Below are 281,455 nucleotides of genomic sequence, written 5' to 3'. Positions count from 1 at the left end.
TGTCTCATTTTCCTTACCTTTAACGTGGAGGTGATAGTATCTTCTTTTCTACCCACAGAATTCTTGTCAAAATGAAATAAGATAATAAGTGACCAAGTGCTTTTTTAAGTATGACAATTGATTCAACCGCATTACATGAAAAAGGCTTGAGAGTCTGGGTTTAAATTCCAATTCTATGATTTACCACCTGTATAATCTTGGACATGCTTCTTAACTTGTCAGTGCCTCAATTTCCTGATCTCTAAATATCTCTCTCAAAAAGTTGTTGTGGAGATTGAATAATGTACACAAAGCACCTAGCTTATAGATGGGGCTTGATAAGTTGTACTGTGTGATTATGATTCTTACCAAGCAAGAAGTACATGTTAAGTTCTTAGACTAGTACTTAACCTGGTATATGGTTAAATGCTGATTATTATTATTATTATCATTAATGTTTCTACCAGATTTGAAAAAACATTTAAAGGCAGAATTTCTCTTGCCTCTAGAGAGTGGCTGAATTGGATTTACTTTTCAGAAGTAAATCCAATCTATGCAAAGCAACCTGGGCTTTATTGGACCTAGATTCCTTCCCACCACCTCCGGAAATCATGTTTGACAGGAATTTTCATTTTATTCAAATAGGAACAATGAAGGGACTAAAACCACTAACAATATTTAATGCATAGGCAAAACCCAAACTGGGGATAGGCCTTAGACGTGATTTCTCAGCAATAACTTAGGAGCAACCACAGCCCCACAAGAATAATGTTCTGCCAGAAGCCTCAAAGCCAGGGTGGTGTCCTTCCACCAACTCACCACAAGAGATTGTACCAGAACAGTTGGGTAGGCGGAGCCCACATTTAAAAAATTACAGGACAAAGAAATGCAAGTCCAAAATACTCATAGGCAGAATATATAATAATCTCATAACATCCATAACTGCTAAGAGAGAACTAGCTATGCTAGGATGCTTTATCTAGTAAAAACTTATGGTAGGGTAACAAAATTGGTTAAGCTTGCTAGAAAGCTAATAAAACACCTAGATATTTATTTTTCTAGCCCAAGGGCCTAATGGTTACATCTAAATTTTTTTCCTGCTCATTACATCTTTTTGGAGGCAGTTCTATTTTTGTGTTTAATGAGTTTCTGAAAACTTATATGAAAAGTTTAATATATGAAAATCAAGCAACAGCCTTACATGTTATGTGAGGAATTTTATCCCCAAGAGCTAAAAAAATTATAAAGTCCCTAATATATGTTATAAATGTTTTAATCTTGGATTAAAAATAGAAACCTGAGTGTTATACAATATATATGTGATTATTAAAAACATTCAAGGGGCTGGTCTGGTGGTGTAGTGGTTAAGTTTGCATGCTTCGGCAGCCCGGGGTTCACAGGTTCAGATCCCAGGTGCAGACCTATGCACTGCTCATCAAGCCATGCTGTGGCTGGCATCCCACATATAAAGTAGAGGAAGATGGACACAGATATTAGCCCAGGGCCAATCTTCCTCAGCAAAAGGAGGAGGATTGGCAGCAGATGTTAGCTCAGGGCTAGTCTTCCTCACCAAAAAAAAAAAAAAGTTCAAAACACAAGTTAAACATTAACTATAGATAATAAAATTTCTTATCTAAAGTAATTTCTTACCTCAAATTCTACTCTTAGCCTATTTGAAATGACATTTTGTAAACATAAGATATTGATTTAGTTTCAGATGGTAATTTTTCACCAGCTTAGGCAGAGTATTTTGCAGAGGAATGAGCAGACTAATAAGTGGATTATGATGCTATCAGTGTTCTACCAAATTTTTATCTTGGATCAAGATAGTGGAATGATCATACAAGTCAATCTTGCTTCTTCCACCCTCCAAAACCCTTAATATAACATAAATGATAATAAAAAGAAATTAAGGATGGCATATTTAGCAAAAAAAATAAGAAAAAAATACAGGACAGCCAGTTAAATTTGGATTTCGAGATAAACAACGAATAATTTTTTAGTATAAGTATGTCCCAAATGCAATATTTTGGACTCTTTGTATTTTACATGGCAACTATTAAAGCATAAATTCATAACACTGTACCATCAGTGGATCATATTATGAAGAATTTTGGGATTATTTCAGATTGGGTTCGTCTTACAATTCCACTTCTAGATATTTAACCAATAGAAATGAAAAGATATGTCCACAAAAATACCTGCACAGGAATGTTCACAGCATCTTTATTTATAATAGTCAAAAATCTAGAAACAACCAAATGCTCATCAGCAGTATTATGGATAAACAATTTGCATTTCTAACAAGTTCCCAGGTGTTGCTGATGCTGCTGGTTCAGGCACTATACTTGGAGAACCATCGTTCTAGAGAAATCTATAAAAAATAGATTGGATCAGAAAGATAAAAGATTAAAAGAAACTCCCAGCTGAGAGTCAGGGTCACTATAAGTCAAGAGCAGTAGGGGGCCCTGAGATAATTAATTATCTGGATAATTTTAATTCATTACAAGATCATTAATTATCCGGATAATTAATTACACACCTTCATCCAAAGCGGCAAAGCCAGTCATATCCCTGACTCCCCCATCATCACCACCACTGAGTCGCCAGCAGTAGCAGCAGCCTTAGATCCTGAGCTCAAACTCCAAGAGAATATCCCTCCAAATAATGTGAACTTCCTACCTGGGGAGGGATAGTGATGTGTGTGGGTAGAGGGCTGAGAGAGATCAATCGAAACTTTCAGAATGGACTCAGAAAGAATAAAAAACCTAAGTCATCTTTGAATCTTAGGTGAAAAATTTGTTGAAGTCCTCCAGTGCCAAAGTAAAGCCCTCCTTGCCTGGCAATGAGGGGAAGAGATGGGGGTAGAGAGGGTAGGGGGTTTTCAGGCTGCTGGTCTGCCCCAGGCCCAAGTCCCTTAAGTAGAGTCTCTTGGTTAAGGCCCAACCCACTTATATGAAGATCACAGCCACTCTTTCTTTTAGGGGAGATGCCTATTGGGGGAAATGAGCCGAAGCAGCTGCAGAGGGAGCCCACACTCGGTACCTAAAATCATAAAAATATGACCAGACAACTAGAGATTACCAGGCGTCTGAAGACCACCAGACATCGAGACTAAGAAGGAGCAAGAAGAACACACTGACCAGAGGAAGCGGGAGTAACACAGGGAGCAGAGGAGAACTTGAGGGAAATACCAATTTGTGTAACGAGGTGATATTTGAAAAGCTATTACATGCATAAAACAAAAATCTGAACAATCATAGTCTAAGACTGCCAAAGAAATGTAATAGAAACTAAACATGGCTGAGGACTGCGTCTCCCTATTTCTCTCTTATTTTCTTTGCAAATAATAATGGCAAGATGTAATAAAATATGCACAAAAACTGCAAAATAGAAAAAGATGTGACCCTGCCAAAGCAGAGCTATGCATTGGCAGGTGGTGCAGCCATGGGATACCTCAAATTGATCATTAAACTGCAAGTGTAGGAAATTCCAGATTCGGTGTGGGAAAGGCATTTTAGGGGTGGCATGTGTAATGTGTGAAAATCGAGTTGTGTATAAGTTGAATACGTGAACACTAAGAACCATCTGTGTCCACATTCCACTTGGCTTTCCCCAGAGCTTAGTAATATAAATCTTTCAGCTTAAACTCGAGGTCACCATAACAATAACTCATATCTATAGATCACTTCACCACTTAATAGTTCACAAAACACTTTTACTAATTATTATATTTAATCCTTATCCTGGGAGGCAGCTAATATCCCTTTTCTACCCTTGAGGGAACAGAGGCAGCCAGCAGTTTGTATCCATAACCTTCCAGGAACTATAGAGACTGGTCAGAAAGGCAATTTGCAGATTGTTTTTCAAAAGATATTCTGCAGAAGGTTGACCCCACAGGACAGTGGTTCTCTAACTTTAGTATGAATCAGAATTGCCTGCATAACTTATTTAAAAAAACATATTGCTGCTGCTGCTTCCTCCTCCCCGACCCCCTACCCTTATTTCTGTTTCAGTAGGTCCGGGATGGAGCCTGAAAATTTGCATTTCTAAAAAATTCCTAAGTAATACTGCTGCTGCTGCTGGTGCAGGGTCCACGCTTTGAGAACCACTGCCATAAGATGTTCTCTGAAGAAAGATTTCCATGGTCAAATTGAGAGGAATTTACTATGTAATACAATACAAAATAGCTTCCACTCTGTAAGGGAAAAAGTAGGAAAAATGAGAATAGTTATACTAGAATAATAGAATTGTGAATAATTTTTACTTTAAAAATCTTTTCAATGCCATAGTGTTTTATCTTTTAGACCGAAATGGAGGGGGAGGATATAGTGTACTGAAAAATAACTAAAATAAAAGGTCATCTACAAAGCTTAATGAAAAATTCTTAATACTCTGGGAAAATGTTTATGATGTGCAATATGATCTTAACCATAGATCTTAAAATAAATCTCTTTTTCTATGTTCAAGAGAGAGGCTAGAAGGAACTGCCCCAGAATTTTTACAGTGGTTATCTTTGGATTTTAAGCTTATGTATAATTTTTAGTTTCTTCTTTGTACTTTCTACAGTATGTACATATTATTTACACAGTCAGGAAAATAAATCTGTAATTTTTTTAAAAGGTGCTTAGAGTCTGTAGGAATCTCAATTTAAAAAAAAAATTCCCATTTTTTTAAGACCACCTTTAAAATTCTACCTCTTTTATTTAAGCAGTCTCTCTGATAGAATTACACATTTCTTGCAACATAATTCATACAAAAGGCAATTTGGGGCTATTTACTAGTGCAACAAAAGGATTATACCATTAAATCAAGTAGGATCAAATTACCACATTTCATTGCATATAGGCTGTAATTAAGGCAAGTCTAAACCAGACTGATCTTTTCTGTTTTTTTTCCTTGCTTCCCATAATAAACTAATTTCATCTCCTTTCCTACTACTCTTATGTATTTTACCCAACTGTGTTGGAAAACTGCCCCACAGTTACAGGCCAACCTCTGATATTCATACCTAACAATGAATGTCTTGTTAATTTTAGAAAAAGAATGGTAAACCTGTGCATATTGTGATATGTTGACTGCGATAACTACATCATAGAAGAGTGGGCTCCCATGGTACAAGTTTATGCTGTAGAAGTTTTGGTGAGGGAAGATACTCCCCTTAGAGAGAGATTGAATCAATAGTTCAATCATTAGCTGAATTTTAAAAACATTTCCCAGAGAGATTATATATATATATATATATATATATATATATATATATATATATATATATTTTGGCAATAGGTAGCTTAAATCAGACTGGGGCTGTTTAAAATGACCTCAAATAGTTCTTATTTCCATAATATGCTCACGAAAATACCCATTCAAAAATTCAATTAATAATGCATATGTTGCACATCTGTTAAATGCCCAGTTCTGTGAGATCCACAAAAACTTTCCTGCCATAAAAGAGCTTTTCTCTAAATTGGTAGAGATAAAATTTACACCTTCTGAAACAGTAAGTCACAAACAAAGGACAGTTGAAATGAGTGACTCAGTGAACTTAGCCCATTAAACAGGGAAGGGAGCTCTATCCCCGTCATCGGCAGGCCTCTTTAAACACTACTGTAGCACATCAGTGATAGTTCAGGGTATTTTGTAGTATAGCAATTCCTAAAGGATTTTAAAATCTACTAAATTAAAGTGAATTTGTGCTCTGGGAAATCTCAGTAAGGAGGAATTTCTTTTTATCTTTATTTCTCCTACTACTTCCAGCCTTCAGAACATTTACTGTTCCACTAAAGCTACTGAGGGAAATAGACCAGGGGGAACATTTCCTCTTAGGGAAATATGGCAACTAGGATGCTCTGGGCTTCAAGTAAGAGAAGAGCCCACTCAAGCAGACATAAATGAAAAGGAAATCTCATATCTCACAGATAAGAAGCACAGAGTGAGGGTGGGTTTCAGGTGTATCAGGATTAGAGGCTCCCATCAAGGCACCAGGTGTCTTTATCTGCACCTGTCCATCTCCATTCTCAGGCTGGTAGCCAAATGGCTGCTGCTGTTCCAGGAGGAACTCCCAGACACAGACATAGTCCAGAGCAGGGATGGACAAACTATGACCCATAGGCCAAATCCAGACCACCACCTGCTTTTGTAAATAAAGCTTTACTGGGACACATGCATGTGAGTTCCTTTACATATTGTCTGTGGCTGCTTTCATCTTATAACAGAAGAATTGAGTAGTTGGAAATAGAATTTTAAAAGTTCTCACAAAGCCAGGGCAGACCAAGAGACTGCTCTACATTCACATTATCCGTTCCTAACTTTGGTGATCCATCCATTTATCCACCTACCCATTAATCCATACTTTCACAAACATTTATTAGATACTGTCTGTCTCTGCATGGGTACTTTAAGCTGAGACACACACACACACACACACACACACACACACACACAGAGCTATTTTAAGAGAGAGAGAGATCCCAGACACCTGCTTCCCAGAAACTTGTTTCTGAACTACTTGACTCTGAACAATTGTAAACCCTTGTTCCCTGTTGTTCCCAATCCTGTGGCTAATTATTCTCTGACATCTCCTCCTCCTCCTTCAGGCTTCCAGTGTCTTCTTCGTGAGGCTCCCTTCCACACTGAGTTTGATTCTTTACAAAGCTGAGACTGTGAGAGTCCAAGGCAGGGAGAAGAGAGGAAGGGAAAATAGAGTAGCATCTACTGAGGGTCTCTGTGAGCCATAAATTGTGTGAGGCACCCTACATTACTTCACCTCTGAAGTCAGCTGCAGGCAGGCACGAGGAGCCTTGGCAAGCAGCCGAAGAAGGGAATGCAGAAGGACACTTTCGTTCGTAGTTACTAGGGAGAGACTGTTTCTCCAATTTGTCTGACAGTTACCTGGGATCTTTTCATACTCAGGCTCCCGCTAAACTAGATATTCTTTCTAGTCCTTCCCTTTCCTAATCTTTCTGAGGCCTTGGAAACTTAAAATTAGTGTGAAACTAAAGATGATTCTGAAAAATTTTCCATTCTAGGTGACTTATTCTTAAAAGGAGCTTGTGCAAAATGTTAACACTACTGATCACAAAATGAATGATATCAATTTTCTGTGAAAAGAACCATCATTTATTGAGCACCTACTGTGTGATTTGTATATTAGTCTCATCTCATGTTCACAGTAAGCCTGTGATATAGCCCAAGTGGTCTAGTGGATAAGATTGGCACTCTCACCCATGGCCGGGGTTCATTTCCCAGGCAGGGCACCACACCACCTGTCTGTCGGTTGTCATACTGTGGTGGCTGTGTGTTGCTGTGATGCTGAAAGCTATGCCACCAGTATTTCAAACACCAGTAGGGTCACCCATGGTGGACAGGTTTCAGCAGAGCTTCCAGACTAAGATAGACTAGGAAGAAGGACCTGGCCACCCACTTCTAAAAAAATTTGTCATGAAAATCCTATGAATAGCAGCAGAGCATTGTCTGATATAGCACCAGGAGGTGAGACGATGGCACAAAAAAGACTGGGCAGGGTTCTACTCTGTGGTGCACAGGGTCCCTAGGAGCTGGAATCTAGTTGATGGCACTAACAACAAATATTGAAATTACTTAAGAATAGATTTGGCTGCAAAATGCAGAAAATCTAACCACAGTGGCTTAAAAAATTATGGGTTTAGTAGTCCAACAGGTAGTGTTGGCATTGATTCGGCTTCTCAGTGATGACATCAAGAAACTAGTCTCTTTTTCTGCATCACTATCCTTAGCAAGTTAACATGTAGTCTTATGCTTGTCATCTCATGATTGCAAGATGGCTGCATCAGTTCCAGATATCACATCCACATTCAAAGTAGAATTGAGAGAAAGTATAAGGTGAGCCACATTAGTCTCCATTTTATCAGGAAAGCAAAAACTTTCCCAGGAACCCTCTCATCAGACTTCTACTTAGGTATCATTGGCCAGAACTGGATCACATGGACACCTTCAGTTGAAAAGAAGGTGGAGAAAGTAGGGAATAGGATGTCAGGGTTGCCTTACAGTAGGGATGGGCAAGCAGCAACCAGGTCGAGACCACTGCCTGTTTTTGTAAATAAAGTTTCCTTGTAACATAGCGACATATTGTCTATGGCTGTTTTCATGCTACAATGGCAGAGTTGTGACAGAGACTCAATGGCCTGCAAAGGCTAAAATTTTACTGTCTGGCCCTACAGAGAAGTTTGCCAACTCCTGCCTTGGACCACTCATGAACCCACACTGAGGTTAGGCACTTTCCTCCCCCAAACATAGCTGGGAGAACGTCGATAGCAAAAAGAAGGGGACATTGGTCATTGGGTAGACCACTAACATTATCTGCCACACACAGCTACTGCTATCTGTTTTAGATGAGGAGACTGAGGCTCAGAAAGCTTAAGCAACCTGCCCAGGGACACAAGTTGAATGAGTGCAGTGCTAAGTTCAAAGTCAGAGCTCTCTGACTTCATGTCCTTTTGACCATGTCATATTTTCATGAAGGAGCTGTGAGATGCCCACCTGTTAGTCAGTTTATTCCTAAAATGAGTTATACAAAAGGGCAGAGAGCCAATGAATCTATCTTAATATGTTCACACGATAATTAAGCATTTACTTTTTTTTTAATTACTTATTTATTTATTCCCCCCCCCCCAAGCCCCAGTAGATAGTTGTATGTCATAGTTGCACATCCTTCTAGTTGCTGTATGTGGGACGCCACCTCAGCATGGCCGGAGAAGTGGTGCATCGATGCGCGCCCGCGATCCGAACCCAGGCCGCCAGCAGCAGAGTGCACGCCCTTAACCGCTAAGCCACGGGGCCGGCCCAGGATTTACTTTTAAATTGCATTTCAATACTCATTTCCCATCTTGTTCTCTTTCTACTACATATATATACAGGCTAGTAGACTCTTATCTACTTTAGGATAGCCTTTTTCCATCTTTTTCTCCCCAGCACTTCACATAGTGCCTAACACATAATAAGGACTCAATAAAAGTTTGTTGTACCCGCCACACACACACTCCACTATAGTCTCATATCAAGTAAATATATACCATTCATGTTTGCAAGTTTTACCTCGCCAGTGAGGCTGCGAATCACATCAGTGGATACCCACTCTTCACTCAACATATGCAGAATGACTGAATGACATCCCCATCCCCACCATTGGCCTCTTGGGACTGAAAATGATTGCAGTTGCAGTGTTTATGGGCAACATGAGTCCGCTTTGGCCTGGCTGGTTGGTGTCATCTGTGTGTGATGGCAGCAGCGTCTATATGAATCTCAGGCCTCAACCTTGGGCTGTCTCTGTCCCTTCATTTCCTTTGCAGCCTTGAAACAGCAGCACAAGGGGTAGGAGAGCCAAGAACAGCATACTCTGGGACAAAAGAAAAGGGCAAGGTTTTGAGACAAAGAAGACAGAGGCTTTTGCAAATCTATTTTTCTTCTTTTTCCTCTTACCTTTCTCCATAACTCAGCATAAGGGGAGCTAGAAGAAACCACTTCCTGTCTTCCTGTCTTCCAATCTAGATGTCTTAAGCTTCCCCAAATGCTTTGTACCTCTCTTGCTTGCAGGTCTCAGCCATTTCCTTAGCCTGGAAGATCCTTCTTCTCTCTCACCCCCATTCACCTTCATCAGGCTAACTCCTCTCCTAGGGTTTTACTTTAGAGTCAACATCCTCCAAAAAGCCTTCCTCTGTAGTTGAAGATACATACCCCTGATCTCACAGCCACAGCATCCTGTACATTGGGTCTAATTGTCTGTCTGGCTGTTTGTCTCTTGTGTGAGTCTATAAGCAAAACCTATGAGGAGTCACATCCAGCTTATCCTCCGTGCTCAATTAGTAACTGGCACATGAAAGAATGAAAACAGAAGAAAGAATTCCGAGGGCCCCTAACCCTTCCCACGGGTCAGGCTAGGGAATTCCTACTCACATTTGATCCCTCTTCCCTAGAGGTTTCTATTTGCTCCCCAGTCTTTGGAAACTGTTAACCAGAACGAGTGTCTTTGTTTGGCGATCTTATCTGCGTCCTTCACCACCGGGTGTCGTTTTCCTCTCTCTCTCCAGCCAGGCATTCCTCTGCTGCCAGAGCCGTCCACCTCTGCTCTTTAAGTGGTGGAGCCTGGCGTCCTGGACAAAGTGCAAAAGCTACAGTGTAATCTCGCTTTCTTTCAGGGCCACTGACCAGAGGAAACAAAAACCACGCTGACTGGGCCCTCCTGATGCAGGCCAGCCAGTGGCTCTGTAGTTTCCTCCTGTGTTTAAAATTCCTTATCTGGCATTGCTAGCAAATCAGCAGGCCCACAGGTCAATGGGGGCTTATCTCCAGAGCTGGCGCTTCAAAGAGATATATGCACACCACTCCCCTGGGTCAGATAGCTGTGCCAGGGAGAGATGGGAGTAGTTGGGATCAGTCAACTTCACACATATAACACAACCCATTAACTGTTTTTTAAAAGCAAAGTTTATTTTTCCCCACTATACAAGTAGTCAGTGCTCATTATAGAAATCTTGGCAAATAACAAAAAGTGGAAAGAAAAAAATTCCTTAACAAGTTAGTATATTTGATATGTTTCACTTTAGTCTTTTACTAGGTTATTTCTTTAATAGCTGTGATCATATACATTTTGTAATAAATATAAATTTGTATCTTGGCTTTTTTTTTTCATTTAAAAAATAACAGGAATTTCCTCAATTTTTTACATTATTGGGTAAATATTGTTTCAATAGCAGCATAATGTGTATATATTAAATAATTTATTTAACTATTTCCTCATTGTTAGGTATTTAAATAGTTTCCAATATTTTTCACCTGAATTGTTATGAATGTCATTGAACATAAAGCCTTTTCTAAATTTATACTTATTTCCTTAGGCTGGATTCCCAAGAGAGATCAAATGATACAAATATTTAAGGTTCTTTGTTTATATTGCGAGATGATTTGACAGATAGGCTTTACTAGTTTATGCTTCTACCAGCAATGTTTGAGAATGCCAGTTTATTACACTCTCGCCAAGACTAGTCTTCTTCAATATTGTGTATTTTTCTTATTTGATAGGAAAAAAAATCATCATAGATTTAACTTGCATTTCTTTCATTACTAATGAGGTTAAATATTTTTTCTCAAGTAAGTATGTCTTTTTTGGACATAATCTATTTCTGTCCTTTTTTCACCTCTCTATTTGGTCCTTTAATATTTTTCTTGTTAATTTTGATGTGAATTAATTCTTATCTCCCATATACACTGCAAATACTATTTCCCTGTTTGTTGCTTTCCATTTGATTTTGGTTTGTGTGGGGTAGAGAATAAAATTTTTTGTACGTCAATGTATTGCTTTTTAACGTTGTGTTATCTTTTGTTTCTTTTAAACTTAAATAGCCTCCCTCCTAGAGCTCTGATAACCATTCTTTTCTTTGTTTGCTTTGATTATGTTTGTTTGTTTGGCTTAGGAAGACAGTGATTAAGAACCCAAAGTCTAGAGTCAGACTGCCTGAATTCAAACACCAGCTCTACCACCCACCGGCTCTATAATGTGGGGCAAATTACTTAAACTCCCAGCACCTCAATTTTCTCATCTGCACCTCAATTTTCTCATCTGCAAAATGAGGACAGTAATGTACACACACCGTAAACAGTTGTTGTGACAATTAAATTAGTTAATATATGTAAAACACTTAGAACTGTTCATAGAAGCTTACAGTAAGTGCTATGTAAATGTGGGCTATTAATATTTAATGATTGTAGATTTATATTGTTTTAAAATCTGATAGAGCTAAGCTCTATTTTCCTGTTTTTAAAATTTGCTTATTTTTCAAAAATTTCTTGGACAGTCTCACCTACTTGTTTTTCAGGATGAAATTTCAGTCATGCTCCTAAAAACATTTCTGATAAGAATTTTATTGGCCTTGCCCCATCTACTTTTTTGTGGGTCTACAAGACTGTACAGCATGGTGAGAGGCAGTGGTATAGTGGTTAAGAGCAAGAAGTAAAGCATTAGATGCACCTGGGTTTGTGTGCGTCTCAGTTCTGCCACTTTCTAGCTGTCTGACCTTGGTCAAGTTACTTTCCTGAGATTTAGTTTCTTTATCTCTAAAATAAAGTAGGAGTGGTAATAATAGAATCTGCCATGATCCAAATATCCATCAACTGATATATGGATAAACAAAATATGATATATCCATACAATGGAACATTATTTGTTCATAAAGAGGAATCAAGTGTGATATATGCCACATCATGAACAAACCTTGAAAACATTATGCTAAGTGAAAGAAGCCAGTCCTCAAAAACCACATATTTTATGATTCTGTTTATATGAAATTAACAGAATAGGCAAATCTATAGAGACAGAAAGTAGATTCATGGTTGCTTAGAGCTTGAGAAGATGGGGAAACTGGAAGGTGATAACTAAAGGATACCAGGTTTCTAGTTAAGTCTCATATGGTTTGAACTGTTTGATAGTACCAAGATTGTGTGCCTGCATCCTTGTTGCAAAGGATACTGACTACTACATTGGAAAATTTACCATTTATTTTATTTATTTATTTTTTGTGAGGAAGATCAGCCCTGAGCTATCATCCGTGCTAATCCTCCTCTTTTTGCTGAGGAAGACCGGCACTGAGCTAACATCTATTGCCAATCCTCCTCCTTTTTTTTTTTTTCCCCAAAGCCCCAGTAGATAGTTGTATGTCATAGTTGCACATCCTTCTAGTTGCTGTATGTGGGACGCGGCCTCAGCATGGCTGGAGAAGCAATGTGTCGGTGCGCGCCCGGGATCCAAACCCGGGCGGCCAGTAGCGGAGCGCACACACTCAACCGCTAAGCCACAGGGCCGGCCCAAATTTACCATTTAAATATGGAAATTCCCCCTAACATAGAAAGGGTATTCAAAAGACAATGAGCAGTCGTGATTATAATCCTATACCTACTACAAAAACAGAGATAGACTCCCAGAAAACCCAAAATCTAAGAGATGGACAGAGGAAGAGGATCCAGAGAAGAATACAGAGAAGGAAGGGTGATATAGATGAACAGAAAAATAATGGAAGAAAATAGATTAAAGAATTTCAAGAAGGAGGGAGTAGTGATCAAGAGTGTTAGTATTATACAGAAGTCAAATCAAATAAAGGCTGAGAATTACCCGTTGGCTTTAGCAATTAGCAGGTCATTCATATCCTTAGTAAGAGAAGTTTAACTAGCATGATGAAGAGGAGCCCTAATTTCAGCGGACTGAAAAGGAAATGGAAGATGATGATATAAAGATGTATACTCTCTCAAGACTTGGGGATCTAGTCGCAACACTGGGTGTTGTAATAAATATCATATTTAATCCTTGTAAAGCCTTATGAGGTAGGGACTCCTATTACCCCTATATTACAGATGCAGACAGGCTTTGAGACCCAAGGTTATGTGAGGGGCAGATCTGGGTCTCACACTCAGACTTGTCTGACATCAGAGTCAGAAAGAACTCTTAGGCACCAGATCACGCTGCCAACATTTTATAGGGCAGTTGTTTTAAGGCAATCTCCATAATCACAGATTCTCAGAATAGGAAGAGATTTGGACTCTGTTCCACTTCAGTGTTTCTCTCTTAGATCCTTAAAGCCAGAATATGTCTCTACCCCATCCTCTTATCATACTATGTTTATTCCTCTGTTATATTTGTTTTTGAATCATTTCTCTCTTTCTGGTAATAGAACTCTGATTTTTATTTTTCTCTGAAGTATCACCCATTCTCTCAACCTCGGTCCATTTGCTTTGGAAAGTACTGACTCCATTCTTGTCTCCAGGGCTGGGTAAGTCACTCAGTATTGGCCAGTTAGAACATGGCATCCCTCTGGCCACTGTGCTATGTTTAGGAATTAGCTTGCAAACAAATTCAAGTCACTGAAAATTACATCCAAGACTTACATCATACTGTTGTGGAAGAGAAGTCCTATTTTCTGTTAGGCTTGAATCTTGGAGGATATAGACCTGGAGCTGTGGGAAGCCATCTTCCCTTCACATAGAATCTGAGAGTGAAACCTACACTTGGGAGAGCAGATCCAGAAACAGAAGTGGGGTCCCAGTGAGCCCTTTGATCAAGCCACATTTAAGGCCAGCACCTCTGTACTTTTGTTACATGAGCTAATAATTTTTGTTTGTTTAAGTCAGTTTAAATGGGATTTTCTCTCATTTGACACCAAGAAAGACCTAATGTATAGCTTATCACTGACTGCGTGGTATTTTCTCCCCTAGTAGAATGCTAGCCATAGAGTGCCCTAATCCTGCCATGTTTCTTTTTGTGCTCCACTCCCACCAATATCTAGGATGATGCGTTCTATGTAGCAAGTGCTCAGTAAATGCCTGATGGATTCAGTAGGATTGAATGTGGACTGATTCTGCAACATTCTCTAAAAGTTGCTTCAGAAAAGCTTCCTGTCTATAAGCTTGCTGTCACTTTTGTCTCTTAATCACAAAAATAATCTGCAGAACAAGTTCCAAATATTTGCTCTTTCTGTTTGTTTGAATCCACTTTAAACTGGAATTTAGTGTAAACTTAGACTTGGAATGTTCACTACATGCTCCAACAAAACAGCTTGAAAGATGCAGAGTGGCTTGTTCTATCAGTGGCTCAATAAACTAAAATGTTCGCTTTCTGTCATTGGTGAAAAACTGGTTTTTCTCTGGAGCTTGATTCCTTTCACACAAAGAGACTGACATCCTCCCAAATAAAAAAGGGGTAGAGAGTAAAGACATTTTTCTGTTATTACTGTTAAAACTTAGCAGCAATTCTGTACCAAAATGGCCATGAGCTGTTGCTGTTTTGTAGTTTAGGAACATTGCTCTTTTGGGCTCATTAAGCAAGAAAGATATAGACAGAAAGAAATACTTTCGGCACACATTGAGAAACACTGTTAAATGGTGTGTCATACCTATGGACAGCTGGAAAATCCTGATTTGCTTGTATGAATAACTCTTGAGATTGTTTTTTCCCATTGAAATAGGGAAGGGGACACTTCTACCCTATCTTTATGACAAAAAACACTGGAGAAAATATAGTGAGTTGATCATATTAATATTCTAATTCATCATAACTATAATTGTAGGTGGCCCTTACTGAGTACTTATTATTTGCCAGATACTGTTCCAAGCATTTTATACATATCAATAATACATGGCAACTATTATTAGCCCCGTTTTACAGATATGAAACTGAGGTCCAGCATGATTACTCAGCTTGCTCAAGGTCACACTTAACTTGCACAAGGTTGTAATGGGAGAGCTAGGAGTTATACCGGGTAGTCTTTCTCCAGAACTTCTGTTCTTAACTATCATGCTTTACTCCTCCTCAGAATATTTGCACAAAAAGGTTGATCATCTTGTGGGAATATGATAATGTGACATTTTGGGAAAGTTATCTTACAGCATTTACTAAAATTTAAATTACACATATCTTTGCTTAACAATCTAGGAACATATTCTAAAGAAGTAATAGACATATACGAAGGATTTTGTGGAAGATCAAGATTTGGCCATCCTGAAATATATCTCTTTACATTGATTGTTTTCTCTGAGGGACATTTGACCTCCCGCACTAACTGCCTAAAGAATTTGACATGGTGGCTCCTTCCTGGAACAGATCTTCTATCGTGATGGCTGTAATGATAATGTAATATAGATGTTACAATGGGAGGGGCACCAAGCCCCTTTTATCAAAAAACTCTATCTCTCCCTGACCACATTATCTATAGATGACCCTGAAAAGAATTGTCTTCTTGCCCTCTGAAGTCCCAGACCTATACCCACCCCCAACACCTTCCTCGCCTTTAGCTACAATACTTAAGCAAGCAGCTTAGACAGAGGGAGGAGTTGCTCATTTCTGAGTTTCTCCCATGTATACATGTTATTAAACTTGGTATTATTTTCTCCTGCTAAACTGTCTTGCTAATTATTTGGCCAGCCATAAGAACCTTAAGGGAAGAGGCAGAGGGGAATTCTCCCTCTTCCCCTACAATTTACATACAAGAATATTTATTGCAGCACTATTGGTAGGAACTGGAAAATCCTGAATGTTTATCAATAAATGAAGCTTTATTCATTGCAGCACAATCTCATTTGGCAGGTATATTTTGAATGAATTGGGTCTATATCTGTTGACCTAGAGGTACATTCATGGTGTATCATTAAATGAGAAAAGCAAATAGCAGAGGACTGTGTGTAGTGTGCTTCATTTTATAAAACAATGATCAAAGAATATATATATTTGTATGTGGTTTCATGAGAATTGAGTGGAATTAGGATACATCAGGCTGTTAGTATTTTGGGGGTGGGGGAAAAGTGGATACAAGGAAAGCTAAGAAAACAAAAACTAAAATAACGTGGAACAATAGGCATGGTATAATGTCAGATTAAAATGTTAAATGTAATAGTCCATAGTATTAAGGCAAATATGTAATAATTGAGTATGCATTTAGGAAAGAGCTGCACAGTAACAAGGACAAACGTTCATTCAAACATTAATTGGATTAAATAATAATTGGGTGAAAAAATTTTTTCTTGGATTTTGGTTGTTCTTTACTATAGATTTTTGTAATAAAGGACCATTAATGAGCAAGGAGGGAGGGATAAAAACCTTTTTAGGAGAGGAGCAAGTCTGGAACCCAGAGGTGAAATTAAGATGAAATTAAATAGAGTGGCCAATTTACTGCAATGTGAACATTGGCTCTGTGGGGTGTGGTGGAGGTAGCATTGCCAAGTGTCATGGGCTGGGAGCCCAAGAGGAAACAGTCAGGTCAGCACCAAGCCAATATGGGACCAGATGCTGCTGCCACCTCTACCCACATTTCTGATTTCTGCCTTATTTGGCCTCAAATAGCAGCTGCCTTGGACATACATATTCATCAAAGCACCCATTAGCAACTCTAAAGATTTGGAAACTACTTATCTCCGTTACAAAGGCGTCTGCCCTCCATCCATCCAATTGTTCACTCAGTTAGCATTTGTTGAGTGCCTACTGTGTGCCAGGCCACATGCCAGGAGCTCGTTCTGTGGTATGCTTGCTTCTACCACAGAAGATAAAACACACTCTCTCCTTCCTCCCCAAAACCTTATCTAAGCATAAACGTGCTCACTTACCCTGCTCACTAAGCAAAAGAGAAAAAAAAGAAAAGCTTTTACTTATATTATAGGGGCTGAGGTGGGCATTAGATTTTTCAGTGGGGTCCACATTTTACTAATAATGGCCCTGTTGAATACCTATGATGTACCATGGCACATGAGGTTCTCCATAATCTGACCCTGACCTGTTTCCTCTCCTACCACTTCCCACCCTCTTTCAAAACAACTATACCAATAAATTTCTGAGCATTCCCAGGACATAGCATGTTTTTGTAAGCCTCTTTCCCTTTGTAAATGCCAGTCACTTTGCCTCAAAAACCCCTACCCATCCTTTAAGAATCAACTCATATGTTACCTCTGTGAAGCCCTCAATCACTTTCTCAAAGGATTAATTCCTCCATTCTGGTTGTCAGTACCAGTTGTTGTTGGTACTTGAGGTCTACAGCAAGTTCAAGAAGTTGGAAACCTGTGAAAGTAACCAACCATGTGATACTGAAACCCTAAAGACAATGAATAACAGTTCAGAGCAGACATGAAAAATCACCCAGAGACAGGAAAATTCCCAAACCTATAGTTTGACTGTAACTTGATTGAAAGAAAAAATTACAAGTCTAAGAAAGATTGTGTAGTTGCAAAGCACAGAAAAAGAGTCTGAGAAGCAAATGTGAGCATTTTCCATCCCAGCATTGCCCCAGGGGGTGAAATTTCCTTGCTGGAGATAAAATTTGAATTATTTCCAGGCCTAATGACAAGGCTGTCCCTACTGTGGAGATAGATACAGGGGATTATCAATTTCCAATCCTATCAGCAAGACCATCCTTATTATGAGAAAGATATAACAGAATACTTTAGCCAGGCCCAAAAAGCAATGTTATGATTATAATTAGGCTTCCTATGTGGCTTGATAACAAGGAGCAAAAGCATCCTTCAATATAATGTTGATATTCCAATCTATTTCACATTGAAAATTGTCAAATAAGGATTCTGGTGTCTACTTTTAGTCTCTTGTGCATTTTATTTATCATGAGTCACTGGCAGGCCTCTCTGTCCCTGAGCCCTGAACCCAGCGAGTCTATGGACTGGCAAAGCAGAGGAAGAGATGTTGGAAGTTGGTGATCATCAAGACACAGGCCAGTAATTTCCAACTTTTATTCCACAACACACATGGTGAATGATATTCACATGAACAGTTCCCGTGGACAGTCCCAGGCTGATGTGAATTCTAGTGTGCTGGTTCTAACTTCATTTCTTTCTTTTCCACTTAAGAAAGCATGTCAGAATGCAGGTTAGTACAAGGTTGCCATAGAAATGACTTTGAATCTGCTTTAATGTTTTTTGTAGTAAATTACCCTTGTTTTTTTCCTAACAGCCCCACTCTGGTCTGTCTAGTTTTGAGGGTGAGGTCTGTAAAGGATTTTAGCAGGTGAGTGACATGATTGTATTTATATTTTGGAAATACAATATGGCAGCTAAAATTTAGAATGCTTCTGCAGTATTTGAGCAAGAGCTAATGATAGCCTTAACCAAGGTGATGGCAGTGAGGATGGAGAAGAAAGAATAGATTGGAGAGCTGTTTAGGAGTAAAATGAATAGAATGATTGGATATTAGGGTCGGGGGGGAGGGTGGATGAGAAAGAGGGAGAAGTTATAGATAATGTCAGCTCACTTGAATAACTGGGGAAATAGTAATATCACTAATGAAAAAGGACTACAGGATAAGGAGCTGATTTGGGGTGGGAGAGGACACATTTTACTTTATATACCCTACGTTTGAGGTTACCAAGGAAAATCCAGATGTCAAGTAAGGTGTCAAAAATACACATCTGGGATGGGGCCAGCCTAGTTGCATAGTGGTTAAATTTGCATGCTCTGCTTTGGTGGCCCAGGGTTTGTGGGTTCGTATCCCAGGCGTGGACCTACACATCACTCATCAAGCCATGCTGTAGCAACATCCCACATACAAAATAGAGGAAGATAGGCACAGATGTTAGCTCAGGGGCAATCTTCCTCACCACCCTCCCCCAAAATATACAGATCTAGGACCAGCCCCGTGGCCTAATAGTTAAGTTTGGCACACTCCACTTCAGTGTCCCAGGTTCAATTCCCGGTGCGGACCTACACCACTCGTCAACAGCCATGCTGTGGCAGCGACCCACATACAAAATAGAGGAAGATTGGCACAGATGTTAGCTCGTGGCAAATCTTTCTCAAGCAACAAGTGGAAAAATGGCAACAGATGTTAGCTCAGGGCAAATCTTTCTCACCAAAAAGAAATAATAATACATATCTGGAGATTAAGAGAGAAGTATAAGTATACATTTAAGGGTGTTTGGATTATAAATAATAATTGAAGTCAAGGAAATAGGGTGTAAGGAGAAAATGAAAAACAGGTGAAGGATTAAATCTGGGAACAGCATTATATAAGGGCTGACCAATGACGGAAGAAGCCAGCTAAGAAAGTTGAGAGGAGAGATGTTGAGATTCATCAAAAGAATCAGGAGAACGGATTGTCATGGAGACCAAGAGAGGAGAAGATTCCAAAAAGAAGAGACTGTTTGGTAACGTCAAATATCCTAGAAAATGCAAGAGAAACAATGAAAAGTATTCATTGGCCTTGGCAATAAGAAGGTCACTGAAGATCTTTAAAAGAACATCCAGAGTGTGTGTAGCGTGGGCACTGGATTGCAGTGGGTTCAAGTGTGAACATGAAGTAAAGAGTAAAAGGGAACAGAGAGGAGTTTGATGATGAAAGAAATAAAAATAGTGATAGCTATTTTTGATTTATTGAGTGCTTATTCTGTGTCAAAAACAGTGCCTGACATATAATTTCTAACTTAATCATATGAACTATGTACAATTATAATCCCCTTTTACACACCAGAAACACACTTTGGAAATTAAGGGAGTTGCTGAAGATCACTCAACCAATAGGTTGCAAAAACATGATTCAAACCTAGTACCGAGTGACCCAAAGCCCAAGATCTTGACCACCACACCGGGGCCAGAAGAGAAGGCAGGGCCAGAGAGTACTCTGTTTATCTGGTTATAATATTATAAATGGAATGCTTCTTCTGAAATGATAGATTTAATTTTTTAATAATGAAAATCACACACAAACAAAATCAGAAGAAACTAGTTTCCTTGAATTGTTACTCTGATCTCGTGTCTAGAATCAATTAATAATGAACTGGCTGGTCAGTCATAACATGTGCTAAGTATGCATTGTACAGGATGGTAAACTTGAAGTGGAATTAAGACCCCAGCCTCAACTTCCTGGACCCTCAAGGGAAAGTAGCAGATGAAATACAGAGGGAAGTAGAGTTCCAGATCGACCTCGATGTTTCTGACCTGTGCTAGAGGCAGCCCACAAAAGTGTTTTGGTTATAGTGTCCCTGAAGGAATTTGAGTGTATTCTGGAGTTGGTCTAGGAGTCTGTTTCACACTGGGACTCTGGGTTATCTCCACACTCAATCTGGAAAGATGTGAATTCTCAATTTTATTAAGAAAGTGGACTTCCTGAGATCCCTTGGTCTCGTGGATCACCTATCATGTGCCGGCTATGTGCCAGATACTCTGAGTGTACAAAGCAGTTGATGATGATGATAAAGGAGATAAAACCATTATGACCTCATTTACCACCCTGGACTCCAAATATATTCACATCTTTTTAATTTCTTCAGTTAGCTGCTCTACCCCATAAGCCTTCATTAGCAGAAAGTCCAGTATCTCTCTCCCCTGAATTATTCAACAATTCAAAACACTTCCTCAGTCTAAAGGGTTGTAACCCACTTCCAAAGGCCAGGTTGAGAGAAAAACCGGTGAGTTGATCAATCCAAAAGTTTCTTTGTTCTGTTTTTGCCCTACTGGGTCCCTGCTACTTCCTCACAGACTACTGGGCTTGTCTACTGCTGAGGTAATACTGTTGCTGTTCCAGAACCTGCCCTGGCTGCATGATTCATCAAAGTTTGCCTTCAAGGTTCAGCTCCTCAGCTCACTTATTACACACTCCGTGTGTTCTGTTGTTGTTTCCCAATGGCATCCTTACTCAGAAAGCTCTGCTGGACCCAGCCCTCCAAAGACAGCCCTTCTCTTATAGCAAGTGCCTCTCTGGGGCCCTTCATCTTCTTTCCTGCCAACAGATCTCAGTGAGCACCATCCCAATCCATTTGAGGTCCAATAACCTTAAAGCTCAAAGAGAAAGGGTCAGAGACATTTTCTTTTCCTCTTCCAAAGTCTGCCTCTTTGCACAGCTCCGGGGGTACCATCCATATTGTATTCAGAAGGAATGGTATTCCTCTGGATCTCATCTTCAAAGAGTATATACATCCATCACAGTAGATTACAATATGAATGGTGCCCCCTGGAGTTGTGCAACTCAGCACTAACTCCCCTACCTAACCACAACCCCAGCTTTCTATCCAAGGGAAATGAGAAAGAATAGACATTTTAAGAATAAGGCATCTTATTATTCCCTTCTTCCAAAACAGTATGTCTCGTGTAGGTGCATAATTAAGAAGGGTTACTCAAGTGACTCTTGCAAAACAAAAAAGATCTGCTTCAAGCTGATTCCCTGAAGCTTGTTTTTTTTTTTTTTTAATAAAATATATTTTCTGCTCCTCCAGGCACCCCATTAAAAATAATAATAATAGCTATTATTTATTCCACAGACATGGCACTAGTACTTTACATCATTATCTCATCTCTCTTGTAGGAGAATTCTGGGTCTAATAATGTAGCTAAAATGTACAGAAATTATAGTACAAGGTAAAATATGAAAAAAGTTACATGAGTGAGGTAAGTGCAAGGCACCAAGAAAGCTCAGAGGAGGGAGGGATTATTTCCAGTTGGAGAGGCTCATTCAATCAACATTCAGCACATAATTATTGTGTGCCTTTTACATCCTGGTCTCAAGAATCTCACAGACCATGGGGAAAAGGACAAGGAAACAGATCATCTTGACAGTGTGATGTCATCTGACGACTACAATGTGGCCATAAGGGCAGGGTCCTTGGAAGAGGAGGCATTGCCTCATGTGAGCTACAAGCATTGAAGGTTTGGGGGGCTTCTCAACAGACTATGGTGGGGCTCCCTGATATCCCAAGGTTGCACCTGGATCTCATTACACCAGCCCCATCCTCTAGAAGAGAGAGAGAAACAAAGGGTCGTTAACTTCCCCATTCAAGTCTCCTCCAAGCCCCTAATTTTGAAGCCTTTAATGGTAACCAGTACTTCCCCTCTGTGCAACTGGCTTTCCTCCCACTGAAGATTGCACTGCACTTTTCCCCAGTTAACTCCATTCAGTTTGTGACCTCCTCTCCAATTTACCAATTCTGATTCACATCCTCCATCTTTTCTCCCAACTGAGAAGAAACAGCTGACTTTTGGACTTCCAAACCTCCTGGAAAAAGGCCAAGCTTCCATAAACTCCAGAATATTATTATGTGAATTAAAATGTTCACATGGTATTAACCATGCAGTTACGCCAACGTTTATTTTGGAAAATATTACATTTGGAAAATGGGAAGCATTCCAGAGCATTCTCTTACCTTGAAATATCAGTAGACACAAGGGTATTTTGAGATCATTTCTTGCTCAAATGTTAGCAAACAATTTGTACAATTAGACACATAAAATTGCCTTAAATAACATTAGTTAAGGGCTCTGGGGCTTAAAAAATGCCTATAGAATATTTGTGGAGAAATTTGGGGCAAAAGGCTGCAATTCTAACTCACTGAAGCAAACTTTCAAAATGCCTTTGAGTTAAATCCCAGTTGGCTCTTATTGCACATTTCTCTTCCAATCACCGATGATTAGACCTTGCCCAGTTGCACTTTTTCCAAGATCTTACATGCTTCAAACTCCATCCCTCAGGCTAAAAGAGGCAAAGAGTCTAGAGCCCTAGAGAGAACCGTATCTAAACCTAAAGGCCCAGCTACTTAAGGGCCCAAGAGGCCCATACATTTTCCCCTTACTCTATTCTTCCTTCCATCTGTTTGTCCTCAGCTTGACTTTGCAATGCTAAAGCCACAAGAGAAGCATGTCAAGGGGTCAGCTGTCCCGGGGGAATCTTGTTGATGCCCCTCTTTCTTTACTGTGGCTCAATTCCCAGTGCCCATGATATGTTTGCAGTGACTATGATACAAGTGAGATTGGAGGTGCTTGAGAAAAAAGACCTGGAAGGATGGACAGGTTGCAGTCCTTCTTGTGTGTTCTTTCAGGCTTTGAAATTTGATAATGCCTGAAATTCAACATTGTCCATCATCCTATTTATGAAAAAGAAAACCAATACACGTGTGTGTGTGTGTGTGTGTGTGTAAGTGAATAAAGCCAAAGTAGAACACACACCAACAGACAACAATGGTTACCTCTGGGAAAGGAAGTGTAATTAGATGGGGGTAAAGGCAGACTATTGATTTATATATATCACTTTTTATACATTGACAATTTATTCACGTATTGTGTGAATAAACATAAAGAAAAATGATGAAAATAAAATAAATATATTTTTAAAGAGAACTAAATAGAATTCTATGTATATAGATAGCTATCCAAAAAATGTTAAGTTAAAATTAGCAAGTTTAAAGTGGTAAGCATTATAAGTTCAATTTTGGGGAAAAACGTAAATATATCCACACATGATTGATAGTATATGCATAGAAAAAATCATGAGGAAAATATGATAACTTATTGCTGTGGTTATTTCTGGGAGATGGAATTAAAGGGGATTCTAACTTTCTGCATTGGATAGTCTCTAGAATATTTAAATGTTTAATATTAGCATGTATTTATTTTTCTAACAGATAAATTGGCTGATGCAGTATTATGCTCTTGTTTACTTGATACTGCCCTCAAAAGACTTACTGGCTTGTGTTAATGGATCAACATGTTAACACCACATTGACTGATCTGAACAGCTAACTCACACCCCAACCCAAATGATAATATTCTTGGGAGGTTCTTGTGTTTAATAAAAGATCCCAGCTTTCACACCTGTGCCTACCATAAACAAGCAGTTTCTTCTGCTACAAATTCCCCCTTTCCTCTTCTTCTTTTGGTAAATTCCTATTCATCGTTTAAAACCCAGCTCCACTATTAGCTTTCCTCAACTCCCCAGATAGAATTAGTAATTTCCACTTGCTCCCGTAGCATTTACATATACGTCTATTTCCACAAGTTGCTCCATGTATTCTAGTTCCTTTTTCAACCTGTCTCTTCTTCTGAATTGTCAGGACTTAAGAGCATAGATAGTATCTTATTTTTCTATGTCTCTGTTTCAGGGCTTAATATAATGAACAGCACGTAGTAAGTGTCCAATAAAATGGTTTGTTTCCTCAGCCTTCCCGAGCGTAAGAGTTTTAAATCCAGTGGACCCCAAACAGGGCTATTATCAGAATCACCTGGGGGAACACTTAAACAACACAGGCACTTTGCCCTATTATAGATATTCTCAATTCAAATCTCCCAGATGATTCTTCCTCTTCCTCTTCCTCTGCCGCCTCTGCTTCTCTTTGTTTTCTGTCCTGAACAATTCAGTCCAAAGCCGTTAACTGGATCCGAACAAGATAGGCATCCACATAGTGGTGGCGAGATGGAGACCCAGCCTGGGGTGACAAAGCCTAAGCTGGATGACAAGGGTATCTGGATGGGAGGGTGATGCAGCATGGATGTCAGAACCTGAGCAGAGTAAGGATGGCATTCACACATGGGGTGATGCAGCGGTGGCCTGGGACAGAGTGTCAGAGCCTAACAGAGTCAGAGGTTGTCCCCGTGGGGGTGAGGTGTCCAAGCAAGATGAGGGGTGTCTCAGTGCAGCATCTTCCAGCTTAGATGGAGTGTTAGAGCCCTAGAGGGGTAAGGAGGGTATCTGCATCAGTGTTGGGGGACCAGGTGAGAAAAGATTAGTCAATAAGTAAATTTATTGATAGGCAGTCTCTTACTGTCAGAGAGTTACAAATATGGAACAGGAGAAAACTAGGATGAATCAAGGAGTTAGATTGGAACTGGAGGCTCTCATGGTTTTCAAAATAGAAATAGATACAGAAATAAACACACATGTAAATATGTGTGTGTTTTTATATACATTTATTCCTTAACCCTGTTCACTTTAAGAACTTGGGAGCAGCAACACCCGTAGCAAGGAGTATACCTAGCATCTTGATGTCTATATACCCTTCTTCACTAAAAGAAACCAGAGTTCTCTGGAGAACTGGCTGATTCCAGTGCTGGGGCAGTGAAAGTAAAAAATGAACTTGGACATCTTGTGCCAAAAAAACAAGGCATGCTCAAATAATAATGGGGACATATCAAAGGAGCACAGGAGCTAACTTGAAGGAGCTCCCACTGGCCATACTTGGGACAATGTGAGCATCAAAATAAGTAATGATAGTAGTGGGTTATGATCCATTGGTTAAAATAGGAATCCATGAATACATACTGATATAATATAAATATATTTATTTGTATATATATGTTATATATGTAAATATATACATTATTTATATAATGATATAAATAAATGAATTAATTGAAAGTTTGATAAGGAACCAGATATTTACATAACCTAAATTTCCTCCCATTAAAAAACTTATTAATTACAAAGAGAAAAAGAATGATTTTACAGTGGAGAAGCCCACCAGACACCATCTTAATCAAGTGATCAAAGGACCCATAACCGGTAATGGTACAAATCAGAATTGTGTATCACCTGATAAGATGTGATGAGAAGAACACAGCATCACATCTATGGTACTCCTTTCAGAGATGCATAACCAGAATCTAATCATGAGAAAATTTCAGATAACCAAATTGAGGGTCATTCTACAAAATAAATGGCCTGTACTTTTAAAATGTCAAGGTCATGAAAAGCAAGGAAAGACTGAGGAACTGTTTTCAGAGTAAGGAGACATAACATAAATACAACATGTTGTTCTGTACGCTCCTTTTACTTTAAAGGATGTTTTGCAAACAATTCGCAGAACTTGAATAGGATCTGAGGAGTAGAGGGTAGTGATTTATCAAAATTAATTTTCCTGATTTTGATGGGTTTTCTTTGCTTATATAAGAGAATGTCCCTGTTTGTAGGAAATACTAAAGTATTTGAGAGTAGTAGGGTACCATGTCAACAACACTTAAAGGGTTCAGAAAAAAGAAGTTTTTTTGTACTCTTCTTGTAACTTTTCTATAAGTTTGAGATTATTTCCGAATAAAAAGTTAAAAGAAATATTCACAGATAGGTCCAGAACATCTCTGTTGAATCAAAAGCTTCCCAGGTGATCCCAATGTTCAGTGTTGGAAACTACTGGATTAAACAATGTGATAGATCCTTATTAATAAACTTGAGTTTTCCCTCCTCACAAGAACTTCTTCGTCATATGAGAGTGTTTGGAAAAATATAGATTCCTAGGTCCAACCTGAAGCCCACTGGATCAGAATCTCCAGAAGTAAAGTCTGGATATTTTATCTATAATAAGTAACTCTTAGGATCAGAAAAACTTGGGAAATATTAAAATTCATCATGAGGGTCGCTGAACCTTTTGTCCACGGCATGCCAGGTATGGCAGTTTAGTACCAAAATAGTGAATGATACTGGTGCACCAAGGAAGACTAGGTGGCCAGAGCAAGCTTTCTAAATCCTGTTGCCAAAGAAGGATCTTTGGTGTCTAAGGGTCAACAGAAAACTGCTGCCAGGAAAGTGGTGGCCCTGGAGACCACACTCTAGCTAAGGGCATGAAAGGGTCTTTGTCTAGGAGACGAATAAAAAGAGCACTTTTGTATTTTTATAGGTTAAAAAGGAAACCAAGCTGGCCTCTGGTGGGACCCCTGGGACTGAAATGGCAGTGGTTTTGCATCTGTCAAGGGCCGATACCTGAGCTAGTTTGAGTGAAGTGTTGTAAGATTGATGGTGGGACTTGACGGAGAATGGTTGAGTGTAATGGAAAGGACTAAGCACTAAATGTCACAGACTGGGAGATCTAGTGAGGGCCATTCTCTGTTGATCATGGCATCAAGAGAATGGAGTCTCTTATGAAGTCACGCTCCATCAAGGTACCATGCTGGCCTGTGGAGTGAACTGGACCAGCAGCAGCACTTGACAGCGTCTGGCCAACAGTGGGGGACCAACTTTCAACAGCAACACTTTGAGGCCTCAAGAACTAGTGTGGACGATTGGATTCCGGGGCTTATCTTAGCTGGAAGTAAATAGACCTTCTAAGTGGACAGTGTACACTCTCCAGGGTTCTCAGAAGATCTAGAAGAAGGGAAAGGGGCCCTAAGAAAGTGACACCAGATTCCACCCTGATCTAGTATGAGGGGGCTCCAGTCATTTTTCCTTTAATTAGGAGAATTAATTATATGATCATAATTCTACCTTGAGCATTGAGGAACAGTTTATACCAGCTACAATTCAGTGGAACTGCTTTGATTTCTACCACACTGCTTGGCACATGCTGGAATCCAGTACGTGATTACGAACGAATGGATAAACAGAATGTGATCAATATGATTTCCACAAATTTGGTTGGGAACACATTTTAGGCCTGCTTTTGTATTTCGCAAACCTTGTGTTAAACAGGTTACTAAGATGCAAAGACTACATTTTATAGTGCATTCCAGATGCATATACCCAGTCTCCCAGACCTCACCAGACTATGATTAAAAAGGAGGTCAGGTTTCCCTGGTAATGTCCAAATTACTGCGGCTCAAACTTTCATCTTATCTGATGACAGGAAGTCTCATCTTTCATGAAGCTTCTCTCTACAAGTAGGTCTTTGCACTTCCCAGTTGTTCACATGTTCCACAAATCCATACTGCCCCAGCCACCTCTGTGGTTCCAGATTGCTCATCACAGCTCCCCCACTGCCGCCTCTCAATTCCTGCAACTCCACGATTGAAGCCACCACACCTATGCTGGCCTCAAGGGAAGGCTTTTCTTCCTGTTACTAAACGTTCCCAAAGGTAGACACAGACCTTTCTTTAATTTCCCACGTCATGACTGTGACTAGGCTGTAACATTTAGCAAAAATTTACAGAACAATTAAAGATAAGAGAAAGGAATTATAAAACTGATAAACTTAAAAAAGACTGCAAATTCTGAATGCTCTTGAAGTCTACAAGCCGAAGCACAGACTGTCTTAGGCCGTGGAGGTGCCTTCCTGTCTAGTTCCCAGGCTCGAGCTATCTGACAGGGTCTGCTTATCTTCCCCCTTTGGGGGTGATCTCCAGTGAGTTCGCCCTACAGAAAGTCCAGGCCCCAATCTCCAGAAGCCCCAGGAGAAGAACACAGTCCTTCCTGTAGTCTCTCTAGTCTCAGGCCTGCCTCTTGGATCCTGATTTCCTGTCCACTTCCTCTGAGGAAGCTCCAGCCTCCCCGACTCGTGGGGTCAGGCCCATTTCTATGGCCTCTGTGAGATCATTACATACAAGCAAAATAGCCAATGGAGTACATTCCCCAAGTCTGTGTTTGAGTATTACCATGTGTGAGATAACAGCAGGCCAGTCTTTTTGTACTAAGCTTAGTCCAGTCCAGTTCCTTTTTATGGCCTTTTATTCACATGAAGTAAAAACCAGAGCTGTAGCTTCCCTGTGGTCCTAAAGTCTTCACTCCCAGTCTCCTGTGAGAAGCTGTTTAAATAGGAAGCACGAGCATCTCTACCAACATAAACAATACCATACAGGCTGGGGGGGTCTACACCCATACCTTAAAGGAAATATTTCTTCAAAGGCCTAGGAGACTAGAGATGTAGCTCTGCCCACAATAACAGCAACTTCTAATATTATTATGCAGGAAAGTTTAGATCTCTGGAGTTGCAGCTGTCAAACTTCCATTCCAGAAAAGGGTCTGGTTCAATATTAGCATATCTAATCTCCTCCATTTGGATCATTTCCCCCAAACTAAGGAAGAATCTGCCTCAAGATGAATGAAAGTTTCCATCTCTTGAAAAAGTACTTGAAGGTCTGAAGTTACAACATTCAAGCCACTCTCCCCACTCCAGCCTTCAAAAATCTCAGGCCCATTTTTGTCAGGCCTCTAGTTACAAGTACTATGTGCCTGTCTACCCGAGAGGTCTCTGCTTTTCCCAAGCGTCTGACTCTGGAAGTGGAGCCCAGCTCTAAGGTGAGAGTAGAGGGAAACTGCTTCCTCCCTCCCGGGGACACAGCCCTTTCCCTGCCACATAAATGGAACTAATTTTGATTTCTTTTTCTTGAAACTTAGATACCTGGCTTGTTAACAGTCATTCAAAAAGAATTTTATTAAGGTTAAAGAATTAGAGTTAGCCAAATTGTGAAATTGAGATTCTTTAGGGATTCAATTTCTGCAGTCATAGGTCATGCAGAATTAAAGAAATTTGGAGGTGTGGGTTTTAGTGGGTTTAGGTTGTGGAGATTGTCAACTCAGATAAATTGAAGCAAAAGATAGATTTTCTCAATACATTTCGGAATAGACTTTAAGATTTTATAATTAACAACAGCTGGCAAGTGCTCATATCTATTTCCATTTATATTGGCCACTAGCCCAAATAATAAAAATGGAGTTTTGCCAATCAGAAACTTAAAAATCATCAATGGAGAATTCCATTTTTAATTTTAAAAACCACAAGTGAATATACAGTATACAGAAAGGAGTCATATAGAACTTTCCACTCTTTTCTCTTGACTTCAGTTCTATTAATTCACATATTTATTGCCTACTGTGTGCCAGGCACTGTGCTAAGTCCTGCAGTTGCTATCAAGACGAATGAGCAAACCTGCCCTTGAATTCCGTACCACCTGGCGGGGGGATAGAGGTAAGTGGGGTGGCAGGAAACAGCATTACCTAAAATTCTAAAAGAAAAAGCCTGTTCTCCATTGATAACAGAGGTGTGAAGCATGTGTTGAAGAAGCACAGAGAAGAACAACTAACTTTGCCCGGAAAGCTTCACAGAGAAGGTGCATCTGAGTCGGGTCTTAAAAGGTGAGTAGAAGGCCAAAAGAAGGGGAGAGGAATTCAATACTTGTCTGATGCCTATCTTCTTATCAGACTGACTGTCAGTTTCACGTGGGTAAGAACTGGGTCTTGTTCACTGTTGTCTGTCTGGCTCCCAACTCAGCACTTGGCATACATCAAATGTTCTAAAATATTTGTTGACCAACTGATTGAAAATATCTTAGGCAGAAAGAACCACATGTACAATAACAAATAAATAACACAATGATTTTCTAGACTATGGTTTATAATATCAGCATCATTAGCTCCTGGAAAGGAAAGAGATACACATCCTAAGAGAGCTCAAATGAGCAAGCACTAGAGAAGAAGCCAGATGACCTGAGTTCTAGTCCCAGCCCTGTTATTAACTAGTTACATGACTTTGAATCAATGATTATCCCATACCTCCCTCAGTTTTCTCAATTGTAAAATAGCCTTGTAAGGGTTTATTTTTACAATATTATATATCGTAAAAAAAAAAATTAATAAAAGGGGAAAGAATGTAGCACTGCATCTTTCCTTCTTTTTCTAAATGCAAAATTAATATATGCATCCCAGCTTTAAGAAGGCAGACAGAGTGGACGGTGTGCATACTGATCATCTCTCCCTCCCTCATCAAAATTGCAGGATTAATTAAAAAAATAGATTAATAAATATTCAAAAACAGGGAAAGGGCTTCCTTTGGATTGGAAGCTGTGATCAAATGAGACAGCAGAGCAGTGAGGGGAGGCTCCCACCATGTCAAAGCTGCTGCTCTTGGTCATGTGCTGCCCTGACTGGTTCTCTCTAATGTAACGGAAGAGATTAAGAGATAGAAAGATTGAAACCGAAAGTAAAGCTAAGAGGCACTGAAGTTACAGAAATTTTATCATCAATCTAATGCAGGCATTTTTTGTTTTTTTTGTGAGGAAGATCAGCCCTGAGCTAACATCTGCCAATCCTCCTCTTTTTGCTGAGGAAGACTGGCCCTGAGCTAACATCCATGCCCATCTTCCTCCACTTTGTATGGGACGCCACCACAGCATGGCTTGACAAGCGGTGCCTCGGTGCGCGCCCACGATCCGAACCCCGGGCTGCTGCAGCAGAGCGCGCGCACTTAACCACTACGCCACTGGGCCGGCCCCTAATGCAGGCGTTTTTAAAGTGTTTTGTACCATGGATCTCTTCACACCTTAGTGAAGACTATGCATCTCTTCTGTCTTAAGTCTGAAATGGCTGCTATGACAAAATACCGCAGACTGTGTAGCTTATAACAGAAATTCATTTTTCACAGTTCTGGAGGCTAAGAAGTCCAAGATCAAGGTGCCAGCATGGTCATGTTCTGGTGACAGCTCTCTAACTGGTTCACAGCCAGTACATTCGTACGTGTTCTCACATGACAGGAGGGGCAAGAGGCTCTCTGGGGCCTCTGTTATAAGGACACTAATCGCATTCATGAGGGCTCCACTCTCAAGACCTAAGCACCTCCCAAAGCCCCACCTCCTGATACCATCACAGTGGGCGTTAGAATTTCATCACATGAGTTTTGGGGGGGACACAAACATTCAGACCATAGCACCCTCTCAGAATAATACCTTTAAATGCATAAAATAAAATATATAAGATTATAAAAATCAATTGTATTGAAATGCAGTTATCAAAATATTAAGATTTTGTGATATATTAACAAATTAAATAACAAGATCTGACAGCCAGTTTACTATCATTCTTGAAATATCTGCCACAATTGTAATATAATATGAAAATATCTGTGATTTCTATTGGTGATAATGTCACAGATACTGCCAATACTACTGTGGTTTGTGCCTACATTCAAATGGTGGAAAATATTACCTTTCAGTTAGAGGTTAGTGAAAATAAAAATGTAATTGTTTTTCATCCAAGTTCATGGACTCCCCTGAATTTTATCCACAGACCACAGGTTAAAAAACGCTGATCTAATAGAATTTCCAGGAGATTTCCCAAGAGCAGAGGAAATAGGATTCTTGAATTTTCTACAACTGAAAAAAGACATGATACCCTAGATTAAAAGAATTCATTAAATTCTAGCAGAATAATACAAAAAAAACAATGAAATAAATAAACGTAACTAGAAACATATAGTAAAACAACAGCAATAAAGAAAAAACCCTAAAAACAACCAGAGTAGAAAGACAAATAACCTACAAAGGAAGAAGAATCAAATAACATTGGATATCTAATTAGCAAAATTCCATGCAAGAAAATAAAGGAGCAATATTTTTAAAATACTGAAGGGAAATTTACTTTGAATCTATAATTTTATCAATAACCAAATTATCAGTAGTTTAGGGTAGAGTGAGGATAAAACAATGCTGTTTCTGGACATATAAAGATTTAGAACAATTAGCACTCATGACATAAAATAAACTCTAGCAAGAAAAAAAATAATCCAGAAGGAAGTGTTGGAATGCAAGTATAATGTATATAATTGGGAAAAAATTAAATAATGTAGCAGTGTATAAAATAAAAAGTGAAAGAGCTCTATCTTGATCCCTTTATTAATGTATTCTCCTACACCTTTTTCAATGTCTATGTAAACATGTACACAAATACATATATACAAAATACCTTTAATTTTTTAAGCAATGATCTCACTTTCTATAAAATAGTTTGTGATTTTTTCCCCCATTCAACGGAATATCATGAACATCTTTCAATATTGGCACATGCAGAGCTACCTTACTCTTTTTTACTATCTACGTTCCACAATATGGATGTATCAAAATTTATTTCACATGTCCCTAACATGGACATTTAGATTATTTTTAATATTTTTGCTCTTATAAATAATGCTCGGAGAAATTTTTTGTAAGTATTTCTATAGAATAGAGGCCTAGAATTAGAATTGTTGGGTGAAAGGACATGTATATTTAAAATGATCATATATCTTACCGAAATGACTTCTAAAAATATTGCTAACTTATAGTCAGACTGCCAGTATATGAGGTGCAGTATTTTAAGGGAGGAAATCTTCAAACAAGAGGATAGACACAAAATGAAGAGAATTTGGTTGTGAATTTTTTAAAAAAGAGATAGAAAATAAGCATTACTTTAAGTGCATATGACAGATGGCTTTGTTCTTTGACCATGTGGAAAATACTTTTCCAAAATTGATCACAAACTAATCCAAAGAGATTTAGTAAGGAAGGAACACTTCAACTATTCAGTTAGGTCTTATTCTATTAAGAGTAGACCATAAAATAAATTCTTGCAGATAATTTTATCTTTCATAAGGTAATCTCTTTTTTTTGTGAGGAAGATCGGCCCTGTGCTAACATCTGCCAATCCTCCTCTTTTTTTTTTGCTGAGGAAGACTGGCCCTCGGCTAACACCCATGCCCATCTTCCTCCACTTTATATGGGACGCCACTGCAGCATGGCTTGACAAGCGGTGCATTTGTGCGCGTCCGGGATCTAACCGGCCAACACCGGACCGCCGCAACGGAGCGCGCGCACTTAACTGCTTGCCCCACTGGGCCGGCCCCTGATAAGGTAATCTTAATGAGGAAAACTCCTGCCTTTGGACTTGATTCTAACCATCATGGAGCACTGATTTGTACAATGAAAGTGATAAGATCCTTGATAAAAAGTATCTACATCCTCCTAGAATTTGTAATATATGAGAATGTAGTTGCTGGGTATGTTTAGACATGTACTGAAGTCTTTGGAAAACAAATATTGAAAAGTTTAGAGAAAGAAAAAAACATTGATGGCCCATTACTTGAATCTTCAAATGAGAGTATAACTAATAGAGTGCTAGTTATAGCAGTTTAACCATAAAGGTATGTTTTAAATTGTATTTTACGGATTCATCAAATACTTGAGTGTGCCTATGTACTACATACTGGGTAGGCACTAAAGACACTGCATCTATTTTGGAGGAAATTGCAGTTTTGAAGAATTTAATGCATTTAGTATACATTAATTCTCTAAATTACTTTAAGCAAAAATGTATCTCCATTTTGCAAATGGGTAATATCAATTGCAGAGAGACAAACAATTGAATTTATTTTAGAAGATTATATTGACAACCTACTATGAGCACATCTGACACACAAAGAAATACAAGAGATGGTCCCTGGCTTCGAAGCACTTGCAGGTTTTTAAGTACCAGAGTTTCAAAAAATATTGTTTAAAAAAAGCAGTAGAACCCTCACAAAGAAAAATAAAATGCTGGTGCTACCCATTACGCACAGATTTTCAAACAACTTGTGAAAAGCTGGAAAAAGATGCACCTCATCAAGGAAGGACACACACAAATAGCAATGAGAACTCTGAGGATGTAGCTAAATTCCAGAATGAACAACTGTTTGAGTCTCATTATGGTCAACAAATAGGGCACTGTTGCCATGTTTGGCCTCAGCCAGGGGAAGGAGTAGGCCTTGTGCTTGGGGGCAAATGGATGATAAGCAGAATACAAAGTGATTAACTCCTCTTTTGCTTCCATATTTTCTATCAAAAATAATTATCATTTATTAGCAAGAATAAAATTAAGGATAACTGAAGCCCAAGGTGGGAGAGAAGACAGTAAGAATTTAGCTATTTTCCATGAATTTAAGTGTCCAAGTTCAAGTAAATTACATATTGTAGAACTATAATAACTTGTAGATACTGCAGAATCATGAAGCTTATAGATAGTTTTGTGTGCTTATGGATAGTTTGAGAGGACCAGAAGCTTGAGGTCAAGCTAATATTGTCCCAACATTAAAAAAGTGTAAAAGGCCATTTCTAGAAACTATAGACTGAGGGGATAAACCAAAAATTCTATATGGGAGTCAGTTATTTGTTCCCTCAAAATATTGCAGTTTCACACTAGTATGCTAGGTGCTGAGGGAAAATATAAAGATGACAAATAGGGCATAGATTCTTCTCCAAGGAACTGGGAGTTTAGTAAGGAGTTATGGAAGTAAACCAAAAATGAACAAGCAAATAAAGAAGAAATGATGTTATCAATATTTTTGTTTTGCTTTCTTCTTTAAGGAAAAGATATGTTGCTTTAAAATTTCTCTCCCACCAAGTCTTTCATTTATTTATTCATTCAATATTTTATTAAATGTGTTCTATATGCAAGGCACTGTGCTATGTGGTACAGAAAATAACAACGAATCAGAGGTAGATGTGGCCTTCAAGGAGCTGATGAGAGGGAGTTTTATTAAAAATTTAAATGTAAATATCTTAGTCCGTTTGGGCTACTATAACAAAAATACCATAGACTGGATGGCTTAAACAACAAACATTTATTTCTAACAGTTCTGGAGGCTGGGAAGTCCAAGATGAAGGCACCCACCGATTCCATGTCTGGTGAGGATCTGCTTCCTCATTCATAGCCAGCACCTCCCGGCTGTGTTCTCACAAGGCGGAAGGGGCAAGAGTGCTCTTTGGAGTCTCTTTTATAACAGCACTAATTCTTTTGTGAGGGCTCCACCTCATGATCTAATCACCCCCAGCGGGGCGGGGTGGGGGGCACCTCATAATACCATCACATTGGGAGATATGATTTCAATTATGAATTTTGGGGAGACATAAACATTCAGTCCATTGCAGCAATTGATGACGATCAGCTTGCATTAGTTCATTTAAAACAAGCTGTACAGTTGCACACATATTCATTTGAAAAACGAAGGTCATGCAGTGCACAAGGGTGAAAGAGAAACAATTGAGAAGATTAGCCAGTTGTCTCACCAGTGGCCTGATCCTGGAGTCGGTGTTTGTGGCAGAGGTGGTGGTAAATACTAAATCTCATTTTGTCTCCCTTTTCCGGTCCCACAGGAAGACTGCATTTCCCATCCTCCCTTTAAGTTAGGTTGGGGACATGCAACTAGGTTCTGGAAATGAAATGTAAGCAGAAGTAATGTAAACCACTTTGAGTCCTGGCCCTTAAAAATAAAAACAATTATTCAGTAGCTGCTAAAGCTGAACATATGTAGGCCCCATGACCTAGCTGCTCCACTCCTAGGTATATGCCCAAGAGAAACAAAAGCATATGCTTACAAAAAGACAAGTAAAAGAATATTCAGAGCAGGTTTAGTCATAATAGCCCAAAACTTACAACAACCCAAATGTCCTGGGATGGAAAAATTGCACTGTATACATACAATAGAGTATTACACAGTGATAAAAATGAATGAACTACAGCTGCACACACTGACACGCACAAACTGTTGATTGAAAGAAGCCAGACACCAAAAAATATTAGTGTATGCTTCCACTAATATAAATTTGAGGAAAAGGCAAAATGAAGCTATGGTGATAGGAGTCTGAATAGTGGTTACCTCTGTTATTAACTGGGAGGTATATTAACGGTGAAGGGGCACAAGAGAGCCTTCTGGCGAGATGGAAGAACTTTTTCTGGGTAGTGTCAGGAATGAAGACAAATGGAAAAATTTATTAAGCTGTACACTTAAATGTTATGTACTTTACTATGTACAACAACCAAAAATTATGCACAAAAAATCAAACAAGCCAAAAAAAAAGCTACCATTGAAGGCCCAGTAAAGATGGAGGAACTTTGAACCTTGAATCACAACTTGAGGACAGTTTCCCTGAGGAGCTGGCCAACCTGCTCTGGACTTTGTGTGAGTACAAAGTAAACCTTTCTTATTTTAAGCCCCTGAGATCTAGGGGAATATGTGCTATCTCAGCATAGCCTAGCCTTTCTTGGCTATGGGTGATTATCATCACCCATAATCTGCCAAGGTCAGAAACCTGGTTTTGTCAGCACACCAATGGAGGCTCTGTCTCTCATAGGCTAAGTGACACAAAGCAAGTTTAAAAATGAATGTATAGGGTCGGCCCCGTGGCTTAGCGGTTAAGTGCGTGCACTCCGCTACTGGCAGCCCAGGTTCGGATCCCGGACGCGCACCGACGCACCGCTTGTCCGGCCATGCTGAGGCCGCGTCCCACATACAGCAACCAGAAGGATGTGCAGCTGCGACATACAACTATCTACTGGGGCTTTGGGGGAAAAATAAATAAATAAAATTAAAAAAAAATAAAAATGAATGTATAAATCAAAATGCCAATTTATTAAATGACAGGGAGAAAAAATAGCCCTCATATACAAACTAGGATATCTGTGTTAGCATGATCAAGCCCACTCTCTCACTCAGGACAGACCTGCTTAGGAAGTTGAGCCATAATCAAAGTTTGTTTGGTGCACCTGTTCTCAGAAAAAGGGCATTAGTTAGATGAATCAAATGTTTAATGACATCCTTCCAACAGAGCTTGTGAATCCTTTTCATAGGAAAGATAGTTTTCTCAGAGGGCCCAAAACATCAGAGGTCCCTGCACTGCAGTGTCCACTCCCTAAGATGTATGGCTGAAGTGCCTCAGCGGCTCTCTCTTTTTTTGCTTCCAATTCTATCAACTTTTCTTTTTAGGCATATTATTGCATTCATTCTAACTTTTTAGACAGATGTGGCTGACTTCTGAGGTATTCCTTTTACACATCTACTTCTATCTATTAATATGTGGATTTTGTATTTTCCCTCTCAAAGAACAATCATAAATCTTTTACCTGCAAATTCTGTGGTGGGAGTGGTAGGAGTTTGAAGTGGGGGAGGATGGTGTCCTTAGCCATAGTCTCCAAGTACTGATAACATCATCAAACTAATATAAACACTGGGGATACTAACGAGTGTACCTGGATATTTCATAAGGTTATTTGAAAGCATTTTGTAGAATTCTTGAAGGCTTGAATCAGAGACCATAAAAGGGAATAACTTGGCAGATGCAGCTGCAAAAAGGGCTGCTATATTAGGAGAGCTTCTCCAGTTACCATTAATTCCCATTCTATCCGCTATGAATTTACACCAGTGTATTCCCCTGAGGAAGTAAGGGAAGCCACGACACAGGGTTACCAGTGGTCCCCAATAGTCAAGGGTCCCCAAAGAAATAGCTTGGAGGCTCCTTAAGAGTGCTCATGATTCTACCTATTATGGGAAAGAGACCTTATACCTATGGCTGACAAAGATCATAAGCACCTCAGGTATGAAAGAACTTATTGAAAAAGTAACTGGACAATATGTTTATTGCCAGAAGAATAATGTACAAACTAGATCTCGTGTACCTCCCCTGGCCATAGCAACTCAAATTCAGGAAACTTACTAGGGGAAGACTGGCAAGTTGATTTTACTGTTATGCCCACAGCCCCCAGAGGGTACAAAATACCTCTCGGTGTTTGTGAATACATTTACTGGTTGGATTGAAGCCTTTCCTTGTAGGTCAGAAAGGGCAAATGAGGTAACAAAAGTGTTGTTAAAAGAAATAATTCCGTGTTTTAGGTTGCCTAGATCAATTCAGAGTGACAATGGGCCAGTCTTTATGTCAAAATTAACCTCTGAAATAGCCAGAATTTTAAAATTAAATGGAGGCTACATGCCGAATGGAGACCACAATCGTCTGGAAAAACTGAGCAGGCCAGTCAAACTTTAAAGAAAACCTTGGCTAACTTGTGCCAAGAGATGCAGGAAAATTGGCTAAAATTACTGCCAATAGCCCTCACTTGGATAAGAGCAGCTCCAAAAGGCAAGCTGAAGCTTAGCCCCTTTGAAATGACCTACGGGAGGCCATTCCCTAAAGATGCAGATTTGCTCACAAACCTAGACCCAGAGGTTTCCATGTCAATCAAATACATAATCAATCTGAAGCAGGTGTGAGATGCACTTAATAAATATGGAAACTTCTGTCTTCCCTTGCCTACAGAGGTCAAAATCTACCCATATGAACCTGAAGATTGGGCCTATCTTAAAACTTGGAAAAGTGATTCGTCTCAAGATTAGCTAAATCCTATTTGGGTAGGACCTTGCTTGGTGTTACTAACCATTCACTCGTCCCTAAAATTGGAAGGAGTCACCCCTTGGATCCACCACACATGGGTAAAAAGTGCCCATGCCTGAACATCAAGACCTGAGTGTTACTGCAAACCGCTCTTTGATTTGGAATTCTTGTTTCAGCGAAACTATCAAGATAAGTAAATCCCAATGACCTATTAACCTTTGAATGACTGGCTATCCACCCCAGGCTCTGCCGTGGATCCTAAACAAACCCCATACTATTTAGGCATGGTATGCTTACAAGGAGGTTGCATGTTCCTGGGCAGCAAGACTAGGTCCACCAGAGAAGGATAGGCAACACAGTATCTAGACTATAAAAGAGCTGGTGGAATCTGGAGGTGGGAGGCTGGGGAGAGGAGCAAGTATGCACAGATCCTATACACATATTAAACGCATTGAAGCTATAAAATGACACATGGTTGTTACGAACAACTCAGGGCTATGCCTGTGGTGACCCACAAACCTATTTGAGATTAGCTGGAAATTCTGCTCTTCTATTGGTTCCTATGACAATGCCCATGCTCAGCAGAGAGCAGTGAAGCAGTTACAGACGATGGAACTTCAACCTGTGCCCCTCAAGAATCAGGAGCAGGATAAAACTAGAGGAGGGATTTTGTCACCAAATAACTGCCCAGAGGAACTCAAGGGTAGATTTGGAAGCATTTAACTGTTTTTCCAAATTGTTTTTTTTTCCTTTTGTTATGTTAAGGAGATGCAATCACCAACCACCCTGAACCAGACCAAGCCTCAGCACAAGAGCTACGTCTATGACATTTGCCATTTGCCGTATTTTTACTGCTCAGATCTCTCCAGGAGGAGCTTAGGCCTTATTACCATAAACTGCAGTGTATGTGGAAGCATGTTTTCCAACTGAGCCTGCTGCACAACCGAATACCCACCTCTCCTTTTTGAATATTCATTCCCCGTCCAACGTGAAAGGTCCCTGCTTCCCTTTGTTCAGGGAGAGGCATGAATTTGGAAGTGATTCTGCATGGTCTCCTACTTGCTGCAAATATACTTTACTTTGTGAGACAACTACTTCTGGTGGAGAGTCCGATTTAACTCACTAGGATGCAAACCCACTTTGGTTTCGGTAACACTGTGGCCTGATGAATTGTGGAAAATAGAAAATATCTCTAACAAACTGGTACATTTGGTTAAGGAAATTTCCAGACAGAATGCTGAAAGTACCAACAGAATTTTTTAAAACTCTGTGTGATAATACATAGAGAAAGAGAGAGAAGATAAAAAGAACTACTCAATTTTTTGTGTGTGTGAGGAAGACTAGCCCTGAGCTAACATCCATTGCCAATCCTCCTCTTTTTGCTGAGGAAGGTTGGCCCTGGGCTAACATCCGTGTCTATCTTCCTCTACTTTTTATGGGACGCCGCCACAGCATGGCTTGACAAGCGGTTTGTCAGTTGTGCCCAGGATCTGAACCTGCGAACCCTGAGCCGCCGAAGCGGAGCATGTGAACTTAACTACTAGGACACCGGGCCAGCCCCAGAACTATTCAGTTTCTAAGCCAAATTTAAAGGAAATATAAAGAACCTAGGATCTTTGGGTTCAAAAATAAAGCTGTTTTTCACTCCTAGCCTCCTCAGATGGTAAGAGATTCGGAAAGTAAGGAATTGCTTTAAGGCAAAGGTTAAATTCAGGGTGCAGCTGTAAGATTCTTTTTTAAAACCGTAGAAATATTTGACTGTTCTCCCTAGACCCTCTCAGCTTGATAAGAGGGCTTCTAAATATTATAAGGGCATTTTCCAACAGCTCCCTGACTCTCAGCTAACAATGGAAAGTGTCTGTCTCAGAGAAACTTGTGGGTGTGGCTTTTTTTTAAATGGAGTAATTATAATTTGATATATAAGAATCCCTCAAAATTTTTTTATTGATGTTTTAATAGTTTATAACATTGTGAAATTTTGGGTTGTACATTTTTGTTTGTCCATCACCATACATATGTCTCCCTTCACCCCTTGTGCCCACCCCCTACCCTCATTGCCCCTGGTAACCACAATACAGTTTTCTCTGTCCATGTGTTGGTTTATAGTCCACATATGAGTGAGATCATACAGTGTTTGTCTTTCTCTTTCTGGCTTATTTCTCTATATATACCCTCCAGGCCCATCCATGTTGTTGCAAATGGGACGATTTTGTCTTTTTTTATGGTTGAGTAGTATTCCATTGTGTATATATACCACATCTTCTTGATCCAATCATCAGTCGAGGGACATTTAGGTTGCTTCCACTTCTTGGCTATAGTGAATAATGCTGCAATGAACATAGGGGTGCATAAGCCTCTTTGCATCGCTGATTTCAGGTTTGTTGGATAGATTCCCAGTAATGGGATAGCTGGATCATAGGTCCTCAAAATTTTAAGGAGAATTATATCGGCAGAAGCACTACCTGCTTGGACTGCTAGAGCTTAAATATTTCTCAATACAACAGCTTTCAATGTTTATATTGCAAAAAATTATATTCACATCTTAAAAACTGAATATAGTATTTTAAATAAAATGATATGAAGAAAAATGTGAAGTTATGCTGCAACCAGAATTTGTAGAAAATCAGAATCATGCTGCAACCAGAATTTGTAGAAAATCAGAATCATATGTAGCTATTTTGAAAAGCTTGCCTAGTATCAGCAAAGGGAGTGTGTATCTGAATGTTGCTGGAATTAAGAGGGACCACAGTGTCTTACTTAGTTTGAGCCATGCTTTGTCATTTTGCTTCTGCCTGATATGCATTTCTACAATGACTGCATGTAAAGCTGAACAATTTAGTGTGATTAAATCCTCCACATGAGGTCTTAAGATCTCTTCCATTCTTTTTCATGGACATCTTCAAAGCCAGACTCTTGCAAGAGCAACAATTTTCAGCTTGGCATGTCGTCAAAGCCTTTGAATTCAAATTGCCAGATTAATTTCCGTCATTCACCGTGTATCTTCTTTGAAGAAACTCTTTGCTTCACCTTGTTGATGAACCCTAAAGCGTTTGTTTTTATGGAAAAGAAGCAACAATAAAGGCCCAAGAGAGTATCCAGTCAAGGCACTGGTCATAAGCAGCCTAAAAGAATAAATGGCCCATGCAGATACAATGTGTAACATTACCCTTATAAACTTATGGCAGCATGATGAAGAGCCCTTCTTTTAAAAAACAGCCTGATATATCTTAGAATGCCATATAAAGGAATTTACAAGTGTAAATTGTAAACTGCTCTATTTTGCAATTTTTTTTTTCATCCTAAAGTACAGATCATCTTCCCTGAGAATTTATCAGTGCCTTCCTGTTCTGGAGTCTCTACAGCAGTGTCACCAGTTCTGGTCAGATGGGTGCAGTGAGGTCCCAGGTTCTTGGTCCACAGATACAAAGGAATTTGAGAGCGGATACTAGCAAAAGTTTTGACAGAGGAGGATTTATTAGCAAAGTGAAAGTACACCCCCAAGGGGAGGGGTGGGCAGACTTGAGGGGAGCAACTGCCCCGAAGTCGTGGTGGTCGGTGGCTTTGGAAGGTTGGGTCCCCGGGGGGCAGGGGAGGGTTTTGGAAGGTGGACCAACCGGGGCATTGTCTCCACCCCCATGTTGAGACGGGGAGATTTTTCCTTACATAGGCATCTCCGGAATTGTCATGGTGGTGATTCCCCATAAGGGGGGTCAAAACCGCAATGCAGATGAGGGTATAACGAGGCTTGGGGCTACTGTCCATCAGGGTCCAGGGGAGTGTTGCATGTCTGAGGAGCTGCTGCCTGGTAATGAGGACACTGCACCTGGTAGAGTGACCTTGCTCCCAGGTCATATCTAGCTTCCTGCCTATCTCAGCAGCACCAGCAAAGAGAGAGAATACCCTTCCCATTCCTTTGAATCTAAGAGTTTGCCTGAAATTACTCCTTTGTCATCCAATTCATTAGCATTGTCATCTTTGGTGCCTGTGACAAAATACCTGCGTTCCTCTCTTCTCAAATATCTTTAAGCTTCACATCTCTAACAACAGTTAATTAAAAGAAATTGCCTGCTTTTAATTATAATTTTAAAATTTCGTTAGTTATTGGTATGTATTTGGTGTGCCACATGGTAAACATAATGTTAAAGCAACTGATAGCAACCATGTTAATTGTTTGGTGATTAAAACGTTGTTCTTTAAATATTGTACATCCTAACAGGAGAGTTTGTTACTTATACTTCGCATTTTACTTTATTTTAAATACGTTAGGAATTTTGGGGTTGATGTGTAACATATTTTTTTTTTCCCATTTAAAAGTAGGCTCCCAACTAGCATTTTCTTGTGGAGCATCAGATTTTCAGGGATGGATTACTAAAATTACATAGAATAAGCCTTCATTGCTATTCCTGTAATTTCTGTTGACAAGTTTATGCTGTGTTTCTGATCCTCTCATATTTTGAATTGGAGATTAAAAAAAAATTGTGATTATCTTGTTCCTGTCCTACTATTGTATATTGGATATGTTAAGGGGGAGATGACTTGAACATGAGAGCTGTATTCGGTCCTTAGGAAGATATTGGACTTTGAAGAGGATGGGGTAACTGCATGGGACTTTAGGTTGTCCCCCTTGGGAAGGGGAGGGTATGTTTATCTGTGGGAAGAAGGATGTGCCCTGATATTTGGGTAGCCAGAGGCCTAGAACTATGGCAGAAACTGCTGGTTGCCCCCAGTATCTATTGTTTTCATTTTGCTCAGTAATAAAACCCCAAATGTTAGCTGTGCATTTGTCCAACCAATAAAAAACAACTACATTTCCCAGCATCTCTTGCAACTAAGTGTGGTCATTTGACTAAGCTTTGGCTAATGGGATGTAAGGAGAAGTAGTTTGCATAGATCTTCTGGGAAGTTTTCTTAAAGAGAGGAAGTATGTTCTCTCTTCCTTTTCACTGGTCTTCCTGGCTAGCATGTGGATGTATCCGCTCAAGGTGAAACAGCCATTTTATACGTCAGGGTGGAAATCACAGGTAACAGTTGGCAGAGCAACCTGTCAGGAGTCTGGGATCTCAGATGGTAGTGAAGCCACCATCTTAGCCTAGGATGGTTTATGTTCACCCAAGAGTGAGATAAACCTTTATCTTTTTACCACTATTATTTTAGGCTTTTCATCTAATGAGTATTCCTCTTTTTATTTCATCCAAACAACTATCTTATCTTAGTTTATACTATCTTATATTATTATTACATCTATCTTATGTTCTCTTGTTTAGTTTTCTCACTTATTTGCTATCTTCCTCCTCTAGAATGCTAGTTTCATGAAAATAGAAACGTTGTCTCTCTTTTTTGTAACATGCTATAATTTTTATTGCAACATGGCCATTTTTATGAAAGTGGGTAGTTTGATCTCAAAAATAATGTTCCATTTGATGTTTTTTTATACAGAAATTGACATCATGACTGATATTCAAAATATCTTTAGTGTTGCAAGACTACTCACATGGTAAACATAACGCTACTATACTTATTCAGTAGTATACATGAAATGGAAAACAAAAAAGCATTAATAACAGCTATTTGTTTTAAGAAGATATGCAGATGACAGGAATGAACATTGGGGTACTAGAATAAGTTGATGACCAGTTAACATAACTTAGTTGGCATTCCTTTTGGGGTGGGGGTTAAACTCATTACAAAAAAGTGCTTTCAATGCCTAGTGTTATATATGTGCTGCCATGTCACAAAAACAGGCTTGCCAAGGTACGTGAGGTGTATGAATGCTTGATCCTCACAGAACTGCAGTCAAGTGCAACTATAAATAATACTGAATAAAGTTTATCACCTGACAATTGATAATACTATCAAGGCATTCAATTAGCTTACCCTTTGCAGTATTCTAAGTTATTCACACTTCACGATCACATTCATTGTAGTGTTTGCTGCATGGGAAGATATAAACAATTGTTTTGGCTAAAATGTGATGAGAAGGCATTCCTTGGATTCTACATAAAAATAACAGTATTAAACAGTCTAAAGGCAATCACTGATAGGCTGCTTAAATGAGTATTTCCTTCATTCATTGTTTTGGACGGGCCCATTGGGAAGGGGAAAAAAACAAAACAAAATCTAATACTATTACAATTGACTGAGCTGGAGAAGTAGAAGTTGCTTAACATCCAGATGGCACTTGACTGTCATCTTATAAGGGTTTTCCTTCAAGTAAGACTACTACACTGCCTCCCAATTTCTCTCCAAGTAAGGAACAGTTCTTAATATGATCAAAGCCATTTATTTGCTACTCATGTTTAATACACTTGTAAATTTCTTTTTAATGGCATCTAGAGCTAGCATAAATCATCTTGCTTTTCAAAGGTGCACTTTCAGGAGCTCAGAACATAAATACCTTCATGGGCCACATAACGATGTTTTGGTCAACAATGGACGGCATATGATGGTCCCCTAAGATTAGTACTTTATAGCCTAGGTGTGTAGTAGGCTATACCATCTAGGTTTGTGTAAGGACACTCTACGATGTTCGCAAAACCAAGAAATCACCTTAGATGCATTTTTCAAAACATATGATGTTAAGTGACGTGTGACTGTACTAGGTTTTCTTTCTTAGCAAATCAGCAATCATTCAGAGGCAGCAACTTCACAAAAGCTGTGTAGGGGTCCTCTACAGTGTCACCCACCAAGATCTACTTTGCTTCCTCTACAATTATTTGTCTTTTGTCATCACTTAGAAGAGAACTTCTTTCTTTCTTTTTTTGATATTCTCTTGTGTAGAAAATGTCCTTACTTTCTTATCATTGAAAACTTTGGTGACTTGACTTCATCATTCACTGTAACTCCAGAAGCCGCAGTCCGCAGCTGCAGCGGCAGCTCAGGCTTCCGCTCTGTAGCCCTGGGAGGAGAAGGAGGGGTGGGTGGAAACCTTGTCTCTCTTGTTCACATCTAAATCTACAGAGCTTAGTGTCTGGAAAATAGTACATGCTCAGCAAATATTTGTAGAATGGATGAGTCAAGATTAAATTAGAATGAGATTCCTCTAAAAGTAGTAAGCTTTTGCTTTAAGGAAACTGTAGATTTAGAATTCCAAGGAAACTGCAAGGTCATTATAGGTGAGGAAACTGATATTTAGAGGGGTTATATGACTCACAGGTCACACAGGTCCCTTGTCATGCCAGTCGTTGGTCAAGCTCCTTAGCTAGGTGTGAGTTCTAAGACCACTGCCGCCTCTACTGTGTGTACCATTTGGCTGATGAGCACTTGTCCTGGATGCTGTAGGCAGGATTGCTCAGTGGCCCATGGTTTGGACAGGATGATCTACTGCCCTTTCCCCACACAGGAAGTGTATGAACACAGCTAACAGATTTTTCAAGCCTTCTCAGGCACCACAGAGCTTAGAAAGCCCAGCAATTGGGAGCAGTGAGGTCGCAACCAGCAGGCAGCCTTAGCTATTTATTACCTGGCACTCTAGGGAAGGGGAGCTGGCAGTTCTGAGGAGGACGGTTGTCCAGGCTCTCCTCTGGCAACCATCTTCCTCCACCGGCTCCCAACAAAGACATTTAATCGCGTTCTTCCACTGCCCTCAGTCCTACTTGGCCGGGCTTTGAGAGGACAGAGGCTGGAGTACAATGTGATCCAAGTCACCTATCATTGCGCGTCCGCCTCGGCGCTCGCGCTCTGGCGCGGGGCCGCGCGTGGGGAGAGAGGAGGCAGGCGCGTCCCCGAGCTGCGCCCTCACACTGTCCGCTCCGCGCACCGTGCTGGGCTCGGAGGAGCGGGCGCGCGCCTCCAGTGGAGGTCCGCTTGAGGGAGCGCGCACGCTCCGCCCCTCCCCACCTCCCCGGTGCGTGCCCCGCCCCCTCGAGCTGCGATACGCCGACGGCTCAACATCCGAGGACTTTGGCCCAGAGTAACCCCGCTCGCGTGACCTTTCCCCTCCATTCCGCACCTCCCGCGGCCGGCCAGGCAGGCGGGGGGTGGTTGGGGCGTGCTCCCCTCCCTCCTCCCCTCCTCTCTCCCGAGCATCGGCTGACCGCCTCTGGGCCCTGCGGGCGGCTCCTCGTCATGGCGGCTCTCAGCAAGTCCATCCCTCATAACTGCTACGAGATCGGCCACACTTGGCACCCTTCCTGCGGGCTTTCCTTCGTACACATCACCAGGGGCGCCCTGGAGGAGTCCCTGAAGATCTACGCCCCCCTGTACTTGGTGAGACCCTTTAGCCCCTCCCCCAGGACGAGTTTAGTGTGGAGGATGGGCCGGGGGTGCAGTCGTGCTCTCGAGGGGCTTGGGGGACTCGCCCTGTGTAGGTTTCTCATTTGGAGGAGTCACAGTGTTTTTTTTGGGTGGGGGGCTAGGATGAGGGGAGGTCGCAAGAGGCGGATGTCACAGTCTTACACGAGACGGTGTTCATGGGTCAGCGAGGCGATGAGAAATGGCCTGCAGTGTTTCCTCATCTAATTCCCTCTGTTTTGCCCCTACCCCCTAATTTTTTTTTTAAGGGCATATTTGACAGCACGTTCCTGTGACTTCAGATCTTATATCAGCTTGGGATGACAGTATTGTGGTTTGAGGGTTTTGCAAGTGTTTTTTGCAAGTTCACGAAGTTGACTCCTGGTTGAGATTTTGCGTGGTGATTTAAAGGGTGGCGCCAGTCTTTGGGTCAGTGAAGGTGGTTAGGAGATCTGACTTTATGTCACCTAGGTCCTTTATTACACAGCTTTACATGTAGGGCAATCTAATTTTGGAGTTTTTAATAGAGAATATTTGGAAATATGTGTATGTAGCACTGAGAACTGTTCTTAAGTTTAAGTTTGTTCTTAAGTGTTCTCACTGGCATCTTTTTTTTTCAGTAATTTCATCCTTGGTGTTAAAGATTTATTACTTTGACTATTGAAGTTCATTCTCTCATTTTCTTGCCCAATAGAATCTGTGTCCTAAGAAGGCAGAGATCATATTTTTTGTATGTTTCTTAAAAGTTCCATGTTCAATGGATGGTCAATTCTTACCTCTTATTGAGTAATAATTTGGATTTATGCCTACACGTGTGTCATGGACATATGTATAGTACTTCTTGAGAAGTCTTATTTTTTGTTACAGAGATAGCACAGGAGAAGATGGCAACTTTCTCTCAGCTTGTAGAAGCCAGTTTCATTTTTATCATATAGACTGGTGCTTTTCAAACTTTAACATGTGTTAAGAATCTCTTGGGGAATCATGTTAAAATGGGGGTTCTGATTCAGTAGGTCTGTGTGGGGCCTGAGATTCTGCATTTCTAACAAACTTCTCAGGTAATATTGATGCTGCTGGTACTATTGATGTGCAAAGAGCCACACTGAATAGTAAGGATTTAGAGTAGAGGCCGATAATAAACTTATTATTGGAGTTGGAAATTTCTCCTTTGATTTTCTTTGGCAAAGATCCATGTTTATCTGCTTTTCCACATGAATTGTGGCCAGTCTATAGCTCAGCTTTTTTTTTAATAGAACATCTACAAACATTATTGAGCTCTTGATATGTTCAATAATACAAAAAGATTGTTCCTGCTCTTAGAGGATTATGATGTAGGTAGGGAGAGAGTTTATTTCTGTCATTTCTCTCCCTGAAAATCAATAGCACTTTTATTGTGCCTCATTTATTCATTCATTCATTCAACAACTGTTTGTCGAGTGCCTAATATTTGTCATATCTACAGCCTAGACAATTTATTGGTTATGTTCCATGATAGGGAAGTTCAAGGGAGCTACAGGAACATGGGTTCTTCTATTCTAGCAGGTAGGGTGGGGGCAGGGGATCAGGAAAAGTTTGTGCTTCACTGTTATATCTTCAACTAGATTAAATGTTTCTTTTTTTTTGCTGAGAAAATTTGTCCTGAGCTAACATCTGTGCCAGTCTTCCTGTTTTTTTGCTTGAGGAGGATTAGCCCTGAGCTAACATCTGTGCCAGTCTTCCTGTTTTTTTGCTTGAGGAAGATTAGCCCTGAGCTAACATCTGTGCCAGTCTTCCTCTATTTTGTATGTGAGTCGCTGCCACAGCATGGCTGAAGAGTGGTGTAGGTCCGTGCCAGGGATCCAAACCCGCGAACCTGGGCTGCCGACACGGAGCATGCCGAACTTAACCACTATGCCATGGGGCCAGCCCCTAGATTAAATATTTCTTGAGGATAAATTCTCCATCTTATTTGGGCTTGTATCTCTTACAGCTGTATATTTCAAACTTTGGGTTGCTACTCATGAGTGTAAAGTAAAATTAGTGGGGACTGACCACTATTTTAAGTGAAATAGAAGAGAACAGAAAAAATTAGAGCCCATTGCAGGTACTAAGGATAAGCATTATTTCATGACAGTTTTGTTTCAGTTATAGTTGTATGTGTGGCTGGGGCTACTTAAAAAGAGCAACACTTTGTTCTCTCTCAGTGTTGGATAGTTGTTGATTCAATGTGTAACCCTAGGTGCCAAAAGACAAGGTAGTGTGGGAAGAAGTGGGCTTTTAAAAGAGATCAGGGACATCTGAATTTGAATCTCAGCTCCAACAGTTACTAGCTGTTTGACTTTGTGCATGTTACTTTGTCTGTCTTTGTGAAAACTGAGTGAAATAACGCATTGAAGGTGTATCACATATTTTCTGGGTCATAATAGGTCTTAAATAATTAGGCATTTTTTTCTTTCCTCTTCCTCCAGTGGCACTTAACGTTAGGTGTGAAGTTCATTGAGGGTGGCCTCCAAGGCTCCTTGGAGGAAGTAGCATTTGACTTGGGCCTTGAATAAGGGTGGACAGACATTGATTCATGTAGTAGATATTTATAGAATACTTATTCTTAATGGAGAGGAGGGAGAATAACGTGAATGGAGGCAGAAAGCTAAGTGGTTTTGTAAGAGAAGCAGTACATATATTGATTGGCTAAAACAGAAGTTCTGTGTACAGGAGTTGTGAGTGATAACAACTCCTATTTATTGAACACTTATGTACTTAGACCTTCACGGATTTTATCTTATTTAATCTTTACATGACTGTTTTTTTTTTTTTTTTGGTGAGGATGATTACCCCTGAGGTAACATCTGTTGCCAATGTTCCTCTCTTTTTGCTTGAGGAAGATTAGCCCTGAGCTAACATCCATGCCAGTCTTCCTCTATTTTGTATGTGGGTCATTGCCTCAGCATGGTCAAGGAGTGGTGTAGGTCCACGCCTGGGATCCGAACCTGTGAACCTGGGCTGCCGAAGCAGAGTGCGCGGAATTTAACCACTACACCATAGGGCTGGCTCCTACACAACTCTTGTCTTACTGTCCTCATTTCATAGGTAAGAAAATTGAAGGTTAGAGAGATTAAGTGATTTCCAGGATTCAGAGCTAGGAAGGGAAAGAGACAGGATTCACTTCTAGGTTTTTTTTGACTTAAAGTCAGACTGCTTTTGACTGAAGGAGCCATTGAGATTTTTTTTTGAGCAAGGGGATTACAAGTACAAAATGGTGCTTTAAGATAATGAACCTGGTAGCACTGGGTAGATTGGATTGGAAAGACAGTTTAGGATTTGATGCAATAGATTCACTAAGTGGTGAAAAGAATCAGTTTCCATGGAATTCCACCCTGCAACTTACTAGCAATGTGATCTCAAGAAAATTACCTCACCTCTCTGAGCTTTAGTCTCCTTGCTTTGCAGAAGATAATTTTACCCATCCTTTAGGGCTGTTGTGAGGACTTAAATGGGATGATAGTGTGTAGGCATAGCAGCTGTCACATAGTAGGGTGCTAATAAAGTGTTGCTCTTATGAAAACAGTGCATTCATTATAGTCTCTCTCTCTATCTCCTGTTAGAATGGTGGTTTGTATTCAGAACTAGCACAGTACTTCAGTAAGTGCTTAATAAGTGTCTGAATGAGTGCAGGTATGAATGAATGAACTCATGACTAGTTCAGGAGTGAGGAGAATTTGGCAGGTCTAAAGTAGTGCCAGAGAGAATGGAAAGGAAGTTTTAGAGGCATTTTACAAGAAAGGTGTGTCACAGGAGAGGTATTTCACAGGAAGAATGAACAGGACTTACAGACCGAGAATATTGCAATGGGCAGTGCGAGGACTTGTTTATGCTTCTAGGATTTCAAGTCTGATTGATGCTGTTGCCATCATTGATAGAAGAGGAGAAGTTTTGAAGGGAAGCTGGTTTTGGGGAAAATTTTAATCAGGTGTTTTCTGGAGCCTATAAAATGGGTCTTGTCTATCAGCTTTTCATTTGAAGTATTACTGTGTGTGTTGTACTGAACGGATTCCTATTATTTCTTTCATATTTACTCTCTTGTTCTATACATCTGCTCTCATGCTTCTGTTTCATCTTGGTAGCTACAACTATTCTTAGTCAGTATTCGCCTTCTAATGCTTAAACCCTGTTGAAATGTAGGTGGACTATTCCTTTTAATAGTGAATCTTTGTGTTTTCACAGTTTGTAAAAAACATCAGTTCTCATCATCAGTTCGCTTCATGTAGTTTTTTTAAAAAAAATAATCCTACGAGGGCCGGCCTGGTGGCGCAAGCGGTTAAGTGCGCGCGCTCCGCTGCGGCGGCCCGGGGTTCGCTGGTTCGGATCCCGGGCGCGCACCGAAGTACTGCTTGGTAAGCCATGCTGTGGCGGCGTCCCATATAAAGTGGAGGAAGATAGGCACCGATGTTAGCCCAGGGCCATCTTCCTCAGCAAAAAAAGAGGAGGATTGGCGGATGTTAGCTCAGGGCTGATCTCCTCACAAAAAAAAAAAAAAAAAAAAAAAAAAAAAAAAAAAAAATCCTACGTATGATGTAATATATGCTAACAATTTATGCCTGTACCAAAGATGTATTTCAGAAAGTTATATTTTATTTCTTGAATGTTAGTTATTGCCACGCATTCACAATAAGTGGTACCCCTCGCCACAGACACAGACACGAAAAAGTTGTTAAACTGTTTAAACCCCAGACTACCACCAAAATTAACAAAGCATGGTGCCCTCAGTAATTTGTGGCAGATTTAAAATACATAATTGCCCATTTAGGGGGATGGATTCTATACTGTTCAGGTTCTCAGTTGCCTTCTCTGAGACCGAAAACTTGTGCACTTATCTCGGGTGGTTCTAGACCTTTATTAACTATGCTTTTCCTAGGAGACTTTCTTCAGGAACTCCAGATTAGGGTATTGGCATTTATCCTTAGCTAACTCCAAAGTAGAACCTTTTGCACTTTTGGAAAGGAATGATTTAAAAACCTGCTTTTTTTGTTGAGCTTTAGATGTTTATACCCTTCTTCAGAGTATGAAAATCTTTACTTAATATTTGCTCTCTTTGAACTTTATAATCTAACAGGTTTGTTAGATTATAAAGGGTCAGTTCATTGCCTCTAGACTCTGAGTAAACATGTAAGCAAGAGGCGGAATTCTAGGAATAAAAAAACAACTTATAGACAGTCTCTAGTTAGTTGCTGAAGGCTTGAAAACCACTGACTGTGAAGAAATCAGTTCAGTGATATGGCCTGAGTTTTTTTTTTTTAAATGTTCTCATGCAGTTTTATTTTATGGAAAAAAGGTAATTCTACAGAACTTCCAAAGAACTTCCAAAGTATAACTCCACTTACAAGAGGCAGTTCAGATTTCTGTATTTCAGGGTGGATTAGGAGGCAGGATCCTGGATTCTGGGATCAAATTGCCTATGTTAGAATTCTAGCTCACTACTTATGAGCTGAGTAACCTCAGACAAATTACCTAACCACTCTAAGCTTCAATTTCTGTGTCTGTAGCATTGGAGAAATGGTGAATTTTAAACTCTGGGGGTCCTTGTTAGGATTAAATGAAGCGTGATATGTAAGGTGCTTCTGGCACATAGTGTGGACTGAGTTTTTAAAGGCAATGGTTTAGCAGGTTTTCTAGAGAAAATGAGATCAGCAATGAGACTTTCAAAGTTTTTGGTAATAGGCCATTTGTTTTTGCTGTTTGCTTAAAAAAAAAGAGAGAGACACTGAAATCATTAAGGAATATGAACTGCTGAGAATATCTATCTGGATTATTTGACCTTTGGAGATCATAGAATTTGTAAATATGTGGACTAATCCCTCTTTGATTTTTGCCTGAGGCCTAGTTTGGGGGGGTGGAGGTAAGGGACCCATTTTATCTCTATTTAATAAGTAAATGATGATTCTTACATGTTTTGTTATTATCTCTTTGGAGCTGTAACAGTCATTTGGTCATTTTCTTTTAAATGAGCAATTAAATGATGAGTTTCCTATTTGTTAACATGACAGTTTGTTGAACTTATTTTTACATGCGACTTGTTATTTTTTATCTCATCTCTGTTGAGTACAAACAGCACTGCTAGCATATCACTTCTAATTGAAAGTTGAAGATTTACTGTTACAGTAAACACTTCCTTAACTCACCCATTTTTGTAGCAACTATCTCTGAGTATAGCTAGTCAAATCTGGTTTACTGTTGTTTTCCCCTTTAGTTTTCGTGGATCAGGGATAACAATTAATAAATATTGGAATATAGGATCTAAATAATTATGATCCATTGCTGTTCTTGTTTCTGAGTCAGTAGATTTTTGTTAAAACAGATATTTGGTTGATTTAAAGAAATTTAAAAAGCTTTCAAATCCTTAATAAGTATTTTTCAATGCCAGCATCGTTTCATTTTGCATAGTCACTAGAAAATTCTCTTCAAATCTAAAGAGGTGGTCCTCTATCTGGGAAAGTTTATCCTCTTCAATAAAGTAATACATTTTGGTAGAGAGAGAAGCCCATCTGGAGGAGTGAGGGAGCCAAATCCACAATGGTAATCCTGTGGTGACAGATTTTCCATCAGATTGCCTTCATACCCAACTCTCTAATTGATTCACTGTGATACAGATTATTTTGAATAACCAGACGTCTTATTTGCTATTTAGAAAGTTATATTTGTCATGAACTTTTGACTCTTTAAAACATTTTTTGATTACTTACTGACAAATATTAATGAAAAAATAGCCTAATGGAGGGGAGAGTGAGATTGGGTGATTAGGTTTAGTAATATCTGAACCTAGACTATTAGTATTGGAATATTTGTCACTTGTTCATTTACCAGTTATTTATTGAATCTGCTGTCTGCAGATGCTGTGTAGCAGCTCTGTGCTATGTAGTAAAGTGGAGAGTAAAAAAATGAATGGGATGTACTTCTTATATTGAGAGTGTATAGTCCACGGGAGATTAGGGGAGATTAGGCATGTGTTATCCTATAATACAAACTCATTGAGATAAATACCATAAGGTACAGATAAAATGGTTTGAGAAATCAGGGATAGATCACATTTGACTGGGAGATAAGAGGAAACTTAATGGAGGCGGTGGCATTTTAGTGGCCTTGAAAGAAAAGTAGGATTTGGAAAGGGAGAAATAGGTGGTGGATAAGGGAGAGGAATGGCTTGAACAAAGACATTCAGGTAGAATAGGATATGGTGTGTTTTGGGAAACGGCAGTTGGAATTTGGACTTTCTTTGATGTAGTAGGTGATCACTAAAGGTTGCCGACAGGGGTTAGTATACTTGAAGTTGTTTCATAAAGCTTAATCTGACAGTGGTATATAGAACTGTTAGGTTTAGTGACATATAAAGTAGGAGGAAGAATCAAATGAAGCTATAGGATTTTAAGCCTTGTTTATTGGGATGTGTGGAAGGTAGTGCTTTAGGAAAAATATTTTCAGTGAAATACGCTGGATTGCTTTGGGGCATATTGAGTTTTAGCTACTAGTGCAGCATCTGAGTGGAGAATGACCAGGAGACATTGAGAAATGCAGAGCTGCTGTTCTAGGGAGAAGGTGAGGCTAGAGATTTAGGTTTAGATGCCATAAGATAGAGATGAAAGTTGAAGCTATGGTAGGTCAACAAGGAAGAGAGGTTCTTAGGTCAACAAGGGAGAGAGTTCAGAAAGAGAAAAAAACTGGAGGAATGCTCATTTTTGTAGTAGAGGGGAAAAAAAAAAAGAAGCAGTCAGAGAGTCGTGAAGAGGTTGAGAAGAGAGTAGCAGAGAAGTCTTGAGCAGGGAGTTTTGGGAGGTATTGTTAAGAGGTGGGAAGAGCATGGGCTTGAATTTCAGTCCTGCCACTTAATGGCTTTGTGACCTTGAGAACCTCAGTGTTCTCATCTATAAAATGAGAGTAAAATAACTATCTCATATCCTTTATAAGTCAGCGCTTGTTATTCTTGGGCTCAGAACTCTCCGTTGGCTTTCCATTTCAATAAAATGTTAAATCTTTACCGTAGCCTATAGAGCCTTATATGATCTGGCTGTTGCTTGTTTGATTGCATTTCATACCATTTTCCTCTTATTTACCTCCATCCATATGTGATTGCATGATTTATTTTATATTTTTGAATCTAAGCTTTTAATTTAGAACAGAGAGTTCTTGATTTCTGGAGAATATCTTAAATTGGACAACAGATTGTAAAAAATAAACATTTCTAAGGAGTGAATGAATATAAGGTGGTTTCCTCTTTTTATGAGTTATGACTGAGAAAAAAATCTTGCCTCATATTTGTGCATAAGCAATATACATGTAAGTAAGTGCTTTTATTGATTATGACAAGACAACCTGGATTGAAAGGCTGGAGCACCAACTTATGTTTCATAATTCTATCTGTATAAGCTTTGATAGTGATAAAAAGTGTGGTAAGACTTTGATAATAGATTTATAATTTATTCATCAAATATTTATTGGATATCTACCAGGCTCTGTGCTAGGTGATAATTAGGAAAGAGGAGTTAATTGAAGTGACTGCCTAACAAAGAGCTAAATAAAAAGTTTTTGGAAAGTCTTTTCAAAATGTGTTGGTAAATTTCTTGCCTTACTTGTATTACATATTGCATTACATAGTGAATGTGAAAGATATGTTTACAGCCCCAAGGACTATACGAGACACATAGTAATGCATAATATTAGTTGATGCTTTGATGATTAAGGGTCTTTTTTTTGTTGTTTGAGGAAGATTGTCCCTCAGCTAACATCTGTGCCCATCTTCCTCTATTTTGTATGTGGGACGCCTCCACCATATGGCTTGATGAGCAGTGTGTAGGTCTGCGCCCAGGATCCGAACCTATGCACCCCGGGCTGCTGAAACAGAGCATGTGAACTTAACCACTACACCACCGGGCCGGCCCCTAAGGGTCTTAAACTATTTTATTATAACATAGTATCGTATGAAAGATTTGTTTGAATCTCTATTGAACTGAGGTCAAACTTTTAAATTGTCTTTTGATTAATCACTAATCTTAGCTTTCTTTCTACTAATTGATCTCCTCTAAAAGAATGGTGTGATTTGGGATTTTTTCCTTCATGTTTAATATGAGATGAATCTGTTTCATCTTGGGAAACTAGGAGTATAGTTAGTGTTTGTTAATGAGCCTGATTTACTAGTGAATCAAATTAGTATTGTAAATTGATAATACAAATTATATATGAGACTCTCTTTTTCCTCATAATTATACTTGAGGGGAATCAATAATTGAAGTGAATGAATGCAGATTTTAAGTAATTTTGCTTTTGGCAGCATTGAAAAATGTTTAGTAAAATGAAATTTTGTCTGTAAAGAAGTATGAGAGCAGAAAAGAACCTTAGATCAAGTATCATCAGATTTGACCAGGTGCCTTTTATAAGAATGCTGAATTTACAATGTTTTCAACTTGTTATTTATTTTGTTGAGTCTTTTGGTTCATTATATGTGTCAGGTTGCTTTGGTTTCTTGATTCCAACTAGGTCTTTGACGTTTGGATTGTGATTAGTCCAGTTTTCGAGTTGCCTTTGAAGGATTCTCTCTCTATTGGTGGTGATGGAAGGAGCCTTATTCTGATGATTCTTGATTTCTAAACCTTGAAGAAAGTAGATGTGGGACCATTTTTTTCAGACCTATATTTCAGAAACTCTCAAGCCCAGGAGACACTGAATTAATCAGGATTACACTGCATTTCGGAGTGTGCTCATAGTTCCTTTTGGAGCCCGTGAAGTGTTACTGTAACTGTATATTTACTCTGATTCTGCGTTTCCTCTCACCCTCTTACCTCATTTCATTCTTCAGATATTACGGATTGCCTACAATGTGTCAGAAATATAGGGGTATGGGGAACAAGATGTACATGGACATTACAGTTAAGGAGGAAGATAAAAAAAATATACAAAAAATTTATTTCCTCTGTGATAAGTGCTATTAAGAAGTACAGGGTGTTACTAGAGAGTGTTATCAGAGGACTCTTTCTAATGTGGTAGATGTGGAAAGGCTTTCCCAACGAAGTGACATAGTGAGTATGTGAATATGTTTAAGTGAATATGTATTAGACTTGAGAGAAATAAGAAGCAATTACTTTATAGAAAGGAAGATTATTTGATGATTTCTTCAACCCAATCATTTGGGTTTGGAATTTGATTTCTTTCCTTTTGACTTGGGCTTTTACTTAAACTTGGAGTCAGAGGCAGTAATAAAACATCTCAGACCATGCAAATACCTTGATTAACAGATTTTCTGATATTGAACCTCCCTTCTAATAAAATCTATATTTTAAATTAAGGTAGTCAGAAATTTTCAGTTACAAATGTTAGAAAAACTGTTGTAACCTCTATTTGCCTTCACCCATTTGAAGGTAAACGAGGGTTGTTTTAGACAAAATTATGAGGTCTGCGAAGTTAAGCATCTTTTTTAAAGCTTTCTTTTTCTGTGCTCTTTTTTCTTTTTCCCATGGTTAAATTTGTGGTTAAATTTCCTTTCTGGTTCAGGTAGATGGTCAGGGTTATCCCCATCAAAAAATAATAAGGAATTGTATATCTATCAAAGAGTTGATGGGCTAAGACTTCAGTACAGTGAGTTTTAGCAAATATGTGAGTACAAGTGCAGTTTAAACCTTTTGAGAATGGCTTTGTCTTCTGTTAATGGAATTTTATATATCAACAAGTGGTGAGGCAGTTTGGTATGTTTTAGTCAGCGTAGTCCCCTGATACTTGTGATTTCTTCTCTTGCTCAAATTGTCTCTACTTCTCTGACTTAAATTCTTAGTTTGCTTGAGTTCTATTTTAAGGATTCAGTTCGGTACTCCCAATATTCTTATTGGACAGACTGGAATATATGTACACACCTTCTGTTCTTCTGAATAGAGTTCTTCAATAAGTGTATTATTAGAAATTTTCTTTATTAATTAACGTATTTCTTATTAGAGCCCATGATATTTGTACTTAAGTGTGCAGAAGGTGGCAAAATATGAAAAATGTTTTAGTTTAAGATTATAGTATTGCATAGTGAGTTATATCAGCAAGTTTAAGTAACAGGTGTGTGTTTTCAAGACTGACCTTACATTACCCAAAATATTGATATTACTTACTCAGTTTGGAACATGGCTATAGTATATGCAGGGCTTAATCTGAGTCTTGTTCTTGGTCATATTTTGTCTCAATATTATATCTAAAGTATATTTTCAGGTTTATCTTTAAAGCCTATGTCAATCTTCATATAAATTTGAAAGTGGCCCTTTTATTGAGAGTAAGGATATTATAAGGCTTTAGTCATCACTAAAGTGTGGTGGTATGATTTTCATTATAGGGGGACTTTATAATAAGTAGCTAAGGAAAACGTTTGAAGATTTGCTTGTATTCTCTGGCATGTATTATTTAAAAAGTTGCCCTAGGTGGGTTTTTTTTTTTTGGTGTTGTTTTTAATAAGCTGGTTGTCTGTATGTGATGAGGCAGCATGATGTAGTGCATTGGGAATAAGTTACAAGAGCTGGGTTTTTCTTTTGTTCTGCAATTTATAGTATGCCCCTTAGTTTTCTCATTTATAAATAGATAATATTCCTGCCTTAACTACTTCAGGACTTGCTGTGGGAATCATATGAGATAGTGCATATGTAAAAGCTTTGAAAACTGTGAAAAGATATGTAAATATTGGTCTCTCATACTTGGTTTCTTGTCTTTTTGTTTTAGATATTTAAATTTGGCTTTTGTAGTTTGTAGTTTTAACCTTAAAAGTAAAAGTGTTGGAAGCACACACGTACTATATATATAGAGAGAGAGAGAGAGAGATAGAGAGAGACTTATTATAAGGCATTGCTCATGCGGTTATGGAGGCTGAGCAGTCCTAAGATCTACAGATGACAAGCTGGAGACCCAGGAGAGCTGATGTGTAGCTTCAGTCTGAATCTAAAGGCCTAAGCAACAGTAGAGCCGATGGTGTAAGTTTCATTCCCAAAGCCAGCAGGCTTGAGACCCAAGGGGAGCAGATGTTTTATTCGTGAGTCCAAAGGTCGGAAAGGACTAATGTCTCAGTTTGAGGGCAGGCAGCCAGAACGAGTTCCCTCTTACTCAGCTCTTTTGTTCTATTCAGGTCTTCAATTCATTGGATGAGGCCCACCTACATTAGGGAGGGCACTCTGCTTTACTCAGTCTACTGAAAATGTTAATCTCATCCAGAAACACCCTCACAGGCACACCCAGAATGATATTTGGCCAAATAAATGTCTGGGCACCAGGTGGCCCGGTCAAGTTGACACATAAAATTAACCAGCACAGGAGCTGGCCCGGTGGCGCAGTGGTTAAGTTCGGTGTGCTCCGCTGCAGTGGCGGCCCAGGGTTCACAGGTTCAGACCCTGGGCATGGACCTACACGCTGCTCATCAAGCCATGATGTGGGGCATCCCACATGCAAAATAGAGGAAGATGAGCATAGAGATTAGCTCAGGGCAAATTTTCCTCACTAAAAAAAAAAAAAAAAATTAACGAGCACATGCAGTATAAATTTATTTGTGACAGTCTGTCTTGTCACTTTATATATTTTGATTTCTTCTTTCCTGATCATTAAATAGTCTTCTAAAACTAGGTTATATAAATATAAATAAATAAATAAAGTGTATATTTTAATCATAGTGCTATTATGTCCCTTGTGTTTAGCTAAGTGTTTGTATGCATATTTGGAAAATTCATAAGAAATTAATTAACATGGAATTGCTTGATCAAAGCATATGACCATTACAACATTTTTGCTATAAAATATGAGGTGTTTGATGATGTCTGATAATGATTTTATACATATGTGCATGTGCTCTTACAATTACTACATGATTAGTACAATTACTGTTACGTTATTTGGTTAGATCAGTGCTTTCTAACCTTTTTTCTCACTGTAGCATGCTGTGGTGTTCATAGAAAATGATAATAATTGTGTGGCATGCTAGGGAAAACTGAGATGGTTATCACCCTGCTCTGTTACCCTAGGCCTGGCCTGGCTACCCAGACTGCTGAGAGGATCAGTATTTCGGCCACTTGTAAACCCTGGTTAGAGGCTCTGAGTTAGAGCACAGTGATGATTAGGTCCTAGGTTGTTTCCCACATTTTATGTCAGATTTTCCCTGTTTCTCACAATACACTGTACAGTTGGTCTACCAATATTGCAAATATGTACAGTTTATCCACTTTATTGTTAATGAACACTTAGGTGTTTTGCAGTGTTTGTAATTATAGATAGTGCTATGAATGTAACTTTTGGTGGAAATAAGCACTTATTTCTCTTGGATATATACCTAGGAGTGGAAATGCTGGATCATAGAATAAGTACACATTTAATTTCATTAGATAATAATGGTTTTCCAAAATAACTGTGCAGTTTTACATTCCCACCAGCAATGTGTGAAGTTCCAGTTACTTTATTCCCAACAATACTTTGCATTTTCAGTTCTTTTTATCTTAGTCATGCTAGTGCGTGTGTAGTGGTATTTCACTGTGCAATTCTTTGATGACTAATGATGCTGAGCATATTTCATATGCTCATTGATCATGTGGATGACTGCTTTTTTGTTTTAATTGAACTTTTTGTTTTGAGATGATCGTAGATTCTTATGCAGTTGTAAGAAATGATAGATTCCCTGTACTGTATCTGGTTTCTCCCAATGATATCATCTTGCAAAATGATAGTAAGATATCACAATCAAAATACTGCCATTGATATAATCAAGATACAGAACATTTCCATCACCACAAGGATCCCTCGTGTTGTCCTTTTATAGCCACACCCATTTCCCTCCCACTTACTCCCCTCCTCTTAACCTGAGGGGCAACCATTAATTTACTTTTCATTTTGTAATTTTGTTATTTCAAGAATGTTATATAAGTGGAAACATGCAGTATGTAGTCTTTTGGGATTGGCCTTTTTCACTCAGCATATTTCTCTGGAGAGTTATTAAGATTGTTTCATATATCGCTAGTTTGTTCCTTTTTATTGCTGAGTAGTATTCCATGGTATGGATACACCACAGTTCTTTATTTTTATTTTTATTTTTTTTATAATTTTATTTATTTATTTTTTTCCCCCAAAGCCCCAGTAGATAGTTGTATGTCATAGTTGCACATCCTTCTAGTTGCTGTATGTGGGATGCGGCCTCAGCATGGCCGGAGAAGTGGTGCGTTGGTGCGCGCCCGGGATCCGAACCCCGGGCCGCCAGCAGCAGAGCGCGCGCACTTAACCGCTAAGCCATGGGGCCGGCCCGACCACAGTTCTTTAAACCATTCACCTCTTGAAGGACTTGGGTTGTTTCCTGTTTTTGACTATTACAAACAAAGCTGCTATAGATATTTGTGCACAGATTTTGTGTGAACATAACATTTTCATTTCTCTAGGATAAAAACCCTGGACTGCAATTGGTGGGTCAAATGATAGTTGCTTGTTTAGTTTTTTAAGAAACTGTCAAACTGTTTTCCAGAATGGCTGTGCCATTTCACATTCCCCCCAGCAATGCGCGAGTGATCCAATTTCTCTGCGTCTTTGTCAGCATTTGGTGTTTTCAGAATTCTTTTTAATTTTAGCCATTCTGATAGTTGTATAGTGATAGCTCATTGTGGTTTTAATTTGCATTTCCTTAAAGGCTAATGTGCTTATCTGCCATTTTCATATCCTCTTCAGTGAAATGTCTGTTTATATCTTTTGCCATTTTCTAATTGGATTGTTGACTTTTTTTACTGTTAAGTTTTGAGATTTCCTTATATATTCTAGAGACTAGTCCTTTGCTTGATATGTAGTTTACAAGTATTTTTTTCCCATTCTGTAGCTAGTCTTTTTATCTGCTTAATAAGTCTTTCAGAGAGAAAAAGTTTTAATTTTGAAGTGTAATTTACAGTTTTTCCTTTTATGACTTGTGCTTTTAGTGTCATGCCTAAAAATGCTTTGCTTAGCCTTAGATCCCTAAGATTTTCTCCAATTTTTTTTTCCCTAAAAGTTTTGTAGTTTTATGTTTTAAAGTTATGTCTATGATCCATTTTGAATTAATTTTTGTATAAAATGTGAGACAGGTTGAGGTTTATTTTATTTTTTTTTTTTAGCCTATGAATGTCCACTTGCTCCAGCACCGTTTGTTGAGGCGGCTACCATTCCTCCATAGAATTGCCTTTTTACACCTTGTCAAAAATCACTTGGATGTATTTCTAGGTTCTCTATTCTGTTTCGTTAATCTCTTTGTCTCTCCTTCTGCCGATATCACAAAGCCTGATGCTGTAGCTATATAATAAGTCTTGAAATTGGGTAGACTTGTTCCTCCCACTTTATTCTCTTTTTCAAGGTTGTTTTAGCTCTTATAGTTCCTTTGCTTTTCTTTATAAATTTCAGGATAATCTTGTCTTTATCTACAGAAAGCACTCTGGGATTGTGACAGAAATTACATTAAACCCATTGATCATTTTGGAGAGAATTGATATCTTTACCATATTCAGTCTTCCAGTCCATGGACATTTATTGATATCTTCTTTGATTTCTTTCATCAGCATTGTGTAGTTTTCAGCATACAAGTTCTGTATGAGTATTGTAGATTTTTCCCTAAGTATTTCATTTTTTTGAGGAGTTATAAATGCTATTGTATTTTTAATTTCTGTGTCTATTTGCTTATTGCTCGTATATAGAATATGAATGATTTTTGTATGTTTATCTTGATTTATACTTTATATTTTCCATTTAAAATATATTTTACTTTTCAGTTTAGGAATGTTTTTAAGGCATTATGAGTATTTACCTCAACATTTGGAGGTTACTCATCGTATGACCCACGTTGTCATTTCTTGGTGTATATTTTACCCATTATATCTTCAGTAAGTTAAAGTGTCTTCTTTTCTGTCCCAGAAATTATATTTTTGTAAAGGAGCCAGTAAAATGCTAGAGTTTTTACTTTAATTTTAAAATATCTGCTGTTATTCAGTAGCTTTCATGTAAGAGCTAATTTAAGTAGGAAAAGTTGGTTGGATTAAACAAAAAAGCCTTTCTCTTTCCAGATTGCAGCAATTCTCCGGAAACGAAAATTAGACTATTATTTACACAAACTACTCCCTGAGATCCTACAATCTGCTTCATTTCTGACCGCGAATGGTGCCTTGTATATGGCTTTCTTTTGCATTTTAAGGTTGGTACTCATAATCACCACTGGAGGTTAATACAAGTTCCTTTGTTAAAACTGAAACAAACATGTTTATAAAAATGTTGTGCAGGTCACTGCTTGTATATTTTTTTCTCTTTGTGAAATGACATTTATTTATCTCAAAGAAAGCTTGTAAACCCAAGAGCTGTGGGCCTCTTGGCCTAAAGATGTAATATGAGCTTCAAATTATTGCTGTGATTATATAGCAAAAGTGCTTTAATATATCATACATACATTTTCTGAGGCCTACCTATTTACCAAGTTGTTGATGAGGATTTCTTAACTTTTCAGTTTCATAGATCAGGAATTCAAAGCAACTGTCCATGATATAGGTTAGGTCCATATGCAGTGAACAAACTTGAAAGGGACTATAAAATGCTTGTGTTTATATATAAAACAATAAGTTAACTTCTGGCATATGCTACTGATGAAACTTTTGCTTATGATTCAGTCTTATGTACATTATCTGGGGGGCCAGCCATGGCTTAGCAGTTAAGTGTGTGCTCCGCTGCTGGTGGCCCGGGTTCGGATCCCAGGCGCGCACCCATGCACTGCTTGTCAGGCCGTGCTAAGGCCGCATCCCACATACAGCAACTAGAAGGATGTGCAACTATGACATACAACTATCTACTGGGGCTTTGAGGAGAAAAAGGGAAGAAAAAAGGAGGAGGATTGGCAACAGATGTTAGCTCAGGGCCGGTCTTCCTCAGCAAAAAGAGGAGGATTGGCATGGATGTTAGCTCAGGGCTGATCTTCCACACACACACACACAAAATAATAATAATAGTAATAATGATAATAATAATATATACATTATCTGTCACATGCTTCATACAATGTACATGTTTTTAGAATTCAGTTTTTAGTGCTGTGATATACCTAACATGTTTATTAGATACTTACTTTTTATCTTTTTCTCCATTGATTGTTGAAAACCCAAACTAGTATTTTTTTAGTCTGTCAAGTTAAAATGGTCACTTCATGTTATCCTCATATTAGTGTTACCGATTAGTTTCGCCCAAAGTGGTTCTGCAGGTATATTTTACCTGCAATTAAAAATATAATTTCCAAATGTATTTTACAGATTTTTTCCCTCAGAACATTAATATTGATAAACTTCTAGATTGTGCAGAAAATAATTGATAAGGTTTATAATATTGAGTAAAGCATGCCTTTAAATTCACTTAAAAATCTGTGTAAGAAACTCTTTGTCATGTGGTCTCTGGAAAGTTTCTAATGCTTGTTAAAACTCTAAAAATAAAGTTATTGGATAGTTAGGTTTAAAACATTGCAATAATAGTAAATTGCTATTACAGCATATTTCTTTATGTTCTATGAACCTGTTTGGTTAAGTTGTGGAAACATAAAATACTTATAATAAGTTAACATAGGTGTTCCTCCTGTAAGTGACTCATTGAGTTATTTTCCTTTAATTTTACGTTCAATAACTTGTGAAGTCCTCTGTGGATTTTATATTGGAGGGAGAACCACCTCGTCTTCTCAGGCAGAAAGTTTCTGATGTCCTTCATTTTGGAAATACCCATGTTATTTATGATCAGTAGGTTTTCTAATTCTTTTAAAGCTAAGCTTTAATTAGAAAGATCATTTCTTCTGTGATTCTTGATCCTTATCTGTATGTGTATATATTTTTTCCTATAATGCATCATTTAGCAATTGACCAACTTTATTCAGATAATTTCTTATAATTTTTATGTGCTGCTTCTGCCTTTCTTAGGAACATGTTGTCTTTGAAAGGAAAAAAATCATCCTGACATCTCCAAATTTCTTTTTTTTTCTCTTTAAAAACCCAGTGGGGCTGGCCCGGTGGCGCAGCGGTTAAGTGCGCATGCTCCACTTCGGTGGCCCCAGGTTCGCAGGTTCGGATCCTGGGTGCGCACTGATGCACTGCTTGTCAAGCCATGCTGTGGGGGCATCCCATATAAAGTAGAGGAAGTTAGCCCAGGGCCAATCTTCCTCAGCAAAAAGAGGAGGATTGGCATTGGATGTTAGCTCAGGGCTCATCTTCCTCATACACACACACAAAAAAAACCTGAAGCAGCTAATCGCCATTTATAATGTGTGAGACACTATGCAGATTCTTACTCTCAAGGGACATATTCTGGTAAATGAAAAATGATATATACATAATTAAAAAATATGAAATACTTTCATAAGTGCTATAAGAAAAAGTTATCAAGGGTTGTAGAAGCAAAGGAGAGACATTTGTTGAATATCATGTGTTAAAAATAGTAGTAGTAATAATAATAATTGTAATAACAGCTAACTTTTTCTGAGTACTTTCTATGTGCCATGCATGGTGCTGGGGAGTATCTCATGTAGTCCTCATGGCAACTGTATGGGATAGGTAATATTATTATTCCCATTTGATAGATAAGGATATAGAACATCTATAGAGGGTTTGCATAGTGAGCAATATGGATCCAGGGAATGTCTGAATGAATATGACTGGCTAAATTATTGGAAGGAGAGACACCTGTTAGTTTGCTGTTGCAGTAACCTGAGTAAGAGATTGTGAGGGACTTAACTAAGGCAGGGGCAGTAGGTTGAGAGGAATTTGAGAGATAAATTGCATATGGAAAAATTTAAGGGAATGATTTAGTGTATGGGGTAAGGGAGAAGGAGAAGCCAAGGATATCTCAAGTGTCACACCTAGACAGATAGGTAGTTGTTGATGCCATTAACCTAGGAAAGTAGAGGAGAGAGAAAAAGTTCATGGGGATAGGGGAGAGAGAGTTGTATTTAAGTTGCTGTGGGACGTTTAGTTAGAGGGTGGACTGAGAAGGGGAACTTTTTCTCTATTCATAATATCTGAAATGACCAACTAGAAATTTCACACAAACATTCCAAATTTGAATTTCAGGAAGATACTTGGAAAATTCTACTCATGGAGTCCTGGCTTTGGTGCCGCTCTGCCAGCATCTTATGTGGCCATTCTAATTGAAAGAAAAAGCAGGTAAAATTTTATGTAGCTACGTGTTTAATAGAACTGATTTACTATCCCCCACCTGACTAGAAATTTTTTTTTTTTGCTTATCATTTATTGTAGTCCAGGGTTGAGAAATACTTCCACATGTATTTTATAGTCTTGCAAATATTTGATAGAAAATTTAACTTTATACTAATACTATTGTTTATGTTTATTAAGCTGTTAAAGATGCTTTAAGCCAAGTTTGCTATGATTTATTTTTAGCACTTGAGTAATGTGATAGCATTTTTGAAGTTATTTGCTTACTTTGTAACAGAAAATGTTGAAATGAGCATCTGTGTAACCATCACCTAGAGTCAACAGTTGTTGACATTTTGCCATTTTTACTTTATTTTATGTGCTTGTATGTATAGATATGTGTGGTTTTGTGTGTGTGTGTGTGTATGAACCATATGGAAGTACATTGTAGACATCATGACACTTTACTCCTAAATACTTCAGCATGCATATTCTAAAATAAGGATACTTTCCTACATAATTACAACACTGTTATTACACAGAAGAAAATTAGCAGTGATTCCATAATACTGTCTAGTCCACCTTGTCCTAAAATGCTTTTATAGCTGTTTTTTTGAACCAGAATCTAGTCTAAGTTTATGTATGGCATTGTATTTCTTTATCTTCTTTTTTTTTTGTGAGGAAGATTAGCCCTGAGCTAACATCTGATGCCAATCCTCCTCTTTCTCTTGAGGAAGATTGGCCCTGGGCTAACATCCGTGCCCGTGTTCCTCTACTTTATAAGGGATGCCACCACAGCATGGCTTGACAAGTGGTGTGTCCGTGTGCGCCGAGGATCCGAACCCACGAACCCCGGGCTGCTGAAGTGGAGCGCGTGAGCTTAACTGCTATGCCACTGGGCCAGCCCCCTTCTTTATCTTCTTTTAATCTAGGTTAATCTCCCCACTTTTTCCCCCCATGGCATTGACTTATTGACGTGGCCAGGCCAGTTGTCTTGTTGTATATAAAACATTTTTGATTTTGTCTGAATTTTTTCCTCATGGAATTGTTTAATTGATTCCTTTATCTCATGTATTTCCTGTTAACTTCAAGTTCGGTCTAAAGACCCATTAGATTCAGATTAAACATCCTTGGTAAGAACATACTTCATAGATGCTGCTGAGGCCTTGAGGAAGTCCGTAGTTCCAAGTGGTTCCAAGTTTGAATATGTAATTTAAAGTGGTAATCACTAGATCTTTTCCATAAATCTATTGTTTATGGTGAATTAGAGGAATGGATTTTCTAACCTTCCACAATTCTTGCTTTGCTGGAATGAACCTCAATTCATTCATGACATCACTATTTGTGTCATTGTGTATGTATGTGTGTGTTATTCTTTAGCAGGTTTGAGTGTCATATTTACTTGATAAAATATTGCAGAAGTTTTCCTCCTTTTTTCTTGCTCTGGAATAATTTAGTAGCAATGAATATTCTGGCCTTTGAGTATGTGGTCGTTCCTCTGTGAAACCTCCTGGGCATGGTGACTCTTTGGGTATGGTTGTTCTTAGAAAAAGTTATCAGTTTCCTGTATGGAAATTGGTCTGTTTAAACTTGGAACTCACTCAATGGAGAAAGAGTTTTAGTAACTTTCTCTAACAGCTAGAAAGTTATCCATCTCTTAAAAATTATCAATTTCCCAGAAATTATCCATTTTATAAAGATTTTTATATTTGCATAGAGTTGTACAAAGTAGTCTGTTATGACTTGATTGAATTTTGTTTTCAATGGTTATTTCTCAACTTATTTATTTTGTATAATTGTGCCATTTCCCTTTTTTATCAAGTTAGCTGCTAATTTTGTTGATTTTGTTTTTTAATGAATCATCTTTGTTATTAGTTCTGTTTTTTGGTTTTCTAATTCAATTCTTGTTTTTATTGTTTTCTCCTACTTTCTTTTGACTAATTTGCTTTCCTTTTTAAAAGCTTTTTAGTTTGATGCTTATTTATTTTTATTCTTTAAGTTCTGTTGATATAACTGTTTAAGGCTATAAATATTCTTATCACTGCTTTAATTATATATCCCATAGATTTGGATATGTACTATTTTCATTATCAGCATTTTCTAGAAATTCTGCAATTTTAGTTTTGTATTTCCCCTTTGATATAAGAATTATTTAGTAGAGAACTTAAGAAGATGGAAGGGCCTCCTTGTTATTAATTTCTACTTTTATTGCATTCTTATTTGAGAATGTTGTTTGTAGTATTTGCTCTGTATGAAACTTAATCAAGTTTTCTTTGTGGCTTAATTTGTGCCCATTTTTCTTGACTCTTTTATGAACACTTGAAAAAAAGATGCATTTTCTTTTATTGGAGTTCAAAGGTTGATGGATAGCCATAAGATCTATGCTATAAATTATGTTTTTCAGATTGTATCTTCATTTTGAGGTGGAATTTCTAGCATTAAAAAGTATGTTTTTCATTTCATTTAATGCCTTTTGGCTTGAGGTTTTTAGTTACTTTTCTTTCTTTTTGCTTGCCTTTGCCTAGTTTCCCAATCTTGGCACTATTGACATGTTTTGGGCCAGGTAATTCTTTATTTTGGGGAGGGCTGTCCTGTGCATTGTACTCATACATACCATTAGCACTCTCTTCCCCTCCCCACCACCAAATTGAGACAACGGATGTTTCGTGGGAAACATGTCCCTATGGGACAGTGTAGTTCTCCTTTGTGGAGAACTGCTGATCTATGTTGTTACTAATTTTTTTGTCTGGTTTTATCATTTGCTGAGAGAAAGGTATTAAAATCTCCAACTGTGGTTCTAGGTTTGTCTGTTTCTCTCTTGAATGTTTTCAGTTTCTGTGAAGATTTTATTGGTATATACACATTTATGATTGCCATTTCTTCATGATTAATTGAACCTTTTATCAATACGAAATGTTCCTCTATAGCCCAGATAATTCTCTTTGTTCTGAATTCTGTTTTATTTGATATTAATATTACTATTCCAGCCTTCTCTTACTTACTGCTTTGCATAGTATATATTTTTCTTTCCAATTAATTTCAACCACCTGTGTCTTTATATTTAAGGTGTATTCTTTGCAGATAGTATATAGTTGGGTCTTGGTTTTTAAAATCTATTCTGCTAATTTTTGCCTTTTGATCAGATTTTTTAGTCCATTAATATTTGGTGTATTTATTGATATAGTTAGATTAGGTCTACTGTTTTGTTTTCTGTTTTTTTTTTTCTTTCTCTGTTCCTTTTCCTGCTTGCTTTTCCATTATTTGAATTTTTATTTTTTGTAGAACATGACACTGTGTGTTACTTTTTTTAAAGACTTTATTTTTTTGGAGCAGTTTTAGATTCAAAGCAAAATTGAGGAGGAAGGTAAAATAATTTGTCATATATCCCCTGCCCCTACACATGCATAGCCTCCGTGATTATCAACATCCTCCAAGAGTGGTACATTTATTACAATTGATGAATCTACATTGACACATCATTATCATCCCAAATCCATAATTTACATTAGAGTTCACCTGATGTTATACATTTTATGAGTTTGGACAAATGTATAATGATGTGTATCGACCATTATAGTATCATGCAGAATAATTTCACTGTCCTAAAAATCCTCTGTGCTTGCCTATTCATTCCTCCTTCCCCCCAGTCCCTGGTAACCACTGATCTTTTTACTGTCTCCATAGTTTTACCTTTTCCATAATGTCATATAGTTGAAATCATATAGTATGTAGGCTCTTCAGATTGGCTTCTTTTACTTAGTAATATGCCTTTAAGTTTCTTTTTATGGCTTGATAGGCCATTGCTTTTTTAGTGCTGAATAGTATTCCATTGTTTGGATGTACCACAGTTTATCTATTTACCTATTGAAGGATGTCTTGGTTGCTTCCAAGTTTTGGCAGTTATGAATAAAGCTGCTATAAACATCCATGTGCACGTTTTTGTGTGGACATAAGTTTTCAGCCTCTTTGGGAAATTACCAAGGGGCGTGATTGTTGGATCATATTTTGTAAGAAACCACCAAGCTGTCTTCCAAAGTGGCTGTACCATTTTGCATTCCCACCAGCAATGAATGAGAGTTTCTATTGCTTCACATCCTCACCAGCATTTAGCATTACCAGTGTTCTGAATTTTGGCCATTCTAATAGGTGTGTGGTGGGTATTTCATTGTTGTTTTAATTTGCAGTACCTTGATGGATATATGTTGTGGAGTGTTTTTTCTTATGCTTATTTATTTTAATCTGTATACGTCTTTATATTTAAATTGGGTTTCTTGTAGATGACATATAGTTGGGTTGTGTTTTTTGATCAACTCTGTCCCACCTCTGCCTTTTAATTGGTGTATGTAGACCATTGACATTAAAGTGATTATTGATTTCGTTGGATTAATATCTACCATATTCATTACTGTTTTCTCTTTGTTACCCTTGTTCTTTGTTTCAGTTTTTGTCTTCAACTCTTATTCTGCCTTTTGCGGTTTAAATTGAACATTTTATATGGTTCCAGTTTCTCTTCTTTCTTAGCATATCATTTATGCTTCTTTTTTTACTTTTAGTGATTGCCCTAGAGTTTTTTTTTTTTTTTTTTTGAGGAAGATCAGCCCTGAGCTAACATCCATGCCAATCCTCGTCTTTTTGCTGAGGAAGACTGGCCCTGGGCTAACGTCTGTGCCCATCTTCCCCACTTTATATGGGACGGCGCCACAGCATGGCCTGACAAGTGGTGCATTGGTGCGCGCCCGGGATCCAAACCTGGGCTGCCAGCAGCGGAGCGTGCACACTTAACTGCTATGCCACGGGGCCGGCCTGTGACCTAGATTTTTCAATATACATACAACTAATCGAAGTCTGCTTTCAAGTTATGCTATACTCCTTCATAGGTACTGAGAGTACCTTATAATAACAACATAATCCTAATTCCTTCCTCTTGTCTCTTGTATCATTGCTGTCATTCACTTCACTTATATATACTTGTGTATATAATACAGAAGCATATATATATACTTACATATATGTATACACATATATATACTTATATATGTATATATACACGTGCACAGATAGATACATACATAAGCATACATAATCAAATATATTGTTGCTGTTATTATTTTGAACAAACTGTGATCTGTTAAAGCAATTAATAAGAAACATAAAATTTTTTATTTTACCTTTGCTTATTGTTTCTTTGCTGCTCTACCTTTCTTTATGTAGATGAGTTTCTGACCTGTATGATTTTCCTTCTCTCTAGAGAACATTTAGCATTTAATATTTCTTGCAGAGCAGGTCTACTGTCAACAAATTCTCTCAATTTTTGTCCAATGAAGTCTTTATTTGTCCTTAACTTTTGAAGGATAATTTCACAGGGTACAGAATTCTAGGTTGGTGTTTTTTTCTCTTAACCCTTTAAATATTTCACTTCACTCTCTTGTTGCATGGGTTCTGAGAAGTTTGATGTAATTCTTATCTTTGTTCCTCTCCAGGTAAGGTTATGTTTTTTTTTTTGTCTTCTTTCATGATTTTTCTTAATGTTTCATTTTCTGAAGTTTGAACATGATATGCCTAAGTATAGTTTTTTTTTTTGGCATTTATCCTGCTTGGTGTTCTCTGAGCTTCCTGGATCTGTGGTTTGGTGTCTGACATTAATGTGGGAAAATTCTCAGTCATTATTGTTTGAAATATTTCCTCTATTCCTTTCTTTTTTCCTTCTTTTTGTGCTGTTCTCATTATGCATATGTTAAACCTTTTGTAGTTGTCCCACAGTCCTTGGATATTCTATTCTGTTTTTTTTCAGGCTTTGCTCTCTTTGCTTTTCAGTTTTCAAGGATTCTACTGATATATCCTGTAGGTCAGATTCTTTCCTCAGCTGTATTCAGTCTACTAAATAATCCCATCAAAGGCATTCTTCATTTCTGTTACAGTTTCTTTTCTTTATGGTTCTTCCTTAGGATTTCTATCTCTCTGCTTACATTGCTCATCTGTGCTTACATGCTGTCTACTTTATCCATTAGAACTCTTAGCATGGTAATCATTGTTGTTTTAAATTTCTGGTCTGATAATTACAACATCCCTGCCATGTCTGGTTCTGAGGCTTGTTCTGTCTCTTCAAGTAGTGTTTTTTGCCTTTTGGTATGCCTTGTAATTTTTTCTAGATAGCTGGACATGATGTCCTGCTAAAAGGAACTGCTGTAAATAGGTCTTTAGTAATATGGTGATGAGGTGTGGGGGGAGGGGAAGTGTTCTATAGTCCTTAGATTAGGTCTCTGTCTCTCAGTGACCTTATGTCTCTAGACTGTGAACTTGACCAGTGTTTCTCAGTGTTTCCCCTCCCCTTTGGTGGTGCAGGATGGCTAGAGTGTGCTGGAGTTGGGTATTTCGGCTAGAGTTGGGTATTTCCCTTCCCCAGCTCGGTTAGGCTCTCATAATACACCAGCAGGTTGGGCTCTGGTTAACTAGTTTCTCTTAAGGGCAAGCCTTGTTAGGAAGAGTGCTCTGGATTATTTCAGAATGGTTCCTTTTCTTCTCACCTTGCTTGGAAGCACAAGAGGATTTTTCTCTGATATGTACTTGAGAACTTAGCCCAGCTCCTGGAGATAAAACCACAAAAGTGGGGGTCCCCCTTATGACTGGGTAGCCTTGAAATTTTTAACTCTCTGACTTGTCCACCCTGAGCCTCCTGCTATTCATTGGTTACAGTTCAGGTTTTCCTACCCTGGCTCTCTTGCTCTTGGAGGTTTCAGCTTGTGAGTTTCTGCTCTGGTAAGTTGTGATTCTCTGTATCTGCCTGTATCTCCCCAATTTTGGGGGCAGCAGTTTGCAGTGTAACTTCACTTCTTTTATGGATCTGAGAAAAGTTGTTGAGTTTTCAGTTTGTTCAGCTTTTTCCTTGGTGTTAGGACTGAGTGATGACTTCCAAGCTCCTTACATGGGAACTGGAAACTGAAAGAAGAATTTTTTTTTAGAATTCCATTTTTATGTATTTTTTCGCTTTTCTTTTTTTAGTGCTTGCTCTACTGACTACAGTATATATCTTTAACTTTATATAGCCTCTTAGTGTTAGTATTTTATCACCTTGCAAAATGTAGAAATATGTTTAGGTCCATCTTAGAGGCTGCTTACCATAGGATCTTTTTTCTTCCCCCCTTTCCTTTTATTTTTTGGCTGATGAATAGTCAGTTACTCTGGCACCAGGAGTTCAATAGTTCATTCTTTACTGATTTGTAATGCCCCTTGTCATATACCAATTTTTCATGTATATGTGTGTGTTTGTTGTTGAGCTCTTAATTCTTTTCTGTTGATGTATTAGTCTAGGTCTTATTTTTACAATTTTAGTTAAAAAAGATCAAAGTTTTCTTTGAAGACCAACATTTGTTTAAATACAATAACACCAAAGTAAAATTGTGTTATTGATATTAAAAGCTATAACTTAAGGCATAAAGAGGTTTTCTGGAAGTGAGATGATAACTTGGATTTTGGTTCACTAGTTTTTAGTATTTAGTATTTAGTATTCTGTTTTTACTTTTGATAGTGAATTTTTTAAAGCTTTCTGCTTTTTATTTCCTTTTAATGAGTTATTGCACTAGTGTTTTATTCATAGACACTAGGTATTCACAGAAAATCTGTAGGTTTTATAGATTATGCCTGTTTTAGATATTAATTGGAGTGGTTTTACTGTTTTAAAGACCTAATCAAAATTTTGAGTGTAGCTTCTTTATAAGTATTATTATATGGTGACTGAAGAAAAATTGATCCTTACCTTGATGTGATTGTTATGTAGTTGAACTCTTTGTGATATGTGTTAATTTAGTTTTGTTATTTATTAGGTGATGCAGTTAATACCCAGAAATAGCTCTTTAGTTGTTTTTGTTGAGAATTGTTTATGTATATGTATATCAACTACAAATCTTGGTTTAGGGTCTAATTAAAAACTTTAAATTGTAGTTTTTTTTCTTGTTCAGAAGCCATTAACTTATGTTTTTAAAAAGCAGGTTTTTAAAAATTTTTTGGAGTTAACCTTAAAATATAGAAAGGCAAATCTTTAGCTTTATCTCTTTGCAAGTTGCTTTATAGTGTGTCATATTTTAAGCAAGTCTGGTCGATGTTTGTCTGGAGTTGTGTAAAAGTTAACTTAGTGCTTTGAAAAAGTATTTTTTACTTATCACAAATTTTTATTAAGGTTTCATTAAATATCAAGATCCTTTAGTAAATAATAAGTAATTTACAAAGGTTGAAGTTATGTATATTTTAAAATTATTACATCTAGTGCCCCAAATGAAGCATATTAATATCATAGTTTTTACTTCAAGGAAAAGGAATTTATAATTATGCCTTTAATTCGTAAAGAAAATCAATATAATGTTGGTGGAGATAGCCAGTAGGCAGCTTGAAATGTGAGTCTAGATTCTAGAGAAGCATGGTAGTTATAAAAATAAAATTGGAAGTTTCCCTCTTATAGGTGGTCATTGAAGCTATGGGATAAGATTAGAGTGTGAAAGCCCAGAATAAGAAGAGGTCTGAGGTTAGAATTTGGGAAACAGCAAGACTTAAGGAGTCAGTTGTCAGTTGAAATATGTATACAGTTCATCCTTTTAAAAATAAATATCAGTAATATATTAGAAAGACTGGAATAAACAGAATGTGGATGCTTAGCAGTTTTTGTCAAGTTAGCAAATAATAGTAGTCCTAATTTTTAAATCTCTAAAGCTTTATTTAATAGTGAAATCTTTACTCTGAGATTATATATTTTGTACTCAATTTATAATCAGGTTTTCAAAAAGCATTTAATGAGGTAAGAACATACAATATGGTTATACACAGGCACATGTATATGATGGATATAGATAGATAGATAGATATGTAAGTGAAGATCTGTCTATATTCATAAATATGTCTTCATCTACATTAGTTTAACTTTCTTTCCTCCCTATTTTTTTCTCTCTTTCTCCAACCCATCCATCCATTTATCCATCCATTTATCCATCCATCCACCCATCCATCCATCCATCCATCCATCCATCCATCCATCCATCCGTCCTTCCCAGTCTCTTTCCTTCCCTTTACAGAATTAAGCATGCTTAGCCAGCTAGTTCCTGACACCTTATAAGAGGGCAGTTTACTTAAATCTTAATCACATCACTGTGGGGTTCTGAGAAAGCTTTGAAGTTGTTTCCAGGGTTGCTTAAAAAATTTGTGCCACAAGGAACTGTGATCATAGTAACTCAGCATGAAGCATTGGTAACATCTAGTTTATCCCTAGGTGGGCTGTTAAGAACTAGTCTTCTCTTTCTTTTTCTAGGAAGTGCTTTGTTTGTGGTTCAGAAAGAAGTTGTTCTGATGGATTTTGTTTTGTAGAATTGCTGTGGAATCTGCTTTGATATTTAGTATTAGTTTAGATAAATTAAAACTGCAGGGTGCTCAACATGAGTGTGGATTAAAATATCAAAAATTGCCTATTTATTCTAAGTATACTCATGGGTTGAGTTGTTAAATTACTCTGTTGTGGTTATGAAACTCCTAAGCATATATGACCAAAATGAACGAACTATATAACTATGTAGTATGTAAATAAAAGAATATCATGAATTTGGTCTATAAACTCTCGGCATCTTGTAAGCTTCAGTGTCATGTTATCTTCACAGGAAGAAAATTAAATTACCTTGCAGTCTTCTGAAAAGTTTACTCTGTATTATCCACTATATATAATAGAATATGATCATAGACTCTTGCTCTAAACTGGAAGTTTATCTTATCCATTCCTATATCTTAAGGAAGTATTTTTATACTGTTCTAAAACATTCTAATAGATGAAAATCTATTATATCTTGAAAGACTTTCTGAGATGATTAAATAGCATCTCTTAAAGCATTACAGTGGTTAGGAACTTTCACTTGTATTACACATAAATATTTTTATATGTATAGTATATAGAATATAGAAATACTAAGAATTTAGAAATTACACCATTCCTACTATATTCCCTAGTGACCTTAGTTATGAAAGGTGTTATATGTAGTGTCATTCAAAAGTTTGAGAAGGTTAGCTGAAGAATATATACATTAAAGTTTCCAGGAAAAAAACATTATTGCTCATCTAATTAGACATGGTGATATTGTTAGAAGTTAATAATACTTGGAATTTCAGGACAATGTGAGGATACCTTTTAATCTACTAAGATGTTAAGAAAATTTAATTATTTTAATATTTTTCCCATAGAGATAATGATACTCTGATTACAGAGTTAGTTCTTACAGCAGTGGTTCTTAATACTTTTTTTAGGTAGTACCCCTTGATGTGCACACCCACTGAAATTTTGCATATAAGTTTAAGAGATTCACCCTTTTCCCCCATCAAAAATAAAGAAGCTTATCTGTGGTTTAAAGAAATACTTGACTAACTTTAGATTGCTTAGTCGCTGAGCTTCACCAGTCTGCTAAATCTAGTGATTCTCAGCAGAAAGGGAGTGTTTGTGTATCGGAATCTCCTGTGAATGAAAAAAGTTATGGTCCTTCTTGGCCCCAGCCCTTCCTCTTTAGGCCTAGGCCACCTTTAGTTCTATCTGGCACCTCCCCCTTCCCATCACTGTTGTAGTGGTATTTTAATATGTAACTTCGTTTCCAGAGAGAATTTCCTCACTAGGAAGGGAGTGACCTGTTTGTCTTCAGACTTAGGCTAGATATAGTCAAGTGTTAAATAATAAAATGGCATTTAATTAACTTACCAGTTTCTCGTGATACTGAACATTTCTGGAGAAGTGATAAAATAAATCACTATTCTGATATTCTACACCTACCAAATTGACATTGGAACGGAGGTTGAAGACACTGCACCAGGGTAACCTACCAAAAAGTCTGGCTATGTAATCCACCATATCATGCCATTTACAGATAATTGTCCTCTGTTTCTTGAGGCTATTAGCTCTGGGTTGGAATTCAGATAAAGCTGGTAAGAAGGTGATCTTCCTCATTATTTGAGAATGATAAATTGGATCTTGAGACCAGAATAGGACACAATCTAATAACAGTACATCCTCTGCTTTTCCCAGTAGCGAGTATGTCAAGGCTTTACTCATCCTCAAAGCGCAGAAGCCTGTTAGGACGCCACATTAAACACATCAGTGAATTGCAGAATTTAAAGAATTTCGTAATGTAAAGATTTTCTGCAGTAGAAGCAGTGCGTTGGAAAGAACACAAAACTGAAGTCAGATGAACTGACTCCTAATTCCAACTTGGCTTTTTGCTACTTGTATATTTTTAAGGAAACCATTTAACTTCTCTGATTCTTGATTTTCAGTAGAGTGAGGATAATAGTATCTGCATTATACTTCATAGGACTATTGAGAGGATAAAATCTGATTTCAAAAAATTGATTATACCTTGTAAATTGTTGACGTTTATGCAAATGTAAGATAATCTGGTCACATCTTTGCTTGCTAACAAATTGGTATCATTAATGGGCCCTCCTCTGCTGGTGGCTGTCTTTTGTGATTATATTTCTATAATATATATCTGTAATGTGTTCCTTTTTATAAGGCTGGGTTCCTAGTAACACCTTGTTTAGTAATTCCACAACCATTTGTTTAGTGCCTATTAGATGCCAGATACTATTGCGGGTTTGTGAAAATGTAGAAGTAAACAAGATAATCTTTGCCCGGAAGTTAAAGATAAACAATTATATTGTCAGATAGATGGAAGCTAGTGATAAAACTGGAGCTGGATTACAGGTAAATATTAGAGACAGAATTAGATTAGTGGAACAAATGTTTTTAAAGATAGCATCATATATTACTTCACTTCATAATGAAATGTCTTATCAGGCACTACCATTGAAATTACAGAAATATTTTTGTTTTGGTTTTGTAATTAAGAATATTATTTTTTTCTTCTTGTGTAACCAGCTTTTGGTAAGAATAGATATCTCTTGAGAAGGATTTAACTTTTCTGTGTATGTGTGACTCTTGGATGTTGATGTTACCGTAATTTTTCTGTATATAATTTATTTAAAATGAGTAGTATTAGAATATCTTTGATTTAGAACTTGGTAGGAACTGATAAGATTGGTAAGGATTAGTAAGAACAATTTCAATTCAATATGTACAAATCATAGAAAAGAAGAACTAAAGGGATTTTACAGATCATCTTATCAGTGATTTTTAAATTATTTTTTAGGGGAGCAATAGAATTCTGTTGTTCTGCTGAGGTGCATTAGGACTCTCTGAAGAGGAACATTGTCTGGGGGTGTGGCTCAGTGGGTGTGTCTAGACCTCTTCCCCTTTCAACCAGAGTAGGTCCAAAATTATGTTTTGTATATTGGTGATAAATATGTTTTTTTATTTAAATAGTTCTTATATTTAAAACACAAATTAGATATCAATACAAAATAAAATACAAGTTAGTCTTGTTCTCTCATTTTTAAGGACAAAATTACAGAGTACCAGAGAATTAAAGTTACCTGGAACCCTGATTTCCTAACTTCACTTCCCTGTTGTTCAGTTAAATCATCATGCCTCGGTGTGGCTTTAGTAATATTAAAATTTTATGAAGCCATTTTAAATAATGAACAATCAAGACTAGGTGTGCCTGGATCTGACATCAAGAAGATTTCATTGACAGTGTTAATATCAAGACCTGCACGATATTTAAATGAAAGTGATTTGATATTCATACTTGTTTTATATACAAAGTATTTTTTCTTTGAGTACTACAAATTGTAACTCAAATAACTTTTTATAATTTTCAGAGTTTGTTATTTGAACTCTGCCCTTAAACTCTTAAAACATTAAAGATCTCTTGGGCCGGCCCCATGGCTTAGTGGTTAAGTGCGTGCGCTCCGCTGCTGGCGGCCTGGGTTCGGATCCCGGGTGCACACTGACACACCGCTTCTCTGGCCATGCTGAGGCTGCGTCCCACATATAGCAACTAGAAGGATGTACAGCTATGACATACAACTATCTACTGGGGCTTTGGGGGGGGAAAAAGATCTCTTACCTAGAAAATAGGATGTGCTTCATTCATGGTCTCATATGTAATAGAAGTTAAATAAAGTGATTAAGGGCATAGAATTCTCCTTATCTTTGAGTTTCTACCTGAATTCTCATTAAATAAGTTTGGTAAACATACAATTTTTCTGTAAAGTGAGCATTTATAGAACTTTTGTTTGTCCTTTGGCATTAGAAAGCTCACTTAGTGCTTGACTTTTCACTTAGCATTGAAGTTAAAACCAAGGTGATTTAGTATGATTTGTAATGACATCTAATGAGCATTGTGTGTGAAACAAATAGAAGGCCTGATTGTTTTTTGTGTGTGTGTGTGTGAGGAAGATTAGCCCTGAGCTAACATCCAATGCCAATCCTCCTCTTTTTGCTGAGGAAGGTTGGCCCTGGGCTAACATCTGTGCCCATCTTCCTCTACTTTATATTTGATGCTGCCACAGCATGGCTTAACAAGTGGCATGTCGGTCCTCGCGTGGGATCCGAACCTGCAAACCTTGGGCCGCCAAAACGGAGCACGTGAACTTAACCGCTACACCACCGGGCTGGCCCTAGAAGACCTGATTTTTTTTTTTGAATAAATTTTCAGTTAGTTAGCATCCTTCTGGCCTTGACTTTTTTGGCAAAATGAACTTGTTAGGATTCATCATTAGAGAATAGAGAATTAGAGAATTTGGAATTCTCTAGCATAAACATAGACCAATAGCAAATTGTGCTACTCTTCCTATTAATAAATAATGATAAGGCAATAGTAATTTTTTTAATTGAGATATAATTGACATGTAACATTATATTACTTTCAGGTGTCCAACATAATGATTCGATATTGGGATACATTGTGAAATGATCACCACAATAAGTCTAATTAACAATTACTAGGCAATGGTAATTTTAAAGAATTTTAATTAATGACCACTAAATACAATGTTTAATGACCACTAAACAGAATGACTCGTAGAATCTATTTAGATCCAACTATTAGGTTACTGAAAACTTAGTTGAGCATAATCTACCCCCTTTTCTCAACTCCTGATAACTGTTTTGAGATATTTCTGAAAAGTGATAAAGTGATTAAGTCAAATTGATGCTTAATCTCACTCTATCTCTTTTTAAAATTATTTGCAGGAGAGGGCTGCTCACAATTTATATGGCCAACTTGGTAAGTAATTCTTTTATGTGCTTGGAAGATTTTTCCATGTGCTTTTTTATCTTTTAATTTTTTTGTAATCAAGTTTCCTTAAAAAAAAAAAAGAAAGGAAAGCTACTTAAATTTGACAGTATTTTCTGTCTCTGTTTTAAAGGACAGTCTTAAATGTTTAAAAGAGCCTTGATGCCATCTGGTTTGTTCCTGTCATGTATGTCTGAATTTCACTTATTTCAAGAGGAAAGTGATTCACTGCCTTGTGCCCTTCATGACTCTTGTCTTTAAGCCTAGATCTTCATCTTTGATAGGATCTCTCTCTCTCTCTCTCTTTCTCTCTCTCTATATGTCTTTAATTTCATTTCATACTCTACTTCTGTTGCCATTTCTTATGGGAAAAATGATTTAAGGGTGAGCTTTTGTGATGTACATTCTTCTTGGACATCAGAACAGCATCGGTTCTATCTCCAAACACTGAGTATATTTAATAATATAATTAGCTAGCTTCTAAATTTCTAAGTTTATAGAAATGAAATTAATGTTATCTAATCTGATATTCTTTACAATAAATATACAATCAAGGTTATATAATTTTCATTACTAAGTGTATATTTTAAAGACATTTATATTAAAAGTTGTTTGATGGAACTGATAGGCAACATTGAAAAATTCAACTAAGATAAATAATTATTTATTTACCTAAGGATGGGTTCTTGAATTCTGTAACAAGGGAATATAGTTCAGAGTTATATTTAGCAACTCAGTTCAGTTATAAAATATTTAATTTTTGCTCTATACTTCCCATGTGTCAGTTACTGTGCTGTATCACGCAAGATAGAGACGGTCCTTGTATGTATGGAGTTTGCTGTCTAGTGGAGAAGTCACAGTAGAAATAATAATGTTTGAAAATGACTGAAAGGTAAATTATAGGGTGGTGCGGGAACCATAATAGCAGCACCAGAGTATTCTGGGTGCTGCTCTCCTTTCTTATTTTTTAAAAAACATAAAAATATTACGCCAGCGTACTAGAAGGGAATTTGAGTTTTAATGTATTTTTTTTCTTTTAGCCATGCGTATGCTTTTCTATACTACAGCATGGTGTATACTTTAATACTCAAATACTGCGTGTATTTATACACTTAACTTTAAATTCTAAGTAAACTTTTGCAAACTTTTTTTGTGTTCCTGGTTTAGATTGTAAATTTCTGGAGAGATCTTTGACTTTGGTTGATCTAATCAATGTCGGAGAATGCCCTTAAAATACAGTATTTTTTTTAGATTAAACTCTGTTTTGAAATAATCACAGATTCATATACAGTTATAAGGAATAATGGGGAGATCTCATGTACTCTCTACCCAGTTTCCCCCAATAGTAATATCTTTCAAAACTATAGTAGTATCAAAATTAAGATATTTACATTGATATTTCCTGTAGTCAAGACAGAGAACATGTCCTTTACCACAAGGATCCCTCGTGCTGCCCTTTTGTAGCTACATCCACTTCCCTCTTACCCTTAATTATCCCCCTACCCCCTTAACCTCTGGCAACTACTAATCTATTTTTTATTTTCATAATTCTGTCATTTCTATAGTCATTTCAAGAATGTTATATAAATAGGATCAAATAGTATATATATAATATTTGTGATTAGCTGTTTTCATTCAGCATAATTCTCTGGAGATTCATTCCATTTGTTACGCATATCATGAGTTCATTCGTTTTTCTTGCTGAGTAGTATTCCGTGGTATGGTTATACTAGTTTGTTTAACCATTCACCCATTGAAGGATATCTGACTTGTTTCGTTTTTTGGCTGTTACAAATAGAGCTCTTGTAAATATTTATGTGCAGGTTTTTGTGTGAACATTAGTTTTCATTTCTCTAGGATAAATGCCTAGGGATGCAATTGCCAGGTTGTATGGTAGTTGAGTGTTTAGTGTTTAAAGAAACCGTTCATCTGCTTTCCAGAGTGGCTGTACCATGTTGTTTAGCTGTACCATGTTGTTTACCATAGTGTTCCCAATCTAGAATATTCCTTTGAATTTCTAGTTCTTTCTAAATGGAAAACTTTTTTGGGGGGGAGGGTAACGTTTGTCTGTTAAGTAGATTTGTACTTTTTATGTCCAGGTTAATAAATTTCAGTATTAGAAAAGTTTTTCAGAAAATGCAAAATATGAATTGGTCTTTTATCTTTGTCAGCCAGTTATAAAGGGTCTGCAATTCAAAATTTAATGAGATCAAAGGCTTTACAAAGATTTTGACTATATTTAAAGGAAAGGGAATTTGTACATGATATATTCTGGATACTAATGATAATCTAATAAGTTTTATCTTTCCTTTATCTAAATAGAACCTTTTATTTGTACTATTACTATATAACTATTACTGTAGTAAGAGCGTGGTTGGTGCAGAATAGAAAAGAATTTAAATATTTCCAGAGAGACCGAATTTAGCCGTAAGAAGTAACTTTGTTCTATAACTTGATTATATTGCTTACCAGACTAGTTTGAAATTGTTGGCTTATAGCATCAGCAACAAAATTTCCAAACGTTGGGAGGTTTTATTTTTAAAAATTATTTATGTATTAAGTATGTGTTTCTGATTTGGATTGCATGGAAAAGCATAAAGAAAAAGTAAAAATCATCTGTAATTTTATCATGAAGTAATTACTAACATTTTAGTGTTTATTTTTTTTATTCCTTTCCTTCTCCTCCAGTGTACAAACATAAATACATGAACATAGATGCACATTCACATTACACGTTACATACCCATTTTTTAAAACAATTGGGGGCACGTTGTTTTGTGACGTGTTTTGTTACTATGCCATGTAGTTTTTATTGCTCATGATATTAAATAATCATTATTTGGAGGGTGTACTTCTACCCTTTCACTTACTTCTTGATTATATCTTTATTGCAATGGCTTGGTTTTATACATACACATATGTACACAGCCCCACTCAAAATGTTGGGAGACAATTAAATAATAACTATTTGGTTAGTAATAATTTCATTTTGTTAGTTTCAGCTTTTACAATTACCCATTCCTTAATTATTTTGACAAGAAAATTTCAAAGGCATTACCATGCCTTTGAATGAATATATGATAGAAGAGTATGCAGAATTGGCTCCATATTATCTTTATCATCTTTGTCTTTATTTTTTATCAGTGAACATTTATTGAGTACAAAGCACTTTGCTGGGTATTGGGATACAAATATAAGCAATTATTCTGGCCTCGAAATTAATTTGTTGAGGAACAAGGTATATCTAGATCTGGAGTTAAAATGAATAGGTAATTAATAGCCCAAGAGAGTGTATTCATGTCAAATATATGATTTAGACAGTACTGTCTAAAACTTTAGAAAAGGGAGTTAGCTTTGGGCTGGGGCAATCAGAGAAGGTTTTATAAATTACATGGGACTTGAACCTTGAAGAAAGGAGAGGACTTGGAGGCAGCGCCGTCTTAGAGACCATTGGTGACGATAGGACAAAATTCTTGCCTTTCCAAGGATTGCCAAGTTGGGGCCGAGGTTTAGGGGGAAAAAAAGGGATAAGAAACATTTTTTGAGCATCTACTGTGTTAGACACGGTAGGTGAAATTGGAGTTACCAAAATAAACAAAGTATGGTCCCTGCTTCTGAGGACCTTATGCCTCACTGGGGGAGAGAAATATGTAAACCAATGGAAGCAAACCTCATTTCTGTTTTTTCATATTGATAGTTGTCTCATAACAGAAAACAGTACAGCGTTTGTACTATGTAATTGTGAATATAAATTTTGCTAGTTGTGTTTCTGTTAGTGTTGTGGGGAGCAGGTGAAGACCTAAATACTCTACATAAGGGACATCTCTGTTAATGCTTTTGTTATTATAAAAAGGTCTTCCCTTGGGCTCCCTTATAGTTACTCTGATTACTCATATCTGTCAGTAAGCTCCAGTAAATCTTAGTTATTAGAACAGTAGTTTATAGCTTTAATGATTAACTAGCAGTTTTAAGAATTACAAACTTAAGGCAATTGAATTAATACCCATCTGAAAATGTTATTATTTCCTTGTTATATGTTAGTTAGCATATTTTGGAAGGAAAAGTGTACGATTTTTAAAATATTATAGTTTTTTAGATTTTTAGAATTGATAGAGAATTGGTTGTTAAAGGGCAAAATGTGTAAAAAGTATATAGAAAAGATATGAAATAAAGAATTAAATATTTTTTCTGGCTTCTGCCCAAGATATGGCTATAAAATGATAGAAACATTTTCCTGGGGCTAATATGCCAGAACCAATTACCCAGAAGAACACCAGCTGCTGAGATTCAGCTCTGCCACAGTATGATTTAAAAAGAGAACACAAAAGTTTGCGTTCACATGATTTCCCTTTATTATGTTGGTTGTGACAATGACTGAGGATTCCAGTCTTTTAAAATTCATTATATGCTGCCAACAGTTATTTAAAGTGTAATGTCAAGTGTAGTTCATTTATGTTTAGTTTAATTCTTATTTATAACATTTAAAAATCTTTCTATGTAAGTCCTTTTGAAAACTTCTCTGCAGTTTCATTTATGCCACCAAGCATTCAACAATGCATGCATTTTAAAATTGTAAACATACATCTAGTAGGCTTGTCTGTAGCGTTTGTTTTTTAATTTTAAACATGCAATGTCTTTATTTGAAACATCTGTATTTGATTTTTCAAACATAAGATTTGAAAATGTTCATGTCTTCTTGTAAGGCCACTTCAATTTAATTAGATTCAGCAGGTATTTATTATATATCAGTGCTGTGCTAGGCACACGAGGATACAAAAGAAATACAAAATGGATTGTAAACTAGTTGAAGAAATTTGACAGATAAACCTGAAAGAAATAAACTGAAAGTGTTAAATTCAAAAAACAATTATGAACACCCTCTTTCAAATTTGCTCCCGTAAGCCTTCCATTTGCAGCAGATAACATCAACTATCCATCTAGTTGCTTAGGCCAGAAACTTAGGCGTTTTAACTATTCTCCTTATACTCCTAGTCCAGTCCATCAGGAAATCTTATTCTACTTCTAAAATAGATTCTGCATCTTACAGTGACTCACCACCTCCACAGTTGTAACCGTAATCTGAGCCCTGTAACCATCTCTTGCCTGAGCTGTCTTAATAACCTAACTGGTTTACATTTTCCCACTCTTGTCTTCCCATAGTCTGTCTTCCACATAGCAGTCAGAGTCATTGGAAATACAAATGAGAGCGTGTCAATGTTCTGCTTAAAACTCAGAAAACTTTCCCTTCCTGCTGCACTCCAAATAAAATTCAAATGCTTCACAAGGCTCTGTATGATAGCTGCTACCTCTCTGACTTCATCTACTCTTTCTTCTCATTCTTTACACTGGCCTTCTTTCTGTCTGTTGAACACTTGAAAGCCTCTTCTTCCTTTCCAGCCTTAGCACTTGGTTTTCTTTTTGCTTGGAAATCTTTCCCTAGATTTTTCTTGGCTAGCATCTTCTCCTTATACAGTTCTCAATTCATTGTCACCTCCAAAGAGAGCCCTTCTTTATTGGAGTTACAGCAGCTTCCCCTTCCCTCTCTACTCTCTACCTCTTAATCTTATATTTTTCATGGCACTTATAAGTACTGAAATTTTCTTATTTGCTTGTTAAATTGTTTTTTCTCCCTCACGGTGTATAAGCTGCTTAAAGGCAAAGACTCTTGCTTATTCACTGTCATATCCCTAGTACCTACAAACAGTGCTTAGCATATAATATATGCTCAATAAATAATTATTGAATGAATGTAGATGGGGAGCAAATACTCCCAAAATGGTAAGGATGAGAGAGAATGATCCTTCTCTTCTAAGTTGGTGAACATAATACCTATTCTTCTTCTCCCTCCCCAACCTCCCTTCCATTAGCCCCAAGACCCAACTCCATTAAGCCAACCAAATGACCTTGTTTTCCCACCGGAAGGTAAACAAAGGAGTAAGTGGATCTGCCTCAACTGAGTTCCTGAACTAGTAGATTCCTTTGTTGGAAGCTTTCTTAGAAGTACCAGAATTAGGGATGATATTCCTCTCTCTGTTCTTACTCTGATTCTTTCAATCACATTGAGGAATGTGTTTCTGGTACCCAATATAGTATTAGGCAATGTTGAGCTCTTATCTTCGTTTTGTAGCAAGTGAGATACTTTGCTGTCTAAGGAGAATAGGTTCCTTGAAGTTGCCGTGGCTCACCTGATCACAAAGACAGACATAGAGGGATATTTTCCTGGATACTACAGCCAAGCTTGTGAGTATGAAAAGGGGAATTATTAGAGACTCCCTCTTGTTTTCTTTTATTGGATAATTTAATACTGTGTTTTCAAGATATATCCATATTGTATTTACTTTGAACTTGACACTGTGTTTTCAAGATGTATGTGTATTGCCTTATATACTTCCAATGCATTGCTTCTGACTGCTGCATAGTGTGCCAAAATATCCATCCCCTACATGTGCTTTATAATACCATTATTGAGATATAGATCACCTACTATAAAATTTACTCCTTTAAAAGTTTACAATCCAGTGGTTTTTAGTATGTTCACAAAGTTGTGTGACTGTCACCACTATCTAATTTTAGAATATTTCATCCACTATATTTTACTTGTTCATCCTTCCAGCAATGGGCATCCAGATTGCTTCCAACTTCTCAGCATCACAATGTGGTGATGAACATCTTTGTACATGACTGTTTTGTGAATTTCTCTAGGTGTAGATGGATAAAAGCTAAGAAGACGGATTTTTAGATCATGTATTTTCTGATAAAAGGACAGAATGAGTGGCTTGGAATGTGAGAAAATATCATTATTCTAGTAGTTCATTTGGAGGTAGATTTATTGTTACATTAGTAGGGAGTTTTGTCTTGTGCTTCTTTGTCCTGTGTTTCTGTTTGAATGATTTGGTTATTCATCCTAGGTATTTTAAGGTTAGAGGTTGAACTTTGAAACTAGTAGGGACATTGCTATAAATGGCTGAAGGACTGCTACAGGGTCAGTTAGACCAAAAGATGTAATGTCTCTTTGGGCATGGGTTATTATCATAACTAGTCTTTATACAGCTTTGTTTTCTATATGCTTTGTAAAGATAATATGAAATGTATATTAAAAAATTGAGGGGCCAGCCCAGTGGCGCAAGTGGTTAAGTGCGTGCGCTCCGCTGCGGTGGCCTGGGGTTCGCTGGTTCGGATCCTGGGCGCGCACCGACACTCTGCTTATTAAGCCATGCTGTGGCGGCGTCCCATATAAACTAGAGGAAGATGGACATGGATGTTAGCCCAAGGCCAGTCTTCCTCAGCAAAAAAGAGGAGGATTGGCATTGGATGTTAGTTTAGGGCTGGTCTTCCTCACACACACACACAAAAAAGTGACAAATGTAAAGGAAAATCATTAAAAATAAATAAATAAAAGAGGCAGTTTTGAAGAAGTAGAATTACAAAGGAATATAAATAAAAGAGACAAAGGAAAGTAGTATATAAGAAAGGAAAATGCAAAATATAAAAACAACCCACATAATAAGCATTTGGCTTTCATTGACACCTGAAGGGTGGCGTGGCTCCTCTTTATTGCTGGGTGGGAGTAGTCTATACTGACACCCCTGGTGGCGGGGTAGGAGAGCAGAGGCCTAGTTATCAGCTGTTGGGGATGAAAGCCTCAGCTTTCTGCTTGGTCTTCTCTGACTCCTCTCCATTGGGGATGTTAGGGTGCCTTGTTACAGCCTCATGAGGGTAGAAATCTGGGCTCTCCACCCGGTCGTTGTTGGTGGAGGTTGGATGTTTTTTTCCTGTGTGTTTGACTAGAGTAGAGTGGCTGTGGTCTAAAAGTTGCTGTTTTGCTAGGCTGCCCTTTTCCTGGTCCTTTAGCAAGACAGAGCAGGTTTTTGTCTGTGCCTGTGAGCATTTCTGGTTTGCAGTCTTCTTCAGCTTCAAGACTGGGATGTGTAAGACAAAAAGAAAACCTAAGTACTCACCACCATGTCATTTTCTGGATCTCAAGATCTCTAGATGGTCTGCCTTCCCCCCCCCACCTTTCTGTCTTTTAATGTTTGTTTTATATATACTATCCAGTGTTTTTAGTTGTAATTCGTGGGAGGAATAGGGAAAATATGATACTTGATCTTCCTGGAAGCACAAGTCTTGCTTCACATATACTTTTTATATGGTACTCAGAAATAGTCAAGCACACAAGGAAACAAGGCACCAAGATCAAAATCTGGCAGAAACAATAAACAGCAGAAACAGACCTGCAGAGACTACATGTATTTGAATTATCTGAAAATGTTATAAAACGAGTGTGTTTACTATGTTTAAAATAAAAGATGACTTCTGATTCAGGCCAAATTGGAGTGATGGAGGACAGATTTACCCTTCTGCCTGAAATAACAAAAAACCGGACAAAATAAATGAAACAAGCTTCCAAGGCATTGGACGTTAAGCAATGAAGGACAGTGATGCCTGGAAGATAGGAAACTAGTGAGATGAGCCCTGTGATTGCTTTGGCTGACTACCTGGAGAACATTTCTAGGCCATAGAGCAGGGATTTAGAACTGAGGCAGAGCCTGGTTGTATCCCAGAGTTGGTGAGACAGCTAGGAGTCTAAGGAGACAAGGTGGCTAGAGTGTACAGGTAGGTCAGGAGAGAGTTAGAGAGCTCCAGAGATATGCAGAGGGTCCCAACAAGTAGTCAGCTGAATTCTGATCAGTGCATGTATGTGAGGAATCTGCCTGAGGCTGGGGAAAGAACTAGTCAAACCCATTAGAGGGAAAAATCTTATGAGCTCATGCAGGTCTAGGAATAGCTGTTTTCACCACTGAGAATAGAAAATTTCATAATTCATAGGGCATTGGGAAGAGTACTTAGAAGGATTTTTACCTCAGTGTGGGGCAAAATTAGCCCTAGATTAAACACTGCTCTGGCCTCAAGTGAAAAAAAAAAAAAAGCAAGACACAAAAGAATGTAAATGTTTCCAAATACAAAAATATATAGCACTCAGCAAGGTAAAATTCACAATGTTTGGCATATAATAAAAAATTACCAGGCATGAAAACAATCAGGAAAATATGACCCATAGATGAGAAAAATCAATCATTTGAAACCAACTTAGAAATGATACCTATGGTAGAATTAGTAGACAAGGACATCAAAACAGTAATTATTACTGTATTCTTTATACTCAAGAAGCTGGGGTAAATATTGAACATGTTAAGCAGAGATATGGAAGATATGAAAAAAGACCCAAATTAAACTTCTGGAGATGAAAGCTATAATGTCTGAGATGAAAAATACACAGGACAGGATTACTGGCATATCAGACCTTGCAGAAGAAAAGATTAGTGAACCTGAAGGCGTAGCAATAGAAACTATCCAAAATGAAACACTGAGAGAAAATAAAAAATACGAACAGAATATTAGTGATCTAATAGGACAACTTGAAATGACCCAATGTGCATACAATTGGAGTCTTTAAAAGAGAGGGAGAAGGAGGGTCAGAAAAAGTATTTGGAGAAATAATGGCTGAAAATGTCCCAAACTTGATGCAAACACTAAACTTTTGTATCCAAGAAGCTTAGTGAACCTCAAGCATAAGGAACATGAAGGAAACTAATCGTATCATAGTCACGTAAAACAGTGATAAAGAGAAAAATATTAAAAGCAACCAGAGAAAAGAGAAACATGTTATACAGAGGAACAAAGATTATGTTGACAGCAAATTCCTTACTGGGAATAATACAAACCAGAAGACAGTTAAGCAACACTTTTAAAGTACTGAAGAAGAATTGTCAACCTAGAATTGTATACCCAGCGAATATTTTTAAAATCAGGTGAAATAAAGACTTTTTCAGACATACAAAAGCTGAAAGAATTCATCAACAGCAGACCTGTACTAGAGGAAACGTTAAAGTTTGTCAGAAAGTTTTCAGGAAAATGATAGCAGTTGGAAATCTAGGTTTACACAATGAAATGATGAACAGTGGAAATGGTAACTACATGGGTAAATATAAAAGATACTTTTCTTATATCCCTTTAAAAGTATAATTGACTGCAAAAATAATAGCAGTGATAGTTTGTGAGGATTATAACATATGGTAAAAGTAAAGTGTATAACAACAATAATACAAAATTCAAGAGGGAAGAGATGGAAGTGTAATGTAAGATTTTGATACTGTATGTGATACTGTATGTCACTTGAAGGTAGACTGTGATAATTTTAAGATGTATATTATAAATGTATTTATAGTATATATAAATATAGTATATATATTTACTATATATAAATATAGTATTTGTGTAATATAAATGTATTTCTTGTAGGTTTCATATTATAAATATATTATACATATTATAAATATGTAACCTACAAGAAGCCACTTTAAAAGTAAAGGGTCAAATAAATTAAAAGTAAACTAAAGCAGATTAAAAGCAAAAGGTTTGAAAAAAGATATATCATGCTCACTTTAATCAGAAGTAAGCTGGAGTGGCTGTGTTAACATTGACATAGTAGATTTCAGAGCAAAGCATATTACTAGAGAAAAAGAGGCTCATTTCATAACAGTAAAGGGGTAAGTGACTTAAGAGGACATAGTAGTTCCTAAATGTTTGTTCACTTAATAACAGAGCTTCAAAATAAATAAAGCAAAAACTGATGCAACTGCTATGAGAAATACACAATTACACTTGGAGATTACAACATCCTTTTTTCAATAATTGATAGAGAATATAAAAAGAAAATCATTAAAGATACAAAAGCCTTGAATAGCACCATTAGCTAACTTGACATTCATAGAGTACTCTTCACAACAACAGCAGAATGCACATTATTTTCAAGTGCTGTTAAGATGGACCATATTCTGGGCTCCAAAACAAGTCTCAAACGCTTTAAGTCATACAGCTTATTGTTTGTCCACGATGGAATTACATTAGAAACGGGTAACCGAAAGATATCTGGAAAATCCCCAAATATTTGGAAACTAACGTACTTCAGAAGATATCAAAAGAGAAACTAGGAAGTACTAGTTGAACTGAATGAAAAGGCAAACACAATATAATAAAATTTGTGGGATATATTTACTGCATACTTAGAGGGATATTTATAGTACTAAATGCCTGTTTAGAAAAAGAAGAAAAGGTCTCAAATCAGTGACTTCACTTTCCACCTTAAGAAACTAGGAGAAGAAAAGCAGTTACAGCCAAAGCAAACTGAAGTAAGGAAATAATAAATATTAGAGTGGAAATAAGTGAAAAAAAATAAAAACCAAAGAAAAAAATCAATATACCCAAAGCTAGTTCTTTGAGAAAATGAGTAAAATTGATAAACCTCTAGCCAGACTGATCAGGGAAGAAAGAGAGAAGATACAAATTACCGATATCAGGAATGAGAGAGGTCACATCAATATAGATTATATAGGTATTAAAAGTATAATAACTTGATATTTTGAATAAGTTTATGTTCAGATATTTGGCAACTTAGATGAAATGGTTACATTTCTTGAAAGATACAAACCACCAAAATTCACTCAAGAAGAAATAGATAGCCTAGGGCTATCGATAGGGCTATAGCCTATAGGGCTATCGATGGCCCTATATTTATTAAAGAAATTGGATTTGTAGTTAAAAACCTTTTCCCAAAGAAAATTCCAGGCCTAGGTAGCTTCACTGGTGCGTTCTACTAAATATTTAAAGAAGAAATAATACCAGTTCTACTCAAACTGTATCAGAATGTTGAAGAGAAGCAATTACTTCCAAATTCATTCTATGAGGCCAGCATAATTTTGATATCAAAATGAGACAAAGACATTACAAGAAAAGCAAACTATAGACACAGTATCCCACATCACTATAGGTAAAATATTCTTAATGAAATTTTAGCAAATCAAATCCAATATTAAAAGAATAATATATCATGACGAAGTAAGATTTAGCCCATGAATTCAAGTTTGGTTCAACATTCAGAAATCAATTAATGTAATTCATCATATTAGCGGACTTAAAAAAACATAATCATCTCAATAAAGTCAGTATAAACTTTTGACAAAATTCAACATCCATTTCTCATTAAAACTCTCATAAAACTAGATCAACGGTTTTCAATCAGGAGGAGTGATTTTGTACTCCAGGGGATATTCGCAATGTCTGGAGATATTCTTGATTCTCATGACTGGGTGAGTGCGACTGGCACTTATCAATTTGAATCCTGGCTTACCATTTAGTAGCTTTTGTCTCAGTTTCTTCGTCTGTCAAATGGAATAATTAATATATCATTGTTGTGATTATTATGAAGATTAATTAATATGGTCCAAGAGGAATAAGAAGCCATTAAACCTAGCATTTCTTTATTGTGATAATGAATCATTCTAATAAGAAGGAAAAGATGAGTAATTTAAAGAAATATTTGATTGTTCATAGAGCTCTATTTTTGACTGCTTTTTAAGATATATATATTATGATAAATGGGTAACTAATTAAGGATGAATAAAAAAGTGGCATGCATTTTAAAAATACAGACATTGTGGGGCTGGCCTGGTGGCGCAAGCGGTTAAGTGCACGTGCTCCGCTTCGGCGGCCCGGTTCGTGGATTTGGATCCCGGGCGTATACCGACGCACTGCACATCAAGCCATGCTGTGGCGGCGTCTCATATAAAGTAGAGGAAGATGGGCACGGATGTTAGCTCAGGGCCAATCTTCCTCAGCAAAAAAAGCAGAGGATTGGCATTGGATTTTAGCTTAGGGCTGATCTGCCTCACAAGAAAAAAAAAAAAATACAGACATTGTTCCAAAGAGTAAATAATGTTTAGGTTATTAGCATTGCATTGTTATTTTATTAATGCATGATTAGTTTCCCAAAATGATTGCCTAAAAGCTGTTATGAAAGTAGGTTCTGGGAATTGGACCTGCCATAAATGCCTTATTTACTTGAATCTAGGTGTTCACTTTTCTAGTTCTGCATTCTTTCACTACATCTAGGCTAAATAAGTCCTTGTTAATGAAGTTGGGAAACATGGTTTTCCTTAACATGGATATAGGGTGGATTAGATCAGCACCAGGAAGTAGCACTCTTAGCAAGGAAGACAAGAAATGCTGAGTTTATTTTTCCCTTCCTTCTGCTTTCCTTAAATAAGCCAAGAAATATTTATGAGGGCACATTTTTTTGTCATGAATTTAAAGGGAAATAATAAATGCAGTGTATTTTTTTTGGTTGTTTTACTTTTCAGATATTTAATATATGATTTTTTGGTATTTTTGTTTGTTTTCCTTTTTCCTTTTCTGAAATAAGCTCTTCAGAGTCTGGGATTTTGTCTTCTTCTGTCTTTATAATTTCCTACAGTAATAACCAGAATGTTTTATAATCAGTGAATAATACTGTCATAGTTAATAATAACTCATGTTTATCTATTGCTTTAGTAAATGCTTTTTCCCATACTTTTTTGCGTTTAACATACCCAAACCACCCTGTTAAATAGGCATGACAGCTTTTATTATCCCATTTATAGATTGTAAAAATAGAAAATGGGAGGATATATGACTTCTCTGAATTCATATTGATGGTATATGATAAAGTGATACTGAAAACTAAGGCTTCAATGCTGGGTTTAGTGCTTTTTCTAGGGTACTGTATCGTACCTAAATGTTATTGATTAATGACCTTTTAGAAAATGAGACTTTTTAAATGGTTATTAAGAAACAATCCTTAAATGTGGCAATAGTTGCAGTACAGAACATGATTGTTTTCATTTATGGTCTTTTAATTAAAGTTAAATCAGAGGTCTGGAATGTAATGGCAGTATTTAAAAAAATTTAGCACTACTATGATAGCTTGAGGCAGCGGTTTGGGATGTTAACTCAATATACTTATGTGTTAAATCATTTTATGTCACTTTGGTGTAGAAGGAAAACATTAATTGTATTTCCAGGAATTAAATTATTCAAGTGTGCTGTATGTTTAAAACCAAAGGAAAGATAATGTATTTAATTTATATTCATTTAGCCAACAATTTAAGTCCTAAAAACGCTTCTTTTACTACTTTACTATATTTTGTGGCTCTTTGGTCATCTAACCATATTCAACCAGGTTTTTATGGTTTTTATGTATTTCTTTTATTTTGATATCCAGAAGTATGATTTAATATAATATTTGGTAGTTTTGAAAAACAGAAGCAAAGAACTATGACTTTCTTAATGTAGTTATTGTGCTTATTCCTATTGTGAAACACAAATTTAATTACAAGGCTAAATATCATCTTTGAATCATCTTTGTAAAATTGTTAAAATACTAAATTCACCCTTAAAGAAAATTTAAAGGTAAATGGTAAAAACACATTTACTAATTTAAGGGCTTAAATACCTTAATTTTAAAATATTGCATTATATGTTAAATTTTTTGAAGAAAAGGAAGTAAGTTTTCCATCATTTGTTGAGTTATATCGCTGAATGGCATGTGATGAGAGGGTTTATGATTGTTTTTTCTACCAGTAAAATTTTGTACCATTTAGTGCTACCTCTTAGCAGACTTGCATAAACATAACATGAACAATGATATTGCTTATCAGAAATGTATTGCTTATCAGAAATGATTTATTATTTGAGAAATTATGTCTAGATGTATCCTAAAATGTACAGATTCTGGAATTTTTTGCACTTTGGCATAATATACACTGTAATTGGTTCAAAATTGGTTCAATAAAGTAAGCAGTATAATGAAGAAATTTAAGAGAGATAAATGGGTTTAATGTGTAGGAAAAAAATAGCCATTTGGAATATGTCTCTAAAGCATGTCCTTTACACCTCTATAGCAGTTAGCATAGTAGAGGATGAAACATCCTGGCCCAACTTACAAGTGCCGTTTGGTGAAAGATGGTAGTGGACTTTCTTATTTCCATTTAGCTGAAAAAGTTATAGGAAGCAGGTAAGGATTACTTTTCCTGAAACTTGATCTTGTATTTGTGAGGAACTATTTGTTTAAAGAAAAATAGTGAAAAAGAAAAGTGAAAAGGCGAGAAAAAGATGTTTACTCTAAAATGTACTTTGGTCACATGGACCTGAATCTTTCATATCTGGCGTTTATTATGTTACCTCTGCAATTATTTTTTTCTTAGGTGGTTAATGGGAATAATAGTCTGATAAAGATTTTTTTAAAAATTTAACTCTTATTCCACAAAACCAGACACTTATGACAGGATCTGGTTTATTATTGTATTAGTTAATGTTAAGTTGACTTCCTATCCCTGAAAGTGTGGCAGTAACCTGGTACAGGTCAAGAGACAGAAAATGTGGAAGAGTGGAAAGCAAACTGGTATGGAATCTGGAGGCTTAAATTCTGGTATCAGTTTTCATACCGGTTAGCGGCCGTGTCATTTGTCTTCTTGGCCCCTGGTTTATTAGTCTGGGAACCCTGAGATCTTTTCAGTACTACTTCAGTACTTTGTCTTTGTCACTAAGAAAGACTTTCCAGCCACTGCTGCCTACTTACTGGTTGTATGATCATCTTGGTCAAACCATCTTACTTCTGTGCCTCCATTTTCTCAGCTATGAAGTGGGGATCATAATAGTATCTATTACATAGAGTAGTATTGTGAAAATTAAATAAGATAATGCATGTTATCTTATTTGCGTAAAAGACTTACTGGGGAATAGTAAGATCTCAATAATGTTTGCTTTTATTATTATTTTTGTCATGTTGTTGTGACTATGATTATGATCATGTCTATGAAATCTTTACAGCATGGAAAAATGTTATCTGTGTTTCCAGTAAGGCTATATCTTTGGAAAACTTGTATACTAGGAAGGCAGCAAATTTCCTTAGATTTAGAACTAAATCCTCATACTTTAATTTGTTTTGTGTTGTTGTAATTTGATTTTATTTAGACATCTAGAAAGAATTCATTTTATTTTATTTTTTTTTTGTGAGGAGATCAGCCCTGTGCTAACATCTGCCAATACTCCTCTTTTTTTTTTTTTTTTTTTGCTGAGGCAGACTGGCCGTGGGCTAACATCCGTGCCCATCTTCCTGCACTTTATATGGGACGCCGCCACAGCATGGCTTGCCAAGCAGTGCATCGGTGTGCACCCGGGATCCGAACCAGCGAACCCCGGGCCGCCACAGCGGAGCGCGTGCACTTAACCACTTGTGCCACCGGGAATGCCCTGAAAGAATTCATTTTAATTCTCTCCTTTTTTTCCCCCCTAAGGTGTATAAAGTAGTGATTAGATAAAGAACAGTTGATGTTCTATTTTTATATGGTTTTAGTAGTTTTTCATTAGAAATGGAAATATAATCATTAATACTGTTGTATGGCAAATTATACTTACTATCTTTCCTCCAGGAAGCTCAAAACATTTTATAGATGTAATTAAACATTTTATAGACACTATTTTAATTATCTCTATTTTACTGAGGTGAAACATGGAGGGTAGAAGAGTTGAGAATATTTGTCATGTCTGAAGGATGTGGAAGTTGGTGCTAAAATATTTTTAATCGTGGGAAAATTCTTTCTCTTAGGCTATGGATATTATAAAAAAATCTTAAAGTAATTTATGCTGAATTTATGAGGTGAATAAGACTGAGGTTCTCTGTTTATATACAAGAAAACAAACAAGGAAAACATGAACTACTGTATGACATCAAAGTCTGATTATCTGATCAAAGACATTATTATTAGGTAAGTCTGCATCTGAAATATAGATTGCAGTACAGAGAAGGTGTCATCTGGCAATAAGTTGTCTATTAAAAAGAGACAGAAAACATTCAAGAGTGTTGTAGGTGGTAGACTGGGCATAATCATTTACTACTTAGGTCCTTCCTTCCTTTCTTCCAAATTTTAATGAAATGGTAGCAAGAAAAGGAAGAAGTCCATAAAAACGTTGGAAGAGACTAGAGATTTTAATGAATTTCTGGAAACTGGAATCCTAATCCTAATAACTAAAAATCTGGGGAGGAGTAAATTACAGTCTAGCACTCACGGGTGAATGCGACAGGAGAGGTTGGAACCATTCTTCATGGTAGAACTCTGGAAAGAGTTCAAGCTAGGAGCTTGAAAAAGAGCCAGAGTCAAGAGGAGTGTATCTAGAAGAATGGATTCATTCACCCTAGATAGTAGGATGGGAGAAGTTGGATGATTCAGGGTAACTTTATCTAAGAGTAAAATTTATTAAAGGATTTTGAGCATTTGGGAAGCCTCCCATGCTTGGCTTGCTTATCTGCCCTATACTCAGATCTTTTTAAGTGAAGTCTGCCAGTCAGTGTGCCTAGTTTATGCATATAACTAACAGTTGGCTTTCCATTCAGAGGAAAACAGTGTTGGACTAATAACCCCAGAACTGCAGTGGACACTTTTTTGTGTTTGTGTATATCTCTTTAGTCTTTCTATTATAAATGTGAATATATAACCAGGTTTCACTAGGCATTTGAAGAAAATGAATAGCATGAAATAGATCATACTGAATAAACATTTGATTTTGGAGAAAACAGAATTCAGGAACAAGAGCAAACCTGAAAACAAACAAACAGAATTTCCTCAGAGAATTTTGAGAAAGTATAGCAATCATTAAACAAGAATAGATTTCTTTGTAAAAGAAGCAATTAGAGAAATAAGTTATTCTTAGAAATAAAAGATATGATTGATTTAAAAAAACCCATATAAAATGAAAGGCTGAAAGATAAAGCAGAGGTGGTTATGCAGAAAATAGAGCAAAAGCTACAGATGGAAATTACTGAAAGATAAATTAATAGATGTAGTGGACTGTGCCTAATTAGGAGTTGTAGAAAGAGAAAATGAGAGAGTGGCAGAAAGGGCTCTTCAAGGGCATCAAAAGAACAGAGCCTACTAAAGTGTGTCACAGACTCCATTGGGAAGCCTGCCTAGAAGCCACTGGGGATGACTTGCTTGCAGACCCCCCCAGCTGGCCCATGGGCATCCTCAGTGTCATGTACACCTCATCCACATGTGCCCCGACTGTGTAGCTGGCTCCTTGTGCGTGCTCCTGATGGTGGTGAGAGTGAGCCTTTGCAGATGGCTAGTAAACATGTGCAGAAAGCTGGCTTGAGTCTGTGGGCCTGGGAGATACCACAGACTTGAGCGTTCGGCACCACCTTAGAGAAAACAGAAGGGAAGTGGGCTTTGCAGGATTGAGAGGAGGTATACAAGCTTAAGAATTCTGCCATAAAAGGGAACAAGAAGAGTGGAGCAGGTGTGCCCATAGAAAATCGCAGAGAAAGCCTCAGAATCCCTAGCAGGGCTGACAAAAGGTATTTCTCTCCTGAAGCAAGTCAGTAAAGAATAGAGGAGGTGACTGCTTTTTCAGATCTGCAGACAGCAATGCAAACTTCAAGGCAATATGAAAAATCAAGGAAACATGACATCACCAAAGCAACACAGTTTTTCAGTAACCAACCCCAAAGAAATGGAGATCTGTGATTTGCCTGATGAAAAGTTCAAAATAGCTGTTTTAAGGAAGCTCAGAAAACAGAAAGACAATTCAATGAAATCAGGAAAACAATGTGCAATTAAAATGAGAAGTTTAACAGAGAGATAAAAATCATAAAAAAGAACCAAACAAATCTTGGAGCTGAAGAGTACAATGAATGAAATGAAAATTGTAGTAGAGACCACCAACATCAGTTTAGATTAAGTAGAAGAAAGAATATGTGAAGTAGAAGACAGGACCTTTGAAATTATCAAGTGAGGAGAACAAAGAAAAATGAGTGAAAAAGAGTGAAGAAAGCCTATGTGAAAAAGGGGATACCATTAAAAGAAACAATCTACACATTATTGGAGTGTCAGAAGGAAAAAAGAAAGAGAAAGCAGCTGAAATCTTATTTAAAGCAATAATGGCTGAGTACTTCCCAAATCTGGGGAGTGATTTGGACATACAAGTTCATGAACCTAATAGATCCCTAAACAAACTCAAAGAGATCTTCTCTGAGACACATTATAATAAAACTGTTGAAAATCAAAGATAAAGAGAGAATTTAAAAAGCAACAAGAGAAAAAAAATTCCTGCGTACAAAGGAGCACCCATAGGGCTATCAGAAAATTTCGTAGGAAATTTCTTAGGAAACTTTGCAAGCCAGAAGAGAGTGGGATGATATATTTAAAGTGCTGAAAGAAAAAACTGCCAACCAAGAATACTTTACCTGGTAAGTTGTCCTTCAGAAATGAAGATGAGATAAAGACTTTCCAAAACGAAATACAACTTTGGGTGTTTATCACCATTGGAGCTGCCTTACAAGAAATGTGGAAAGGAGTTCTTCCAGCTGAAAAGAAAGGACACTGATTAGTAACATAAAAACATATGAAAATATACAACACAATGGTAAAGGTAAGTATATGGTCAAATTCAGAATACTGTACTATTGTAATATGGTGTGTTAACTTCACTCTAGTATAAGAGTTAGATGACAAAGATATTAAAAATAGCTATAGCTACAAAAGTTTGTTAATGGATACACGGTATAAAAAGATGCAAATTATGACATCAAAAACATAAAATGTATGGGGGGAGTAAGAGGGTAGAGTTTTTGTATGTGATCGAAGTTAAGTTGTTATCAGTGTAAAATAGACTTGTTATACCTACAAAGTATTTTGTGTAAGCCTCATGGTAATCACAAAGCAAAAACCTACAGTTGATATACAAAAGATGAAGAGAATGGAATCAAAGCAAAACAGTACAGAAAATCATTAATTCAGAAAGGAAGACAGCAAGAGAGGAAGAAAGGAACAAAGGAACTACAAAGCAGCCAGAAAACAATAAGATGGCATTAGTAAGTCCTTACATATCAATAATTACTTTAATTGTAAATATATTAAATTTTCCAATCAAAAGGTATAGAGTAGCTGAATGGATAAAAAATTCAAAACTCAACTATATGTTCCCTACAAGAGACTTACTTTAGCTTTAAGGACACATATAGGCTCAAAGTGAAGGAATGGAAAAGATATTCCATGCAAATTGTGACCACAACAGAGCGGGAGTAGTTATATCAGACAAAATAGACTTTAGTCAAAAGCTATATAATGAGAGACAAAGAAGGTCATTATATAATGATAAAGGGGTCAGTTTATCAAGAGGATAACAATTGTCAATATGTATGTACCCAGCATTAAGCACATAAGTATATTAAGCAAATACTGACAGATTGAAGGGAGAAATAGACGACAATACAGTAATAGTAGAGGACTTCAGTACCCTACTTCAACAATGGGTAGATCATCCAGACATAAAATCAGTAAGGAAACATTGGACTGTAGATGAAACAGACTTGCCAGACATCTTCAGAGTATTCGATCCAACAACAGCAGAATGCACGTTCTTTCCAAGCACATGTGGAACGTTATCCAGGATAGACCATATGTTAGGTCACAAAACAAGTCTTAGGAAATTTAAGAAGATTGAAATCATGTGAAATATCTTTGCAGACTACAGTGTTGTCAAAGTAGTAATAATAGGAGGAAAACTGGAAAATTCATAAATATGTGGAAAGTAGCTTACTGCTGAACAAGCAATGGTCAAAGAAGAAATCAAAAGGAAATAAAAAAATATCTTAAAGCAAATGAAAATGGAAACACAGCATGCCAAAACATATGAGATGCAGCAAAAGGAGTTCTAAGAGGAAAGTTTATAGTGATAAACACCTGCATAAAGAAAAAAAGAAAAATCTCAAGTAAACAACCTAACTTTATGCCTCAAGAAAATAGAAAAAGAAGAACAAATTAAGACCAAACTTAGCAGAAGGAAGGAAATAACAAATATCAGAGTGGAAATATATGAAATAGAGACCAGAAAAACAGTAGAAAAGATCAATGAAACAGAGCTGGTTTTTGAAAAGATAAAAAAAATTGACAAACCTTTAGCTAGGCTAATTAAGGAAAGAAAAAGATAAGACTCAAGTAAATTAAATTGGCAAAGAAAGAGGAGACTTTACCACAGAAATACAGAAGATTATAAAAGACCATTATGAACAATTATATGATGCCAAATTGTATAACCTAGAAGAAATGGCAAATTCCTGCAATCATACAGTTTACCAAGACTGAATCAAGAAGAAATAGAAAATCTGAACATGCCAACAATGAGTAAAGTGGTTGAATCAGTAATCAAAAACATTCCAACAAGGAAAAGCCCAGGAACAGATGGTGTCACTGGTGAATTTCACCAAACATTTAGAGAAGAATTAATGCCAATCCTTCTTAAATTCTTTCAAAAAATTGAAGAGGAGAGAACACTTTCAAACTCATTTTACGAGGACAGCATTAGCCTGACACCAAAGCCAGATAAGAACACTACAAGAAAAGAAAACTGCAGGCCCAAATCCCTGATGAATACAGATGCAAAAATTCTCAAAAAAATACTAGCAGACTGAATTCAACAGCACATTAAAAAGATTGTACACTATGATCAAGTGGGATCTATCCCTGGGATGCAAGGATGGTTCCACATATGCAAACCAATAAATGTGACACAACACATTTAATAGAATGAAAGGTAAAAAATCATAAGATCATCTCAATAGATACAAAATAAACATTTTACAAAATTCAACTTCCTTTCATGATAAAAACTCTCAACAAATTTGATATCAAAGGAACATACCAATATAATAAAAGGTATGTATGAGAATCCCACAGCTAACATCATACTCAATGATGAAAATCTGAAAGCTTTTCCTGTAAGATCAAGAACAAGACAAGGGTGCCCACTCTCATCATTCCTATTCAACCTAGTACTGGACAGCCTAGCTGGAGCAATTAGGCAAGAGAAAGAAATAAAAGGCATCTAAATTGGAAAGGAAAAGTAAAATTGTCTCTGCAGATGATATGACCTTATATATAGAAAACCCTAAAGACTGCAACAAAAAACTGTTAGAACTAATAAATGAATTAAGTCAAGTTGCAGGAAACAAAATCAATATACAAAAATCAATTGTAATTCTATATACTCACAATGAAATATCTGAAAAAGAAAGAAAGCAATCCCATTTACAATAGCATCAAAAACAATAAAAACTTAGGAATAAATTTAACTAGGGAGGTGAAAGATTTGTACGCTGAAAACTATAAGACTTTGATGAAAGAAACTGAAGACACAAATAAATGGAATATATCTCATGTTCATGGTTTGGAAGAATTAATATTTTAAAAATGTCGTAGTACCCAATCCCATCTATAGATTCAGTGCAATCCATATCAAAATTCCAGTGGCATTTTTCACAAAACTAGACAAAACAACCCGAAATTTAATATTGTAAAGGAGGAAGACAATTCTTCTACCCTCTAGGTCCTTCTGGCTGGTCTAAGAGTTAAATTGATATGAGACAGAATAACAGGAGAAAATAAACAGCATTTAATAACGTGTATACATGGGAGAAACCCAGTAAAACTGAGTAATTTGCCATAATGGCCAAAGCCACCACTTAAATACCATCTTAAGCTAAAGACAAAGGAGGATGTTGGGGGGTAGTGGCTTGGGACTTCAAAGGGGAGGAAGGCAATTTACATGGAGATAGAAATGCAAATGTTTGATAAGTGTTTGCTGGACCATCTATAGACAATGTGACCTGAGAGACAGAACTTGGATAAAAATGGGCTTGCTAGTGCTTTCTTGTCTATCACACCTAGTTTACATTATACTATAGTTATCTTATGGTATTAGATCCTCCTGGAACAGGCCTTTGTCTTCAATTCTTTTTGGCAGTTAGGGGGAAGGTCAAAGTTTCTTTCAGAATCTTTTGTTCTTAAAAATAATCAAGGCAAAGAGACACGTTTTAGGCCAATTCTGATCCCCCACGATATAGAGCCACAAATATAGTTATTGCAATCTTGAGAAGTAATAACAAAGCTGGAGGGAACACATTTTCCGATTTCAAACTATATTCCAAAGCTATAGTAATTAAAACAGTATGGTATGGGCATAAAAACAGACAAATAGACCAATGGAACAGAATAGAGAGCCCAGAAATAAAGCATCACATATACATTTGCCTAATATTTGACAAGGGAGCCAAGAATACTCAGTGGGGAAAGGATAATGTCTTCTAATAAATCATTTTGGGAAAACTAGATAATTAAATCCAAAAGAATGAAACTAGATCTCTATCGTACACCACTCACAAAAATTAATTCAGAGCGGATTAAAGTCTTAAATATAACACCTGAAACCATAAAGCTCCTAGAAGAAAACATAGGGAAAAAACTCCTTGACATTGGTCTTGGCAGTGATTTTTTGGATATGACACCCAAAGCACAAGCAACAAAAGCAAAAATAAACAACTGGGACTACTTTAAACTAAAAAGCTTTTGCATAACAAAAGAAATAATCAAATGAAAAGGCAACCAAGGAATGGGAGGAAATATTTGCAAACCATACATCTGATGATAAGGAGTTTATTTCCAAAATATATAAGGAACTCATACAACCCAATAGCAAAAACATAATCTTATTAAAAGTGGGCAAAGGACTTGAATAGACATTTTTCCAAGGAAGACATACAGATGGCCAACAGGTACAGGAAATGATGCTCAGCAACTCCAGTCATCGGGGAAATGCTACTCAAAACCCCGGTTAGATATCACCACATACTGTTAAGAATGGCCATTATCAAAAAGACAAGAGATAACAAGTGTTGACAATGATGTAGAGAAAAGGGAATCCTTGTGCACTCTTGGTGAGGATGAAAATTGGTAGAGGCACTGTGAAAAACAGTATGGATATTCCTCAAAAATTAAAAATAGAACTACCGTATGATCCAGCAATTGTACTTCTGGGTATATATCTGAAGGAAATGAAATCATTGTCCCAAAGAGATATCTGCATTCCCGTGTTCATTGCAGCATTATTGACAGTAGCTAAGACATTTAAAGAACCTATGTGTCTCTGGACGGATGAATGGATAAAGAAAATGTAGTGTATACACACACACACACACACACACACACACACACAATGGAATATTATTCAGCCACAAAAGAGAAGGAAATTCTGCAATTTGGAATAATTAGGTTGGATATTGAGGACATTATGCTAAGTGAAATAAATGAAATAGAGAAAGACGATCTCATTTATGTGATCTCATTTATATGTGGAATCTAAAAAAGCAGATGTTATAGAAACCGTAGAATGATGGTTGCCATGGGCTGGAGGTGGGGGAAATGGGGAGATGCTGGTCAATGGGTACAAACTCCCAGTTATAAGATGAATAAGTTCTGGGGATTTAATATATAGCATTGTGACTATAGTTAATAATATTGTATTATGTACTTTCCAGTTGCTAAGATAGTAGATGTCAAATGTTTTCACCATAAAAAAAAGATAATTATCTTAGGTGTTGGAGGTGTTAACTAACCTTATTGTGGTAATCATTTTGCAGTATATACGTATATGATATCATCACATCGTACACTTTAAACTTACACCATATTATATTTCAATTATATCTCAATAAAGATGGACAAAAAAATAAATGTATAAGCATTTTGTGTAGATTTATGGTGATAATCCAGTTAAATGACTAGAATCATAAATAGTTGTTGTAAATTTTGGGTTGCCAGTTGAACTGGGACTAGAAATAGTCATTTTTATTTTGTATCCTCTCTCTCACTTTTTCTCTCCCTCTTTTTTATTTTATAGTCTTCTTATATTCTTCTTAATTTTAATATTATTTATTTTTACCAAGGTGTGTTTATGGATCAGGAGTTCTTATTATCAAGGTCACTGCTCTTAGGATGTATGGGATAGCCAAAATTAGTATAACATAAAACATTCAGTAATTCTTACTTACAAACAACTCTCTTAGGTTAACATTGTCATTGTCCTTCTCAATCTCTAGATGATGTCCTATGTTGTAGACATTTGACAATTCAATGGAAGGTCAATACAAATAATTGGAAAATGAAATTGCAGGTTTTTGTAAAAGATATGGCATGGTATGAAGCCCCTAAAAGTTAATATTTATGACCAAATTGAATCGCTGAGAAATGTGGGCCTGGCAGTTAACTGCTGAAGAATCTTCTTGAAATTTAGCTTTATTTTTCCCATTACAGTTAGACCATTTCCTCACTATTTACTCTGAAATTTTAGTCCTTGTTTTAAGTTGACCAAAAGTCTCTTTGTGGGGTTTTTTGGTTTTAATTATTCTTAGATAATGTGGACCTTCTAAAGTCCTTTAAAAAATATTTAATTAAAGTTAGGAAAAAAAGTACTTAGAATATGGCTTAAAAGCCCAAGGATAGAAAAAAAATCATCATTCTGCCAAGTCAGTATATTAGCCTTAGTCCACAGGGCTGAGATTGATTTTTCAATAGTTTCCTCCAAGTGTCAGTGAGTTCTAGTTTATGCTGACAAGATAAAATGAAGTTCATTTTATTGAGGTAGTGTAGGGCTTTATATAAGCTACTCATTGAGTTGTATATGTTGCAGTCATGGACTACACCATAACACTTAAGCTGTTTTTATATGTGTTACAAGCCACTGTAAATAAGAAGGTCAAAAGAAACACAATACTGGTGCTGATTGTGAACTGAGGGAGATATCTGTACAGGACTTGGAGGTAATTGTACAGATTAGTCAGCTAAGGATGCAGTACTTGTAATGGCTTGTTACTTTTACAACAGAGGTTTTGGCAAACTAGCTAGTCCTGCAAGTAGCTAGAAGGACGGTAGTCTAGAATAGACCACTGACCATATTCCAGTATATTCATGCATAGTCACCTTTATTTGTTATCTTTGAACTCAAACAAAGGCAGCATATATGAAGAATTTTGGAGGAATGTTGAATATTGAGCTCTGTAAGAGAAGCCCTGGTAATTAATTTGTCAAAAACGGGGACTGATTAAGACTTAATGATATAATTTATATTGTAGTTTTTTTTTTTTTTTTTTTTTTTTTTGTGAGGAGATCAGCCCTGTGCTAACATCCGCCAATCCTCCTCTTTTTTTTTTGCTGAGGAAGATGGCCCTGGGCTAACATCTGTGCCCATCTTCCTCCACTTTATATGGGACGCCGCCACAGCATGGCTTGCCAAGCAGTGCGTCAGTGCGCGCCCGGGATCCGAACCAGCGAACCCTGGGCCGCCGCAGCGGAGCGCGCGCACTTAACCGCTTGCGCCACCGGGCCGGCCCCTATATTGTAGTTTTAAAAATGTATTAAAGAAATTTGTTTAATTTTAAGAAATTTTTATCAGCCAGATCTTAAAGAACATTTCTATACTGTCCATTATTTTGTTTAAAAAAATTCATAATATGCTCAAGGGCTGTGACATTTTATTAATACCTTCTTAATAGTTAAACCTAAATTCTAGATCATTTTAGTTTACAGATATTTTTCCTCTACATTGGAAATGACTTTAGTGACTTTATTCTTTAATGATTTCTGATTCAAGTGGAACATTTTTTTTTTAATTGGTGTTTTAATGGTTTTTAGCATTGTGAAATTTTGGGTTGTACATTTTTGTTTGTCTATCACCACATATATGACTCCCTTCACCCCTTGTGTCCACCCCCCACCCCCACTGCCCCTGGTAACCACAGTACAGTTTTCTCTGTCCATGTGTCTGTTTATATTCCACATATGAGTGAGATCATACAGTGTTTGTCTTTCTCTTTCTGGCTTACTTCACTTAACATAATATGCTCCAGGCCCATCCATGTTGTTGCAAATGGGACGATTTTGTCTTTTTTTATGGTTGAGTAGTATTCCATTGTATATATATACCACATTTTCTTAATCCAATGGTCAGTCGAGGGACACTTAGGTTGCTTCCACTTCTTGGCTATAGTGAATAATGCTGCAGTGAACATAGGCGCATAAGCCTCTTTGGATTGTTGATTTCAGGTTCGTTGGATAGATTCCCAGTAGTGGGATGGCTGGGTCATAGGGCATCTCTATTTTTAATTCTTTGAGGAATCTCCATACCGTTTTCAATAGAGGCTGCACCAGTTTGCATTCCCACCAGCTGTGTATGAGGGTTCCTGTTTCTCCACATCCTCTCCAACACTTGTTTTTTGTCTTGGTGATTATAGCCATTCTAATGGGTGTGAGGTGATATCTTAGTGTTGTTTTGATTTGCATTTCCCTGATGATTAGTGATGTTGAACATCTTTTCATGTGCCTATTGGCCATCTGTATATCTTCTTTGGAGAAGTGTCTGTTCATTTCCTCTGCCTATTTTTTGATCGGGTTGTTTGTTTTTTTTTTGTTCAGTTGTGTGAGTTCTTTATATATTATGGAGATCAACCCCTTGTCAGATGTACGTTTTGCAAATATTTTCTCCCAGCTGGTAGGTTGTCTGTTCATCTTGATTCTGGTTTCCTTTGTCTTATAGAAGCTCTTTAATCTGATAAAGTCCCACTTGTTTATTTTTTCTTTAGTTTCCCTAGTCTGGGTAGGCGTGTCATCCGAAAAGATTCCTTTATGACCAATGTCAAATAGTGTGTTGCCTACATTTTCTTCTATGAGTTTTATAGTTTCAGGTCTCACCTTCAGGTCTTTGATCCATTTTGAGTTAATTTTTGTGAATGGCGATAGCAGATGGTCCACTTTCATTTTTTTGCATGTGGCTGTCCAGTTTTCCCAACACCATTTATTGAAGAGACTCTCCTTTCTGCATTGTATATTCTTAGCACCTTTGTCGAAAATTAGCTGTCCGTATATGTGTGGTTTTATTTCTGGGCTTTCAATTCTGTTCCATTGATCTGTGTGTCTGTTTTTGTACCAGTACCATGCTGTTTTGATTACTATTGCTTTGTAGTATGTTTTGAAGTCAGGGATTCTGATGCCTCCTGCTTGGTTCTTTTTTCTTAGGATTGCTTTAGCTATTCGGGGTCTTTTGTTGCCCCATATAAATTTTAGTATTCTTTTTTCTATTTCTGTGAAGAATGTCATTGGGATTCTGATTGGGATTGCATTGAATCTGTAGATTGCTTTAGGTAATATAGACATTTTAACATTTATGTTTATTATTCCAATCCACATGCATGGGATGTCGTTCCATTTCTTTATGTCATCATTGATTTCTTTCAATAATGTCTTGTAGTTCTCATTGTATAGGTCCTTCACCTCCTTGGTAAAATTTATCCAAAGGTATTTTATTCTTTTTGATGCAATTGTAAATGGTATTATCTTTTTGAGCTCTCTTTCTGTTAGTTCATTATTAGCATACAGAAATGCAACTGATTTTTGTAGATTGATTTTGTACCCTGCAACTTTGCTGTAGTTGTTGATTATTTCTAATAGTTTTCCAACAGATTCTTTAGGGTTTTCTATATATAAAATCATGTCATCTGCAAATAGTGAGAGTTTCACTTCTTCGTTACCTATTTGGATTCCTTTGATTCCTTTTTCTTGCCTAATTGCTGTGGCCAAAACCTCCAGTACTGTGTTGAACAGGAGTGGTGAGAGTGGGCAGCCCTGCCTCATTCCTGTTCTCAGAGGAATGGCTTTCAGTCTTTCCTCATTGAGTATGATGTTGGCTGTGGGTTTGTCATAAATAGCCTTTATTATGTTGAGGTACTTTCCCTCTATTCCCATTTTGTTGAGAGTTTTTATCATAAATGGATGTTGTATCTTGTCAAATGCCTTCTCTGTGTCTATTGAGGTGACCATGTGGTTTTTATTCTTTGTTTTGTTGATGTCATGTATCACGTTGATTTGCGGATGTTGAACCATCCCTGTGTCCCTGGTATAAATCCCACTTGATCATGGTGTATGATCTTTTTAATGTATTGTTGTATTCGGTTTCCCAATATTTTTTTGAGGATTTTTGTATCTATGTTCATCAGCGATATTGGCCTGTAATTTTCTTTCTTTGTATTGCCTTTGTCTGGTTTTGGTATCAGGGTGACATTGGCCTCGTAGAATGATTTAGGAAGTGTTCCATCTTCCTCTATTTTTTGGAATAGTTTGAGAAGGATGGGTATTAAGTCTTCTTTGAATGTTTGGTAAAATTCACTGGAGAAGCCATCTGGTCCTGGACTTTTATTTTTTGGGAGGTTTTTGATTACCATTTCAATCTCTTTACTTGTGATTGGTCTATTCAGATTCTTCATTTCTTCTTGGTTCAGTTTTGGGAGGTTGTATGAGTCTAAGAATTTATCCATTTCTTCTAGATTGTCCAATTTGTTGACATATAATTTCTCATAGTATTCTCTTATAATCCTCTGTATTTCCGTGGTATCCGTTGTAATTTCTCCTCTTTCATTTCTAATTTTATTTACTTGAGCCTTTTCTCCTTTTTTCTTAGTAAGCCTGGCTAAGGGTTTGTCAATTTTGTTTATCTTCCTAAAGAACCAACTCTTTGTTTCATTAATCCTTTCTACTGTTTGTTTGGTCTCAATTTCATTTATTTCTGCTCTGATTTTTATTATTTCTCTCCTTCTGCTGACTTTGGGCTTTGTTTGTTCTTCTTTTTCTAGTTCTGTTAGGTATAATTTAAGGTTCTCTATTTGGGCTTTTTCTTGTTTGTTAAGGTGGGCTTGTATCGCTATGAGTTTCCCTCTCAGGACCGCTTTTGCTGCATCCCATATGGTTTGGTATGGCATATTTTCATTTTCGTTTGTTTCCAGATAGTTTTTGATTTCTCCTTTAATTTCATCAATGATCCATTGGTTGTTCAGTAGCATGTTGTTTAATCTCCACATTTTTGTCACTTTCCCAGTTTTTTTTTTCATGGTTCATTTCCAGTTTCATAGCATTATGGTCTGAAAAGATGCTTGTTATGATTTCAATGTTCTTAAATTTATTGAGGCTTGCTTTGTTTCCCAACATATGGTCTATCCTTGAGAATGTTCCATGTGTGCTTGAGAAGAATGTGTAGTCAGCTGTTTTTGGATGGAGTGCTCTGTATATGTCTATTAGGTCCATCTCGTTCAGTTTTTCATTTAAGTCTACCATTTCTTTATTGACTTTTTGTCTGGATGATCTATCCATTGATGTAAGTGTGGTATTAAGATCCCCTACTATTATTGTGTTGTTGTTAATGTCTCCTTTTAGGTTTGTTAATAGTTGCTTTATGTACATTGGTGCTCCTATGTTGAGTACATATATATTTATAAGTGATATGTCTTCTTGATGGAGTGTCCCTTTTATCATTATATATTTCCCTTCTTTGTCTTTCTTAACCTGTTTTATCTTGAAGTCTACGTTGTCTGATATGAGTATGGCAACACCTGCTTTCTTTTGTTTGCTGTTAGCTTGGAGTATTGTCTTCCATCCTTTCACTCTGAGCCTGTGCTTGTCTTTAGTGCTGAGATGTGTTTCCTGGAGGCAACATATTGTTGGGTCTTGCTTTTTAATCCATCCTGCCAATCTGTATCTTTTGATTGGAGAGTTCAATCCATTTACATTTAGGGTAATTATTGATATATGAGGGTGTAATTTTGCTGTTTTGTCACTTATTTTCTGGTTCTTTTGCATTTCCTTTGTTTCTTGTCCCACTTGTTTCAGACTGCCAATTCAGTTTGGTTGTTGGCAGTCCGAAACAAGTTTTAGGACTCTTCTAGTTTTCTCTTTGTTATCATATGTGGTTTTATTTTGATTATTTGTTTAGTGGTTACCTTGAGGTTTGTGTAAAAAATATTGTGTATGAGATATTCCATTATCTGATGGCCTCCTATTTCCTTATACTAAGTCAATTCAATCACTTTCCTCTTCCCCTTCTAAGTAGTTCTTGTTATACCTTATTCTATCTTGTGTTGTGGCTGTGTGTTTACAGTGATGAGGTTAAATTTATTTTTGGTGAATTCCTTCCTTTGATCTTTAGTATTAAATCTTTTAGTATTTAAGTGGTTGCTAACCTATTCCGGTAAAGATCTACTATTTTTCTGAGTTTATCTACCTATTTTTCTCCTTGCTCCAAGCTTTGTATTCCCTTTCTCTTCTTTTTTTAGGCCTGAGGGCCTTCTTGAGTATTTCTTGTAGTGGGGGTCTCGTGGCCATGAACTCCCTTAGCTTTTGTTTATCTGGGAGAGTTACTATTTCTCCATCATATTTGAAGGATATTTTTGCTGGATAGAGTATTCTTGGCTGAAAGTTTTTGTCTTTCAGTATTTTGAATGTATCATTCCAGTCTCTCCTGGCCTGTAAAGTTTCTGTTGAGAAATCTGCTGAGAGCCTGATGGGAGTTCCTTTGTATGTTATTTTTTGTTTTTGTCTAGCTGCCCTTAATATTGTTTCTTTGTCATTGACTCTGGCTAGCCTTACCACTAGGTGTCGTGGAAAGGGCCTTTGTCTGTTAATATATTTAGGTGACCTGTTGGCTTCGCTTACTGGTATTTCCTGCTCCATCCCCTGATTTGGGAAATTCTCAGCTATTATTTCCTTGAATAGGTTCTCTGTCCCTCTTTCCCTCTCTTCTCCCTCAGGAATACCTATAATTCTTATGTTACATTTCCTAATAAAGTCAGATATTTCTCAGAGACTGTCTTCATTTCCTTTTAGTCTTAGTTCTCTCTCCTTTTCCATCTGGAGCATATCTGTATTCCTGTCCTCTAAAATGCTAATTCTTTCCTCCATATTGTCAGTTCTGTTCTTTAAAGATTCCAGATTTTCCTTTATCTCCTCCATTGTGTTCTTCATCTCCATCAGCACTGATGGGTTTTTCTTTATGATTTCAATCTCTTTTGTGAAGAAATTCCTAATCTCATTGAATTGTCTGTGCCGTCTCGTATTTCGTTGAGTGTTTTTATGATAGCTATTTTGAAATCTCTGTCATTTAGATTATGGATTTCTGTGTCTTCAGGGTTGGTTTCTGGGTGCTTGTCATTTCCCTTCTGGTCTGGTGATTTCATATATCTTTGCATTGTGGTTCCTGTGTTGGCTTTGTTTTTCCTCATCCTGGAAATCTCTGGTTGCAATGTCCACCCGCTGCCACTGTGTGGTGGTAAAGGGCTGTGTAATCTAAGCCCCCTGCAGTCTGCCGCAGTTATTCTGCTGCAATCCGTGGTTTTCCGCTGCGACCCCCGGGTCGGATAGCTTGATCTGGTCTGCCACCGATCATTGGTCTGGTCTGGTTGGCTGAGCTGCAGGGTCCGGTTTGTGGGGAGGGGGCGCTCTCTCTTTTGCCCTCTGGGTCCCTGGCATGGGGGGCTTCTCGTTCGCACCTAGTTATCCGCTCTCTGGGGTGCTCAGATGTTGATGGTACCCTGTAGCTCTTCTGAGTCCTCTGTGTGGGAGTTTCCCACTGGCTGAGAGAGCCCCAAGAGCTACGGTTTCCCCACAGAGGGCCGCCCCTACCCCCTCTCTGGGAGCCCTGCTGATCGGGATCCCTGATCTCATGGGGATGGAGAGGAGTTCTCCTTACCTCTCCCCACTTCCTCCGGGGCACAGCACGTTCCACTCTCAGATGTGCGGCAGTGTGGATCTTTCCGGTCTAGCTTTTCACTGTCTGGGATTCCGTTGTTGGTCTGTGACTATTCTTTTTGTTGTATCTTATCGGGGAAGAGTTCACAGGAAAGCTCACTCCGCCATGACGCTGACGTCACTCCGGAACATTTTTTTTAAAGGTAAAATAAAGTGATTTTACTTGTCTTGAGAGCTGTGGTTGATCCCTACCCTACCTCATGCTAGTCCCTGTTTATTTCAGTAAACACTTTTATAGTCACCTTCACTTTTATTCCTATGCAACTGAACTATATTTACATTGAGTTGACTGCCTTTGAGGTCTATAAATTGTGTAATTTAATGGCTTACCTGGCATTGACTTTTCTATTAATTTTTTACATCTAGCTGATATTAAGTAGATAGTTAAATTTAGAAATATTCACTCCTGACTATTCATTATTTAGCTTTTTTGGGAGTACTGTTTATAAGAGAAGTTTTCTTATAACTTCAAAATTTTCCTTTCCAAAACAAAAGAAAGTTTTATACACACAGCAATTTGAGTTTGTCACAAATGAAAAAGAAAAAAGAGTAGAGCCTGTAATCTTTAAGTTCATTATTGGGTTGGTCGTTTTTGAATCTCAATCTAAGAAGATTTGTGAGAAACTTGTAGCATAGTCTTAGAAATCCATTAAACATTAAATTGATTTATGTAGAATTTGGTTTAACACATCAGCAAAATAAATAGAAATAGCAATCTGTTTACTTTTCATTTATCTAAGAATGTAGATTGAAGATAATTTTAGTTACTTTAGCAAATCTAAAGATTAAAATAGATTTATAAAATAACTTTTCAATTTTTACTCTTAAAGAAAATCAATTAAGGTTCATTCTGTTATTTCATAGTTTTCACCTCCCTCTGGCCCATGATATGTATATGACAGTAGCGTTTAATTGGTATATTACAACTGCAGGTATTGACATAGTTTACAATGTAAAATTCCACGTTTTCTAGATCTAGAATTGACAAAATTCATCTGGATAATTGTTAGCCTTTATAAACATACTTTTATTGTGCTTCAAGTCAGAAAACAGTGATGTTGAAAGCCTATGCTTTTCTAACATATGGCTTTAATTTGCATTTTAATCAGAATATGGAAGTCATTACTCTGACATCTGAAACTGAGGTAGCAATAAAAAATTATCACTAACAGGACAGCAGACACAATTTATTTTGTGTTTATTACTGGGTGGCCTTCTTGAAACTTTCCTGAACTTAATTGGTTCCAGATATTAGAAAATTACGATTAAATTATGACATTTATTTTGGATGCATTGAAGTTGCACTGTCTTAATAGGATTGGTATAAATTAATGATTAATATCTTTTAAGGTTTATAGCATATGTGTACAAACACACATATATATGCATATATATGTAAATGTATAGACAAAGGACCAAAAAGATTCATTTGAAAATGCTAAATGGCTTCATTATAGTGAATATCTCTGAAATAGGAATGTTGGTGAGAAAAGAAATTTCAGGATTTTTTTCTAAATATTATTTTGAGTCTTATATTGGGGATGTATTATTTCTATAATAAAATAATTTACAACATGAGGTGAAATTTCATTAATTTTTAAGTTTTATTTGAACTAAAATATGCAATTACAATTGTTAAAGCATTGTTTAATAAATTATTAAAACAAATTAACTTCTAATGAAGAAAATACTTAAAGGTACATTTTTCTACTATCTAGAACTTTGTTGTTATAGATTTCTAAGATAATTTTAATTTATGCATTCAGCAAATATATTTTGACTCCTCACGTGTTCCATACATTGGGCTAATTGTTGGGTAAAATAATGATGAATAAAACATGGTTCTTCTCCTTGAGAAACTCAATGTTTGATGAAGTGTAAGTACCAGCAAATAGATACATTTCAATATGATATGGTAAATATTGTTTTAGCGATGTGGAGGAGGGACAAAACAATTTGCTGGGAAATGTAAGGAAAGGTTTTCCTATCATAAAATTCAGTTTAGTGTGGAAAAATAAACAAGTAATTAAAATCATAATGGGTGTTACAAAGGGGGAAGTGTAGGGTATTATAAGTGTATATAACAATGTTAAGTATAGGAGAAGCTTCTGGAATATTGAGGAGTGATATGAAATGGGACTGGGTGGGGGTTGGGGTCTCCTTGTGAAGTGCATTATATACTGAGCATTAGGCTTTTAAATAGTATCTTATTAAGAAATTAACTACAGAAGTTCCATAGCATGATCAAACTTGCTATTTTAGGACAATCATTCTGAAAGTTCTCTTAAGGATGATACATAATAAAGCAAATTAATATTCTTATTCTACATGCTCCCACTGTACCCAGCTTCTCCATGATGACTAATATCATCTAACTTATTTCGCAAAATGAGACGTGTCAGACTATTGACTAGCACCTTTGTGTTTTGCTAGTCTTTTGCCAAATCTTGATTTATTTTAAAACTTGAAATCATTTTCCCATGATAAAAATACCTAGGTCTTTTCATTTAGGTTTTTAATCTATTCAGCTACTACTTTGAAATCTGTCGTTGGTACAGCTCCATCTTAGAACTCGACTGTTTGTGTCTCAGGCATTTTGCTTAAGGCCAGGGGTTGGCAAACTTTTTCTGTATAGAGTCAGATAGTAAATATTTCCGGCTTTTTGGGTCATATGGTCTCTGTGGTAACTAGTCAACTTGGCCACAGCCATAGACAATATGTACACAAATGAGTGTGGCTGTGCTCCAATAAAACTTTATTTTGGACACTGAAATTTAAATTTTATATAATTTTCACCTGTCAGGAAAGACTATTTTTAAAAAAAATTATTTTATTGAGGTCATATTGGTTTATAACATTGTATAATTTCAGCTGTACATTATTATATATCAGTTTCTGTAGAGACTGTATTGTGCTCACCACCAACAGTCTAGTTTTAATCTGTCACATACATATGTGCCTCTTTACCCCTTTCGTCCACCGCCCCCACCTGCTCTGGTAACGTCTAATCTGTTCTCTTATGGATGTGTTTGTTTATCTTCCCCATATGAGTGAAATGATGTTGTGTTTGTCTTTCTCTGCCTGGCTTATTTTGCTTAACATAATACCCTTGTCCATCCATGCTGTTGCAAATGGGACGATTTTGTCTTTTTTATGGCTGAGTAGTATTCCATTGTGTATATATACCACATCTTCTTTATCCATTCATCAGTTGCTGGGCACTTGGGTTGCTTCCATGTCTTGGCTATTGTGAATCACGCTGCAGTGAACATAGGGATGCATAAATCTCTTTGTGTTGAAGACTATTCTTTTGATTAAAAAAACAGCTGTTTGTATTAGTTTCCTAGGGCTGCCATAACAAATTACCACAAACTAGGGTGGCTTAAGACAACAGAACTACATTTTCACACAAATCTGGGGGCTAGACACCTAAAATTAGGGTGTCGGCAGGGCCATGTTCTCTCTGAAGTCTCGAGGGAAGAATCCTTTGTTCCCTGGTCCAGCTTCAGGTTGCTCCTGGCGCTCCTTGGCGTTCCTTGGCTTTTAGCTGCATCGTTCCAGGTTCTGCCCCCATTGTCTTGGCCTTCTTCCCTGTATGTGTATGCCTGTATCCACATCTCCCTCTCCTCTCTCTTATAGACACCAGTCACTGGATTTAGGGATCACCATAATTCACTATGACTTTACCTTGGTTACATCTGCAAAGGCCCTATCTCAACGTAAGGTCACATTCACAGGTACCAGGGGTTATGATTTCAACATATTTTGAGGGGGACAATATTCAACCCATAACTCTATTTAGAAATGTAAAAACCATTCGTGGCTTGTGGGCCATACTAAACAGGTGGTGGGTGGATTTGGCCTATGGCTGTATTTGCTAACCCCTGCTCTAGCCAGAGTTGGCTTTTCATTTATTCTCTGATTGAACATCTTACCCTTACTGGGAAACAAGGTGAGAATTAACATTTATTGAGCCCCTACTATCTTCCAGACATTTTGCTGAGTTTTTTTTTTGGTGAGGAAGATTGGCCCTGAGCTAACATTTGTTGCCAATCTTCCTCTTCTTGCTTGAGGAAGACTGGCCCTGAGCTAACATCTGTGCCAGTCTTCCTCTGTTTTGTATATGGGATGCTGCCACAGCATGGCTTAACAAGAGGTGTGTAGGTCTGTGCTAGGGATCCGAACCCGCAAACCCCGGGCTACCAGAGTGGAGTGCATGAACTTAACCACTGTGCCACTGGGCCGGCCCCATTTGCTGAGTGTTTTGATGTTTTTTTACCTTGTTTAATCTTCAAGCAATGCAGAAGGCTGCTGTTGTTATTACCATCAGCAGCTCAGGAAACAGACTGAGAACATTGTTAAATTAGCTGTTCAAGCTTACATCATGTAGGTAGCCAGTAGTGAATCTAGGATTTGAATCTGCATCTGAAAGTGAGGGACATTAATGTTTTTCTTTTTCTACTCTGTCGCTTTAGTTTTTGCATATATAGTGACTTCACACTGCTCCTTGGAATAGATCCATAATCCCCAATCTTTATTTTAGCTCTTCACTAGGTTGATTGCACATTCAGTGTTTCATATATCTATTACAGTTGCTTTGGTTTTGTATAACAGAAACCAATTTAGTTAGCTTAAGACAAAAATAGAGATTAAGGGAAGGACATTGAGATGGCTCACAGAATTGAAGGAAGTGCTAAACAATCAATCTCAGGAAAGACTGGAACCAGGGTATCTATGGGGAACTCAGCAGTAAGACCTTTTTTTAATTTGATACTCTCGTTAAAGTGACTTGCCTCCAACATCCCCACCCCACTCCCTTCCTCCTTGCCTTTACCCTAAAATTTTAAATCCTTTGTGGGGGAGACTCTGATTGGCCTAGTTTGGGTATAGTTTATCTGATCCTGGATCAAACGGCCGTAACAGGGTGGGGGACAGCAAGGGAACGGGGCATAGCCCAATCATGACCTCTGGAGTATTCTTCATGAATTAAACAGCATCCTGAGTTTTGCCAGTGATATCTTTTGCGTCATACATTCATGGGGCTCCTGTGCGTACAGAGGGCCAAATGGAATAATCGCCATTTAATACGTGGTATGTGTCACTGTTATTTCCTGGTCATGTACCTAAGTCAGTGGCAAATCTGAGTTTAGAAATCTTTCTTCTAGTTAGGTTATATTCTCCTCTGTTCTCCCACAGCGCTTAGTTTGTGATTCTGGAGTGGCAGTGTCCCTCCCTTCTTGTCTCCTCCCTTCCTCCCTCCCTCTTCCACTTGTGCTTCTCTTCCCTGTCATTACACTGATAAGCTCTTCTAGAGCTGAAATTTTATTTTAGTCATATTTGTGTTCTAATGAGCCAGATCAAGATCTTGTGAAAGTGTGTTCAGAGACAGTGAACAGTAAGTAATTAGGCCTCTAGATGGGAGCAGGCTGCATCTGATTTGTAGCCGAAAAGTTATGGCTGGACAGAATGGTATGGAATGAGGTGGGAAAATTAGTCACAGGACATTGATATTTAGAACATTGTGGGCCATGGTAAGGAGTTTAGACTTTATTTTACATTTAATAGAAAACTATTAGAGACTTTTAAACAAAAGAGTAAATGATATGATTTGCCTTTTCAAACAGTTACTCTAGCTGATTTGGGAAGAAATAATTGTAGGGGAGATGGGCAGCAGTATTAGAAGCCTTGGAGCCAGTTTTCAGGCTGTTGTAGCAGATTATAAGAGCTCCAGAAAATTTAAATTTCATGTAAAGTTGATTTAATTAAACTTTACAGATAGTTTATTTAAGTACAGATAAATTTTGGTTAGCCTCTAAAATTTATACTAATTTGTTTTACTCTTTTACCAAAGCAAAATTTGTAGTCAGTGCATGGAACATATACTTTCTCTCTCAGCGCCACTCCCCGCCCTTTCTCCTCTATCAGTTGTTTCAACAGTGGTATGAAGAAAAATATTATATTGAGATTTGCTATGAGGTATGCTTCAGTAAATTTTTACTTGTACTAGTGAAAATATTATAATTATCTCTTTAATCATAACTGTCCCTGAATTGCATCCTGATATACTTTCTTGAGTGGGAAACAAAGGAGTGAATTACAGTTAACATGACATTAATTACCATAATCTTGGGAACATCCATGGGAGTGTTAAGTCAGCTGTTTTAGAGGTCATGATGCAAAAAAAGTTGAAACCCCTGTTTCAGATGAAAGGTAACCATTTTATTTATTTATTAATCGTTTTTATTTCAGTTAGAAATTATCTTTTAGATTAGAACATTTATATGAAAATGATTTGTTAATTTTAAAGTTCTATACAAATATAGAGTATATTAATTCACAGGATCAATATAAATCTTTATTGATTGCTTTGAAAAGTAATTATAATTCACATCTTTATCAGTAGGCTCTTGAAACTTAATTTTTTTTTGCTGAGGAAGGGTCACCCTGAGCTAACATCTGTTGCCAATCTTCCTCGTTTTTTGCTTGAGGAAGATTAGCCCAGAACTAACATCCGTGCCAGTCTTCCTCTACTTGATTATGTGGATTATAAAGAAATAAATAAATGTACATTTACTTGAAGTCACTTTAGTTGGGTATCCAGCTGCTTGCATCCAAATAAATCTATAAGCCAGCCACAGTGTGGCTGACGAGTGGTGTAGGTCAGAGCTTGGGATCTGAACCCAGGAACCTGGGCTGCCAAAGCGAAATCCACCGAACTTAACCACTACACCACACGGCCGGCCCTTGAAACTTAATTTTTGTAACTGTCTCTTTAGAAGTCTGGACTGTTGTCCCTATGTGTACATAAATGTATATTTTTACATATATGGTAGCATCAGAAACTTATCTTAATTTTATTTCACTTTTTTCAAATATTTTCAAATATTTTACTTGAGTTGTTGATAATTATTCATCTTTTCATTAAAAAATGACAGTTTAAACCACCATAATTAAAACAATGACATTATTTAACTTTCTAGAAAAAAATTTGGTATTATTCTGCCTTCTTTTTTCCTTTTGAGAAGGAAATTTAGTCCTTGCTAACAGTGTATAGATTTAACAGTGCTATTGTTTTTTTTTTCTCATATAGCACACTATGTGTGTGTATATATATATATATATATATATACACACACACTTGTGGGAGAAAGGGACTTATTGATTGTACCATTATGAATCTGATGTTTTTGAAACGTCATGTTTTCCATTTTTGGTGTTAAAAATTGCTAATAAAATGAAGTCACTGTGAAGTATAGCCTATGCATATTTGGAAGTACTGGAAAGGAAGCATTACATATGAAGAAGGCTGGGTTTAATTACTAAGTAGGCATATATACTGTATGTGTTTATAAAATTTATGTTTGGATTCTGAATTCTTATTAGAGTAATTTATGATGGAAATAAAAGTCAACAGCAGAGGCAAACTAGTACAGGAAATGGTTAGAAATTGTGGAATTAGGGGGAATGATTAAGAATTGGGATCTATTACATTCTTTTTAAGAACACACATACAAGTGTAGATAAGAGAGGCTAAGTTCATTTACGATATATTTATTAACAGCCTGGCCTGGTAGAAAGCAACATTGATTGAGCAATTCTGGATGTTTTCCAAGTCTTGTTTACTTTGTTGAAACCATAACAAGGTAATCTGGTTCCTTTTGACTTAAGACAAAGAATTCAATATTGAGGGACTGTTTATAGGTTGTTAAATATTTTAGTTTGGTGTCTGAGGATAATGTTTATTTAGCATTGTGTTCAATTAGTGTGAACTAACCAATTGAAGTGCCAGATTCTTAAATGTCTTACTTCAATTAATACAAAATACTAAGGGCCCCATTCATTCCAAGTTACTTGCTCCCTGGGTGCCAGCCACACAGTCTCCATAAGGAGGCTTTTCTGGGGACTAATCAAGACTCATGGCCTCCAGGTTTTGTGGCAATGGCATTTCAGTATCTGAAACGTCACTTTTTCTTTTTATGAGCTTCTCTGTTTTTATCCCTAGTTCGTTCTCCCATTTTAAATTATGCATGGAATTAAACTTGTATGATACTATAATGTAGTTAGAAATGGGTGTAATATGGTAGAGCATACTGGAAAGTTATAATAATAAATAAACCCAAATGAAACTTTATGCCAGTTTAGCGGATATTGCTCTTCTGTAGACAAAATTTTCAGTCAATTAAAGACAGCAGTAATGTTCTTTATTGCTACCAGTGATAGGGCCAGATGTTGGTAAAATGGTGAAGTAGGCAAATTTTTTGTTTGGTACTCTCCCACCTTCTTTTTCAGCATCTCTTTCTGTTTTTCACCATCTCTGTTCCTATTTCTGTTTTTCTTCAGGTGACTATCCTTGTCAGCTAATTTTTCATCAGTTTCCAGTGTCCAGAGATATTTGCAACTTAATGCAAATATTTGTTAATAAATGAAAAATTCTGAATATCCATTAGAATACAATAATGCAAATATGGTTTCAGGCACTGTGAGAGGAAACGAAGATCTGTTTTGGAGGTGAGAGGGACTTTCAACGTCTCTTAAATCCAAATAGGCAGATAAGTGCTCTGACTATCTAATCATGCTGGATCTAGAGTCTCACTTGGGCTTCATTGTGTCTAGTCCTAGTTATTCTCTGAATTGGTTATGTAGATAACAGAGAAATTGTATAGTCAGTATAGACAGTTGTATAGTCTAGTAAAACTCTTGGCTTCTAACTTTTTATAATCTCCTGTTAAGAATATTAAAGCCGGAAAACAACAGTGTAGTCCCTCTACACTTGGACGACACCTTTTTTCCTAGTCGTAATTGTGTGTGTGTGCGTGTGGATGTTAGCACGTATGATTGCAAGTGTGTGCATATGTGTGTACACATACTTTCTTCAAACCTTCTACTCCTCTGACTCTAGATCTTTGCTCCAGCTGTTTAAACTCTCTGAATACTCTTTTTTCTTATAGGTTTCTGTTACTTGTAATAAGAGAATCTTTAGCAGAGCAAGTGTCTATGATTTTCTTGCCGGCGAGAGAAAGCTAAAGAAATGCTTTTGATTACTGAGTTACCACCACATGTATGGTATCATTAAGTAGGTAGTCGATAAATATTTACTGGAGTAAGGAATAATTTCACTTTGAAGTTTCTTTAGATACTTTCAGGATACTTGATGAACTTTCTTTTGTTAACCTGGAGAAAAATATTAACTAGGAAATGAGAACTGTTATTTGTTGCTCGTAGGAGTGCAAATTAGTACAACCACTTTGGAAAACAATTTGGTACTTTTTTAATAAAGTTGCACATACACACATCAATTCCTTCTTTAAGTATGTACTAGATAAATTTTTACCTGTGTGTGCTAGGAGAAATCAACAAGAATGTTTAGAGCAGCATATTCTTAATTATAAAACCTCACTCAGTTCAACTCAAGGATCCACCAGCAGTTGAATAGATAAGTAAGTTGTATATTCATATACTGGAATACTATATGGCATAGAAGCTTCAAGTTGGTTCTAAGAAACTCCAGTGAATTATTTCTTCCAAATCCCCGTGCTGTTTTCTATTTGGAAATTAAGCAGCTTTAAGTTTATTTTCCTTAGAGTTGTGGCTTAACACTGAATATCTGAGGCTTTTGCATCTTCTTACTTTCTGATTTTGTAATTTATAACCTTTACTTTGCTTTAAAAAATCTTAGTATTACTATGGCTATAGTTGAAAGGAACACTGAGGTTCATATTATCAGCAGAATTTATTTTTGTTGTGTGTGTTCCCTATTATTTTTGTCATAAACAATATAAAACTGTTTACATTCTCTCTTTGGAAAAAGTGAGCCCCGAATTAGTAAAATATAAATATTTCAGAATCTGTTTCATAATTCTCCATACATCTAGAACCCAGAATATTTAAGGAATGATAAATAAATGTGAGGTGCCACTCCAGGATAAAGATTTTAGTTTAATAAATTCTGAGGCAAGTTCTTGACTGGGCTTATGGATTTATTTGGATGCAAGTAGCTGGATACCCAACTAAAGTGACTTCAAGTAAATGTACATTTATTTATTTCTTTATTTTGGTGAGAAATATTAGCCCTGAGCTAACATCTGTTGCCAATCCTCCTCTTTTTTGCTGAGGAAGATTTGCTAACATCCGTGCCCATCTCCCTCTACTTGATATGGGATGCCGCCACAGCATGGCTTGATGAATGGTGCGTAGGTCTGTGCCCAGGATCCGAATCCACGAACCCTGGGCCACTGAAGTGGAGCACATGAACTTAACCTCTAGGCCACCAGGTTGGCCCCCTGTACATTTGTTTTTTAAAGTAAGTTACAGGGAGTCTTGAGAGTAGTCCAGGATTCAGTGATGTTATCAAGCACTCAGACTATTTAGATCCTTCTACTCTGCCATCTTTGATTCATTGGCCTTTTGCTTCCATGTTTGTCAATAAATTCCATGATAATGATGATAGTGATGATGGTGAAGGACATATAATTCCAATTTCTAGTTTTTCTGGGAGGACTTGGATGAACAGATTGGAAATTAAGACATAACTCTTTGAAAGAAATGTTCTATCCATATTTCGGAAATAATATGACTGAAATGCTGACATCATGGAAAGGAAATGGCCTTTTGTATTCACAGTTCCTCCTGTTTTTGCTCCCTCTTTCCTTACTGTCCTTTTGTGTGGCCTGTAGAGATTGGACTGCGTATCTGCATAACAATCATTATTAATGACTGGGTATTCTAGTATGGAATGACTAGCCGTTAGATGTTTTCAATGAGTTAAATTCAAATTGTCATCTAACTTCATCCATTTTTTGGCATTTATTAAATTATTTTAGTTGTATAAAAGGTGCTATTTTTAATTTATGTGTTTTTTTAGAGTTTTTTCCTTTTATTTTTTACTTTGGTATATGACTTTACCTTTTCTTTTTAGCTTGTACATATATACTTTTTAAAACTAGACTTAATTTCCAGAGCAGTTTTATAGAAAAATTGAGCAGAAAGTACAGATAGTTCCCATATTCTCCCCTTCTCCCAATATTAAAATCTTGCATTAGTGTGGCACATTTGTTACTGATGAGTGTATATTGATGCATTATTATTAACTAAAACTCATAGTTTACATTAGGGTACACTCTTTGTAATGTACAGTTTTGTGGATTTTGACAAATGTATAATGTCATGTATCCACCATTACAGTATCATATAGAATTGTTTCACTGCCCTAAAAATCTCCTCTGTCTAGCTGTTCATCAATCCCTGGCAACTGCTGATCTTTTCACTGTCTTTGCATTAGTTTTGCCTTTTCTAGAATGGAAAAGTTGTTTTTTATTGGTTTTTAGCCGTTATTAGAATGTCACCTGACAAAAAGAGAAAGTTTTACTTCTTTTCTAATCTGGATGACTTTTATTTCTTTTCCTTGCGTTATTTCACTGGCTAGGACTTCCACTACGGTACTGAGTAGAAATTGAGCTGACATCTTGCCTTGTTCTTGATCTTAGAGGGAATGTATTCAGTCTTTTCACCCTTGAATATGTTAGGTACAGACTTTTTGTAGATGTCCTTTTTCCATTTGAGAAAGTTCTCTTCTATTCCTAGTTTTTATAAAAGTTTTTATTATCAAGAATAGATGTTTGATTATGTCAAATGTTTTTTCCTTATCTATAGAGATAATCATGTGATTTTTCTTTTTTAGTTTAGTATGGTGAATTACATTGCTTGATGTTTGAATGTTAAATTAATCTTGCATCCTGAAATAAACACCACCTGATATAGTATTCTCTTTATATATTGTTGGATTCAGTCTGCTCAGATTTTGTTAAGCATATTTATATCTATGTTCATGGGGGATATTGGTCTGTAGTTTTATTATAATGTCTTTGTCTGGTCTTACTGTCAGGGTAACAGTGCCCTCTCAGAATGAGTTAAGAAGTATTCCCTTCTTCTCAAATTTCTGGAAGAGTTCGTGTAGAATTAGAATTGTTTCTTCCTTAAATGTTTGTAAGAACTTACCAGTGAAGCCATCTGGACCAGGAATTTCCTTTGTGGGAAGATCCTTAACTACCATTTCAATTTCCTTTATAGACATAGGGCTATTTAGGCTAATCTTCTTGTGTGAACTTTGGTAGTTTGTGTCTTCCAAGCAATTTGTCCATTTTATGTCAGTTGTCAAATTAATTGGCATAAAATTATTCATATATTCCATGATTATCCTTTTTAATTTCTGAAGAATTTGTAATGATATCACCTCATTCCTGATAATGGATGGTAATTTGTACCTTCTCTTTTTTTTCCAGATTATAGTCTATCTTGGGAAATGTTTTGTATGGATCTGAAAGAATGTTAATTCTGCTTTTGTTTAGTGTAGTGCTCTATAAACATCAATTAGGTTAAGTTGATTGATACTGTTCTTCCAGGCTCATATCTTTGCTGATTTTCTCTCTACTTTTCTATCAGTTGTAGAGGGGTTTTGAAATCTCTGACTATAGTTGTGGATTTGTCTTATTTATCCGTGTAGTTGTATCAGTTTTTGACTCGTGTTTTGAATCTCTGTTTTTAGATTCATAAACATTTGTTATGTCCTCTTGATGAATTGACTGCTTTACTATTATGAAATGGCCTTTATATCTGGTATCATGTACCGATATCTAAAAAAATCGCTGGTGAGAGGAATGGGATCACAGTATTGATTTAGTTAAGCCAATAGCCTTGTAAAAGAAGATGAATTACTTAAACAAATTCAGCATTTTGTTAGAATAGAGGAAGGAAGTGAAAGAAGGTGGAGGGATGTTGTATAGTCATCTAACAATTATTTATTACGTATGCTAATCCTGCCTACTCTAAAAAAATTTTATATGCTAATTAAATGAAAGGTCAAATTTAGATATAATGCGTTATTCCCCACTCTTGAATTTGAAGTTAAACAGACTCTCAATTATTATAATATTTGATGTTATCAATAACCATTTAATGGATGAGAAAACTCAGCTGAAAGAGTGACTCAACTCTATTATTTTGTTTTGAAACAGAATTGAAGTCTAACTCTAAATCTCAGCATTTGTGTTTTTTTGTTTGTTGTTTTCCTTTCTTAGTTTGTTTTGACTCTCAGTCTAAGAGGATAACATTGTGGGGGAACCCCCCACCCCCATGCTTTTTCTTAGTTTTTGTTATGTTCAAAGAAGAAAAGCAGAACATAACATGGTATGTTATTTCATCATGTCACATTGGATAGAACATGACAGAACATATATTTACAAAAGTACACTCTTCTTTATAGTCAGATGACTGCTATCAATTTGGAAACAAACCATCTGCTTATTGTTTAAATTCCTGGATAACTTACCAACCCACATCTATAAACAGAAGTAACATTCTTCATAACCTTAAAACCACTGCTAAGGTCTGTCATCTCCATATGTAATGTATATTTCCTGTGTACTGAATGAAAACAGATTATGACATTTATGATGTCTAAAAAGATCAAGTTGATTTCATTAACATGAAAGGCTAATGAATTATACTTTCAGTGTTTGAAATTGTTATAATACAGTTTGGGATATATTTGTTCACACCTTGGTAAAGCACATATCCCCAAAATATTGATAAACAACTGCTTGCTTGACATATTCTAAACTACTGCTTATCCATTAGCTCTTACTTCTTGCGTTCATTCAACATTTATTTAGTGTTTCTCAGGTGTTAGGTGCTAGGGGTATAATGATGAGTGAAATACAACCTACAGTCTAGTGAGAATTTTAAATGAGCCAGTAATTACTATAATAAGTAGTATAAGTATAATACTATAATAAGTTTTACTTATGCGAAGTATTATGTGTTTTTGAGAGGAAAGATTCAAGGATGACTCAAGTTTCTGCTTGGGCAAATGGTGGTTGGAAACAGGTACAAGAACACTCACCTGCAGATGAAGGAGAGATTGGTGGTGCTTGTTTGCCTATTCTTCAGCTTTTATGTATAGTACTTATTTTTCTTAATTATCAAGTTAAGTGTGTATTAGAGCAATGGTTCTTAAATGATGATATGTGTAGAATTTTGTATGGAATGCATAGTTTTCATAGCAATTTACTCTCTTGGATCCCTAAGTGTTCCTATGAGTGTGACATGCAGGATCTATTTGTCCTATTTGTACTAGATTATTCATCTCTTGCATTTATTGTTTGCTTTAGTGTTACTGCTCATTTTCTTCCGCTTTGGTCAGCCTCTACCCTCTGCCTCCAGTTTATATAAATTTAAGATAACATCTATATCAAAGCATATAAACAGCCTTCCTAAAAATTTTCACTAGGGTAGTACTTAGCTTTTTCCTAATGATTGGTTGGAATTAAATTACCAATTAATTGAGAACTGCTTTGGGGAGGGGGACAGGTGTGCATTCTTTTTTAAAAACAGCTTTATATTTAATGAACATCACCTGTTTAAAGTACACAGTTTGATGAGTTTTGACAGATGTTTATAGTTGTGTGACTACAAGCATAATCAAGATGTAGAATATTTCTCTCTTCCCTAAAAAGTCCCTCTTCCTCCTTTGCAGTCAGTTCCCTTCCCCCATGTCTCAGGCCCCAAGCAATCACTAATCTGCTCTCTGTCACTATAATTTTGGCTTTTCTACAGTTCAAATAAATGGGCATATGTTTTCATTTCTCTTGGGTAGATACCTAAGGATAGAATTGCTGGGTCTTAGGGTAAGTGTATGTTTAACTTGATAGGAAACTACTCAGCTGTTTTCCAACGTGACGGTACCTTGTTGGCAATAAAAAAAACTGTTTTGTATTGCCACCAGCAACGTATGAGAGTTCCAGTAGATCCATATTCCCGCTATCACTTGGTATTGTCATTTTTTTTACTTTTCGCCATTCTGGTGCATGTGTAGTGGTATCTCATTGCACTTTTAATTTGCATTTCCTTAAAGATTAATGATGTTGAACATCTTTTTCCCTATTCATATATATGTGTGTGCGTGTGTGTCTACACATGCATGTATATACATATGCAGTATGTACACACATATGCATGCATACATATATACGAATATTTATGCATATGTGTATATATCTTTTTTATTTTTGGTGAAGTCTTTTGAAATCTTTTGCTCGTTTTAATTTTTTTGGTTGTAGGTCTTATTTTTGAGCTATAAGAGTTATTTATTGTGAATGAAAGTGCTTTGTCAGATATATATTTGCAGATATTTTCTGTTGAGTCCGTGGCTTGCTTTTTCATTTTCTCCAGTCTTTAAAGAGCAAAACGCTTTTAATTTTTTTTTTTCTTGTGAGGAAGATTAGCCCTGAGCTAACATCTATTGCCAATCTTCCTCTTTTTGGTGAGGAAGATTGGCCCTAGGCTAACATCGTGCCCATCTTCCTCTACTTTATATGGGATGCCACCACAACATGGCTTAACAAGCAGTGCGTAGGTGTGCACCCGGGATCCAAACCTGCAAACCCTAGGTGAAGCGGAATGCGTGCACTTAACTGCTATGCCACCGGGTTGGCCCCAAAAGGCTGTTAATTTTGATGAAACACATTTTATCAATGTATTGTTTTCTGATGCTGTGTAACAAACCACTCAAAATTTAGTGGCTAAAAATAACAATAGTATTTACTTTGCATGTATCTGCAGTCGGAATAGAATAGACTGTTACTGCTCTACTTGACATTGGCTGGTTCAGCTTGAAAGCTAAGGGCTGGGATCATCTGAAGACTCACTCACATGAATGACACGTGGGCTTGGAGTACTTGGGTAGCTGTGTGTTGGAATAGCTAGGGCATCTCTTTCTGTTTCTGTGTGGTTTTCCTAGCATGGTGGCTTCAAGGTAGTTAGGCTTCTTACATGGTGGCTCAGGGCTCCAAAGACACGTGTTCAAAGAAAGTGTGAATGCCAGGCAGAAGTTATTTTGCCTTTTATGATTGGGCCTTAAAATCAGCATCACTTGTGCTTCATTATGTTTAAGTTACAGTTAAAAGGTAGTTTCAAAGGTCCCAAGTTCAAGGAAAGGGAACATGGCATAGAGGAAAGTTAGTTTCACATTTTAAGAAGCATGACATGTGGGATAGGATATATATTGGTGTAGCCATCTTTGGATAGTACAATCTGCCATAATGAATTTTTTCTTTAATGTTTTGTTCTTTTTTCCCCTATGTAAGATAGCTTTGTCTAAATCAAGATTATAAAGTGTTTCTTCCCAGTGTTTCCTGCTAGAATTTTTATGGTTTGAGCTCTAACAGTTAAGTTTATTCTATTTTGAGTTAGTTTTTGTGTATGGAGTGAGGTGTGGGTCGAGGTTCATGTATTTCTGTTTGGAAATTCAATTGTTTAAGCTCCGTTGGTTGAAAAGACTACTGTTTCCCTGTGTACTTTGGTATCTGTGTAGAAAATCAGTTGAACACAGAGTGTAGGTCTATTTCTGGATTCTAACCTGATGCTAATACCACACTGGATTGATTACTGAAGCCTTATGATTAGTCTTCAATCCTGTAGGATAAGTCGGCCAACTTTGTTCTTTTTAAACATTGTTTTGGCTATTTTCTGGGTTTTTTTTTTGCATTTTGCTGTAAATTTTATAGTCAGATTGCCAATTTCTACAAAAGTGCCAGGATTTGGCCTACAGGCCATAGTTTGATGATCTCTGGTATAAAGAAATCCATTCCTTTTATGATGAATGTTTGGCAATGTAAACCACTATTTCTTAGCGTGTAGGATTACCCCGTGTCAGTTTTTTGTTTGTGATGAGGAAAGTGTTACCTTCAACCTTCTAGTTTGAAATGAACGTTGGAATTCAGTCTATCTAACCATAATGTTTTACCTCTCTGGAAGACTGTCTTTGAGTTGCACATTCTATCAGGTGTCCTTCAGTTTTCTCTGTTATAGTCAGATGATATTGTTGTAGTTTGAAAACTAATGTCTAAGTGTAACATAGATGGAGATGCATTAAGTTTATTATGTATTTTTGAATTTTCTACTAGATTATAAATTTATGTTGGGGACAGTGGAACTTCATCTTTTCTAGAAAGTAGACCCAAAATGTGCTCATCCACTCCATATGTACATCCAGTATGTACATCCGGTACATATGTAGTATTACTACATATGTACTTTGCTATGAGGAAAAGGTATGTTATTAGAAAGCAAAAATTTTTATATGCATTTTAATAAATATTATTTCAAGGGTAGCTTTTGGAGAGTTGATGTGAGTTTGTTTTTTTTAATTTAATTTTAACCTCTGTATGATTGACACACAGAAGAAAGGTATGTCCATGTGTTCTAATATTCAGAGCATTTATTGAGATCACTGGGATATGAATACAAATAAAACCTTTTCTCTGTTTCAGAAGTAAATGTGGTTCAGAAAGCAAAATACATTTGTAATGTATGCTATTGTAGAAATATTTATATTTAGGAAGAACATTTATTCTTTACCTTGAAGGGACATGGAAGGCTTAATAGAGGAACTCTGAATTGAATTCTGAAGTTATGTTTTTAAATATAATCTGACAATCTCTGTCTTTTAATTGATGTGTTTAGATCAGGAGTCAGCAAACAGCAAAAGTCCCCTGTCTGCTTTTGTAAATAAAGTTTTATTGGAGCCATGTCTATTCATTGATAAATTGTCTCTGCTTTCATGCTGCAATGACAGAGTTGAGTAGTTGTAACAGACCCTGTACAGCCTGAAAAGCCTAAAATATTTATTTGACATTTTGCAGTAAAGTTTGCTGACCCTTGATTTAGATAATTTATATTTAATGTAATTATTTATATTGTTTGAAATAAGTGCACTATCTTATTATTTATTTTTTGTGTGTCACCTCTTTTTTTGCTTCTTTCCTCCTCTTTTCTTGCATTCCTTGGATTATGAATATTTTTTACTGTTCCATTTAACTTTAGCTATGGGACTTTTGGCTATATCTCTATGTATTATTTTTTAGTGATTCCTTTAGTGGTTATAATATACATGCTTAATCTTTCACAGTCTACTTGGAATTAGTATTTTACCACTTCTAGTAAAATGTAGAAGGCTTACAACAACACAGGCCTCTTTACTCTCCTCACTTACGTTATAGTTCTCATATATATTCTATCTACATACATTGAAAACTCCATCAGACGATGTTATTTTTCAAGTCATTCATATTTTAAAGATATTAAAAGAATAAATAACAAGCTTTTACATTTATTCAAATTTTTACCATTTCTGTTGATTTTCTTTCATTCATCAAGTTTCAGGTTTCCCTCTAGGATTATTTCTCTTTAACCTATAGAAATTTCTTTAGCAGTTCTGCTGGTGACAGATTCTCTTAGTCTCTTTCACATGAGAATGTCTTTATTTTGCTTTCATTCTTGAAGGATATTTTTGCTGGATATAGAACTCTGGCTTGGGCCGGCCCCGTGGCTTAGCGGTTAAGTGCGCGCGCTCAGCTGTTGCTGGTGGCCTGGGTTCGGATTGCGGGTGCGCCCTGACGCATCGCTTCTCCGGCTATGCTGAGGCCACGTCCCACATACAGCAACTAGAAGGAGGTGCAGCTATGACATACAACTATCTACTGGGGCTTTTGGGGGGGAAAATAAATAAATAAATAAAATTAAAAACAAAAAAAAGAACTCTGGCTTTATAGTTTTTTTGTTTCAAAACTTCAAAGGTGTTTTTTCTTCTCTCTTCTGTGGTTTCTGGTGGCAAATCCATAATCATTCTAATAGTTGTTCCACTATATGTAGTATGTATGGTTTCTTTTTTCTGTGTTCAAGATTTTTTGTGTGTGTGTGAGGAAGATCAGCCCTGAGCTAACATCTGCCAATCCTCCTCTTTTTGCTGAGGAAGACTGGTCCTGGGCTAACATCCATACCCATCTTCCTCCACTTTATATGGGACGCCGCCACAGCATGGCTTGACAAGCAGTGCGTCAGTGCGCACCCAGGATCTGAACCGGTGAACCCTAGGCTGCCGCGGTGGAGCGTGCGCACTTAACCACTTGCGCCACCAGGCTGGCCCCCGAGATTTTTTCTTTATATTTGGATTTCAGCAGTTTGTTTATGATGTGTCTAGGTATGGTTTTCTTTGAGCATATCTTACTTGGAGTTCCTGAGCTTGAATGTGTAAAAGTATGTCTTTCACCAAATTTGGGAAGTTTTCAGCTATTATTTCTTCAAATATTCTCTCTGTATTTTCTCTTTATCTGGATCTCTGATAATACAAATGCTAGATCATGTGCTGTCCTCCCACAGTCTCTGGGGCTCTGTTCATTTTTTTTTTCCATCTTTTTTTCTCTTTATTCTGTAGAATGGATAATTTCTGTTGATTTATCTTCAAGTTCACTGATTCTTTCCTCTTTCATCTCCATTCTGCTGTTGAGCCCCCATCCACTGAATTTTTTTATTTCAGATATGGTATTTTTCAGTTCCAAAATTTCCGTTTTTTTATAGTTTCTATTGCTCTGCTGAGAACTTTTCTTTCCATTCACAGAAGTGTGTTTAACCTTACCTCGCGGAACACAGTTGTAGTAGCTGCTTTACAGGCTTTGTCTGGTAATTTCAGCATCTGATTGTCTTTCCTTTGAGAAGTGGTCACAATTTTTTTGTTCTTTGTAGGTTGAGTAATATTGGATTGATCTTGGACGTTTTGTATATCATGTTGTGGGACTCTGGGTCCTGTTAAGATCCTCTAGAGAGTATTTTTTTTTTTTTTTTAGTAGTAGTAAGTAGTCACCTGTTAAGTTCAGACTATAAGTTCTGTTTAATCTTCAGTGGGCAATAGTTCCAGTATGAATTCTGTTTTCAATGACTTTTCTAAGCTACTTTGGCTCTGTCCCATCTATGTACCACTCATGGGTCATTCTAGGCCTTGGGTAGTGGTTTTAATTGTAGCTTTGCTCTTAAAGCCTTTGCTTTGCTGCTTAGGTCTTTTCTGTGCATGTGCTGAAAAGCGGTGAGCTCTGTACTTGTGCCAGTTTAAACACAGATTCAGTTAAGGGAATCTCCTATTCTAGCTTTTCATTTCTGGGATCCTCCCTCCACCCCCCATATTCTCTGCTTCATTGGGCCTCCTTTTTCTCGTCCTCTGCCCAGAAAGACGGGGTTTCTCTCAGGGTTTTAGCTGCCTGTAGTACTGTTATAGCTACACACACTCAATAGGGCCTGCCATTGGGACAAAGTGGCTGAGAAAAGAGAGTGAAAAAAATAGTGGGGATTCTTCTTTTCTTCTTTGGGTTGCGGAGGTCCCCTTACCATATATGTCTTTGGCCAGAAAAACAGAATTTCTTTCTCAATTTTAACTACCTGCACTGTTGCTGCTTCATCTTATAACTAGGGCCTATCCTTGGGGCAGAGTCAAGAGGAAAAAGAGACAGAAAATCCCTCCAACAACCAGGGATTAATTCCCTACATTTTCTGGCTCACTTGGACCCCTCTTCCCTCTTTTCTGGCTAGAAAGATAGTTTCTCTCAGAGGTTTTGCTCCCTATGCTACAGCTCCCTATGTTGCAGCTGCTGCAGTGCATGGGCCCTGAAGTTATGAATTATAATTAGTGAGCTGGAAAAGGGTGGGGCTATATGCAGCTGCCTGGAGAGAAGAGTGAGAATGGTTTGGGGACATTACAAAGGTCTTGGTTGCTATGCTAATACATTTGTGTATTTTGAATACATGCATATTATTAGATTTGTATCATGCACTGCTTCTTTTGTGAGAAGCAGATAGCTAATGCTCAGTTTTCCTATTTTTTATTTTGTATTTTTATCATCATAAGGAAGCAAAGCAGCTGGTGCTTAAAAGCCTCAGTATTTAAATCTTTTTTCTTCTATGGCCAGGATAAACAGCTGGGGAATGAATTTTGCATATGATTTCTGAAGACTTTTGCTAAATTAATCTTTTTGAAGTAATGTAAGTTTTCTATTTTTTTGGTTGTCTTGTCAAGAATTTTAGCATAAATAAATGGTCATGTGGCATAATGTGCTAATTATGGTTGACTGTTTTATATAGTACGTTTTTAATTGCCATCTGAGGCAATTTTTAATTGCAGTCTGATGACTAATTTTTAAGGTAGAATTGGATTTCTGCATTTTCTTTTAGATAATAATAATAATAAAATTATCATTCATTGAGCACTTACAATTTTCCTTGAGTTATATATCATTATCATTATTTTGCTAATGATGAAGTTGAGCTCAGAGAAGTGAAGTTGCTTGTGTGAGATCACACTTCTTACAAATGGCGAAGCTAGAGTTTGGACTTAACAGTCTGCTTCTGAAACCTGCTTTCTTAATCTTTATACTGTCTTGTTATACATTGCTCAAGGTGCTGGAAATACATAAATAAAAGATATAGTTCATGCCCTCAGGACCTGTCTGAGTTGGTGAACCAGAACAATAAAGAGAGAGTCATAAAACAGTACGTGCTGTGACTCTTTGTCATAGGTTTTTGTTTTTCATAATCACAGCTGTGATTAAAGCTGATTTGTTTCTGGTCTTTCATTCATCCATTCCTTATTTTTACATTTGAAAAATCAAAATTAGTATTTCTCAAACATCTTTTCATCTCAAGAAGTGCTGTCCTAAATTAGACCTTGGATTTATTAGTTTGCATTTATCTAGCTCTTTACAGAGCTTTTCACATATGTTAACACCCGCTTTGACCACCACAAGAAGACTGACTGATATTAGCTGTCATCTTTTTACAGAGGAGGTCAGAGCTTAGAGAGTTTAAATGACCTGCCTAAGGTTGTCGGAATAGTAAATACTAGTGGAAATAAGATAACTAGGATTCTAGTTGCTTGACTAATAGGAAATAAATATCTGCTGAATGCAACTTTTGTATTTATATTTATAAATTGCATGTAAATTGAAGTCTTTTTGTAATACGATGCTTTAAAGTTATAATCATACTGTTTTTCAAGGTTGAGTAGATTAAATGTGTATTTCTTCTTGTTAATTTTACTTGTCTTGTGTTGATTTAATAAATTAAAAAGTATTAGACTGTAAGAGCATGAGTCTCTATTGAATTTTGATTATTTTCACTTTGGGAGCTACTCAATGTAGTACTGCTTGTATTATAACATTTTATATTATTCCACAATTCTGTTTTAAATCTGTTTTATCTTTTAGTGTAATAAAGTTTTTACTTTTATTTTTTTACTTTTTATTTTTATTATTACCAAACAGTATATGTGGATGATAGAAAGTTAGAAAATGAAGAAGAAAACACCCAGAGATTACTACTATTATCAGCTCATTGTACATCCTGGATCTTTTTTGATTTGCACACATACACACACAAACACAGGAATCCAGTCCCTAACTTTGCATTTATTACATCTAGATTTCATGTCTCCTATGTCTTTTTTATCTACCACTCTTCTTAAAAGCAGTCTCTCTTGATAACCTATTTTTAAACAAGGACCTATAGATGATTTTTTCCCCTGCCACTGATGGAAAATGTTTAATGAATGTTTTTAGTATTAATCATTTTAGTTATCAAAACTCAAGGAGAGGGAAATTTCAATGAAGAATTTGCTGGTGGTAAATTTACAAATGCTGAGAATTAGCCCTGTATCTCCTTGCTTTTGACACTTGTTAGTTGTTGTTTGGTTACAAGTAAATTAAAAGCAGTCTCTTCAGTAGAGGTCAAAAGAATGTTGTACACTCCAGTGCCTCCCTGTGGAATCAGAGGAAGCTGAGCTGAACTGACAGAGTGCTGTTAGAATGAGACATCCTTAAAAATGTTGGTGGGAAGAGCTCATGAAATAAATTAATTTAGTTGGAAACAAAAGATCGAATTTGGTATTCTTCTTCTACAGGACAAAGTGTAGAAAAAGAATTAGATCTTCAGACTGCCTTGGGTTTTTGAGACACAAAAAAGTAAGAAGTTTGATCTAGTTTAGAGAAGTTGTTACATACTTTATCCCAAATGCTTAGTGCCTCTGCCCTTCTGCTTTTGCTCCTCAAATATATACAAATATATATAAATATATGTAACTAACTTGACCTAGATGAGTACTGTTAATCTCATCACTAGATTATATAAGGTTTAAAAAGAACCAGGAAGATTGAAGATGTAATTTAATATACAGATTATTAAGAATAGAAAAAATGCAAGTACATCATTGGTGAGAAATTTTTTTCCTTTAATAAAAATTTCTGTAGGGGCCGGCCCAGTGGCGCAAGCGGTTGGGTGCGCGCGCTCCGCTGCGGCGGCCCGGGGTTCGCTGGTTCGGATCCCGGGCGCGCACCGACGCACTGCTTGGTAAGCCATGCTGTGGCGGCGTCCCATATAAAGTGGAGGAAGATAGGCACCGATGTTAGCCCAGGGCCGTCTTCCTCAGCAAAAAAGGAGGAGGATTGGCGGATGTTAGCTCAGGGCTGATCTCCTCACAAAAAAAAAAAAAAAAAAAAAAATTTCTGTAAATAGTTCTTTCTATAAAACATCTAGTTTTATATGCTTTAGTAAAATTCTGTCATAGCAAAGTTATTCATTTATAATCTTTTTTTTTGTTTGGGTATGTGCATAACCCTTCTCTCTCCCCATAAATGGCCTATTTTAACTCTTTCAGTGAATTATGGATTGGAACTATATTCATATTGTGCTGCAATCACAAAATTTAGGAGTGTTTGCCCTAAAAGTTTTTTATTTTCTAACTTAGCATGTAGACATCCACCCCCCTCCCCCTTTTTTAGGTAGAGGTATGTGTGGGAATTTTCTAAAGATGGTTACTCCTCAGTTAAAAAATGTTAGAAAAATTTTGCTTTTATTTATAAATTACATGCTATATTTTACCAATAAAGTAGAATTAATTAAATTAATTAATCCATATCCTTTCTAGCCTTGCTCACTTTTTTGACAGTTCCTAAACAATGAATCTCTCTAGCTTTCATAACTACATGGATTTGTAACAACAAAGATTTATGATTTTCAACCTTAGCTGGGCTTTTAGTATTGCTTGGTAGTTCTGTGTTCCATTCTCTTATGTTTTCCTTTTACGTGTGTTACGTACTCTCATCCCTGTCTGTAAGTCAGTGTCTTTGTCATTCTCAGGAGATTATCCTGTCTCCTAATTCCGAGAGGGAGAGGGGGAGAGGAGGAAGGGAAGGGATGAGAGGGGAGGGAAGGTGTGGAGGGAGGGAGAGGGAAAGTATTTATATATTTGCACCTTCTCCCTTTTACCATAGCTAACAGGTTGCTCTGTGTGCTCTTGATCCTATCTTCTACACGAATCTCCTTCAGTCACTATCCATTTTCCTTCCTGTGTCTGTAACTGCTTCCACCTTACTATTTCTACGTAGCCATTAAAAACTTGTTTAAATCTCTTCTATCCTAAAAATATCCTGTTATCAATTTTCTCTCAACTCTGCTTTTTCTACCAGCAACTCAATCTCATTCCTTACCTTTATTGTTAAACTTTTTGAAAGAGTTTACTCACACTGTTTGACTCTGTACTCTCTTATTCAGTCCTCAACTCTATTCGTATATGTACCACTCATTAAAATTGTAAAGTATTTGACCTCTTTGCAAAATTGGACGATATTGATACTTATTCTTTTAAAAGTTAAAAAAAATCGTTTTGGTCAAGGATTTACATGTAGTGTAAACAGTCAAATAGTATGCTGTGAAGCTAGTAGAAAAAGAGTACTCTTCTTCACCTCTTCCAATGCCTCATTTCCACAACTCAAAGGCAACCCCTCGCAACCCTTTCCTTATTTCTTCTATTTACTTCCTTATATCTGAATTATATGTTTATACTGCTGTTTATATTACACTGATCACACTGATTTTGTACACATATGTCAGTTTCCTTCGGTTTTCCATCCCTCCTACCTTTGGATTTCTTTAGATGTGCATTCAGTTTTTAAATGTAAAATTCTCTTCTTTTTGTTCATATACTAATTCTCAAAACTGATGTTCAGTAGAGCATCCTTTGAATTACATTTTTGATTACTGAAGGTTGAAAATGCATTCCTCTAATGCCAGGTTAAAAAATATTGAGTAGATGAACTTGTGTCCTCTCTTTTCTCAACCATATTCTCATGCAGTCTTTTTCTTTCAGCCTCGCTGGCCATCTTACTCGTCTTTGAACATGCCAAGCATGATCCTACCCACTGGCCTTTGGCTTTTTGCCCCTTCTGACTGGAATACTCCTATTATGAACTGAATGTTTGTGTTTCCCCAAAATTCATGTTGAATCCCTACCCTGCAATGTGATAATGTTAGGAGGTGGGGCCTTTGGGAAGCAATTAGGATTAGATGAGGGGCTCTCACGCATTGGATCAGTGCCCTTATGAGAGTACACAGAAAGCTCGCTTCTCTTTGCTCTCCATCGTGTGAGGATATGACAAAACAGCCATCTAGGAACCAGGAAGTAGGTCCTCACCAGACACCGAATCATGAAGCTTTTCCCTTATGTTTTCTTCTAAGTGTTTTGTAGTTTTAGCTCTTATGTTTAGGTCTTTGACCCCTTTTGAGTTAATTGTTGTATATGGTATTAGGTAAGGGTCCAGCTTCATTCTTTTGCATGTGGATATCTAGTTTTCCCGCACCATCTGTAAAAACGATTATCTTTTCCCCATTGAATGGTCTTGATTACCCTTATTAAATATCGTTAGACTGTGTATACAAGGGTTTATAGACTGTGTATACAAGGGTTTACTTTGGGGCTCTCTATTCTACTTCATTGGCCTATTTGTCTCTTTATGACCAGTGCTACACTGTTTGATTGCTGTAGCATTGAAGTAAGTTTTGAAATGAGGAAGTGTGAGTCCTCCACTTTGTTCCTCTTTTTCAAGATTGCTTTGGCTATTTGGAGTCCTTTGAGTTCCATAGGAATTTTAGGATGGATTTTTGTATTTCTGTAAAAAAGTTATTGGTATTTCGATAGGAATCACGTTGAGTTTATAGATCTTTTTGGGTAGTATTGACATGTTAACAACGTTAAGTCTTTTGGGTAGTATCAACACCTTAACAATATTAAGTCTTCCAATTCATGAACACAGGATGTCTTTCCATTTATTTATGTGTTCTTTAATCTCTTTCAGCAGTGTTTTGTAGTTTTCAGTGAGTAAGTCTTTTGTTTCTCGGGTTAAGTTTATTCCTAAGTATTTTATTTTATTTACTTATTTTTTTGATGCTATTGTAAATGGAATTCTTAATTTTCTTTTAGAATTGTTCATTGTTAGTGTATACAAAGCAATACCTCTTTTCAGGTGTTATTTAATACATGATTTCATTGAATTTATCTTCTGTCAGTATTTCAGTAGCAGTCAAGTGATTTGAACTGAACTCAAATGGCAGCTAAAAATCAGAATAAATGATAATTTCGGAACTGAATCCAAGGACTAAATTTTTGTTTAATCTTTGTTAATTAAACTAAGGTTTAAACTTAGCTAAGTGTACTAATTTGAAACTACAGACCTGGAAGAATACCAGCAGATCACAATAATCTTTGAAACAGTTCAGTTTGAGCTCTTGATAACATTAAAAGTTTCTAAAGATGATATTTCTGGGGTATAATGTAGAGTTTGTAGTTCTTATTATGCCTTATTGATACTTCTATAGAAGTTGCTGGAAATGTAGTAGTATTGAATGTTTTTTACATTTTGGGGGTGGGATATACAGTTGAGTACAGATTATAGATAATATATTTTTGCTTTTTTTATTCACAGGCCACAGAAACACTGTTTAGAATGGGTGTAGCAAGAGGAACCATCACAACATTAAGAAATGGAGAAGTAAGATGAGAATTTTGATATATTATTAGTTTTTAATTCATAGTATGCCATTTTTAAAACAAAATGTCATGAATTCTATGATGCTTTATATAACAAGTTGAGAAATACCTGATGTACATAATATTGAGTGAATCTGACCTACAAATCTATTTTAGTTCAGTCATATTGGAACCAGATCTTGGGTCGAAAATAAATTACTGGGCCCTTTAATCTTAGGTTACCAATTTTTTTTACTCTTAAAAGAAAACAACATTTTATTTATTAACAACTTCTGCGTGTATGTATTTTTAATGAAAATAATCCCGTACTTTTTCCTTTCTTCCTATTTTATGTTCTACGGATCTGATACTTCTTTCTTAGGATAAAATAATTTGAAATGTTGACATTTATCACAGAGAAAGAGTGAAGGAGAGGGAGTAGGAGGTGAGAGAGAGATGGAATTTAGTCTGCTCTTTCTTATATTTGAGGCTCAAGATACATATTCTAAGTTTTGATTCTAAATGCTCCTACCAATTCTCAAAAAAAAAAAAAATTTCCATTACAAAATTATTACCAACCTAATTACTACTGGTTATTACTACTGTCTGGTTTTTCTTTATTTGCTCTCTCACTAAGACATACTTAGGTTGAGATTGAATATAATGTCACATTACCATGTTCCTTTTTCTATTCTACTAGCAAATAGTTAAGGATAAAATACAACTAAAATCTCCTTATTCTGGAATTAAGTTCTGTGTTATTTAATGTAATGTTTATATTTCAATAACCTAAACATTTAATAGTGGAAGTGAGTGAATATCTAAAGAGTTAATTGAAATTGTATTATTATATGATTATAAAATTTATCGGTTGATGTATCTGCTTGTTAGGTGAAAATGTACAATCATTTGGAAATCATATACTTTTAAATGTTTAATTGTATATTGGCGAATCACTTTGGTGTTAATTCGTAATATATATATATGTTTTTTTTGTGTGTGTGTGAGGAAGATTAGCCCTGAGCTAACATCTGTTGCCAATCCTCCTCTTTTTGCTGAGGAAGATTGGCCCTGGGCTAACATCTGTGCCCATCTTCCTCTAATTTATATGTGGGATGCCTGCCACAGCATGGCTTGATAAGCGTTGTGTAGGTCTGTGCCCGGAATCTGAACGAGCGAACCCCAGGCCGCCAAAGCGGAATGTGTGAACTTCACCACTACACCACTGGGCCGGCCCCCATGTAATATATATTTTGTCTATGAAAAAGACTTAATTGATCCCTTTGCGTTCTCAACAAACTGCAGTATGTGGTGCCATTTGAGAAAAGAAAACATTCCCATTAATAAAGTCAGAAATATTTCTCTGCCTAGAATGTATCAAAATGAATTTCAGATTTTGGTAATTACTATGTATTTTCTCATGGGGTGGGTAATGAACTTTTGAATTTTATCTTCTATTCTAAGAAGGTTGGGGAAATGTATGCAAGACAGTTTTATAAGTAATCTTTTGAGCATATCAACATGTACTGGATATGTACATATTTTACTTAATGGAGAGAAAGTAGTTAAAGCAGCTGGCTTTGGATCCATTTCTCCCCCAGTCACTGAGGACTGCTACAGGCGACTAACTTGGTTATCAGGTATTAATGTTGGACTGAGTTTTTAAGCACTCTCTGACCTTCAGTTTCTAAAATCAGGTTAAAACTGTAAGATGCACATTTTTTTGCCTTACACTTTAAGATTTCTAAAAATGGAATGTGTCTTCTAACCAGTGGCACCTCATAGTCACCATTTACTGTTTTTCACATTCTAACAACTCTCAAATTATGAGATTTCTTATAAGTGTATAATATTTTAGAGTTGATAAAATATGGTAATATTTTGTAGTTTAAAAAAATATGGAGTGACATATAGTAAGTATTCAGTAAATGGTAGCTAGGGTAGGCCACAAATTAGTTTTAATTTAATTATTTGACTTTGGGAAGTAGAGAATTAAGACAAAACAAAACAAAGATATTGAATATGTGTATACAGAAGTGGTATAGGTTTTTGGAGATGGTGGACTAAGTGATGAGGACATAGATGGTGTAATATGGTTCCTGCCTTTAGAGGAGCTTACTCTCTGGTCGAAGAAACAGTGGCATCAATACTTGGAAAAAAGATTTGGGAGAAAGTAGAAATACTTAGTTTAGGTTGAGGCTGGAAGTAAGTAGATTCCAGATTCCACTTGGAATGTGCTAAATTTAAGTATTAAGGCAATAATAGAGAATTCATTTGGAAGTAGGAGATAAACTAAAAGGTTAGCAATTTAGTGGGTTATTTAAAACACAAGCTGAAATCACCATATTTATCATATTGGAAAATTTATTATAAGCTAAGGGAGGAGAGTGGCAAGGAGTTGACTTGTCCTAGGGCATTTAAAAAATTGTTCTAGCCCACTACTCTGAAAATATTTGTTAAGCAGGGGTAATAGGTAACCCCATGACAATGATATTAGGTAGGAGGAATAAAGACTGGTATATTCAAATTGCAAAAATATCAGTCTTTAAGTAAATTTGTTATCTGGGTGCATGATGACACAACTTTGCTTGTCTCCCCTTCTCTGTGTGCTGACTCTGAGCCTTTGTTTTGTCTACCTATTGGATATTTTAAGAAATGTTGAGACCAGAGAACACGGCTCCTCTTTCTGAAAGTAAGAAGATAGTTTTTGAAAGGAGTTTGAAACTTACTTTATAAGTTTCAATGAATCGTTGGAGGATTTAAGCAAAGGAGTGACACGTTATCTTTTTTCATCTTCATCACAATTCTGCAAAGGAGAAATTATGATGTTCATCTTATAGATAAACTGAGGCTCAGAGAATTTAAACATTTGGCCTGTCATCAAACAGCTAGGAAATGAGAGAGCTAGGATTTGAACCCCAGTCTGACTGCAAATCCCATTCATTCCACTATTCAATATAATCTCCCTCAATGTAATTCACTTACTGAGACTAGAGTTTTCTAATCATTCAATTGTCCTGTAGTTTGACAATTGAAAAATAGAATAATAGCTAAGAGCTGTGAGATTATGTAATCAGTCATGATTTTTTTTTTTATGCATTCTAATTATCCTGTTATCTTTTCATAAGTGTAGAGGAATATATGGCTTAAAATGAATAGGAAGAAAAATACTGACCCTTAACAATTCTGTTTTGTCGCTGAATGCCTAACCACGTTGATGTGTTCTTTGTACAGTCCTATATGTGGACTAGCTGGATTTTTGTATCTTGATTAAATTACACAAGCTAGAAAGCAGGTAATTTTTCTGGGTAGAATTTTTTTAAATGTGTCTTTTTATTTGGGGGGCTAACTTGTAAAATTATCACTGTCAGTAAATAGTTATTGAATGTGCTTGACTCAAAAATTATACTTCAGGAAAGGTGAGAGCCTGTTTTCAGCTTTCTAGATATTTATATATGGGGTGAAACAAGTACTTTGTTAAAAGATAAAGTTAGTTACGTATTTCAAAACTTATCTACTGTTCTTTTATATAACTTGAGACCTAAGTAAGCCAGAAATTGGTGTTTTTTCATTAAATTATTCTTAATTCAAAGTTTTGAAAGAGAACAAAGTATAGCAGTTTTTTTACCGTAGGAAGGTAGGATTTCAAACTCTAGCTCTTAATTAAATCCTTTACCTACTGTTTATCAGCTGACACGGTATATCCAGTTCTTCAGTAATGATAAGGAATCACGGAGATTGTGTAATGAGGAAGCTAAATGACTTCCTATAGCCAGTGAATTGATTCATCTGTTGTAGCTTTATTATTTTTTTAATTTTATGATTTTCTAAAATATCAGGCATATCTATTTTCATTTTTTCAAAAAGTTAAATTTTTCATATCTGTGTCTTTAGCATTATGTTTGGAATTCTGGGGAGATTCATGAATGCAAGGAGAAATAGTCCTTACCTGTTCATTCAGCAAGTATTTATTGAGCACCTTCTGTGTTCCTGGCATTGTTTTAGGTGCCTGTGATCCATCAGTGGGCAAAACAGGCCAATGTCCTTGCCTTTGGGGAGCTTATATTCTAGCCCATTAATAATTTATGTTCTAATTATGGAATTTTGGAAAAGAAGAACATGCAAAACAACTAGGAAGTAATTACAATTACAAAGCTTTAAAAGAAGATATAAGCAAATATATGGTTTAAAAGTACAAGTATTTTAAATGATAAAGGAAGAAACAAGTGATTAGAGTCGGGTTAGGTTAGTTCAGGTGATTTCTTAGGAGGCACATTTTAAACTGGGCTTGAAGAAATTTGTGAGCAGTATTGAAGGAGAAGAGGTCAAAGGCGTGGCCAATTAGGAGACACAATATAAAAATGGGCATAGTTGAGAATTAAGGAGAGAGATCTTGATATAGAATCAAAAAGGAAAGGGGAGGTGGGTGTGGTGTTGAAGGGAAGTAACGTTTGTCAAGTGCCTTTTCCAGGCACCTTTATAATTATTCAGCTCATTTATATATCAAAACAGCTTTCCATTTTAGATCCTTTTATCACCGTTCTTTCCAAAAGAAATGTTTGAAGTTCAATAAAGTGTAGTGTTTTTCTTTTTTAATCACATTTTCCTGAGAATTTTCTATATGAATGCTTATGATATTGATTAAACTTGTGGTAGAATCAAGAATTAATACTTTATCTCCCTCCCCACTGGAGTAGCCAGCCTTGTGTGGTGGAAAGGGCACTCACTAGTCTGCATGCCAGTAGACATGGATTCTCTTCCTGGCTTTACTAGCTATGTGATCTTGGACAATAGTTACTTAACTTCTTACAACTTCAGATTCACACTTTAGAAAATTAGTTGATTATATGATCGTTAAGGTCCTATATAGCCTTAAAATTTTCTACTCCTAGGCAGCTTTGTATACCCTTTCTTTTTTGGTGGTTCTCAACCTTGACTGTACATGAGAATTGCCCATGGAGCTCTGTAAAACTATAGGTGCCTGGGCTCTATCCCCAAAGGCTTTTGTCCATTAGGTCTAGCTTAGGGCTCCAGTATCTATATTCATTAAAATGTCCACTGATTTTAATGCTTAGCCACTGTTGTAAACTACTGTTTTAGAGAAGTATTTTTCTATCTATGTTTTCTTTGAACTCAAGGAACATGCAGTTTGAGTAAGATAAAACAGATAAAGAAATAGCAAAGAAATTTGAAGTGTATTTAAAGATTTTTGTATATCAAGTAGTACACAGTAGCATGATTTGTTGCTGTTTTGGAAAGATGGTGTGGAATTTGACCCAGTATCTACTTGTGTTTTATGTTACTGCATGGTGTTAGATATTTGGCATGTTTTATTAGAATGGAAACCTTTTTTGCTGTCCTGGAGCATGGTTTAAATAAGTAATATAGAATATTTTGTTTTAGTGTGATTGCTGCAGTGAGGCTCGGAGCTCTTTGTTATGGATTTCTCTTTCTTCAGGTTTAGTACTTGCCTAGCACATAATAAGGATCTCAGTATATGTCTAATGAACAAGTAATAGATTTATTTAAAAAGAACGTATGTGGCAAATATTACTTTGATTTAATTGGCTCTCAGTTTAAGATAAATACAAACCATAAATATCTTTATAGATTTGTATGTATACTTGTAAGTACTAGGGCTGTGTTATGTCAAAATCATGATGTTTATAATACAATGATGTATTTTTGACATCAAATTTTTTATGAATTAAGGAATATTTAAAGAGACTATGAAACTTACATATTTGATATTCATTCTTATCCACAAAGTTAACTGATATTCAGATATTAAAATACATTTCTAAAGTTGAAATTGTTAAAAATTATATTCAATTTAATATAATATTTAAACTATTTTCTTTCTTCTTTTTGAATGCGAATTCTTTGTATAAGGAAACCTAGAAGTAAACTTTCATACCTTTATATTTTTGAAATTGCATCTATTATTTTCTTAATTAATTTTTTTTTTTTACTATTTCTCTTCTAGTACCACCTCAGGAAATATATGTCTTTCATAAGCAAAGTGTTAGTATTTCAAATAGTGACATCTCTGAGACCTGGTGCCTAGTAGAGTGCCAGTAACTAGTGGCTTGTAAAATCTAATCAAATGAGCAAACGTATTGAGAGCATCTTAAATGCAGATGTGACATGTGGCACTGGAAACAGATCTGCTGTCCCTTACCTTCCCTAAATATTGAGTGCCAGGTGCTATACTAGGTGCTGGGTTTTAACTGTAAATAAAACTAATGTGGTTTCTGCTCTCAGGAAGCTTTATAGTCTAGTGGCTGGGTCCATAATCGGCCGCTTAGGACCTGGCCACACAGTGTCTTCTTCTGTAAATGGGGATAAAAGTGTCTACTTCCTGCATTACTTGTGAGAAATAAATTAGATAATATGTATAAAGCAGCTAGCACAATGTCTGGCACAAAGTAAGCCTATTAGAATTTAGTTTGCACTAAATGATGACTATTTTTTATTTAATTAAAAATGATGAAATATTTTCCATACTAGAGTGAGTATATGGAGATGTCTGGATTGTGTTTTTTTTTTCACAACAGTATGTGAACTGAGACTTGGTAATGAAAGACGGACTTGACATATTTTGGGTCCATAGCTATGTTAATAGCAGTGTTACCGGTACTTTTGAATGATCATTTCCTTCCTGTGGGATTCAAGATATTTAGGCCAGCATATATTGCCAGTGCCCTCTGCTGTTTTAGTGCCGGTAGCTCAGTAATATACAGAATATATGTGTAGTTACAGACTGGAAGTGTACTACTCAACCAAATTCTGCTGATTATGATTTTGCTTCTATACTTAGAATAAACATAGCAGGGGGAAGTGCAATGGTAGAAAAACTGATGTACAAACAAGCATAAGAATCCTATTGGAAAAACAGGGTAAAGTCGTTACATAGTGAAAACTTAGTTCTGATAATTGCAAGTCTTAGTTGGGCAAAAGTCCCACTGAGAATCGAGACACTGACCTCCCAGAAATGCAGACTAAGGCTCAGGTGATCCTGTCAAGGAAAATTGGAGTATCTCTTCTGCAATGAGACCTCTATTTTACCAGGAAGAAAATATTAGATACTTTACACATGTCTGTTGCCATTGAAGTGTACTCTTTGTTAGCTTGATTAGCTTTCTCCTGTATCTCCATATCATCTAAGGAAAAAAGAGAAAGACTTCTGACCACTCTAGAACGTTCCTGGATCACTTTTTCAACTCTGTTGTTTTTTTCTTCTGGGAGTGATTTCCAAATTGTACACTTATTGATAAGCTATACGAATAATCTATTAGCATTTAGCCAAGAAAAGTTATTATAACATTTCTTCCTTTTAAGCAGCAGGTAGAATATAGCTTTAAAAAAAAGCATATGGGAAAAATGGCATCCAGACAAGGAGAGAAGAAATAAGTATGGAGAAGGATCTAGAGAGAAAGGTTAAGGCCTAGGGAGTTTTTATAAAAAGCAGAGTATATACACGGAAGTCCCAAACCTATCTCTAGTGGGTGGGAAGAAATGAGTTTTGATCGTAGAATAGAAAGTTTGAGATAACGGAGTGGATGATCGTTACTTCAGGGTGATGAAACATTAAAAGAGGCTTCAAAGAGGTTGTGGGATTACTATCTTGCTCATTTTAAGAAAGTTTTATTTCTTAATAGCCATCAATCTGGATGGTATACATATTAAACTGCCAGAGGTAGAAGACTGATCTAAGTAACATGTTGGTATTTTTTTTCAATTTTCCAATTCCATGAATCAAAACAACATGTTATATTTTGGCAGGTGCTTAGAAAATTTAGAATCCATGCCAGAATCTCATCATAAAACATTGAGCTTCAGAACTTGTATTTTTTTCTTGCTGGAATATTTTAGCTTTGTCTCTAAGTCTACTTTAAATGGCTCATCATGTTATATGCTGTGGCGTTATTTCATACTCCTGGTGAACAAGCAGAGTTTATTTGGAAAATTGTGATGCAGACAAAGAAGGCCAAGGGCCAAATTGAGGTTTTAAAAATATCGGATCGCAATGTTTAGCTTGGTGGCCTTGTCTATACCAACTCTGTATGTGCCTTTCTATACCGAGATAATTATCTTTTGAAATGCTCTTATTTTCTTCGTAATAGTAACTCTGCTTTTGATTTAAATACAAAAATAAATGTGCCATAATTTTGTCCTTAAACAAAACAAACAATATCTGGACAATATCTAGCTAACTATGGAACACTTAGGTTTTATTTTTCAAAAATTGGAAGGGTTCTTAAGATAACATCAGTTTGTTTTGATCCTAATAGGAAGAGCTTTAGGCCAGGAAAGCAATTATTTCCACATGGGTAAGGCCAGTCTCCACTACCTCCCCTCCACCAACCACTCACTGAACTTACACTTGCCTACCTTGGCTATATAGCTAAATGTGGTTGAATGCATTAGAAAATGCAGGCTCTATATTAAAAATAAAGTCTTTAGATATACACAAAATGTTTCTTTGTACAAAGCATACCAAAGGAATTTTGTATATAATGTTGGGGTGAGTTTAGCAGCAAGTAATTTAAACTTTTGAATTACCAAAGAAATTTAATTTTATACACAGATATGTCCATATATAGTTCTTACCCTTTTGTTTGTACATCTTTTTTCTCTTTGTGTTGACTCTTGGCTGCATTCTCAATAGGTGAATTTGCTATATAGAGACAAGTAGTGCTTGTGGTGGTTCTGTAGTGATGTGGCAGATGAGAAAAGAAGATTTGTATTAAATGATGTGGTTGGTCTTTCTGGTGATCAGCCTTGATCCTAAAGCTATCACCATGAATCACCTCAGCATTAACAGACATTCCTGTCACTCAGGAAATTCCAAGGATTTTCGAAGGTGTGTACTAGGAACTGGGAACAAAGACCAGATATATTCTTTATTTTAGCACAATCTATAGATTTGCTTTTTCTGAAAGTTTCACACACATAGAATTATACAATATGCGCTTTTTTGTGTCTTTCTTTCACTTAGCGTGTTTTTGAGGTTCATCCATATCAGTTTTTTTGTTTTCATAACTGAATAGTATTCCGTTGTATGGATAATATTTTGTTTATCTATTAGCCAGTTAATGAATATTTGGATTATTTCCAGTTTTTGGCTATTATGAATAATACTTCTGTGAGCATTTGCATAGAAATCTTTGTGTTGACATATGTGTTAATGTCTCTTGGGTCGATACCTAAGAGTAGAATTGCTAGGTCACATGAGTAATTTTTTAAGAAAAAGTGCCTGTACCGTTTTACATTCTCAGTGGCAATGGACAGGGCGTCCAGTTTGTCAACACCTTTGTCAACATTTGGTATTATCAGTCTTTTTGATTATAGCCATTCTAGAAATATGTAGTGGTAGGTCGTTGTGGTTGTAATTTGCATTTCCCTGATGACTAATAATATTGGGCTTCTTTTCCTGTACTTATTAGTCATTTGTACATCTTTGATTAAAGGTCTATTAGAATCTTTTGCCCTTTTTTTCATTGGGTTTGTTTCTCGTTATTGAGTTGCAGGAGATGATTTTTTTAAAATTCTGGATATAATTCTCTTATTAAATATATGATTTGAAAATTTTTTTCCCCAGTCTGTGGCCTGTCTTTCTGTTTTCTAAATTGTGCTTTCTGAAAAGAAAAAGTTCTAAATTTTGATGAAGTTCAGTTCATTAATTTTTTTTTGTATCATATCCAAGAAATCTTTCCCTAACCCAGGATCACAAAGATTTTCTCCTATGTTTTCATCTAGAAGTTTTATAATTTTTGATTTTACATTTACATCTGTGATCAGTTTTGAGTTGACTTTTGCATAGGGTGTAAGGCAAAGGTTCATCTGTTTATTTTGTGTATGGATATCCAATTGTCGCAGCAGCATTTGTTGAAAAAACTTTCCTTCACCTTTTGAATTGCCTTGACACCTTTGTCAAAAATCAATTGGTTTTTTTCTGGAGGAAATATTTCTGGAAAAGGTTTATTTCTGGAAATTTTGTGGTTCTGGTTCTGCTAAGATGAAGCACAGTCTGTCTATCTCTCCCACTGATAACAACTAAAACCCCAGAACAGAATACATAAAGCAACCATCTGAGATCTTAAAGAGTAAATAATAGCAGGAGGTTTGGGGAAGGAGGTCAGAACTGGAAGTGAGACTGATACCAGTGAGTTTCCTTTTCCCTCCCACCCACCATCCATCTATTATCTTCTGGCTTGGACTCCAGGGAATCCTCTATTCTTCATCTGCATGGTGGATCCAGATAGAACAGCTCTAAGAGAAATACCCTCTTCCTGTGTTGATGGTCAGAGAACTGGAAAGGAGGGCCCCTATATGAATGAGACTGTGCAGAAAATCACCATTTTCTTTTTATGTTTTATATTTTGGTTTTATTCTTCTGGTGGGACTGTAGACAGGCCCCAATCTTGAGGCTGTCCTCTAGTAGCAGTGGTGGTAGCAGCAGTGGCAGCTATGTGTCCATTTAAAACTCTGAAAGGTAATCTTTCTCTTTGACCAGAGAAACTGGAAAAAGGGACTCCTGTAGTCCAGAGAGTGTGGGGAGAATATCTGTTATTTTTTACTTTCTTTCCTTTCTTGCCCCTTGGGCCTTGAGGCGGTTGGAGTTGCAGGAAATGTGCGATGGTGTGGGGAGGCAAAAAAAAGCAATGTAGGCAGGAGATCAAGAAAAGAGGCCTGGGAGACAGAGTGTGGGGAAAATCATGGAGAGGTGGGAGGTAGACAGAAAGATGACCTAAGTCTATGTGTGAAGTCTGAAATTCACCCCTGAGCTGAGCATGTGTGGAACTTATTAGAGGAAGCATAATAAAGGCTTTGAGAATTGAACTATAGCATAGACCACTGTGCTTAGATGGCACACGTGGGGAAAGACTGAATAGTACTGAAGAGACTTGGGAAACTGAAAATGATACTGAAACCACAGCCCACAGAAGGTGGGTCAGGACTTGTGGTTGGAACCTAACAGGGTTGATTGCTTACAATGACAACAAAAACAGCAACAAAACCAACAACAACAAATCAATTCTCCAGAGGACCAAGAGTCATTAACATGACCAAGAGTATCATAATATAAGTCTGCAGGATACAATCCAAAAGTATTTGAGGTACCAAGAACTAGGGAAATCATAACCAATTGTAGGGCAAACAATCAACAGATGCCAACCCTGAGATGTTGGAATTATAATAAAAAGTTCCCAGAGCAGCCATTATAACCCTGCAAACACTTTTGAGATGAATGGAAAGATTGAAGTTCTCAGCAAAGAAAAAGAAACCATAAAAAGAACCAAATTGAAATTTTAGGACAGAAAATTAAAATAACTCAAATATTGATATTAAATATTAAAATAACTAGAAATTCACTAGATGAATTCAAGAGCAGAGTAGAGAAGACAGGAAAGAAAAGCGAAGTTGAAGGAAGCTCAATAGTAATTGTACAATCTGAACAACAAAGAGAAAAAGACTGAAAAAAATGAACAGAGCTTAAGGACCTGAAGGACAATAGCAAAGGTCTAACATTTGTATCATGTGTCCCAGAAGAGAAGACAAAGAGATTTGTGTAGAAAAATTATTTGAAGAAGTAGTGACTGAAAACTTCCAAATTTGGTGAAAGACATACATTTACACATTTATAAAGCTCGGTGAACCCCTACAGGGCTAAATATTGTATGATTCCGTTTATATGACATTCTGCAAAAGTGAAAACTACAGGGATGGGAGAATAGATCAGTGGTTGCCAGAGATTGGTGGTGGAGGAAAGGTTGATTACAAAAGGACAAAATGAGGAAATATTTTTGGTGATGGAACTATTCTGTGTCATGATACTACTGGTGGTGGGTACACAACTCTATGCATTTTTCAAAACCCATAGAACCGTATGCCATAAGAGTAAATTTTATTGTATGTAAATGAAAAGATAAAAGAAGTAATGATTACAGCAACAAAAAAATGTGTATTGGAAGACAGTACCATTCAGAACACTCTGGGTCTTATAATGTCTCCTAGTTGTTGAAGATTAAGGAGCATAATTAAGGAGGCTAGTTCTACAGCTTATTTTTTTCTTTTGGCTTCTTTGAGGATTTTTTCTTTATCTTTGATTTTCTCTAGTTTGAAAATGGTATGCATAGGTGTAGTTTTTTTGGCATTTATCCTGCCTAGTGTTCTCTGAGCTTGTTGAATCTGTTGTTTGGTGTCTGACACTAATTTGGGAAATTCTTAGTCATTGTTTCAAATATTTCTTCTGTTCCTTTCTTTCTTCTTCTGGTATTCCCACTACATGTAATGTTAGTCTAGTTGTCTACAGTCCTTGAATATTCTGTTCTGGTTTTTTCAGTCTTTGTTCTCTTTGCTTTTCAGTTTTGGAGGTTTCTCTTGAGATATCTTCAAGCTCAGAGATTCTTTCCTCAGCTATGTCCAGTCTACTAATAAGCCTATCAAAGGCGTTCTTCATTTCTGTTACAGTGTTTTTTTTAATCTCTAACATTTCTTTTTGGTTCTTTCTTAGGATTTCCATCTCTCTGCTTACATTGCCCATCTGTTTTTGCATGCTGTCTACTTTGTCCATTAGAGCCCTTAGCATATTAATCATAGTTGTTTTAAATTCCCAGTCTGATAATTCCAACATTCCTGCCATGTCTGGTTCTGATGCTTGCTTTGTCTCTTCAAGCTGTGTTTTTTTGCCTCATAGTATGTTTTGTAATTTTTTCTTGATAGCTGGACATCATGTACTGGGTAAAAGGAACTGCTGTAAATAGGCTTTTAGTAACATGGTGGTGAGGTGTGGGGGCAGGGGAAGCATTCTATAGCCCTGTGCTTTGGTTTCAGTCTTTTAGTGAGCCTGTGCCTCCGGACTGTGAACTTCACAGGTGTTTCTCAGTTTTTTTCCAGCCCCTTTAGGTGGGACAGGATGGCTAAAGTGGGCTGGAGTTGGATATTTCCCTTTCCCCAGGTCAATTATTCTCTGATAATAACCCAGCAGATTAGGCGCTGGTTAACTAGTTTCCCCTGAGGGCAAGTCTTATTAAGAACAGAGTGGTCTGGCTTATTTCAAAATGGTTCCTTTTCCCCTGCCTGTTCTTGGAAGCATTTTTCTCTGATATTTACTGTGAGAACCTAGTCAAGCTCTGGGAGGTAAAACTCACAAAAGTATGAGGGCCCCCCTATGACTGGATTCCCTTGGAGTTTTTAACTCTCAGACTTGTTCACACTGAACCTCTAGCAATTCAGTCAGTTACAGTTCAGGTTTTCCTACCCTGGCATTGGTTTCTACTTGTGAGCCTCTGCTGAGGTAAGCCGTGACTCCCTGTATTTGCCAGTCTGTTTCTCCAGTCTTGGGGGCAGTGGTTTGCCCTGTGTCCTCACTTCTCTTATGGATCCAAGTTGTTGGTTTTCCAGTTTGTTTAGCTTATTTGTTAGGATGGAGAGGTGGCTTCCAATTTTCTTTCATGTGGAACTAAAACGGAAAGTCCCCTAGATTCTTATAGGAGAATTGAATCCTTGTACTCAGTATTTCTATATGATGTTGACATATTCAGTTCCTTTTTGCCAATTTTTTTTTTAAAGAGAGGATTGGTAATATGGAGTGTATTTGAAATGGGAGTAGTAAGCCTTGATATCCTTAAAGAGCCCAAGAAATGTTGAAAAGCATTTCCCAAAAGTAAAAGATCAGAACAGAATTTTGAATATGTAATGATATTTAACAGTATTAAAATGAAGTCGTTGTTCATTGTCCTCCCATGCGAACTTTGTAAATTTATATGCCAAAATGAAATGTATGTGTTTTGTGTTTCCTATTAATAGTAGGTATATACAATGTACATTTTGTGACCTGAGTGCTGTTTCTTTTTTAAAATTCTGTATTCAAATTAGGAGGAGGAAAATAAACCAAAGTGCTTTCTTGTATGTGTGTTTAAGTTACAGTTTCTTGTTCATTGCTCAGACTTGTGATACTGGGTAAACAGTTATTGGAAACAAGGTGGGTTAGGTGGAGGACTCAAGTAAGAATTCCCAGTTAGTGACCTTTTAGCTCTAGATCTTACAGCTCTGACAGCTATCTTGAAGAGTTGTTTATCTTGTGTTTTAAAAATAGTGATTCTGCTGTCTTAAGAACTGTCTCTAGCTTTAGTTTGTGTGGGTTTTGTCAAGGCTATTTTGGCAATTATAGTTGGTATTTTTTTTTAAACCCTTGCATTATATTTTCATGTAAATGTTAAGTAGGAGAAGAAAACCCTGGAAAGGAAAGTCAAGTTGTACACTAGATATACAATCTTTCCTATAGTTTTCTTAAACATAGTTTATTACTAAGGCACAAATATAAATTAACACTCTAAATGAAATTTACCAAACATAGTAAGACCAGTTGCTCCCAAAGAATTACGGTAAAACCATATGAAAGTGTTTTCCTTTTTTTGTGCTACCTGGGCTGTGCAACAGTATGGGGAGCCAAAACCGGGACTTTGCAGCCTATGACCACCCTCTTCTATCACCACCACTGCCAAAGAAAAACGGAATCAGAATGTTTGCTTATCTCATAGAAAGTTAAAAAGCAGATGGTAATAGCTTGCCGTACCATGCCAAAAGATAATGAAAGATTCAAAAGCAAGTAAATATTTGTTGAAAACAAACTGTGTTCCCTTTCCCATTTCTTCCACTTTTCATATTCAAATCCTCCTCATTCCTCAGGTGAGACCCATCTCAATTGTAACCTCCTCTGTGAAGCATGCTTTGATTTCCCCAGCTGGAAGTCATTTTTCCTTTCTCTGAAATATCACAGCACAGTATTTGTACTCTCTAAAAGCCTTCAGTATTTCCTGCATTTACGTTTGTTGTTTAGTTGCTTGCCTTCTGTTTCCTGCTAGATTTTAAGCTCTTCAAGGACGGTTTTTGTGTCTGATTTTCCTTTGCATTCTGGGTAGCACTTGGTACATAATCCCAATTTATATTCAATGAGGTAATGAAAGACAAATTGACAATAAATTAAGAGGAGAAGACTAAAAATGAAAGTCCTCATTTATGTTTGTTACAGTTTCTTGTTCACTGCTTCGACTTGTGATATTGGGTAGAAGGTTGTTCAATATAGCCTATAATAATTGCATATACCTGTCATGATAAAATGATTAAAATGGTGGCACCGTAATCAGGTGCTGTGAATTTTGGTGGTGAAAAATATGTGTCTGCAGGCAGGAATTTGAATCCCCTTAAATCTCCAACACCTACGGCTATGGCAGATATAATTTCTATTTGCTTTTCTGTTTTTGCACTGTTTGGTTAGTAAAACAATTGATTTTAATGTTAATTTGGTAGGAATGTCTGAAGGTACTTTGCCTTACTTAACTACTTATTGATTATTTTGCTTAGTGAAGATCAGATTTGCTTTAGGAAATATTTTTTCTTTAGAAAATTATGTTTTTAAACTGTATTCTAGACTTGGGGGAATGTAATGATAAATAAGACATGGCCCCTGCTTTCACGAATCTCACTTTTAAAAGGATTGCTTCATTTGTGTTTCTTTTAATTTTTCTCTTGAATATTTAGTGTTAAATATTTTAAATGTGACTTTTTTTGTTAAATAGTTTACTTTCACATAGAATGTAAGTAAAATTAGTATTTGGTCTTACTGTGATATTTGGTGAAAATTCTATCACATGCACATGACCTAGTACGGTTTAATTACTTTAATCCTATAGAACATAGTTCCATAGAGTTGAGGTTAAGGAAGGGCAAGGAAAGAAAGCCATTGCTTGAAGCTAAAAGCTCTGTTGTATCTAAATTGTAGCTGTCTAAATGACTGATGTTTCTTTTCAATTGGCATGGTTCAGTAATCATTAAAATTTTTTGTTTGTTTCCTCTATACCCTATAGTAAAGTTAAAGGCAACTAAAAGTTAGCTCTTAATGTTTTTAATTCCAGAGCACTTTTTAAAAAAGGACATTACAAATAAATCATCTGATAAAAGTAAACTTTTTTACAGATGGATTTTCTTAGGATAATTGAAATGTATGCATTGACACTGAAACTTGCAAATCATGTATTTTCTGTATGCTATTTCTGGATTAACACTATTGTCTAAAAATCCCAACAGAGTTTGATCAATTTTAATCTTTCTTGTTCTAAGAGCATGTTTAGTGAACATTCTTTAAATAGAAAAATGTTGCAATATATGTTTCAAATATTTTAGAATCTTTTAAATTCAAAAAGCACTTTATGTCGGTTATTTCATTTGTTCTTTAGGAAAATTATTTAACAGAAATTGAAACTTTTTCTCTCTGTATTTATTTGTGAATTATCTGTGGTCCAAAAAACTCATCAGAAAAATTAAAGAATAGGTACATGAATATCACATATACGTTGTATGAGGTTTGTTTAATTTCAGATGACCTTTCTATTTGGTATTACTTCCATAATTGGGTTATTTTTTAATTCAATGAAGTTTTCCATCTACAGTAGTAACAGAGTATGCCTTTAAATGTTGCTCTTTGAAAAATGCATAGAGAGGAATTGATGTGTAATTTTGCCTGACAGAATGGCTTTTAGGTAAGAGTTTCATAGAAAGAAGTATCTGATTACTTTAGATCTTTTAAATAAAAGAACAACAATACAGAATGATTTTTAGAAAATTACTGTTTAGTCCATATGGTAAGTGAAGGAGTTTCTAATGCTAAGCATGTTTCAGAAACTACAGACATGACAAATCGTATTGTGTGTAAGTATATTCATAGCGTTAGTTAGATGCTCCCCTTGTTTTTTCCTTAAATATTCTTATATAAGGGGCTTTACATAGAATGAAATTATTATCTTTATTCTGTATATATTGCTTTCTGTGTTGAATACCTGCAGCTTCTAGCCCAATGGCTGGAATGTGGTCTGTGCTCAATAAAAGGTTGATTTTGTTAAACACTCTTGTGAGTAAACATTGATTTATAAGATTTTAAAATACCCAAGACAGAAGTATTAGTACATAGACATTTGTTTGCCTCTCTTTATGAAAACCCGATAGGCAAACATCCTCTTTGCTAAATAAAAAATTCGAGGTGCCGTTTATTACATTATGAAAGGATTTTTCTGATAAAAATTTCTTTTTGTTATGGAAAATTTTAAACATATAAAAAAGAGTAGCCATCTTACAGCTTTAATAATTATCCAGTGATTGTCAATATTTTTTATCCATATCCCCACCCATTTTCATATTGCCTCCCCCCAATAATTTTGAAGCAAATTTCAGATATCGTATCATTCAGTAAATGTTTTAGTATATATCACTAAGACAAGGATTCCCCGTTTAAAAATATAAACACAAAGTCATTTATCTCGCTTAAAATTTTTTCCATATTCACACTATGTATTTAATCAGTGTTCATATTTCCCCAGTCCTCTCTTTCTCGTTTGTTAAAGTGAGAGTGCATAATAACGTTGCAGTTGGTTAATGAATCTTAAAAATGTTTTAATTGGTTGGTTCCCCTCCATCTCTCTCTCTCTACGTTCCGAGGAACCAGCTCCAAAAAAAGAGTAATGAGGTTTTAAAAATTATTGTTATAAACTCATAGATTTCAACATATTTTATGTGTTTCAATCCATTGTAGTTATCCTTCCTGATGTCAAATTGTCCCTTCTTCAGCCAATAGAAGCCTAAAAACTAGAAGTTCACTCCTGAATCCTTTTGTTGTAACCCTAGTAGCATTCTGGTAAGATAAGATGTTCATGTTGAACATTTGCTGGCCCCAGCTGGAATCAGCCATTTCTCTAAGGAGCCGTGGTTAATTTACAGAAGGATTTTAACTTACAAAATGTTTCTGTGTTTAAAAGTAACCCCCCCCCATGAATTAAAATTTTGATTTGAGTTTTGATTATTTAGACTATATGAGTGGATCATTTTTTAAGATTTGCCCACTGTTGAAGTCAGCCATCTGGGTTTTGGTTTTTCCCCCTAGGAATTTCTGTCACGTGGAATAAAGTTTATCTTTAAAGATGATTAAATTTTTGTGATTTAAGATTTGAATGATTTGTATTATGATACTCATTTAGTTTCATACCTATATTTATAAACAGTTATCTCCATTTTATAAGTAGAAAAACAAAGATTTATAAAATTATGATTTTGTTTTGTTTTTGAAACTCAGTAATTTGAGTCACTTGATTTTTGGACCATTATTTTTCACTCAGTGGTATAACACTTTTAGATTTAAAATTGGTGTAGGAGTGAACAGAAAGTTATTTTATAAAACAAGAGAGGGGAAAAATTAAAGATTAAAAAACCTCCAAGGTTTAAAGATGATGTACTAGAAAATGTGGTTGTTAGTGTGTGGTTAGTATTATGGATACTTTTCATGATTTATCATTAAGTGAATCTTAGCCAAAATAATAGTTTGACCAAGTGCTTATATGATTAGTTAAGAATATTTTATCTCATTGGGTTCTCAAACTTTTTCTGACTTTGAGATTTTAAATGTTTGGAAATGTCGATGCTTGGTTTGTGTCTCAAAGGGAGATATGTCAAACCAAGTAAGGGTTCATTAATAAAACTCTTACAGTTGATTTCCCACAGAGATTTAGCTTGAATTTGTATGTCAGAGGTTACATAGAAGTACTTCACAGAAAGTCTCTGAGGTAAAGCTGGTAAGTTAGAGGGGCCAGGCAGGAAAGCATGTCTACCAAGTTGACTAAGTAGAGTATCTGAAGCAGATTCTGATTAATGTGTTCACATGAAATGAAAACAGGCAATGGAGAAATAGTTACTGTCTGTCATAAAGTATTGTGGTTGGGTTGGAACTGCCAAATCTGAGATCCTGTTGAACTCAATATAACCCACTCCCATGGGATTTGGGGATCTTTCAGATCTTGACCTTAGCTGCCATGGGTCCTCAAACCACCCTGTCTTTGAGCCTAATCAGAATGTGGTCTGTTGTAATGATTGCAGTAAGATGACTTGAAACATGCTGTGTATGTGTGTGTTTCTGGGTGCACTTGAGTGTGTGTGTAGTACCATTTGATTTGCTTTATGGTTATAGTACCTTGTCTATTGAGAATCTTTTGATGGTGTTTTACTACTTTAGATTTCAAAGATTGGAGTTTTTTTCAGCCAAACTGTAAAACTGTAAAGAGAATGTCATGTCACCATGCTATTTCAACAACTTTTTATTGTTTTTGGTAAAATAAACAAAGTCATATTCCTTTACTATTCCTTTATCTAGCACAAAATGTTACTTATGCGTGGCTAGAGGCTGTTTATTTGCCAGTCTTTTACAGTTAAATCTACTTAGATTATATTATACTTTGAAACTCAGTTAATGTCTGTATCTGACTTTGTTTAGAAAGAGCACTTTGTGTTTATGCCACAGGATATTTTGCTGAATAACGTTATTTATTCAGAATTCCCAGCTATAAGTTCAGAGTTGACCAATGACAGCATCATCACAGACTCCTCTTTGTTGTGATGATGAAATTTAGCATATAACTATATGGTGTTCGGATGGCTGTTTCTTTAGAGTGTTGTAGAAAGGGAACCGGTGCAGTTTGCACAGTCATCTTTTTGTTCATGCCCCACCCCCAACATCATCCAGAGGCTTTTATGGAAAAAAAAAAAGTCGTGGAATTTCTCTAGGTTAATTGAATTGAACTGATTTTTGAAGTCAAATCTGAAAAACTAAGTTATAGTCTCCATTTTGTGTTTTGTTTTTTAATCACTCTCCGGTTCTCCTCATCCTGTCTTTTAATGTTTCCATTGGATTTTTAAAAAATTATAAAAGTAATATATGCTATCTGACAATTTCAAAGTATGTAGAAGTATGTAACATAAAAAATGGATGTCCGCTCTTTTTCCTCTTTCATTCTCACCCTCTGGATTAACCAGTGTTAATGGTTTGATGTTGTATCCTTCTTAACTGTCTTATGTTCATCCACATATATAAACATACATCTGTATGAGCATAGAAAAAGACTACATATATTTTGTATCTCTTTTAATAATAAAAATGGGATCATACACATTCTGCATATTACCTTTGTCACATAAAAGTACGTCATGAACGTTCTTCCAATTGGTATATATGCCAATGCAACTTAGTGTGTAGTACAGATACACAGTCATTTATTTACTCATTCTCGTACTGGTGAACATTTGGATTGTTTTCAATATTTTATTTCTCTAACAGTAAATCGAGCATCCTTGTTTATTCCTATGTTAGGTGGATTTCTGGAGGAAGAATTGAAAGGGTGTGTGCATTTAAATATTGATCGACGTGGCCAAATTGCCTTCCCAAACATTAGGACTAGTTTATACCCCAGCATACCTCATGAGAATGTTTTTTTTCCTCACAACTTTGCCAATGCTGGCACTTTAATCTTTGGCTTTTTTAATAGGTTAAACAAAATGTCACTATTTTCACCCTTCTTTTTAAATTCAAACTGCTTCTTAGGTTTCCTGAACTGTTCCTCTGATTTGTGACTTTTATTGGCAGCTTACAAAAAATATAGGCTATAGTCAGAGATTTCGCTGAAGAAATGAGAAAGGGTAACAATGGTAAAGTTTCTTGGTGCTTTGGAAACCTTCTCTTTGTTACTTCAGTATTTACTTTTTCTGTTTAAATGTAAATCAAGCTTATTACGTTCATGCTGGAGCATCCAAATGGCATCACTTTTGTTAACATTCATATTTTTGTAATTTATACCAGGTTTGAGGTTTTAGAAGATGAATGATGAAAAATGGGATAGTATGATAGCACATTTTCAAATCTCATAAGTTGATGAAACTTAATAGATTCTTTTTGTCTTTTTAAAATTTGTAGTCTCATTTGATTTTTTTTTAAACTAGGGGATAGTAAAATTTCCAGGGCAGGATCTATATCTTCTACTTCTGTTTTTTCCTCCACAGAATCTTCCATACTACTTGGTAAGGATTTATTGATTTAGGTTTACTTACAGTCCAGTATTGGACATTGGACATTGATTTATCCTGTAAATTCATGAAAGGAATGTATTTATTGAAAAAGTTTCAAAATTTCAAATTTAAAGAGGTCAAGTCTCACTTAATGGTATTTTTTCCCAACATGGTCACCCAGGCTCACCTGCCTGGGAAGACAAATTATTAATTTTGTGAAATATTTTTATGACCTGTTTTGAGTGTTGGTTAACTACAACCCTTTGCTATTCTCCATCTTTAAATATTTTTCTTTGATATTATTTTCTGATGCCTCTTGTAGGGTGCTCATGGAATTCAAACTAATCTTATTAGCATCCTATGAAGACTCTATTATGAATATAAATTTGCTACAGAAGCCACCACAACATAAAATAAATTCTAATGCAAATGCAAACGGTATATTTAAAATTATACACACATATATGTTATATACCTTCTAGCTTAAGTTTTAACTTTTTTTTTTTTTTTGGTGAGGAAGATCCGCCCTGAGCTAACATCCGATGCCAATCTTCCTCTCTTTTTTTTTTTTCCTTGAGGAAGATTACCCCTGAGCCAACATCCGTGCCAGTCTTCCTCTGTTTTGTATATGGGACGCCTCCACAGCATGGCTGATGAGTGGAGTAGGCTCGTGCCTGGGATTCAAACCCACGAGCCCGGGCCACCAAAGCAGAGTGCACAGAGGTTTGACCACTCCGCCACGGGGCTGGCCCCAAGTTTTATCTTTTTTATATACATTCTTCCCTAAGTATTCTATTCCATGCTAGTCACTTTTCCTTGATTTTGTATTGTTCTTTTATTGTTTTCTGTATATTATCTCATTAACTTCAGAAGTTCCCAGAGGGCAGAGACTATCTTTGTCGTTCTTTGAATTATATAAAAATTTATATTTTCCCAATGCAATATATTCTTTCAATGACTGCATGAAGTAGAAAAATGTTATTTTTTTTTAAAGTCTTATTATGGGATGGTGTCATGCTTTTTAAAAGCTTAACCAGTCCCATGCATGGGATTATTACCTATTATATACCAGCTGTTCTCATGAACTTCCTCACGCTTCCCTTGTAGGAATCCCAGGCATTCTCAGCCGCGTAGTAATCATTATAAACACGTTAAGAGTTTGTATTGTGATAAGAATGGCAGCTAGAACATCTCAATGGGCAGCATCCTTCTGGTAACGTTTACTTAACAAAAATATTTATAGGACTGGGAAGTATGCATTCTGAAACTGCTATTAAAACAGGATTTAAAAAGTCATTTTAAAAGACCAAAGACAGAGCAGTAGATCCAGATTTTCTTTTAAATTCAATCATGTAGAACCAGGAACTACGATTTTAATTCTTTTAAATCTACTGATTCCTAAGAGAGCTGTCTTACAAAAATTTCATTCACTTTATTTCATAACCTTGTCAGATAGGGCCAAAGTTGATCCACCCTTCAAGTTCTTTCTTGCTTGTTTACAGATATTCTCCAGACTTCAAAGCTCTTACTATTCGCTAATAAACATAATCACTGTCTTTGTGAAGCACTTTCTCTGCCTATTCCAGTTTATCTTGGATTGGTGTCTCTGAGGATTATTATAGATAATGCTGTGGAAAATAGAAAACCATCTGGTTAAAAGAGAAGTAGTGGCAGTAGTGGTATTGGGTGAGAGAGAGGGTGTGTGTGTGTGTGTGTGGGACAATGTATTTTTAATAAGAATCAAGCAAACTTTTTGTTAGTTTTTTCTTTAATTTTTAATGGTGTTTTAGTAATTGGAAAACTTGAAACTGACTCTTAGACAATGACATCCAAATACTTAAAAAACTTTTGGGATTTCAAAGATTTACAAAAAAAGTGCCCTAATACTCCCCAGGGTGAGTTTTCTGAGAGAAAGCAAGGAGGAAGGCACAATGTCTTTTCTGGCCTAGTTTCATAAGTCACATACCATCACTTCTGCCACCTTTTGCTCATTAGAAGTGAGTCTTAGCTAAGTACAGCCAGCACTTAAGAAGAGGGGAATTAGGTTCTATCTTTTGAAGGGAGGAGTATAAAGAATGTGTGCAATGTATTTTAAAACCGATATAGTCACGATATATGATTCTTAGAAAATTTACTGTTAGAGTCTATTATTTGGAATTTTTGCAGCAATGTCGATAAGTGAGATGTGCTGTAGTTTGTTTTTGATGAAGTTTTTGGGTTTTGCAATCAGTGTTATAATCACTTTACAGAAATAACTTGGAAGTTTTTTTTTTTTAATGTTTTTGGAATAGATGCAAGTATCATTGGATGTTTATAGTTTTTAAAAGTATGCTAGAATTCTCCTGAGAAACCATCTGGACCTGGGACTTTTTTGTTGGAAGCTGTATACGTAGTTTTTCTATTTCTTTCATAATATTTGAGTTAGTAGACTTTCTGTCTCTATTAAAGCCATTTCTGGCACCAATTTCAGTATTTTTTAAGATAAATTTTGAAAGTAAATTTATACTCAGAAGACTATATCTTTTGTTTTGAAATATAAGCCAATGAAAACAAAAATGAAATTATATACTGACATTTTATGTATAGGCAAACATTAGAAGTATATCATTTCATTAAAGAGAAGTATACCTTTCTTATAGATATTTGTTTTTTAACCTGTAGGTGAAGGCATTGCTAATTAGGTAAATTTGAGTGAATATGAGAGTTTTCAAAAAACCATGTATTTACTTTTTTTCATAGTGTGTGTGCTGTTTGAAGGCATCAGTCATCATATTACTTAAAAATGAGAGAGAGAAGCTTTATCCCATGTAATTTGATATAGTGATTTGAATTTGTTATTTTTATATCTATTCTCATTTAAACAGTCTTGCTTGAGTTTCTTTCTTTATAAAATCCATTTACATATTGGTAAGAATGTGATTGTGTGTGTGAATGACCCATTTTTTTTTAAATAAATATTTTGGTTGTCAAGTTTCCATTCTTTGTTTATTCATTCCCTTTTCATCAAATATTAAAGTCCATCACTAGGTTAGGATTAGATGATAGACGACAGTGGAGATAACTTGTACCTGCTCTTGAGGAGCTCGTGTCTAGTAGAGTCTAAACTAGGACAGTCGTAGTAAGATCTGATTTGAGAAATATTTAGATTTCTGAAAATTGTAAGAGAAACTTAAAAATCACTTTGTCTCCAGTTTTTCTGGAAATTAAGATATGGATCATTAAATAGTTTAGTCTGTTAATTTTTATCCATTTTTCTTGTAGTTTATACAATTTTTTCAGTTTTTTTCCATGTTACTTTCCCATTTAGTTTTCCACCGAGCTAAATAATTTATGAGACTCCAGATACCAAAATTATTTTAGTTTGGTACTAAGAATTGGAAATGAATCCTTTTTTGGGGGAAATAACTATTAATCAGTTGCTACTAAGTATCCAGGGAGTAACTGTTAAGCTTTCAATTTTGTGGTTATGACATTAAGAGTATCTGAATTCTCTTTTCATTGTATAATCAGAAAAACAGAATTAAGAACTCAGTTTTTAAAAAATTTTTCTTTAGTTCACATTCATGTCTTAAGTGTTCACTAATGAGGAGAATTATATATTATACTGGTTTTGAATTTTTACTGGGCCTAGGATCATTCTAGGAGATAGTAGGTACTCGATAAATTTCTCTTCAGTTTGCGTGTATTGAGGCATTGCTGTGGAAAATGAAATATTTTTGTGGTAGTTTTGTTATTTTTGCTTTTTTCACTTACTAGCAGGGAAAGTTCATGTAGTAGTGTTCAAATTATGATATTCATGCTTATTTTTAAAAATCTTCAAAAAATGTCTGTTTTGCATCAAACACATTTAAAAGAGTATGCTCTTGGGTGAATTTTAAACCTTTCAATGGTTTTTACTTCCATTGCGTTTAATAAAAAAGGAACCATTTTTGGCTTCACACGAAAGGCAACATTTTTCCTACTCAAGTTAAAAAAAAAAGGATTGGTAAATGTAGATCTTCATTGAGTGAAGTACTAGGAAAGCTGCTATTTCTTGCACATATTCTTAACATCAACAAAATGTTGCCATAAAACAATTGGCTGCTGTGGTTGGACTTAGCAAGCACTATCCACCGTGCTCGAGTCTGCGGTATTTTAGTCTAGCTAACTATATATTGTTCTGCAAATTTTAAAAAGAATCTCTCAAATCATTTAGTGGACGAAGACTTTAAAAATTCTCCAATTATAGTATATCAAGTCTTCTTATTTACTTGCTATTTTACTTTCCTCTGCATTTTATAGTTCTACTTTCTTAAAGAATAATAATACCAATGCCAATAATAATAAATGGTAATACTGGTACTACTAATAATACCAATATATTTGTGTATAGTGGAAAATGTAATTGTCATAAAATATACAAATTAAAGCAACTGTAACACTAATTAAAATGATTGCCTTTTATTCCTAATCTACTACATTGAGCAAGATTGCTGTTGCCCTTCACGTCTCTGTCAACTGTCTATAATTCTCTTTGAAGTCACTGGTTGCTGCAAGTATGAAAGTAAAGAGAGAAAGTAAAACCCAACCCAGTGTACTTAGAGCTCTCATTGAAGTTGATGACAGTTAGCTGTGAACAAATGTGTTCCTCTCTCAGCACTGAAGTACCTACAATATATAACGTCACATGTAATGGTATGGCTTTTTAGAAAATTATTAGATATCTAATTTCCTTATGCTGTGTCATAATTTTAGCTTTTGCATAGCATCTTAAACAGACGAATTACATCTTACTAAATTGATGCCTGCATATGCCATTTAATGACTGTTGGATTCTGTTTTTCTAACCTTCAAAACCACGTAAGTGTTATACATTTTATCTTTTAAAAACAAACTATGCCTTTTTATTAGTGTGAGAAACATACATTAAAAATTAAGTCTTAGTTGTGTGTTATTTGAAGAAAGTTATTTAAAATATGACTTATGTTGTACCTAGAAACATGAGTGTTGTTTGCAAGATACCAGATGCAAATCCAACTAGCCAAACTTAGGTAATTTATTTGCTGTGAAATGTCTATCTTTCCTTCCTCCTTCTCCCCCTTCTGCCTTCTCTTTTCTTGCATATAATGCAGCCAAGAATGATAAATTTCAATCAGTATGATTGAAAAAGTCATTTCCCCACTGGACACAAGTGAAAATTATTTTTGCATGTCGGTTATTTTCAGCCTGAAGTTTTTTGGAGTCCGCCTCCTAGTGTTGATGATCCATATGAATAACAATGAGTAAAATTTGAGACATTTCAAAAATATGGCATTTGCTTGATACTATTATGGTAGCATTTTAAAACAATTTTTGGTATCTGGGCAAAACTATTTTATGGCAGTTATAAACTTGTATGGAATGATACCGTTCTTTTGGCTAGAATTATTAAAGAAACTAGTTTAAAAAATCCTTCACAATTTTAGTTGGGAAAATAAAATCATGTAAAAACAATATTTGTGAGAGTTTTATTGGGAAATACTTCAGGACTTTGCACTAAAATGTGGTCTATAACTTTCATCAACCTTTGCAATGGTGAAATATTTAAAAATTAAATTAAATATTTGATTAAATACTGCAGGTATGTTAGTATTATAACCTTTGGTATACTTACATCAAAATGAAGGTTGTTAAAATTGCATTTACTATCATATAATAGATTTTTTTCTTTTCACTATGATGAACATAGTTAAGTTGGCACAAATGCTGAGGAAATAAAATTTAAAAGAATGATAGTCACAAAAATCCACTATATGTTTGATTATTTTAGGTTATGCCAGTTTTTCTAGCCTAAAAGTTGTTGTAATTTGACTATATCATATTTAGATGCCTGGCTATTAGAATGTTTTCTTTTGTGCAGTTGGGACCATTATTTTTATGTAATTTGGTGTGGGGGAACCTGAAAGTGAGGCTTAGTTTTACAGGAAGATCTTTTCAGAGTTGTCAGGAAGTAGGTTCCAAATATAATTGTGCACAATCTGGCCACTTATTCAGTATTTCCTGACTTTCTGATAAAATAAAGCCCAGATTGAGTGAAATTTTCAGTGAAACCTGAACTTTTATTAGACTTTAATGCATAATCCTACAAGTGGGATAATACAGTATATACTTTTAGTGGGCTTTAAAAATTACTAAGAATTCTTTTTGAAAATTATCCAAAAAGGAATTAAAATTACTTTATGAATGCATACATACTTTTGGAACATGTATTATCTAATATTAAATATTGGTGTTTATAAATTAAAGATTTGAACACTGAGAGCATATTGATGAAGCATAGTTATGTTTCTCCAAGTTAACAAAACATCAGCTGCACTTATTTATGGTACCAAAAAAATAGAAATAAAGTATTTTTCAGGTTTAGGCTGTTTTTGTCTTCAGACAAACAAAATTAAATATTTTTACTCTTTTTAGAAATTTCCTGATATAAACAGAAGGTCAATAGCTGCATGATTATGTATTCTTTTAGTTTAATGCAAGCAATTCCAATTCAGCATAAATATTAAAACATACCTGACACTCATACAGAATACTGGTAAGTAGTATAAAGGGAAAAATACACTAAATTCCTTTGTGTTGTCACATAAAAGAGACAACACTTTATTCCTATATCAGAATCAAGAAAGGGGATGGTAACCTATAATTTGACATTAGATACAGATCTCTTTCTGAGTCAGCAAGTGAAATTTGCTAAATTTGTGCTATTGATGAGATAGATTTCTTTCTGATGGTATTTAACAGTTCTATTAAAATTAGTAGTTTTTATTATTTTCTTGGTTTATCTATGGCTAGTCTGGTTTTTTGTGTAGCTTGGCAAAAAAGTGTCATTTAGGTCAACATGAGTCTATGCTTAAATTTTATTTTCATATTTAATTATTTGAACTATTTCTTGCAAATCCATTTATCAGAGGTGTCATATGAATACAATGCTAATTAGAATGAAAAAGTTACAAAATGTTTTTTTTTATTTGTATGTTCTCCGAGACGAAAGTTGACATTTTATTTATTTGGAAAACAGTTAACAAAGCACAAATTAATTCCATCTCAGAATCCATTTTTATTTTTTTTCCTGATACATTTTTATTAGAATACTTCTTTTCTTTGCTTTTTTTTTTTTGTGAGGAGATCAGCCCTGAGCTAACATCCGCCAATCCTCCTCTTTTTTTTTTTTTTTTTTTGCTGAGGAAGACGGCCCTGGGCTAACATCTGTGCCTATCTTCCTCCACTTTATATGGGACGCCGCCACAGCATGGCTTACCAAGCAGTGCGTCGGTGCGCGCCCGGGATCCGAACCAGCGAACCCCGGGCCGCCGCAGCGGAGCGCGCACACTTAACCGCTTGCGCCACCGGGCCGGCCCCTTTGCTTTCTTTTTTTTTTTTTAACAGTTTTATTTATTTATTTATTTTTTGTGAGGAATATCAGCCCTGAGCTAACATCCGTGCTAGTTCTCCTCTTTTTGCTGAGGAAGACCGGCTCTGAGCTAACATCTATTGCCAATCCTCCTCCTTTTTTTTTTTTTCCCCCAAAAGCCCCAGTAAATAGTTGTATGTCATAGTTGTACATCCTTCTAGTTGCTGTATGTGGGACGTGGCCTCAGCATGGCCGGAGAAGCAGTGCATCAGTGCATCGGTGCATCGGTGCGTGCCCGGGATCCAAACCCCGGGCTGCCAGTAGTGGAGTGTGCGCACTTAACCGCTAAGCCACGGGGCCGGCCCAGGAATACTTCTTTTCGATCTAAATTTATTCAAGAACTGGCATGCTAGAGCCAGGAGCCTTGGAAACCTTGAAACCCATTAGAGTGTTCCAGAGAAAAACAATAACAAAACGAGTTAATGTTGTTACCTTCCAAGTTCAAAACATCTAATGCCTGAATTGGGTTAGTTGGTCCTTTCTTCCTTTCATTCCTTTATTCCTCTCTCCTTTAATTCTTCCTTGTCTTTTTCCCCTCCCTCGCTCTTTCTCTTCCTTTCTTTCTTTTCAATGAATGAACAAATGATGATTGCACACCTGCCATGTTCAGGCACTATGCCAAGTGGTGGGGACAAGTAAAATTTATGGAAACAAGTTTTAAAAAGATGCTTAGAAATGAAGAACATTTGACTGAGTGCCTAGTTTTGTAAATTTATTCAACAAATTTTGAATGTCTCTTTTTACTTTGATAGGCACTAGAGATTTCCTTGTTTATAAGAGGCTCATAATTTAAATATATTTGGTGCTATAATGGAAATATGTACAAAATGCCATGGGAGTATAGAGAAAGGAGCATCTTAGCCTTCGAAAAAGATTCTTTATGCTCTGATTTGGAAGACTAATTCAGACACATCATGTGTTATTAACATTTGTCTAGTTAATATCAGAATTTATGAATTTCAAGCCTATATTTTTGCAGACCCAGCCTTAATGCTACCCCAGATGGATGGGTGACAGTGGGAAAACATTCTCTCCTGTTACTGAGTTTTCTTCTCCCTGTATTCCTGGGAGTAAGTAGTCACCACAGTTGTGGGCGAAGGATAGGGAAAGATATGTTTCATTCAAAAAATGAAATGTTTGTTTTTAGTATATATCAAAAGATGGCTATAGCTGTGCTCAGAGCATAAGCTTTCTTAGAGCTGCTCTCACATTTCTTGCCAGATTGCTCTGTTAAAAATATGTGTGGTCCCCAATTCATCACCTTCTTGCCACAGTACTTTTACCCTATAAAAAATATTATAAAAGTTTTCAGATTCTAAGGGTTGTTCGCAAAAGTTTATATTGGATCTAACATATAGTGGTATTGATACTTCCCAAAAATCAACTTAAAAACAAACTTTTAAATGACAACCCATGTGTAAATAGAGGACTTCTTGGAATAGATGGCAGTGTATGTTCTGGAGTTTTGATCAACGTCTAATTATTTCTTACCAAACTGATATGTAGAAAGTTCTTTATAGTATCAGCAGAATATAAATAGTTAAAAATAAACTTTAAAGATGATTAGCCACTTTAAAATTTTTATACTTTTTCAACATGTTTATAACTGACAGAGCAAAATCAAAGGCAGTATTCCAAGGATGGGTTTAGAAATTGAAATTACTTGAATATTTAAAAGCCAAAACACATTTAGATTTGTATCTGATCCTTCTAGTTCTTACATTTGCTAATGTACCAAAGTATATATTATTTTGTACTAAATTCTATATACAACAAAATTAAAAGACATAGTTTCTGCCTTCAAGATATTCACTCAGTGGACCTCTAGGGCACCTAGAATCAGTATAGGTATTCTCAAATAATTTATATTACTGTTATTTAATGTAGCCATTTCTATCTCACAAACCAAGTAACACTCTCCCTTCCTCTCTCCCTTCTTTCTTTTCTCCTATCTTCCCTCCCTTTGAGAGTGAATAGGGGGTTTGAAAACAGTTTCAGCTGGCAGACAATTTTGACTATTGATATAATAACAAACATAGTTATCTTAGAAACCTCAATATAATAGGAAAATTATTTGTCGAAATGCTCAGTAATGTGATATGTCGATATAAAATACTAAATTACTATTATTGTATAGATCAATGTAGAAAATACTGATTAAAATTCATAGGGCGTACAAAGATTAATAAGTCATTGTCCCTGTTCTCCTAGGACCTCAATCCTAGTTTGAAGACTAACAAGTATTTAAGAAATTCTAATACAAGGTCAACCTTAATTAGTGCAATCATAGAGTAACGTCTATGTTTTGAGATAGAGTGATAAATTTAATTCTGTTTAGTTCTAAACTTCATGCTTTTTGCAGTATTTTGGAGGAATTTGGAATAGAATGAAAACAAAACAAAGAGTGGGAATGTTAGTAAATCTGTTTTACTGAAAGTTGTGTAGGAGTGTAATAGAAAGTAGGGTTTAAAGGTTGAGATCAGAATTTGGAAAGGTCTTAAATTGCCCTAGAATATACAACCTTTACATCTTTATTAGTAATTTCTTATAGATTTACAAATACACTTTTGGAGATTATACTTTTTATTGCCATGTCAGAGCTTTTTTATTCCAAAGATCTTGTGTTAGTACAGGTGTTTTAATATAAAGGAAATTAACATCAGCATTAAAGTTTTTGCTCCTCATTTTTAAACACAATTCCCTCTAGGATAAATCATAAGAATATTTAAAAACATGATGTGAATGGCCAATACTGAGAAAATAGGAAAGCTCTGTAATTAAAGACAAGTTATTGGGAAGGGAAATGGAAATAAATCCTAGATAAGCTCTAAGATTTGCATTCAGTGTAAGTCATGCTTGTTATTTTAGAACAGAATTCCATCTTTGAGAATATTTTACTTTCTTGACTTTTTCTTTAGCTAACATTCCCATTTTCCTTGACAAAAGATTCACAATTTGGCAAGAAAATTCAAATGAAGATTTTGACTTCCTTTTTTGGGGAGATAGTGAAGACACATTCTTTTATAGAAATTTCACCTTTTCTTAAGTGTTCCTAATTTGTCTTGAGCTATGTTTATAAATGAAATTTGTAGTACTTGAGAGTAGGAAATATAAAAGATTTAAGTGGCAACATATTAATCATATTGTGGGAGAAAGATTTTCATAAGCTAAGTTTTTTGGTTATTTTGTAATAAATTAGGAATGACTTACTTAATATATAGAGTAGAAGAAAAATAATAAACTTTTAGGATGGCCCTGTGAATTATAATTCCTAGTTTTACCTTAAATGAATGTTTTGCATGGCTATTGTAACTGTAGAATTAAAACAGTTGTAAAAGGCACTAGAGTTCAACCAGAGTTAAACTTGATGTAATCTATATGACTTTGGATCACTATGTCTCTTGTTAGCTTAAATTAGATTCTGCTCATTGATGGCAAACTAAACTTGTCCTGGAAGTTTTCAAGAAATAAGTAAATGTTTCTCTTGAAATTCTTAATAATTATTTTGCTATTTTCCAAAGCATTTTGTTTTATTGGCTAGATTTTGAACAGTAGCTATAAGCATCTTCTGGACAAACTCTTTTATGGCAGTAATTTTTTTTACCCACAACTCGATATCCCAAGTCAATTTCTGAAGTTAATAACAGTGTTAGAAGTTCTTATAATTATGTCACCTTATTAGTTCAAGAGAGTTAGTTAACAGTTGCTGTAATCTATCAAGTCTATGGTAGTATTCCTCCGCTAGCCAATTAAGTTTCCACTAAAAGCCTACACCAATGGAATAGAAGGCATATGGCAGTTTTTACAGATACTGGACTAAGGGCACTCAGCAAAGACATTGCAAATTGATAAGGATCACATAAAGTTATGCCATATTTGACAACTAGGATGGTGACTTGGGCATGAAATTATTATTTACTTTTTAAAAATAAAGTTGTAATATTTTTATTAGCTTCTTTAACTGTAGAAGTGTTTTCAAGCTATTGTTCCTTAATCGTAGAAACAAGCGTTTCTCTGCAATTAGGCATATTTTACCTACCAGTAAAATGCAGTTATGCCACTTTACAAACAGGCTAATTTTACGAGAGGAATATACTTACAAGACGTATGTTCTCTCTCTGTGTAATTGCTTGTGTGTGTGTGTGTGTTTGTGTGTGTGTATGTGTATATATACATATATATGTGTATATATATATTTTTAACATTTTTCGCCATTTTAACTGTTACTTTGTAGTGTGATACTTTTCTGTGAATGTTTTTGTTTGGATAAAAACCTATGGTGTATGAAAAAAAGTATATATGTGCTTGAATTGTGTATTTTCTTTTTTTCTATATTTGGAAAGAATTGTGAAATGCTATAGGAACTACTTTTCGGAAAATTAATTCATAATTCAGTACTTGAATGACTTTATGTTCGTTTATCACTTTTCTTATATTCATCCATGTCTTTGGTGTATTAACATAATTATTAGTATGAATGACCTTTTATCATGATTTCTGTCTTAATGAAGACAAATTACTAATTTATGTTTTGAGGGAGAAGAATTTAACCTCAAATCCTAGGTTTGCGATCGTTATTCTTTCAGCTCTACTTTTGCTGAAATGGTATGACATCATCATTGGAAATTTGGGCTGTTGCTCGACAATGAACTTTTGTTTTTCAAAAAGCTATTCATAAAGAAGGAGACACGGTCAGACTACCTTTTGCAGTCTAAAGAATGCAGCACTGACGATAGAGAACTTTCTTAGATTCTAGACACTGGGAACTCCATGTGCAATGCTATTACAAGTGGTTTAATGTTTCTGAATAGCGTAGGTTAGAGAGAGTGTCAAGAGGATGGAAACCTCCTTGTATTGACCTGTTTGAGACAGTGCATTCATGTCAAAAACTAATCAAGTGCAGCTGCAAGATTAATTGTGTGGGGAAGCTATAAACATAGAAAGCTGTGACCTCTGCTCAAGCTCTGTTTTATGTACAAGCATTCACTTTGGAACTACTGACTATGAACTTGAATGAACAATAATTTACTCAATTGAGCATACAGTAGTGGTATTTGATAATTACCGAGCTTGTAGGGCATGAGATAGACACTTAGAGATTTCTAGTTGAGGCATTTGAAGAAGCTAGAGTAGGCCTGAGTAAATGAGAAGAGGGAGAAAAGAACTTGGATTTGTAGAGCCATGAAAGAAATTTGCCGTTGTCTACCTTTGAATCTTTTTCTTGAGCCTGTTTACTTACAATGGAATTTCACTTTACCCTTCAATGTAACTTGCCTTCTTCTCTAAGTCTCATTTATAATTGTTAAAAATCCCTCATTAAAATATGGAATTATTAGTAATTCTCAACTCAATAATTATCTTACAGAAGTGAAATACTATTTTTAAATTATGAGATAGTTAATTTTTATTTTTAATAGGAAATATCTTATCCACCTAAATATTTAGGCTTTGGGCTTTGTCCACATACCTCCAAAAATCTTACTATTTGGAAAGTAACCTAACTGGATATTTGAATTATCTCATTAGGTTTTTGGTAATCTTAGAATTCAAGATTGTCAAAAGTTATATAATGATTTATCTTTATAGTGTATATTATTTTATGATTTATTTTAGTTTTTTGTTTGTTTTTACATTAATAGATTTTATTTTTTAGAACAGTTTTAAGGTTCACAACAAAATTGAGTGGAAAGTGTGGAGAGTTCCTGTATTACCCCTTCCCTCTCCCAGCCTCCCTCATTATCAGTGTTTCCCACCAGAGTGGTAAATTTATTACAATTGAAGAACCTACACTGACACATCATTATCAAGCAAAGTCTATAGTTTGCTTTAAGCTTCAGTCTTGGTGGTGTTCCTTCTATGGGTTATGACAAATCTCTAATGACATGTATCCATTGTTATGGTGTCATACAAAGTAGTTTCACTGTCCTAAAAGTCTCGTGTTCTACCTATTCATCCTTTCTGCCCCACAAACACCTGGCAACCACTGATCTTTTTACAGTCTCTTTGCCTTTTCCAAAATGTCATATAGATGGAATCATACAGTATGTAGCCTTTTCATTGACTTCTTTCACTTAGTAATATGCCTTTAAGCTTCCACTGTGTCTTATTGTGGCTTGATAGCTCATTTCTTTTTAGTCCTGAATAATATTCCGTTGTATTCTTTTAGCTTTTAGGAAGGGAAGAAAGCTTACATGTGTTAGTGCTGTTATTTTTAAAAATTTCCATTTTAATTTTCACTCTTGCTAAGTAAAGTACAGTTATTCTTATTTGCCCATGAGGAAACTGAGGTACAGAGAAGTTATATAACTTTCCCAAAATCACCTTGCTGGAAATTGTAAATCCAGGAATTGAATCCCAGAAGACCTTGTTACTGCTACATCATCCTGTCTTAGAGAATATGTAACATATACAAAATCTTATATGTTGTAATTTTAAGTGCAACTTCATTTTTATTAAAAATACAGTGTTTTTACATCTTTCATGTTCCATTAACATTTTTTGTATGGAAAATTCATAAACTGCTTTTGGAAAAGAGTGTAACGAGTCTGTTTAGAATGAATTGCCATTTTACTGATGTTTTAAATAGAGTCTTAGTAGATGCAGTTTAAATTTCACAAACATTAAGATTTCATTCAGTACAAAGCGTTCCTTGGCTTTCATCCTTGTGTAATCTTGTGAATTTTGTATCTTTCCTGATGCAGTCAATGAATATAACGTGGTAAGTGTTAAGGTCATTGTTAAGACACCTGCTACTTGGAGAAGTTAATTTTATCATATGATGACAGCCAATGTCAGCAGTACATTATGAAGGCTCATACTTTGGGAAATGTGAGAAGTGATTTAGGTTCATGTTTAACGTGCCTTTTTTCCCTCATATTTTCAGAAAACTGATGCTTGAAAAAATTACATACATAATTAGGACATCGAAAAAGTTCACTTAGTTTGCTAAAATATGTTAATACTGAATTTATATTAAGCCATCCAGGAACTTTATGTTAATAACCATTAAAGAGGTATTACACGTGCTAGTACTGTAATGGAATCTGTCATATGACTACATTTTCTTAAACATAGTAGGAGATTTAAAAACATACCCAGACATACGTATACACACGCACTTTTGGTGTTTATTTTAAAGAAAATTCTGTAAAAGTATTTCTGTCATTACCACTTTAGTAGTTTGCAGTTTTAATCTGTGTAACTGTTAAGGGGCAGTGGCAAAACATGTATGTATATATGTAAAATATGCCTCTCTATTATGCAGATGTGTGTTATAAGATACTGCATATAAATAATAATGATTGACATTTGTTGTTAAGCACTATGCTAATTTACTTATGTTGACTTTCTTATTTAGTTTAACATCAATGACCTATGAAGTAGATGCTATTGTTATTTTCGTTTCACAGAAAACCCTGGCTTGAAATTGATTAAATGCCACATGGTCACACTCTTGATAAATGGGATATTGTCAATAATTGTAAAAGATCTGAGATTTTACCCTGCTTGCAAGGCAGCAAGTTAGCCTGCCATAGTTTCATGGGTGCTGGCTGAAGACATGAGATTTCTGGTCAGATCCAAAAGACTTTATTACTCACAGCAATATCAGTAGACAGAATATCATCATTTTCTTATGATGGTTCCTTGAACCCCAGTTTTCCTAGGGTGAGGTGAAGAGGGTCAGGTGACATCTGCAAACAAAATAGATTGCATGACAGAACTCTGAGCCTGGGGAACCCAAATCTTTTATAATGGGCAGTAAGCATGCTGTTTTGCTCCACAGCAAAAAACTGTATCCTCCAAAGTTATTCACTGTATGTAGACATCCTTGAAAGATAGTCTGGAACAAAAGATGAGTGCCTCTCTTGCAGAAGCATGAAAAAAACTTGTGCAGAATTCTCCCTCCCGCCCCAATCATATGTTGGTAGAATGACTCCAGGGGGAGTCTCTTAACTACTCTTTGCTGTAGTGTCTCCTAGAGTAAAATATTTTTGCCTTTATTCTTTCTTTTCCTTTTCTCCTCTATGTAGTCTTTTTTAGGTTCTTCTCAATCATTCAAATAATTTTTAGAATTATTCTTTTCTCTGCGGCTTCACTGCCATTACCCATTTCTGAACCCTTGTCCTCTTTTGACATAGTTACTGCAGATAATCTGGGAGGTCTTTTCCCTTGCTTCTTTCTTTCCTCTCTCATTCATTTTGTTTTTGGCTAAAATGCCTCTTTCTGAAAGTCATTTATGAATCTGTAATAGATTTACTTAGCCAGTCTTTTTTCAATGAATGAATGGATTGAATATTCATACAAGTATTCCATCAAATCCAGGCCCTTTGGCCTAGTATTTAAGGCCATCTATAATTTGTTCCTTTCTTGTCTAGTCACCTTTTCTTCCTACTGCTTCCCTACAGAGTACAATATAACACTTGTTCCTATAACTATTCTTTCTTCATATTGTTTCTTCTGTCTGAAGTGCCCTTTGTAGTTCTTTTCTGAATTCTACCTGTTCTGTTCTACCGTTTCTGTGAAACTCTCTCAGACAATACTGAATGTGCATTCTGTGAGCTCTTACTCTGTTTTCAATGTATTTATTGTTTAATGCTAATTCTTGAATTAAAATCATTTTTGCTAGTTTTGTCTCTGCCAGAAGTCAGAGACTGTCATCTATGTTCTTTGTATATCTGGAGAAAAACGTGGTGGCTGTGAGCTTCAGAAGAAATGAGAAGTTACATAGATGGAAAAAAATAGAGGTATAGAGATAGTTGTAATGATGACATGGGAACATGTTTGAAACATAGGGTTGTTTTAGGGAGTAATGTGAGGGGAGATGGACTAGATATAAGATTGTTTGATGGAGTGGTAGCTGTGGATTTTCAGTAGGCAAAAGGACCTATTGTAGATATTTGAGTAAGATTAGTATGATGAAAATGGTGCATTAGGAAGACGTGTCTGTCAGTTTACTATGAATTGGGAGAATTGAATACTGAGAAACCAGCTAGAAGATGTTTGTAGTTTTCTAGATAGTGATGAGTAGCATAGATACTCTAGTGTCAAAACTAATACTTTGGGGGGATCAGAGGTTGGAGTAGGGTGGAGGCATTGTCGTTTTTGTAGAGAGACATAATTAAATACCACAGTTTATGTGAAACTCTTTATTCTTTGCAAGTTTGATACAGCAAGCTATATTGTAGCCAGACTCTTGAAAAATATCAGTTAATTGCTTAACATTTGTGATGCTAATGTCATAGGCCCTAGAGATAATACAGATGAATAAGATACAATCTCCCGTTTTTCAAACCTAAAATAAAAGTTGGCTGAACATAGTAATTTGTTAGATTTTGTTCTTGTTCTGTATCCATTCCTTGTCATGAGTCCATGTCACATGCTCTACCCCTCACTATTTCTCAACATGCTCCTTGTCAAAAGATAGGAATTGAGCAATTAGGTGAAATAGTGAGAGCCTTGGTGACTCTTCATCCTCCTTGAGGTCTCAGAGATAACCTCTTTGGCAGATAGGAGGCCATGGGGATTCACCTTCTCACTAATTGTAATAAATCTTCATTTTCTTTTTATCACCATATCTGGCTGGTCACTTATGTTTGCACAGGTGGTTGTGAACTACTGTTCTAGTCATTTAAAATGTGATTCATTTTGTAATACTTTTGTTGAAACACAGCATTTCTTAAAATGAGGAAATGATGTGCATCTGGTTTGAAAAGACCATACTCTGTTCCAGATTGTTGGCAAAACTTCAGAAACTGCATCTGAGAGTAATATGTAGTAATTTGTGAGATGCTATGATTTAGTGTTCAGTAATGCTAGTAATACATGTCTGTATACAGTGGATAAAAATTGAGAATTGCGAAAATTTGTTATAATTAATCTCAGATTACTCCAGGACTATAGAAAGGCAAACGATGGTACATTTAACTCATTCAGGAATTTTTGAATGTTATGCTCTTTTCTTTCTATCTCATGGTACAGATTATTTTAATAATTGTTCAGAGATGAAGATTTATTAAATGAAGCAGTGTAAAAAAAAATCTCACAGTGAAGGCAAATTTCTCTGAAGTATCCGTAATGTGACCCGTGGTATTGCTAAGAGGCAAATCAGAAACATCTGTTAGGAATGTTCACATTTAATGTTAGTTTAAGAATATTTATTACAACAAAAGAATATTTATTACATACATATAGTATAGTTAACCAGAATAAAAAGTTTAGTCTACATAAGTTTAATTTGTAAAGATATTTTGGCAGGATACTAAAACTATTATAGCAGGAACCATTACTTCTGGAATTTTATTTTTGTTTTCATGCAAGTCTTGTGTGATACATTGTAATTGTGATAGATGACTATTTGAACTTGAAATTATCTCCATGCCTGGGCTCTTTATTTCGATGTGTATTTTTATTTTAGTACGTATGGTAGAACCTGTGTTGGTCAGAATAGCCCACTTAAAGGCAAGGTTAATAAAAATTCTCTCTCCCTAGCCTGCTGTGGTACCGAAAATCGTGAAGACATGCATTTTATCTGGGCAAGACATGATGAGACAGGAGACCTGCTAAAGTAATTAGCTAGCTGCTACTTTTAGCAGGGATTTTTCTGATTAAATTTATTGATGATTAGTATGGAACCGAATGCTGGGGGAATGGAACAAAGGATGAGGGAAGGGAGGTAGGATGCTTTTTAGAACTTGTAGCTCAGAAACATTTTACTTTGGAGCCTTGGGCTATTTGCTTTGGGACATAGGGCTCTTGGGATGGACTCTGCAAGCAGCACCAAGGATAAACTTTGCTTACAAAGTTTTACCTAGGGTTGGTGAAATTAATAATTTTGCTTTTGTATTGCCCTTGGAAGTTCTGCTGTGATCCTCTTACCTTATGGCTCTTGTTCTGATTCCCTGTGATCTTTGCTGTACCTGAAGTAGTTTCAGTAGACTTTCCAGGTGTCCCTTAGACCTCTCTTTGGGATTCAAGGACCCATGTTTCTATTTAATGATTTGTCATTAGTTAACATTGTTTACTTAATCAAAAGCATATATTTTCCAAACTATAGTAACAACAATCACCACCATTTATTGAACCTTATCCTTGTGCCAAGTAGTGTGCTAAATGCATTGCATAGATTTGTTATTTTAAGTCCTCAAAACAGCTCTAAAGGTATGCATCCTTAGCCCCTATGAAACTGAGGCTCAGAGAGGCTATCTTATTTGCCTAAGGTCACACACAACAAGGCCTTCAAAGCCTTAGTACTTTCCATAATAACATACTTCCTCTTGGAATTTGAAATTTTTAATGAAGTTGGATTTTCTCATTTGACATAAATATACTGTTTATTACCATCACATAACTGTATACTTTTCATATCTGCCTAGTTCATTGAATATTTTAAACACAGAGCTCTCACTGCTGTTGCTAAGTTCTATAACCTTGGTCTTATATTCCTGGGCATCCTATTGTCATGGACTTAGATTCGTAGATTGGAAAGTATATTGAAGAGAATTAGGAAAAGAACATACAAAGTGAGGAGATCCTATATTATTGAGGAGCCTGCAAGAATAATTACAGAATTTGGTAACTTAGACCCATTCACTCTCTTGAGTTGGTGTGCATTGTCTTTTCTTTGTCTGTTCCTTTTAAAGATCATTTAGCTGATTGGGAGAAGGAGGTTGGGAAGAGAGGGAACAATTAAAGAGATCTGTTTTTAAACCACTCTTTCTTATTGAGCCCTTGTTTGTAAAGATTGCCAGGTATAAAGCAGTGAAATTCTCTTGAAATAGTATAGCATGATAGTAAGTTGGTAAAGAGAGGACTCTTTGACTTCATAGCTGTGAGATCTTGGGCATTTTTATTAACTTTTTTGACTGTATTTTCTCATGGAAAATGGGCATAGTGATATGTACTCATGTGATTATTAAGAGGATGAAATCAGATATTATACATCTGTCTATCCATGTACAGTATAAAGAATAAGGCATGATACATAGCAAACATCCAATAGTATAGTTAATCTGCATAAAAGCCATTGGTTTTTGAATAAAATTTGTAGAACTGTTTCAGTTTTGAACTATTAAAAGATAAACTGAGGCACATTAAAATTATGCGAGTTTGAGCAAACATCAATTCTAATGGGGCAACACCATACTGAAAGTGATTAGGAGTGCTCTAGAGAGGAGCCACGAGAAAGGCTTTTATAGAGCAGACATGGAAGCAATGCAGGGAAATTATTTGATTGGCTCTAGCTTAAGCCATTGCCTTATTTGGGAAAGCCTAGTTGGCTGTTGTGATTGGTTGTTCTTAGGTTTCGCTTTCTTAACCTTGAGGCATTTACAGGAATGTATTCTGGCTTAGGTTTCGGTTTGCTTATGTAGTCTGCCAAGGCATTAGAGTCACCTCAGTCTAAAGGCTGCCTTGTTTAATTACTTTAACATTACTCAAATGAGCTTTTCTGCATTTTTTTTTCTTGCCAGTAAATGGTGGTAACTGAATACCTCTTGCCCCAGTTGTGAGAGTCACAAAATGGATTACAGCAGAGATATGTAATTACTGTGAAGGATCAGATTGGTTCCTAGGTCAGAATAAAATTTGACCGAAATATAATTGAATATATTAATAATTCTAAAGGGGAACTTTGTAAATTACAAAGAGTGTTGGTCATTCAAGAGAGGGAGAACCAGGAGTTACAGATCAAAAGTTAGCAATGCCAGTATAGTAGAGAGATACTATGGCCCAAGAATATAAATATCTTGTCTGTGATAGGTGTATTTCTACTGATTTAATAGAAATGGTGGATTTTTTTTTTTGACTTGACAGCAGTATATGGTCAAACCTTAATTAACTCATCTTCCTCTGATCCTTTGTTCACCAATAAACCTTCTGGTTATAATCTGGCTTCTTATGGAGCTTATGTTCAGGGAGAGTATTCATTAATAAGAGCCTCAGAATGTATAGTCTCTTTGCAGTTAAGTTTGGTACTATAAATTTATAAACCACATTTTGGTTAGAGCTGTCTCTGATAGCTTGATTAATGCTAGTTAGCATTTGTAAAGTGGTCTCTTCGCATGCTAAGAAATCAGATTTGTTTGTCTGCCTGCTAAGAGCCAAACTGGTACTTCTCTAATAGTGTCCCATGGAAGGTGTGCTACCAAATTTCAATAAATACAAACTTTTATTGTTGCTGCAACTATACAATTCTCTTATAGCAACATATGGCAGAACACTGAGCTGAGTGAATCATGCAAAGTGATATAAACTGGGATACCTAGAGTGTGATGAGAAGTCAGCACCAAAGAAAGATTTCTGGACCATTTGAGAACTGCGTTTAGAGTAAATGACAGTACACAGTTAGAAGAGTATCCAGTTAAACTTAGAGACTCTACAGAAGAGCAACTTGCAAGCTTCTAAACTAGTAGGTACTGTATCTGTTGTTCTTTCCCACATCCCCAGCATGGTAGGATGTGTTCAGTAAATTTTTGTAGAATAAGTGAGTAGAATGACTATTCAATCAGTGTTGAAATAAGAGGTCAATTGTGGACGTATAAAACACAGAACGCACTTTTTTAAAACTACTTTATTGGGGTATGATCAACATACAAAAAACTGTACTTATTTAACATAAATACAGTTTGAGTTTGGAGATAACTGTATATACGCATGTGAAACCATCTTCACAATCAATGCCATAAACATATCTGTCACCTCCAAAAATTTCCTCCTGCCTTCTTTATTCTTTCTTCTTTATTTTTTTGTAGAACACTCTTTTTTTTCTTTTTCTTTTTTTGTGAGGAAGATCAGCCCTGAGCTAACATCCATGCCAGTCCTCCTCTTTTTTTTTTTTTTTTTTTTGTTGAGGAAGACTGACCCTGAGCTAACATCTGTGCCGATCTTCGTCCACTTTATGTGGGACGCCGCCCCAGCATGGCCTGTCAAGTGGTGGGTTGGTGCGCGCCCGGGATCTGAACCCAGGCCGCCAGCAGGGGAGCATGCGCACTTAACCTCTACGCCACGGGACCGGCCCTAGAACACACTCTTTAATGACCTAAGAAAGATGCATATTTTGACTGATAACACATCTGTTATGCTATTCTAAATAGTTACTGAAAAAGATCTTATAGCTGTTCAGTTTAGCAGCAGCAAGCCTGTATGAGTGAAACATAACTTCAGTCTTTCCTACCAGTAACATTCCATAGTGATGTGATGTAGGAAAATAGAGTTTTAAGTACTTAAAACGAAACTAAGAATGAATCCTTTTATTGGAACTGTGAGACTGCTTTATTGTAGTAGTAGTGATAACCATTGCTGACTTTAGTGTTGTTCTGAGTCTTATTTTCTTAATTCCAAAGTGCTCTGAGAACACATAAAGGTTGAGAACCTCTGTTCTAGACTGTGGTGAATCCTCAGTGTAATGCAGTTCTACTAGGGACCTGTGGGACCAGCAGGTGACCTTCTCCAAGTACCTTGCCAATGAATACCAGTCTTTTTTCAAACTTCCATGTACTTAGCAGGATTAGTGGTAGGTGTGCTCAAGTCTTATTCACAGAAGACCTGTATTGGGAAGTTACTTCTTTGTAGGCTATGTTATATAGCTCATGAAGTGAAGGAGAGTTCTCTTTAAGGAAAACACATTACTCAGGTAGATTGGACTCTGTAACACTTTCTTTGTATTTTCTTTTGGCTACAGCACCAGGTTATGAGGCAAAAAATGTATATACTAGTAATTATGGTGTTTGCTTAATTAAATGGTCTTATTTTAAGTATTTAAAACGTTTTCCCCTATATTACATCACTGTGGAATGTTATGGGAAGGAAAGACTGAAGTTATGGTTCACTTAAGCAGAGTTTCTGCTTTTATTAACAACTGATTAGTTATAAGATATTTTTCAGCCAATGTTTTGAATAAGGTATTGGATAAAGATGTGTTAGCAGCCAAAATATGCATCTTTATTAGGTCATTAAAAAGTATGTTTTAGGTTTTATATATCCATAATTAACTTTCTGTTCAACACTGATGGAATATATAAGGAAATATAGGTGCTAAAGAATTTTATTCTATAAACTATTATAATTTCTACTGTACATCTAAGACCAATAGAATTTATTGTTATTTAGGAATGCAAAAACCCAAGTTTTCTATAAGTTTTGGATTCATTAAAATATTTTAAATCATCTTAGATTAAATTGTTTCTAAATGGTGTCACATATTTTTCTTTTTTAGTTAGAACATATTAAACAACTTAAATTGTTCATTATTAATATTATATGAATTATTTTATAATACCATAATATTTATACATTTAGAACCTATCAAATTGTGTAAGAGTCTTTATTCTACACTAAGTGATCTCCAGATGACTATTAATTTTGATTTTAGCTTACTTATTATTATCTATTGCTGTGTAATGAACCACCTCAAAACTTAGCGGCTTTAAAACGGCAGCATTTTAATTTGGTTTTGATTTTGTTCATCAGCAATTTAGTCTGGGCTTCACTGGGCATTTCTTCTGTTGATCTCTCTTGGGATCACTCACACAACTGCAGTCTTCTGGTGCCTTGATTGGGACTTCATGGTCTTAGATGATGTTGAGCTAGTCATTTGCTTCTCTCTGTCTCCCTGGTGTCTCATCCGCAAGCTTGGGCTTCTTTACGTAGTGGTCTCAAGGTTCCAGGAGGTGAGAGTGGAGCCTAGGCTTGGGAGTCACAGTGTCACTTTTGCCACATTAGATTGGTTAAAGCAAATCATAGGGCAACCCAGGAAGGGAGAGGAGCTAGTCTCTATCTCTCTCTCTAACTCTAATGAGTAGAGCAGCAAAGTCACATTACAAGGGGGTATGCATACAGGGACGGGAGAAGTTGTGGTCAACTTTGCAAACAATTTGCAAACATTCTTACCAATTTTTTTCTTTTGCTTCCGCTTTCAACTATTACTTTGTTATTATTTTTATGCCTCCCTCTAGCATCTTCTCTCTCCTCTGTCCCTCCTATGCTGAATTTGCTAACTATGTTTTTGAAAACCACTTAACCCACGTGCTAGAATGGTGTGTAAACTAAGAAACAGACTTACTTGGAGAGAGGACTTGAGATATCCTACTACAAATGAAGTGCATGGTAGTTGTGGCATCTCTTTTTCTAGTCTCTGAACCTTTTTTCTTTTTTTGAGAGAGAGGGTTTTGGAGGGAGGGTACAGTGACTTACCCTTTCCCCCTCACCTTTTTTTTTTTTTCTTTTACTATGTGCCAAGATAGTGTTTTCTATGATATTCTTCACATATTTCCAGAGTTCTGCAGAGCCTCCCAGGAACTACTGTGTAGTATGGTATGGGAGACAAAGCAGTACCTCAGGCAGAGCCTTTCTACATTCATTTATTTTACTTCTAGTTTTTGTAGGTTTGATTTTGTTTGAACAAAGAGTTTCTTTGCTAAAAACAAAACCACCATTTTAGGTAATTAGACTTGTTGGCTAGCTGAGTTCTGGATATGTGAAGTTATTTATGCAGTTAAAACACAACTAATTTAAGGTCTTATAAAAATATTTTTGCCTTAAGCCATTTCTAAAATATATTTTATGAAGGGGGAATTTGTATGCTTCGACATTATCAGATACTTTAAAAACATTCTAGAACTTAGCAACCCCAAATTCAGAGCATTCAATTACACACAAAAAATAAAATTGTATAAAATTAAGGGCTAACTTACATCTGAGAAAGTGGGAATATAGTAAAACAGCAACATGAAAAGTCTTTTAGTGTATTGAAGGAATCCAGCATTTAGTCCACCAATGAAAAAGTAGATCTTTTTTAAAAAATTAAAAACTAAATCTTTATGAGAAATTGACTGCCTATTTAGATGAAGAGGAAATAATTAGAAAAGAAAAAAATTATGCCACAAGTTATAGATGTATTTTTGAGAATATGAAAGTTTAAATGATAAAAAAAAGATTTATAAATGTTGCTATAAGTGCATATATGATCCAGGGCTGGACCTGTCTAGACGTAGGAGATAGTCCAGTGTCTCTCTACCTCCATGGGATGGCCTGGGTGATTCCTTGACCATTGGCTACCTAAAATGTTGATTGAGATTGTTTATGTGTCCCTTGTAGTTCTGACCTACAAAGCTATAGAGGTTATCATCTTCTCTTTGAAGAACTGGTTTTGTGGAAGAAAGATTTATTTTCTGTGACACTAGGGATTACAGGTATGATTTAGAGAAAGGCAGATTTCAGTGCCATAATGAGGAAGAATTTTCAAATAGAACAGTCCAAAAAGTGGATTTTGTTGCCTGGTAAAGTTGAGAGTTTCCCATTCTAGGAGATTTTAAAGCCAAAGCTGTAGAGTGTTCTTTTATGGTCATTACAGAAAGCATTCGTGTGGCAAAGAAGGGGTTAGGTTAGATAGTTCTCAGGGTTTTATCAGTGCTTAAGATTGTATGACTGGTCCAAGTAAAGAATCTCTAGGCTTCCTCTAGGTCAGTGGTTCCATGTGGGGGCAATTTAGTGCACCCTCCAAGAGATATTTGGCAATGTTTGGAGACATTTTCAGTTATTCTCACTGGTGGCAGGGGGTGCTATTGTCATCTAGTTGGTAAAGGCTAGAGATGCTGCTAAACATTCACAGTGCGCAGGAAGCTTCCCACCTCACCATCCCCACAACAAAGAATTATCTGCCCCCAAATGTCACTAGTGCCAAAGGTGAGAAACTCTGGGATTTGGCTCTAGGGATTTGGCTGAGTGAGTGAGTTAGATGGTGGTCCATTTGATCTTTGAGACTAGTCTGGGCCTGAAGTGAATAGGCCAGCTAATACTGGCATTAGACAAAGGTGTGAGGCAGAAAACAGTTATTTCAACAACTTGTCGCCATTCCCATCACAACGTCTCTTCCATTGCTCTCATGCTCTGGAAGGTTGGCCTCTGTACCACCCTTCTGGGCCTGTCCTCTCTAATGAATGACTCTTGATCACATCAGACTTAGCTCCCTTGGGCCCTATTTCTTCAACATCTCCTCTCTGTTACCTAGATAATCTGAAAAATGAATGTAGTTACTGGTATTGATTTAGTACTCTTTCCTTAGTTGGTGATAATGCCTGAATCTCTTTTTCTCCCCCAGTGATTCATGGTGATTCTGCTGGAGCCTTCCAAGATGGCCTTTTATCTACACATAGGGCTATAAAATTTGCAAGTTGTCATTCACATGGATTATTCCTTTGTGATTCTTGTCTAATATCTATTCAAAATTATTTAAATAAAAATTAAAACAGGACATTAGAAATATTTACATGCATTTATATGAAGCTACTTAGAGCTAGCAACTCAGAGGTAGATTAAAATATCAATGGAAGCAATTTGAGTACTGGAAATTATGAATACTAAGAATGGTCTACAATCACTTGGGTAGAGATCACTCAATTTCTGAAGGTTAACTGACCATCAGAAGTATTTACATATGTATGCCGAAAAGAAATAATCAGGCAATAGTTTTGTGTTGAAATTTACTTGCTATAAATAAACTGATTTATAGTTTGGTGGCATAACTATCCAAAATGAAATTCAAATGTCATCATATTGTTATAGATAATGGGAAAAGTGTTCTTCTAGTCGTTTGTCCTATACTCATTACTAAGTGCTTGGTATATTTAATTGGAGAATTTATTTTTTGCTCAGGTTTTCTCAATATATATAAAAATCTAGTTCTAATGAAATTTTTGAAGCAGAGTAATTACCCATATTTTAATGTTTAGTTTTCATTAAAAACTGGTCATTTTGCTCTCTTTCCTTTTTATAAAACTGAAATCATGCTTCCACAAATGCCAGTTTATACTTTGGCTTCTAGCTTGATTAAGATGAAGGAATGTATGCTTAAGATAGCTCAGACACTGAGACTGTGTATACCAGGAACCACCTGCTTTCCTTAGGGGCCTTTTCTATTAAAATATTAATCAGACTGTTTATTGTTGTAGACAGAATTTCCATGTGAAATTTTGGCTAGCATAACACACATACCTCATTTTTGCCATGCCCTATATTTAATACACTAAGAAAATTACATTTAGAAATGCTCTTCAGAGCTTTGCAGATTCCACCCCTAGTTAGTTTGGTTTATTGTTACTAATTAAATTTTTAAGACTGAGAAGGCCAAAGCATATCAGTTTCAAAATGCTTTGGGTGTTGTGAGGACTTATTTTTGAGGATATTAATCTGTGTCACTCCTAGTATTCTTCCCAGCATGACAATATTGAGTTGTTCTGCTCTGCTGATACACTCTTTGTTCATCTTGTTCTAACTTTGTGGGTGGAGACAACAATGGTATTTAGACATGGTGTTTTAGGTATATCCCAGGGAGGTCTTTGTATATGCTATGATTTGTAGAATTTTATTTTGAGAAGGCTATAACTTTCTTTTTTTGGGGGGGGGCTAAAATAAAGTGTTTATTAAAAATAGTTATCGTTTGTAGAGTGCTGCTAAAAGAATCATACTGCCATTGTGAGGGAAGACCTACATAAATTCTTTTTTTTTTTTTGAGAAGGCTATAACTTTCTAAACTGTAAGATATCTTTAAAAATAGCCACTTGAAAAAATCTGAGTTGGATGAGAGAAATAACTAAGTTTATAATTTAAGTGAATGAATAAAATGAATGTTCTTTTGTTTTTAACCATGAAATCTATGTCCCATATGTCTATATGTCCAATAACCTGCATTTTCCAGGTACTACTTTGGAATATAATCTAGAGTAAGTATACATTCATGTTACTGGTACTTGTAAATAAAAATTAGTGTGGATGTGTTCATAAAATAACACTGGAGAAGTAAGCTAAAACTCTGCAGCTATGTTAATTGCTGCTAAAAAAGACTGTGGGAACATTAAGAATGCTATCATGAGAAAGTTTAAGAAAACTTTGTTCAATTCTTCCCATGCCTTTTAATGATATCTTCTGGAGGAAAAAAATTGAGAAGAAAAAACAAAACTTATTTTTCCTTTTGTGACAATTTCTATAGGAGTAGATGATTATCAGGTTGTGAACATAATTGAGGAACTAAAATACCATATGAGGTTCACATTCTTCATCCTGAAACCTTGTAGTCCTCTTAGATGCAGGCGTTATGAAAAAGCAAGTAAGATGGAGAAAACAAAAACAAGGTGGTGGTTTCTCCAAGTACGTACTGTATTCAGATTTGCTGGTACCTTACTTTGAGTTTATTTAGAAAGTTCAGGGAATACTATCCTTTGGTAAGGGAATTTTGAAGAGGAGTTGTATATATAAACCTAATCTATTTATCCATCCATCCACACATACGTACGTGCATATATACAAAAGATTGACATCAGTGATGTAAGAGTAATGTTCCTTCAAGGGATGAAGAGTTTGTACAAACATTCCCAGATACTGGTGCCTAAAATTATGATTTTGGCTTTTAGACAGATGGCCTGCCTGCATTTTAGGTCATATGGTCCAGATTCATCCTTGAAACTGGCTATACACAAATTTCATACAAGGTCTTAACCACATGCAACTAGAATACAAAGCAGAAGAGAGATTTCCATGATAGAGTTAACTCTGGTCTATAAATCTCTTCTCTTTAATCATTTTGGAATCCATAACTAATAGCTAATACTGTATATAAACTTGATTTTACAGTTGCACTAGATTTTTATCTTTCCATTTATTTTAAATTCATTTTTATTGTTGGAACAAGACTAGATAAATACTTGAATTTCTTCTCATTGTCCTAGAGCTATTAGGTATTGAACACAGTTGACTAGTAATTTAAAAAAATATCAGTAGTGATATTTTATTCTTTTATCACTCTCCTACCTATAAACTGTTAAAATACTTCTGTGGGTATTTTGAAAAACCATATATTTCACTGTCATTATGACTCTTAGTGATAAACTAGATACTGAATCTGTCTTGCTGATTGGGGAGGGGGCAAAAACAGCACAGAAAATGAAGGTTTGTTAAGGTTACCCAGCACAGCTGAGAGGCCTTGATCTATTTTGTTTCCTTGATGTAATAAGCATGGGAAGCTCAAAAGGAAAAATCTTGTGTGTGGATTAAGTTTGGAAGAGATGATTGAAAAGTCTTTCACAGTTCATCTGATTCAGAATTCAAGCACATGCTGCACTTTTTTTTTTTCGGTAGAGGTAGTGCCCACTTTCATTGTGCTTTTTTGTCTGAAGAAATAGTAGTCAGTGGGAACTGAGTATGCAGAGAGGAATCTGCAGCTGGATAGAAATAGTGAGAACCAAGACAGATATGAGCAATGCCGTGCCTAATCAAGGAAGGATTTTCTCAGATGAATTCTGGAATGAGCATATGCCCAAAGAACTGGCAGATGGCTTGAGTGTGGGCACAGGGCACACCATTTGGGAGAACTAAGTGACATTCCATTATACCAATACATGAGTAAAGTACCCATATGCTGTGTTTAAAACAACAGTAAGGAGATTATATATCCTTCTGTTTATTGTTGATGGCTGTTTTTTTTTTGGATCATGTATTGAAATTGAGTTAGTTCTAAGTGGACACCTAAAAAATGTGGAACTCAGCTGGAGGGCAGCTGTTGGCCTTCTGTCCACAGCACAGTCTGGCTGATGAAGTCGTGAGTGAGTACTGTCTTATTGGGCATCTTGGTTAGGATTACAGGACCTTACTCTAATGGTCTTTCTTACCTTTATCAAATGATAAAAATCTGAATTGCCATATACCATGTTCTGTTTGTATGTGGCCCTGCTGTGACTTCTCTAAAGTAATCTGGAAGCTCTTATTTATTTATTTTTGTAGTGACTCTGAGGGAAAAACATAGTATCACCCTAAGCCTGGTTCTTATTTGAGGTTAATGGGAATACCACCCTTTGGATGAAAATAACTAACTTACTACAAATTGTCTACTTATAATAATGAGGTTTCACTTAGGTGACCCGTCTACTTTGCCCTGCTGAAAACATAATATTTTTTCAGCTTTAACTTTGCTCTGAGTCCATATAAAACGTTTCTCCTCCTCCTCCTCCATGTGCTGAATGACACGTGAAGTGTTTTGTTTTTCCTGAATTGAAAAAGTAACATGTTTGCCTGCATTGGGATGAAGAAATGGTCCCTCACGTAGTCATGTAAACATATTGGAAAACTGAGTCACGCAACTTTTTTCTCATTTCACTTATTATCTAAACATGTAAGGTTTTAAATTTTTGATTGTAATATTGAATTTACTTATTTTGGAAATTTAAAAAGTATATTTCTTAGATCTGTTCCTCTTAACTAGAATAATATTTTATAGAAGTTTGGAGGATTGTGGAATTTTCTTGTCACCTTCACTGTTCTTAAATCTGGTTCATTATGTAAGTAGTGAGCTCTTCGACACAGAGACTATGTTTTAACTTACTATTATATCTGCTGTGCATGAAAATAAGAAATGTTTCATAATTAAGTTGAATGGAATTTGTAAAAGCTCTAATTCTTTAATGGGAATTTTTAAAGGAAGCTTAGAGAGAAATCCATGACAGCTCCTGGGCTTTGGAATCACACCTGGTTTCCAAACCTGGCTCAATCCCAAACTATGTCTCTCTAAACCTCTTCTCTGAATCGGGATAATAATCCCTACATTGCAGAGCTATTTTGAGGATTATGTAAGGCAATGTGTGTCAAACACTTAATACAGCACGTGACATATAGTGAGCATTCAGTAACATCAGCAATTGAAGTTGTTGTTACACTATTATTTTAATTATTATTATACTGAACTCTGAAAGATTTCCCTGCACTCCCTTTTTGTAAATGACAGACACTGCTTAAAAAAAAATATATATCTATTGGAAGCATTATGGGGATTATTCCTACCTTAGAAGCACAGTAGCCACTAAATCAACTTTAATAAGAATGAAATATTTTCTAGAGACAGAAGGGTACAATTGAAAGCCTCGCATTTGAAATCACATAGTGCTACCTTTGAGTCTTCGTTCACCTACTTGCATATTCTGTGATTTTAGCTGAGTAACTTGTCTTCTGAGTCCAGTTTTCTGCCTCATCTTTAAAATGGGAATGATAAAACCTACCTTGAAGAGCTGTTGTTAGGATTAGAGATAATATTTTAAAAATATCTTTATATGGTGCCTGGCACTGTTAATCAATAGTAGTTTATTATCTATTTTTTTCCTCTACTTTCCTCTTTCTCCATGTTCTCTGGTGCTTTTTATTTTCTTGATTTACCTTTACTAACTTTCCATCTTTAAACTCTCCCATGGTTTCTTTTGGGTCCTTACTCTTCCTTTTCATATTTATTTCTTTTCCTGTTTGTTTTGAATTGCATTTTTAGTGACTTTTAATGACCAAACGACCATAAAATAGAGAATCGAATATGGGAAAGAAAAGAAACAGTTGAATATCTTGATAACGTTTAAATATGTCATTGGCCAACCTTTACTTCCAATATACTGCATTTTCTTTACATGATGATAATAGAGATGTGAGTGAAGTGCAGTGGTTGTTTGATGATAATGTCTAATTGGTTTATAGTCCTAGTTCTGAGAATATACTTTCAATGAGTATTTTGTTCACTGAATGAATTCACATCTTGATTTTTACTTGACCGCTAAATTTTCTTTTAAATTTTTAATAAAGACTGAATTTTTCCATATGTAGACCTTTATCTGTAATCCTTTAAATAGCAAGTTGTTTAAAACTGTTTATTTTTTAAAAATCTAGCAGAATTAGAATTTTGTTATAATGTGTAATGAACTTCCAGGTCGCATTAGTTACTACATATTGAAATGTTTTATAGTTACATGCTTTAAATCCTTTCATTTTTATGGAAGACGAAATACAGTTTACCTACTTAACATAAAAGGACGGGATATCGTATAGGCTGTACTTGCTACTATCTAACATAGCTGTTTCTACAACTGGAAAATTTCAGGGTTAATATGTTGCCAGATGCTGTTTGCTGACCTTGAAAGTATATAAATCAAGAATGGTGAGCAGTGCAAGGAAGAGACTAGACCCAAGTTTTTGGCATATTTAATGTAATTCCCCACACTGAATTCAGTCATAGAAAATTCATTTTATTTGCTTAGTGTATGCATATATTCTGAGATTTGTCTCATTATATATATTAGTAACATTTGCTTTGAAACAATTTTGTTGTACACTGAAAATAATTGACTCATGGAATCATAGAATTTTGGTATTCTGAAGGATCCTAGAGATTAATCTAACGTCTTTTATAGTTGAAAAAGTTAAGGCCTAAAAAATGAAAGTGATTTTATCAAGTTTATAGTCTTAATCTGGAAATCCATGACTTGTTTCTTACTTCTACTCTGGCATTTGTGGCCCTAAGTTCCTGATAAGGTGTTTTATACTTCTCCTGTATTTGTTTTGTCAAGGAATGGAAATTAAAAAGAAAAAAGGAAATCAATAAGTAAAACTGCTAATCCCAAACAAAGGGACAGATTAAAAAGATGGACTGTATATTATGTGAGATTTGAATTATATAAGGATTTTTTAAAATTATAAAACAGTACCTAGTTATTTATCTTGAGAATAGCACTGCTTAAAATTATGCATTGTCTAAAGCAAATCAGTTTTATGATAATATGTTGTGTGTTCCAATTCAAAATATATACATTGCAAATTGTGATAAGACTTACTCATTCAATACGAGTGCTTTCCCCAAGAGGCCATGCAATGGTCTGTGTTTTCAGAAAAGTTGAAAATGCATAGTCGAGTCTCAAGTTCAGCCTTTTAAAAAGTGTATGAATGGAAGTACTATTTAGATTTTTTTTTTTTATTTGGTGAGGAAGATCAGCCCTGCACTAACATCTGCCAATCCTCCTCTTTTTTTGCTGAGGAAGACTGGCCCTGGGCTAACATCCGTGCCCATCTTCCTCCACTTTATATGGGACGCCGCCACAGCATGGCTTGACAAGTGGCGTGTCGGTGCGCGCCCAGGATCTGAACCCAGACCGCCAGCAGCGGAGCGTGTGCACTTAACCACTATGCCACCGGGCTGGCCCGCTCTATTTAGTTTTTTGAAAGATGGTCTCTATAAATAGAAACTAACATCGTTATCCAAAGCCTTATATAAGATATCAAGAATCTATCCATTTGTGCAGTTACGTGAAGTGAATACTGTTGTTTGGGGCTTTGTGTTCCAAGTAAATTCTGGGGGAGACTTAAAGGAAGTTATATAGACAACCAAAAAAAAGCATTGCCCAAATATATTGAATAATTAATATAATGAAATGTTTTGGTGAGTACCTCTTGTGGGGTGAAGTATAAGTATTCTGTCCTAGCATGATGTATTGGAATGATTTGTTAAGATGCCTGCATTTTCACTAGACTGACCTCATAAGGGCAACAGGAATCGAGTATTAAGTAGTTTTGTTTCCCTAGTTTGCTGGCCATATAGCCAGTACTAACTAAATATATTAATGAGGGTGAGAACTTGTGGTTCCTTGTCTATTCTGTTTCACTTGAAGATCATGCAGGCTCCTAATAGTCTGACGCTTACCTCTGTATCTCTCTCCTTTTGACTTGCTGAGTTACAAAGTGTTAGAAACACATAGACAACACATCCATTTTTGTGAATGGGTAGGTGGATACAGGATAAAATATGAATGAAGTACTCATGGGGCAAGGGGAAATTTATTGCTTCTTTTCCAGAAAACAGAGATGAGATTTCAGTATTTATTTGAGTAATGGGGGAGTGGGGGGCTCAGTGAATGTGGGGGAAAATGGGCTTGATGAGTAATGAAGGCCAAGCAGCAAAGGGCATCGTTGTCTTTGGACACACTCAAAAAGGAGTGGTCAAAGGCACTATGATTAGGGACAAAGAACATTTAATTGAGTATGTTAAAGAAAGGCAGAAGAGTTGTGTGGTAGGAAGTAGTTAAATGCACCATCTGTTTAGGTTTCTAGTAGACTTTAAAATGACTTCAGGATATGTGTTTTAACCATTTTGAGGCTTAAATGGTAAAAACAGCTTTCTTTACCAGGACATATTCACATTGGGCCATATTCACATTTTTTATATTTCTGGTTATTTTTAGGATTTAAAGTATTCATGTATTATGATATTGTTTCTTTGTTAGAGCCTTGAGAGGGATAGCTTTCGTATAATTCTACATGACATAGTGATGACAGCAATAGTATAGTTTTTTTCTGAAAGTTTTGTAAGCTCTGTAGCAGGAAGCCATGTATTGTAAATCTATCGCTTCCTGACAAGTCATTCCAGAGAAAACAGTATTTTCCAGCTGAATGAACTTTACTTTCACATTATTTGTTATACTTTCTGTACATTCGTGGCTTAAAATGTTCTTTTCGCTTAGGACATTATGAGATTTCCTTTACGTGATTACTTTTATTTACCCATATTGTTGGTGCAATAGATAATAATGAAATTAATTCTATGTTTTCCTGTAAATATTCAGTTTAAAAAAATGAAAATGGTTTCTAAAAGATCAACATCCAAAAATAGGCAAAGGATATGAAAAAGCAGTTAAACCAACTGACCAAAAAACAAACAAAACGGTTCACAAACCTGGGAGGCTCAGTTTCACTCATTAGAAGAATGCAGCTATAATATGAAATATCATTTATTTCACCTATCAGGTTGGCAAGGATAAAACAGTTTGATAAAACAACAATTTTCGTGAGTAAAGGAAAATAGTGTAAGGAAAGTGTAAAGAAATAGCTACTTTCATATACTGTTGACGGGAGTGCATCAAAATTAAAAAGGTACTTATTCCTTGATGCAATAAATCCATTTCTAAGAATTTCCCTTTAGAGATATAAGTGCATATGTTTATAAAGTATTCTTTGGTATTCAATATTTATTGTATCCACTCTAAATATCTTTTCATAAGCTGTTTAAATAAACTTCAGCATTTCCATATGTGGGTTTGTGTGTGTGTGTGTGTGTGTGTATGTAAAGTTAAACAGAAAAGTATAAAACAATGTCTTTATTAGGGATGTATCTATATACAAATGTATACATACACACACAGAATTCTATACAGGATACCAGAGATCTGGAATAGAAGGGAACTTTCTTTTCATTGTATTTTTGTTATTCAGTTTGAATTTTTCTTTTTGTCATATACCTGCATTACTTTGTAAAAAAATCAGTTTTAATAGTGTTTTTGAGATGTAATTTACGTAATACAAATTTACCAAAGTGTCACTTGCACTTTTCAGTATATTTACAGAGATGTGCACCTATCCATACAATCTAATTTTAGAAGCTTTACATTACGCCAGAAGAAACCTTGCACCATTAGCAAACACTCCTTATCACCCCTCACTCCCCTAGCTCTAGACATCCATTATTCTGCTTTCTGTAAATATTTTGGAATTTCATATAAATGGTATCATACAACATGTGATCTTTTGTAATGGGCTAATTTCACTTAAATCATGTTTTTGAGGTTCATCCATGTTGTAGCATGCCCTACATTACTCTTTGAAGTTAAAAAAATGTTAAAAAAATTAAAGTGAAAATAGCAATTTCAGAATTATCCTGTTTAAGTATATTGTGCAATGTTTGTGAAATGGAAGGGAATTACAGAGAAATTGTTTCTTGTTAATAGTTACCATTTATTAAACATCTATGATGTACAAGTCACTCTATTAGACTTAGTTATCTCATTTAAGAGAAGAAAAAATATTTGATGTAATAATGGTTGAAAAATTTTCAAATTTGAAAACTGTAAACCCATAGATCTAAGAAACTTAATGAAATTCTAGTACAAGAAACATGAAGACTACTCCAAGGCACACCATGTAAGAAGATATTGGAGTGACATTCATTGAGCCAACTACTGAAATAAAATGGTCCATCAACCTAGAAATCTATACCCACAAAAAATATCTTTCAAAACAAAGCTGAAATTTTTTTAGTCATACATTTTTAAGGAAAATGATTAAAATATAGTGGTCTTATAAGTAAAAGTACCAATGGATGACAACAATAACACAAAGGTCAGGAGGGGAGAAATGGAAGTATACTATTCTAAGGTTCTATATTATGTGTTAAGTGGTATAATAATACTTGAATGGAGACTATATCAATTTAAAGATGCATACCATAAACCCTAAACAAACACTAAAATAAGCCAACAAAGGAGAGAAAATGGAATCATAAAAAATATTCAGATATTCCAAAAAAGGCAGAAAGGAGGAAAAAGGAAACAAGAGAATAGAAAAATAAATAGCAAGATGATAGATTTAATTCTGAACTTACCAACAATCATATTAAATGTAAACAATCTAAGTATGCCAATGAAGAGAGAGGGAGATTTTTGGATAGGATAAAGAAGCAAGAAGCAACAATATGATGCCTACAGGCAATGGACTTCAAATATAAATACTGAATCAGTTAAAAGAATTGAAAACTAACAATAATCAAAAGAAAGCTGAAGTTACTATCAGGTAAAATAGATTTCAGAACAAAGAATATCAGATAAAAAGGGCAATTTCATCATGGTCAAGTGGACATAATGCTAAATGTTTACGTCCCTAATAGCAGAGCTTCAAAATATACCAAGGAAGAACTGATAGAACTGCAAGGAGAGATTGTGGAGACAACTCTACAATTACAGCAGCATATTTTGATACCTTCTCTTAATAATTGATTGAACAAATAGAAAAAAAATCAGTAAGGATATAGAAGATTTGAACAACACCATCAACCAACTTGACCTAGTTGACATTTATAGCTCCCTCTGCCCAGCAACAGTAGAATGCATCTTCTTTTAAAATTCCCATGGGATATTTACCAAACATAGGAAACATATTCTGGGACATAAAATAAGTTTTGATAAATTGAGAAATAACCAAGTCATGTAAACTGTTGGCTGACCATAAAAGAATCAAATAAGGTGTCAGTAACAACAGGAAGATTGCTGAGAATCCCCAAATATTTGGAAACTAGTTAACATACTTCTAACTAAGTCATGGATCACAGAAGTAAGTAAAAGCAAAATTAGAAAGTATTGTGAATGGAACAAAAATGAATAGCCGACTTATCAAAATTAGTAAGATACACGTACAGCAGGTCTTAGGGGGAAATTTATAGCCTTATACACCTATACTAAAAAAAGAAAAAAATCTTAAATCTATGGCCTAAATTTCTACCTGTAAGAAGCTAGGAAAACAAAAGCAAATTAAATCCAAACAGAAAAAAGGAATTAATAAAGGTCAAATTGAAGTCAATGGTGTAGAAAACAGAAAAACAATAGAGAAAGTCAATTAAACCAAAAGCTCATTCTTTGATAAAATCAATACAGTTAATATATTAAGAAAATAAGATACAAACTACCAATATTAGGAATGAGAGAAGTGACATCACTACAGATTCTTCAGCTATTACAATGATAATAAAGGAACGCTATTAAGAACTTTTTGAGTGTGATGGCTATATTCATTATCTTGATTATGATTATTTTACAGGTATATACCTACGTCACTTACAAAATTGTACACTTTAAATATGTCAGTTATACCTCAATAAAGCTATTAAACATTTTAAGTAGCCACATGTGAACAGTAGCTATAGAATTGGACTGTGGAGCAGTATGCTGTAAGCTCCTTGAAGATCAGAATGTATTTAAATATCGTCTGTATAGAGCAGATGCAGGGGACCATGTGTCCAATACTTAATGAAGAAAATGCAAGGTACAACTAGCAGAGTAAGCATGGGCATATCACTTACCTTATCAGGATCTAAGTTTCCTGATATGAAAAAATACACAGGTTTATCTGAAGTTCCTTTTAGCTCTAAAATTCTATAATTTGAAACACAGAGAAAATATTCTTCATTATTTAACTGGAAAGATTTACATTTATTTGGAAAAGCACTTTGTTGAAGTTACAATGTTTAATAAATTAACACAATTAATTTTAAAAACTTTGAAAACTTTACATCACTAAAAATGAAATCCTTTCTTTAGCATTTTTATGATACTGAACGTCTTTCGTAATAAAATTCAGTCTTTCCAGTGGTTCTGTTGATATGGTCCCCTGGCTTATCCCTCATCTCCTCAGGGTCTCTACTAACAAGTCTCTGCTTCCTTGACCACTGTGTATGAGACAACAACCCCTACTGTCATGCATTTTATTTCCTTATCCTGCTTTGTTTTCTCCAAAACGCCTATCACTGTCTGACATACTATTTTCTTTTAATATCTTCTCTCACCTGACTACAAGATATGTTCCATGAGGGCAAGGACTTTGTCCATTTTGTGTATGTTGTAAGTTCTAGAGCAGGGCCTGGCACATAGTAGGTGTTCAGTAAATATTTCTTGAATGAATTGATCATTTGTGCTTTAATATCCCTTAGATTTTTCCCCTGCGTATACAGATTTTCATCTCTTGACTCTTTGCTCTATAAAAACGTGAGCTTCAAATGTTGGTGATTGGGAAGATTTCAAAAGGTTTGTCTGTTTAAAAACAATCTTCCAGACTTATGTCTCTGGATGAGGTTTTTATATCTAGATCACTTCGATGAATAACAAAACAAAATAAAAATAATCTGTTGAATGCCTGACACATTTGCAAGCGTCATCTTATTTAATCTTCCCAACAATTCAAAGTGAGAAGACATTCTTACTTTACCGTTAAGGAATTAAAGCTTAGAGAAATTATATAAAGAATCAAAAGTCACACAAAACTAGCTTGAAACCTAGATCTGCCTTACTCCAAAGCTTGAGTTCTTAAACATTGTGCTCCTTTCCAGTTTCAAATGTATTATTTGTTGAGATAATTGTTAGTTTTTTATGAGCACAGGATGTTTAGCATATTAGGGTAGAGCTTAGCAACATTTTGAGAGAAAGAGACTTCGGAAATTTTCTTTAGAGAAAGTAGAGAGTGTGGGAAGGATTTCTAGGATACTCCTAGAGAGGTTTGCGAGTGAGGTCTACAAGGTGGGCAATGACTAGTGCAGGGAAAGAGTGCAACATGGAACATCTGGGAGGGATGGCATTGCCCAAAGAGGGTACAATGATAGGGAAATAAAAATTGAATTTTTTGATGTGAATCCTTGGCTGAAAAATTATAACCAGTAGACAAACTCACTTGGACTTCAATTTATAATTGATTAATCACTAACTGAAACTTATTCCATACACTTCAAGTTATGTTTTCAAAAACAGTGGCATGAACCTTATGCATCATGAATAGGGTACCTTTTTTTGTGTGTGTGAGGAAGATCAGCCCTGAGCTAACATCCATGCCAATCCTCCTGTTTTTTTTTTTGCTGAGGAACACCGGCCCTGAGCTAACATCTTTTGCCAATCCTCCTCTCCCCCCCGCCCCCCCCAAAGCCCCAGTAGATAGTTGTATGTCATAGTTGCACATCCTTCTAGTTGCAGTACGTGGGACACCGCCACAGCATGGCCGGACAAGCGGTGCATTGGTGCGCGCCCGGGATCCGGACCCGGGCCGCCGGTAGCGGAGCGCACGCACTTAACCGCTAAGCCACCGGGCCGGCCCCTGAATGGGGTATTTTTAAAGGCAATGGAAAAAGAGAGAGGAGGGGAGAAGAGTGTGTGTGTGTGTTTATTAGAAGAGAGATATTTTATACTTTATAAAGAGATTTTATATATTTTATATGTATTATATATAATAAACTATAAAAATAATGTTTGTTTTGTAGTAATTGATAGCCATCCTCTTTTGGTTGGTAGGTTTCTGTAGTTCTAAGTCACTCAGGTTATACTTATAATTCTTATCTTAAGCCAAAGTGGCGAACCTGTCAGGTTTGATTTGTAATAGCAAAACTATTATACTTTCCTTAAGCTGACTAGAAATTATTTGGGTTGGAAATAGCAAAACACTATTTTGTACCATTTTCATTTTTGTTGTTCCTTGTGGTCACCCTTTTACAGTGAAAGATTGTTCATTTGTCATTTGTCTATGATGTGAGGCCACTGACAATCCTTATGTTTAATTTACATTGTGGTTCACATAGGAGCACATTTTACAGCTTCTGTTTTAGTGATTTAAAACAACTTTCCGGAGATCCACTTTTTTGGCATAACTAAGCTTTTGGTCAGGATGTGGGTTCTGGATTCTTTCCGTATCCATCTTAGTATGTTGTGTTTAGTATCATGTGTTTGAGGGGAGCTTTAATCCAGATTTACTGAGTGTTCTGATGTCTGCTGTTAGAGGAATTTTTTTACTAGTCTGTATGCCACAAAGGATGATTATATTTTTAGGAGCTTTTCTTATTGATTGGAATTGGTTGACAACTAGACTGTATTTTACATGTAAAAAAAAAAGTCTGGTCGTCTTGATATAATAGTGAGCTTTATGATTTATTTGCTGACTTCATTATATAAAAGCCATTGTCTTTGTTCTTAAATTACTTGTTCTTCAGGCAGTCTTAGAGGTAATTAAAAAATTGGCTGTTCTTTTTGAATCCTGTTACCCTTCTACCCAGTCTATATACATATTGTAATACACACACACACACACACACACACACGTCATATAATGTATACAATGTATAATGTGTATAATAATTTTATTTATATATTATATATATTTATAAATAAATATTTATATATTATATACATTTATAAATATTTATATATTATATATATATTTATATATATATAAATAAAATGTGTCTATATATGTCTGTGTATATATATACACACACACACACAGACTCATTACTGCCTTCATATGGTTTATTTGAAAGGTAGAGAATGTGATATGTGTATGACTAGTTTTGCACATCTTAAAATTGTTTCAGGCACAAGATTTAATAAGTAGATATTTTTCTTTTATAAGACACACAAATGATGATGTCAGTGTTCTTTTGCAAGTAATGTATTTTCTCCTTGTTATAGGTCCTTTTGTTCTGCATCACAGCTGCCATGTACATGTTCTTTTTCAGGTATGTTCTGTTATACCTATTTATTTTAATAGAAAAAATAGTGTTCTTTTGTAATTTTTATCAACCATATAACTAAAGTGTTCACCAAATAATTATCCCCTACAAGTGGTATGAATTTGTTTTTTTCCTAGAGTGGTCAGAGGTAAATCCTTAGTGAATAGAGAGACAAAGGGAAGGAAGATTTGTTTTTTTCACGTTCTATTATAGGTTCATCTTGGAAAGCTGAATATGTAAATTAATAGTCCTCAATTCCTAATATGTGAATTTTTGATTTTTGTGGACCTAATTTGAGATATTCTTTACCCTCCTTATGAAACAATCCACATTTTAAATTTAAATGAGAAAAATGTGATGGTAGGGCTTAATCTAAGTCTTCTGCAAAGATAACCTAGCACACTAATCATAGTCTGTAAAAATATTAAATTAGTCCTTAATATCAGAGTTGTGTTTTTCATTGACATTGAGACTCTGAGGAATGTGGGGAAGTGTTAGGATGGCTCAAGATTTCAATGTCAATAAAAAGGATGTTTGTCAGTGTCGTATAACCACAAGAGAATGGGAATAGGATTTTTGATTAGGAAGAATCTGCTCCTTCATAATCTTCATTTTCTGTGATAACAGTGATTCCCATTTATTTCACTCTTATTACACTCATTTGAATAGACTCTTTCTTGATTTTTCTGTGTATAGGCAGAATTCAGTCACAGCAGGAAGGACCAGGCTTTTAAAATTAAAGTTTGTACTTGATTGATAAAGGAAATTGTGGATTTTCATAGGATATATTTGATAGATATCTTTATCTTTTTTTTAACCTAAATAAGACAATTCAACCGTATAGAATTTTTATTTATTTGTTTATTATTTTTCTGTTTATTGCAATAACATTGGTTTATAACATTGTATAAATTTCAGGTGTACATCATTATACTTCTATTTCTGCAGGGATTAAATCATGTTCTCATGTTCATCAGTCAAATAGTAATTACAGTCCATCACCACACACATGTGCCTAATTATCCCTTTCGCCCTCCTCCCTCCCCCCTTCCCCTCTGGTAACCACCAATCCAATCTCTGTCTCTATGTGTTTGTTTGTTGTTGTTATCATCTACTACTTATGAGTGAGATCATACGGTATTTGACTGTCTCCTTCTGACTTATTTCACTTTGCATAATACCCTCATTGTCCATCCATGTTGTCACAAATGGCAGGATTTCATCATTTCTTATGGCTGAGTAGTATTCCATTGTGTATATATACCACATCTTCTTTATCCATTCATCCCTTGATGGGCACTTAGGTTGCTTCCAAGTGTTGGCTATTGTGAATAACGCTACAATGAACACAGGGGTACATGTATCCTTACGCATTGGTTTTTTCATGTTCTTTGGATAAATACCCAGCAGTGCGATAGCTGGATCATATGGTAGTTCTATCCTTAATTTTTTGAGGAATCTCCATACTGTTTTCCATAGTGGCTGCACCAGTTTGCACTCCCACCAGCAGTATATGAGAGTTCCCTTTTCTCCACATCCTCTCCAACACTTGTTGTTTCCTGTCTTGTTAATTATAGCCATTCTGATGGGCGTGAGGTTGATATTTCATTGTAGTTTTGATTTGCATTTCCCTGATAGTTAATGTTGTTGAACATGTTTTCATGTGCCTGTTGGCCATCTGTATATCTTCTTTGGAGGAATGTCTCTTCAAGTCTTTGCCCACTTTTTAATTGGGTTGGTAGTTTTTTTGTTGTTGAGATTCATGAGTTCTTTATATATTTTGGAGATTAAGCCCTTATCAGATGTATGGTTTGCAAATATCTTCTCCCAATTGTTAGACTGTCTTTTCGTTTTGTTGATGGTTTCCTTGCTGTGCAGAAGCTTTTTAGTTTGATGTAGTCCCATTTGTTTACTTTTTCTATTGTTTCTCTTGCCCAGTCAGACATGGTGCTTGAAAATATGTTGCTAAGACCGATGTCAAAGAGGGTACTGCCTGTGTTTTCTTCTAAAAGTTTCATGGTTTCAGGTCTCACATTCAAGTCTTTAATCCATTTTGAGTTAATTTTTGTGTATGGTGTATGATAATGGTCTACTTTCATTTATTTGCGTGTGGCTGTCCAGTTTTCCCAGCACCATTTGTTGAAGAGACTTTCCTTTCTCCATTGTATGTTCTTGGGTCCTTTGTCAAAGATTAGCTGTCCATAGATGTGTGAGTTTATTTCTGGGCTTTTGGTTCTATTCCATTGATTTGTATGGAATCCATCCAGCTCTCAGATCCGTTCTTCTAGTCTTTAGTCCAGCTTGCAGGTCTGTTCTTCTGTATCCTCTACGCTGCTTTTGAGTCCCTCTAGTGAATTTTTCATTTCCAGTATTGTATTCTTCATTTCTGATTGGTTCTTTTTTATATCTTCCATTTCTTTGTTGACGTTCTCACTGAGTTCATCCATTCTTCTCCCAAGATCAGTGAGCATCCTTAACACTCTTAGTTTGAACTCTCTGTTGGGTAGGTTGCTCATTTCTGTTTCACTTAGTTCCTTTTCTGGGGTTTTGTCCTCTTCCCTTATTTGGAACATATTCATTTGCCTCCTCATTTTGCCTCTTTCCCTGTGCTTGTGTCTGTGTATTAGGTAGGTCAGCTACGTCTCCTGCTCTTGGAGAGGTGACCTTATATAGGTGATGCCTTATGAGCCCCGGCAGTGTGCTTCCCTCAGTTCCCAATGTTCCAGGAGCGACCTCCATGTGGGCTACATGTGTCCTTCTGTTGTGGCCTGTTTGCTCTTCCTGTAGGTGCCCAGGGAGGCTTAGTTATGCTCCTGGCCAGCTGTTGTAATGCTCAGCTGCTTGTAGTTGTTGTGGGCCCTTCAGTCTCTTTATCGGGTGTGGGGAGTCCCAGCACAGTTGGCTGCAAGTTCTAATAGCACATTTGTGTTGCAGTATTTCTATTAAGTGAGTAGGCCCCCAGTGTGGCAGGTTATTAGGCTCAGGGGCTTACAGTTGCTTAAGCCTCCAGCCTTTAGATCTCTTGTCAGCTCTCTGAGGATTGCAGCTGGGTGGGGGCTGGCCTCAGGCACGGGAACACCCAATTGTTTCAGGCTTTGGAAGGTGGGGCAAACCCCCATGTGGGTCTTTGAGAAGCACAAGTCTTCTGCAGCTGACAAGCCCCTCTGCCCACAGGTCCACACACACAGCCAACATAGTCCTGCCCCGTGTATGCACCCCGACCCCCTGAAGTGGACCCAGTCTCTCCAAGGCGAGAGCCCCACACACTCCACCACCGCCCCACAGTCTCCACCCGCTCCTTGCGCACGCACTGCCTCACAGAGGTGGACCCACTCGCCAGGCTGTGGAGAATCCAGGCAGCTCACTTAACAGGCCCACAAGTTGCCCGAGGGCTTGTTGTTGGATGGGGCCAGTCCCTAGGGTGGGCTGCCTGTCCTGGCTGAGCTGGATTAAATCGATGCTCTAGTGGGTGGGGCAGACCCTGGGCTAGCAGGCCCCAGGCAGAACTCCAATGGTGTCTGCCAGCATCTATGTCAGCACGCCCACAGCAAGCCACAACAATGGCTGTCGCCAATGTCCCAGCCCCTGGAGAGGTCTCACCTCTCACCGAGATGCACTCAGGGCCTATCAGGTGAGTCTGTTTTCACCACAGCACTGTGCACCTTTCTTCCTGGTGATTTTAAGTTGCTTTCTGAGACAGGTGAATTTGTGCATGGGCCCTTGAAGAGCTGGTTTTAATTTCTTTGTGAACCAGCTTTTCTGGGGGTACTCCCCAAGGTTTTAGTAGCAGGCAAAGTCAGATATTATGCCACTTGTCTTGATTGTGCTGGGTCCAAAAAATGCCTGTAGCGTGTATGCTCCCCGGCTCAGGGCCCCCCTCCTCCAGGGAAGGCTGTGTACCTTTGGGCTGCCCCGGGCGGCTGTGAAGCTGGCAGCTTGTGAAGGTGGTGTTTTTTTTCTCCACAACGGAATTTCTACCTCTTCCACCTTAATTAGGATTATCGTTTGTTGCAGGAGTTCTTCTTATCCAGTTTTCAGTTCTCTCTCAGAGGTAATTTTTCCACAGTAGTTGTACATTGGTTGTGTCCATGGGAGGAGTTGAGTTCAGAGTCTGCCTATGCCGTCTTGACTTCTCTTTCCTCCATATAGAATTTTTAAACAACTAATTTCCTGCCAGAACATCCTAATAAATATTTGATAAGTACAATAATATAATTTTAACTTATTTTGACTTTATCAAAAATGTTATATGCAAATATAAAATGATGATGTTGCTGTTATTATTCTTGTAAAGAATAATAGATTTTTTGTAAATAAGAATAGATTCTTGTAAAGAATCTCTCTGTAAAGAGACAGCCAGGCTGTTAGAAGGAAATAAAAATGGAGAAAGTTTCAAGACTGGAAAGACTTGATCTGCAAAGGATTGGTAATGGGGTGTGTAGTATCTTATGTCAGTTATTAGTGACTGAAAAAATCATTGTGGCAACCGGGAGTCTATGTGAAATTGTTTGACCTACCATTTTTAATATATCTTCTTATACATCATATGATTTCTGTGATCTCTTTCTTTTTTTAATAATTTAGGGGTGGGATAGGGGAGTTAAGAACAATGACTATTTCATTTCATCAGTTTCCAAAAACTTCATATTGTATTCAGACACATTATTAGGACAATATTGAAAAAAATTCACATGGCTTATGTTTATGTTCTGTCTAGTCTGAATGTAAAGCATACCTAGTGGGGAAAATGTAAAAAAGATAAAAATGTAGAAACATATCTTTTGTTGACATGCACAGTACAATATCAAATAAATTTTTTTTCTGTCCTAACAGAATAGGTAGTTAAGCAATCCTTCCCAATATGGCACTTAAAGACAACATATTTGATCAACATTTAGCATTTCTTAGTCTTCAGAAGTTTTTGAGGTTTAAAAAACCAATCATGTGTTGAATATGGTGATAAAGCCCAATTTTTAGTCCTAGGAAATTTTACTTTGAAAACTGCTGCCATCAACCTAGTGTTTTTGGTGTAGAAAGAAAATCAATCCTATAAATATGTATTTTGGTGCAGAGCTACGGAACCTTTTCCTGTTTCAGTCACAAAGTCTAGGTTAAAAACAACAATTTAAAATACTTTCCAGAAGGCTCAATACAAGGTTTTAGTGCCAAAATAAACATTTTCAATTTTCTGAGGAAAGGGGTTGTTTTTCTCCTAAAAGAAGCACTATCACCAAATTCCTAGTGTTCTTGGCAGACGAGAGTTTGAATAACTCAACAAAAGAGGTTTGGTAAATGGTAAAATAAAACCATTTATAAAGTACTATGACCAAACAAAACAATGTTGTGTGTTAGTCTGAACTCTCTAGCATGTCTTTGGAATGAACAAACAATATTGTATATAGCAATTAGTAAGTCCAATTGCATTAGAATATTTTATTCTTAAAATTCAACTTTATTATAAATATAGGTATTTGGGAACATGTTTATTCCATTTATTAAAAATAACTTTAATTCTAATTGCATAAAATTAGATAACTAAGTATCAAATGATACTGTTCCTTGGACTCCACTCGTGATAACCTTTTTTGAGAAGAGGATAAGGGAAACATTTTATGTTAGAAATGAGTCAACTTGTGTTTTTATCCTCGCCCGTAAATGGGAAAAAGGGAAATGAGACCCCCTTTCAATGAGAGAAAATGTGCCAATTTTATTTTTTCAAAGAAAGAACTTGAGGAAGTAGTTCCATAAGTATTTTCTAAAAGTGACACAGGAGGTGATGCTTATGGTATGAATTTACTTAAAAAGCAACACAATGTTCTTAGTATTGAAACTATGGTTATTAAAATGTGTAATGAAAATACCTTACTTTTGCATGGCTCTTAATGGTTTTTTTATAGGTATAGTTTTTTCACATACATTATCTCATGCATGGTCATCTTGATTTTCAATCTATACACCAGAAATAAGGCTTACATTCAAATGGAATCCTGAGAACACTTCAGAGGCTTGGGTTGAGGAAAGGTAATATGTGAAGAGAGAGTTCTAGTTTTGTTTTAGTTTTTTGCCAGCTGGCCATCCATCCATCTAGCTGTCCATTGATACCAACACATGCTATGGGTTCTGTTAGGAATCAGGGTATAATATTTTGAAGATGTTTTGAATGAAGAAGGCTCTCTGTACAACCCCAGTGGGCATTCTTCATAATATAGTTCAGCCTCCTTTATTCAATCCTTTGATTGTTTTGTATGTTATTGTCATAGCTTCACCTTAGAGCATTGTCTGTCACTATCAGTTAAGGCCAAGCAGAAGTCATGGTTGAAAACTTGATAGAATCTTTTGTCTCATGCATCCCTTTAAAGCATTCATTTACTTCCAAATGTGTATTTATGGGTGAAGCAACCTAAGTTTTTTCAAGCCAAAGGATTCCTCATGGTTGTTGATTCAGGTTTGATTACGATCTTCCAAACAGTCATATGGAGAAAAGAAATGAGTTTCTTTAGAACCATTAGCTCTTTTTTGTTTTAATTGAGAAGCAAAGGAAAGAATCAGCAACACAGAAACCATGCCAAACTATTATACTTAATGCTGCTCACAAAAAACAGTGAAACATGTGACACTTTTAAACATAATTTTATTGGTTTTATTTTCAACAGTAGGTATCTGTGTATGAAGAACACTAATATTTTAGAAAAATGAAATAATTCAACTCCATTTTTCTTTAAGTAATTTAATTTAAAATAGACAGTATAATGAAGCATATTATGACAATTTTGATCCCATCCTAGTCAGTACTTGGCTAGAAATTCTTTCCACCTGCCTTTGTAAAGGCAGCAACAAATCCAACAGTTTGTTTAAACATGTGGATTGAAAGGCTCAGACTTGCTGTCATAGCAGATAATCTACAGACTATATGGGACTGAGTCACACTAGACATATCTTAATCTGATATAAACATTGACAAATATTGCATTTTTAGTTAGAAACCAGTGCAAAGTAAAGTTTATTGCTGTGTTTTAAACATATTTAAAAACAGTATTGATGCCTGCCATTTGATGAATTCTAGTCAACTCTCTGTGAAGGCACAAATAATAAACCATTTCATTAGTCTCAAGATATAGATGTAGTTTTTGTATTTAAGAAAATGACACTCTTGGGGCCGGCCTGGTGGTGCAGCTGGTTGGGTTCGTGCGTTCTGCTTCTGTGGCCCGGGGTTCACCGGTTTGGGTCCTGGGCGCCAACCTACTCACCGCTCATTGGGCTATGCCGGGGTGGCGTCCCACGTGGAGAAACTGGAGGGATCTATGACTAAGATATACGGCTGTGTACTGGGGGCTTTGGGGAGCCAAAAAAAAAGGACAGTATTTATTGGCTGGACAACCTGCAATTCTTGAGTGAAAGACGTTTGTGATTGTCTTTGAATCTCTTTACATAAACTTAACTTAGTATCTGGAAATAACTTTTACAGCAAGTGAAGAAATTTTGATCTGGGTCTTTCAGTCATTTACTGATTTTAATGAAAGTCCTTTAAATGTCAATTATGTTCTATTTTTTAAAGTATTACCTAAAAGTACACAAATATCCAGTCTAGAAAATTATGTATGACATTTTGAGTTTAAAAGTTTTACTTCAGGGTTAGGAGAGTTTGCCCTAAATAATCAGATTTTTATTTTGAAGAGATTACTTGCAGCAATGCGGAGAGTGAATTGGGGGTCTGGAGGGGGCATAGTGACAGGTAATGGTAGGATACTGTTGCAGATGTGTGGGAGAGAAGCAGTGAGGACATGACCGAGGGTCATGGGCATGGTATGGTGAAGAGTGGATTTATCTCAGATATGAGGATTACTGCTTGGAGGAGGAAGAGCGAAATACTGGAGGGTGAGCAAATTAGAAAATGTTTGGAAATTGAGTACAGGTTTTGCAGATATTAAGGTTGAGGTGCTTTTAAGACATTCACATAGAGAATATGGATAGCAGTTGGGTATTTGGAGTTTAGGAGCTGAAATAGGGGCTTTTCTTGACTGTCCCACTGGCTGCTTGACTTGGGCTGAATTGCACGGCTTCTGCATACCTTACTTTCCTCATCGGTGAGAAGTGTAGATTCTTGTATGGGCTTCATAGGTAGGATTGTGGGGATTAAATAAGACATTGTCTTTCAAACTGTTTTGGATATGACCCAAAATAAGAACTACTTTTTATATTGTGAATGTATCCATACACATTTCCCAGAATAATACTGAACTTACTACATGTAATGCATTTGGATATTTTTAATTCTAATTTATTTATTTTAAAAGCTGCTTTGACCCACTAAGCGGTAACAACCAGCAGTGTGAAAAAACACTGAGATAATACATATCAGCACCTAGCACAGTGATTGTTACCTTAGAAAAAGTAGAGTTAAGCGTAGTAATTGTTGTTTTTAAGCTAGGAAAGAAAGTTAATTAAAATAGAGAATTTTGGGAATGAGGGCGTTATCTTTGGTGTTAATGCCCAGTTAAGGTAAAAGTGCTGATTTGTGGGGGCCGGCCCGGTGGCGCCAGCGGTTAAGTGTGTGCCCTCCCCTGCAGTGGCCCTGGATTCGCTGGTTCGGATCCCGGGCGTGCACCGACGCACTGCTTGTCAAGCCACGCTGTGGTGGCGTCCCATATAAAGTGGAGGAAGGTGGGTATGGATGTTAGCCCAGGCCCAATCTTCCTCAGCAAAAAGAGGAGGATTGGCAGATGTTAGCTCAGGGCCAATCTTCGATCTTCCTCACACACACACACAAAAGTGCTCATTTGCTCTGGCAATCTGGTGGTCAGTGGTAACCTGCTAGAGAAATTTCTGTAGTTGAGTTGGGATAGTAGATTAAGAAATAAATGTGACATGTTGTACACTTTAAATACATGCAGTTATATTTGTCAATTATTTCCCAATAATGTTGGGAAAAATAAAAATAAATAGAATAAAATATAAAAAAATAAAGTGTGAGATGAGGAAGTAGAGTGAGTATAGTAAACTCAAGAAGTTTGAGAAGAGAAAGATGGGGCAAGTTGTTACAGGATTAAGGGTTTTTCTTTTGTATTTTTTTCTTTTCTTATTGATTGATTGATTGACAAGAGAGACTAGACTAAGGGAAAATTTAAGTGGATTAAAAAAGGTTACACATACAGGAGAGTGACAGGTTGGGGAATGGGAAAAAAAGGAGAGATGGCCTAAAATGGGATCCAAAATGTCAACAACCTACTTGTCTGGGAGAGATCATGATAAATGATTAGGAGGAAATTGAAGCTCTGTTTGAGGGCCTTAAACACATGGTTTAAATGAAAGAGGACTGATGTATAGAAGAAGTAGGAAATAGAAAAATCTGATGTCTCTGGCTTCCCAATTTCATCATCATTCTTAAAAGATAAATTAACTAGTTATAAAAATAGATGTGAGCTTTTGAAACTGTATATCCTCAGAAGATATATGCAGGTGAAACAAGGCAGTTCCATAATTGGCAACTAAACCAGTGAGCTAAACAAAGAATGCAAAATTTGTCCTATGAAAAGAAAAAGTATAGAGATTGTTAGGACTGTTGTTTTCCTCAAAGCAAATGGAAAAGGTGAGAAAACATAGGTTCATAAATGTTGTAAATTACATTCTCTGAGAATGCAAAGCTTATTATCAAGTCATATGACTGTAATCTGACTTCCTTTTTTTTTGGAGGAGAAAATTAGTCTGTCCATTTGTTGAATATACTCCGTCTATGGATGAAAGCTGTGGCAAATCTGTTTTCACTTTTTAACATGTCGTCGTTTGAGATACTTGTGCCTAGATAAAGTAATTGCTCAAACATTCTATAGCTAATTTTAAATGTTAATTGTTTTCACTAGGAAGCAAAGAGAAATATTGTATGGCGAAATAGTACGAACTTAAAATGCAGTTCCTAAATTGGGGCACAATCATGTCAGGAGTGGCCAGTAGCCTTTCAAAAATTTGCTGCAGTTTTATTTTCATGAATAAAAATGGCATTTTTAGGTGGTTTTTTAAAATGTAAGCATTTTGTTTATTTTCACTGGTGTCCAAGTTCAAGAAGTGGATGACATCCTCATGTTAACGACTCAGTGAAAAGTTTACGCAATTAACATACTATTATTATTCGTTCCAATAAGCTTATTCTAGTCCCACAGAAGTTCTGAGGTTCCAGTGGATATAAGAGCTTCTTTGTGAATCAGGATGGTGGTTTGCAGTTAAAATAAACAATGAACCATAATTATTTTTATCTTTTTTTACGATAATAGCCTGGTGTACACTTCTGACCCAATACGATTTTAACCTCTTTTAGCATTGTTAAGCTAAATCAAGTTGGCACTATACAGTCTTACAAGTTTTTTAATTTAATCTTGTAAGCTACAGTTGAGCTAGAATTCAGTAGTAACAATTGTTGTATCATGAAAAAGAAGAAATTTGTTCCAAGTTCTTCAAATTATATTTATATTATTTATAGAAGAATAATTCTTCCTTTAAATTCAGTTTATTCTTTAATAGGTATGAGAAATGAAAATATTTTTGTTTTCAAAATGACAATTCACAGAAGATTTTGACAGAGCATTTTTCAATAAAGGATTTCTGTTTTGAGCAATAAGAAATTCCTCTTGTGTATAAACATCTGTTACCTTTTCAGAAGTCTCAGCAAATCAAATATTCATAGGGTAAGAGAAATAATAAGTCGTGATAAATTTCTAACAATAGTGGTGAATCCTTGAAATAGTTTAAATTCATTTTTTTTTTCCCTGATGATGTCAGTAATAGTTTATTAGCATTGGTGATTATTACTAGAGGAAGTTTTGGGTATAAGAGTACCCAGTAAATGTTTAAAAGAATGATACTGAGTTTAAAACATTTAATGATTAGAAGTAAAATTTTTAGCTTTTCAGAATTTTCATTGACTTAATGAAAAACATAGATGTGTTTTAGAAGGCACCATGGTGTAACAGAAATTGTACAGTCTTCAATTCCACATAGCACAGATCTCCCTTTAGGTTTTGGCTCTAACACTTAATAATTCTGTGGCCTTCAGCAAGTTACTTGGCTTCTTTCATCTTAAATTTTTCATCCATAAAATTATCCTTATGGCTATGAAAATTTAGAACAGATACTCCTACAAGAAGGTATTTTTTTAATGGTATTTATGTTTCCAAGCCAGTCCTTAAAAGTTATTTAACCTATAAATGAATCTATAAAATGTACTTGGAGTATAGTGCCAGTGGTACTGTAGAAGCAATATTTATTATAATGTTTCTTTTAGAAAATACATTGATGTCAGATATATTAGAGCTAAAGCAGAAGGACTGGGAATTACCCAGTTCTTGAGCTACTCCACAGAGTCCTATGTTTGGAGCAGGAGTTTAGAGCATAGGGAATGGGAAGTGAAGGGATAGAAGAACAGAGTTGGAGCTCTTAGGAAGAGAATGGTTAAAAACGAAACAGGCTAATTCTGCAAACTAAAGAGCGAAGGGATTGTGGTTATGGTCTAAACTGGGGTTTTCCTTTCATCCTTCTTTCTTCTTCTCCATCTCTTCCCCATTCTGATGTCATTCTGACAAAGGGGTATTGGGGCAGCTCAGTAAGTGAGACTGGAGAAGAAAGGGTCTTGAAGGTGTAAGGTGGATGGGCACTGCAGGGGCTTGAGGGTGGGTAGGTGGGCAGGGAGGAGAGCGGAGTGAGGAGGGAAGAAATGTATTGGCTCCAAATTCCCAAAGCAGCAAGATTTAGCCATCTGTCTCTCTATTGCCAGCCTTACTCTCAACTGTTTGCTAGTCTATCTGTTGAAAACTAGATAAAAAAATCTAAAAAGATTAAAATGGATCAAGAATGGAACCAAACAGGATATCCTTATCCCTCCATGTTCCAAATTTCTCTAGGTATCATATTGTATTATATTCTAGCGTAACTCAATTAACTAAAGCCACAGGTGATTCTTAAAAGTATCTGCAAGCACTTTTTGTCATCTTTTCATACCCAAACAGCTGCCATGCACTTGCCCTTGTTTCACCTCTTGACTGTAGGGGAGGGATCAATGGTGAAGAGGATGAGAAGAGGAAACAATTGCTAGAAGCAGTGAGATAAGAGGAGGCCTTAGGTTTGGCTAGTGGTCATTTGTATTTAAAGGATCTACCTTCATTTTTGTGTATCTTCAGTGTAGTTATAAGGCATTGTTTTCCTGGAATTTGCTGGTATAGCATCTGCTTGGTAAATTATAAAACTCGTGCTATGGTCTGAATGTTCATGTCCTCCCAAAATTCATATGTTGAAATCCTAACCTCCAAGGTGATGGTAGATAGTGGGGCCTTTGGGAGGTGATTAGATCATGATGGCAGAACCCTCATGAGTGGAATTAGTGCCCTTATAAAAGAGAGCTGAAAGAGCTCCCTTGCCCCTTCCACCACATGAAGTTACAGTGAGAATATAGCCATCAATGAAGTGGGCCCTCACCAGGCACAGAATCTGCTGGCTCCTTGATCTTGGACTTCTCAGCCTCCAGAACTGTGAGAAATGAATTTCCATTGTTTATAAGCCCACCCAGTCTCTGGTATTTTGTTATAACAGACTGAACTGACTACGACAACTGGGTAAGGGCTTTTCAACTTTCTAATGAAATTCATTGATATTTCAGGTGTCCGTTACAAAAATTGACCTGAAGACCTGCTTGCTACCCCAAGGTGTAGGCCAACTACTGTCTCCATGTAAGCTTCCTTTCTCTTAAAGGAAACTCTTTTAGTAGGGGTCTTTTAAAATGAAGTCTGAAATCATAAACTTATTTGAATTAAATTTATTATTAATTCTTAACCCAAATACCAGTTTATGGCTAAATATTATTGGAAGATTAGCTAATTATATTACCCAAAAACCAGGGATTCCAACTATACAAACTTACACACCTATATACCTCAGTCAGAATTATAAGTTATTCCATTTCATTCAAGCTTGAGATATAAATCTGTGTTTGAAAATATGAGATTAAAATTATTTGAAATTGAGTATAACTTATAAATGATAAATACAGAAGTGAGAAGCTGTTTGGCTATGCAAAGATAAAGAAGTGGTTGCATATACTTTTAAGAATCACCTTTTGGCTTTATTTAGTTATGGTATACTGCCTAGAGAGTTTTTTTTTGAGGAAGATTGGCCCTGAGCTAACATCTGTTGCCAATCTTCCTCTTTTTGCTGAGGAAGATTGGTTCTGAGCTAACATCTGTGCCCTTCTTCCTCTATTTTGCATGTAGGACGCTGCCATAGCATGGCTTGATGAGCGGTGCGTTGGTCTGCGCCCGGGATTCGAACCTGCGAACCCTGAGCCACAGAAGCAGAGCATGCAAACTTAACCACTACGCCACCAGGCTGGCCCCTCTAGAGAGATTTTTAAACTTGGGAATTTATGATGAATATAAAAGAATGGTAAAACTTACTCGATAATGAGACATGATGCCTTGTGAGTTAGTAAAACAGCCAGAGTTTTGTGGAGCACGTTAGAGGACAAATGGCCTAAAGTTAAGATTATATTAAAGTGATTTTTTGTTTAAAAAAAAATATTTTTTGCTCATTGTAGAAAAATGCCATTAAACAAAATCACCACCACCACCACCACCTATAATCTCCTTTTAGAGATGAACAGCTACCACCTTTGTTTATATCCTTATACGCCATCTGCTATGTCTTTGTCTGTCTGTCTCTCCTGCCCCCCTCCTTCTTCCTCTTTCTCTTCCTTCCTTGCTCCTTTTCTTCCTCCTCCTTCACTTCTTTCCTCTAACCTTCCACATATATATTTATATGTTCTCTCCCCAACTTCTCAAATGAGATCATATTATGTAGGCTGTATGATGAAATGCCTTTTCTTGGCACTTCTGCGTTAGGAAAAACTAAGAACTTTCTGTGATTAGTAATAAGCACCATGAAGCAGGAAGCAGGCAACCCAACACAGATAGCCTGAAACACAAGGCGTCCTGTTTCATTTACTCACACCCACTCGTATACACAACAAATTATTATAAGCCATAGAAAGGGTTGTGATAACAGTCTTCAGTTCTTCACTAAGAAACTAGGGGTAACCCTTAACAATGTGAATGGGACTAAATGTTTCCAAGCATCTATTCTTTCAAATTCTGAGAATCCTCTTCTATGTGCTAAGGTGTCTGCTTCTCGTTTAAGGAGAATTATTACTAATTGCAGAAAGTTCTTAGACTATGCTGATACAGATGCTCAAATTTGAAGGAGTTAAGATTAACTGCTTGCTTTATCAGTTATGAGGAATGCTGTAATTCACTATGTTTTTTTTCAAGTCTGTCTCTATTTCTTTTATTTTCTACTGCTTGAGTTCTCTTAGAGGTAATCAAGGGGACTGTTGTGTAGCAGAGTTGGTTAAGAGCATGAACTCTTGAGCCAAACTGTGTAGGTTCAAATCCTTGCTCCATCTTTCTGGTTTTGTGATCTTGGGTAGGGCCACTTAGCCTCATTGTGCCTCAGGGTTCTCATCTTAAAGTGGGGATAATAATAGTACTTACTTCATGGGGTTTTGGTGAGTATTAAATGTCTGCCACATTGTAAACACTCAATAAATGTTAGCTGTTTTTATTATTTAAATATAAGCTGTAAAATCATATGTTGTATGATTCCATTTACATGAACTGTCCAGAATAAGCAAATCCATAGCGATAGAAAGTAGATTTGTTTTGGCTACAGCTAGAGGACTTGAGAGGGAATGAGGACTGACTAGTAATGGGTGTGAGTTTTTTTTAGGTGTTGACAATGTTCTAAAAGTAATTATGAAGATGGCTGCACAAGTCTGTGAATACACTAAAAACCATTGAATGATATGCTTTAAATAGTGAGTTGTATAGTATGTAAATTATATCTCAGTTAAGCTGTTATAAAAAATCTGAACTGGAAACAGATCTTTGTTGCATAGTGGCATGGTGTTTCTTGTGTTAACACCATTAAACATCCCTCTGGTTGCCACATCTCAGGAGTGTTACTGTTTTTGTGGGTACATAGACATACATTAAAAGAAAACGTCAGGAAACTTTCTCTTTTTCTCAGGTGTATTTGAAGGAGGAGTGTTCCCTTGGAGAATGATATAATGGATAATATGCAAGTGTACTGCAAAGCTTGTCAGCTCTCTTTCTAGAATTGTCAGAACTGCAGTTTAGAGTATGCATATTCTTAGTTCTGAGAGAGTACACTTAAGAATTAGAAGGGAAGTAATAGAGGAAGCTACAATAGAAGTCACAAGTGTATATGAGATTGTATTATTACAGTATTGTCCTAATAAGACTGAAATTTGTTTTTGATACTTAATGAGTTAGGATTTTTTTTACTTGGTAGTGATATTTGAAAAGTACTGTTTAAAAAGAGTTTTCTAGGTTTGCCAACGAAGACTAATTTCCGAATATATGTAGATACGGTATAATATCAAAGATATTAATTTATTAATTGGAGGAAAACAAGATTGAAGAATCAAGATAAACTTACTGATATGAAACATTTAGGCTTTTAGTGAATATATTCTCAAATGTAAGTCTGATGCATTCCTGGTGGTCAAAATGAATAGTCATAGGTTGCCATTTAAAGATTGTGATCACGAGAATGCACTTTAAATATCTATGAAGTCTGTTGCTAACACATTCCAATTTAGTTTGAATGGAAGTTAAATTTACAGTCTTTGGAAATATAAATGATCAGTTCATAACTTGATTATATTTTGAGTATATATTTCACAGATTATATATTGATATTGATTATATTTTGAAGAAGAATTTTATTATATTTTCCATTTATTTTGAGGGAAGTGTTTCAAAATTATTGTCCTTGCCATAGAAAATTATTGAAATGAATAGAAGGGCATCAAAGGAAATTATATTAATATTTATATCATATATATTATATCATATTTTTTCCTCTTCCACAGTCTATTCTAGGCATTTTTCAAAAATCACAGATAGCAAAAATAGGAAATATTTGGATTTATTCCAATCTGTGTCCTTAAAACTTCAAATAAAATAGGCATATATGGATGCTTATTTTTTTATGCTGTACAGGTTCAGTGACAGGGCTTATTGGGAGAGGAAGTACATCACTTATAGCTCTGCTGAGCTGAAATTCACAGTAAAACGATATTTTTCTACCATTATCAATTTTCAGCACAGATTCTGTTTCTCATGTGTGACTGAATCACTGAACCAGGAAGGTGTTTACCTGCAAAGTGAGTTGACGAAATGGGAGAAGCTTTTAAGTTCTAAAATTTCATCCAGAGTCTTCCCTAAAGGAAGGACAAAATGGGTCTCCTCCCTTTTTTTATATTCTCTTGTCAATCGTAAAGGTGCTTTTTTACTGATGGGCCCTTGTTGGTGACTGAGTGCTGACTGTTTATCATATTCCTGTCATCCTAAAATGCAAAATAAAAGGAGGAGAGCATAGCTTTGGGTACTCAGGCCTTAGAGAGTAAATTTCTGTGGCAGCCCAGGACCTCTGAATCCAAGCTGCCCTGGAATGCTTTCTGAAGTGATTTGATCACTGAGTGGAGTATGTAGTTCTTATGGTTTTGAGCTCCTTAGACATGTTCAGAACATGAATGATATTTAAAATCAGATGATGGAAAGCAATTGAGCTTATCAGATTTGATTTCTTCTATCGCAAAAACGTCAAGCTCCCTAATACTGGAAGCACAAATGCTATCTTAACTTCTATTGCTTGCTTGAATGTTAAAGAATGGTTTTTGAATTAGATAATTCGCAGTTCTAATATTTTGGATAAACCTTCCATGCAGGGTATCATTTTAAGATATTTTCAGGGGTTCTTATGGAATATAAGTCTCCTCACCATACCTTTTAAAATCACCAGCAACTTTTACATGTGTGAAACATTTAGGGAGATTTGTTACAGCAGTCAACCTTGTTCAAATTACTTGAGTCCTCAGAATTTTATACTTATTTATTTATTTATTTTTTTGTGAGGAAGGTCAGCCCTGAGCAAACATCCGTGCTAATCCTCCTCTTTTTGCTGAGGAAGACTGGCTCTGAGCTAACATCTATTGCCAATCCTCCTCCTTTTTTTTTCCCCCCAAAGCCCCAGTAGATAGTTGTATCTCGTAGTTGCACATCCTTCTAGTTGCTGTATGTGGGACACGGCCTCAGCATGGCTGGAGAAGCGGTGCGTCGGGATCCAAACCTGGGCTGCCAGTAGCGGAGTGTGCGCACTTAACCGCTAAGCCAAGGGGCCGGCCCAGAATTTTATACTTATTAAAGTTTTTGGTCACTTTATTGAAGTTATTGTCTATTTCTTTTGGATTTTAGCTTTGCATCCCTTATAATTTTCTATTACATGTTGATGATTAACAAGAACTGTGTGAATAAATATGAGTTGGAATGACGTAGTTTTCACCGTCTTAAAAGAATATAGGCCTAATAAAATAGGGTTAATTTTTAAAGTTTTCTTTGCAAAAGCAGAAATAAAATAGTTCTGATAAGGATGAAAAAGAAAGGTTTTGTTTGTTATCAAATGAGACATTTCTTTTTATTGATTCCTAAGTACACACTTGTTAATGTTCAAGAGGTGTAAAATGAACTGTTACAAGTTTAAATGTCTGATATAAGGGCCATAGGGAGTTCTCAGACTTTAACTTGTGCACAGATCAGTTAGGAATCTAATTGAAATGCAGATTATAATTCAATAGGTCTGGGGTGGGGTCTGAGCGTCTGTTTTTCCAGCAAGCTCCCAGGTGATACCAGGCTGCTGGTCCTGGGATCACACTCTGAGTAGCAAAGCTGTAAGTCACCTCAAGAAATAAATAAAATTTTCCTTCAAGTCTGTAAAAAAAAAATCCAGAGAATTTAATCCCACAGTTTTTCTTGGCAACCTATGCTGGTAGTTCACAACATATAGAGTCAAGACATTTTCCCCAAATATCTTAGATCTCTGCAACAAGAGGGAATGGGCTTACCCTAAAGTCCTTTTATCAGTTGAAACAGAAGACAGCTGTTCATATAATTACTTTAGATGCTCAAAGATTATTAGGTCCCGTCTCCTCCCTCTTGCTTTCTTCTCAGCATCAACTTCCTTTAGCATTTCAGTATATATTTTACTTTAATTTATCATCCTAATTTAAACTGCAAATCATCTATGTAGGGTAGCAATGATGAGTCTGTTCTTCAGTAGGCGAATTGATGAGAGACTTTTCTGATCTAAAATTTATCATTAATCAATCTATGAAACAAAAAGACTAGTAGAAGCAAGTCTCCTCTTTTTTTATTTGTTAATTATACAAGTAATGCACTCCTCAGTTCTTTTAAAAATTCAAATAATTAAAAGTATATAGCATAAAAAAAGAAAGTTCTTACCCGTTTATTGGCTCCCTCTTCCTCCTTCTCTTTTCAGTTGAAGTTAGCTTAACAGTTTGGCGTATATCCTTCCAGAATTCTTTCTGTATATACCTATGTACCATGTCTATATTTATTTTGAAAAATAGGATCACATACTATATATTTTTCTGCAATGTTTTATTATTTAATAATATATCTTGGGGTTCTGTCCATGTGTCAGTACACACAGAGCTACCTCATTGTTTTTAGGAGTTGCAAAAAAAAATCTGGGAATAATTCTTTAAGCCCTATTAGCAGACATTTATACTGTTTGCAGTTTTTCACTATTACAAATTGTACAACTGTGAACATTCTTTTTAAAATATCTTTGTGCACATGTTCCAGTGTTTCTGTAGGGTAGATAGTTAGCTGCAAATGGATTCTCTGGGTCAAATATACAGACATATTTAATTTTAAATGATACTGCCAGATTATCCCCTACAAAAGGCAGTACCAATCTACTTTCCCTCCAAGAGTCCATGTTGATCCTCAGTCCTAGGTCATGTCGGTAATTCTTATCTTTGTCAATCAAATGAGCTAAAAGGTTATGCCTCATTTTTACCTTTCTTTTTATTTCTCTGATAACTAGTGAGGTGGAACATCTTGTCATCAGTTCATTAGCCATTTTGATTTCCTACCCTTTACCCATTCTTTATTTTTTAATTTGTTGCGCTGATTTGTAGGAGCTCTTTATATGCTATTAATATTCATTTTTTCCTTGTTATATTGTTGTATCAATCAGCTATTGTGTAAACAACCACCACAAAATCTTAGTGGCATATAACAAGCAAGTTGGTGGGGCCAGCTCTGTGTCACACTGCAGGTCTGTGGGTCAGTTAGGGCAGTTGTTCCCCATGTATTCATTCTAATGCCTAAGCTGAGGGGACAAAGCTATGCTGGGAAAACTGTCCTCATGTTAGTGGCATGAGATTTGCTTTCACTAACATTATCTCCAAAATATCAGTGCTTGTATACCTTAAGTACTCTATTTTAACCTTGCACACACAAACATCTGCCCATTTACCAAAGTATTTTCTTTGCGTATGTGTTCCCTTGCTGGAGTTCTAAGTTTTTGCTGTATAAACCATACTTATAAGGTATTGTCTTTCCAAAGCATTCAACTCAGTTTCCATGGAAAAAACTTGATTCCTTTTTGGTTTGTGTAGTAAAATGTAGGTCAGTTACATGATTACATTAATAAATACAAATGACGTTAAACATTTAGGGGCAAATATACTGACTGTTGGCAAGCATGTAACTCAGCTGGTGTGAACAGATGTGTATGTGGTTGTATTTGGGAGTGGTGTTTTTATCTTTGAGTGATCGATATGAATATTAGAATGTTTTACAGAGAGAAAATAGAGAATCGAAGATAAATTTGTCTTATCATATGTAGTCTCTTAAATGGAGATTGGGTAAGAGAGTATTTACTGTAAAGATCACATTTTAAAAATATTTACTAACTTCTGATTCTGTATCTTTTGTCTCTGTAGTATCATCATCATTGCCTTTTTAAAATTCTTTTAGGATTTCTTCCATGCATTATTAAAGCCCTCAAGATTTGGCTCCTACTTTTTTCCCCCTTGTTATTTATTTCAGTAGAGCCAGACTTCAGAGTCATGCTTTTTGCTGTAGGAACTACTTTATATATTTGACATATATCTTGATACTTATTTATGTGAGCCTAAAAATAACTGAGGTTCAAGAATTCATGGTCTATATGCTGATTTAGTGTCATTTTAAGTTCATTTGATATGTTGCAAAATTCCATAAACAAAAGTCAGGAATTTTTTTCCTTTAAAGTCAGGAATACCAATACTTAATGTTTCAGAGGATCATGGTGTTTTAGAGTAGGAAGCTAATTAGAGATTATATAATATGGCATTGTCACTTTTCTGGTGAGGAGACAGAATCTCCGAAGATTTTTGTGACTTGTCTTAGCTCACAACAGTTAGGGACAGAGGTAGAAGTAGAATTTTGAATAATTTACTTTAAAATACCATAAATTATTTCAAAATAATTGAATATTTTGAAATTTGTGTGAGGAACATGGCAAAAGATTCAGTATTATTTTTGTACTCTTAGATGTTACAATATAATAGATAGCCTTTTTGAGAGGAAAGATGAAATTAAACAGATCTAGAAAGTAAGGAAGATAGAAATTTGATCAGAATTTTCTTAATGCGTATTTTGGGTTTTGTGTATAAAATTGTTTTAACTATATCAGAAATACCATCTCATGGGGTTATTAATCTTTCTTTTTGAAATAATAAATATTTCTTCTTGTTGCCATCAAAAATCTTTGGAATTCCTTTCTTGTGACTACATTTTAAACCAGAAAGGAGGATAAAAGCTACATTGTAGTCAGATAGCTATACTTTCTGTTTCTGTGTTTCAATCTGTTTCTTTCCTTCTCTTCCTCGCCTCCCTCCCCCTTCTCCACCCTCTTTCTTTTCTAATCTTTTTTGGGTTTTAGTTTTCTGCTTTTTTGCTTTAATATATAATGTCAAGGGAATAACTAGTAGTGCACTATGGCACTTAACATTAAATATCCATCATGTCATTTTAAGTGTGACAAATGTGTGTATAACTGGCATTTCAGAACAGAATTAAATTTATGTTTCTACTTCCTATGCATTATTAAGAATTTCTTAAGAGGAAGAAACAACACTTTAGCGTGTATTTATAATCATTTCTGATCTTTTATTGTGAATTGATCACTGTTTTATGAAATGGAAACAGATATGTATTGAAGATTTATTGGAAGAGCAGTTTGTATACTTTAAGCATTTCATTTGTTTTAATTTTGGCAATGTAGTTCCAGCCTTAAGCTCACTGGTGTAGTCAGTTGTCATTTAAATGCTATCTTCCAAATTTAAGATATATGAATTTCATCTAGTAAATCAGAAACATCTTAAATTTTATTCTGTGTTTATTACCTTTGAGGACATTATTTGATTTCTGGTATTTAAGTTTATTTTGTTGAAAAATAATTGACTAGATTTCCAAAGAGATTTATAAAAAAGATTATTTTTTAAAGCTACGAACTACTTGAAATTTTGTAAGACAAGTCTGAAGCTATATTGTAGAATATAGGTTTTACATTCTTATTTTTCAGATCACATTGGCCACAGTATTAATAAGCTACAATTGAAATATGAAACTTTGACATAAACCAGAAATTGGAATGTTACTAACAGCTGTTGTCATAAAAGAGATTGACTAGAATTTTACTGTGTGTATAAAACATTGTCTTCTCACAAGTCTGCCTTTGTAGCTTGCTGAATTGAAGTTCTTATTCTACTCTGCTTAAACTCACTTTAACAGTCAAATATTGTTTCTTCTTGTTCCATACATGAATTAAATAGATATTAGGCTGAGCACATCTACCTTGTATAAGGTTCTGTTTGTCTAAAAGTATTCTTTCCAAATCATAATTCCTTTGGATTTAACCGTTTTTACTTTTAACTGTTTTGTTATTAACATCCAGATCTGCTCTAGATTGTGACCTCTTGCCCTGTTTCTAACCCTACAAATCCAAGTAGGTTCCCTATTCTTGGCTGTTTAACTTTTTCTTTAAATTCAGCATATCTCTTCTTGGCAGCATCCTCTTCCCATTTTTTTTTTCACGTGTCAGTTATGTTTTCCTGTAAGTGGTGATCTACAAGGTGGGAATAATTATACAGGCTACCTTTTGGGCACAACATTCTTTCTTTCAGTGCCCAATTTTATTTGGAATATAAAGTAATTTTTAAAACGCTAATGTACCCTAGGTAGAACCTGTCTATGTTCTTACATTTTTTAACACTTTTCTATGGGAAATAGTGCAGAAAGTCAGATTTCTGGGTATGCAAGGTAAGTGAGAGAAGTTTCAAATTCTTGTTGGAAGAACTAACAACACACTAGTGCGAGAGACAAGTATAATGAATTCGAAGAACAGATATTTGTCTAAATTTTATCAGCTTTGAAGGAGTCATATATTAATAGGAATTTTAAATATAAGTAGTGTACAAGCACACGTGACTTTAAAAAGCCACCAAACTACAGGTGTGCCTCGGAGATATTGCGGGTTTGGTTACAGATCACTGCAATAAAGCAAATATTGCAATAAAGCGGTCACACAAATTTTTTGTTTTCCCTGTGCATATAAAAGTTATGTTTATACTATACTGTGATCTATTAATTGTGCATTTTATCTAAAAAAACAATGTACATACCTTAATTAAAAGTAGTTTATTGCTAAAAAATGCTAACTATCATCTGAACCTTCAGTGAGTCATAATATTTCTGCAGGTGGAGGGTCTTGCTTCGTTGTTGATTACTGCTGACTGATCAGGGTGGTGGTTGCTGAAGGGTGGGGTGGCTGTGGCTATTCCTTAAAATAAGACTACAGTGAAGTTTGCCGCATTGATTGACTCTTTCTTTCGTGAACGATTTCTCTCTAGCATGCGATGCTGTCTGGTAGCATTTTATTCACAGTAGAACTTCTTTCAGAATTGGAGCCAGTCTTCTCAAACCCTACTGCTGCTTTATCAACTAAGTTTATGTAATATTCTGAATCCTCTGTTGTCATTTCAACAGTCTTCATAGCATCTTCACCAAGAGTAGATTCCATCTCAAGAAATCACTTTCTTTGCTCATGCATAAGAAGCAACTCCTCATCCATTAAAGTTTTATCATGAGATTGCAGCAATTCAGTCATATCTTCAGGCTCTACTTCTAATTCTAGTTTCGTTGCTATTTCTACCACATCTGCAGTTACTTCACTCTGCTGAAGTCTTGAACCCCTCAAAGTATCCACGAGGGTTGGAATCAACTTCTTCCAACCTCCTGTTAATGTTGATATTTTGACCTTTTCCCATAGAGAGTAATTCCTCTAATGGATCTGGGCTAAGTAAATTGAAAAACTTCTGGACAGGATTCACCATTCTAGATGCCATTAGGAACATTCATGATTCTTATTATGTCTAAAAAACAATGTACATACCTTAATTAAAAAATACTTTATTGCTAAAAAATGCTGACCATCATCTGAGCCTTCAGTGAGTTGTAATATTTTGCAAATTGAAGGTTTGTGGCAACTCTGCATAATCAATAAATGTTAACTTATTATTGTAATTGTTATTTTACACAAATACATTATTTTAAAAAATCCAATTTTATGGCATCATGTAACGTGATCATTCACTGGTTAGAGCACAAGACTTTCTGTGACTTCAGCATACGTGGGGAGCATGTGGTAATCTGTATTTCTTGTAGATACATATTAGCAAAAGGTAAATGGTTTATATGCAGAGTACCAAATGAGGAAGTAGACAAGTGAACACCATAGGGGTTCAAAAGAGGAGGAAGATATTTTGTGAAAATTTGATCTGTCCTTTAACAGGATAATAAAGCAGTGGCAGCTACAGCAGCTAACATTTATTGAGTCCTTACTATGTGCCTGGTGCTGTGTTATACACTTTATGTGCATTATTTTCCTCAAAAGAGCTAAGAGCTATTATTTGTAGCTCTATTTTAAAGATGACGAAACTAGGCTTGAATGATTAGGCAGCCCTATCAAATGTAGAGCTAGAATTCAGATCCAGATAAATGACAAAGAAGTCTTCCAATTACTTATGCTTTAAAATGTTTTTCCTTATCTGTCATAAGTCTTTGGAGATAAAGTACGTGTGCACACCCAATCTCTCTCTCTCTGATGATATTTAAAAACAATTTAGTGTTATTTTAAATGTATATAAAATGCTGTGTATTTATGCAAATATTCTCAAACATAAGATATATTCTGTGAGTAAATTATGGTCTCAGTGTATAGAAAGAAAAATATACTAAGCATCAGTTTGGTAACATGAAGGATTTGGGGAAAATATAATAGTCAATGTTCAAGTGCACCAAAAAAAAAAAAAAGAATATTTTACAGGTTGTATTACCTCAGGCTTTTTAAGTGAGACATTCTGAATTACGTTTAGAGGAGCTTGTGTCAAATAAGTCTATCTCTTTGGTGGCCTTTTGTAATTTTGCAAATGTAGAAAAAGAACTAACATCCTATTGACAATGTAGAAGTTCTGTTCAGGCTTGATTTAACCTGACTCTGTAGGCTTAGTACATTTCATTGAAAGTAGAGCATATGGAGAAGGACTTTTGTTTGAAGATTTGGGATGTTTATAATGGGTTTTTACTTTATTTGTAACAGACTTCAAGTGGTGTTACATCCAGTACCATAGTTTCCAACACCAGACAGGCTATATCCTCTTGTGAGGATAGATCGGCTTTGGTTGCCACCTATGTGGTAATACTTTTTTTCTTTCATTTCATTGAAAAAGATTATTTAACAATTATTGTCATTCATCCCAAATGTAATTTGGGATCATAGATACTTATTGCACAGTTTACTTTCTGTTTTTTCTTTTAAAAACCCTTCGTTAATCTTGGTGCTTTTTTTGATAGCTTGTCCTAACAGGCCAAAACTATGAAATATTTTTAATTTTCAGAATGTATAGTCTTTTGTTCTTTTTATTTCTTTGATAAAGAGATTATAAACTATGTTCTTAAGTGTCAAGATGTAGATGCTTTGTGTAGAATACAATTCACAAGTTAATTGAGCTCTTATAAAGGGAAATGACTTACTGCTTCTCACTAATACCAGATAAAAGGTTTTTTTTCTTTGATGATTTTTCTTACAGAAGTATTAATCTGTATTATAGTGTGTTTGTATTCAGGTAACTTCTGATTTTTTCTCCCCTTTTAATGTTTTGGAACTGAAATGTTGGTGATTGGTATCTCTTTTCCACTATTTGTATCTGTATCAGTAATTTCAGACCATCCATCCTGATGTTTTATTTTGAATTAGGAGTAGTGAAAAAAAAAATTTTGTTTTTACTGCATCTTGAACATAGAGTTAGCAATTTTATAGTGGGATGAGCACAAGCTATAGAATTAGACTAATCTGGATTCAGATTCCACATTCATCGCTTACTAGTTGTGAAACCTTGAGCAGTTTATTTAATCTTTTGGAGCCTATTTCTGGATTCATAAAATATTCATAATTTCTTCTTTGCTGATTGTGTTGATTATTAAGGACAATGCTGATAAGGCCCCTTTCAGTGCCTGACACATAGTAAATACTCAGTAAATTGTGGGGATTGTGCCACTTCTATCAAGGAAGATATTTTATCTCAGTTGTGAGAAAATATCTCTTAGATCCTATAATACTCATTAGTGTACTTACCAAATATTTCCAAATCACACCTCCCCCCCCACCAGTTTGGTCACATGGTAGGATTGCACTGATCCTTGAAGCTAAGTGTAACCATGTGACTATCTTTGGCCAAAGGAATATGAATGAATATGATACATGTCACTTCCAGGCAGAAGCTTTAAGAGCCCATGTTTTTTGTTTTTTTTTAATAATTTTATTTATTTTTATTTTTTCCCCCCAAAGTCCCAGTAGATAGTTGTATGTCATAGCTGCACATCCTTCTAGTTGCTGTACGTGGGACGCGACCTCAGCATGGCCGGAGAAGCGGTGCGTCAGTGCACACCCGGGATCCGAACCCGGGCTGCCAGCAGTGGAGTGTGTGCACTTAACCGCTAAGCCACGGGGCCGGCCCGAGGGCCCATGTTTTAGTTGCCACCTCTCCTTGTCGTGTCTTGCTGATTAAGGAAATATGTGTCAAGATGGAGCATCCGTCAGCCTGGGTTCCTGAGTGACTTCAGTGATCTGAGTCCTCTTGCTGAACCTGCAGTGTGAGCCAGAAATAAACTTTTATTGTATTATGCCCCTGAGATTTGGAGGTTGTTTTTTACTGCTGCAAAACCGTACCCTGAATGATACAGAACTATTCAAAAACTGCAATTTTTATGTGAATAAAGCAAAGTCTTTACCTGTTGTCAATGAAGATTTGACCTTTAGAAAACAAAAATTGCTTATGATAGTTCTATTACTCAAAGTTAATATTGAGCACCTTGGCCTTTGAAAACATAGACTATATTTTATAAGAGTGTGGTGGTTAAAAGGGATGCTGGAATCTAGAAGTTAAATTCTTAATGAGTATGCTTATGGAGTTACCCTGGTGGTGGTGGTGGTGGGGTATGTTGTTAGACACTAAAGCCTTTGGGTTTCATTTAATGTAGAGCACCCAGGCCTGATAATAGCAAGAGTAGCTGTTTAACACCACTGAACACCACAAGGCCTAAGAGAAAGGCAAAAGAAGGTTAGGAACTAACTGTAGATTAAGATTAAGGGTATTTCATAATATGCAGCTAGTTGTTGCCACTTAGGTTGCTCCTACGATTGCCTATCTGAGCGTCTTCTTTGCATGCTTTGGGGTTGGGAGAGAAAGCAGCTCAGTTGATAAACAGTCTGCCTACAGGTGTGAAAATGCGCACCACTTGCTAGCTGCTCAATCTTCAGCAAGTTCTTTAATCCTTTTGGTTTTGTTTTCTTACCCATAAAATTGTCAGGATAATGCCTGCTGATGATGTAAAGATGAGGTAATGTATATGGGATAACATATTAAATGCTTAGCTCTGTGACTACAACTTAGAAGGTGCTAAAAATACTGGAATTTCTTTCTCCTCTTGTTAACTGCATTTGTTGAGAAAGATGGTGCTGATACATTATCAAGACCTTCCTTTTTCTACATGTTTTTAGAAAGGAGTAATGCTATTCCTTTTCGTATGAATAGTACCCTTTATAAAATCCCTTTATTTTCCTTAATATCACATAAAACTCACTAAACTATGAGTTTTTTGAAGGGGCATGAGCTCTTTTTTTATTCCAAAGGCCTGTCAAGTACCCTATCAAAATAGGTTCTCTTTTCCTTCTATAGTTTAGGCCTTCAGTAAATAGTAGATTAGATTGAATTTTTTCTTTAATTATCCAGCAGTGTAATTATTGTGTTCATATTTGTATGTGTAAACTCTGCATATTTAAATTATAGCGGTTTTATCTGTTGAACATAGTGACATCTATGTAAATAGATATTAGACTAGAAATCCTCTAGTAAATTAAATTGTCAAAATGCTGTTTGCTTCAAGCTTATAATAAAAAGTTGTTGATGAGGCAAATTTCTTATATCAAATCCTACTTTGACCATTGTCTTACATCTGGAAAATCCTTGCTTCCTTGTTTAGGGTTCCCTGAATATTGTTGCCATCTAAGAAAAGAGGCAATATTCAGCTGAAATTGCAGCAGACGTTAAAAAATCCCACAATTGCAAATTTATCCTAATCTATGCAATGAAACTTTATATACGTAATTGATTCTGTAGAAGTGACTAAATTTATAGATTTAATAATACATAGTTGAAATATCTTTGGTGACAAATGTCAATGTAAAAAGATTTAAAAACGAACTCTAATTTAGCCTTAGAAATAGTCTTGCTTTATGTTTGAGTAACCTTATAATATTTTTCATGAATGTCATGCCATATAAGAATTGGATTTCATACTGTGAATGAGCGAGACAGTTTTATAATCAGAACATTGAGTTTTTAAGTAATTAGTGCTACCACTGATTAGTTATATGCTAATGACAATACATTATCCAGACTTCTGATCCATTTATAATAACATTATAATAAAATCTAATTATCGTCATTATTTTAATAGTTTAATAAACACCAGGATTTTGTATGCTAATAAACAGAGAAGGAGTATGAATAACATAAGTATTAGAGTGCCATCCTTTAAAAAGTTTATAATAGAAATCATATGCTCTTCCAAAATGGAAAAATCCAAGCGTGGATGAGATATTTATTTTGTAAAGCAATCACTAATGTTTAAATTATAACTTTAAAGTTGTAAAGTTTGCTACATGTGCATGTAAGGTTTCTTGTATTGCATGCTCACGGCTTCTGGTAATGTCTTAACAGTAGGGAAGAAAAGAAAATGCTCTGTTTTTCGTATTTTAACTAGAATAGTTTAAAGATAGCATGTGTTTTTTATTTTCTGTTATTCTCTTTTTAATAGTGGCATAATGTTTGGATTCAAACCCAGGCTAAATCTTATCTTCCTCAATGTTAATAATGTGTAGCTTTTTTCTACCCATTTTATCCCAATAAAATAAAGATTTTTATAGTTATAAGATGGCTAAGGTGTTTGTCACAAATTCTCAGTTATTAGAAAAACTACAGTATTACTTAAGAATCTAAGGTAAAATTTTCTATCGTTTAGAAAATAAAATGAAAACTATCATGTTAATTATATAAGGAAAAAGAGTATTGTTGGTATTCAACAACTGCAGTTCTGAGAATCGAATTATATAGGAGTTGAGTGAACCTCTGACTCCATATGTACTATTTGGAAAACAGCCAGTTGTAGCTAAAACATTTCCTCATAATGTTCATTCAATTTCCATAGAGAAAGTGTTTTACACTCAGATCAGCTCTTTTAGAAGGAGGAAATTTAGAGCTAGAACAAATAATATTTAAAGCTCATTTTATAGACCAATAGTAAGAAACTTCGCCAGAAGCCAAGATTGTTAGTCCTACACATCTGGTCATCACGATTTTGGAATCTTTACACTCTGATGATATGTCTTTGTTATGACTTTAGAATGTTTTCTGGCCAACTCATTAAGCAGGTATGGAAACAAATCCTGAGTCAGACCAAGTTCCTATCATGCATGAAGAATACTGGACTCTTTTCATCCTTAAAGAGAAAAACAAGTCTTGGGATGGTTTCATGGAGCCATTTTGCCATATTTTACATAAAATGGAGCATATTACTCCTCAATGTTTTCTCCTCCTCTTCTTCCAAAAAAAGAAAATCTGTTTTCTTTCATTTGAAGGCGGCTTTTCATTATACTTAGATCAAATTTTGATAAGGATCTGAAGACTTCTTGGAAGTAATTGGTATGCATTGTTTATAAAATATTCAGGTATTGAGGAAATGTGAAGACACATTTAATCAACTGTCATTTTGATATAATATTTAAAGAAAATAAAAGATGCATTCAATTTTAAAATAGTTTTTAAGTGGCTTGTATAAGATGTCAAGTAGTCAGTAATAAATTATCTCTGAGTTAAAGACAAGAGCGTAGGGTATTTTGTAGTTCATTTCATTCCCTCGGTCGTGACTCATTATTAAACACTATGCAAAAAATATCAGTGATCACTGTATGCATAGAGAGGATTTATTTCTCATTAAGCATCTTCCCAGTTTACTCAGAGTATTCCTTGAGATACTGAGAAAATCATTTAAAATCTTTTTATATGCATTTAATGAGGAGTAGTATCCTGAACTATCCATTGAATATGTAGACTTATAGCTAGAAGGTTTTGTTGAAAACCTCTCTCTGTTTTTGAACAAAGATTGAATTTTTTCCATGACTCAGACTAATGAAAAGGAAATATTTATTTTGAGGATAAGCCAATTTATATATTATTGGACATAACACAGACCACCCAGGCCTGAAGCCTACTGTTTATAGTTTAGGATCTCAAATCTACATATGCTTTTGATGAGCAAGAGCTATCTTTTTTCCAACTAAAAGTTTTATGTCTACAAAGAGTAATAATTTCATATTTCTCCCTCCACCCTTGGCTGGTAAAATTCTGTCAAGTAGATTATTTCATTTCCACAGGGGAAAAGAGTTCTTTGGATCTCAGTAATAATAACATTGCTGAATTTCATCTATCAAAGGGCTAATGTTTAATACTGTTGGAAAACATAGAGTTATATTTGCCTTCAAAACCAGTTTCTTATATAAATATATATATATGTGTGTGTGTGTGTGTATGCACACACAATATATAGCTGACTTGTTTTTAGTGCGAAATTTGTAGTTTGATTTGAAGCTTCATTCTCCCCTACTCAGCCATCATATTTTAGAATTCTTCAAAGATTGGTTCTAGGCTCTCTTCTTGTCTCTGTGTTCTCACTGTAAATAATTTACCCCGTGTTCATAGCTTTAACTACCATCTAATGTAATAGGAGTTAAGAAAGAGAAAGTGGTGCAAAACAGAAGCTATCAGGCATGCATCTCCTCAGCTTCCCATTGTGAAGTCATGTCTGCTAGCTTCTATGTTTCTCAGTAAAGTAGAAGATAAGGTTTTGATGAAGGATAGGGAGTCAAAGGCCTAAACAAAATTCAGAGGATTTGAAATATTTGTTTTGTGTAGATCAGAATAAAATGATAGGATTGCCGGGCTGCGTTCAGGATCCATTTGAGCATGGCGATAGTATTTTGTTGTGTGATTTTCCCTAGCAGCACACACTTACTTCACTGTGGTTTCAGAAAAAGTAGGTAGTTTCATCCAGGGTTGCAGTTTTACCAAAGGAGGTGATACAAGGACTGAACGGGAAAGGAGTTTAGGGTAATAGAGTGTCTTCTAGAGTCATGGAATTTAAGCTGGATAAGGAGGCTAGTGAAGAGAGAAAGCATTGATAGATGGGAAGAAACATGCAGCTAATGAATTAGAAGTCTCTTAAAAGACCAAAGAACTTTCATGGTGGGAGTAGTTCATCAAGAGAATTAGAAGTAAATGAGAATGTGGTTATAAAGGTGAACTGCTTGAATAAAGGATTCAAGAGCAATTAGGATGACAAGGTTATGGTAGTAATTGTGGAAGTAGATGGCTGACATACAGTGGAGTTACTCACCGGGAATGGGAAGGTCAGAGTGCTGCACTGATCACACGTGTGGATGTTGACGTCACCCAGAATAGCGGAAGGATTTCGAATGGAGAGAAAGATGGCAAGTTAAGTTCCAAAGCCTTTGATGACTAAGGGGAAATGAAGGAGAGATTAGTAGATATAACAGTGATGAGGAGGCAAAGAGGTGGTGGGACTGAATGTCATGAGCCTCAAATGATCAGGATCTTTACTAAAGAATTGGAGATGATGGTGTCAAGCTAGAAATAGGGAGCAGGGAAGAATGTGGTTAAGTCAACAAGCTTCATTTGAGATGGCTGCAGGGCATACGTATCTTTAAGGAGCCAGCTAGTTTTCTCTGGCCTTTTCCAGATGGGGTTGAGAATATAGGACAAGGCAAAACAGGTAGTCTGTACTCAGTAAATGCTATTTATTTATTGAGCAATAATAATAAGGTGATTAAAACACTAATATTATGTCCACTTCCCTTTTTGTTTTTATGTGTATTGGTGTTTGGAATGGAGTATACATACTACAGATGCATTTTAATAATCTCAGCATTAATGGGATGAGGTCAGCAGTACTAAGATGGGTAAGAGAAACAATCAGAACCATGGGTAAAATCGTTGCAAAATTTATGTCAAATGAAACATTTACTGTCTTAAGGACCATAGAATTCTATTTGTAAATGTGATAGATTGATTGTGTACATGTTGGAATTAAGTTTCACTCAGTGTCTAATGCTGCTTAAAGAAAATGCTTCAAAGTTTTATGTTCTTTGAGTTAATGATCATATGATCATATTTATAAATTACCAAGATAGTATAAACATTGCTTTCTCTTTAAAATAATGATTCATTTAATATATTAAGTGGGAAAACTAAATAAAAATTGTTTTCTTATTGAATGATGTCATTACCCTTTCTTGGAAATGTTTTCTAAAATTTCCTCTTATTAAACAAATGCGTATGGCTGCACCCATATATGGAGTAAATGATCTCTTATTAAACAGATGCATATGGCTGTACCATATTCCAAAGTTGGACCCGGTATATGTTTGAGAAAATCTCCTGTGTTGAGCAATTTCCTCAAGTTCATTTAGTATTGAAATATAAGTGTATAATGAAGGCTATTTATTATTATTAGAGATATCAGTAGTAATCGTGATAGTTAACATAAAATACTTAGGTTGTACTTAGCACTGTGTAAGTACTTTACATATGTTAATTAATCCTCAAAACAACCCCATGAGGGTAGGTACCATTATTATCATCCCATTTTTACAGATGGGTAAACTAACGTCTAGGGAAGGTTAACTGACTTACTGGTAAAGAGGCAGAGTCCTGGCCCTGGACCCAGCTGCTCTTAACTGTAATGCTAAATTACTTTATGTGATGCCAGGAAGAATATAACCCATAAATAATAAAACTTTTCCTTTCCTACGTTCTGTTTTTTACTTTCTCAGTCCCTGTGGATTACTTAGGATTGAGTTCAGTGCTTAAGATTGAAAAACCCAAAACAGTGTGGCATAAACACGAGAAAAATTTATTTCTTACATAAAAGAGGACCCGAGGTGGGCAGTCCAAGGCTGATGTAGTCACTCCATAGTCATTGTGTCCTAACTCACTATCTGTTTCACCTCCCTTATGAATAAATTTCATTCAAGATCACTTCCTGTACCAAGGTGGCTGCTAGAACTCCAGCCATCATTATCTGTCTTTTGGCCAGAAGGAAGGTGAATGGTGACAAAAGAAAAAGGAACCCCTCTTATTAAAATGAGCTTTCTTTTGATAAATCCCCACACAGCACTTCTGCTCTCATCTCATTATTCAGAACTTAGTCACATGGCCATAAAAGCTGGGAATTGTGGTCTTTTATTCTGTGTAGCAGCACGCGTAACTAGGTAATAGGCTTCTGGTACTAAGGTAGAAAGGGAGAATGGATATAGGATAAGTATCTATCAGTCTGTGAGACACGGTCCTTGGTATCCACATCTTTTCAGACTGGTCTTTTACACTGTTTTGTATCAACACATTTTGAACTGAGAATTTAAATAACTGACAGAAGTGAAGACAGGATTGAGAAACAGTAGAATGGGGTTTTTGGCACTCATGGCATACATATGGCATATAGTGAGGTTAATACAAAAAACAGATTGGAGAGGGCGTAAGTCATAATTGCTATAGTTTTCAATTAGAGTAAAACTCTGCCATAAAGTGATAAGTGAAGTTTAATTATACATTCACATAAAATATGTTTTTTATTATTAAGACGTTAATTGAAAGCAGTAATCTTTAATTGGACTTCTAGTTCCTTCATGGGGAGGGGGTGGATGAAAAGATTCTCACCTATTTGTTTCATTTATTTAGATTGGTAGGAAAAGATTGATTATTGAACTGAGAAAGTTCTAAATGATCAGGAGGAAATCCCTTCCTAATTCTCCATCTCTCACAGGAGATAAGCACTCTCATCCACCCCCTTTTAAAGAATGGAAGAAATGCTGTATCTGATTTCACATGGTTATGGGAGTTTTACTCTATAGAAAAATAAAAATAAAAATATTTTGGAGGAAAAAAGTTTCATTAGAAAGGTATTTTCCACTGAAGATAATATATAATAAGCTTCAAATAGTTTCTTAAACTTATTCTTGTTTTATTTACAGCTTGGATTTCAAGATTGTTTTTGGTGATACATAAAAACTTTTCATGAAATAGAAAATTTTATGCGTGATATACATTTCAAAAAATAATATATGAAACTGTATGTCCTGATCAATATTCTTTTCCCTATAAGTGTTCCTGGAATACAGGATAGCTAAGTAAAGTCTTGTTTACTTTAAGGGAGATTAAATACTTAGTCTTTTTTAAAGATGGTCTGACTATGAATATTTACATGACTTGTTCATTATACGTACTATCACCTATCACATTTTAGATGACTTAAGTTTCCAATAAATGATTTAAGGATTTGAACTAGAATGAGAAAATCTTCTATATCTTTATTTCAAGAGTGTATTACGAACAAAATTCTGACCTAAGGGTCAAAGATATTGAATGAATGATCATGGATTTAACAAAGAATTCTGTCTCCTCTTTGCTATTGTATTTTTTCTCTTGCTGCACAATTAGTAAACCCAGGTTACTAGTGTTGTTAATGTTCCTTATTTGTTTTCTTGCTTATGGAAACCTAATTAGAGCTTTTGAGAGTGGATTTCAGTCAGAAGTGATTTATTTCGTGTATCTAAGCTGAATTCCAGCTGTTTGAGGTTTTTCTCTTAGAAGTCTAGGTTTCAGATAGCATCTAGATGGAAAAGACAATTCCGGTTAAGATGCCTATCCTAGTCTTTCTTGAGCAATTTAAATTCTTTGTTTTTCTAAGTTTCTAAAAATTTCACTTAGATTTTCATGTTAAAAATCACTATTTATGCTTAAATTTGTTATACCGATAGGATTATAGATTCCAAAATTTCCTTTTAAGAATGGCTAGTTTTAAGGAAGGATTACATGTGTTTTAAAAAAAATTGTACTTTTCCAATTTCCATTAGCCAAGTCAATAGAATTCAGTAGGCTATCTCTAAGAAAAGTCCTATAGTATATAACAAAAGAACATTTCCTTAGTACTTCTAATTCAGAAGTTATAACTTATGTTAATGTGAAAAGACAGACTCCCATTCATACTACCATGATTTGCCATATCCTAAATCTTTCCACGAATCCTTGCTTTTTTATTTTATTCACCAAAATATAAGTAGTTTCACATGTAGTTTTGACTTAAATGACTTGTCAAATTCTTTTATTATTAAAATTAAGCTTTATAGCCTTCTTAATAATGTCATAAATTTAAAAAGTTCTATGAAATAACATTTTCTATAAAGGTATCAGCCATCATTATTCTTAGACTACATATTTTTGTTGACTTTCTCACAAGCTTTTTTTTTTTTAGAGAAACTTTGTTTTTCTCAGTTTCAAATCATATATGCCTGAAGGAACATCTGTAAAAATTTCAATACTTTTCTCTTATGTGAACTCTCAGTTACAAAATACTTTTCATGAAACTTGCTCTATCAGGTTGTGTATCAGGTTGCCTATCAGTTTACTTTTAGAAAGGTCATTTGTGATTGCTTCCTTCTTAACTATAATCCTTAGAAGAAAAGCCCCCTTGAAAATAATACATCACCACTAAAATAATGTCTTTAATCACAGTCTTATTGGGTTCAGTTGATCAATAACCAGTTCCCTAGAGCTATAGGATGGTCACATTAACTTACAATGGGTTTCTGTGAGGTTTTCATGGTTCTAATATCAATGAAGAGAAGAAAGTTGTATCCTCTTACCACCCTATTAATTTTAATCTTTAGAAAGTCACTGAACATATATGCAGGCTGCAGTTACTTTTGTGATTATCTAGACCTGCGTTGTCCAGTATGGTAGTCACTGGCCACATACAGCTCTTGTGCACTTGAAATGTGGCTAGTCCAAATTAAGTGTGCTATAAGTATAAAGCACACACCAGATTTTGAAGACTTAGTATGGAGAAAGATGTAAATATCTCAGTAATAATTCCTTTATGTTGATTATTTGTTGACATGATAATATCTTGGATATATTGGGTTAAGCGAAATATATTATTAAAATTAATTTCACATCTTTCTTTTTACTTTTTAAAATATGGCTACTAGCGAATTTAAAATTACATATATAGCTTTCATTATATTTCTGTTGGACAGCGTTATTCCAGCAGATACAAGACTAGAGATGATCTCTATGGATCCTTCAATCCCAGCATTCTGATGATTCTGATTGATGCTCTGAATGATTCTGGAACCATCATTTTACTTTGTTTGATTGTTTTGATGTTAAGGTCTCTCTTGAGGGTTTTTACAGTGTGCTGTTTTGGAACGTAGAGCTCTTGGAAAATCCTTTCTGTTTCTCAGGGCATGAGCCAAACTACCTTTGCCTTGAAAGAATTTAGCCTTTAAACTTTAAATTATGCCTAGATCTTCTCATTTCTGAAGTTGGAACTTTCTACCTGGTACAGCTATTATCCTGCCTTTCTTTTTCCTTTTTTATTATTAAAACTCTCAAATTTATTAATTTTGTCTCAGTGAGTCCATTTATTTCATCCAAAGCTTATGACCTCTTATAGTCTGAGTTCTGTCTTCACTAGGTCTAGAATGGTATAGTAGAATGAATATAGGATTTAGAGTCAGAAGTCCTAGATTCTAATTCTGGTTCCTCTGATAATTTATTAGCTAAACAATCCTGGGAAAGACACTCATCTTCCTAAACTTGGTCTTTTTGTCTGTAAAATGGATGTGGTGAGGATCAAATAAAACACCATACAAATATTTTTATTACTTACCCATGTTCTTTTTCAGACGTCTTGTCTTTTCAGCCTTCTTGATAGTATTTGACTTCAAGGGTACTATCCTTTCCTAGTATCCTTTATTCCTTGCTATTTGTTTTTATTATTTTAGGTCTTCTCTTTCCCTCATCCATTGATATTTGTGGTTCTATGAGTTTTCAGTCCTTCTAAGAGACTATGGTTATAAAGAAAAATAGAGCAAATATCTTACACAATCTCGCTCACAAAATGGAAATCATCACTTGGAATTTGCATGTAGATCTTTTTTTTTTTCCTGATGAGGAAGATTTGGCCCTCAGCTCGCATCTGTTGCCAATCTTCCTCTTTTTGTTTGAGGAAGATTGTCCCTGAGCTAACATCTGTGCCAGTCTTCCTCTATTTTATATGTGGGACACCGCCACAGCATGGCTTGATGTGCAGTGTGTAGGTCGACGCCTGGGATCTATACCCGCTAACACTGGGCCCCCGAAGCGGAGCACACAAACTTAACCACTATGCCACTGGGCCAGCCCCACATGTAGATTTTTAAAAGCCAAGATCATAGATTCAGAAAAGGTTTGAATGAACAAGGGGGAAGGAGAGAGAATAGTACAAATTGTAGAAAACAAGACCAGAGGGAAAGGGAGAAAGGAAGTTAACATATATTGATACTTGTCATGTTCCAGGCACTGCTCTTGACAGATGATTGTTATGTTACTTCATTTTATTTTATGTTCACCACCATCTTTTGAGGAAGGATTTTGTTTTTTCCCCCTATCTTATAGAGGAGGAAACTGAGGACCAGGCATATTAAGTAACTTGCTTTTAGGTTACTCAAGTCCCTCCTTATTGTGTGTCTGCATTTTTTTCCCCCAAGACCATGGTTTAGTGAGTACTGTTTACTTTGGGCATTTGAGTTCTGTGCTAATGATGTAGATAGAGTTGGTTTCAAGTGTACTAGCAAAAGTAAATGAAACTTGAGTGTTTTTAAACAAGGATACCAGATATGAGATTTATGAAATGCATTTTGTTTTGGGAATCACAGGTCTCTAGAACATTCTTTAGAGTGGATTGAAGAAGTGGTAGCAGTAATTCAGAAAGCCTTCCCTTCCCAAACTGGAAATGTCAACAGAACTTTCAGGACTGAAAGCTGCTGAACACTAAAAATGAAACCCTTCTCAGTGTCTGATTTTCTTTCCCACATTCCCTTAGGGCCCAACTCTCGCTATTCTGCCAGCTGCTCCCTTTACTGGTAGGCAAAACTAAAATCGTAACTGTAAATTTGTGAATTATGCTGTGACTGTCAGGGCTAAATCCAGACTTATTTGAAATGTCTTTACAAATGTGGTTTATAACAATCTCTGCCCACTTCCTTCAAATCTTTCCTCCCTGTCTACACTTTTCTGCGTGTTAGCTCTCTAATGCTCTACCCCATACATTTCTTTCTCAGTTTCCAGCAGTATGTTCCTACCTTCTAACTTTCTCACTGACTTGTTTAGAAAGGCCAAAATATGCTAAATATCTTATCGTGCATATTAGAGGTCTTGGGGCAAATATTCTACACTGACTCAAGTGTAGAATTAGTAGCAGGAGTGAATGAAGTCTTGAGAAATAAATAGCATATTTTCAACTCTATGTCCTCCTGTTAAAGAAGGCTAGACAAGACATTTATAAAATATGATTTGTTAAGTACACTGGTTTCTAAAGAAATCTTTCCCCCCCAAGGAGTTCTAAGAGGCATCTGTTGTATTTCTAGAGCAAATAACCTTTAACATCTCCTTCATTTTTCATTTTATTTAAATGAATGAATATTTGAAAAGCCCTTGTCTCCATGTTCAGGCCCCTACAATTTTCTATCAAAAAAAAGTATGAAGTGTTACTATGACACTGGGTAATTTTATTTCAAACTAAATACAAGAATGTTATTTTCTACCCTCCTGTGTGGTTGTCTTTTGTTTTCACTTGACTCTCCTTCCTCTTTAGCCTCTTGGAATTTTGCCTCTGAAGCTTGAATTCCCTTCCTTTTTTCCTACAAAAATGAGGTGGAGAACAAGGCATGGCTTGAAGTTAAAAGTAAATTCCTACATTTAAGTGCTAGCAACCATTACAGGCTCTTTGAGGCCAGAGCTTGCCTATCAGTCTTGGCTGTTGGGTGGCCATATGTTCTAGGAAGGGGCACTGGACTAACTCTAAGAATGTTGAGTTTTGATATGCTGTTGCCAAATACAAAAAAAAAAAAAAAAAAAATCACTCTGTGTATTAAGTATTTATCTGGCAGGATATTGAAAACCTAAAATATAGCCCACACATGCAAACTTGTTGGAAGACAAAATACATATTTCACCAAGTTAGAGTCTCAGAATGAGAGAAGCCAAGCCAGTTTGGATTTTAAAGTTTTCTTCTCACTTTCCCCTACTGCCAAGCTCCAAAGGGACACTAATCATGTAGCACTGAAAAGAAGATTATTTTCTGCATTTCTAAATAATGTTATTGCTTTTGACTCAGTAGCATTTCAATTTACATATGCAAAGGAGAGTATAAAATTACAAGGAATGGACATTAGCTAGGATGGTATTTAAGGAGGGAATTAAGATGTAATTAGAACTAGTTAGATGTGCCCATATATCAGTTTTGCTCATCTTTAAAAAAGAACATATATAATCATAAAAGTGTGTGAGTGTGTATATTATAATCTTGTTAGCTTCTTTAATATATTTTTAAACATTTCTTTGTAGGTTCATTACATGTTCTAAGATATTTTCTTGTTAAATATTAGATCATATATACATTGAATAGTCTAAGATATTTTTCTGTAAAATATTACACATATATGTTCCACCCTTCCAAGCTGGTAAAGCAAGAGCTGTTGCAGAAAGTCAGCTTATAACAAATATAGATGGTACTATAAATAATATATCTGGTTATTTGCTATACTTAGTTCAACAGACCTCAGATAATTTCCACATATAGAAGTATTATAGTCTAATATAGAAGTAGATAAGATACGTTGAAGGTAAAATATAATTTTGAACATCTGAGTGTTTAGTTTGTTCACTTGTATTAGAAGTTCTTTTACTTTGGGTAGCATGTTAATTATGCAATATTTTTTCTACTTAGTACACTTAAGAAGATATTTTCAATGATCTCTAGAATTGAATGTTTTAATCGATCTCATACAAATTTAGTATTGGTTCAATTATACTATTTTAATTTGAGACTTAGCATCAGATTGGGACTGTACCAAGTTTGAGCAGATCACAAAAACTGGTGGATAATATTTTGTATCAAAATTTTTAAGTTGTGAAGAATCTTAAGAACCTTAATTCAGTCCTTTCATTTTATATTTGCAGAAACTAAGGCTCAGAAATGTAAGTTTGTTTTTGGGTCTTTACACTATTTTAGTGAAAGAGCCAGAATTAAACATGAGATTCTCAGACTCTGTCTTACCAGAATCAGTTATGGAGTCTAAAATGGGAGAAGAATACTCACTAGAAGGAAAAGAGTTAACCTCTCAGTATATCAGGCCATACATATCTATTGACCTATTTGTAGATGAACCAATCATTTCTGTCAAAATTCGTGATAACCGTAAGACCGTTCTAAGTCATTAACGTTGTTGGCTCTGATAAAGTAAATGAAACATTGCTCAAGTAGGAACAGCTGTCTTTTCTGTCTCTTGGATTTGGAAATCATCAATGCCACATGATTGATATCTAAGAAATATCTTCCAAATGGCTTTACTTTTGTTTACTGAGCTCCCTATTTGCAATACTAATGGACATCTTTGCAAGAATATGTGCCTTATAGTTTTGGATGACCTTTAATTCCTTCCTGTTCCTCATTTAGGCTGGTCACATAGGGTTTTGTTTTTGTTTTTAAGATAAGCATGACTGTTTGTATATAAATCCCTTGTCACATTTATGTCTATTAAAAAAACTTAGTTTTTCCAAATAGTTTGATGAATTAAAAGCTTTTTATTCTAGTTTTCTACCTGTTGTAGAATTTCATTTTTAATGAAGCTTGAGGGAACATAAAACATCTTCTAAAGTTTCTCAAAAAATGTCAGGGTATTCCTGTAACCAGTCCCCTATTCTTCCCTTCCCTGCCCAACTCTCCCAAAAAAGATCCACAAAAGTGGATTTGTACGGCAGGTAAGGGTCATCAAACTTAAGATTTTCCATGAGATCCTCATAGAAGGGACTAGGACTTAAGGAACTCATCCTCTTCCACACTCTTCCCACACCGAATCTTTTCTGGTATTCTTTTCTATCTATTTATCACTTATTCCCTCCCTGGGGCTGATTTGCCAATTTGTCATCTTAAAATTATAATGCCAAAGGGTTATAAATTCTATGTTCAGTGAGTAGTTTTTGAGATTTTTCTAGAGCTTTTATTACAAACATTTAATCCTGTGACTAGATAGCTATGTGTTGGAATGGTCAAACTCCCCCTGCAATTTCTCCCTCTCCTCTCCAAAGAACATCAACAAAACCCTAAGGCAGTAACAATTTATTGAGCACCTTCTCTGTTTCAGACTGTATATATTATGTCCCTTAATTTTCACAACAGTCTCTCGTGGTAAGTAATATAATATTATCTGATTTTACATTTGGGGAAACTGAAGCGCTATGAGGTCAGGTAACGTAACCATTACTCCTAAAAGTTCTCTTGTGCTTTTTTTGCCATCGGTTCCTACCCCAGCCCCATCCCTGGTACTGTCCCTGATCTGCTTTCTGTCACTATAGATCAGATTTCTTTTTTCTAGAACTTCATGTGAGTGAACTCACACAGTATGCACTTTTGTGTCTGGTTTCTTCTCAGCATTTTTTTGGGATCCATCTATTTTGTTGAGTATATAAGCAGTTCTTGTTCATTGCTGAGTAGTATTTCATTATATGCCACAATTGGTTTATGCATTCACATGTCGATGGACTCTTTTCTAGTTCAGGTCAATTTTTCATTTTAAAATTTATGTTACGTGTACTGTTGTCCTCAATTTGTAAATAATTAGGTGCTAATGTGATTATATCTGTTTGTATCTTTGGAGGGAGGGTTGTATGTAATGTTGGACCTTTTAGATAATGGTGTTAATTTCATGGCAGATGCTGTCTATACTTCCTCATGCTTTGTGGCTCACTATTTCACCTCAGGGTTTAAGCCTATGAGCTTGATATGAGTAGGGGCCATTACATTTTCTTCAGTCCCAGTGCTGAAGACAGTAATTGCCATACCTTCATCTTTGTAGTTGTGTCTGTTGTGGTAATAGCAGCAGCATAGTAATAGGTGACATTTATTGAGCACTTAGTATAATAATCATAAGAGGTTAGTGTTATTATTTGCGCTTTACAGATGGAGAAACAGGCACAGAATTTAAACAACTTGCTTGTCTGATTCCGTAGCCCTCTCTTTGAACTCTACTGCACCAAAGCTTAATAATTGTGAAAGAAATGAATGAATGTGTCAGTGAATAACCATTGTTCATAGTTCTCTGGCTATAGTGTTAATTACACAAAAGTGTATAACTACTCCATCTGATGTGACTTAAGGGTAGTCTTAGTTTTCATCATCCTTCCCTGTTCCCACAATAAATAAATCATATGACTTTGTTCATTGTGTACACACAGAGCAATACCTAGAACTACTTTATGGTTGTCTGAAATGAGGTTACTTTCTGTGGCAGAGACAGCCAAGGAGAATGCCTGATTGGATAGTGACAAGCAAGAAACAGACCTTTATTATGTTAAAGCACTGAAATTTTTTGGCCTGTTTATTACAACAGCTAGTATTAATTACCTGAATTTTATAGTGTCATTAAGTTTGATGCTTTATATCTTTATTTAGTTGTGGTTTTGAAAGGAATCATTGTTTTTTAACTAATTTGTTCATCTATCAAAAGGTATTAAAATCTGTTTAAAAGTTAACATGTGGCTTAATCTATTACGTTAAAACAAAATAAAGAACAATATAAGTTTTTAGGTGGTTTAATATCTTTTGCTTTCACCAGAATTCACTTTGTGTTGACATTTAAAAAGTTTAAACAAATATTGCTAAGTGAGATTATGGTTTAAAAAATAAACAATGAGATGGGATTCACTGGTAGGTCATGTAAGCCACACTTGGGCTATCTTTGTTCAACACACATCTGGTCGTGTCTTTCTTCTGGGGTGTGGGGTTTTATGCCTTATAGGTAAAGTTCCAGCTCATTTTTGGCGTGGTCTGGTCTGTGCCAGTCTTTCTCCCCTCGGCTTCCTTATCTCTATGCCCCAGTCACGTTAAACCTCTTCAGTTCCCAGAATACCCGGTGTTTTCTTTTCTCTAAGTCTTATATATATTGTCGCTCCTTGCTTTCTTCCTCCACCTCTTTTATGTAGCACCTTCAATATCTCTTTTTCTGGATAGCCTTCCATGGCACCAAAGCCGGGGTTAGGTGCCCTTCCTTTGTGCTCCTGTGGCACTGTACTTGATAAGGAAAGTACTCTGGGTGAGGCAGTAGCACTTTTCTCTTGTGTGTATGCCCCGCTGGATTGTGAACTCCTGCAGAACATGGACAATGGCTGTCTCCAGCACTTGGCAACCTGCCTGGTACATAGTCGACTCGTGGTAAATGTTTGTGAAATATTTAACAGCGTGAATGAGTGAATGAATGATAATTGAATGTGAGTAATGCCCCAACCTACAAACTTTATGGTCTCACTTCTTTTACTCAGTTACAATTCCTAGTAAAATGACAAACATGCAGCATCCTCATTCCTGCCTTTTGCATTTGATAGTTCTATATTACAATCACTGTTATATTTCATTTTCTCCTCGTTAAGAAAATATTAGAGACCTCCATTTAGACTCCTATTTATGCATATTTATGTCTAAGTGTAAATTCATATCAGATTATCAGTATAAAAAATCTAATAAAAGTTTGTATTAAGGACAATCACTGGGAATTGTTAATAAATATTGGGGTAGCTGATTTGAAAATAAATTTCTTTAGAAACTGAATATTAAGAAAACCTTAGAATTGCTGTTAAAAAAATAAATCCAAGAAACTTGGCACCCAATTAGAAATAAAATTATTATAAAATGCAGTGTTTTCATTTACTACACAGATAAAAATTTCTTCCTTTCAATATATATTTATTGAGTGGCTTGTGTGCTAGGCACTGTAGGCACCTGGGATACATAATTGAACAATGTGAAATTCCTGAATGCTTTAGTAATTAGAAAAAATGGAGCTCAGAATACATACACACATATATATGATTATGCATATGTGTAAAATACTAATTAATATGTTGTAGACAAGCCTATTTCTGAAACTAGTACCAGGAGGATTTTAAGATAATCATACTTAAAGTGAAATATTGAAGTTATTGTGAAAAAGACTAAATGGTGGTAAGATCTGGGAGGAAAAAGGGAACTGCACTTTGAATTTCCTTAAATATAATAAACAAATACAATTGATCTTCAACAATAATATGCTTGGCCTGTATGGTAGACTATGTTATTGTTCCAAAACCTTTGCTGCCCCTCCCTGGGGAAGCGTTATACTTCCTTGCCCTGTTGACATCATGCCTGGCCTTCGATTTCTTTGGCTACTGAGATATGAGTGGAAATGATTTATGTTTACTTTTGAGCAGAAGCTTTGAGTCAGAACATAGTGTCCTATATTCTCTTTTTTTTTTCTTTTTGCACTGGCAATCAGCAGATCTGAATAGATGTTTCTCCATCACCCTAAGGTCTGAAATAAAGATGATGTGTAGTTGAGCCATGGCCAACCCTTGTTTGACATGTAGCATGAGAAAGAAATAAACTTTTGTTGTTGAAAAAGCCATTAAAATTTTATTACTGCAACATAACCTAGCCCAGTGGTTCTCAAACTTTAGCATACATTGGAATCATGTGGAGATTTTGTTAAAACACAGATTGTACAGATTGTTGAATCCCACTCTTAGAGTTTCTAAATTCAGTAAACCTGAGGTGGGGACCAAGAATTTGTATTTCTAACAAGTTACGATCTGACACTGATGCTGTTGCAAGGATTACACTTTAAAAACTGCTGACCTTGCCTTTCCTGACTGTTAGAGCCTGTTAATTCCTGGATACTTTAATTACTCAATAAATTCTATAACACCAAAATGTAGAATATTTCCCAATCTTATTATTATAGAAGTAAACTCTATAAACCGTTCCTTTGATTTCTGGGACATGGACACACAAAATGCCATAAGAAAGCCTAAATTTGGTACAGTGGATTAGATAACTGTGGAAATTAGTATCATATTAGACAGAGTCAAATAAAAGCCACCAAAAATAAGCAAAGAACAAAGGGAGTTTGAGAAAGAAATAGTCACATCTCATTGTGGGAGAAATTGCCGTTCCTGATGGACTTGGTAGGAATTCTCTCGAAAAGGGAGGATGGTTGAAGAGGGCATTGCATATGGAAGGACCAGGATGACCAAAATGAGAGAGGTGAGAGAGTGTGAAATGTGTCTGCAAGTAACTACTGATCCAGTTTGCTTTTGAGAGACAGATAAGGGGGAAGTGATCTCATGAATTTCTTTCAGAAGTCCAATTTCTTACTTGGTGTATAATATGAAACACAATTAAGCTTCAATTCAGTACTGTTTTTTGTGTTCATGTCAGGGATTGAGGTGCTTTGGAATGTAGGTTGCTAAAGATGGCAAATTAATATCTTATGAAGGGTAAGCCTTATGATTGTCCAGGAAATTCTGGAGAGACTGATGTGAAAAATAGCTATTGTGAAGAGGAGGTGGATAAGAGAAGCCAGCGTGGAGTCCTGACCAAGGTACACTCAGGCAACTTGTGCGTGGGTAGGAGGACATGTGGAAGTGAGGAACTGGAAATTGGTTTATTTAAAACTATGCATGCCCTCATGTCCTTTGTAAAGTCTTTGCACAGTAGAAGAGCATTGCTCTCTCCCTTCGTTCAGGTGATTTGTGGTTTCTCTTCTACTGCACAAGATCTCTCTCGTTCTCTGTAGTATTTCTTCTCCACAGTGAGACCTCAGCAGCCACCAAGAGTTAGTGGAATGGGATATCAAATGATTTTACTGTCGTGTGAGGATGTCTGGGACCAAACTATGTTTTCGGACAGATCATTTAACCTCTCTGGGCCTTGGTTTCTTAATCTGTAAAATATAATTCTCTCAGATTACTCTAGTTCCGATATTCCATTTTTCTATTAGCATCTATAGGCCAGCAAGATTCCAGTATGTGTTAACTTGCCCTATTTCTATTATACATACCACAAATTAAGTTCATAACCTTTGCGTTGAAGTGAACTAGGGTATTTGAAATGAATGTTTTTCTTTTAGAGTTAGGATACTCTATAGTCCTCAATCAGAAAATAGTAGTTTTACAAAAGCTTCCCAAAATTTTTTTTTTTGCTGCATTACTTAGAGATGCATATTTTATTTATTTTAGATTTGAACTTTGATATTAAATAAGCATAATTTTATGAAAAAGTAAACCTAATGTTATAGTTTCAAATAACTGCTCATTTTGTTCGGTATGAAAGCCAATTGCCATATTATTTTAATGACATCGATACCAACATGGATTTGAAAATAAATTAATGTTGGTTCAAAGATTCTATATAATTGAAAACATTTGTTTTAATTTTTTCACAACCAATATAGGAGGGGAAAAAATGAAAATACTTGCCAGTCTTGAGGTCTTTAAAAAATAGATTGATTCAGTATTGTGGTTATAATTTTGTTTAATATAAATAATTTTTTTTCCATAGCAATGCCATGATTTTAAGAAGCTTGCTAAGTTTTTCCTTGGATTTACATAAAACACCATTTTGATCTTAAATTTTGTTTTTGCCTATAGTTAATTTGTCAAGTCTAAACAGGCCATTTCCTTAGGAACTGCAAACAGGACTTTCAGTTTAGGTCCAAAGGAACTAAAATCTCCTTTTACAAGTATTTTAAAGTTTGACTAGTATTGCTATTATCAGTTCATTTGAGAGGGAAATTCGTCCTAATTAACATTTCTTTTAGAAACAGTCTGAAGGTGATTCTTGGTTCCTTAGCAATTGAAGACAGCTTGGAGCATGACCTTCCTTAGTTTGGATTTTAAAGCAATAACAGTTCCAGCCTCTCCAAGTTTAAGGAGAAATCTGATTCTATTGGAGTTGTTACTGTAAGTTTGAATCCAAATGTTTCCAATTTATGTTTAGGAACACACCAGAAAAAAGTGCACAGTAATCCTCTGGGGACGTACAATCACGCTTGATTACCCGTAACTGCTGCCTGCTTCAGCAGCTTTCCTTAGGTTCTGGAGAACAAAGCTAAGCACCAGTGTTCCGTTCTGTATGAAATAAATGTACTATAAAGTATTTACCAGAATCAAAAATAATATTTTTAATGCACTGGCAGAATTCACTATTTAAAGGAATCCAATTGAATATTATTTTGAAGATATACAGTGTGTTCATGAAGCAAACAAAATAATCTTCCCCAAATTTCTTAATTTATGGCTATTCCAACTTTAGGTTTTTGTATGTGAAGTTTCTTAAAATAGAAACATAACAGTAGTTATTTTGTTTTCCCATATTAAATGCCATATGCAGGCCAAAAGGGAACTCTCTCGGTCTATTTTATTACTTAAACAATAGTAGACTTAAGAGGAAAAACTTATGTGTATATAAGCAATATAATGTATTTTAATCGCACCCCACAGGTTCTGAGTAAATTGAAATGATTGATTTAACCTATTGGAGTATACATATGCAATTAGGACACTGAAGATTTTTTTAAAAAAATAAATAAAAGTCTGAAATTAATTCCATGTCAATCTTTTTTTTTGATGTTCTTATGATAAACAGGTATCAATCACAATCCATCGATGTTGATCAAATCTCAGATAATAAATTATAACTGAGGACTCAGGTGACCTTCTGCACTCACCTTTCATTTCATTTCACTATGTAAAATAGTAGACTAAAGAAATTTGAAGCTGAACAAATAGAGTAATTAAGCTCCTAGAAAAGCACTACTGATACAGGAAATTGTGTGTCAGAACTTTTAGTCAAGATTATTTTCATTTATTTGACAAACATAGCTATATAGACGCCTTTTTTTTTTTTAGTAGACAGAGATGGTGTATAGATGGTATATCTTTGCATTCCTCAAGAGATTGGCAGCACAGTGTCTTCTGTGTATTAGGTGCCCAACAAATGATTGTTGAGTGAATAAAGGTAGGTGATGTAATATTTAACCAATATTTGAGTATCCTTCTAACCAATTTAATGAATAAAAAAGGAAAAAGAACTCTGAAATTGATACTTAATGTTTCTTTTATCATTGTAGTCACCTAATTATCCATGTTCATTGGGATCATAGTTTCAGAAAATTCTAGGCTAAACCATTTATTTTAGTTAGTAATTTCGTGCCTTCTAGCCAAACTTTTAAGTTGTATTAATTAGTAAATTTGACTAGGTTTACATTCTCTGCCGTTGGGTTGGTGAAATAGAGATGAATAACTTTTACACTGTTTAATCTGTTCCTAAATGTTCAAGTATTGAATTTTTAATTAAAGAAACTATACAAATAATTTATAAATTTATACGTGTAAAAAATTTTTAAATGATATATAAATATAGAGAGTAAAAAGTTATATTCTTCCTGCATGCTTCTTAACCCATCCTATTCAATAGGTAGCCTACTAACAACTGCTTGGGGCATATCCTTTTGACCACTTTTTATAACATCCATGTGTATATAATAAATAACATTTTATATCTTACCATTAATGTTAAAATGTTATTGTTGGTGCTTCACATTGCAATAATGTAATATTTTATCATTATTGAGATTATGTGTATAGAATTGTTTCTTTTACTTAACAGTGTTTCTTACAGCTCTTTCTATAGCAATATATATCCCAATAGTTGGTCTTATAAACTAAAAAAAGAAAAGGTTCTCTTTGAACCTTTACAGGAATAGGTTCCATGTCAATAAGTATTGTAAAACAGTAAGCAAATATAATCATATTAGTAGCAGCTAGTAATCTCAAGAAAAATTCAGTGTTTGTATGTTTGTTTCTGTTTTTTTATTGACATTGGTGAGATCATTTCTTTGTTTACATTATAAATGATTTAAGATAGTTCACTTTATTTTCCATTATGATTTCTGATAATAACACTAGCATTAAATAGAATGATAAAATTTCAGAATTAGACATCATTTAATCAGCCAATTATGGGGGTCGTTTACTTCCAGGCTCTTTTGTAATAGACAATGAAATTGAGCCCTGAGGCTAAATGATTTGCTCCAGATTGGTAGAGCAGTTATGACTAGTATCTGTATCATTCATATCAAGAGTCTTCCTACTGCATCATGCACTGCCTTGAAGCGATATTTTAAAGGAGACTTATAAAGTGCATCTTTCATATCCATTATATTTACCAAATGAATGAAAACTGAGTAGATAAAAAAATTTTAGGAATCAAAATAGTTCTCAGCTTATTAGAGAATGTATAATGAAGTAGCACATTCACATCACCAAATTTTATGTTGGTGCCAAATGGTAGGGTGTTCTTAAAGATTTTTATGGCATGATAGGAATAGGAATATCACCTGTCATTAAAAGTCTAATATTACAATATTTACTTGGGGAAACAGTGCGGTTTAACTAAACAATGCAGCATTTTCAGTGCCTATAAATATGTTTTTAAGGGGAAACGTGCAATGAAATGTTTGATAAATCACATCAAAGAGCTACAAATTCTTCCAAAAATGGTTTCCTAGCGACATCTGCTGGTACAATGTTGTAATAAAGATAAAAGTATCTCAGGAATTAATTTCAAGGAAACCTAGCATGAGAGAAAGAGTCTTTGTGGGCAAAATCGTTGCCTTTACTATCATTTACACTTCTAATTGAAAAAAGTTTTTTGTCTTTGTGGGTTCCACCCCAGTGACATTTGGCCAAGAGTAGTATTCTAGTAACAATAACATTAAATTACTTTATACTTTTTTGTATGTAGTATGTAATTTCAACCTGAACCTCTATAATTGGTTGTTTGTTGGCTAAGTTGTTTGATATAATGCTCCAAATTCTTTTTCCTCCTTGTCTCTACTGGCTTTGTTTTTTATCATGCAAATACAGAACCTTGCAAATGTAGAGATTCAGTAACTATGGGTTGAGATATACTAGTTATTAATGTCATTTGTATAGACTAATAGAAAAGTCTGTGTATACATGAGTTAAATGTATTATCTTTATGCACACTCAAAAATAAAAATGCAACTTTATATTAGAGAATGATTTTATTAGGAGAAATGAATTTTTGTTTTTCTTCTATAGAAGAGATTTTCTACATTATAAATTATGGAGGAGTGAAATATACTCAACTCTTGGATATTTTCTCTATCAACACTTATTTCTTAGATGACTGTATCTGGATTTAAGTACTACTTATAAACAAATCTGACTTCTTCCTTGAACCCAAACCTGTATAGCTAGCTGCTTGCTTCCTTAACATTTCCATTTATAGCTGACATGCCTCTCAAACTTAACATGTCCAAAACAAAACTCTGATTTTCTTCTCAAACCTATTCCTCCTGTAGTCTTCCTCACTTCAGTAAATGGACATTTTATCCTTCCATTTACTCAAACCAAAAATATTTCAATAATTTGTAAATTCTCATTTTCTCTTCTACCCCACATTCAAACCACCAAGAGATCCCACCAACTCTGCTTTTGAAATACATGCAAAATCTTACCGCTTCTCTTTACCTCTACTGTTATCGAACCTGGCTCATTTTTGCCTGTCACCCAGAAAGCCAGTTGCCTAGACAACGAGATTGCAGCAGAGAGAGTGTTTTAATCCCAAGGTAGCCCAGTGAGGAAACGGGAAAGTTACTCTCAGATCTGCCTCCCCAAAATGGGGACTCGGATATTTATGGGGTAGGGGGCAAGGTGGTCTGAAGTGTGGAGATAGATGATTGGAGGTGAGGCAAGGTGAGGTAATTGATGATCTGCGCAAGCATAGTCGAACTTCCTGCCTCTTTGTAGGACCCACGTTCACAAAATGGCGGCATTAGCATGATCTGTGTGTGGAGTTTTTAGCTTCTTGACGTCAAAAGGTGACTTATCAGGCATTTGTGAGGGCCTGGTTGATGGGTTGGTAGTCTCAACTGGCCTGAACTGGACAAGGGGGTCCTAATTCCTGAGAAACAGCTCAAATACCCATTACCATGGTGACCCAGGCGCCAAGAAAATGTTATCTGTAGGAATGTAGTGGGAGTCAAATAGCGTATTGCCTAAGCAGCACAGTTAATGGACGGGTGAACAGCTAAAAGCTATAATCAGTAATTGCAAAAAAGAAAAAAAAACTGTAGTTACTAGCTACCTAATCCTCAATGGCTGTTTACTAATTTCACTACTGCTAAGATCCAGTCAAGCCACAATCATCTTTCCCCTCTTCATTAGCTTCCTCGCTTCTAACCTTGCCCTCTTGTAGTCTATTTTCCAACCAGCAGCCAAAGTTGATTATCTTCAAATTTAAGACAGATCTCATCAGTCCTGTGCTGAGAACCTTCCAAAGTTTTTACCGTGCCTAAAGGGCCCTGCCAGAATTGTAGACCACTCCCTCCCTCCACCGCTGTTACTGCCCTCATTTCCAAGCACAGCTTCCCTCCCCTGTTCTGTTCTGCTCCAGCTACAGCAATCTACTTGCTGTTCTCCTTAACGTGCCGTGCAGACTCCTCGTCACAGGCTTGGTACTGGCTCTTCCTTCGAACCGAAATGGTCTTCCCTCAATTCAGTAAGGTTTCTGAGCAAATTACCAAATTTCACCTTCTTAGAGAGGCCTTCCTGACCATACTACTTAAAATAATGAGGTCAGACTCCATCAGTGTTTCTCCCCTTACCTGCTTTGTTTTTTGCCATAGCAGTTATCACCACATGGCATATTTACTTTTATCGTCTCTCCCCCACCTAGAACGTCACCTGTATCAAGGCAGGGATTCTGTATCGTCCAGTGTTACATTCTTAGAACCTAAACCAGTGCTTACACATAGTAGGCACTCAGTCAGTATTTGTTGAATAAATCAGTGAGCCTTAATACATGAGTGAAGAATGTGATTTGATTTACATTATAATAACTGAATCCGTGGAATAGTGAGGCACTTTCTCATGGGGTCTGCTTTGTCTAAAACTTTATATCATCCTTTTTACATTTAACACTGATTACAATAGTGTTTCTTGGTTAGGTTAAGGCTCAGATAATACTCTTGGTGTCCGAATGCGGGGCAATATTACTATTTTAGAGATTCTTTTTATGGGAATAATTACTTTTTTGTTCTTTCGACATAGACATCTGACCCTCAATTACATTAACAGACCTTATACACATGAATGGAAAGAAGAATAGCCCCCTTTGAATCCACGCTAAGACTTTATCAATATGAAGTGCTTCCCACAGGGTTCTCCTGAAAGAACCAAACTTCCATCATAATGAAATTGCAAATTCATTTGTATTTGCCCTTTTATATTTGAAAGCTACTTTTTGATGTTTGGTCTGCAATTAGATTCATTGTTTAAGGTCACAAATGTGCAATCCCGACTAGACCAAGTTGTCAGAATCCTTTATCTATTCAGCATTGCACAAAGATAAATGGCTATCTTTTCACAATAACATACCAAAGCCAAAATTTGTTCCCAGTTGTATATAATCTTTTAATCAATCAGCTCCTTTCTGTTTTCCAGTCAATAGACTCCTAGCCTGTCCCCTCACTACCCCATCTATCTAGAAATTACCCAATTACAGGTTTTAAATTACTGAGAAACACTTTCTTCAGATGGAGAAAGATGAGTTTAAGAATTTAAATGCTATAATTTTCCCATGCACATTTTTAGCTTAACATATGAATCCTTTTGCCTTTACCCTCATTCTGTGTGAGGTGGATGATTATGTAGTATGTTAGCTAAATTCTGTGGTTACATTTCTCACTGTTACCACGACCACATGTGTTAATTGAATCATGTTGCTTAATTGAAATGAATTTTTAAGTGTTTTAAAACATCTCTGTGTACGTGGATTAAATTTTTTTCTGACATTCTTTGTCTGCCAATAAAAATGTATATATTTAAAATTGTTGATAGATTTCTTATATTTTTGTACATTTCCTTTGTGACCTTCATATAAAAAGCATGAGAAAGAACTGCCCAATTAGATTTGAGGCTGTACTTTCTATCCAAGAATATCCAGTGTCTAATATTAACATACATTAGAGCATCATTGTATCACCAATCTTTATAATTTCTCCAAGGGATTTTGATACTAGATACCCAAAGATTCTTTAGTAATTTGATCATACCTATAAAGCAGGCTGTTAAGACCAGTATAGTAATGTCCCCATTTAAAAATCTTGTTTAAATATCTTTTGCAGATCTAAGAATCTTTTTTTTTCTTAATTGCCATGTAGTTTGAGTGTTGCCCAATTAAAAGAAATACAGTTTCAGGAGGAGATATAAGAGGAAACCATGACTTTTAAGTCAGATGAACTTTTTTTTTCCCCTCAATTCTGATTACTATTTATTTTGTGACCTCTGGGAAGTTGCTGCATTTTGTGGGCCTCTGCACATCTATGGACTAGAGAAACACCTATTCATAGAGTTGTGACATAATTAAATGAGACAACACATATAAAGGGCTCAAAACAATGGCCAGCAATAGTAAGCACTCAATATATTATCTGGAATTCTCTCTCTGTGCTCTCCCCCCACTCCTGCCCTGTTCCCCATGCTATTTTACCCAATTCTGATTGGGCTCACTCAGAAGTTAAAACGGGTGAACTAAACTTGAAGCCTTTTTGTGCCTGCTGACTCCACATTGCTCTGCATTCACTGAATTAATAAGTAGAGAGAAGTCAGGACCTTGAATTGACCTATACATAATACCCAGCAGGTGTATGTGGCCTTTTTCTTTACAACAAATTGCTCCCCCAGGGATTGGGTAGAATGAAGAATACTTCATTCCCAGCCTTCATTTTAAGTCCACATGGAGTCCTTAGAAGATTTGCTTAACTCTCTCTTCAACCTGCAGATCTGAGAGTTGAGCCTTAAATTATGTTAATATAACATAGGAAAGCATTATCAATCATTTTGTGTAAGATGGTTGCCTCATTGTTTGTTTGCTTGTTTGACCATTTGTACTGCTCAGATAATTGTTCTGAAAGAGTTTCCCCTTTTAAGAAATAATCATTTTCACAAAAAATTTTAATAGCTATTTAATATACTACTTTATATCTCAAAACATGTTATCATTGTAAGTTTTTGTTTTAGGTGCAAAGATGGTTTGAAAGGATTTATATTCTCTGCCCTTAGGTAAGTAGCATATTTTATTTACCTTTATGTTAAGAGAAAATTTGCAAGTTAACTTTTTTAAAAAAAGTGATATCACTATATGTAATTATAATAAATATTTATTGACTCAGTTTTTAAGCTGCAAGTAATTTTAGAAGTCACAAAAGTAACTTTGTGGATGTTTCATTAAAAAAATAATTTAATAGATTTTTTTCCCCCTGAAAATCAGTCGATCAACAACTACTTTTGGGGCCTATTGTGTGCCTTATCCCATGGGATGTTAGAAAGGAATTACAAGAACTCTCTTTTCAAGGAGCTTGGAGACACAAAGCTACACATGAACAACTACTGAAAAATTAAGTACTTAATTGTGTGGTACCAGATTACGGGCTTCTTTAGGGCAGGCCTCATGCATTCTCAAACACATTGTGGATTATAAACTTCACTAGAGTCTTCTTTTCACCTCGTAGCCTGTCTCTTACCACAGTAATTGGTACTGGTGGATACTGCAGAAATGTTGGTTAGCATTAGCGGGTATTTTATAGTTCACCGAGCATTTTCACATAGATTAGAAAATTAAATTTTTGCAACAATTCTGTGAGATATGGGTATTTTTATGCCCACGTGACATAATGAAGAAACCGAGGCTTAGGATGTTTGGCTAATTTAATTTAGTATCACACAGTGACTATAAATACTTGCTCCAAACCCAGTGCTCTTCTAGTTTATGTCATGAATGTTGCCTATTTTATTCTCCAAAGTACCTAGAGTAGATGCTTAGTGAAGATTAATAGTGTGGTATTTACTGCAAATATAGGAGGGAAAAATTGGGGTGGGCTTCAATACCAGGAGAAGCTTTTATATGATTGTCTCATAGGATTATTTTGAGAATCAAATGAGTTAATGCATGAAAAGTGTTTAGGACTGTGCCTGGCACACAGTGCTCAAGAAATCTTGGCTATTATTGTTGTTATTGTTCTTATGAGTGATAAGCCCTAATCTGTACTTGAAGGATAGCTTTAGGTAACTGTAAGGGAAGAGGGAGAGCATATGAGTGGAAGTGAATAATGGTAGAAGAAGCTTGAAATTGTAAACATAAAATGTGAGGTCAGAAGGGAAAATCAACTTAATTGGTATAAAAAGTTTATATTAGGGAATATAAGGATATTTTTTATGATAGGTAGAGTATAGCCAGATTATAGATGACCTAGAAAAAAAAATAAGACAAACTTGGATTTGATAAGATGGGCAGTTGGGAGCCGCTAAAGGTTTTTGTGCAAGGTAGTTAACAGTGTTTTAGAAAGATCATCTGGCCACAGTATTTGGGACGTGGAAAAAGAGAGAAAATCAGAAGGAAAAGAGAGACAAAGTTGAGACTAGTAATGGAAGCAATGAATACCTAGTGACAGCTGTTTTCCTTCTTTTTCTTCGTATCCACTCCTTAACAACAGCCAAATATTGAACACCTAAGTGCCTGGAAAGAGATGCTATTAACAAAAGTCAAATGGCGTGCAAGGAATCTGGTTTGAGAGGGAACAAATTCAGTCTCTTGTGTGATTGAGAATATCTTTGGAAACTCTGTGGTAGCAGTAACTAAGCCATAATACACAGCAGTAATTTCTTCATATTATATTTTTCATTAAAAGATCATGACACTTATTAGCAAATAACTTTTTGTTGTTGTTGTTGCATTGGCTCTAAAGGATTCTGTGTTAAACTGAAAGTTGGTAACAAAACCAGACGTTGGTTCTCCCAAAGAGAAAACTTTGCCTTTGTTCCTGCATCTCTCCTTGGACTCTCAGAATCTTTGCAAAAACTCAAAATGTGTCAGATATTTTTGTGTCTCTTCTTCAAATCCACTTATAATAAAGTGCTGATTTGGACTGTTTACACTTAAAATTTTCTCTATATTATAGGAAAATATTCTGGAAAAAATGTTATTAATTCTTGCTAGTTCTACATAGATAATATTAGAAGTTATGGAATACATAGAAAGAGTCAAGGACAGAACCATGGGAGAAGAGCCAGTCCAGGTGTCTGAAGGTATGCTAGCCCTGCCCCATCATGGTTTAAAACACAAAAGTGAGGGGCTGGCCCGGTGGCGCAAGCGGTTAAGTGCGCGTGCTCCGCTGCGGCGGCCCGGGGTTCGCTGGTTCAGATCCCGGCCGCGCACCGACGCACTGCTTGGTAAGCCATGCTGTGGCGGCGTCCCATATAAAGTGGAGGAAGATAGGCACCGATGTTAGCCCAGGGCCCTCTTCCTCAGCAAAAAAACAGGAGGATTGGCGGATGTTAGCTCAGGGCTGATCTCCTCACACACACACACACAAAAAAACACAAAAGTGACAGAGCTTGATGATTAAGAACCCAGGCTTTAGGGTCAGACACTTCTGGGTTCAAATAATTACTGATGTTCTTGGCTATGGACAAGAAGCTTTCTCATGCTAACTCTCATGGAAATTATGGTACCTACTTCATCGTGTTGCTATGAGGATTAAATGATTTAATATTTATAAAAGTACTATGCCTGTCATGTAGTAAATGCTAGTTATTACTATGTTCATTCATTCAATATGTATTAACTAAATATTTACTGTGTGCCAGACACTGTGCTAATCACTGGGATATAATAGTGAAGAAGAGATACATAGTCTCACAGACCTCACAGTTTAGTGGGGGATGGAAACTACTAAAAAGGTGCTTCCTGTACTGGGAGTTCAGTGGGCTATGAGAGCACAAAGGAAGGATTGCTAACCCACTCCAATTTGGGGCAGGGGCAGCTTCTCCAAGGAAGTGGTCTCTAATCTGAGATGATCAGTCCTGGCCAAAATAGCAACACTGTTCTGAAAGGTGTGGAAGATATTATTGTATCTGTTCTAGCATGGTTTTGTCTTGTTTATAAAGAGGAGTAGTATGGATCTTAAACGCTCCATGCACACCCACTATTAAAAACCAAATTCTTTTAGACTAACAGTTATCAAGAATGCACAGCTGCTAGCTGGTGACAGACAGTCTCGTTGCACACCCCTTATGATTTGATAAGCTGGATATCTTACCAAGTTTGTCCGAATGGGGTGGGTTGCACTTGTTGATGTAACAGCTTTTTCCTTCTCTCTTTTATGAGTTAATTAAATTTTCTAATTGTTTATCTTAGGTCCTATGTTCCAGAATTTTAGTGTAGTATTATTGATCCCCTATTTTATCTATATTTTATGATATTTTCTGAAAGTTCAGCAGGTAGAGTTCCCTTAAGAAAGCTTAGTTCTTCCTTATAAGAGAAATGACTCTTACAGTGAAGGTGCAAACAGCAGAAATGAAAACTCTGATAAAGGATACTGATGAGTGGTATCTAACAGGGGTAACATTTTCTTTGCATTGTCTTTGGAAAAGTGTAGTCCAGTTTTGATGAGATAGGAATAGTGTCTTCTCCTGGATATTAGGTTTTTCTGAGGAGAAATAAGTAGATTGGAATAGCATTGAATTTAAGTTTTTCTAATGAAATAAGGTGAGGGTACATGGAATCTTGACCATTTTCCAATACTCATTCTTTAGTTACCTCTATTACCCTATGTATAGGGATGACCTTCTGCTGTACTGCAGCTGTTCTATGACTCAGTGACATTAGATAAAAATTTAGAGTAAAAAATGAGAAACACATTTGATTGTGACTATTAGCAGATTTTAGAGAAAAAATAGAATTTTTATCATTAATTAGCAGATCCAAGTTAGATAGTTCATCTGCTTCTTTGTTTGAAAAGACTTTAAGGTTTGTAATACTTTGAAAAGTGGTGACCTAAGTTAAAAGGGTGCTTCATAAGAGTGCTATGCTGTATTTTACTTGGTTAATTTGATTTTAAAATACCTTCATTGTCAAACGAATGACTATTAACATTTTCTGAGCATTCGGATTTTAGAAGCCTATTTTTTTAAAGGATGATTACATTTTGTATAAATTGTGAAAAATATTATTTCAAATGATAAGGTACTCTACAAAATATATTTGTAAATAAACAAAATTGGTTTATTTTCTCATTTTTTTTTTTTTTAAGGGCGAAAAATGCCTTACATTGTGCTCTTTTCTTTAGGTTCATTGTAGGGAAGGAAGAAATTCCCACACATTCTTATTCTCCAGAGGCAGCATATGCAAAAGTGGAACAAAAGACAGAGAAACATGAGGAAAAACCAAGAAGAATGAATATAATTGCTGTAGTCAGGAAACTTGTGGATTCAATGTGAGTTCTTTGTCTTGATATTTTAACACACTTTGTCATTGTTTTATATGATATTTCTGCCATGCCAAGATATTTTTGTTTGCTTTTCAGGTAATGATAATTTTTTACCAGAGACTGTGCATAGAGTTTTATAAAAGGCACATGACGGCAAGTGAATGTTATTTATTATTTCTGGCAGGACTGTAGACCATCATATGCCTTTAAAATAGACTTACATGAAATTGAAATACTTTTCTATTTCAAACTAGGCAGAGTTGCAGTAGGCTAGACTGGGGAGCTTTCAGGAAACAGATTAACATGTGCTAATTGAATGTGCCAAGTATGGAAAGGAGAAAGAAGAGTTCTGAGAGAGATTCAAGAAGATACAGGAATAATAAGGAGCAAACCTTAAGTAAAGGATATTTTGCAAGAGTGGAAATTTTGGGGGCTTTGGAAATAAAATAATAAATCTTTATTTGTATATTATACAAGAAAGTCTGTATTTCATACAAATCTTCATTTGTATTTCAAGTATAGAAATTTAGGAAATGAAATTTAATCGTTTAAAATTAGAACATCAGCCAATAAAAATAATGTTGGTAGTGATATTTTAGAGGGTATGGAGTGAGTTGACAATATAGAAAGTTAAGGGATCAGTTTTGGAAAGCTGAGGCCCTTTAGGAAATCAGAAGACCTAGGTTTGACTCTTCATTCGCCCCTGGCAGCTTTGTGACTATGGGTAAGTGATGTAACCACTCTGTATCTCCAAGTCCTCATCAGTTAACTGGGGTTAATAATCTCTATTGAGGAGTGTTGTGTGCACTAAATGAAATAACATATGAGTTGCCTTACATACATGAGCAGAGAGTAGGTGCTCAAAATTTTCTCTGAATTTAAAGACTGTCATCATTTTAGCATACACCGCATACAGAAGGTAAAAGGAAAGAAAGGAATAGTAGATGGCAGGGATAATTGTGGTAGTGAACTTATTTAAGCAAGTTCAAAGTAGTTATGAGTTACCTTAGTGGAGAAAAGGGAGAGGGGATCCCTGTTAATGGAAATCATGTAAACAAGAATCATAGGGGGATGCAGAGAATGTATTATGTGGGTGAATGATGCCTTGGATATCAGAACTAGTCAGGTCGTGGCAGAACTTGTCAGAGCAGCCTCAGTGAGCCCATTGGTGTGAAAGCAGATGCAGGATAATACAAAAGCAAAGCAGATAATATAGGAGATGGGCAGTCCAGTACTTGGGAAGCCATTATAGTGAAAGACTAAGGAAAGATTCAATGACAGTATAGTTGATATCAGAAGTAAACTTCACTAACAAAGAGAGTTTAACAATTTCTGTGTGGTTCTGGTAGCGGTGGTTGAGAAATGTCTTTGAAGAGGACACTTAGAAGTATGAAGACTGATGGTTTGCATAAGGCAGTCCTTCTCTGATTCCCCTCTTTTCAGGCCCCCAGCTTTAATCAGTCAGCACCTTCATATGACCAGATATGTCATATCACTCTAATGACCTAAGGCCTGTGGTCAGTGTGAACTGTTGCTGTCACCCTTGACTAGGAAAGGCTGCCTCTACTCCAGCTGCAGGGCAGAATTGGGTTTCGGAAAAGGTCTTGCTAATCAATTTGCAGATGGAATTAGATGTGGAGCCAGAATATCACTCTACAAGTTATTATTATAAACAGGAAAAAGGTAATGTATTCCAACCATTAAGATAATTAATTGACTGCAGTCTGAAAGAGTTACAAAGAGTACTTATTTTGGAACATGGACTCTTCAAAGAGAAAGGGGAGAACTAAACCCATGTTAGATTTTACTTTTTTACACCTAGAGTGAGTAATTAGTCCTGGAGTCAACATACCAAATAATTAAAATAAGTGTGTCTTGAACAGTAGTCCTCCCAGCAGAAATATTTATTAAACACTAGAAGAATAAGTAGTTTCCAGCTAAATCACAAATAACCTACTTTTGAATTCCCACACGATCTATTTCTATATTTGTTTTAAAAACTGAATTTCAAATTCTAATACTATATCATGTTTCTTTTCCAGATGTTTTCTCTCAAATATAATTAAGTAAAAATTCCTGTAACCTGAGCACATTCTCACTGTGATTTTTGCTCCAGTACTGACTTCATGGATGATTTATGACCGTTATGCTTTACAATAAGTGATTTAAAGCTTCCAAAAGATTTGGCAGAGTATAGAGATAATACATACATATTTTTCATATTTAGTCACAAATATTTACCAATATGGTTTTTCTGTTCCATGTTTGCATATTTTATATGTGTCAAATGGTGAGCAGCAAAGAAAAAAAAAATCTCTTATCTTTGCTTCTGTATGTCCTAAGAAATCAAAAGATGCACACATTTAGAAATGAGTAAGTAATGTTTTCTCCTTTTTTGGTTATAGAATTTTAAGCAGATCTGCACACACATATGTACACAAACACACACATTTTAATTATAGTTTTTTTGTTTTAATTTTAGATGTAAGCATGGACCAAGGCATAGATGTTGCAAACACTATGAAGATAACTGCATCTCTTATTGCATTAAAGTATGTATGTAAAAAGTATCTACTTTATTAATCATGGAGAATATGTATAGAAATAACTTATTTATTATAACATAATTTCAAAGTAAATGGAAAAGTTGGCAATAATTGCTGTTATTCTTTGCATTTGACTTGAAGAATAAGAAATTTGTGAGAAATAGGTAACGATTTAGCTTTTCGTGTTCACTTACCAGATCCTTAGTCAAATAATTTTAAAATTAGCTTATTTAAAAATTAGTGTAAAACTTATGAAGTAGAAGAGCAAGTGAAACAACAACAAAAAAGAAGGAAAAATAAAGTCATTAAAATTTGTACTTTGTCATATATGCTCATTAGAATACCTCCTGGAACAAGGCCCCTGAACTGTGCTGTGTGCTGGTGGATCAGGAGTCACACACATGCGCTGTGTACAATCTGGTACAGAGGCATTTGGTTTTGGACTTGTAAAGCTGTTACATTTTTTAAGGCATGGAGGTAACTGGAGCATGCCCACAGTTGCTCTACATTAAGAAAGTTAGCTCTGCCCACTGGCATAAATTCCCCACTCCCTAATGTGTTAGTGTACTAGTGCGGCTCTCCCACCCCGTCCCCCACCCACGCCTGCCATTGCCCCATCCCCCATCACCACCAACTCTGAGAAGGAAGTTATTTTCATTGCAGTTAGTCTGGCACAGGTGGTGCCACCTGCTACAAATTCTTTAGTTTTAGATGGTGCTCTAACAATTCTGATGCTTTAAAAAGTTTATGTTCTTTCTTACAACATCTGATCCCCACTCACTTGATGATGAGAAGAGCGGAGTTGTATGGCACCCCAAAAGACAGCCTCCTGACGGTCACTCTAGAAGGGAGGGACTGTATCACATTAGTGCTTATCAATGTGAACACCTATGGCCTAGTGTTGATGGTGGCATTTGCCCAAGCCAACACTTGCCCTTAGAGTCCCCGAAGATATGACCAGGGGTAAAAGCAGTAGAGTGTTTTTTCAGTTGTGCAGTGGTTTCTGATACATTCCTTCCAAATCTGATTTCCTGCCCCACTTTTAAAGTGGCAAAAAAAAAAAAAAAGGCAACATTGCTGGCAGCCTCAGAGTCTGCCAGCTCCCGGAGAGTTATTATTCCCTCCAACTGGACATAATTCTAGTTCAAGGGGAAATTTCAGGAGGGGAACTAAAAGAAATATTCTGATTAAATCAGAGGTATTTGAGAAATTTTGGGGAGGGGGAGGTGATATTAAAAAAAAATTATATGAGAAAGTTAGAATTACTGAGCAATGAAAAAAATCTAGTCATTCTTTCAAATGTGTACCAGTACTATAAAGTTGGTAATTTATGTCTAAATTGTAATATTATGTCCATGAGTGTAAAATTATTTGGAGACCTGCAGGTGAAGAATATTTACATCACGAATGTAGTAAAATATTTTGACAATGCCCCTCATTATTCCACATGTTAAACCGTATCCCTGAGTAGATATTCGTATGAATTACATTTCCCTCAACTCACTCTACTCCATTCACACTAACTTTTTCATAGTTCCTCATGCCTGCCGATCTCTTTTTTGGCTTTGTGCTTCTGTCCAAGCTATCTGAAATGTTTTTCTCATGCTAGCTCCTTCTCTTTTGTGTCTATTTAAATGTCACATCCTCAGTAGCCTTCCCTTACCATTCATTCTAATGTAGGTTACCCTGTTAATTTGTCTCCTAGTACCCTGATTATTTCCTTCACAACACTTATTGAAATCTATAATTATTTTATGTTTATTTGTTTATTTATTTTTTCTTCCTCTAATGAGCATGGAAGTTCCATGTAGGCAAGAACTTTGTGTCCTCTCAACCACTCTAATCCTAGCGTCTAGTGTAATGGTTGACACATAAGAGACATTCCGTGAATATTTCCTGAATACGTGAAAGGGAGAATGGAGGAGGGATGAATGGATCTCTTGAAAATAGCATGAAAAGATTGAACATGAGTGTGATCCTTGAATCCTTAGATTAATGTTATAAGGTTTCAGTGGCAAGATAAAAATGTGAACATTTCATGCATTAAACAAATACTAGGCAGTTTCAGTTAAGTAAATGGATGGTAATTCATACTAATTGTTTGGACAATTTAAATTTAACAAACTATTAGGTAGTTTCAGGTAAGTTGCGGAATATTTCTTCATAGTAATTCAGTTTATTTCTAAAAAAGAAGGCTGCTATCTGGAAGAATCTAACCTGACCTTTGGAACTTAGCAGGCAAGCAGTGCTAGGAATGTAGACATTTTCCCATCCCAGTGGGGATGAGAGAGAAGAAGGATGGGGGACCAGTGTTACAATGTATTGGTTGAATCATGTATAAAGTACTATTCTTTTTGATAACATTTTGTTTTGTGCTAATTGGAATTTTTCAGTGTCTCAGTATTAAGTGACATCTAAACTTCATTTCCCCAAATACTGAAATGAAATGGACCAACGATAGTCACCCTCTCCATTGCCTCTTGCACTCTAAATAGTTGTAGGTAATATGGTGAAATGTGGCAGCAACTATGGATTTGTAACGAATTTGTTTTTCAAGTTTTGATTGGTGTACCTTATTTATTTATTTTTTTAATTGTTTTCCCCCAAAGCCCCAGTAAATAGTTGTATGTCATAGTTGCACAGCCTTCTAGTTGCTGTATGTGGGACGCGGCCTCAGCATGGCCAGAGAAGCGATGCGTCGGTGCGCGCCCAGGATCCGAACCCCGGGCCGCCAGCAGCGGAGTGCACGCACTTAACCGCTAAGCCACGGGGCCGGCCCCTGATTGGTGTACCTTAAAGCTACCGTTCCCTAGAGATATTTTAGCCTGACACAATTGAGCACAGAAATAAAAACCTAGATATAATTATTTTTTTTCCTGGGAAATTCTTTTAACCTGATTCTTTAAAAAGTTGACACCAAAGGTCTAAACAAATAATAAAATTATTTTTCTGTCAAAAGAATTCTTACTTATACTAATGATTGAGGAGTTTTTTGTTAAAATTTCCAAAAGCATTTGATTTTAACTATTTTTTGGAATTTCAGTGCTTTTGTTCCTAAAACTCAGTTGTGGTTTAGGAATTGTAAACAACTGGTTATTGTCAACAAAATGTCAAGAAATGGAAGTTTGGTGCATAGACGAGCTTGGCCAGTGCTTGTGAAACTTTTTAAGTCTTTATAAAATCAAAGAAAGTATATTCACGGCAAGATGTCACCCTTATTTTTAAGGTAATTGTTTTAAAATTGTTTGAGGTTTTAAGACTTCATTTTGAAAATGGCTGTGATGTATACTTGTATTAATTTTTTTTTTTTGAGTCCTGTTTTGATTCTGAGACAGTAAAATTCATATCTATCAAACTTCAAAATTTCGTTATAAATCAGAATTTCCTCCCAATTTTCTCTAGGGTTTCATCAGAATGTTTAGCGTGGGATACTTGATCCAGTGCTGCCTCCGAATTCCCTCTGCATTTAGGCATCTGTTTACACAGCCATCCCGGCTACTTTCTCTCTTCTACAATAAAGAAAACTTCCAGCTTGGAGCTTTTCTGGGCTCTTTTGTTAGTATATACAAGGTAAGGCTTTCAGAAGAGGAAAGAAAAATGGGAAATGAAAGACATGGCTGTTGTTAGAATGAGATATGGCCTTAACTCATCTAACATCTTTTTTTTTAAATACTTCTTTCTGTAGTATTCGTAAATATCTTAACATCACCAAATATACACAATACATTGGGAATTGAGGTTGGAGAAATTTCTTCTTTTAAAATGTTACTTAATATGCTTGCAAGTATAGACATATTTGCATTTATACATAATATTAAAGATTTTCAAAGACTCATTCTTCTTTCAATAGCATAGACACTGAGAAAATATGAACTTTCTGATATTTCTAGCGTCAAAAGTGATATTAATATACCTGGTCTGTTTTTCTTAATCATGTGTACTGTCTGGTTATTAATTTAAACATATTTCAGATCTTTCTAGCTGATATCAATACTTAATAGAATCAGTAAGGATTTTGTGTTGTAACTTATGAAAGCAATGACTGATTTTCCCTATTCCACCCACTCACTATTCCTATTACACTCTCTCAACTAACCAGAGTTAACATCCCTCCACCTGGACCTTTCCACATGTGTCTATAAATGTACCCACACATATATAAGCACACACCTAAACACGTATGTAGGGATCATTCATGACACAGTACTCTGCAACTTTTAAGTACTGGCTTTTTGTTTAATGGGAATCACTAATACAGTAAATCATATTACTGATATATTTTATTAAACATCTAAAATTTAGATTCTAAATCTAAATCTAAATTCTAAATGGTAAAAAGTGTTAACTAAAGTTGACCTGTATGTGCGTGTGCACACAAACACACTCGTTAAACTCAAGGAAAATTAATGCTGGTAAAATTGAATTCTGGGGTTATTTTGGATAAGATGGTTATATATCATTTTATGTAAAAGTTTACTTATAAAAGGTAGGTATGGAGAAAGTATTTTGAAATGGAAAGAAGAGGAGTGAAAGACTAGATAAACTAAATTAACTACTTGTTATGAAATGTTAGTAATATTGAAAACATTTTCAATATGATTTGACTAGGAAGCATTACTAATATCTTTGAATATACAAGTTAATAGGACAGAATATTGGTAGTTATATATTTATAGTCACACTCTCTTTCATTTCTCGTGTCGTAGTCTTTCTATTTATTCTTAACATAAACTCTTAAATGTTTACATGAGGATTATCTCCAACATTTTAGCTCTGGTTGGTTATTCTCCACCATCCAGAATATCTCAGGGCATGTTTTTGTTTTTTTGGTTTCATTTATATTACTATTTATTTGCTTAGGTAATACAAACTGATATATTACCTAATGTTTAACTAAGAAAAATACAACCGGGTCAGAAAATCTCTTATAGAAAATATTCATACAGTGTGTTCCAATGCCATACATGATTTAAAAAAATTATCAATGCAATTAGTATCTTCATAAGAATGTAATTAAGAGAAGGACAGGCAAACAAACTTTATTTCTTCTGTGTCTTCTTGGTGAACTGTTTTTGCATTTTGTAATGTTCCTCTTTATCCTTGGTAATATTCCTTGTTCTGAAGTCTACTATGTCTGATACTAGCTAAGTCTACTCTAGCTTTCTTTTGATTACATTTGGTGGTGGATTGTTTCCATCCTTTTACTTTAATCTTTCTCAGTCTTCAGTTTAAAGGTTGGTTTCTTTTAGACCACATATAGTTGGTTCTTATTTTTTTATCCAATTTGATGATCTCTGTCTTTTAATTGGTATGTTTAGACTATTAATGTTTAATGTACTCATTGTTATGGTTGAGTTTAAATCTCCCTTCCTGCTAGTTGTTTTGTATATGTTCCATGTTTTTCTTTGTTCCTTTCTTTTTTTTTTTTTCTGCCTCCTGGATTTTTTTTTTTTTGTATTTTTTATATGTTTTTGATTTTCATTTTTTATATTTTTTGTATTCTGTCTTCACTGTTGGTTTATTATTTATAGCTCTTTTTTAAATTTAGAGATTGCCTTAACATTTATAAGAAACATTTTTAATTTATCAGTGTTTTCAAACTATATTATATCACCTCATTTATTGTATAAGAATGTTACAACACTATACTTCTAATTCTTCCTTCCTGACCTTTGTGCTATACATTGATCTTTTCATGTTATAAACTCCATAATACATTGTTATTATTTCTGTTTTGGACCAGGAGTCAGAAAACTTTTTCTGTGAAGGGCCAGATAGTAAATATTTTAAGCTTTGTGGATCATATGGTCTCTGTTACAACTACTCAGCTCTGCTGTTGTAGTGTAAAAGCAGCCATAGACAATACATAAATGAATGAGCATGGCTGTGTTCCAATAAAACTTTACCACACTGTGATTAGAGTTTCATATAATTTTTATATGTCACAAAATATTATTCTTTTCTTTATTTTCATCCATTTAGAAGTGTAAAAAACATTCTTAGCTTGTGAGCCATGTGAAAACAGGTTGGCAGGCGAGATTTGGCTAGTGGGCTAGTTTTCTGACCACTGCTTTAGACAGTTAATTCATTTTTATATCAATTAAAGATAAATGTCTTCTAAATTTATCTTCCTATTTCCAGAGCTCTTCATTTCTTTCTATAGATCCAAATTTTTGTCTGGTATCGTATTGCTTCTGCCTGCAGAACTACCTTTAACATTTCTGGTAATGCAAGTCTGCAGGTGATGAGTTTTCTCAGCTTTTATCTGTCTGAGAAAGTCTTTGTTTCACTTTCATATTGAAAAATATTTTGTTTGAGTATAGAATTCTGACTTGACAGATTTGTAGTTTATCCAGCTTTTTCTTTTTGTTAGAGTGAGAGTGATACTTTTCCCAGCATTCTACATCTAGGCAAAAGTAGAATTTATGGATTCATTTTGAAAAATCATTACAATAAAAATATTATGTATAATTTCTTAATAGGGTCTATTCAAAACAATAACTTTATAACAGGTTATTGTTCATAAGTTCCCCAATCATGTATTCAGTTTGATTTAGATAAGATCACTGATTTGCTTCCAAGGTCAGCTAGTGACTCACTCACTACAGATGTTACATGCATTTTTTTCTAGAAATGAAACAACTGAAGTCATTGTATTTTCTTCTTGATACAGGGTACTAGTTGCTTCCTGCGCTGGGTGAGAAACCTGGATGATGAACTGCATGCTATTGTAGCTGGTAAAGCAATGATAAAAAAAGAATTATTATTATTGCATCAGTCAGTGGTAGGAATGAATCAGAAAGAGTTTACAAATTCGTCTAATTTCTATGTATCTTCCTTTCTCTATAATAGAATCCCTATCTAAGCACTAATCCAAACATTTTGTATTTTTGAACTTGAACGTATCAAGACACTCTTGCCATCTGGTGTTTTGAGTTGGCAATATAATGACTTGGGTATCTGCCCTGCTATAGGCCAGAAATCCTAGGGAATGTGTCACAAAAGAACATGGAGACTTAAAATATTATATAAGTGACTATGGGCAGTGCAATTAGATTTCTTAAAATATTCTCTTTTTACCACTGGCAAGTGACATATGTTTTCATAATAAGCTTTTTATTTTTTAGAAACTTAAAAAATTTTGTAAAAATAAAAACTAAAGAATATTTTCAACAAGTGCAATATATGTACTACTTAAGTTAAATAGACAATTCTCAGATATTTATTAGTAATATTCCTACTATTAGTATTCCAGGCCTCCCCCTTCCTTGGTTTTCCATTTATAGAATGAAAGCAATACTATGGAGAGAACTGTGATGCTAGCACTAACAACAATTTGAGCTGTTAGGAGAATAGATGAATAAATATTTCCACTTAAAATCAGAAATGATACCAATAGTCTTTAAAAAGTTATTTTTGGGGGCCAGCCCCGTGGCCAAGTGGTTAAAAGTTTCACATGCTCTGCTTTGGCGGCCTGGGTTCACAGGTTCGGATCCCGGGCTTGGACCTGCTCCATTCATCCGCCATGCTGTGGAGGCATCCCACATACAAAGCAGAGGAAGATTGGCATGGGTGTTCGCTCAGGGCTAATCTTCCTCAAGCAAAGAAAAAAGGGGGGAAGGTTGGCAATGGATATTAGCTCAGGGTGAATCTTCCTCACCAAAAAAAAAAAAAATGTCTTTTTGACAATCCTTACATTTGGCAAGACCACTGCTGTTTTTAAAGGTAAATTTAGAATGTAAAATTTCTTATAACATGTGTATCAGAACTATGTGTTCCTAACTCTGAAGGTCAATTTTTTAAGTTAAAAGTATGTGATAATAAGAACTCACCCCATTTTAATGTCATCAGGTATATTACTGTCCTTGATTTTGTTGTAACAAAAGGCAGTGCTACAAATCAATTCTTTTCTATTTGAATGAATTAACATTTTCGAATGATTTAATAACAAAGAAATACTTTGAGATCCGAACAGTTTTGCCTTATTTGTTGTTTCAGGATTTTTGGCAGGAGTATCAATGATGTTTTATAAAAGCACAACAATTTCCATGTATTTAGCTTCCAAATTGGTGGAGGTAAGCGAACATTTTTATGCATGTACAGTTTCAAAAAATATAAAGCTTTTTTAGCTGCTTTAGCAGCAAATATATATTCTAATTACAAAAGCAAATTCTAATCCTATAAAAGTATTTGCCAAGTCAGTTCTCCTATTTCTTGTTTCTTTATGTGTGTTATTTTCAAATATACGCAGGTCTAGAAAGAGTGATGTAATTAACTCTCACGCACCCATCCTATAGCTTCAACAGTCAATAGCATTTGCCCAATTGCATTTCATCTATACTGCCCCTGCCCCCCAAGTACTGAATTGTTTTAAAGCAGATCCCAGACATCCTATCACTTCATCTGCAAACTACTCGGGATGAAGACTCCTTAAAGACTAAGGCTCAAGGATAAAGATTCCTCAAAAACAGACAGACAAATCAACAATACCACCAAAGTATAATCAAAATACTATTATGATACATTAAAAAAAAATCTAGTAATTCTTTAATATTATGATATATCCAATGTGAGCTTACCTTTTCACTGATGGTCTCACAGATGTCTTTTTGCAATCTGTGTGTTTTAGTTGGGATCCTGTGGATCTTTTAGTTTATAATAGTTACATCCACCCCTCCCAACCCCCCACCCTGCTGCTGCTTTTTCCCCCCCCCTTCTTTTTTTCCTTACCATTTATCTGTTGAGGATCCAGGTCATTCGTTCTGTGGAATTTCCCACATTGTGGATTTTGCTGATTGCATCCTTACTGGTGGTGTTAACATGTTTCTTTAACATATATATTGCCTGTAAACTGTTAATTAAATTTAGACACTTAAGCAAATTCAGCTTCAAATTTTTTTTAGGGGGGTGGCAGAAATACTTGACATTTACTGCCTGTGTGAATTCCTAGCACATCACATTTAGGAACCATAAAAATGTCTAGTTGTCTCTGTCTTTGTGATGCTAAAATTGATCAGTGGGCTCAGTGTTGCTAAAGCCAACATAAGGTTCACCATTACTCTTTTACCTAATTGTTTTAGCAGCCATTAATGATATTACCAGGTTTTGTTATTTGATTAAGGGTTGCAAAATGGTCATAATCTAATATGGTTGTTTCTTCTGCATGTGTTAATGAGAATTCTTCTAAAAAGAGCTTTCCCTTTCCAACTGTTGGGTTACTCTGAAATACGTTCACAAAGTCATAATAAAATGCTTGATTACTTCCCTTTATTTACTAGTGTTTAGAATGAGTTAGTCTCTAGTATCCTGCAGAGTTGACCTATGAGTCTTTATTTTCAAGTGTCATAATGAAGACATGGATTTTAACGTATTTCATTTGTTTCAACCTATTGCAGTCATTATGCTCAAATTGCCCCATCTTTGGCTATGAGAGCCTCTCCAAGTTGACTCCTGTTTCTTTTTGACATAATGCTGGTATTTTTGATAGCTGTCTTGCTTTGTGATAAAACAAGATACTCCAGGCTCATCTGGGACATTTCCTGCCCCAGACATAGAATTAGCCTTTTCTCCAGTGGCCCCCCTACTTTCTTTTGGTGGGAAATGGTATTTAGAGACTTCAGTTTGGGGGCTAAAGGTTTTTTTGTTCCCAAGTTAGTCACTGTTTCTTGGTTTTTCTAGTGAACAGATCAGAGAATCCTTTTTTCCCCTTTTCTTTGTAGAGAAAGAGAAAATCATTAGGAGCATGTTAGTTCTAATTCGAAGTTAAGATTATAGATTTTCTTTAAGTTGTTTGATTTTGAAAAAGTTTTATCTCACTGAAAATTTGTGTCCCTAGTGACATTAAGAGAATTACATATTTGCTGTCTCCAAGTGTGTGTGTGTGAACGTGTGTGTGTGAGAGAGAGAGAAAGTGTTTGATCTTTTTCTCAGTGTAATTGGAAGCTGTTGGAGAGTTGTAAACATGGAAATGACATGAAATTATTCACATATTAAGAAGAACATTCTGGCTATTATATAGAGAATAGATTAGAGGCAAGACTGGAAGTTATGAGAACAGTTAGTCTCAGGTAGGAGATGATGGCTGTGCCAGGACAGTAACAGTAGAGGTGGAGAGAAGTACACAGATTTGGTCTATGTTAAGGAGGTAGCGTTGACAAGACTTGCTAACAGAGAGGGAAATGAGAGTAAGAGAACGAAAATAACCCCCAGCTAGCAAAAAGATATTCTTTGACACAGGGGGAATCCAATATTGAGGTCTAGTTTGTAAAATGTGTGTTTTACAGCACTTTCCTAAATGGCTAGAGTTTTTTAAGCCAAGCAATGGTGTCACTCTGTTTCTTGTATCAGCAGGCCATGTCTGATCTTGGCAAAAGAAACTGGTATATAAAGTGTGCTGATGAGAATGTTTTTTAAATACAGGAAATTAGAAATTTAAACTTATCAAGTCCTTTGTGGAATTAATGACTATGATGTAATAGGCAATCATTTTCCTGTGATTAAAGTTAATTTTATATTAAAATGCTGTATTACTATATAATGAATATTAAATAAAAATCAGCTATATAGACAACTTTTTTCTTGGAAAAAATTACTTCCAACATATATTTATCAAGTATCTGTTATGTTCCCATTACTGTGTTAGGTGCTGGTAAGCATGTGGAAGTATAGGATATGATTTCCACCTTTCGTTAACTTAGAATCTGGTTCAATAGATAAGTTTTGTTGTAAGAAATAAGTAGGAACACAGTTATTCTGTATATCAAGAGATATCTGTTTCACATAATGTTTCTGTGATGCCATTCTACCACATCTGAATTTCATTTTTGTTAACATGAATACACTGCAATATATCTGTACCTGGCAATATACTGTCATATTATTTTCAAAATAATGGCCCATGTTTATCTTCTTTCCTAAGTAGATTGTAACTCTTTGTACATATCTTACAGATTGATATTAATTTTATATTAAAATGCTATATTAATAGATAATGAATATTAAATAAATATCAGCTGTATAGACTTTTTTTCTTGGAAAAAATTATTTTATGTTCTTTATTTCATGGACCACCCATATTCTTCTTGAACCGCCCTCCATCCTATTGTAACACCATTTTCTCTTTGTCTTCTTTCCACTTTTCTTGCTAGTTTTACTTTAGCTTGCCCATGTTCCAGAAAATCCAATTCTATGAATTATCTCATGTTCTATGCATATAAATTTGCTGACAGATCCCTATATCTATCATGTACTTTCACCCTGCTTGTTACCCGTGCGTTTTTTCTCTTATCTACTTGTTGATCCTATGGTTCTTATAAGGCAGCACTATTAAAAGTGTGGTCAGCAGGCTCGTGCTAGCCCATGAATTGTTTGTTATCAGTTCATGACAAGATAAGTATAGAAATTGAGAGAAAGCATTTGGAAACTTTTATAGCAGCTTGACAGAGTAATTTGTCTTTTGAATATAATAGTGAAAGTTTGGTTCAGTTTTGTGTTTTTTAAATTTATTTTTCTAGTAATTTATTTTTATTATATTATAAAAGCATCAAGCCATGACAATTGGAGATTTTTTTAAAAAGTGGTTCTTCACTGCAGATGATTTGAGAAGCACTACTCAAATGTAGTCATTTCTGAAGTTCTCCTTGATCCCTTGTCCTGGACAGAGTAATTGCTCCCTTCTCTGGGGAGCCAAAATATATATATATTTATTTATTTATAAATTTATACATAAATATATATATACCTATATGATAAATACCTATATAAATATATATGATAATATATATACACACACGATAAATATATAAATATACACATCTAATGTGCCTATAACTATATCTATATAGCACATATATATCTATATAACTATAGATATATAACTATATCTGTATAACTATATCTGTATAATATATATAGATATATATATATCTATATAGAGATATAGTTACAGCCTCATTAGAGTACATTAGTTATTTCTGTTATGTTTACCACGTTTTATTCATTTTTAAAATTCCTAGCTCCTAGTATAGTGCCCAGCAAATAGTTAACACCATTAAATGTTTAATGAATGAGTGAATAGATCTAACAGGGAAGGGAGGACCCGAGTATGGTACAGAAAGCATTGAAGAATAAATGACATAAAAGAGGTGGAAATAAAGTGTTATTATTACTCACTTCTGGGGTTTGGGGTGAGAGAATGAGGGTAAGGGAGGGACTGACACTTAACGCTGTTGTGGAAGATGCAACCTGTGATTGGAACTCTGAAAGGATGGCTAGGATTTTGAAAGGTAGAAAAAATAGTTGTAGATAGGGAGCGTATTGCTCCACTGTATTGTTAATGCCATTTAAAGTTGTTTTCTTTATAAATCTTGCATTATGCTTGTTTTGCAGACAATGTATTTCAAAGGCATTGAAGCAGGAAAGGTTCCCTATTTCCCCCATGCGGATACTATCATCTATTCCATCTCGACAGCAATTTGCTTCCAGGCAGTAAGTATAGCTTTTTGAAATGCGAAGTAGAATTATTTCTGTGTTTTTTTTTTTTTTTTTAACTCAGCTTGCAAGTTTCAAATCATTAAGCATGTTAACTTAGTGGGCCAGATCATGTTTTATGAACACACAATTTTTAGGTTTAGAGTGCAATTTTTATAGGTAAATTATTACTGTAGTACCTCGGCTAGAATGCCCCAATTTAATTATCCTTCTTCTAGAAAAAAGGTACCATGGGATAAATAAGAATAATTGTGTTTCCTCAATATTACTCAGGCAGAGAGGATGAAGGGAGAATCTAGTTTAATAGAAGCATTGTTCAATCTCTTTAAATTCTGTAATCATCATTATTGATGTTGATAGTTTTAGAATTGTTGCAAGGTTTTGGGGACAGCTTTTATTTGCTCTTTCTTGTAGTAATGCTGCCAAGTTGGTAAACTTATTATAACTAGTGAAGTACCAGCTATCTGATGGGTATTCAGTAAATTCCTCCTAATGATAATGACTATTAATTATTATTTCATAAGCAATGTTCCTCTTGAAGGCATATTTATAAAGAGTCTTGATAGTTGTCAACTTTAACATAAATACATGTTTTTGTTATTGTCATCACTGTCATTTTTAAAATACAATGAGCAATAAAAATAGGGATAAAACTACTCTGTTGCCGGGGACTGCTGGGAGTATCTGCTATTTAGTAAAAGAAGTCTCAAATTGAATACTCTAATCTTAGGCTGTCATGGAAGTTCAGACCTTGCGACCATCTTACTGGAAGTTCCTTTTAAGGCTCACCAAGGGCAAGTAAGTGACTGAGATGTTTTAACTGATCGTAGAAAACAAGCAATTTCTGTAAAAAAGATTTTGAGTCTTTTTGTCTCCTTGAGGGAATATTCTTTCAACAGTAAAGTAGGTATCTAGATATAAATCATGTATGACCAATTTAATAAGAATATCATGTGGCATTCTTTTAGTGAACATTATTTTGACTAATCTTTTCCCTATAATGTTTTAGATATTTTAAGTGTTCTAGATTAATATCATGTTGATTTACTAACTGCTGGTTAGTGGCTACATAACATTCTTAAGTCTACTCTATAAATCTTTGATCTCTTTAATTAAAGATCTCTTTTTTAATTAAAGACATGAAACATTCATTAGAGATCATGCCTAAATAATTGACTGATTTCCATTTTGGAAAAATAATCATATTCTGTTGCCTGATATTGTAAGCATACATTCCTCTGCTTCGACTACCATGTTCTTTGTTGTTGTTGTTACCATTTCCTGATCCTGATTTAATTCTTTGGGAGGCAGCTGACCTAATAGAAAGACCATGGGCTTTGGGGTCAGGCAGACCTAGGTTTGACTCCAGCTCTCCGACCTTTAGCTGTGTTGCTGTGGGAAAGTCATTCACCCTTGTGACCCTCAGTTTCTTTCTGTCTACAGTGAAAAATAATGCAGGGTTTGTATGGTTGTAAGAAAATCGAGATGTTTGTGGTAACACTTAGCACTTAGTAGGCACTCAGTAAGTTGCAACTGCTATTCATATTACTGTCATTAATAGCAATAATACCAAACAGTTGTATAGTGCTTACAGTGTCCCAGATGTGGTTTTAAGATACACATACACACAAACACACAGCACACGTATACATACATATGTGTTTAATCGTTAAAGTAGCTCTATGAGATAAGTACTGTTAATACCTCGGTTTTATCTGTGAGGAAGCTGAGATGCACAGAAAGGTTAGATAGCTTGCCAGAGTCACACAGCTAGTAAATGATGGAGATGCGATATGAGCCAGGCAGTCTGGCTTCAGAATCCTTTCTCTTAGCCATGACACTGTATATTCTTTCTATTATAATAATTCCATTATTTATTTCTTTTTCATTTAGTTTCTGCACATTAATGATTTAACCAGTTAATTATTTTGAAAGGGAACTTATTTTGGAAAGGAACTAAAGTCACATTTATTAACTCTTGGAATAATGATGCTGGCCAATGACTCAAAATAATTTCACTCTGCTGTCTTCTCCAGAGAGGAAATGCTTATGATCAGGCACAGAGTCACAGAAAGTCCATGCTGCACGTTAGCTAAATATGTGTCTTTTAAAAATTTTGTATCTCTTAGGTTAGCTGATGGATAAAATGAGGGTGTGTTTTCACTCTGTCCTGTCTATTAGAAATTTGAAAATCCATATGCTGTTTGCCTTTTAATCATTAAACGTTTACACATTTGGATGTGTTTTCTGTTGATTGTGCAACATTAAGATGTCAATTATGAGAGAAATTACATTTAACATCTTTGCCTCATTGGTAAATGTTAGCTCATTCGTTGTTTATTTAGTTTTTTTGTGATTTCATTCATCAGAAAAATCATAATGAATCTATTTTTCTATTTGACACAATGGAGTGGAAAGAACTCTAGAAGGGTTTGAAATAATGATAGTAATCTCTGGGGTTTGAGTTCTGGAGATTATTATCTCTTTAAAGAAAATATGAGACAGTGACTCTTGAGGAATTCATCAAAGTGACTTGTGAATCTGCCGTTGACTCTTTTGTCATGTCAGTCTTTTCTATTTTCCCATCTCATGAAAGATAAGTCAGAGTGAATCATCTTATTTTATAAACTACATTAAATACTTGTTCACTGTGTCCTCTGTTTTACAGATTTGCTGTCATGAACCGAAAAGTCCTTGATGTTTTTGGTACTGGTGCATCTAAACACTTTCAGGATTTCATCCCTAGGTTGGATCCAAGATATACAACTGTACCACCAGAGTTGCCCATAGAGTTTTCTTGAAGATGACTGTAATTTATTAGTGTGACTTAATGTTTCATTATTTTATCCTGAAGAGTTTATTATGTTGAACACAAAGAAGGGGGCCCGAGCTTGAACCTCAGTGTTATTTTGATGAGAGATGCTCTTTTTTTCCTTTGTTTTTCTTACCAATCAGAAATACAGATGCTTTTTAGGAAGGTGTTGCTTAATAATTAAGCTCCCTCCATAGCCAGAATCTGATTCTGGATCACTGTAGTGGTTGACATTATGGTATATTATTGATTAAATTATGTCCACAAGCAATATTAAATAGTCTATGTAGAAATGTAGTAACAAATAGGAGTATATTTAAAATTACTTTCAAAAATGTTTTTAGTTCATTCCAGTATAATTCTTGGTTAAAACTAAGAATATTTCTATGTTTTAGGATACAAAGGATCACGGGTACATGGATTTGGTCTGTATATTTTTAACTTTTGAATTGGTAACTATAGTAGTGAAATGTTATGGATATGAAGTAACTCTTCACAGACAGTGCTGCTTTAGTAGAGCAATTTAATTGGAGAAAGTGGCCATTCTTACTTCAGGGATGCAAAGACGGGTCTCATACTGTTTGGATAAGTGCTGTGGTTGTCTATGCTCTTCTTCCACGGATACCTTCATCTCTCTCCACGATCAGCTGGGCTGTTGGCAGCCCAGTGAACCTATGTACTAGTGGCAGATTAGGAGCAAATGGAAATTGACATATCTGATAAAGTTGAAACGTCTGTTTTAATCTTTTATAGAAGCGTTACACTTGAATATTTAAAAGCAAATGAAGTTACTTTTAAACCTCTGGTAGGTTTATGATGTTTCTTTTCATTTACAAGGACTGAATTCTTCATAGCTAAGTTTGTATGCCAGCGTTGATTTAGAAGGGATCAAGATCCTATGGAACAAAAGCAGTTTTGGGAAGTTTGACAGTTCGTTCCTTTTTAACTGTTTCATCTATACAATGGATGTTTTACAACTAAAACAATATAAAAATCCAGAGGGTGTTAAAAAGTCCATTTCATCACTTATTGGATCCAGGTTCTCTAGCCACTTTCCACAAAATCATTGTCACCATTTCTACTCCTGTTAGATTAGAGAAGTGACAAAATGTAGTCACTGCTGACTATGAAGGTTGGTTCAGGACAGCTGTGTTTGAAATATGATCACTCTTTAGAGTTTTTCAGGGAAAAGTTATACTTTTCTAAGTTAATGAAAGGCTTAAGTGATTGTAGTGTCTACAGTTAATGTTAAACATGTAGAGATGATGGTATATTTTTTTAATATAATTTTGTTGCTGAAAAGTTTTAGGTCATTGTAAATTAATTATGCAGTAAAATTTGTGCTGCAACAAGAATTATAACCTAGACTTTAAAAATGCTTAATCCTCCATGTTCAATTTCATTAAGCCTTGTATACTTCTGTTTACTTGTAATCCTATCCTTGGTTGTTATGGCAAATTGAAACCCGACAAAAAGATAGACTCTGGTGCCATGGTAACAGAGAAAACCACTTTAATTTGGTCAAAATTTTTCATTGTAAGTAACTTTTTGGAATTTACTTGTCTATTAGGCGATACTGTTAAAGGATCATTTTGGTTTCAGACTTCAAAATTGATTAATAAATTAAGTTTTAAGTTTGTATTCACTGGAATCAAAATGATGATTGGCACTGTGTTTACTTTTAAAAATCAAGTATTACAGCAGTGAAGAAAGCACTGCTGCCTACATCTCATTTTCTCTATTCAGAAATTATATTTATAATATATTTCCTGTAGGTTAAGAGAAAAACATTTTAATTCATAAGTTATTGTTTTCATTGGCATTAATATACTATGATATTGAAAGACAGTCTACTGAAATTTGATGAGATTGTTGAGTAAAATTTTATTGATCAAAGGTGCATTTCTATAATTTACTTATTTTTATAAACTACAGTCATCTTTTATTTTATATAAAATGTAAAATGAAGTAACCGTCGTGAAGCAGAACACAATAATGAATGAATGGTGACCTAATTTGCAGTGGTGACTAGAGCAGTCCGATTTGATTTCCTTGGGACAGACTGCAAACTGTAGTTGTTCGAGCAAACACAAAGAAACTGTGTGTGTTCCTGAAAGACAATCAAAATGAGTATCTTTCTACCTCTAACTAATCAGGGATTGGTCGGCAACTTGGCATCATAAATAAAGTCAAATAGATGTCTCCATTCCAAAACGTGTTTTTTTAGTCCATTTATATGCTGAAGAAATCCTGCCTATGGTAAGTTTCCACCAGAACTGATTACATTAACCATTAATATGCCCCTTAGTATTTTCTACATCTTTATGTAGACTGGAAAACAGTGCATTGGAGTAGTTAGTAATATTAGAGTTGTTTCATTGCTATTTCCTGTATTAATAAAATCCTAGAACTAGTACCAACCAAGTAATGACTGAGGTTACAAGATAACAAATTGTCTCAAATCTGTTAGAGTCTTATCCGTTTTTCGTCAAATTGTTTTAGTCCATTTTATTACTCATTTCTGAAATAAAACCTTTGGTTCAGTTATTTTTTTTCATAAATTCTGTGGTTCTGTAACTTTTTTCTTGATCTATAAACATTGTTGTCACTCATTGATGTCGAGTTTATTTTTTGCCTTCTTTTGTTGTTTAGTCAGTTATTTAATTTAGAATCTTACCTTTTTATTCTTTGCTCTCAGATTTTATAATTTACTTTTTTCTAGAATAAACGTATCTTTTGTAATGAAAGTTAAATTGGTCAATTGTTACACAGTATTTTGTTGAGCTTGAATATTCATCTCATTGTGGGTTGTGTCTAGGTTAACATTTGACTTAGTTATTAATGCTGACAAAATTGTTTCTGTTAGTATTTTATCACCTCCCTGAGTTTCTAAGTCCTTTGCCAATGCATAGTTAACGAAAATCAATTTTTACCCTCCAGGAACTTTGTTCACTTGTTTATGTCACATCCTCCAGGTGGCGATCAAGAAGGCTCTCAGCAGGGCCAGAGGGGACATGCCTCCTGGGAGCAGTGACCTGGTGTTTTTTCTGCCCCTGTGGAGGGGTCGTGAAAATGGAGTAAACATTTCTAGGGATGGTGACTTCTCATATAGCTTTGCATTTCTTAGGAAGGAAAATATGGAAGATAATTGCGTAGATGTGGAGAGAGATGTTCGTCTGTATATAGGACCTTTAAATCTAGGAGAGTCAGTCTCTTCTCAACAACCCCATAACATCATGTGACTTACTATGGTTACATGGAAGGGGCAAGAACTCATTTCCTATTGCTTTCTCAATTTTCTTTCCACTTCTCCCTCCTTCAAAGGTGTCCTAAGTGAAATAACGTGTTGGGCTTTATCCTTTGTCCTTGCAGCCCTGAGAATCACAGTAATAACACACACACACACGCGTGCACGCGCGCGCACACACACACACACACACACTCCCCATCTGCTCCACGGCAGAGGCATCAGGCCAGGTGCACTTTGTACTTTTTATCCAGCCCACAAGCCACTGCAGCTTGCCTGTTCAGTGTTTTGTTCAGTTTGGGGCCCCTGCTCCCCAAAGCATAACATTCTAATCTCGTGAGAAAACCCCAGGCTGCGGATCATAGGATGTTCGTGGTCTTGGCACACAACATGGGCCTCAGCATCCCTCCACAGCTGGGGAGGTCCAGGCTTCCACAAGCTGAAGTCACCAAGGTATATTGCTTTCCTCTGTCCCTTAATTTGGACCACGCAATTTCTGAGGCCTATTTCCTCAATGTCTATTAAACTTCTCTTAGTCATCAATCAACCCCTTAAATGAATTTTTTTTTCAGATTATTTTGATCACACAAGAGGACCCTGTGGCTGTAGAGAGGGATTGGTGCCAAAGGTCTAATAAGGTTTAAAGTGTGAAGTAATCCTGTTGTTGGTCGTTATGGAATGGGGTGCCAAAAGGATGGGGGAGAAGAGACAATAGAGATTTCAAGTCTTTTCCCTCCTATTTCCTTCTTTACCCTCCCAAGCCTGTGCTTTCCCACCACATCTTTGCCAGGTATTTCTTCAGTTTGAGTTCTCCAGGGAAAGCAGAAGTACTTGTTTTCCTATTTGTTTTGGGGAAACTTCAAGGTGAGACATAAGCATCGTCTGACTCTTGGTCACATGAGAGCCTGAAGGAATGTTGTTGAGTCTGTAAGAAAAAGGGGTAGTTTCCCTTTCCCCCCTCTCCCATCAGAAGGGAGCCAGAGGGATTCAGTCAAAGAGGGAACATGCAGTGTCATGTCCCAGTGACATATGTGACAGGTGTACACTACCAAACTTGGCATAGTGAAGAGGCGCACACAGTCTATGAAGGGAGAGAAAAAGAATTTTTCTCAGAAATATTAAAGTAGGGACCGTGTCTGCAAGGATTATTCTAAATATAAACCTGCCTGGAGGCCAGTGGTCAAACTAGGTATGGACTAACAAGGTACTTTTCTTTCGTCAGAGTATCCAATGTTTGTGGCATGAAGGATTGAGTGGCCTTGTGATACTTAAGAAAAGACGGTAATTATTTTTTCAAGTTGGAAATGTGTTAAATGTATTAAGAGAGCTTTTATATGAATAAAGTTTTTAACTTCCTGTTTTTGAAATGTAATTTGTAATATAGGTAAAATCTGCAAAACTACAGGAAGAAATTCAGTTGTATCTAAATCTGAGTCTGCAGTTTTTGAAAGCCTGTCCTTCTCAGGGATAGCAGTAAGGTTCTCTCAAGAGCTAAGAGGGCAGGATAAATAAATCTACAAAACTAGGGATATCATTGAATCATCTGGGCATTTTTTTTTTTTCCACTAGAACTCTCCATATAACTTGGATTAAAGTTTAAACATGGGATTGCAGTCATTTAGTGGCTGTTTAATCCTTCTTCCTTGCTGATAGAGCACTGATTTTGTTAAGGCAGCAGTACTTCCAGTCCCAGGGGATGGATCTACTTTTTGTAGGCCTTTCATGTCACGCCTCTCTTCTGGTCCAGATATTTTTCAAACTTTCCTCTGATGGTGGTCATGTCACCCATTTTGAGCCAATAAGATGTGATGGAAGATCTGGGAAACACTTGGGAAATTTTTTCCTCCCTGATTAAATGAAAGCTCTTTTCAGCTCCTTCCTTTTTTTCTTGTTCAGCACAATAGTTAATGGGATCTGGATCTGTGGCAATAGTCTTGCAAATATGAG

General features: G+C 35.7%; 1 protein-coding gene, 1 long non-coding RNA gene and 1 pseudogene across 5 annotated transcripts; 1 reads left to right on the top strand and 2 right to left on the bottom strand.

Annotated features, from left to right (window-relative positions):
- Nucleotides 1-2,188: 2,188 nt before the first annotated feature.
- On the bottom strand, nucleotides 2,189-9,700 carry LOC131407931 (uncharacterized). The gene is made up of 3 exons (XR_009220688.1): nucleotides 9,436-9,700; nucleotides 9,052-9,352; nucleotides 2,189-2,353 (listed from the first exon to the last, which is right to left on the bottom strand). It is a non-coding gene; the product is annotated as an uncharacterized LOC131407931 (long non-coding RNA).
- Nucleotides 9,701-45,025: 35,325 nt separating this feature from the next.
- LOC131408999 (cofilin-2-like) lies at nucleotides 45,026-46,486 on the bottom strand (annotated as a pseudogene).
- Nucleotides 46,487-46,753: 267 nt separating this feature from the next.
- TMEM135 (transmembrane protein 135) lies at nucleotides 46,754-278,875 on the top strand. Of its 4 annotated transcripts, none has more exons than XM_058545446.1 (15): nucleotides 46,756-47,040; nucleotides 63,096-63,223; nucleotides 66,120-66,212; nucleotides 80,311-80,344; nucleotides 139,311-139,376; nucleotides 200,501-200,547; nucleotides 254,168-254,209; nucleotides 258,274-258,420; nucleotides 260,897-260,966; nucleotides 264,363-264,530; nucleotides 267,634-267,697; nucleotides 268,959-269,035; nucleotides 273,348-273,446; nucleotides 274,180-274,247; nucleotides 276,118-278,875. In XM_058545446.1, the coding sequence occupies exons 1-15, from the start codon at nucleotides 46,900-46,902 to the stop codon at nucleotides 276,248-276,250; spliced, it is 1,377 nt and encodes a 458-aa protein (XP_058401429.1). In that variant the 5' UTR covers nucleotides 46,756-46,899; the 3' UTR covers nucleotides 276,251-278,875. The 4 variants fall into 4 exon arrangements, with proteins under 4 accessions (XP_058401432.1, XP_058401429.1, XP_058401428.1 ...); XM_058545445.1 differs by having other exon boundaries at nucleotides 254,156-254,209; XM_058545449.1 differs by lacking the exon at nucleotides 66,120-66,212 and having other exon boundaries at nucleotides 46,754-47,040; nucleotides 254,156-254,209.
- Nucleotides 278,876-281,455: the final 2,580 nt, after the last annotated feature.

Source organism: Diceros bicornis, chromosome 7 (genome assembly GCF_020826845.1).
Source record: "Diceros bicornis minor isolate mBicDic1 chromosome 7, mDicBic1.mat.cur, whole genome shotgun sequence".
NCBI classification, from domain to species: domain Eukaryota; kingdom Metazoa; phylum Chordata; class Mammalia; order Perissodactyla; family Rhinocerotidae; genus Diceros; species Diceros bicornis.
The sequence above is the reverse complement of the archived record's forward strand: the minus strand, read 5'-3'. Positions and strand labels throughout refer to the sequence as shown.

Excerpts from the sequence above, each read along its gene's own strand:
- TMEM135 (XM_058545445.1), top strand. The coding sequence starts at position 46,900 with ATGGCGGCTCTCAGCAAGTCCATCCCTCATAACTGCTACGAGATCGGC. Across the intron at positions 139,377-200,500 it reads CAACATTAAGAAATGGAGAA|GTCCTTTTGTTCTGCATCAC; the intron begins GTAAGATGAGAA and ends TCCTTGTTATAG. Across the intron at positions 254,210-258,273 it reads TTTATATTCTCTGCCCTTAG|GTTCATTGTAGGGAAGGAAG; the intron begins GTAAGTAGCATA and ends TCTTTTCTTTAG.